The sequence below is a fragment of the Oryza sativa genome, chromosome 1 (assembly GCF_034140825.1).
Source record: "Oryza sativa Japonica Group chromosome 1, ASM3414082v1".
In the NCBI taxonomy this organism is placed as follows: Eukaryota; Viridiplantae; Streptophyta; class Magnoliopsida; order Poales; family Poaceae; genus Oryza; species Oryza sativa.
In genome coordinates, this window is record NC_089035.1 from 7,350,850 (window position 1) to 7,581,539 (window position 230,690).

General features: G+C 42.5%; 28 protein-coding genes, 3 long non-coding RNA genes and 2 other non-coding genes across 51 annotated transcripts; 18 read left to right on the forward strand and 15 right to left on the reverse strand.

The window, feature by feature from the left end:
- The first annotated feature begins 905 nt into the window (after window positions 1-905).
- Window positions 906-5,493, forward strand: LOC4324280 (putative ubiquitin-conjugating enzyme E2 38). Of its 3 annotated transcripts, none has more exons than XM_015766460.3 (7): window positions 906-995; window positions 1,112-1,274; window positions 2,417-2,824; window positions 2,913-2,976; window positions 3,841-3,980; window positions 4,065-4,376; window positions 4,920-5,493. In XM_015766460.3, the coding sequence occupies exons 1-7, from the start codon at window positions 985-987 to the stop codon at window positions 5,322-5,324; spliced, it is 1,503 nt and encodes a 500-aa protein (XP_015621946.1). In that variant the 5' UTR covers window positions 906-984; the 3' UTR covers window positions 5,325-5,493. The 3 variants fall into 3 exon arrangements, with proteins under 3 accessions (XP_015621946.1, XP_015621948.1, XP_015621947.1); XM_015766462.3 differs by having other exon boundaries at window positions 1,112-1,229; XM_015766461.3 differs by lacking the exons at window positions 906-995; window positions 1,112-1,274 and adding an exon at window positions 1,536-1,736.
- A 3,267-nt stretch (window positions 5,494-8,760) lies between these two features.
- LOC4324282 (histidinol dehydrogenase, chloroplastic-like) lies at window positions 8,761-12,323 on the forward strand. The gene is made up of 13 exons (NM_001406108.1): window positions 8,761-9,074; window positions 9,218-9,270; window positions 9,363-9,435; window positions 9,681-9,782; window positions 9,885-9,986; window positions 10,076-10,147; window positions 10,255-10,317; window positions 10,398-10,439; window positions 10,808-10,867; window positions 10,943-11,053; window positions 11,232-11,402; window positions 11,580-11,670; window positions 11,759-12,323. Exons 1-13 carry the CDS (start codon window positions 8,868-8,870, stop codon window positions 12,031-12,033), a joined length of 1,422 nt encoding a protein of 473 aa, NP_001393037.1. The 5' UTR covers window positions 8,761-8,867; the 3' UTR covers window positions 12,034-12,323.
- Window positions 12,324-12,393: 70 nt separating this feature from the next.
- On the reverse strand, window positions 12,394-17,824 carry LOC4324283 (glycosyltransferase-like KOBITO 1). Its single transcript, NM_001406107.1, has 11 exons — window positions 17,349-17,824; window positions 16,356-16,505; window positions 16,220-16,272; window positions 15,703-15,811; window positions 14,846-14,980; window positions 14,729-14,773; window positions 13,792-13,979; window positions 13,531-13,672; window positions 13,224-13,270; window positions 13,050-13,137; window positions 12,394-12,960 (listed from the first exon to the last, which is right to left on the reverse strand). Exons 1-11 carry the CDS (start codon window positions 17,763-17,765, stop codon window positions 12,706-12,708), a joined length of 1,629 nt encoding a protein of 542 aa, NP_001393036.1. The 5' UTR covers window positions 17,766-17,824; the 3' UTR covers window positions 12,394-12,705.
- A 6,078-nt stretch (window positions 17,825-23,902) lies between these two features.
- On the reverse strand, window positions 23,903-26,351 carry LOC4324284 (salt stress root protein RS1-like). The gene is made up of 5 exons (NM_001428080.1): window positions 26,246-26,351; window positions 25,949-26,089; window positions 25,755-25,844; window positions 25,576-25,663; window positions 23,903-24,718 (listed from the first exon to the last, which is right to left on the reverse strand). Exons 2-5 carry the CDS (start codon window positions 26,051-26,053, stop codon window positions 24,387-24,389), a joined length of 615 nt encoding a protein of 204 aa, NP_001415009.1. The 5' UTR covers window positions 26,054-26,089; window positions 26,246-26,351; the 3' UTR covers window positions 23,903-24,386.
- A 3,269-nt stretch (window positions 26,352-29,620) lies between these two features.
- On the reverse strand, window positions 29,621-41,502 carry LOC4324285 (cyclin-A1-2). Of its 2 annotated transcripts, XR_010734283.1 has the most exons (12): window positions 41,169-41,502; window positions 39,875-40,283; window positions 39,658-39,791; window positions 31,946-32,038; window positions 31,719-31,852; window positions 31,556-31,631; window positions 31,415-31,491; window positions 31,300-31,333; window positions 31,065-31,214; window positions 30,821-30,955; window positions 30,514-30,730; window positions 29,621-30,135 (listed from the first exon to the last, which is right to left on the reverse strand). XR_010734283.1 is itself a non-coding variant. In XM_066303301.1 (11 exons), the coding sequence occupies exons 1-11, from the start codon at window positions 41,289-41,291 to the stop codon at window positions 30,659-30,661; spliced, it is 1,437 nt and encodes a 478-aa protein (XP_066159398.1). In that variant the 5' UTR covers window positions 41,292-41,502; the 3' UTR covers window positions 30,277-30,658. The 2 variants fall into 2 exon arrangements, 1 of the variants encoding a protein (XP_066159398.1); XM_066303301.1 differs by lacking the exon at window positions 29,621-30,135 and having other exon boundaries at window positions 30,277-30,730.
- A 3,242-nt stretch (window positions 41,503-44,744) lies between these two features.
- On the forward strand, window positions 44,745-48,588 carry LOC4324287 (uncharacterized). The gene is made up of 7 exons (XM_015766011.3): window positions 44,745-44,882; window positions 45,884-46,287; window positions 47,071-47,171; window positions 47,739-47,808; window positions 47,965-47,992; window positions 48,075-48,132; window positions 48,308-48,588. Exons 2-7 carry the CDS (start codon window positions 46,135-46,137, stop codon window positions 48,402-48,404), a joined length of 507 nt encoding a protein of 168 aa, XP_015621497.1. The 5' UTR covers window positions 44,745-44,882; window positions 45,884-46,134; the 3' UTR covers window positions 48,405-48,588.
- Window positions 48,589-49,547: 959 nt separating this feature from the next.
- On the reverse strand, window positions 49,548-53,944 carry LOC4324288 (cyclin-A1-1-like). Its single transcript, XM_015775240.3, has 11 exons — window positions 53,620-53,944; window positions 52,364-52,772; window positions 52,124-52,257; window positions 51,321-51,413; window positions 51,094-51,227; window positions 50,931-51,006; window positions 50,790-50,866; window positions 50,675-50,708; window positions 50,440-50,589; window positions 50,196-50,330; window positions 49,548-50,114 (listed from the first exon to the last, which is right to left on the reverse strand). The coding sequence occupies exons 1-11, from the start codon at window positions 53,830-53,832 to the stop codon at window positions 50,043-50,045; spliced, it is 1,527 nt and encodes a 508-aa protein (XP_015630726.1). The 5' UTR covers window positions 53,833-53,944; the 3' UTR covers window positions 49,548-50,042.
- Window positions 53,945-60,612: 6,668 nt separating this feature from the next.
- LOC4324289 (serine/threonine-protein kinase AGC1-7) lies at window positions 60,613-64,511 on the forward strand. The gene is made up of 3 exons (XM_015794416.3): window positions 60,613-60,967; window positions 62,037-62,761; window positions 63,431-64,511. Exons 2-3 carry the CDS (start codon window positions 62,037-62,039, stop codon window positions 64,302-64,304), a joined length of 1,599 nt encoding a protein of 532 aa, XP_015649902.1. The 5' UTR covers window positions 60,613-60,967; the 3' UTR covers window positions 64,305-64,511.
- A 643-nt stretch (window positions 64,512-65,154) lies between these two features.
- Window positions 65,155-69,877, reverse strand: LOC4324290 (putative ubiquitin-conjugating enzyme E2 38). Of its 2 annotated transcripts, none has more exons than XM_015794686.3 (8): window positions 69,634-69,877; window positions 68,829-68,918; window positions 68,196-68,222; window positions 67,617-67,855; window positions 67,465-67,528; window positions 66,709-66,848; window positions 66,296-66,607; window positions 65,155-65,729 (listed from the first exon to the last, which is right to left on the reverse strand). In XM_015794686.3, exons 2-8 carry the CDS (start codon window positions 68,887-68,889, stop codon window positions 65,448-65,450), a joined length of 1,125 nt encoding a protein of 374 aa, XP_015650172.1. In that variant the 5' UTR covers window positions 68,890-68,918; window positions 69,634-69,877; the 3' UTR covers window positions 65,155-65,447. The 2 variants fall into 2 exon arrangements, with proteins under 2 accessions (XP_015650172.1, XP_025879973.1); XM_026024188.2 differs by lacking the exon at window positions 69,634-69,877 and adding an exon at window positions 69,164-69,275.
- A 5,228-nt stretch (window positions 69,878-75,105) lies between these two features.
- LOC9272073 (uncharacterized) lies at window positions 75,106-75,584 on the reverse strand. The gene is made up of 2 exons (XR_001545303.3): window positions 75,436-75,584; window positions 75,106-75,355 (listed from the first exon to the last, which is right to left on the reverse strand). It is a non-coding gene; the product is annotated as an uncharacterized lncRNA (long non-coding RNA).
- A 1,957-nt stretch (window positions 75,585-77,541) lies between these two features.
- On the forward strand, window positions 77,542-82,836 carry LOC4324291 (B3 domain-containing protein Os01g0234100-like). 3 transcript variants are annotated; one of them, NM_001428086.1, is made up of 9 exons: window positions 77,542-77,696; window positions 78,232-78,363; window positions 79,228-79,290; window positions 79,871-79,975; window positions 80,305-80,336; window positions 80,412-80,556; window positions 80,999-81,205; window positions 81,373-81,463; window positions 81,572-82,836. In NM_001428086.1, the coding sequence occupies exons 1-9, from the start codon at window positions 77,673-77,675 to the stop codon at window positions 82,258-82,260; spliced, it is 1,488 nt and encodes a 495-aa protein (NP_001415015.1). In that variant the 5' UTR covers window positions 77,542-77,672; the 3' UTR covers window positions 82,261-82,836. The 3 variants fall into 3 exon arrangements, with proteins under 3 accessions (NP_001415015.1, XP_066163558.1, XP_066163578.1); XM_066307461.1 differs by having other exon boundaries at window positions 77,588-77,696; window positions 80,433-80,556; window positions 81,572-82,764; XM_066307481.1 differs by lacking the exon at window positions 80,305-80,336 and having other exon boundaries at window positions 77,588-77,696; window positions 81,572-82,764.
- Window positions 82,837-84,115: 1,279 nt separating this feature from the next.
- LOC112936063 (DNA topoisomerase 2-like) lies at window positions 84,116-87,953 on the reverse strand. The gene is made up of 5 exons (XM_026022567.2): window positions 87,336-87,953; window positions 85,273-85,568; window positions 85,083-85,152; window positions 84,718-84,988; window positions 84,116-84,605 (listed from the first exon to the last, which is right to left on the reverse strand). The coding sequence occupies exons 1-5, from the start codon at window positions 87,879-87,881 to the stop codon at window positions 84,523-84,525; spliced, it is 1,266 nt and encodes a 421-aa protein (XP_025878352.2). The 5' UTR covers window positions 87,882-87,953; the 3' UTR covers window positions 84,116-84,522.
- A 1,408-nt stretch (window positions 87,954-89,361) lies between these two features.
- LOC9270906 (probable pectinesterase/pectinesterase inhibitor 34) lies at window positions 89,362-91,780 on the forward strand. The gene is made up of 2 exons (XM_015777984.3): window positions 89,362-90,775; window positions 90,862-91,780. The coding sequence occupies exons 1-2, from the start codon at window positions 89,623-89,625 to the stop codon at window positions 91,572-91,574; spliced, it is 1,866 nt and encodes a 621-aa protein (XP_015633470.1). The 5' UTR covers window positions 89,362-89,622; the 3' UTR covers window positions 91,575-91,780.
- A 3,441-nt stretch (window positions 91,781-95,221) lies between these two features.
- On the forward strand, window positions 95,222-95,294 carry TRNAE-CUC (transfer RNA glutamic acid (anticodon CUC)). Its single transcript has one exon. It is a non-coding gene; the product is annotated as a tRNA-Glu (tRNA).
- Window positions 95,295-98,026: 2,732 nt separating this feature from the next.
- LOC4324293 (uncharacterized) lies at window positions 98,027-99,130 on the forward strand. Its single transcript, XM_015766097.3, has one exon. It carries the CDS (start codon window positions 98,079-98,081, stop codon window positions 98,910-98,912), a length of 834 nt encoding a protein of 277 aa, XP_015621583.2. The 5' UTR covers window positions 98,027-98,078; the 3' UTR covers window positions 98,913-99,130.
- Window positions 99,100-103,508, reverse strand: LOC9270655 (25.3 kDa vesicle transport protein SEC22-1). Of its 2 annotated transcripts, none has more exons than XM_015766361.3 (6): window positions 103,281-103,508; window positions 102,063-102,301; window positions 101,348-101,508; window positions 101,180-101,265; window positions 100,539-100,615; window positions 99,100-99,431 (listed from the first exon to the last, which is right to left on the reverse strand). In XM_015766361.3, the coding sequence occupies exons 2-5, from the start codon at window positions 102,248-102,250 to the stop codon at window positions 100,610-100,612; spliced, it is 441 nt and encodes a 146-aa protein (XP_015621847.1). In that variant the 5' UTR covers window positions 102,251-102,301; window positions 103,281-103,508; the 3' UTR covers window positions 99,100-99,431; window positions 100,539-100,609. The 2 variants fall into 2 exon arrangements, with proteins under 2 accessions (XP_015621847.1, XP_015621773.1); XM_015766287.3 differs by having other exon boundaries at window positions 99,100-99,895.
- Window positions 103,509-103,887: 379 nt separating this feature from the next.
- LOC9266535 (phosphatidylinositol 4-kinase gamma 4-like) lies at window positions 103,888-108,848 on the reverse strand. 4 transcript variants are annotated; one of them, XM_066306966.1, is made up of 3 exons: window positions 108,539-108,848; window positions 105,036-106,348; window positions 103,888-104,523 (listed from the first exon to the last, which is right to left on the reverse strand). In XM_066306966.1, the coding sequence occupies exons 1-3, from the start codon at window positions 108,561-108,563 to the stop codon at window positions 104,146-104,148; spliced, it is 1,716 nt and encodes a 571-aa protein (XP_066163063.1). In that variant the 5' UTR covers window positions 108,564-108,848; the 3' UTR covers window positions 103,888-104,145. The 4 variants fall into 4 exon arrangements, with proteins under 4 accessions (XP_066163063.1, XP_015631753.1, XP_015631743.1 ...); XM_015776267.3 differs by lacking the exon at window positions 108,539-108,848 and adding an exon at window positions 107,307-108,473 and having other exon boundaries at window positions 105,036-106,421; XM_015776257.3 differs by lacking the exon at window positions 108,539-108,848 and adding an exon at window positions 107,307-108,473 and having other exon boundaries at window positions 105,036-106,463.
- Window positions 108,849-111,143: 2,295 nt separating this feature from the next.
- Window positions 111,144-113,941, reverse strand: LOC4327774 (E3 ubiquitin-protein ligase SINAT5). The gene is made up of 3 exons (XM_015778180.3): window positions 113,194-113,941; window positions 111,876-112,262; window positions 111,144-111,742 (listed from the first exon to the last, which is right to left on the reverse strand). Exons 1-3 carry the CDS (start codon window positions 113,488-113,490, stop codon window positions 111,383-111,385), a joined length of 1,044 nt encoding a protein of 347 aa, XP_015633666.1. The 5' UTR covers window positions 113,491-113,941; the 3' UTR covers window positions 111,144-111,382.
- A 3,715-nt stretch (window positions 113,942-117,656) lies between these two features.
- On the forward strand, window positions 117,657-117,728 carry TRNAQ-CUG (transfer RNA glutamine (anticodon CUG)). The gene has a single exon. It is a non-coding gene; the product is annotated as a tRNA-Gln (tRNA).
- Window positions 117,729-118,036: 308 nt separating this feature from the next.
- LOC4327776 (uncharacterized) lies at window positions 118,037-120,065 on the forward strand. The gene is made up of 3 exons (XM_015776430.2): window positions 118,037-118,460; window positions 119,065-119,300; window positions 119,740-120,065. Exons 1-3 carry the CDS (start codon window positions 118,177-118,179, stop codon window positions 119,754-119,756), a joined length of 537 nt encoding a protein of 178 aa, XP_015631916.1. The 5' UTR covers window positions 118,037-118,176; the 3' UTR covers window positions 119,757-120,065.
- Window positions 120,066-120,600: 535 nt separating this feature from the next.
- LOC4327777 (protein DEFECTIVE IN MERISTEM SILENCING 3) lies at window positions 120,601-125,772 on the reverse strand. Of its 4 annotated transcripts, none has more exons than XM_066312710.1 (9): window positions 125,658-125,772; window positions 125,350-125,493; window positions 125,096-125,210; window positions 123,293-123,527; window positions 122,989-123,180; window positions 122,591-122,911; window positions 122,108-122,333; window positions 121,083-121,165; window positions 120,601-120,787 (listed from the first exon to the last, which is right to left on the reverse strand). In XM_066312710.1, the coding sequence occupies exons 2-9, from the start codon at window positions 125,422-125,424 to the stop codon at window positions 120,778-120,780; spliced, it is 1,257 nt and encodes a 418-aa protein (XP_066168807.1). In that variant the 5' UTR covers window positions 125,425-125,493; window positions 125,658-125,772; the 3' UTR covers window positions 120,601-120,777. The 4 variants fall into 4 exon arrangements, with proteins under 4 accessions (XP_066168807.1, XP_015621105.1, XP_015621097.1 ...); XM_015765619.3 differs by having other exon boundaries at window positions 125,355-125,567; XM_015765611.3 differs by having other exon boundaries at window positions 125,350-125,567.
- Window positions 125,773-130,980: 5,208 nt separating this feature from the next.
- Window positions 130,981-132,970, forward strand: LOC4327778 (uncharacterized). The gene is made up of 2 exons (XM_015766065.3): window positions 130,981-131,259; window positions 132,252-132,970. Exons 1-2 carry the CDS (start codon window positions 131,051-131,053, stop codon window positions 132,685-132,687), a joined length of 645 nt encoding a protein of 214 aa, XP_015621551.1. The 5' UTR covers window positions 130,981-131,050; the 3' UTR covers window positions 132,688-132,970.
- A 66-nt stretch (window positions 132,971-133,036) lies between these two features.
- On the reverse strand, window positions 133,037-137,273 carry LOC107277375 (WPP domain-interacting tail-anchored protein 1). Of its 3 annotated transcripts, none has more exons than XM_015766064.3 (5): window positions 137,132-137,273; window positions 136,141-136,665; window positions 134,928-136,060; window positions 134,094-134,258; window positions 133,037-133,701 (listed from the first exon to the last, which is right to left on the reverse strand). In XM_015766064.3, the coding sequence occupies exons 2-5, from the start codon at window positions 136,628-136,630 to the stop codon at window positions 133,510-133,512; spliced, it is 1,980 nt and encodes a 659-aa protein (XP_015621550.1). In that variant the 5' UTR covers window positions 136,631-136,665; window positions 137,132-137,273; the 3' UTR covers window positions 133,037-133,509. The 3 variants fall into 3 exon arrangements, with proteins under 3 accessions (XP_015621550.1, XP_015621549.1, XP_015621548.1); XM_015766063.2 differs by lacking the exon at window positions 137,132-137,273 and adding an exon at window positions 136,983-137,093; XM_015766062.3 differs by lacking the exon at window positions 137,132-137,273 and having other exon boundaries at window positions 136,141-137,093.
- Window positions 137,274-137,915: 642 nt separating this feature from the next.
- Window positions 137,916-142,973, reverse strand: LOC4327779 (exportin-2). Its single transcript, XM_015765499.3, has 2 exons — window positions 139,976-142,973; window positions 137,916-138,459 (listed from the first exon to the last, which is right to left on the reverse strand). The coding sequence occupies exon 1, from the start codon at window positions 142,925-142,927 to the stop codon at window positions 139,976-139,978; it is 2,952 nt and encodes a 983-aa protein (XP_015620985.1). The 5' UTR covers window positions 142,928-142,973; the 3' UTR covers window positions 137,916-138,459.
- Window positions 142,974-145,148: 2,175 nt separating this feature from the next.
- LOC4327780 (uncharacterized protein OsI_030282) lies at window positions 145,149-145,966 on the forward strand. The gene has a single exon (XM_015773083.3). The coding sequence runs from the start codon at window positions 145,233-145,235 to the stop codon at window positions 145,704-145,706; it is 474 nt and encodes a 157-aa protein (XP_015628569.1). The 5' UTR covers window positions 145,149-145,232; the 3' UTR covers window positions 145,707-145,966.
- A 308-nt stretch (window positions 145,967-146,274) lies between these two features.
- On the reverse strand, window positions 146,275-152,500 carry LOC107280227 (uncharacterized). 2 transcript variants are annotated; one of them, XR_010742759.1, is made up of 5 exons: window positions 152,335-152,500; window positions 152,151-152,248; window positions 151,972-152,073; window positions 146,639-146,701; window positions 146,275-146,556 (listed from the first exon to the last, which is right to left on the reverse strand). It is a non-coding gene; the product is annotated as an uncharacterized lncRNA (long non-coding RNA). The 2 variants fall into 2 exon arrangements; XR_010742762.1 differs by having other exon boundaries at window positions 146,639-146,707.
- Window positions 152,501-155,357: 2,857 nt separating this feature from the next.
- On the reverse strand, window positions 155,358-158,611 carry LOC4327781 (transcription factor MTB1). The gene is made up of 2 exons (XM_015765822.3): window positions 158,286-158,611; window positions 155,358-157,583 (listed from the first exon to the last, which is right to left on the reverse strand). Exon 2 carries the CDS (start codon window positions 157,576-157,578, stop codon window positions 155,725-155,727), a length of 1,854 nt encoding a protein of 617 aa, XP_015621308.1. The 5' UTR covers window positions 157,579-157,583; window positions 158,286-158,611; the 3' UTR covers window positions 155,358-155,724.
- Window positions 158,612-161,870: 3,259 nt separating this feature from the next.
- On the forward strand, window positions 161,871-171,912 carry LOC4327782 (RNA-binding KH domain-containing protein RCF3). 3 transcript variants are annotated; one of them, XM_066312739.1, is made up of 8 exons: window positions 161,871-162,001; window positions 167,099-167,962; window positions 168,080-168,499; window positions 169,330-169,581; window positions 169,935-170,192; window positions 171,037-171,116; window positions 171,198-171,309; window positions 171,392-171,912. In XM_066312739.1, exons 2-8 carry the CDS (start codon window positions 167,111-167,113, stop codon window positions 171,533-171,535), a joined length of 2,118 nt encoding a protein of 705 aa, XP_066168836.1. In that variant the 5' UTR covers window positions 161,871-162,001; window positions 167,099-167,110; the 3' UTR covers window positions 171,536-171,912. The 3 variants fall into 3 exon arrangements, with proteins under 3 accessions (XP_066168836.1, XP_015621487.2, XP_015621488.1); XM_015766001.3 differs by lacking the exon at window positions 161,871-162,001 and adding an exon at window positions 166,483-166,561; XM_015766002.3 differs by lacking the exon at window positions 161,871-162,001 and adding an exon at window positions 166,600-166,723.
- Window positions 171,913-177,323: 5,411 nt separating this feature from the next.
- On the forward strand, window positions 177,324-178,951 carry LOC4327783 (uncharacterized). Its single transcript, XM_015770709.3, has one exon. The coding sequence runs from the start codon at window positions 177,553-177,555 to the stop codon at window positions 178,726-178,728; it is 1,176 nt and encodes a 391-aa protein (XP_015626195.1). The 5' UTR covers window positions 177,324-177,552; the 3' UTR covers window positions 178,729-178,951.
- Window positions 178,952-179,869: 918 nt separating this feature from the next.
- Window positions 179,870-184,675, forward strand: LOC4327784 (uncharacterized). Its single transcript, XM_015772112.3, has 2 exons — window positions 179,870-180,643; window positions 184,245-184,675. Exon 1 carries the CDS (start codon window positions 180,023-180,025, stop codon window positions 180,629-180,631), a length of 609 nt encoding a protein of 202 aa, XP_015627598.1. The 5' UTR covers window positions 179,870-180,022; the 3' UTR covers window positions 180,632-180,643; window positions 184,245-184,675.
- A 4,034-nt stretch (window positions 184,676-188,709) lies between these two features.
- Window positions 188,710-189,458, forward strand: LOC112938773 (uncharacterized). The gene is made up of 2 exons (XR_003242076.2): window positions 188,710-189,056; window positions 189,248-189,458. It is a non-coding gene; the product is annotated as an uncharacterized lncRNA (long non-coding RNA).
- Window positions 189,459-207,183: 17,725 nt separating this feature from the next.
- Window positions 207,184-212,213, forward strand: LOC4327785 (auxin response factor 1-like). The gene is made up of 14 exons (NM_001401721.1): window positions 207,184-207,332; window positions 207,432-207,559; window positions 207,677-207,775; window positions 207,888-207,944; window positions 208,344-208,499; window positions 208,588-208,672; window positions 208,810-208,900; window positions 209,014-209,178; window positions 209,263-209,382; window positions 209,481-209,553; window positions 209,635-209,800; window positions 209,885-210,528; window positions 211,318-211,496; window positions 211,584-212,213. The coding sequence occupies exons 1-14, from the start codon at window positions 207,320-207,322 to the stop codon at window positions 211,705-211,707; spliced, it is 2,100 nt and encodes a 699-aa protein (NP_001388650.1). The 5' UTR covers window positions 207,184-207,319; the 3' UTR covers window positions 211,708-212,213.
- Window positions 212,214-217,575: 5,362 nt separating this feature from the next.
- On the forward strand, window positions 217,576-220,863 carry LOC4327786 (probable protein ABIL3). The gene is made up of 9 exons (NM_001401722.1): window positions 217,576-218,084; window positions 218,946-219,028; window positions 219,125-219,275; window positions 219,471-219,570; window positions 219,653-219,748; window positions 219,822-219,855; window positions 219,989-220,110; window positions 220,233-220,324; window positions 220,480-220,863. Exons 1-9 carry the CDS (start codon window positions 217,962-217,964, stop codon window positions 220,630-220,632), a joined length of 954 nt encoding a protein of 317 aa, NP_001388651.1. The 5' UTR covers window positions 217,576-217,961; the 3' UTR covers window positions 220,633-220,863.
- The last annotated feature ends 9,827 nt before the right edge of the window (window positions 220,864-230,690 follow it).

The following is a 230,690-nucleotide window of genomic DNA, read 5'->3' on the forward strand; positions in this document are numbered from 1 at the left end:
TCGTTTTGAGAATTGAGAAACCTTTTTTCTCTTGTTTTGAGAATTGAGAACAAAAACTTTGGGTTTTGCTAGTTAATTGTCGACAATTTTCAGCTTTCAATTTGTTGGCTGTTCGATCTGGCTCTAGATTCGCCAAGATTCGTATTGGTGGAGGAAGATCCGGCTCTAAGATTTGCCAAGATTCGTGCCGGTGGAGGAAGATGGAAAAAGTTTACAAGCACACCATGGGGATCGAACCCAAAACCCGTTCGATTTGGCTCTAAGATTCACCAAGATTCATGCTGGCGGAGGAAGATGGAAAAAATTTGCAAGCGTGCCATGGGGATCGAACCGAACCCTGCAGTATACACACTTGTTCCATTAATTAGTTGCTCCGTTGCATTTTTATGAGAGTTACTGATCGAACACGTACTATAATTATATAATAATAGTTACATTTCAAAAGCTTTGATTGTTTGTGCTGGTTGCGGCAGCACCTAAAAGTTTTTCATCCAAAAAAAACTTTGTTGTATAGCTACTCCCAAAACTTTTCCAGGCTGTTTGGCCTACCGTACGGCTCCTCCTACTCACCCTCAAACCAACGTGTCGAATAAACGGCACCAGTACTTCTTTCCCCAGCGGGGACCACGCCACAGAAGATCATAGGATCCGGGGGGCCCACCTGCGACCAGGTTTCCCTGACAGCCCTGGCCCACACCGTGGACTCCGGCTCCAACTCGCCACCTCGCTTCCCTTCCCTCCCTCCCCGAGTTACACCTGACCCCGTCGAACCGGAGTCGCCCTCGCCGAATCCCCTCCGCTGACGAGTGGGCCCCACCGCGTCTCTGGGCCCACTGGTCAGCCGCCGCCGCCGCGGGGTGCGAACCCCGGATCGCATAAAATCACTACGCGCACGCGGTTTTTCCGCCTCGGCCGCACCCGCACTCCAACCAGCGCGAGCGGCGTCCTCCTCCTCCGTCGGCGTCGGCGGCGGCGGCGACGGCCATGGACTTCGGGTGAGTCGGCCCCCTCGTCGCCGCCGGCCGACCGACCGGACGGCGGTTCTCCTCTTCCCGGCGTTGTTTTGGGACTTATTTTTATTTTTATTTATTTATTTTGTAATGTGGTGTAGGTACGTCGGCGTGGGGCAGGGGAGCTCGTCGTCGTCGTCGTCGGCGTCGTGCCGAGCGGCGGACGTGGCGGCGTGGGGATCCTCCACCCAGCAGCAGCAGAAGCGGCAGCGGTGCCAGGTCGTGAGTCGTGACCACCCCGGCGGCCTGTTCCGTCTCGTCCCCGTAATAATAAATTTCGCTTTCCCCGAGTTTGATCTTGGCGTTGCTTGGTGGCGAGTGCGGTGTGCGGTGTCAAAATCTGCGATCGAGGTGCATCGCGTTTAGGGGGGTTTGGGCGGGGTCAGGAATTGGGGGTTTTCGTGGTGGGGGGGGGGGGTGGGGGGGGGGGGAAGGTTCGATCCTCGGCACTAGGGTTTGGGTTTTTGGTAGTGGTCTTCGCCCGCACACGGTTTCCGTTGAGTTCTCGTGTCGCGTGAGGCTACCAGAGGGGAAGAAGGTGATGCCGGAGAGGAGGAAGAAAGCGGCGTGGGGGCAGTGGCCCTGCGGTGGGGAATGGCTTGCTGGCTTGCCGGTGCTGGCACCTATGGCGCATTACAGGCAGACGCGCTCGCCAAGCGTCTCGCGAGTGCGAGTCATGGGGAATTGGGGATTGTGTGCGATGGCGGCTCAGTGGATTGGGGAAAGGTGGGATTACTGTTTGAGTCTATGTGTTTGGAGGGGCAAATCTAATCCGTTGTATTTTCATCTGATAATCGGAAATTCGACTGATTTAGGGGTTAAGAACATTCAAATAATAGGTAGTCAATCTATTAATCGTTTTGGAATCAAGGGGCTTGCAGATTCATTCATGCAGCATCTAGCCTTTTTGGGGTTGATTGGTGCAGTACCAGCCATAACATGTCATTACTCTGATCTTGGCTTCTGTAAATAATTTGAAGTGCAACTACAGTTCTCCAATCTCCACAATTTTCACCAGCACCTTTTTATCTTCCCTCTTTGAGGACTGACAACCATTTTATTGAAGAAATTTATCTTTTTCCCCAAAGTTAATTAGTAGGCCATCTATTATTTGCCCCATGTTTAAGTGAAAACTATATCTTTTGCCTCAATTGAAGCTTTTACCCCTACTGGATGACACATCTTCAGAACAAGTGGCTGGAGAAAACACCCAAAATACAAATTATTTGCACACTTCATAGTCTCATAGATATCTGTCTGCTGCAGAGTCAGCCGGATTTCTAATCAGCCGGTCTTACTTTTTTGTGACTTTTCTTGTCATAACTAGGAAAGTAGTGGAGAGTCAATACATTTTACATCATCAAGTACTGGTTAGCCTAACCTATAATAACATACTTATTCAACAGGGTTCTTCTGATGACCAAGTTGGATTGAGCACAAGTAATTCTTTGCAAATGTCAGAACCAGAGCCTCGAGATTTTGATAATGGAGAAAATGAGGAAGAAGATTACTATCTGGACGAGGACGATTGCATTTATGATGATGGCGATGGATATGATTATGAATTTGATGGCGGTGACTACTTCAACCAACGTCTTGCTGATAAATTTGATGATTTGGATTTGCCTCCAGGCGTGGAGGCTACTGTACCTTGGCTTCAGAAAATTATAACTAACGAAGAGCAAAGCAGTTCCAAATTGACAGTTGAAGATGAAAGCGCAAATAAAAGTGCAAATAAATCTCAGTTGTTCAAACAGTTTGACACTGTTAAAAATTTCTCTGATCATCATTATGCAGCAACATCAGGGGATGTGGTAATATGTTGAATTTGTTGTTTGCTTTTGTTTTATGCTTGTTTTAGATCTGTTATTTCATTTTTCCTCCATGTTTACATTATATTAGACAAAGAGAGACTGGGTGAAGAGGATTCAGCATGACTGGAAACTTTTGGAGAAAGATCTACCAGGTTAGCTATTTGCCTACTGGCATAGTGAGTTAGTTTCTTCTCTGCATGGCTGCACCTGTGAGTTGATCGTTAAGTACCCCTTTCACACTAACCATGCATTTTGATGCAATTAGTGCTAATAGTTTGCTGGTCAATAATCCAGCACAAGCATTGATTATGCTGCTTACACTATTTGGTTTATTGACTATATATGCTCGTCATGTAAGTGCCATGTAAGTTGAACACAACTGTTCATGGTTTAAATATGTAACCTGAATTTCCCTTTGAGAAACTAGTATTTCATCCTGTCCTTTTGATAAGGCTTCATGTAGATGTGATGCTATTTCCTTTCATTTCCTCTTATTGTTTTATTCTCACTGTGGAACTTATGTCTGCCTGCACAGACCATTATCTTTTACTACTATCTAGTGAGGGTACTAAAGCTATTTTCCTTCTCAATCTTAGAACTTACATCTTTGAGCCTTGTTAAAGTGCACCTTATAAGAAGGACCAGATTTGATTTTTCTTATAACACTATCAGTTCTCAAGTTTGTTTCCAAATGTTGTTTATGTTACACCTGCTTTTCGTCTGTAAAATATCTTTGGGAATCCTGTGGTGGGTTTGTTTCCAAATGTTGTTTACATTATGCTGATCACCTGCCTTTTGTCTGTAAAAATTCTTGGGAATCCTGCAGTGAGTTTGGAAATAGTGAATGATGCTTATGTTAGGATTTAGCATCCTGTCACTCACCATTCATAGCTCATAGATGTTGAACATATCAGGAAAAAAACTTTAGAGGAAATTGGACAAACTATAGCTTTCTTTGTTGCAGTGTATTTTCTCATTGTAGAAATCTGAATCCTGATTATTTTTGTTTTATGTAGCATCTATTTATGTCCGTGTTGCTGAAGATAGAATGGACCTTCTTAGGGCTGCTATTATCGGACCTAAGGGAACACCGTACCACGATGGGCTCTTCTTCTTTGATATTCAATTTAGTAACTCTTACCCTGCTAATCCTCCAGTATGTGCCTAAGTCTCAGCACTGCTTTTATGACATTTTCACCTTTTTATTTTGTTGAAATATTTGTTGTTGATGATGTTGCAGTCAGTATACTACCACTCTGGCGGACTACGGATTAACCCAAACTTATACAATAATGGAAAAGTATGCCTTAGTCTTCTTGGTACCTGGGCAGGTAGTGGTTGTGAGACGTGGAATCCATCTCAGTCGACCATGCTACAAGTGCTCGTCTCCATTCAAGCTCTCATTTTGAATGAGAAGCCCTACTTCAATGAGCCAGGATATGCATCCTACGCCAATAGTGTATCTGGAGAGCGGATTGCTATGGAGTATAACGACAACACATTTCTGCACTCATGCAGGACGATGCTCTACTCACTTCGGCGGCCTCCAGAGGTAATATTTTTGTTAATTTTTGCATAGACTCTAAAGCTGAAAAGAAAGGATATTTGTCACTTTAATGCAACCTGGAAACCCTGTCCAGTAAACAATGCTTGTGACATGGCAGTACTTTGCCACAATTGCCATATAGAAGTATTCCCTCTGTTCAAAAGAAAAGGCAACCTAGGAAAGGATCTCCCTCTGTTCAAAAGAAAAGGCAACCTAGGAAAGGATCTAGGTTCATTGTCCTAGAATATGTCACATCCTATATTCCTATCCTAGGTTGCATTTTTTTTAGACGGAGGGAGTACTGATTATGGTTAGCACGCAGAACATAGAGATTGATGGAGGGTTAAAGGTTATTTTTTCTTGAAAATAATGATTATAGGTGGAGGATGAAACGGAGAAGTTTGCTGAATAAACACACATGATTTGATTTGACTATAGCTTGGTGCTGGATTATGTTACCAACCCTACTTCCAATTTTTAACATCACAAAGTAGAACAGAAATCAAGTTTCCAAGCCGCTTTAACACTCCTCTCTTTGCCCCCTCGCAGCACTTCGCAGACCTTGTTACCAGCCACTTCAGGGAGCGCGGGCACACCATCCTGGCAGCATGCAGGTACTACATGGAAGGCCACAAGGTCGGATCGGTGGTCCCCGAAGAGAAGGAGCCGGAGTACGGCGACGCGGGAGCATCCACCAGCAGCGCCAGCGCCAGCGCCGCCGCCGCCGCTCTGAAGCCGCGGCCGGACAAGGTGGATTCCGTCAGTAGACGCCCCACGTTCAACGACAACCTCAAGACGCTGTTCGAGGAGCTCCTGATGGAGTTCAACGTGAAGGGCGCCGACACGGCCAAGTTCCTCGCCGAGAAGGTGAAGAAGAGCTCTGGTGCAACAACTACTGCGCCTGTAGGAGGCGCCCGTTATGCAGCAGAAGTGGTGGATGAGTGGATGGATTAGTCTGCTTTGCCTAACTGCAGAGAAGTTAATATCTTTCTCTCTCTTTTTTATTTCGTAGTACATAATTAGCTTATGGTTGCTAGGACTGGACTGGGCTGAACCTGTTGACCAAGATGATGAATTAAATAGATATATGCCTATCCATCTCAAGGCTCTTAAGACATCAAAAGGTTGTCCGCAATCTCATGTTAACATGTACGTACATATGATCGATCGAGATTGACGTGTTCCTACTTCGTAGGGTGCATAGCAAGTGTCATGTGTAACGACGTACGTATCTTTGTTTCTACTCTCTGAATACATGGAGCAAATCAAGCTTAACATCAAAATCTGAAATGATAAACATTTTGCACTGAATCCAGGGTGCATCATCCACCAATCATACTCATACATGCACATGGAAACATCTCATACATGCACATGGAAACATCTCTCTCACTACAAGTACACCCAAAAACCAAGGCGATTTCATATAGATCTACCTATGTTTATCTGTCCTAGTTGAATGTGCAATCTACCCTTCTTCACTCACACTACCATGCATGATCACTCTTAACTTACAAAGCTAAACACCAAAAAACCTTCTTGTTTACATCAGATGATGACCCAGGTGACATCCAAAACATCACATTGCATCGAGCGGCAAGCGATCGATCGATGATCACCTGAACCAAGGCCTCGCATTTTTTGTAATTGGTTTTAAAACACGATTAAGTTTATACTCTTTATCGGGTAATTTGCATATGATGAAGATCATGGCGTCCGGTGACCACCTATGGCACCGTGATCTGCACGCCGCCGTCGCCGCGGCGAGGAGCGGTTCGGGCGAGGAGGAGGAGGCCGTCCGCCGCGCCGCGCTCCCGGTAGCTCCAGAACGCGGCGTCGTTCACGGCCGCCGGCGGCGTGGGCTGGCCTCGGGGCCGGCGGAGCAGCAGCGCCATGCCGAGGCCGCCCTCGCCGCGGGACTCGAGGCGCGCCTGCCACGCGGGGGGCCGGAAGGCGCGGACCTCGACGGCGTCGCCGTCGTGCATGGCGTGGCGCGACGCGAACAGCGACCACTGCCCCGTGAGGCGGTAGGAGCGGCAGGTCGGGGAGCGGTCGCGCTTGAGCGCCATGGCGTAGGCGCGGCCCAGGCGGTCGAACGCCGGGACGGGGAGGCCGCCGCCGTCCCCCGTGAGTACCAGGTGGCGCTCCCCCGCCGTCAGCATGCCCAGCAGCGGCGACGTCCTGACCAGCCCCTCGGGGAGGACGAGGCGGGCCTTCTCGCGGCTGCGGTCCGACGGGGTCAGCCGCTTCGTCAGCACCAGCGCCGGCCGCGAGATGCGGAGGCGGCGCAGCTCGGCGCGCAGCCCGTCGTCTTCCTCCACGCCGGGAGGAGTAGGAACAGCCGGCCGCTTGCCCCCGAACCCTCCCTGTTCCCTGGCATGGTTCGCCATCTCCTGGATCGTCCACGCCGCCGCGTACGGGTGGTACCGCAGCAGCCTCTTCTTGGGAGGGAGCATCTCCGGCGGGACGCCGGCGAACGCGCCCTCACCGTCACCGGGCACGCGCCCCTCCACGTGCGGCAGGTGCTCGACGAAATGTCCCCTCACCGAACGGCACACGGAGGAGGCCGGGATCGTCGCCGCGCCATGCCAGAGCGGGAACCGGATGGCGCCGGGCGGTGGAGGGCATGGCGGCGGCAATGGCAGCCCGACGCAAGGGACGGAGAGGTGGGGGCAGAAGGGAGGCGGCGGCGGTGGTGGGCGGCGCGTCTTGCTTGGAGGAGAAGGTGGGAGTGGTGGGGTAGGAGGCGCAGGGGACCAGAGGAGGAAGGGAGATTGGAGATGGAGAGGCCCCATTCTCATTCTCTCTCCTCGTCTCGTCTCCTCGTGAGATGAGATGGTGGCACTTGGCACCCACGCCTTCGGCCTTCTTGTTCTTCTCTTTGGGGGGGGGGGGGGGGGGGGGGGGGGACACCACCATTGCAACTATAAAGATTAGCACGTATAACGATGGTAGTGTTGTCTCGCCACGTCAGGTGAGACGGTGCGTGTGAACCGGTTTTGTATCTTTGAGACGCGCATGGGTTTATTTGTAGGTTTCCTTTTTAAAAAAGAGGTTTGGAAAGATCTAAATGTTGCTAAACCGAGCGTGTAAAGTTGGGGTTATTGGGATGGAGAAGGGTGGTAGTGTGATATGGTATGCGCGAGAAAATCCAGCGAGGATGTGAAAGCTAGCACTGGCCACGGGTAGCACCTCGGATTAGAGCGAAGCTTATCGGGTCACATTTGTCTGGTGCGCAATAGAAAACAACTCCGACACATCACTCAAATATGAGGGATAGATCATATGCATCGGTCTGATGGTTATTTTCTCAGTGGACCCCATATTTAATACCCAAGGTGATCATATAAAACTTACTTTACGGTGCTCTCTAATCTAATAGTGTTGTGTTACAAGTAGAAAATGATCCAGGTTGTTGATTTCTAGGCTATAATGTATTTCCCTACATATATGCTTTAGACATTTTGATCATGCACATAACCTCTGTTGCATACTGATTGGCGATACAACAATGTAAGACCTCGCGATATAGGTTACTCTAGTTAAAGTTACTAATACATTGAATATAAAAACTCATCATATCTCGAATATAGTGCTAGGATTTTCAACTCTAAAAATTAAAACTTTAGATTTTAGAAGTCCATCCCCTAATGAAAATTATAAGGTTACTTGACAAACCTATTTTTCTCATGGGCAGACTAACTCATGAACCATATAGGTAATAGCTTTCATTCTTCCTCCTTCCTTTTCTCTACGTGACGAAAAACCATCAATTTCTGAAGAGCGTATATTCTTCTATTATACTCCCTCCGTTTTGAGTTATAAGACGGTTTGACCTATTTCAAGTTTGATTAAGTTTATAGACAAATATAATAATATTTATAATACTAAATTTGTTTCATCAAATCAATAATTGAATATATTTTCATAATAAATTTGTCTTGGGTTGAAAATGTTACTATTTTTTCTACAAATTTAATCAAACTTAAAGCAGTTTGATGTTGACTAAAGTCAAAACGTTTTATAGCATGAAACGGAGGGAGTAGTAAGTTATATCCCTCAACCATTTCACTTCACACATGATAAATATACATGAAAGGAAAACATATATCAGAGGTCTCTTATCTTATCACCGAATTACAAAATTATCCCTCAACTAGCAGACCTTAGATATTTGGGTTTTCGGTTGAAGGACGGTTTTGTAATTCGGTGAAAAGATGAGGGATTTCAATGTACTTTTTCCTACATGAAAAATAGAGGAAGAAGAGAAAGTCAAGGCCCAACAAAACCTGGGCACGAGCCAAGCCCAAAAAGGTAGAGGCCCTAAGGCCCAACGGCCCAAGCCCAAAAGCTACTCTCGAATCTCGAGCTAGCCAAGCCAAGCCAAGCCAAAAAAAGCCCTAGCCGCCTCGTCCCCACCCAATCCTCCTCCCTCGCCGCTCGCCGTGCTCCCGCTCCCGCTCCGGCCGGCGACCACCGGGAAGAGGAGAGCTCGAGATGAGCTTGCGGCCGGGCAGGGCGCACCCCCTCGCCGCGTCTCCCCTCCACACCCCGCTCCCTGCTAGGCCTAGGCCCCAGCTGAGGCTGAGCACCTCCACCAGCTGCGCCGCCATGAAGTCGTACAGGCTGTCGGAGCTCAGCGACGCCGAGGTCGGCGGCCTCAAGGCGCGCCCCCGCATCGACTTCTCCTCCATTTTCGGCACGGTGAGATAGAGACGAGATGGAGAGAGAGAGAGAGAGAGAGAGAGAGCGAGCTACACTAGCCGTGGTCACTGCGTGAATTTGTGATTGATTGTCTCTCAACCATTGGGCTTAGTCTTTTTTTTCTTTTTTTTGGGTGCGAGTAGGTCAATCCGATTGTTGAAGACGTGCGCATGCGAGGCGATGCTGCGGTCAAGGAGTAAGTGATGATGATGATGGTGTAGTGTTCGATCCTTTTGGACCATGTATAGCATGATTTTTGTATTGACTTCCTGGGTTTGGTTTGCTCAGTTATACAGTGAAGTTCGACAAGGTTGCACTCGATGATGTGGTTGTGCGTGTTAGCGATCTTCCGGATGTGGAGGTATTCACCTTGTATTAGTTATATGATGACTGCATGTGAGTGCTTGGTGCCAAACTTGTGTTCTACTAGTATAGAATTATGTTGTGAACTCTGTGTACTTGCATTCAGAGCCTTCAAATGCTAAGTGATAGTTGCGCCTAAAGGCGTTAATTTGTACACTGGCGTACCGGGGGATGGGTAACCATGTTTTCATTACTTACTGGATGGGTTTCAGTTGCCTTACATGTGAATCTTGAATCTTGTAGCTTGATCCAGCTGTGAAGGAAGCCTTTGATGTGGCATATGACAACATTTATGCCTTCCACGTTTCGCAAAAGTTGCCTGAAAAGACTGTTGAGAATATGAAAGTAAGACCCATTTGTTGATCCCATTTAGCTCTAATTCCATCCCTGCCTTTACCTTCCTCTCATACCTTTTGACTTGTGAACTCTTCCCTGGATGTGTTGAAGGGTGTAAGATGTAAAAGAATAACAAGATGCATTGGTTCTGTTGGCCTTTATGTCCCAGGTGGCACTGCAGTATTGCCTTCCACTGCATTGATGCTTGCTGTGGTATGGTCATGTTTTCTTAAATTGTGTTAACTCATCATTCTCTTCTCATTGTTTTTTACAATTTAATATAGTAAATCTCTTTCTGCCAGCCTGCACAGATTGCTGGTTGCAAAACTGTTGTTCTTGCCACACCCCCTAGTCGTGATGGTAGCATATGTAAGGTACAATTTTATTGGATGCAGGATTGCTGCTATTTCTGAGAAGTTGATATGTTTGTGTTTCTAATGTTGAATTATTTGGAATCGGTTGTTGCTCTTGTCCTCCGCAGGAGGTTCTTTACTGTGCTAAAAAAGCTGGTGTGACACATGTATTGAAAGCTGGAGGAGCTCAGGTAGGACATTTGATAGTTCATAGTACTATCTTGTGTTCCCCAATATGGCGTTGAGTTAAATTATTGTTGTTTTCTTTCAGGCCATTTCAGCCATGGCATGGGGAACAGTCTCATGCCCAAAGGTACTTGGAATCTTTTGTTCTGTAACTTGTAGGGGCTATTTTTAGGTGCACCATGCAGGGGATAGGGGCTGTGGTCTTCTCTTTACTCTATATATGATTGTTATAGAACTGCAAATATGAGTATATGACTTAACCAGCTTGAGCAGTTTTTGTGATTGTATTCTGAGTGGATTCGTATTCTTCTAATACAAACTAGGGAAATACATATGCACTATTGATTCTGTTTGGCTGGCTTATTGTCACTAGTGTTAACTTAGCAGACTTCAGAAATGCTTTAGTTGCACTAGTATTTTTCTGTACTCATTTATTCATAACAATTGTGTCATTTCCATTATTTGTGGTGATCAACTTATATACTGTCTTTGTAGGTTGAAAAAATATTTGGACCTGGAAATCAGTATGTCACGGCTGCAAAAATGATTCTTCAGGTTCTATTCTGATCATTCTGTAAAATCCTGAACAATATCTGCCCTGGTGACAATATTTTTCTTGTTTGATGGCAGAACAGTGAAGCCATGGTTTCTATAGACATGCCTGCTGGCCCTTCAGAAGTATTAGTGATAGCGGATAAATATGCAAACCCAGTTCATGTTGCTGCTGATTTGTTATCTCAGGTATCTTCTATTCTTAATACCCTGCTTCATACTGGTGAAATGTGTACTTGTTATTGAACTTCCTTTACTCTTTGAAATGCCATATTTGAGAATCTGAGGCATAGGAATTACATGATGTCGTGAAGCTTTGTTAAGTATCATATTATATTATATAACAGTTGTTCGTTCAAAATTTTAGGCGGAACATGGCCCAGACAGTCAGGTTGTTCTAGTTGTTGCGGGAGACGGTGTTGATTTGGGTGCTATTGAGGCAGAAGTTAGCAAGCAGTGCTCTGCTCTTCCTAGGGGAGAATTTGCTTCGAAAGCTCTTGGCCACAGTTTCACTGTTTTTGCGAAAGACATGGTTGAGGTAATTCTTCATTCCTGCCCACTCTCGAATTATTTATAATTTGTAAGGCACGTACTATACATCACTGGAGTTTGAGGTCGTAGAATTTTGCAGCATGCATGAAGGTAAATGAAAATTATCTGATCTATTGCCGTTCCCAGGGATTGTTGACAAGCCCCCTCTTTCTTCCTTATGTAGGCAATTTCATTCTCCAATATGTATGCCCCTGAGCATTTGATCATCAATGTAAAGGATGCTGAACAGTGGGAGGATCTTGTCGAGAATGCAGGTATAGGCATACCTGTCAGCGTCTTAATCTTGACCTGAACATTTTCATACTTCAATGGTAATCTCAGGCGATCGTTTTTTCATCACAGGGTCGGTCTTCTTGGGACAATGGACCCCGGAGAGCGTGGGCGACTATGCAAGCGGCACAAACCATGTCCTTCCAACCTATGGTTACGCAAGGATGTATAGCGGCGTGTCACTGAACTCATTCCTCAAGTACATCACTGTCCAGTCCTTGTCAGAGGAAGGGTTGAGAAGTCTGGGTCCGCATGTGGCAAAGATGGCTGAAGTCGAAGGACTAGAGGCTCACAGAAGAGCTGTTACCCTCAGACTTCAGGACATCGAAGCCACTGTAACCGTGTAGATTTGTTACCATGATTGTTCTAGGGGCCAACTTGGATGCAGAGAACAAGAATCTGTGAACACCCTAATGAGAAGGGATGGTCCAGCTGTTTCTCGAAATAAGGCTCATCCATTTTGATACATCTTTGAATATAAAGTTTGTTTGATTGTGTTACACTTTCAAGTATTCAAGAGGACGAAATCTGTGAAGACTGTAAGGAAAAGGGATATGATCCAGCTATTACTCGAAATAAGGCCCATCCATTTTGAATCTTTGGTCCGTCTATTGAATGCAAAGTTTGTTGACTATGTTACTACTACTACTCAAGTATTCAAGAGGGGTAAACCTATGTGCAAATGGTATACAATTTCAGTATAAAAATATTGACAGCAGGGTTTCACTTGCATTATGTTTCTCGGTAGATACCGTGATGATTTGCACTTGATAATGCCAATCTAGGTATAACATATGTGATTTTACATCAGCACAAGACATCAAAAATTGCAAGATTATACAATGTCCATGTTCTAACATCCCCAGTGCTTATCTATACACATAAGTGAAGCGGCATACGCAGTCTGCAGTCTATAATAATCTCATCATCTTTGTAAGGTTAGCGATCTTAAATCACCGAAACAGCTGCCATTGGCAGGCATAGCGGTCTAGTTTTTAACTCCGGAATCCCACTCAGCTTCACGATAGAGCAGTTTCGACGGTTTGATGAAGGAAACCGGGAGGCGACATTGGTGGCATCGCTTCTTCCTGGGCATCAACCATTTCTAGGATCTTTCTTACTGTGGCTTGCAAATGATCACCTTGGGTTATATTTGGATGAATAGACTCCTTGTTTTTGAGATCCGTATTTGATGACTTAAATTTTGCATGCGCTTTTGCTGAAGTTACCGCGGTGGTGAATACGCCGGATTCCTTGAGACCACGAATGATAGCCTGCAAAGATGAATCATTCAAGAGATGAGTTGCTGCCTTCATTGTTGAGATAAAGGTACTCCTAATAGAAGTTCGAGATTGTGACTTGCCATTGGGGCATATATGCGTGTCAACACACCCTTCCTCAAAAGCTTCAAATTGGTATCTTTGTCGTTCCATAAAACATGTTCCCGGAACCTGAAGAGGAAGTCCGACAAATACAATCTTTAGTTAAGGGAGAGAAGTAGGGAGGGTGCAGGCTACAGGAGAGAAGGGGTGTTTACCAGTTCCTCATTTCCTCCTCGGTAGCTGTTGATGCAATTATAAAGGCCTGGCATGTAAGAGTGGATCCAAATTTATTAGTGTTATCAAACTAGCTGCTTACACTGTTACACAATTAGCTATGCTATGCAATGTCACAAACAAGTTATCCCATTGCAGGCTACAACAGTTGCTCTTGGCAAAGCTATGATAGAGAGAATGCAAAGAGCATCAACTTCTCATTCTTAAGAGACTGTTATTGGTATCATACAACAAGAAGTCGACCAACGTTACAAATGAAACGAAGGGAAAGAACACAAATAAACTCACCAATCTGTCAAATTCCAAGATAAAACATCGCTTCACATCTTCCTTTGTGGGCTTGCAGCCACACCTATCCCTCCTTGAAGTTAAGTCTGAGAACTTTGTGTAAGTGTAATGCAGAATAGCAGCTTCCTCCAACTTGATTTCACTACATGAATATATAACTGATGACTAAAATGACCAGAAGAAACACTAAAATTTGTCCTCTGAACAACTTTAGTTTTATAAAAAATATATGTCAATGTTTTCAGATGTCTGTCATCTTACTTTGGGGTTTTCATGTAATTATGCCATCTATGAGCACCATTTGGACGCAGATGCTCCTGAACCCTTGCTGCTGATTTCCCATTACCGTAAGTGAGAAAATAGTTTGGATTACCACGCGTTGCTTCTTTGTATAGGCCAAAATATGTATCCTTTGGAAGATGATCATAATTTTTCTTAAACATGGAAACCTGCGGATAAGAAAAACTGATAAGAATTTACAGAGAATATGATGGATGATAGTTGAGCTATGAAATCTGTAGACAACAGATTTTGGCCAGAAAATTAAACAACAGCTTGAAGCACATGGACGCACATTATTGATCATGCACAACTTACAATAAACAATCAACAAAATATGTAATGAAGCTATAGAAGTCGCAACATAGATAGGGTTGGTGTGGAAACAGCAATATGGACTATTGCATATTAACTAGTCTCCATCAAGCAACAAAACTTTATCCTCATGAAGCTTTTCTTCTTTTGACAGGATAAACAAAGGGGAATTAGTTTTACCTTCCAAAGTTTCACCAGTTTAAGGTTTCGATTTCTTAGCGCAATGCAAAGTGAAAGGTAACACTGTGACTAAAGCAGGCAATTCTGAATACATACTTTAATTCTTCTAAATTTTAAGCATGCACCTGGCCCAGTAACAAGGGCTCTTGCTAATAGCTGCCAAAATTGGTGAGCTTCTCTCCGATTTGCTTCAAATTATGAAGTTCTAACAACACAACAAATTACAGGCGAAATCTTGTCTACTACAAATCCCGAAATGCTACAGCCTCACAAAGTGTTTTCAAAATTCTAGTGATCAATTTTTTTCTGTGGAGAAATATTTTTTGCAGTGGTTTTCATTAAATCATGCCTTCTATTGTGGTATATGGGCAATATTTTCCTTTACTTTTCTTACTTTTATTTGAATTAGTAATAGCTTACACACCTCTGTGAAAGGATCTTTGATGTCATCTCGCTCAATGCTGCTCTCCTGGGGAAAATAAATAAAAATTAGATGTGAAACAGGCTACATCCTCAACAGAAAATTTATTCTGCAACTCACATAGTTGGGGAAGATAACCATGTCAACATTATCAGGAACATCTAAAAGCAATCGCCTCAGAGAGTACTCCCGGGCACCAGCTGGATGAATTAGCTCATCGGTATCAAGATGAATGATCCAGTCCATGCCAGCATCCTACGATAATCAAACAGGGAGAAGCTCAAATAAAGCTAATCACCAAAAACAGGGTTTCTGGAGAACTAAACAAACAACATCATGCAAAATGCCTTCGTGAGTAAGCATATTATTATAATCTTGTGTGCCAACTGCCAACAACGGTTGATGTAAACCACATCATTCATATGGCATTGGCACGGTAGTATAACATGTTACAATTATTGGGATTTCTTAACTTTTTGCTGCTAGCAGTAGCAATTGGGCTAACATTTATAGCGGACCGTGAAAAAGGATATGTGAATTATTGATTATGATGATTAACTGGTGTGTGTATTTGTTTTTTTTTGTCAACTTTACATGCATTAGTTGTACCATCCCATTACTCACCCTACACGTGAGTGAGAAGAAAACAATATAATGACAAAAAGGTTGATTAGTTAATTATACCAGAGATATTCCCCTTTTGTTACTGTAGTATTGTTACACAAATCACCTCATATCTTACATGTTTGTGCTGTATTATGCTACACAGTTCAACAGCGAGGCTGAACATGATATGGTGATAATTATGGTTCCCCTTAGAAATTGAGGGGAAATAGCATGGAGGTAGCTGAAAAATGGGTAAAACAAAAAGGCTATGGTGCTTTTGAATCAAAATTGTGATAATTATCATTTCACAAGAGCATGATTGTGAATATTGAATCAAAAGCGCATGAACATGCAAAACGAACAGTTCATACCCTTGCCATAATGATAGCCATTTCCATGTTCAGCGACTGTTTGACAAATAGTTCATAATTGCACGGTTTGTAAAAGAAACCTGCCAGCCAAGTCTCATTCCAAATGCGACTGAAAATGTTTTAACAGTAGAAATTCAGACCACGAAAAATATCAAGAAAAATACAGGTAAACTTGTTAGCAACATACACATATTTCACTAGCAAAAGGGAAACAAACATACAGGACCCAAACAACATGAATACTTCAGAAATAAGAAATTGCAAATCTTGTAAAATGGGTTCGATCAACAAAAATGTTATAGAAGCAAGAAGGTTTGGTTCCATCTTTACTACTAGAACTCAACCACATCATTTGAAGCAAACAGTATAAGACTTAATCACTGCTTTTCTAATCTATATCTTGTTAAAGCAGTGTCCTAGAAGAATTAAATTTTAGATTGTCAGTGGACCAATCTCCAACAAAACCTCATCTTTTACAAAAAAAAACTCTAAACAGCTTCTCAGTACATCACAATACCTTCTGTCCTGTTTCTCTTTCAATTCTTTAGTTCTGTAAATGATTTTTACACCCTAAATTAGAAACAAAAAGAAGTCAGAACTAGATCCTGCAAAAGTCATACAAGTACAGAACGAAATGGTGCAGAGTTGTTTACCCGAATGGATTCAAGAACTGAGGTAACAGCTGGTTTCGCAGCCTCTCCTTCAACAAAAAGGAAAAAGTGTGAAACACCGATGACCTTGTGGTAGTACAACCATGGAAGAATTTGGTGTAACCCTGCAGATGTGCTTCCCGTGATACAGATCTGCAGAATCATGAAGATATATTCAGGGGCATAATCAGTTAACATAAGCTCATCCCATGATAAACGAGACTCGCATACCACATTCTCACAAATAAGACAGGATTAATTTTGATGTTCAGATTACAAAAAAGCGAACAATTGTACAACCATAGTAGGGTGCATGAATCATAGTTGCACCATCCATTTCAATGCAAAATACAAGATGTTCAAATACCGAAATTTTAATGGCTCACACAAGGAACATGCAAGACTGCGAATCAACCAACACCCACAAACCCTGTCAACCAAAGTTCTTGGAAGAATGCACCACCCCGACATTGCTCTGTGTCAAACACGTTTCCTATCTCTGGGCTACAGAATTCGGTTGAAAAAGACAATCTCTAAGTGACCACTAACCTCTAAAATCTAAATCACATCAAATAGGACTCAATTTGATGCAGTAGCGAAGGAGCAAGTCAGGAACACAACAATCTACAATCTACGACAAATAAATCAGCATTGAAGCATCAAAATACTCTAGAAGATAGGACCTTGCCCGCAGAACAGGCCTACACAGAAAGCAAGAGTACTTAAACCCTAGAATAACCATTTGATGCCATCGCCGTATTGCCCAAACTGCAAAATATTGCTACATTCCACGAAGATGACTATCTCATCCTCGCAGGACAGAAATGCGATCTCACCAAAACATTTCAGGCTACTTTTGGATCTCTTAATATCGCGGCTTTCAAATTGGATTCACGTCTAAAGCAAAGCGCAATTCAGCGGCACGAGGTTCACATCGAGGCCGCTCTGGAGACGAGATCTCCACGCGCAGATCAGATCGGGGAGCGGAAACCTCACCTTGGGGGTTAGTCCCGCGTCGGAGTCGAAGCCCCACCCGCGGTAGAGCGAGATGCCGCCGTGCGAGGAGGACGCCGCGCTCCGGCCGAGGATCTCGGCGCAGTCTGCGGCCGCGGAGGAGGACTGCGACGAGGTGACGGCGAAGTAGGACCCGCCTCCCCCGCCCCCGCCCGAGGAGGAGGAGGAGGATCCGAGCGGGCTGTTCTCCATGCCGGGGAACCTCTGCGTCTCCGCGGGCCACGCCGCGCCCGCCGGGTCGCGCATCCCGCCGCGCCACTGCAGCGCGAAGGCGAACGCGGCCAGCGCCATCGGCAGCAGCGTGAGGAGCAGCAGCACCCGCGTCGCGAACGCCGACGCCGACGACGCCCCCCCGCCGCCGCCGCCCGAGGCGGAACCCCCGCCGCGGTATCCCGCCATGGCGGTGGTTGGTTGGTGGACTGGACAGAGACGCCTTCGCCGCTTTTAGTTCGGTTGTACTCTCTCCCAGCGTCGCACACGCGAAGACGACGAGAGGAGTGAGAGGTGAGAACGAGATGTTGGGCCGAGATTAATGGGCCGGATGGGGGTAAGCAGATGGGATAAGTTTACTTTGGGTCACTCATCGTGGTGCCGAGTTCTTTGAACCGCGATACTCAGATATAATGCATTTCTCAACTTGTAATACCGAAAGTAGCTAAGGTCCCAGCCTCCCGGGGCAATATTATGTCTGGTTTTTGGCTGACGTTACGAGTTGATTGTGGTTAACCCGGTTGGAGTCAACATGACAGGGACAGAGACAGGAGTAGGGCAGGTTGGCCATACTCCTGATCCTAAATAAATATTCATTGAAATTCCATTTTAAAACTTCAAAAACTAGAAGATAAAGTCAAAATTATATACATTCAACCAATTGAGCCCTAGGTTTGGAAAAATTCTGGCTCTGCCACTAGAACATGGGATCTACGTGTTAGAGTATCCTCAACAGCTCCTCTATCTAGTCATCCATCCGGTGTTTGGCGCATGGAGGAGAAAAACAGTGCTCCAGCAGAGTCTCCATTGCACACGCCATTTTTAGAGGTCCTCCAAACCGAGCCCTTCCCAAGCCAAATATGGCGGTTCTCTCTCCTCACACCATCCTCAACTGCTTACCTCACAATCGAACTCGCGCCACCATCTAGACTACATAACGCGAGAGAGTAGCAGTAAAGAGGAAGTGCATACCGGAGTAGAGGCGGAGAGGTGGTGGATCTGGAGGTGGAGAGAACCGGAGTAGAGGCGGAGAGGCGGCGAATCTGGCAGCGAAGAGGTGTCTTCCCACTGCTCTTGCGACCGCGCCTCCCCTCCGACCGGCCGTTCCTCGGATCGACGCCACCCGGCCATCCCCGCCGCTCCGAGTCAACGCCCGCGCCGCCACTCCTCTGACCGCGTCACCCCGCCGCTCCTCCGACTGTGCCGCTCCCTCTGACCGGCCGCTCCTTCGACTCATGCCACCCCGCCGCCCTCACCGCTCAGGTCTTCGCCCGCGCCGCTCCCCCCGATCGGCCCACGTCCTCTCGGCTGTAGAAGAGAGAGTGGTGAGGAAGATTTTTTTTAAGTGGTGAAAAGTGAGAGGAATTGAGTAAAAATATGTGGTGGTTGAAAAATATTAATAAAATATAGGATGTTAATATATGGAGAATGTAATATGGATGATCTGTTGAAGTGAAAAGTAATATAGAGTGAGAATCTTTTTGGATAGCCATCTAATTAGAAATATGGAAGTTGAAATTTAGATGAGCTGCCGGAGATGCTCTAAATAGAAATATGGGATAAGCAAATCTGCAAGCACAGTACATTTGTCTACAACCACTTTGCTATCATCACCAGGCAAAAAAATGAAAAAGGGAAAACTTGTGAATCCAATACACGATCATGGCGATAGTGCAGTGCCATGTTACATGTCTCCAACACCATGACCTACCAACAGCCTACTCTGCTACTCACCCCACATGCACTACTCTGCTCACCTGTATTGATTTACGGCAAATCCGAAATCAGCAACGCACAACAGCCAGGGTCCCAGGGAATTCTAAAAAGAAAAAAAATTACTGCACTGCCCCATGCAGATTTTACAAGCACTGCGTATCTCTACCTTATCAACATGGTTTTTTTTCCCGAGAAATATTCGGTTTCCTAGATGCCACAGAGAACTATGAATTCCTATGTCTTTCTATCATTTCTGTGAAGGGATAGATCAGGTATCTGAAGAACACCAAGACCAAAACGTTCACTTCGGATGTGTTCAGTTCACGCTAAAATTGGAAGTTTGATTGAAATGGGAACGATGCGACGGAAAAGTTGAAAGTTTGTATGTGTAAGAAAATTTTGATGGGATAGAAAAGTTGGAACCTAAACCAGCCCTTCGTCAGAAAATAATCAAGATAGAAAGTTTGTTCCTGCTCCTGCTCCTGCAGTCCTACTAATCAAAAGTAACAAGATGCAGCCATGGACCAATTCAGATATGTACATTTTCAGATGGCACATACACACACACGTACAGTGGTAAATATATAAATATACAGATCATATGATATGAGACCATATAACTATATGTTGGTTAGTTTTCAGAATTATTAGCTGCATTTGCACATGTTGTGTCGCCTCGCCCTGATGAGTGGCTGTGATTGGCGCCGCGATGTTCGGAGGCCCGGGATGCACGTTGTCTTTGCATCTGGCAATGATCCTGTCCGTCCAAAATAGCAATTGTTTTCAACTTAATTAACTACGTGTGATAATTGGTTCTGCTGATTATTGTGCCGCATAAATGTTAGTATATTAGGGCACTGTCATGCAATTGTGGCAAATATATTCAGACATTTGAGCTACTTCTTCATGCAGAAATAGGAGTACATGTTTTACATGTCACTTTTGGATGAATTTTTTTTTAAAGGTCTAGATTACTTCTAATATCAATAGATAAACATTGTAAAAGTTTTATTTCATTCACAAAACAATTCATGTAATCAATAACAACATAATACTAGTTAGTTATAGTTAATCAATAACAGCATAATACTTCTAGTAATTATCACTAGGATTCAACTTTTTGTTTTCGGTGTTTGTATCGGGCAGCGCCGATATGGTGAAATTTCCGAAATTTGGAACCAAAATTAGTCAAATTTGAACAAATATTACCAAAATTCACGAAAAAAATTTTAAAATAAAATTTTTGGCCAAAATAATATCGTATCCGGGGGGGGGGGGGGGAGTCCGAAATGACTGAAATATCCAAAATTTCGGTCCGAAATGTCAAACTCTAGCTATCACCACCATGGCATAATAACGACCTAACCAACGGGAGTATTTAGCAACCTACAGCTAGAAGAGGCACTGCTGATGTTTCCTTAGTGATCAGAGCTTGTGGTTCAATTTTCATATTATCATAATCATAGCACTGTCATGTAAATTGGGTAGATGGCATACATGCATCACTTGCTACATCAACAGTGACACTTGCTACTATATCATGACACAATTTCTTGTACACACTACAAGCAAGGACATTCAGGGATAACAAGTTTTCTTGCCAGCTATATCAATCCAATCCATACGGTGTGGGTGTCACTTGGGCTAAACCTTAATAAAGTTCAACTCACCCACTAATTACATGCTACTACCTGGATTGTTTATAAATATCAGATATAGTAACATTTGACTAATTAATTTGAGCCGTTGTGTTAATTTTCAAATGTCTTGATTTTCTCGGCTTTACGAATATATCGATAAGCATGTTGGGCTGATTGCGTTGTGTATCAAACACTCTGCTTTCTTCTAATATAATTGACGTGCAATTATTTTGTGCGTTCGAAAAAAATGAATATATCGATAACATATTTCCATGACAGGGGAGCATGGGTTTTCTAAGTTTTTTTTTAATAAAAAGGAGATATGGACAATCAGTGAGATTTGAAATTCATAATTGTAATGATAACTAGTAAATTCAAATATTCAATTTATCATCATGAGGTAATTAGGCCTGGGAACCATCAATCTCTATTCTTGAGCCATACTTATGGTGGTCCTGGTCTCCTAGCCCTGTGCCCCCCCTGGACTTCCTGGCTTGGCTAAACCACCAGACCAACCACCAACACATCACAATCATTCAAGACAACTCTATGTAACTTGTCCAACTAAACTCCAAAAAGAAATGATAACATGAGATCAGTTTTATCTTAAAAGAATTGTTTGCACTAGCTAATATTAGGGAAAAAACATGGAAATATCTTCTTCAATTCCTTTTCCAACTGTATGTAGAAATAGTTCCTCTCACTAACTCGATAGTGTTGTATGGTAGATATTTTCTAAGCAGCATGCTCTATAACTTGTAAAGAGTATATGTGTCGAGTTAGTTTTTTTTTCTATAATACACTTTCTTTAGGAAATATATTTTTATGGTATTTACTCCCTAGATAATAGATAATATGATCATACAAATTATATAAAGACAAACTAAAGCGAGTCAAAGAAAAGGTAAATACCACTAAAAAGAATATTCCATCCCCTGTTTGTCTTTATCAAAAACCTATCCTTTCCGAAAACGACCAATGGAAGGAATCTAGCTCCCATGGTTTATTATGTATTGTGCCTTTGACAACCAGCTTTCCCTATGGTTTAGATTCCTATGAATCTTTCCCATTTTTTCTACCGAGTGCATAAACTTAAAAATAGCCACATCATTCTTGTGCAATTCATTCAGCTGTAAGCAATTGTATTTATCTGTTTATGTTCAAGCTCGGTTGCAGCTAATCCGTTCTAGCTAAACGAACTTGGTATATGTAACTACTAGGAAAAACACGTGATCAATTATCAACTACTACAGACTTGAAAAAAATTAATTTATTTGATTAAAAAAACTATATAGAAAGCTTTTTACGAAATACACTTTTTAAGTAGTTTGGAAAGCATGTTAACGGTGAAAAAAGAGAATTAGCCCACCTAAACAATACTTCCAAACACAGCCTAACTCTCAGTAAATAGAACCAGACGAAGCGAATCAACAAGAAGTTATTTCATAGGTAAAAAGTGAATAAATCCCAATTAATTAAGCCAATAGATGAATAATCTAGCTAGATTTAATCATACTATGAGCCTATTTTTCACGGTGACATTCCTGGCGACAGGGTATATTGTCATTGAAGTACTCCATGTGTGTGGACCTTGTGATGCAAGCTTGAGTGATGAACTAAAACAGCGACAAAGCGCCCAAGGTATTAGAAGGGAAAAAAAATTAAAGAGCTGAAATGACTACTTTGCCCCTGTCCTAAACAACAAAAGAAAATATCAAGGCAAAACTTAAATATCAATCAACATCTTTACTCCTCCTTTTCTTAATTTCTTTTTGAGCCCTCACTCTCTGTCCTCTCTTTTTGTTGAATTAATTAATTAATTCTCCCTTTCAATCTTTTTTTAAGAACTCTTTTCTTTTTAGAACTCCCCTCTCAATCTCTCTCTCTCTCTCTCTCTCTCTCTCTCTCTCTCTCTCTCTCTCTCTCTCTCTCTCTCTCTCTCTCTCTCTCTTTTTCCCCTTTAAAGATATGCGTGCAGTGACGATCGATTGAAGAAGCAGAGCGTGATTAGGATCAAGCTCACGTCGTTTTCGCCGTGGCACTGATTGATATCTGGCTCAGTTTGCTTGCTTGCTTGCTTGCTTCAGGTTCCTAAGTAATTATCTCTAAATAATTAAGCTTCCGTGCCATGATTTGGTACACATGCAGCAGTAGTAGTAGTGCCCAGCTTATTTGTCACTGAATTTATATTATTCCTCGTGCTTATCTTGTGAGGAAAAGTTTGGATATATATATATATATATATATATATATATATATATATATATATATATATATATATATATATATATATATATATATATATATATCAAGGTGATGTCATTACTTAGGTCCAGTAGCTTTGAAGTCCAATGTTCAAGCTTTGATTTTTTTTTCTATATGACGCGTTGATGTTTTCCTAAAAGAATATTGGTGGACTTTATTTATGTATAAACGTTTGATACATAAATATGGGATATATATGTGTAATATTGATATTTGAGAAATACACTTTTGTTACTAGATTTTATACATATACCATGGTCAAATTAATTTATTGGCCGGCAGAACAACAATCTATATGTGTGGCAATTTTCTAGATAATGCCTTTACCCCGAATTTAGGATAAGATTCTATAGATCCGAATTAAACATTTAGGATAAGATTTAGTTACACTTTTAAAGCTTTGACTATCAATAATTTTCCAAATGTTTGAGTTAGATTTGCCTTGGCATCATAATATCATTAGATTTGATGGTCAAAATTCTACAAATTTGATTGAATATTGCTCCAAACGTCAGATGAAGTACGTACTAGTATGTACGAGAAGATGCATATCATACATGGTATCACTCATGGAACAATTAATTGCAAAGGCCAGACATGTCCTTCCCACCTATCCATATTTTTGTTTACGTAGTATGTATACGCAATCAAATTAAGTTGATCACGACATGTAAGCAAAGATTTTCTCCCCCCAAGGTAACCAATGGATCAACAACAACAAACTGTACCATATGAACATATATCCACAGCCATTAATTTGTATTACAATTGGAGAGGGTGCATATATATGTCTATCTTCATCACACCTCAAGCCGAAAATTTGTAAACAAAAGAAAAAAAAAGATATGGATAATATACACAAGCTCCTTATGATCATGACCAACAAACATATGAATATAATTACACATGTTTAATCACCCCCAAAAAACAAGAAACCCCACATAAATTAATTTACAACCGATGAGGCGACCATATATATATATAGGAGAGAGATGAAAGGATCAAAGGGTGAAAGAATTCAATAACAAATGTTCTTGCATGCCAAGTGTGTGTATCTTGATTTTTACTTACTTTTTGTGCAGAGACTGAGAGAGAGTAGTGTGATCACATTAACCTTAATCTTGATTTTAATTACCATCAGCTAAGCTTAGCTAAGCTAGCTTAGCTTTGCTTGCTTCTGGAGTGATCACTACTGCTTCTCCGGCTCAGCCGCCGGCGCCGCCGCCTCCGCTGGCTTCTCCTCCTCCTTCTTCTCCTCCACCACCTCCGTCGACGGCGCCGCCGCCTCCGCGGCGGCGGCGGCGGGCTCGGCGGGGGCCGCCTCCTCCTCCTTCTTCTCCTCCTCCACGGCGACTTCCCGGGAGGTGGTCTCCGCCGCCGCCTCCGCCTCCGGCTCGGGCTTGGGCTCCTCCTTGGGAACGAAAGGCGCGACCTTCTCCAGGATGAAGGCGATCGCCGGGGAGAGCGGCGTCGTGCCGGACTTGGCCACCGCGTCGCTCACCGGCTTGGCTCCGGGGAAATCTGAAAAAAAAAAAGAGGATTGCATTAGTTTCATTGTAAAAATATTAATGGAAATTTAAAATATCTTTTATTGTTTGCATAAAAATTATATAATTTTTAGGACTACCTAACGAGCAAATATGTCTATTCAGGAACAGACATGTTCAAATATTTTCAGATATATAAAAAATTGATTTTACCGATATTTCTTAATGTAAAATTTAATACCTTTCTATACCTCCAGTATTAGGAGGTACCAAAACTTGTATTAAAAATATTGATGCCTCCCAATACCTCTTAAGACTATAAAATTAATCCACTATAAAAGGATTGGTTTTTATATATGATTGGAAAAATAAGTGGCTGAAGTTTAATAAAAAAAAACTGTGTTAGTTTCGTTTGTTTTTTGTTCGACTGGTTTGGCCTCTTGTCTGCGTCAGCTAAAGAAACGGAGTTTGCATGTGAGATTCTGTTCAAGGAAACATGGTAGACGAGAAGATTCCTCTGAAGTTCAATTTTCTAGCAAGAGGGAATAAAGTCTAGATTGTTGCTCAGAGGGCAAATAGTATAGGTCTCTATCGAATAAAAACATAAGAAAATGAATAAACATGATTGCTAAAAGAAACTACGGATTCTACTATTTTTTAAGGGAAAAAAAGGTGATTCATAAATGACACCTAAATTATTTTTTAAAAAAATAACTCATTTTTTATGTTACGATTCATTTTGGAAATAAGTGATAAAGGTTCTTTATTTTCATTAAAAATGCATTTTTGAACGAAAATATAAAAAAAGGGGACAAGTTACATATTGTGATTATTCTAGTCAATACCCCATGCAATCAAATACAAGCCAATTAGAACTTAGCCAATTCTTACCAATCTTAGCCAATTCCTCAAGGAACTTAGTGACTGCAGGACCGTTCTTCTTGATTTTGCTGGCTGTTTTTTTGTCCTTCAACAAAGCCTGCAATATTTTTACAGATAAGCATGCAAATTATTATTTCTTGAGCAAGGATGTCCTCAAGCAACCTATGAAACACCTGAAAAATTATTACCTTAATCTCAGGAGGAGATGACTCAACAACCTCCACAACCTTGGGCTCTAGCTCTGTCTTCTTGTCATCAATCTCCTTGCCAATCTCCTCCTACACAAATACATATGACACCCAATCAATAAAAAAAATTGTGAAAATAAACACAAACTATACTTACAACTTTCAAGTGTCTCTGTGTATGAATTCGTAGCTACCTTGTTGAATGATTTCAAGAACTCAGCAGCAGCAGCCTTCTTTCCATCCTTGTCAAAGAGCTTGTTGAGTCCAGTGAGAACCTTGGTCTTCCAGACACTTGTCATTTCTCTCCTTCAAGAAATTAATCTCTAGTACTCCAACTGTCCAACAGCAATAAAAAATCCATAACAAAAACCCCTTCTTAAAAAAAGTACAGAACAAAAATCCATAGGATATTTCATATATATCATGAAACTAAACATGCATGCATGAAACCATGGAAATGATCAAAGTAAGCTAGAGAAGAAGAAGCTTACATGAAGCAAGGAGGAGAAAGAGAAAGAAGAGAGAGATGCCTATTGCTTGTGTGATGTGTTGTGTAGCTTGTGATCACCAGCAGCCTATCAATGGGCAGAGTAGTACAGGAGCCACCTTGCCATGAGAGTGATATATAATGGGCTGGCCAGAAAGCCACCCTGAACTTGGGAGAGATTTACATGTCTACCCCTGCAGATGACACCATGGTTGCAGTGAGGTGGCAGGGGCATAAGTGTCAAAATGGAGAAGATTATGGAAGGGGTGTCATTAAGCCACGGATGACATGATGGTGGGTCGTGGAGGCTTGCAAGCTGCGCTGGAGGGGAGAGAAAGAGGAAGAGTATTTTTGCTAGGATCCTCTGTGTTACTATGACTCTGTGGTCTTTATCAACTGAATGGATGCCAATAAAATTACAAAGAGGATGTTCGGCTATGCTACATTGCAATTGTACAGCCGTAGCTGCAGCTGCCACCATAGATCCTCTTGTTTTTACTGTAGCTGTAGGTTGTAAATTAATCACATCTAACATTATCGAACACCCCTTTAATTTAAGTAATTTATTTGCAAAAAAAAAGACATAAGGAAAAATTAGCAAAAATATAGGGCTAGCCGGCTAGTGCAGCCGCCCTATTATTGCTAGAAGAAATTTGGCTTGGCTTAGCTATTGGTATTGCCCATAGCTAGCACAACCAAGCGAGTTCATAGATTATGCTTAACTGTTATTTTATAAAATCGAAAAGTCCAATTTAGATATTAATAAACTATATGTGATATGGTTATGCAATTTAATGAGTTATTTATTGTTCCTTGTTTTCCTAGAAGATCACATAGTTGTCTAATATATTTTTTCCTTTTTAGCACTAGAATAACTATTCTGGGATAGTGTTAGCTTTAATTTTGACATTCGTTGATAACGAGTTCACATCAAACTGGTAACTTTCCTGGAAGAAGTTAGAATGATATAAAAAGGACAATATCCCTCTCCTAGATAACTTTCACCTTTTTTAAAGAATAGTGTTTACTCAATGACAGTTGGTGGTCAAACTTCATTGTAACACTACCACCTTGTCTATATAGCAAATTAATTCAACTAAATATCAATTGATTTTTTTTGCTAAATAGCATTAACTAATATATCACTATCCGAATTGTTCTAGATTTCTTTATATAGATCGAGAAAAAATACGTGCGATCACATCACGAGTACAATATGTTAACACGCCATTTAAAATTTCACCTTTGTCATCGGCTATAACTACCTACACATTAACACACACCCTTGCCCCCACAGAAGATCAGGGACAGCCAGATAGATAATCCTAACACTGTCCATGACACTGGCATTCCTGCGTGTGGCCCCACACCTGCTCGACGGTGGGGCCCACACCTTCCGAGAGAGAAGTAGCGTGAGCACCTCGAAGAAGCAACCACACCCAAGCCAATCACAGCGCCTCATCCTGGCCAAGAAGCCAAGAGAGTACTCGCAATCACAAAAAGAAATTGGATTAATCAGAAGTTTAATGGAACAATGCCCCAGCTAACCTGCCATAGTGCCACCTAATGGTCTCAGGTTGGACAAAATCCAGCAGCCATGCTGGTATTATTGTTTAGTTAACTTGCATCATTATATTATTATTTGCTATAGTAGAATACTCTTGTGATCTTCTCCAAGATTTTTATTGCTAGAGTTTTAAGGAGAGGAGAGGAGAGGAGGGAGAATACACAAATAGGGTGTTGTACTCCAATGTGCTGGCATGAATGGTACATCTACCAGCATGACAGCTCCTCTCCTTCCCAAGTGACCGTATGCATTGCCACATCGAATGTACGCCATGTATGTCTACATTAAGGGAGAAGTCTTGTTGTGTTCTCTTGTACTCCTAAGTGATTCTTGCAAACTATAGCAATGTGTTGCAAATTATAGCAAAGTATTTCTTAAGTGATTCTCGCAAATTATGGTAAATGGTGAGAACTTCCACACTCGTCAATAAGAAGAAGAAGAAGAAGTAGAAGAAGCATGCGTGTCTAGAGTGATCTTTTGGGGATGTAAGAATTTCTTTTATGAATTTTATAAGCACGAATAAAATGTTTTATACAGAATTCACAAGACTCAAAATTTTTAAAACCAATGTTTGTTGTATTTTGAATGACAAACTGCCGAGTTAGTCTAATAATACTGATAACTACCATGAAAAGAAATGAAAGAAAACAAAACAAAAACGTAGGCCATTCTCTATTGTCCTAAATAATTTTAAAATTCGTATCCACTTGTCACATGACAGCCCTCATTTGCTGTCACCTGTTTATGAGCCAGGTAACGAGACCAGCTAACTGATGCATATACCTCAATCAACACACCAATTCTTAGCTCGAAAATTATTTTTTTAAGCATTTTTTAGTTCTAGTCAGCAAGCTATGCTTGAGTGTGTGCAGCACACAAGCAACAATGGTGGTGTACTTCTACTCTGTTTCCTGCACACAAATTAATTAGGTCAGAAATGGCTTCCTGAAAAAGATAACCAGGGAGCCCCAGGAATCAAATTTTCCAGGTCAAGTTACTTGTGATAACTGAACACTCAACTGATGAGCTAAGATTTAGTTTGTTTAATACCAACTGAATAAAACTTTCCTTGCAAATGCTGTTTGTGTCACTACAATCAAATCAGGTTATTATTCAGGATAACCAACCATCCATCCAAATAGTAAGTTTTTTTGTTGCTTTCTTGAGGACAGAAATTGCAATTTCCTCATAATTAAAAGAGAAATTGCAGGGATTTTTCGTGAGGAGAAATATTAAGGTCCTTCCTCTTTGTGCCAGCGCATTTGCCATGGCAATGGGACATGCAAATGGCATTTGCCAAGAAAACACTTATTCACACCCTAAAATTCTTGGCAATAGAATATCAATCATATGTAATCATCTGCCCCCACAAAAAAAATGCATTGTACATGTATTCCTAATTGTACAACTATTTATTCTGGAACACTTGATATTAATTATTCAAGCCACCCGATTTAGGAGCACCATCTTACAATGATTGAAGATACATTTGTAATCATATTTCCTTTGTACGTATGAAGTGATCACAGTGATCTAGGAATCATGCAATCACAATTTCTTACAAATATTTCACAACATAAAGAATAGTGTTAGTTGCTTTTACACTAATAAAATTCTTATAAACAGTGACACCCCCTGAGCATCTATGTCCAACTACTTCTGCTAAAACACAAAAGTTTAGTAGGCTAGCTATTGTTTTCCAACGAATATACAAAATACATGCAAATATTCTCTTAGGTAAGCAGTGAAGTACACGCATATATACACAATGACCCTTAACCACAGATCATGAAAAATACAGGAACTAATAAATACATGAACCAATCATGCTTATGAACCCATCAAGGCTCAAATTAATTCAAATCAATCATGCAAGTTCAAAATATTGCTGTGGTGAACATGCAACGCAATCTTCTCGAACCCTCCAGGCCAATTAGTTAGCTGCCATAATAACAACTGGAAGAGAGGCGATATATACCTGTCGTTGCTAACCGTGCTTTGCTAAAGGCACAGTTGGCACGATCTCTGTAGATTACATTTTTTTTCCCTATGATTAATTAGTTCTAAGTACAATATGATTGTGCTACACGTAGGTATGCACGTCTAAACAGCTGTGCTTAGCTTCCAGTATGGAAATAGCTTGAGCATGACTTCTTCAAGAAGGTTGCATTGACAGGGACATTGACATAATATTTTCACATTCTTAAATGCATTTGCCTATAAAAACATATTTTTTTCTTGGCAAAGATATGTCCAGATACAATGATCTACTAAGCTTCTCGCTGAATCACCATGTTCAAGTCGATCACATCAGCTGCATGCAGTATCTGTCAACAGAAGAACAGAACAAGTTGAAAAAAGAAAAAGTAAAGCCGATATGTGTAGAAGATGAGAAGCAATTCGTCCAAATATTCCTTTTGACTAAAAACATCAAGAACGCTAGCACTTGATAGCAAGGACATGATCAATAACTTATTCAGAATGAGCACTATTAAAAAATGTGGTGCTCTTATTGGGAATTTCACAAGAGCAACACGAACAGAGACTCCCTCATACATCAACCTGGGAGACGCCCAGGTCAGATTGGCAGCTAATATTTCCAAGAATCATGCCATTACAAACAAGATGTACAATGTACTGAAAACCATAGATCTACTAGGTACAGGTAAAAGAACAGGAGGAGAAAGAAGAAAGAACATCAGTACCATAAAAGTTACCACACACAGCTGCAGCATCGATCTTAGAATCTACACTCGGCCAAACCACCTGAAAGAACAGGGGGGCAATCAGCATGCCTCTGGAGGAAGAATTCAGTCAGCAACTGTAACTAATCCTGTTTTTTTTTCTAATTCAGCACGTCGCATCGCGAAAGAATTCGGATGGAACTGAGGGCGGGCAGTGCTTCTTCGCCACAAATTTGTACTGCAGAAACAAAGGTAACAAAGGTATAGGAGATCAGCATTAGCAACAGTACAGATAACTGAAGAAATGGGGAGGATATGCCGTTTATACCTTATGTTGGGTATACTTCTCCCTGATTGCAGGAAGGTTACTCCCGGGACCAACGCTAAAAAGGCGGTGCAATGCCTTTACACAGTCGCTTAACTCTGACGACTTGTATTGTGTGTAGTGAGCAAGGGTGGAATTCTGCTTCAAATTTACAATGAGAAGCATATGTTAGCTCTTGTAATTTTTTTATTTGAATGCTGATATAAAAGATGTATGGAAAGTTCAATACGATGATGCCACCACTTACCCAAGGGTGCTTTGTTGGCTGCAGTATGAATTTGGCCAAGAAAATAGCCGATGCCGCTACTAGTGAAGGAGGGTAAGAAAGTAGATTGTACTCCAGCAGTGATAGCTCAGCAACATAATTGGCTAGGAACTCAAGATGCAATGCTGGATCCTGCACGATGAAAAGCTGTTAATGCAATGCACCATATAACTATTATGGAATTGCAGCAAGCAGGAGATGATTAAGAGAGCAGCACCTCATCCGATACTTGTGCAACACGGACAAATCTCCTGTTGTAGGCAATAAGAGAGTTATTAGAGTTCGATTCATTCCAGCACTATAGACATCGATGAGATGAAAGAGAATAGAACCTCAAAAAGCATTTTGCTGTAGGTGCAGTCACTTCAAACTTCAGGTAATTCAGGACAGAAGCTTCCATTTCCAAAACCTGATAATCTATGTGTTAGTCATGGACATAAACACAGCAATGTTAACAGATATGCAAAACAAACCTCATCTCTGAAGTATGTGTTGTCAGTTATATAGCAGAATTCTTCTACTTGAGGTGCACATATCTCCTCGTATTTTCTGATATAGGAACAAGCCAAAATCAGTACACAAAACTCAGATGCAAACTGAGAAACACATTTAAAAAAATTGCTAGTCAGATCTTACGCAGCAATAAGCATACAAGCAACTCCAAGTAATTGCAGTCTTTGACGATTGATCTCATTGCCAGAAAGATAACGATCAATGTAGTTAACTGTCAGGTATAATGTATCAGGAACAAGACGATATTCTTCAGCGACCTGCACAAAGGAAAAGCACAAATACAGTGGTAAGTAACGAGTGTGGTCTTTAGGCTCCAATCAACTAAAAAAATGTTTGGTATAAAAGCTTACTTCCACAAGCCAGTCTATCAGGATCGCTCTCATGCTTGGGTTTACATCCTTTTGGATTGTTTCCATAAAATCAGTTGATGGACGTTTCCTGGTCTGCTTCAAGTCAAATAGAAAATCACAATGTAAATATGAAATTCAACCTAGATTTGAAACCACTGTGCTCAGGCCAGATTAATTATCATTTGGTCAAACTGACTGCAGTAGTGCAGTCCATGTCACAGAAAAAATAATGAGTAACTGAAAATACTTCAAGAGCATTAATTGTGACAATTGAAGTCATGTATCAATTCGTCGGTTCAGTCAATGCTTTAAGTGGATTACTCCATTACAATTTCTCCATATTATACTGTCAAGGTCAGGATCACCTATTTGAGGAAGCGACGCGGCAAAGGACGAGGCAAAGCAAGCGAGGAAGCGACCAGCTGATGTCGTGCCGGATGAGGAACAGTACCACGCAAATTGCTAGCAATTAGTTCGAGTTTGTTAAAAAGTCAGTTTGGATGTAAGGCTATTTAGAGCCACGAATCTATAGTTAAAGGCAAGCAAGATTGAATCTATACTTCTCATCTCCACTTCTCTATCTCATCCCCTGTTTCTCCTAAATTGCCACCACTGGCAGGGCGTCGAAGAGGCTACCGAAGCCTCGACCTCCTGTGTCCCATTCATACCCACTTCGTTCGCTTGCTGGTGCTCGTAACAACTTGGTATCATAGACCATGGTTCTTGAGGAAACTTCTTCCTCCAAGCAGCCATCCCCTAGTGCTGATGCACTGGCCAAGCTCTAGGAGTCCATGGCGGATGTGTTGAGCAGCATTTCGCTATTGGCTTCCAAAAGCGACCTCGCCGACCTCAGTCGTTCCGTCGCGTGGCCACTTCGCACATCACGGCCCTCGAGCAGTCCTCCACCACCTTGTCCGCGCCTCGCCTGGGCGGCAGCGGCATCTTGCCTGCCGCCACCACCACCACCTCCGCCGTCGACTGGAACCGGCTCGGTGCACGACACCAATTCCGGTGGCGCCGTTCCTCCTTTTCACAAATTGGAGTTTCCCAAGTTTGATCGCACCGATGATCCGCTCAATTGGATTAATCATTGTGAGCAGTTCTTTTGAAGGCAACATACGCCGGACACGGATCGTGTCTGGATGGCCACATACCATCTCACTTGAGCTGCACAGGAATGGTACTTCCATTATGAGCAGCACATGGGTCCTCCGGATTGGGATACGTTCAAGCAGCTCTGTTACGGTCAGTATGGACCGCCGATCCGCAACAATTCCCTGGGTGAACTCAAGCATCTCACTCAGGTTGGCACGGTGACGACGTACCAGCAGCGCCTTTTGGCGTTGGGTAGCCGCACGTCCGACCTCCTCACCGACCGCCAACAAGTTCAGCTCTTCACAGCGGGGCTCACCGACGACATCTGCATCGATGTCGAGCTCCAACAGCCCGAGGATTTCCAGGAGGCCATGGCCTTGGCTCGTGCCTACGAACGGAAGGGCCAGCAAAACGCGTCGCGCGCTCCTGCCCCGGCGTCAACTCCGATGACTGGCGCAACCTCATCACCAACCACGGCGGCTGACACACCAGGACACCAATTTCGTTGTCTCTCGCCAGCAGAGTTACCAGAGCGCTGTAAACAAGGCCTCTGTTATAAATGTGACGAGAAGTTCATTAGGTCACAAGTGCACTCGCCTGATCTACCTTGAGTACGACGACACCACGGCTAATTTCAGCGAATGGGACGACACAGACGACACCGATGAACCACACATCTCGCTCAACGCGATTTTCGGTGTCAATGGCACTAGCACGATGTGCCTCGTGGCGCGTATCGCGGCCGAGCAGGTGATGGCCCTTGTTGACTCCGGCTTCAACACACAATTTCATCACCACCAAGCTGGCCCAGCGCATCGGCCTACCTCTCCAACCGGTACGCCAAGGTCTCCGCGTGGTGGTGGCTGACAACGATCGCATCCGCGGCGCGGGTGTCGTGCACGGGCTTCGCCTGTAGGTGGCCACCGAGGTGTTCGACGTCGACTGCTTCGCCCTCGACCTCAGCTGCGTCGACATCATCTTGGGCACTCAGTGGCTACGAATATTGGGACCAATCCTGTGGGACTTCGTCAACATGCGCATGGCGATCTGGTGCGGTTGCCGGGTCACACTCTATGGTATCCTCGACAACCGATTCACATCCACCTGCGCTGCACTGCACGCCGACGATCTCCTTCCGTCCTTGCTGGCGGAATTTGACGACCTCTTCGCGCTCCAACCGGCCTCCCACCGACCCGATCCATCAATCATCACATCCACCTCAAGCCCGGCAAGCCCCCGGTAGTGGTTCGACCGTATCGCTACCCACAGCTTCAAAACGACGAATTGGAGAAATAATGCGCTGACAAGCTCTCCATCTGCCCCAACACGTCGCCATTCTCGTCGTCGGTTCTGTTGGTCCACAAGCCATGGCGCTTCTACGTGGACTACCGAGCCCTCAACACGGTGACTGCCAAGGACATGTTTCCCATTTTGGTTCTCGACGAATTGCTTGATGAACTTTGCGACGCCCACTTCTTCTCCAAGCTGGATCTCCATTTCGGGTACCATCAGGTTCGCATGCACCCGGACGATGTCAACAAGACGGCATTCCGCACACACCAAGGCCATTTCAAGTTCTTGTTCATGCCATTCGGCTTGACGAACGCGCCGGCGACATTCCAGGCGCTGATGAACATGGTACTCGCCCCATTCTTACGCCGGTTCGTCCTGGTGTTCTTCAACGACATACTGATCTACAGCGGGACATGGGCCAACACCTTCAGCACATTCGGGCAGTGCTCAGCGTCGTTCGCGCCAATCATCTCATCCTGAAGCGCTCCAAGTGCCACTTCGGCGAACAGCAGATCAACTACCTCGGCCATGTGGTGTTCGCAAACAGGGTGGCCATGGATGTGCAGAAGGTGTGCGCAATGGCATACTGGTCGCAACCCTCTCCGTGGGAGCCGTCCGCAGCTTCCTCAGCCTGGCTGGATACTACCGTAAGTTCATTCGCAACTACGGTGCGATCGCAGCACCATTGACGGCTATCCTTAAGCGCGAAGCATTCCACTTAGGGATGAAAACAGTCGGAAACGATCGGAAAATAGCCTCAACCATTTCTGTAACCATATTTTTCTCGGAAACGATATCGGAAATATCGAAAAACCGGAAACGGAACAATACGGACGGAAACATATCGGTACAGATCGGAAGTCGGTAACAAATACGGAAATATTAAACTATAAAAATATATATTTAACTTTACATAAGTATGTTATATGTATACATAAGTATAGACATGCCCTATAAATATCGATATATTTAGAATACGGTAATTACCACATTATAAGAAACGGTAATTTCCACGAGAATACGATAAATACGGAAACGATCGGTATAACAGCAAAACCATTTCCGTTTTCATTTCCATATTTTTTGCCATTTCCATTTTTGTTTCGGTCGATTACCATTTCCATATGGCTCGGCCGGTAGAAAGTCGAAAATGAACGTCGGTCGGCCGGTAATTACCGTTACCGTTTTCACCCCTAATTCCATTGGACGCCAGACGCAGCACAAGCCTTCACCGAGCTCAAGCATGCCCTGTGGATGGGTCCCGTGCTGCAACTACCCGACTTCATCATGTCGTTTGTCGTCAAAGACGATGCGTCGGGGTCCAACATTAGAGTCGTTCTACACCAAGGGACGGGCCCACTAGCCTTCTTCAGCCGGGCAGTAGCACCACGCCATGCCGGGCTCGCCGCCTACGAGCAGGAGTTGATCAGCCTTGTCCAAGCCATCCGCCATTGGCGCGCATACCTCTGGGAACGGGCGTTCCTCGTCCGCCCCGACCACTACAGCCTGAAGTTTCTCTTGGATCAACGCCTTTCCACAATCTCGCAACATCGGTGGTGGTAAGCAAGCTCATTGGTTTTGACTTTACTATAGAATATCGACCGGGTCGCACGAACGTCGTGGCGGACGCCCTGACCCACCGCACGAAGGACGCCGAGCTCATCGCCTTGGCAATCTCCGAGCTGACGTTCATGGCATTTGACAACCTCCGGAGCGAGTAGGGATGGCAATTTGGGAGGGGAGGGAACGGGGGACATATTTCACCCGCGGGTGACCTCTCCTCTCCCGTACGCGCACCCACATCACATAGGCGGAGGCAGCGGAGCACAGGGCAGCAGGGGCGGCGCACTGCGCACCGGCACCATGCACCCCTCGCCGTCCGCTCCCTCTCCCCTCCCCTCCTCTCTCTTCCAGCCTCCCAAGTCCCACGAATCGGCACCACGCACTCCTTTGGTCTCGTCGTCCCGGTCGCCCTCTCCCTCTCCCCTGCGGCCTCTCGACTACCTAATGCGGGGCCCTAGTCGGGTTGCGGGGCCCTAGAGGGGTCGGGGACGGGGCCTGATTTGGCCCACATCTCCAGTCGGGGCCAGGGGCGGGGGATGTAGTCAGGGGTCGGGGGCGAGGCCGTTTCAGCCCAACTCGGCCCCGCCCCGTTGCCATCCCTAGGCGTGAGGTGACCACGAACGAGGACCTAGCCAAGATCGCCGCTGACATTTCCAGTGGCACGCTGGGTTGGTTGGGCTAGCCATGGGCTTTCCGTGGCGGCCTTATCCTTCGCAATGACCGTGTCCGTGCCGACGTCTTCCCCGACACTGCCCGCGCTGCTCGACCACGCCCACACCGGCCACGAAGGCGTCGAGCGCACACTTCACAGGCTGTGCACGGACTTCTTCACGCCCCATGCCAAGCAAGTCGTCCAAGAATTCATGAGCACATGTTCAACCTACCAACGCAACAAGACCGAACACCTTCATCCGGCGGGCCTGCTTCAGTCGCTGTCGGTGCCCACGCAAGTCTGGGAGGACATCGCCATGGACTTCATCAAAGGACTTCCCCGCGTGCACGGCAAGACAACCATCTTCACTGTGGTTGACCGCCTCTCCAAGTACGCCCACTTCATTCTGCTCGGCCACCCCTACACGGTGACGATAGTGGCGCGTGTGTTCTTCAACAAGGTGGTCCGCCTCCACGCCATAGTTATTAAAACCGGACCGGAGAATGAACCGGTCAAGCTCTCGGTTCACTGGTCTAGCGGTTCAACCACTGGTTAGGCCGATCCAACCACGATTCGATGTATTATAGGATGCAAATGTCTTAGACCAACAAAAGTGAACAGATGGTGTGGTGGCTAGCGCGTGCAGCGCTCAACCACATGACCCAAGGTCAAATCTCCCCACACCAACGTCCTTTTCCACCGATTTTTGGCTGAGTTTGCTCAGCGGGCCTCACGTCAGCCCATCACCAAAAGACAGCCCGGTCTGACCACTCCGGTTTAAAGCCCGGTTTACATAAAAATTGACCGGTTCAAACGGTTTTCTCCGGTTCAATTACACATCCGATCTTTTAAGGGGACCAGACCGGCCGAGGCCCTAGTTCCGGTTTTTCCCGGTCGGACCGTCGGTCCAGTCCGGTCCTAATAACTATGCTCCATGCATCCCAAGCTCCATTGTCAGCGATTGCCGATCGGGACCCTGTTCACCAGCACGTTCTGAACCGAACTATTACACCTGGCCGACATCAAGCTCAACCTGAGTTCAGCTTTTCATCCACAGTGCGACGGCCAGTCCAAGGCAGCCAACCGAGTCATTAGCATGTACCTCAGGTGCCTGACCGGAGACCATCCTCGTCACTGGCTGTGATGGCTTCCGTGGGCAGAATACTGCTTCAACACGGTGTTCCAGAGCTCGCTGCGCACGACGCCATTCCAGGTCTGTGTGTATGATCACGGCACAGCACGTGTGCGCGCTGTCAATCAAGCCCTCGTCGAGCGGGACGAATTCCTTGAGGAAATCCGGGAACACCTCCTCCAAGCACAGGATTATTGGAAGCTCTACTACGAAGAGAAGCATTGTGATGTCACCTTCTAGGTCTGTGACTGGGTCTAGGTGCGTCTACTCCATCACCAAGCAGCATCCCTTCCCGGCTTCTGTCCATAGTGGAAAAAACCAGACCGGGCCGGTGGTTCAACCAGGAAAAACCGTTACCAGAGGTCTTTCTGGTTCGGTTAAAAAAAAGTCAGGACATGCATGTGACCCGCTTTGAACCGGCTGAATCGGACGGTTTTTCTATGAACCGGCCATTAAACCATCACCGGGCAGACTCTCAAGGCCCATTTAGCCTGCAAAGAGCGTTTTGGTTGGCAAAAATCAAAGGCCCATTTAGCCTGCAAAGAGCGTTTTGGTTGGCAAAAATCAGAGGAAATATGCACCTGTGGGGGTTCGACCTCTGGTCTTTAGGATAGAAGCAAGCGGCGTAGACCACCGAGCCATCCAAGCAGTTGTGATTTAGCAATTACATACGTTACACATATATGTATTAAATCGCGGTTTGACCGTCCGGTTCACGGTTGGACCGGCGAACCCAAAGGTCGACCGGGTCACCCACCGGTCCGGTTTTTCCTACTATGCTTTTGTCGCAACAAGTTGGCACCATGCTACTACGGTCCCTACCAAGTCGTCACTCGCGTGGGCGATGTGGCATGTCGCCTCAAGTTGCCGGCCGGTGCCAAGATACATGATGTATTCCACGTTGAACTCCTCAAGGTGTTCAAGGACACACCGCTAGACCAGCTGCCTGCGTTGTCGGCGCTCTCGAACGAAAGAGTGCTCCCGCTTCCAGCTACGGCTGTTCATGGTCAATTGACGCGCCGGAGTATGCCATGTGCTCATCCAATGGGCCGGCAAACCGGCTGTCGATGCAACGTGGGAAGACGAAGATGAGTTTTGTCGCACCTATCCTACGTTCCAGCTTGAGGACGAGCTGTTTGCGAAGGAGGGGAGACATGTCATGGTCGGCATCACGTATTCGAGGAAGCGACACGACAAAGAAAGTGAGGAAGCGACCGACTGATGTCGTGCCGGATGAGGAACAGTACCACGCAAATTGCTAGCGATTAGTTCGAGTGTTATCCCTTTTTATTAACAGAGTTAGTTTGGATGTAAGGCTATTTAGAACCACGAATTTATGGTTAAAGGCAAGCAAGATTCAATCTATACTTCTCATCTCCACTTTTCTATCTCATCCCCCGTTTCTCCTGAATGGCCACCACGGGTAGGGCGTCGAAGAGGCTACCGAATCCTCGACCTCCTGTGTCCCACTCATACCTAATTTGTTCGCTCACCGGTGCTCATAACATATGATGTGCTTCTACTGGTTCTATAAGGAATTTCAATATGAAGGTCATTAAATGGAACCCACTATTCAGGGAAAAAAAAGTATTCAAGAATGTTTTATGTAAGGTGTTTACATAATATGCAGATCAACACTACGGAAAATTGAAGGTCGCAAAGCATGTCTGGTATTTGATGATAAGGTGCACCAACATAGTGAAATGCAGAAAAGAACGGATTGTGGTGAAATGTGAAAAATATCCTCATAAATTACATTGAAATAATGCCTTATATCCGTTATAACCACTGGAACAGGAATGTGCACTTATTCTCTTCTTAATTTATGGTCTCATCAAAGTAAACTTTTTTTACTTGTGTTTCATATGGATGCAATCAAGTCTCAAGTCTGAAAACATACTACAATGAAAAACAATTCTTTACAGTGCTCAAGGGAAATGTTTTCAGAGAAATAAGGTGTAGACAAGAATGTATTACCTCGGCCTCGCGCAAGTGCATGTAGATATCAGAAGCAAGAGTAGCACACAACTGCGGATCCTCGTAGTTATTGTCAACATCACAAATTTGGTCGATTTCCATTGGGGAAGGAGCATCCTTATTCCACTTAGTTTCTGCGAAAGAAACAAGGGATAAGATCAATCAACCATTCTAACAGAATGCACCATAACTGCGCATTTCAGCAACCAAAACACACCTTCAACATCTCTATCCTCTGAGATACGCAGGTTCTCGTTTGCTCTTCGCTGCAAGGAACCTAGAACTGAGGAGGAATCCCCATTATCAATGTACTCAAAGTCTGGGCTTTTCATTGAGTCACACATCGACATCGTCTCGTCAACCGAAACTGAATCTCCTGAATGCATAGGGGAGACGAAGCTGCTGCAGGGTACAGTGACAGGTGCGGGTGCAGCAGTCGGAACAATGCTAAGCACTTTAGGAGGAATAACTGACTCCTTCTGTGGGGCGCTCTCATGGCGGGATATGGCCGGAGCTGGCTTGGCGGAAGCCGATTTCACCGCTGAGACCCGATTCGTGCACACATTGCGGCCACTGGCCAAAGATCCCTTCTTCACAGGTGCAGCCCAGGTAGCTGAATTAAATTTCTGCAGGAGGATTGAAGAAAATAAATCAATTTAGAACTTAAATTTCAATCTGTTCATTTGGGATTCCAGACCACAAGCATGAAAAGGAATAAAAATTTAGAAACATTAGCAGCACGCAAGTATCATATTACCAATAGAAGATTCCAAAGCAAGCAAACATACAAGACACTTCACGAATACCAAGAAAGCTTTTATTTTGAACTTTTGAAGGTGCCAATAAACCCTCAAGTGAATTTAGCCTGTTGACCTGAATGCTCCCCAAGAAATCAATCAATCAATTAACCATGAAAAGAAACCAGAAAATCAGCAAGATAAATCTTGTGGATTGGAATAGGAGTATCCTCAAAATCAGCAAGGAAGAATGTGGCAGAGGTCCAAATTTGAATGTGAAGAGCACTGAAAAACCAAAAGGCAAGAATATCTTGGGGATTGGAAGAGGAGAATCGCTTGCAGGCTAAACAAGGAGAAATTGAAGAAATGAAAATCTTGTTGTTGGCTGAAAGAAAGAACTCAAGAAGACGAATTCAAGAAACACTATTTATTTTTGCTTGAAACCAACAGATCGAGGCGTATGTCCTCCACAAACAAGATGGAAAAAAACCAAAAAAAAATCATACACAGATCGCTTCAGCCATTTCCGCATCAAGCAACAGCAACTCACTTGTGCCCCAAGAGGAACCAAGAATCAAGCAACAGCAACTCACTTATGCCCCAAGAGCAACCAAGAAGCAAAAAAAAAAAAAAAAAGCCACCCCCAAACCATTCCAACCACCTCACATACCAAAAGATCTCCACCCAAACAGCGCAAAGCAAAGAACAAATCTTGGAGAGAGAAAAAAAAAGCACAAAAAAAGAAGAAGAAGCAGCAAGCGATCCTTCACGTACCGCATTGTTGGCCGCGGCGGCAACGTTGGTGATGTTGACAAGCGCGACGCGCTTCTTGGCCGCCGCGGCGCCCGCTGCCGCCTTCCCTCCTCCCTCCCCCGCCGCGGGCCGCTTCGCCGCCATCGCCGCCGACGACGACGACGAGCGGCGGGAGGCTAGGCTGCTCGAAATCGGACGACGGACGGCAACCACCACCCGAACCCTCCTCCTCCTGCTGCTGCTGCGAGGGTTGCGAGGGCGGCGGCGGCCGGCGGGGATCAGAGGCGGAGGAGGGCGAGGGCTTGGATCCTTCCCTTCCCGACAGAGGAGGGGAGAGCCGGAGAGGAGAGGACTCAGAGGAGCGGAGGAGGAGAAGAGAAAGAAAATGGCGACGACTCTTTCGATTATTTCCAGTTTTTGGGCCGTTACAGTTGTTCAAATTTCAAATAGTAGTAGCAAGTTGTTTTAGTTATTCGACCGTTTTGTCTGTCTTTCTTTTTTTCATGTCGTCGTGGTTGGGTTATTACGTTTTCGACCGTTATTCATAAACAGAACGGATGTAGAGCTAAATTAATTTCGTGCGTTACTACTTCTGCCGTAGAAGATGACGGATTTTAACTTTGTATTCCCTCCGTCCTTATATTCCTAAAATGTAAGAGCACCTTTGGATCAAAGGATTTATGTGGGAATTTCATAGGATTCAAATCCTATAGGAAATTTTTATATTTGGCCCTTTGATTCAAAGGATTGAAGTTTTCCAAATCCTATGAAATTTCTATGAAATGGCACACATTGCATATGGATTTTTGAGGAAATTTAGCAAGAGCTCCAATCTCTTGGAAAAATTCCTTTGAGTCTATCTCTCTCGTCTGATTCCTGCGTTTCTCCTGCGCTCCAATCAAACGACCATTCCTGTGTTTTTCCTGTGTTTTGCAATCCTCTGTTTTACCCTTCAATTCCTGTCAGAATCCTGTGTTTTTCCTATTCCTCTGTTTTTTTCTACCCTAAGATTCAAAGGGGCCCTAAGTATTTTTTAAGCATAGTGTCAAGTCAAATATTTGTAACTTTAATTATTAATAAGAAAAAAAATAAAAAAGATCAATCATAAAAGAAATTGATGTTACTAGATTTATCATTAAATAAACTATCACAGTATGTAACTCTTTTTATTTAAAATATTTTACTTTTATAAATATCGTTTGTCAAATAAGCATCTTTAGAACCGTGTCGAAGTCTAAAAATACTTATATTTTGATACGGAGGAAATATTCCTCATCGTATTTTCCTACTTATCTCTCTCGTTTTTCACATGTGTGCTTTTGTCAAATGGTTAAACGGTGTGTTTTTTTTTTAAAAAAAATATATGTATGAAAGTTATTTGAAAAATCATGTTAACTCACTTTTTATGAAATAACTAATACTTAATTAATTATGTATTAATGAACCGTTTTGTTTTACGTGCTGGAGGGTTAGTTTCTAACACTAATAATCGAACACGGCCTTTGCTACTTAGAGGAATTTTAATAGTATATAGCTAACTACTAGCTCCAAATCATTTATAGCTAATCTAATAGTAAATTATACAATAGTTAACTACAGATATACACTACATCATTAATTACTGGTCCCACTTGTCATACACACGTAGAGCCCGTTAGAAACTCATGAAAGGGGTGAATTAAATTTTGGATTAAAGTGGCACGCTTTTTAAACTGCTAAACGGTGCGTTTCGTGCGAAAACTTTCTATATGAAAGTTGTTCTAAAATAACATATTAATCCACTTTTCAAGTTTGTAATAATTAAAACTCAATTAGTCACACGTTATTACCACCTCGTTTTACGTGAAACACTTAATCTTCATCTTTATCTTTATCTTCAGGAGATTCAAACACCACCGTAGCGTTTAGGAGTCCGTGCTGCAGCTGGTTACAAATCTGTAGCCCGCTTCTATTCTATCTCCTCTCTTATCTTCACCACATAAGCTTGTAGCTGACTTATAGTCTATTATTGTACCTGCCATTAGAGTTTTATATTTGAACTTGGAATGTAGTATCCAAAATAACTTTGGGGGTGTTTAGATCCAAGAGTGTAAAATTATTGCGTGTTATATCGGGTATTATATAGGGTGTCGCATGGGGTGTTCGGGCACTAATAATAAAACTAATTGCAGTATCCGTCAGTAAACCGCGAGACTAATTTATTAAACTTAATTAATCCATCATTAGCAAATGTTTACTGTAGCACCACATTGTCAAATCATGGAGCAATTAGGTTTAAAAGATTCGTCTCACAAATTATTCGTAATCTGTACAATTAGTTATTTTTAGCTTATATTTAATACTTCAAACGTTTGATGTGAAAGGGTGTAACATTTTTGTGTGGGAAACCGGACCTTTGTTTTTAAGACCGGATGGAGCACTTTGATAGGAGGTTTGGGAGTTTGGAACTTGTGCAAAACGGTGTGTTTTAAAAATTAAAACCATTGCTCTCGTACATACCAGATATTTATAACTAAAGGTCGAGAAGTTCAAAATGTGTCCAAAGGTCGAGAAGTTTAAAATGTATCCAAATCAACATATTTTCAATATTTGAGGGAGTAACATGATATAAGACCATATATTTATAACTAATGGCCGATAAATTTAAAATGTGTCCAACGGTCGAAAAGTGTAAAACAGGTCCGAACCTAGTGTTTCAGGATATCTACAACGAATGCTTGGGTCGGGACGTAAGGTTAAACCTTTCTTAGTTGTGCCAAAGGAAATTATGCGAATTTTTAACACGGCTATAATGGCACAATATTGCCAATGAAAAATACCCTTATAAACACAATTTTGCTTGGCTTGTTGGGATTGATAAAAAAAAAACCAGTAAACTTATCCTGGTAGGAGCTTCCGCTATATGTTGGGCTCTATGGTTGAATAGAAATGATATGGTTTTTGACAAATCACCATCTATATCTTATATGCAGGTTCTTTTCAGGGCAACACACTAGCTTCGGTCCTGAGCACAACTGCAAAAGTGTGAAGAAGATATCAAGTTAATAAAAGCTACATGTCGTAATCTTGAGTCAACGGTTATGCGGCTTTTTGCCAACTTTGGATGAAGATTCACAAATAGAATTCAATAATTTTGTGATCTTTTCTTGCGTTGGTTTTTAGTACTTGGTGTGTGTTCCTGACCTTTTAGGACCGTGTTTTTATAACTTTTTTGCCATGCGATTTTATTTGTATGAATTGGTGTAATAATTGGTTGTAGCTCATTGACCAAAGGCTGGATTCTATTCCAATATCTAAAAAAAACACAATTTTGCCTAATTGTGTTACCTACTATAGAAAACTTGCGACTGTAGTTTCTCACGAATAACGTTATCGTGCTAGTGGGTGGGCCACCGGTCCATGCAACAGTAGCCGTGCCGGCCCGACACGGCCCAACACCTCCTTGGGCCGTTCTGCCCAAGATCTGGCACCGTACGGCCCATTACAGTTGCCGTGCCATCAGCGGGCCCCTTGCCGTGATGGGCCGGGCCGCCCATTTGGCCTGCTACACATAATGGGTAACATAGTAAATCTGAGCTAAAGGTGGAGTACTCGAGTATCTCTTCCCCCTTCCCTTCGCGTAAAAGAGAAAAAAAAAATCTCCCGTCTCGTCGTCTCCTCCGCTTCTTGCGCCCTTCGCGGCTGAACAGGGGAGGGGAGGGGCGCCGATCTCCATCCGGCGAGCAAGGGATCCTGGTGAGCATCCACATCCTCTTTCTGATGATTAATCTCTCCCTCCCACCGGGAGTGCTTCTGTCTGGAATTTGCTTGCGTAAACCCTAGCTTCTCTTGTAGATCTGGAAGAAGCTCTTCTTTTAATTCCAGAGCCTTAACCTTAATACAAGTAACAGTTTGAGTTTGTTTGTTGTTCCCCCAAAAGTTTGGGGGGTTCAACTGAACCCCCATGTCCCAAGTTGGATCCGCCCCTGTTATTTCATTCATTTCACTAATTTGTTTACATACAGTGGAATAATGTAGTTTTTATTTTTGTTATGCACTCAGAATTCGTAATGTTTAAAATTGCCTGCAAAGGGTTTGCAAATCAAGAAAAAGAAAGGATTGTGCTGATTGCTGTGCCAGGGAGAGAGGTTTCATTCCTTTTTATGTGTTTTGTGTGATATCACTGCCAGGGGATCCACATTTGTTCTGGATTTCGTTTTTGTGTGTTTTTCAAGGAAGTTTCACCATCTATGGTGATAATGTCATTCTGTTATTACAGAGGTCAACGTGTTGTAGATAATAAGTGACATAGGTTGTATCATTTGTTTCTTCTATATGCTCAACAGCTCAAGGTCCTGAACTGTTATGCATGTTTCATTTGTTGCCCCTCGAGTCATTATTTGGCGCGGGATACCTCAGTACTTTGGATCAAATAATCCTGACGGGAAGGAGTATTAGGGTATTCATATTGTACATAGCCAAATGTTCTTTTCCCATTGCAACACATGGGCACCTAACTAGGGTATGGACATTATCTCATGTTTGTGGTCATGATCAAATCGCTCATAAAACATGTGCATCTTAGATTATAGGCAGAAATGTATTCCAATAATGTTATTTGGAGTGAAATTTATCCATCAACAGAAAAAAAAATTGAAACACAAATTTCTGCTAAATACTCTATTAACCTTTTCTGTGTTATACTCATGCGTATGTATGCATTGATTGCTAAACATTTTCACATGTGCATTTGACAGCTTAGGTGTGACTTGCAGCAAACAAGAATCTTTCTCCATTAGAAGGGATCAAACCGATCGAGAAGGATCAAATCAAGAAGAGAAAGGATCCTACCTAGTATCTCGATATTGATTACCTTGGCTAAGAGGACCGATCGGATTATTGGAGAGGAGGGGCTAGTCGTCTCCACAACAGTGAACTGTGTCCGAGCCAAAACAGAACGAACGCCCAAACAGGCAAACCACGAACTCGAACCCTAGAAACCCTAACCATGGACTCGGGAGGCGGAGGAGGGGCATCGCACAAGGCAGCGTCAGGCTCTGCGCCCTCGGGGGCGGCGGCCGCGAACCCCACAGCGATGCTCTCCGCCCTGATGAGCAAGCGCGCCAAGCTCCAGGAGGAGCTCCGCTCCATAGAGCGCCAGGTTAGGTCTTACACACAGTCCCCAATTTATTGTGCAATCTTTCTTAATGCCTTGGGAATGATAGAAATATGAACCTATTTGGAACCAATATGCTGGACCAGTGACCACTGATTGTCATTTCACAGAGAGGATCAATTGTGACGAACAATTTGGATAGAATTAGGAGGAAGGGAAGAAAGTATCAATTTGATATTCTTGTCGAATATGACCATTCTATTTCTTGTATGTTGTTCTTTGTGCCTGAGAACACTTTGTTGCTCTAGGGTAAAAATGAAAATCAGTTAGCTACAACCTGTAAATTCCATCTGTTCTTATTATCAAGATAAGATGTGGAGTTTCTACTGTGTCTTAGTCAGAAATTATTTGCAACAAGTATCAAATGAGCTACTTCTATTCAAAGTATTTCAAAGTTACACTATGTGCTCCAACTTCCAATCTATGTTTGTGATGGTGAATCTTGGTGTGTCATCCAAAATCATTAAATAAGAGGAGCATTTGGTTTAGTAGAAACCATAATCCTAAAAAGGGAGGAAATGGGTATTGCTCTCATATCAAGTATTTTAATGGCACAGATATGTGTTTTTTTTTAGAAAGAACAAAACAGTCGCTCTTTAATACCAGGAACAACACATGATCTATAATGTCAACCATCTTTGCTTGACTTTAAGGGGAAGTTTTGTATATGATATTAAACACTCATAATTTAACAAAATATCTATTCATGCTTTTAACAGAATTGTTCTTATACAACCTGCAAATGATGTTTATGTCCATATGTTGCAGGTTTATGAAATGGAGACAACCTACCTACAAGAGTCTAATCAATTCGGAAGTGTGCTAAAGGGTTTTGAATCATTCTTATCATCGTCAAAGAACACTTCCAAGTAAGAAACCTTTTCTTAGACTGCTATGCCCTTTACTATTTGGAGGTCTTCATTCATTTTCTTTTGACATCCCACTGTATACTTACCAGTTCGAAACCTTCAGAATTCATGCCACATTCTTTGCTTACTTCTGACTGTTGATTGAATGACCTACTGTCCTGCCCTTGAACTTTCTACCAGCCTCTGATCACATATAATTTAGCTAATATTCAGATGAATAATTTATAGTTATAGATATTGAACAAAAAATCCTCTGATCACTTATAATTTATTTACTAATGATCAGATGAACAAAAGATCCTCTGATCACTCTAGTGGCAGTGGCAGGTATTATACAACAGATTCATAACCCAAAATATGCTATGATAGTGTTATATCAGTTGTGGCCAATTGCAGGGGTGCTCTATATGCACTATCTAGCATCACCAAGGGAGGGTTGGATTTATGATAACCATTGGCATAATCTTCCGTGTTCATTATTCTGCACAAGCAAATGTTTTATCATGCCTGTTCTGCTAATAGGTCACATAGAATTAGTTATGACAGTTTCTGTCTTATTAATTTCAGTCTCAAGCGCTCCAGGAAGTTCCAGGCTGATGAGAGGCTGTTCTCCCTGTCATCGGTTACATCTCCAGCGGTATGACTAATGATCCTAAATCCTAATGCCACTGAAAAGCCAGTGCCCGTTTTTTTAATCTGTTGGTTTGCTTTGATCGATGATTGTTATTCCCCCTGTGCTATACCGATATTTGTGAGGTTGCTAATACATACCATTATTTTTTATTCATTCCAGGTCGATGAACATATGGCTGGACGAGATGGTAAGTTCTCTTTCTTGTTTTCATTAAGCTGAAACCAGGAACAATTGAGACTCTGGGCTCAATACCAGCTGCATCCTGGCAGATGGAAGAGAATATGGATCAGGTCGTTCGAAAGGCGCAACCACTCCTGCAAACGGGCAGTAAGTGCTCAGATTACTTTTGCGGCAAAAAATGTGCTATCGTTCTCAACTTTACATACATTCTTGCCAGGGGCAGTGTTTGTCTAACACTTCTTTATATTAAAAATACCAGTGTTTCTAGGAACAACCCTTTTAGTTGAATTGCCTAGTTCTGACCCCTCGTGTGTTTGGACAGAGGAAAACCAAAGAAAGGAGGTCGCCCTGGAGGGAGAGACGGCAAGAGAATACGGCCATCAAATGATCCAGATCTGGACGATGAAGAGGACTTCTAACTCGACATGTTGTAGGCCTAGCTCAGTGATGATTTAACCTTGCTAGACTCATGCTTCGAGTCATTCTTTCTGTATTGTAATTTTTTTTAATCTTGTGTTGCAATCCATGGCAAGCAAAGCCTTTTCCCCAGGGAGTAGCCTTGCTCATCTAGTATCTTATCATCGGCATTTGCCTGTGCTTGCATTTTCTTCCTTTTCAACCCACCTCGGCGTTGTCTGATTGTCTCCCGTTTTGTAAAGCAGTAGCAGGTTAATTAGACGGTGATAATTTCTGTTAACTCTACTGTAAACAACGTTGCTATAGATTCCAGACTCCAGTGAGACGAGGATGAGACTCCAGCGAGACGAGAATCTGGATTGGCCAATTCTTAGTACTAGAAAAAAATGTCTCATCTGATTATAGGTTTTTATATTTTGGGACGTGTAGTTGCTAGCACACCGGCACACCGCCACGTTTGCAAGGGCCAAGGTGGAGTTGAATCTGTGAGTTCACCTGTTGCATTGCAAGACAAGCTGGAACTTGTAATCTCAACCATTAGATTGCAGGGTGCCTGAGGTTAATTTGTGTACACTTTTTTTAGTGTAGCTAGCAAAGACTACAAGTAATGCTTTTTATATTAGTATAGGTGATTAGTCTAAGTACAATATGATGGTGCAACACGCAGGCATGCATGTCTAAACAGCTGTGCTTAGCTTCAAGTATGGAAATAGCTTGAGCATCACTTCTTCAACAGGTTGCATTGACAAATACTCCCTCCGTCCCAAAATAAGTGCAGTTTTGCACTATTTATCTTTAATTTTTGATTGTTCGTCTTATTTGAAAAAAAATTTATGATTACTATTTTTATTGTTATTAGATGATAAAACATAAATAGTACTTTATGTGTGACTATTTTTAAAAAATAATTCATAAATTTTTCAAATAAGACGGACGGTCAAGCATTGGACACTGGTTTCCACGACTGCACTTATTTTGGGATGGAGGTAGTATTTTTCATTTTCAAAATCTTAAATGCATTTGTCCATGAAAACATCTTTCTTGGAAAAGATGTCAGAAGCTTTTATCTAAGAATCTCGCTGAATCATCATGTTTAAGTCGATCACATCAGCTGCATATATCTGTCAACAGAAGAACAGAACAGGTTGAAAAAAAAAAAGCTGAAGCTGATATTTTTTTACTAGAAACATCAAGAACACTAGTAGCACTTATTCAGAATGAGCACTGTTGAAAATGTGGTGCTCTTATTGAGAATTTCACAAAAGCAACACGAACAGAGACTCTATCATACATCAACCTAGGAGACGCCCAGGTTGGCAGCTAATATCAAACAAGATGTTTAAAGCTTTGCTGCAGGACTCCGATGTACAAAGTACTGAAAACCATGGATCATCTAGGTACAGGGAAAAGAAGATAGAAGAAAGCACATCAGTACCATAAAAGTTACCACACACAGCAGAAGCATCGATCTATCTACACTCAGCCAAACCGCCTGAAAGAACCAGGGGGGGGGGGGGGGGGCAAGCAGCATGCCTTGCATCAAGGTTATCTGAACGGTCTACGGCACAACCTGGCATAGGTGCCTCTGGAGGAAGAATTCAGTCAGCAACTGTAACTAATCCTTGGTTTATTTTTCTAGTTCAGCATGTTGCGTCGCGAAAGAATTCGGTCGGTATTGAGGGTGGGCAGGGCTTCTTCGCCACAAATTTGTACTGCAGAAACAAAGGTACAGAAGGTCAGCATTAGAAACAGTACAGATAACTGAAGAAATGGGGAGGATATGCCGTTTATACCTTATGTTGGGTATACTTCTCCCTGATTGCAGGAAGGTTACTCCCGGGACCAACGCTAAAAAGGCGGTGCAATGCCTTTACACAGTCGCTTAACTCTGACGACTTGTATTGTGTGTAGTGAGCAAGGGTGGAATTCTGCTTCAAATTTACAATGAGAAGCATATGTTAGCTCTTGTAATTTTTTTATTTGAATGCTGATATAAAAGATGTATGGAAAGTTCAATACGATGATGCCACCACTTACCCAAGGGTGCTTTGTTGGCTGCAGTATGAATTTGGCCAAGAAAATAGCCGATGCCGCTACTAGTGAAGGAGGGTAAGAAAGTAGATTGTACTCCAGCAGTGATAGCTCAGCAACATAATTGGCTAGGAACTCAAGATGCAATGCTGGATCCTGCACGATGAAAAGCTGTTAATGCAATGCACCATATAACTATTATGGAATTGCAGCAAGCAGGAGATGATTAAGAGAGCAGCACCTCATCCGATACTTGTGCAACACGGACAAATCTCCTGTTGTAGGCAATAAGAGAGTTATTAGAGTTCGATTCATTCCAGCACTATAGACATCGATGAGATGAAAGGGAATAGAACCTCAAAAAGCATTTTGCTGTAGGTGCAGTCACTTCAAACTTCAGGTAATTCAGGACAGAAGCTTCCATTTCCAAAACCTGATAATCTATGTGTTAGTCATGGACATAAACACAGCAATGTTAACAGATATGCAAAACAAACCTCATCTCTGAAGTATGTGTTGTCAGTTATATAGCAGAATTCTTCTACTTGAGGTGCACATATCTCCTCGTATTTTCTGATATAGGAACAAGCCAAAATCAGTACACAAAACTCAGATGCAAACTGAGAAACACATTTAAAAAAATTGCTAGTCAGATCTTACGCAGCAATAAGCATACAAGCAACTCCAAGTAATTGCAGTCTTTGACGATTGATCTCATTGCCAGAAAGATAACGATCAATGTAGTTAACTGTCAGGTATAATGTATCAGGAACAAGACGATATTCTTCAGCGACCTGCACAAAGGAAAAGCACAAATACAGTGGTAAGTAACGAGTGTGGTCTTTAGGCTCCAATCAACTAAAAAAATGTTTGGTATAAAAGCTTACTTCCACAAGCCAGTCTATCAGGATCGCTCTCATGCTTGGGTTTACATCCTTTTGGATTGTTTCCATAAAATCAGTTGATGGACGTTTCCTGGTCTGCTTCAAGTCAAATAGAAAATCACAATGTAAATATGAAATTCAACCTAGATTTGAAACCACTGTGCTCAGGTCAGATTAATTGTCATTTGGTCAAACTGACTGCAGTAGTGCAGTCCATGTCACAGCAAAAACAATGAGCAATTGAAAAATACTTCAAGAGCATTGATTACAACAATTGAAATGTATCAATTCATCGGTTCAGTCAATGCTTTAAGCAGATAACTCCATTAAAATTTCTCCATATTATACTGTGCTTCTACTGGTTCTATAAGGAATTTCAATATGATGGCCATTAAATGGAACCCACTATTCAGAAAAAAAAAGTATTCTAGAATGTTTTATGTAAGGTGTTTACACAATATGCAGAACAAAACTACTGAAAATTGATGGTCACAAAGCATGTCTGGTATTAGATGATAAGGTGCACCAACAAAGCGAAAAGCAGAAAAGAACGGATTGTGGTGAAATGTGAAAAATATCCTGATAAATTACATTGGAATACTGCCTTATATCAGTGATGTGCACTTATTCTCTTCTTAATTTATGGTCTCATCAAAGTAAACTTTTTTTACTTGTGTTTCATATGGATGCAATCAAGTCTCAAATCATGAGGAAGCAAAACAAAGCCTTCCTATGAAAACATACTACAATAAGGTGCTCAAGGGAAATGTTTTCAGAGAAATAAGGTGTAGACAAGAATGTATTACCTCAGCCTCGCGCAAGTGCATGTAGATATCAGAAGCAAGAGTAGCACACAACTGCGGATCCTCGTAGTTATTGTCAACATCACAAATTTGGTCGATTTCCATTGGGGAAGGAGCATCCTTCTTCCACTTAGTTTCTGCGAAACAAACAAGGGATAAGATCAATCAACCATTCCAATAGAATGCACCATATAGCACAAATTTTTCTAGCTATAACTGTGCATTTCAGCAACCAAAACACACCTTCGACATCTCTATCCTCTGAGATACGCAGGTTTTCGTTTGCTCTTCGCTGCAAGGAACCTAGAACTGAGGAGGAATCCCCATTATCAATGTACTCAAATTCTGGGCTTTTCATTGAGTCACACGTCGACATCGTCTCGTCAACCGAAACTGAATCTCCTGAATGCATAGGGGAGACGAAGCTGCTGCAGGGTACAGTGACAGGTGCCAGTGCAGCAGTCGGCACAATGCTAGGCACTTTAGGAGGAAGAACAGACTCCTTCTGTGTGGCGCTCTCATGGCGGGATATGGCCGGAGCCGGCTTGGCGGAAGCCGATTTCACCGCCGAGGCCCGATTCGTGCCCACATTGCGGCCACTGGCCAAAGATCCCTTCTTCACTGGTGCAGCTGAGGCAGCTAAATTCAACTTCTGCAGGAGGATGGGACAAGAGAAATCAATTTATAATTTATTTCAATCTGTTCATTTGGGATTCCACAGACCACAAGCATGAAAAGGAATAAAAATTTAGAAACATTAGCAGCACGCAAGTATCATATTACCAATAGAAGATTCCAAAGCAAGCAAACGTACAAAACACTTCACAAATACCAAGAAAGCTTGATTTTTGAACTTTTGAAGGTGCCAATAAACTTTATGCCTGTTGACCATGGATGCTCCCCAAGAAATCAATCAATCAAATAACCATGAAAAGAAGCCTCAAAATCAGCAAGGAAAAATCTTGTGGATTGAAAGAGGAGAATCCTCAAAATCAGCAAGGAAAAATTTGGCAGAGGTCCAAATTTGAATGGGAACAGCAATTAGAAAACCAAAAGGCAATAAAATCTTGGGGATTGGAAGAGAAGAACCGTTTGTAGGTTAAACAACGAGAAATTGAAGAAACGAAAATCTTGTACTCTGGAAGAACTCAAGAAGACGGATTCAAGAAACACTATTTTTCGCTTGAAACCAACAGATCAAGGCATATGCCCACCACAAAGATGGAAAAAAAAAGAAGCAAAATCATATACAGATCGCTTCGGCAATTTCCGAATCAAGAAATCCCCCAATCCAAGAACTGCAGAAAAGCGAACTCGATCCGTCCCAAGAACCCAGGAGGAACCACCAAAAGCAAAAGAAACTAAGAAGGCCAAGCCAAAAACCATTCCAACCACATCACGGACCGAAAGATCTCGAACCCAAACCGCGCAAAGAACAAAGCCTTCGAGAAAAGAAAAAAGAAACTCCCCAACCCCCCCACAAGCGATCCATCACGCACCGCATTGCCGGCCTTCCCTGGGGCGCCACCACCAGCGGCGACGTTGCTGATGTTGCTAAGCGCCACGCGCTTCTTTGCCGCGGCGGCGCCCGCTGCCGCCTTCCCTCCTCCTCCTCCTCCTCCCTCCCCCACCGCGGGTCGCTTCGCCGCCGCCGCCGCCGCCACCGAGGACGACGACGACGAGCGGCGGGAGGCTGCTAGGTTGCTCGACATCGGCGGACGGCAAACTACCACCGCAACCCACCTCCTCCTCCTCCGGGCGCTAGGGTTTGCGAGGGCGGAAGCGAGGGTTTGGGTGCTCTTCCCGACAGAGGCCAGGGGGATTGGGAGGAGAGGGGAGGGTAGGGGATGAAAGAAAAGGGGGAGGAGTGCTACTTTAAGAATACACCCCTGTACTTTCGATTCTTTGCAGTTTTGGGCCTACCATTCTACTCACATTTTCTTCTAGGGTTGTACTGGTAAGCAGTTCAGTTGTTCAAATTTCAAGCAGTGGCATGTGCTTCAACCTTGCTACTAAGGGGGTGTTTAGATGGGGTTAAAACTTTTTAGCCCATGTCATATCGGATGTTTGGACGCTAATTTGGAGTATTAAACATAGACTAATAAAAAAACTAATTTCATAAATGAGAGCTAATCCGCGAGACGAATTTTTTAAGCCTAATTAATCTATAATTATAAAAAGTTTACTGTAGCATCACATTGTCAAAATCATGACATAATTAGACTCAAAAGATTCGTCTCGTGAATTAGTCCAAGGATATGGAATGTGTTTTGTAATTAGTGTATGTTTAATACTCCAAATTAGTATCCAAACATCCGATGTGACATGGACTTGGAAAAAGTCCCTGGAAACCAAACAGGCCCTAATAATCATCGGGTTGGGTTGCGGTTATTTTATCCGTAAACGGTTTTTAGTTATTCGGTCACCTCGTGGGTGGGTTATTATGTTTCCGACCGTTTTTTTATGGATATTGTGGATGTAGAGCTGAATTGATTGCAATGTGTTACTTCTTTTGTTCGTGGACGGTAACGGATATTTAACATGATATTGATGCTTAGATATTCATGTTTTTAGCTTGGAGTGTGTCCAAAATAACTTTGTTTTTCGATAGTGGATGGAGCGCTATGAGTATCATACCGGAGATTTATTACAAACGGACAGGAAGGTCTGGAACTTTGTGCAAAACGACGTGTTTTAAAGATTGAAGGCGTTACTCTGTTACTCCATACATGCCGGATATTTATAACTAACGGTCGAGGAGTTTAAAATGTGTACAACAGTCTGAAAGTTCAAAATGTGTCAAAAACGACATGTTTTTAATATTTGAGGGAGTACCATGATATAATACCATATATTTATAACTAACGGTTGAGAAGTTTAAAATAACGTCCAACGGTCGGAAAGTTTAAAATATGTCCTAATAGACATGTTTTATATATATTTATAATTAATAATTAATAGACGGGTCAAAACGTAAGATTAAACCTTTCTTAACTGTGTGAAAGGCTACTATGGAAAAATTTAATTACACCATAATGGCACAATATTGCCAATGAAAATACCCCATATAAACACCATTTACCTAATCCTGCACCTATAGAAAACTTTGCGGCCACAGTTTCACATGGACAATGTTTCATTTTTTTGCTTTGGTTATTCCAAATTCCTGTTCATTGACTCTCAAATCATCAGCTGTCAAAGCACTAAGATTAAGATTTGACTTTTGTCCCTTGTGGCCAGTTGATACTCCTGCTTCTGTTTTTGAATTTTGAAATCTGAATCCCCAGGGTGAGATGGTGGTGGAGGACTCCTTTGTCACAGTGCAATTTAGGGAGGACCAAGAAAGAGGTCATCACTCATCAATGTACTTACTGCATGGAAAGAGAGCAAAGCAACAGCAAAAGGCTGCGTGGATGGAGTGTTCTGTTCAACCTTCAACGGTGCGCTCCCTTTCTTTATTCAAAAAAAAAGAAGAAGAAAAAAACAAATCCCCATTTGTTTATCGCCACATCTAGTGGAGGGAAACGGGCACGTTTGAATCGTCGATCCATCCCAGCCGTCCATCCGCTCAGCGACGGCGGGGAAACGCCCTCGCGTGGAGGAGCGTGCTGGGCCCCACCTCGTCTGGGTGAGAGGGCAGAAGGGTGAGAGGATTACCGGGGAGGTGAGCGGAAGGGGCTTCGTCTGGATTTGAATCTTCTTTTTTTTTTTGAACTGATTGGGGGAGGACTAGGAGAGTGTGATTTGGGATCTCGGGGTGTGCATTCGTTCAAATTTCAAAAAGTTCAAAAAGAACGTTGAGGGCGAGGCAGACAGACAACGTGGGGGGCCCACCTGCCTGCCGCCGTGGCCGCGATGCCGTTTGTTCAGTGACCGTTTGTTCATGCGTGCGTAGTGAACTGGTGAACGGGGTGTGGAAAAATCGCATAGTATGTTTGTGTTTGCACTTGCACATCTTTTTTTTATCTTTGGATTTTGTAGGAAATGATTTGATAGCTTCTCTAAAAATAGAAGGCAAATCCTATGTTGTAAATGAGACTAAATGCTAAAAAGGATACGTGTGTGATTCTATTCTCTTGATTTAGGGTAATACCTTTTCGGGGAGAATTGAATTGTTCGTAGGAATAGAACGGTAGTACTATTTTTTTTCCATGAAAAGAAATGCAAGTGCTTTGTGTATTGAAGATCCTTGGAGTACAACCTTGGAATTTGGTGAGAACGAAACACTATTGTTCTTAGGCTTCGTTCGTTCCTGGGCGATTTGGGGGATTGAGAGAGAAAAGCATCTCGTTTTCCGCGCGCACGCTTCCCAAACTACTAAACGGTGTGTTTTTTGCAAAAATTTTCTATAGAAAAGTTGCTTTAAAAAATTATATTAATCCATTTTTGAAGTTTAAAATAGTTAATACTCAATTAATCATGCGCTAATGGCTCACCTCGTTTTGCGTATCTTCCCAATCCCCTCTCCCTCAAACACAGCCTTAGAGCATCACTAAGAGCAGGTACAATAGCAGACTATAAGTCAGTTATAAACATATTTTAAGGAGATAAATAAGGAGAGAGAAGAGTAGTGGGCTACAGATTTGTAGCCAGCTGTAACACGGACTCCAAGACGCTGTGTGTATGACAGGTGTAACCAGGTGTTAAGGGCACCCACAATGGTTATCTATAAGCTCTCTACAAGAGATCCATGTCAGCATATTTTCCTACTTGGAAGAGATTAAATGCAGAGAGAGAGCAAAGCTATCTACTAACATGGAGATAGTCTATAGAGAAAAACGAGGCAATGGATTAGAGAGCTATAGATACTCATGTAGACATACCATTGAAGTGGTTTACTATTAATCTAGTCTATTGTTGAGGTGTACATGTTTTATAGATAACACCTTACTTTACCATTGCGGGTGCTCTAATAGTGTAGTATGTAACTATTGTATAAGTGAGCTATTAGATTGGCTATAGATGAATTGGAGTTAGTAGTTGGCTATACTATTAAACTTGCTATAAGGTTGTGTTCTTATCTCCAAGTTCCCAACCCCTCTCTCTCGTTTTTCGCGCGCACGCTTTTCAAACTGCTAAACGGTGTATTTTTTTACAAAATGTTTCTATATGAAAGTTGCTTAAAAAAATCAAATTAATCTTTTTTTAAAAAAATAGCTAATACGGTACTTTAATTAATTATGCAACAACGCGTGCTTTGTTTTGTGTGCCAGGGAGAAGGGGTTTCTAACCCCTCCTCCCGAACGCAGCCTAAGAGAATGGCTAAATCTTACCCCCAATATCTGTTTATGGGAATCCTAAACAAAATTTAAGGTGTGAAAATGGTTCTCTTTCCATTAGATTGGGTAAAATCAACTCCCTAGAACAAAAGGGTGGATCCCATACAAAACTACTAACAGAAATTAGTTTATTCCTCCTCCTTCAGGTCCTGTGTGGTTTGTCCCTGTACGTCGCACCCCTGTATTGCAATTGGCACTAGTGTGCTAGCAACACCGGCGCTAGTAAGGCCATTCACAGTGCGGTGACTTGGCGTTTGGACTCGCCTCACCAGCTCGGAGATTCTGAGCTAGCTTGGCGTGGGTCGTGCCTGAAAGAAGAACGCGAAGCCTCATTTGGATGCGCGAACCTCGTCAGAAATTGTCAGGTGGTCCCAATGAGCCGGTCCCCTCCTGATCTTCAACCGTTGCCACCGTCGAGCTTCCTCGCCACAGTTATCGAGCTTTAGCCAAATCCAACGAGGTAGTGGAAGTGGGTAAACGGAGGTCCCACTGTCGTTGTCGTTGCCGTCGTCGAGCCACTGCCGTCGCCACCTCCCGAGGCCAGATCCGGCGAGCCCCATGCTGGATCTGGTGAGCTCGGTGGCGCGTGGTGATCGCCGCCATCATCGAGCTACCGTCGCCACCATCATCGAGCTTCCTTCGCCGCCGCCTCCCGGGGCTTGGTATGGGTGGTCTAGACCTCCTCTCTCTCTCTCTCCTCCTCCTCCTCCTCCTCCTCCTTTGCAGGCTTTTCAGTTGATGGACTTGGTTCTTTACTAGGATCCGAGCAACCTCACAAAACCATGGTCCCCCATCTTCCCTCTCTTCCACCACAACACTTGTCCTACATGGCGCAACGAATCCACGCGACATGATACCGCACTGTGAATGACCTAACAAAGTTTGAGAAAGCTAGGCCCTGCTAGCGTGGCAGTGAGATACTTGTCCTTATTGGCATGAGGTCATGTCTATATGTGAAGTATTGGCTGATATTTCACTTGTAAGGAAAAATGGACTCTTTGCACAAGGTTAGTGCGGAAAGCCTAATGCGCGAACGCTCTCAACATGGGCATCTCGCGAATGCTTTCCAATAGCATAACGACAAATGCCGGGTTAGGGTTAGGATTTCATGGGTAGGGTGGGAGGGGGAGGTTGGCACTTGGGAGGGGAAAGTGGAGGATCGGGTTTAGAGGGATGGCCTAGGAGGCAATAGACAGGCGGTGGGTGGTGGACAAGGACGGGTGGCAAGGCATCTGAGAGGCCGGCAGCGGGTGGTGGGCTGGTGTTGGTGTGGAGCAAAGTGAGGCGAATGGGAAGGGAAGGAGCCCGGCTAGGCGGGCCTCATTGGCATGGTGATGCCCTTTGGCGTCGGCGAGGTCGGCGGCGACACGGTGGGGGGTGCTGGTGGAGAAAAGAAGTGAGCCCTTCGTCACCTGAGAGAGGTAGCTCGTTTGCATCTCCTCTTCTTCGTTAGTGGAAGCTCACTAGGGTAGAAGGGGGCTCACCGAAGAGAGGTGCAGTGAGCTCATCGGAGGAAGGACGTGCTCACTCGCTCGCTCTCATGTCTTCACGTGCATGGTGGGTGAAGGCGTGGAGCCATGGGGATCGAATGATCGAGAAAAAGGTAATGTAGAGAGAGGAGGAGGCGGATTGTTGGGCTATTGGAGTGCTTGCACCCACTAGGCTCACTTGGGTTAGTGTAGGCAACCAACATGGAATAAGTTCACTTTGACTCCCTTAAAAAGTGACCCAAATCTAATCCATGACTCTAACCCATAAAACTAAATATCTCGACCCCCGAACTATTGAAACCGGTGCAATTTGACTCCCTTGGCGGTTTTGGAGGGCAGTTTTTTTGCTGATGTGGCGCCTACGTGGCGGTATTGACCGGCTCTTCTTTACACTTGGCGTTGACGTGGCGCTTAAGTGGCATTAGAATTAAAAATAATAATTCATTTATCATTCACACAAAGGATGACATGTGGATCCCACATGTCATCCTCTCTCCTACCCTTCTTCCTCCTCCCTCTCTCTCTCCCTTCTTTCATTCTCTCCCCCAGCCTTTCTCTTCACCACTGGAGCGGCAGTGACGGCGGTGGCATCCGGCGGTTGGGAGACGGTGGAAAGGCGGCTGTGGCGCACGACGGTGGGCAAGTGGAGCCGGCGGCGAGCGGAGGAGACGCGGGCGTGGCGGGGAGTGAAGACGGCGGCGGCATTTGGCGGTGGCTGCCATGGATAGGGTGAGGTGGGGGATCTCCTCGACAACGTCCTCCACCGCCACCATGGCGTGCAGGCCGGTCGTGTGCTCCGCCTCCGCCCTCACGCCGTTGCGCCACCGCCTTCTCCCCCTCGTCTGCGTGGCTCGCTGCTCCCCCTCGTCTGCGCGGCTCGCCGGGAACCCCGCCGCCGCGACCACATCACTCTGCCGGCGCTGCGACCACATCGTCCTGCTCCTCGCGGTGAGCTGCGCCCCCCATCTCCTCCCCCGCTTGCCACCCAACTCCCTTGCCGTTGTCGGCCTGCTCCCGCCTGTTGCTGTCCTTTGTCGCTTCCTCTGCCACCACGCACCACAGGCCGAAGGGGAAGACGAAGGGGAGAGACGGAGGAGGAAAAAGGTAGGAGTCAGGGAGGACTAGCATGTGGGCTCCACATGTCAGTGGGCCCACGTTTCTTTTTGTGTGAATGACTAATGGGTCCCACACATATTTTTTAATTCTAATGCCACTTAAGCGCAACGTCAACACCACGTGTAAAGAAGACCCGGTCAATACCGCCACGTAGGCGTCACTTCAGCAAAACCGTCCTCCAAAACCGCCTAGGGAGTCAAATTGGTGATGGATTAGATTTGTGTCACTTCTAAGGGAGTAAAAGTGAACTTATTCCCGACCAACATATTCCATGTTTGTCGATGACAATTCATATGATCGATCGCCTACCAATAGCAAAATGTAGAATTTCTCTTCATATAATGCTACGTCATTGCTATATAAATCAATTTTTTTCACAATAAATAAATAAATCACTTTACCTGGAGTAATGATGATATTTTTCTCCTCCTCATCACGAAGAAATACAATCTGGATCAAAAAATCGTATGGAACCATGACGTATAGCAACGTAACCTGGGCCTTGGGCCGTCGAAGCAAGCCCACCTAACCACACTCCCAGCGCCGCCGCCGGCCGTACGCCGGAGACCGGAGCCTCTCGGGAACACCGCCGCCGCTTGGCCATCTCCCCTGCCGACGACACGACCGCTTCCACCACCGCCTCTCCTCTTCTCTTCTCCACTCTTCTCCTCCCCCCGCCGCCGCCGCCCCACGCGCGCGCGCGTCCTCTTAAATTTAGCCGATGCCTCCTCTCCTCTCCTCCTCTCCATCCACCTATTCTCGCCCCACCCTCTCCTCCTCCTCCTCCTCCTCCGCACCCACATCCAGGCCGTCCCGCCGCGGCTGGATGAGGGCTCATCGATCCCTTGCCGGCCGCCGCGACCGCGGTGCGTCCATGGAGCTTGCGCGCCTTGGCCTCTCTTCTGTCACCGCGATGTCTCGCCGTGGAGCTTGAAGGCCGCCGTTGGTTCGGTCACTGCTAGGTCCGTAAATTTCGTTCTTTGCTTGTGTGACCATTCTTTGCTCGAATTTGTTGTGATTGGTGGGAGATTCTTCTGCGGATGATGAATTCTCTTTTTTTTTCTTCTCTCCCATGCATTGGGGAGGTAGGGAATTGGGTATCGATCGGTTAGGTTCAGTTCTTCAGTTTGATTGGTTTATATTACCTCAGTTTTTTAATAGATTACGCCGTTGACTTTTTCTCACATGTTTGACCATTCGTCTTTTTCAAAAATTTTATGTAAATGTATAAGATATAAATCACACTTAAAGTACCATGAGTGATAAAACAACTCATAACAAAATAAATTATAATTACGTAAATTTTTTGAATAAGACGAATGGTCAAACATGTGAGAAAAAGTCAACGACGTCATCTATTAAAAAACGGAAGGAGTATTTAATATGTTCGTTTGTATCTGTTTAGTTAGAATTTACAATTTTGGGCATCGTGATCATGTCGACGTGCTGGTTTGACCTTTGGTAGGAAATGGCACACATGTTGTTTTGTTCAAAGAAACTCAAAACGGATCAAGTATAGATGTGCCTTTTGTTGTTCTAGCTGATTCTTTTTTTTTCAATTATAAAGCTTCAAAAGTATATTTTGTGATGCGTTCAAGACATTTGCACGACCTATATTATATATACCTGCATGTTGTATTATATTCTAAACACATAGTATGCCCTGTTTGGCTCGATATTGAAAAACTATCATGATGGACAGTATGCTATAGGAGACATGGGGAAATGTAAAAAGAAAAAAAAGAATTAAAAAAAAGGTGAACGCATATGATCTGATGATCCGTATATATGCATTTGTCGGACCTGCATTTACCGTTCTTGGAGATGCTCTTGTTCATTGGCCTTGTCTGTTTGAGTTCCATATAAATGTATCTGGAACAAATTCTGTTGTCTCACATTCTGCTTGATTTTGAAATCCATTGAATTCTGCTTCTGGCTGATACTTATGAGGTCAGGCAGTAAATGATCAATAAACCATTATCATCACTGATTTGTTACTATCCTAATCTGTGCATTTTGTGCAAGTTTCAGATGAACTCCATGTCATACAACAAGCTGTCCATAACGAATGACAGAATGGATTTCAATACCCGTGGAAATGCAGTCCCCAATGGCAAATTAGATCGGAATCAGTCAGGTGTTTCAGCCAATCGATCCTCAGCCTCCAAACCAACAGCACGCTCCAAGAAGAAACCGGATCAAGCTGACAAAACAACCCCAAATCCAGCGCAGAATTCAGCATCATCAGCAACAAGATCCGAAGCAGCGACCGTCACGACGACCACGAAATCGCCGGCGATCAGCGTGGACAGAAGCAGCATCGCGAGAAGCAACAGCCTGGACAGCTTCAGCTACGGCCAGGCGAAGCGGCACACCGGCGGCGACAGCCGGTGGGACGCCGTCCGGTCGGCCAGCTCCGTGGACTGCCCCCTCGGCCTCGTCCACTTCAGGCTCCTCAAGCGGCTCGGCTACGGCGACATCGGCAGCGTCTACCTCGTGGAGCTCAGGGACACCGACGCCTTCTTCGCGATGAAGGTGATGGACAAGGAGTCGCTCATCAGCAGGAACAAGCTGGTCAGGGCACAGACCGAGAGGGAGATCCTCGGCCTCCTTGATCATCCGTTCCTCCCTACGTTGTACACGCACTTCGAGACCGACAAGTTCTACTGCCTCGTCATGGAGTATTGCTCCGGCGGCAACCTCCATTCGCTCCGGCAGAGGCAGCTCAACAAGCATTTCAACGAGCAAGCTGCAAGGTTGGTTTTGGTCACATTTTCAAGATCACTCCAGCATATATCCTCTTTGCCTCAACATACTACATACAATGCTTGCACATTGACATGGATATATGTCATTGAGTAAATTTGCACTTTACACCAGGTAAAACGTACTACTTTGTTTTCCCTTTACAAGAGGTTTAGCACATGTTTTAGCTTTACACCAGGGATTATTGAAGTATTCCCTCCGTTTCATAATGTAAGTCATTCTAGCATTACCAACATTCATATAGATGTTAATGAATCTAGACACACATCTATATCTAAATTTATTAACATCTATATATATGTGGGCAATGCTAGAATGACTTATATTATGAAACGGAGGAAGTAAGTTTCACTTAACACTAGGACACATATTATCTAAAAACACTAGGACACATCCTTAAACCTATATAAATTTGAAGAAATTTTATAAAAGTCTGAATGGAATTTTCTGAAGCATGGTCTAAATTGAAGAAGCCTCAAAAGTTCCACTCATATTTCACAAGGTTTCACAACGATGTACGATGCAACCTAGTACAAACTGCAGAGTATTTCAAAACACCCTGGTATAAAGTGAAAATGCATGCTAAACTCGGTGTAAATTGCCTTTAAATCATTTGCTCACCATGATTCTGAAAATCTCTGAATGTTTTTTTTCATCAGGTTCTACGCATCCGAGGTGTTGCTTGCGCTGGAGTACCTGCACATGCTAGGCATTGTGTACAGGGACCTCAAGCCCGAGAACGTCCTTGTCCGGGACGACGGCCACATCATGCTCTCCGACTTCGACCTGTCGCTGCGGTGCTCCGTGTGCCCGATGCTGGTGAAGTCGTCGTCGGTGCACGCGGGCGCCAACGGCGTCGTGAAGGGCCTCGCCGCCGGTGGCGGCGGCGACGGCGAGGGCGTCGGCGTCGGCTGCATGCAGCCGTCGGCGTTCTTGCCGCGGATCCTCCCAAAGAGGAGCCGCAAGACGTCCAAGTCGGACCTCGGGCTCCTCCACGGCTCGCCGCTGGAGTTCAACGCGGAGCCGACGGACGCGCGGTCCATGTCGTTCGTGGGCACGCACGAGTACCTGGCGCCGGAGATCATCCGCGGCGAGGGGCACGGCAGCGCCGTCGACTGGTGGACGTTCGGGGTGTTCCTCTACGAGCTCCTCCACGGCATGACGCCATTCAAGGGGAGCAGCAACCGCGCCACGCTCTGCAACGTCGTCGAGCAGCCGCTCCGGTTCCCCGACGGCGGCGCGTTCCCGGCGCCGGCGGCGGCGAGCGGCGTCGCGCGGGACCTCATCCGGGGCCTCCTGGTGAAGGACCCCGGCAAGAGGATCGCGTCGAGGAGGGGCGCCACCGAGATCAAGCAGCATCCCTTCTTCGAGGGCGTCAACTGGGCGCTCGTGCGCAGCGCCCACCCGCCATCGGTGCCTGACCCCGTCGACTTCAGCCAGTTCGGCGTGAGGGAGAAGCCGGCGGCGGCGCCGACGAAGGTGGCCAAGCCGGCGGCGAGCGATTCCTCCTCCGGCGACTTCGAGTATTTCTAGCTCCCATCTGTGAGTATTTCTAGGAACTGAAAAATACATTTAGATACAGAAAAAAAATATACAGTCTATTGATTCTTTGTTACTGTTGTATTGCTCCTTAATTACAGTACACCCATACATGATTCTTGGGATCCTGGTATACACATGTACAAACAATGTGATAGCTTGTTGCTAACAATGATTAATGAACTGTAAAATATTCTGTTACACTACTGACAGATGCAGATGTTCATTTCTTTAGCTGATCAAGCTTTGCCTTATATGCAGCTCATTTCTTGGCTGATCAAACCTGCGTCATGCAGATATTCATTTCTTACTAGCTTACCTGAACAAAATTGCCTAATGCAGATGTTCCTCTGTTGTTATAGGCTATAGTTTAGCTGATGAAACTTGCTTCGCGAGGGACACACTATTCTTTGCAGAATTGCAGTCTTTGAAAAAAAAAATGATCTACGCGAACCTTCGAGTTTCAGCAGTTCAAACTTGCTCCTAAAGGGTTTACAAATGCAATGGAGGCTAAAAAACCGCACCCCTGATCGGTAATTGTAGTTACCGAAAAAAAATAGTAAAACCCAGAAAAAAATAGCAAAAATTTAAATTTTAGTTTGATTTTAGCTTGATTTGTTGTTCAGGAGGTCTCACAAACCAGACCAGCATCGATATGTCTACTGTGAATATTTCATTTCATATTTGGAACCCTGGCTAAACCTCCGCATAAACCAAATTTGCGGTACTTTACAATTTCGAGCATAAATAATGTCTGGAGTTGAAAGACGTCATCAAAATGGACGTCTTCAAAACCAAAGATAGAACACGCTCTGCTCTGTCTGTTACCACGTAAATATAGGCATATATAAACTAGTGCAACAGGTTCTATTAAAAATTTAAAATGCAGCAGGTTCAAAGCCTAGGCTGGCAGAATTGGACCACGTTTCGATCATCCAATTGGTGTATCACCAGAAACAGCTACTAAACAAAATGGCTAGCACTGAACTCAACCCGAATTCTTGCATAATTAATCCGAACGATCTTGCCTCCAAACAAAAAACCTACACAGTATGTGTAACGAGTGCTATGATCTATACACCATTTTCACTTTTGAGTTAGGCAGGTGAACTGCAATGGTCAAATGCTCTGACGATTCTAGCTGCTGGTACACTCAACGATCTCATCTGCGGCAGCCGGCGAGTCTCTTGTCAGTTTCAGGAAGTGTGTGCGGTTCGCGGCCAAGTCCTTCCTGAGCAGTTCAGAGTACTTCTCCAGTGACTTCTTGAAATCTGCAAACGATCTGTTGTTGTCGCGGGGATGCTTGGTGCCCTTCGCAGAGGATGATCCAACGACTGCGCCAGATATGTATGCGTCGCACGCATCCAGGATGACGCGCTCACGCTCATGGAAGTGGCGTGCAACAAGGGACTCAAAATGCTGCAGTGAATGAAAGGTGTGTGTGAGAGCGAATCGATCTGCAAGAGGTATATGGAACTGAATTGTGTTTATAGGACTTCATAGGTACATATGGTGATGAACTGATGATGTTTCAAAATCAAATGTTCTTGCGCTGATGCGCTCACTTATTCAGCTGTTTATTTGCAATAACATACTGTCAAAACTCCAAAACACATTATCACAATGCGTGTCTTTGTTAGTTAAATGTGCCCACAGATAAATTTTTAAGTTGGCAATTTCATGACGCAACACAACACAATTCTCAAGCCGGAAAATCGCTCTCCTGGCAACTGAATGCCTGCTAAAGAGTTTCACGGAGTGACAAGTACGGTTGGTACAGCATGACTAATGTTATAGTAGTTCCTAACTGTATATCAGTATTTAAAAGCATATAGGCACAGAGAGCAGTTCACTTTATCTGGATGACTGTAGAAGCACTGATATAACCCTGACAGCTGAAATTCTTCTATTACTATCTTTTCCAGCACAGAGACTTGTGAAATTACCACTTTTAACTTGACGAGAGATGGGGGTTCTGTAGTTACCTTTGGAGGCTTCCGAAGTGAATACATCATTGTCCTGCAGGATAGTAGGAAGGCAGTCTGATTATAAGCCAACGAGTACTTTTCTCCAGGAGCTGTATTAGCCGAATTTTTGTTGCCTGGCTCATTAAAGTATGGTTTATCATTCAACACAAGACCCTGGATGGAAACCAGCACCTGCAGTATGGTTGATTTTGACTTGCCCCACTTCTCGCATCCAGTACCCCACCAGGTGTTCAGCAGGCTAAGGCAAACTTTCCCACTCTCATACAAGTTTGGATTTAGCCGAAGCCCACCCGAATGGTAATGAACTTTCTGTACATGTTGGATATGATTTTAAAGAGATTATATTAATGATGGTAGTAACATGAAAATAATGGTGCAAAGCGTGTGTGAACTGTGAAGTGGTTACATACCGGTGGAGATTGTGGGTATTCAGAAGGAAAGCGAACATCAAAGAAGAACAGACCATCATGATATGGAGTTCCAGCTGGCCCAACAATAGCAGCCCTCAGCAGATCAATCCTATCCTCATAAGCTCTAACATAGATAGATTCTGCATGATTGAAACCATGCTGAGATGCAAGTTGCTAGTACTGAAGACATCATATAATTTCAGGCACAGCTCCTCTAAACGAAAGATTTAAGGCACAAAAGTAAATTGTATGTAATGATACTTGTGATACCCTTCGGTGACATGATTTGATATATGTAGAGATTAATTTCTATTTGTCCCATTCCCCAAACTTAAAAAAGATTAATTTCTGAATACATGTTATATGCTGCTATCACAAGATTACATGGAAAAGGGTGACAAATGCAGACCATAACTAAAAGATATGTGGCACACAACAGAAACTAATAGATATGGCACCAATAAAGTATTTTATACATCAAACCTAGACAATGTCATTAGCTAGTTTGGGACTCAGCACCAGTCATGCCAAGACTACAAACCACACAAGCAAATTGGTATAGCCCATACAGGGCATCCAACTATCTTTAAGTCTAGAAATATCTCAAACGTATTCTGTTGGCATGTGATCAGATACAATTGGCATAAAACAGCAGGTCTATTATAAGAAAGGACCATTATATGTATTCACCATCTAGGCACTGGCGGTTTGATAAAAATGCATACATTGATTTGCCATATAAAAGCATGTACTGACCAGGTAGATCTTTCTGTAGAAGCTTCCATTCATTTTGGATTGTCTTCACCCAATCTTTGGAGGTCTGGTCAGTGGTCACAAGTAAAGACAGGAAATTAATTCACAGTTGGATCTAGTGATAGAAATAGAGTTCATAAAGCGGCACAGCTTACCTTCCCTGGTGAATTCTTTGCATAGTAATGATCAGAAAAATCTTGCACAACATCAAATTGGTTAAACAAATTGTAGCCATCACTTTCAGATCCATATTCTGTCCTTGTCATTGATGATACAACACTTGAACATTCAGGCTCATGTTTTTGCACTAATAGCACAGTACCATTCCCACTTGAAAAGGGATCCAAAAGGCTGTTGTTTGTACTGACATTTGCAGTGGGGTGTGGAGCGGCAACTGAAAGTCAGTAGAGTAACTAATTTCAAACCACGATGTTATAAAAAAAAAGCACATCAATCTTAAAGACAGAGATACAGAATGGGATATGGAAGCTCGCTTAACTGCAAAAATAAAGAGGTGTACTTGGCATCAGTACTAACTACTGGCAGAAAAACAGAGTGATGAACATTTAGATAATGTGTAGTTCTGTTAAAGTAACAAATATCCCCCTTTTGGGGAACGGGAGGGGAGGACCCTAAATTTTCATTGATTTTATTCTTTAAAAAACAGGTTCAGCAACATGAAGCATGAGAATTACTAAAACAAATAAGGAGGAACAAGTTGCATGAAAAGATACCTTTACAAAGAGGATTAATGGCTTTGCCTGCATGAAAAATATTCTTTTATTAGAAAACGCCAGGCAGAAGAGCAAAACACTTGATTTTATCTTTCTGAAACAAAATGAGTAGAACTCCGTGCTTCAGAGGGAGATGGGTATACAGGCTAATGAAATATTAAGTTTGTTTTTTCTTTATACAGTTTAACAAACTTCAAAACAGTGTTGACAACCAAGACTCATGGATTCATAACACCAGACTATCCACTAGTTCACTCTCCAGTGGATGTATCCAACCACACTAATAGCACTCTGAATTTGTCAAGATTAAGTTTATACTTTACACATCACATTTTGGTATACTTTGAAGCATCTGGTATAGCAATCCAGACCAATGTACAGCACCCACAATTATCCAACAATTTTAATCCATTATGACCACCTCATTTGATCTGCAGTATCCTTTCACCGGAAAACACATTAATATTTTCACTTTTTTTTAAAAAAAATGCAGAATTCATGGAAGAAAGAGTACACAAGACAACTAATAATATGCCATCAAAAGAGGAAAGCATCCTTGGATCAATCAAACAAACAGAAGCAGCTGATGTAAACATGATGTTAAATAGGGGCAGTAGTGCAGCTGTACAGCACCTTTCTTCTTGGAATCCTTCTTCTTCACACAAAACAGCTCGAGCACCTTGTTTAGAACCATCCTTAAAACCCGCTTCACGCGAAACGCACCTGAAAAACATGAGACGCCATCGTCAGAATTAGATAGCCAGAAAACAGAAATATAGGCGTCGTCCACCATCTCCAAAATAAATCATCTTCTCACCAAGCGTAACCGAAAAGGGAAAAAAAACACAATCTTTTGGAGAATCCCAACTCCCCCAAGCAACTAGTATTTTCTCCCTTATATTTACTTCTATTTACACAACACTTCATGAGTGAACTTTTGGGTTGGAACTCTTGTTCATCTGCCTCACCTGTCGGCGTCTAACTCCACACTCCAATTCCAATCAGTGACATACACGAAGGCTTGTCCAATACGATCGGGACACCATTACCCCCAAGAACAGACAACAACAACAACAACAACAACAACAACAACAACAACAACAAAAAATAAAAAAAAAAGAAAGAAAGAGAAAAGGAGAAGAGAGAAGGCATTGAAAGCAAGAAGCCAAGAAACGGCAACTACAGCAACAGAACAAATCCGAAAAAAAATAAAAATAAAAAAGGAATAAACTTGGACCATCGCCATCTATGAACAGGAGTATCAACCATCCATCCACCACCCCCAATTCCACAGAGAAAAAAACGAGAGATCGCGCGAAGGTGGTGATAATCCCCGATCAGCAGCCACAAAAAAAAAAGAAAACGAAAAAAGAACCCTTTCCCCGCAAGAACGATGGCTGCTGGCTGCATCGATCAAGAAGAAGAAGAAGAAGAAAACCTCGGGTTTGTCTGAGGTGGTGGTCGCGCTCTGCAGTTGAGAGGGGCCGGAGGAGGAGGGTTTTAGTTGCAGTCGGTGGAGACGAGACTGCAGGAGGCAGGAGGAGAAGCGGAGACGGACACAGGGACACTTGCTGCTGCTGCTGCTGCTGCGTTGCCTCTACCACTTCGGCGAGAGAGAGAGGCGCAATGGCCGCGAGGAGGGGGTGGACCGCACCCTTGCGTGCCCCGCGAGGAAAAGAACCAAGCAAAAGTGTAGTACTACTCCTACTAGTATCTCTCCGCCGCTGCGTCGCACGGACGTCGTCTCGTCGTGTACGTGTACCGGAGTGTGGCCCCAGCCGTATCGGCACGCGACGTCTCGTTCGGCAGAAAAGGAAGTCTGGCGCTTTCCCCCAATCAGACGACCGCTACGGCCACGCCACGGCCTCACCGGTGTTTCCCTTGCATGAAATCAAAATTTATTTCCGTTTTTAATTTTTCATCCAAGTTTATTTCTTATCATTAGTTTCTAAATTGCTAAAAATATATACATAAAAATTTATTTATAAATTATTAAAATAAAACTAATTTGATATTTTAGATGTTGCTAAATTTTAATATAAACTTGATCAGATTTAATAAAATTTGACTAGAAAAAAATTAAAGAATTTATAATATACAATAGAGGAAGTAGACCCTATCTCTATGGAAATCTTAGTACGGAGTACTCCCTCCGTTTCAAAATATTTGACACCATTGATTTTTTAATACATGTTTGACCATTCGTCTTATTCAAAATATTTATTCAAAATATTTAAGTAATTATTTATTCTTTTCATATAATTTGATTCATTGTTAAATATACTTTCATGTACACATATAGTTTAACATATTTCACAAATTTTTTTAATAAGACGAACAGTCAAACATGTGCTAAGAAATTAACGGTGTCAAATATTTTAAAACGGAGGGAGTATATTAGTAGCCATACGGTATATTACGGGAAAAAGATAGGCCCTACGTGTCCACGTATAGGGATAATTCTATGGGCGATCTCGCGACGTTCTGGGCGTGATGCGTAGTAGTAGTAACCAAAACAAGCCTTTTGCTGCTAATGTAATCCATCCCTATAAAAAAAGATTATAGAGTACGGAGTACTTTTTTTTACATGGCGAGATGCGACAAAGATTTACCTTCTCTTTTTTTGGGTTTGTTTTTCTACTGATGGAAACCGACAGAAATTTCAGCTGGGATTCTGGCAAAAGGCCCAGATATGATCCGGTGAACACAAACGGTTCTGGCTGGGCTACCTGTCCTTCTGGCGCAGTTGAATTTAGGCCTGTTTGAATGAGCCTCAATCCAGGCCCATAAGCATGAGGGTAAGTGCTATGATAGATATGACTATTGTCTCCAAATTTATCTATTTTATTCACTCATAAAGCAAGAGGCAACCCATACAATGTATCACCTCTAGTTTACAAATACCAATATATCTAATACTCTCACATCCTTTTTGAAATTTGTGTGGAGGTTGCCTCTTAATTTAGGGGTGGCTCATCATCTCTCTCTTCACTTTTCTCCTCCACCTCATCACTTAATCCAATGTGGCACTTGTAGGAGCAACATATAAAGCATTATAGTACTTGCCCTGATGTGCTGGTGTTTGAGTCACGTGGAGGAATATGTTTCATTCGGACTTGGAGTACTGTGTTCCAAAGCCTCTGTGATTTTAATTGGAAAATCCATAAGTAAATTTTCGTCTCTAATGGTATCTAATCTTTTAGGGTATGTTTGGATAATGGGAAATGAGGAGTGGGATTGGGAGTGAAAAATGAATGAATGGTTATAATTAAATGGAAGAGGGAGAATAAATGGTTAGGATTTAAAGATGTCTTTTGGTGGGTGAAAAATCATTTCCCTAACACATTAGGCAAACAAGGCATTAGGCTTAAGTTGTTAGCCTTTTGGATTATATAATTTATAAACAAAAGTCTTAATAAGTTCAATGGTGGAGTCGTATCTCTATCTCACTAATAGTAATAGTGGGAATCTAGTTCAAATCCTACAAAATAAAAAGATCGAGAAAACATGATTTTTTTTTTCATAACTCCCTGTACTCCCTGTCTCCATCACATCCATTTCAAAACGGTGCTTCCCAAGTTTGCAGTACAGCTAACGGGTCCTTTTAGATCAGTAATACTTTTTGAAAAGTTCCTCAAACAGAAGGCATTTTATAAAGAATATTTTCATGCGTGCTAATATTAAGATATACTAACCCAAAGACATTTTTTTCCTGATCACTTGAATAAATACAGTGGTATTAGATATTTTAAGGGTCTTTTGATTTGTAGGAGAACCATAGGAATTTTGGAGGATTTTATCTTATAGAAAAAGATTCATATGGAGACATTTGAAATAAATGATTAAATCATATCCTATCCTTTGATATTCCTATGGAATTAACCATCCTATAAAGATTTCGGAGAAAATTTAGTAAGAGTTTCAACCTATTGGAAAACTTTCTTTGAGTCTATGGCTGTGTTTAGTTCACGCCAAAATTGGAAGTTTAGTTGAAATTGGAATGATGTGACGGAAAAGTTGGAAGTTTATGTGAGTAGGAAAGTTTGATGTGATGGAAAAAGTTGAAAGTTTAAAGAAAAAATTGGGATCTAAACACGGTGTATATCTCTCATCCTATTCATGTGCTTTTTCCTGCAGTCCAATCAAATGGTAATTGCAGTGTTTTTCCTATTCCTCTATTCTTTTCATTCATACGATTCAAAGGAGCCCTAAGACTCTGTTTAAGAAGAGAGGAATTGAGAAAATTGAGAAGATACACAAAACGAGATAAGCTATTAGTGCGTAACTAATTAAGTATTAATTTTTTAAACTTGAAAATGGATTAATATAATGATTTTTAAATAAATTTTTTATAAAAAGTTTATTCAAATAACGTAATGTATTACAAACTAAAGAACTCGGAGCCTAAGTACACCACGGGTTCTTTGTCAGAAACCGTCGGAGATTCGTGAGATGGGGCGAAGAACAGCCCACACAGCGCATTGCGAGAGGCATAGCCCCGTGCTTCCAGCCAGCAACCAGGGAGGAGGGCCGCCAGACGGGGGAGGAGGTGAGGGCCGAAGAAAGGAGGAAAAAGCCTCGCTGTTCGATGTCCACTCGCCGCCGAGGCCACTCCACCATGTCGCCGGCCATCGACCTCAGGGTCGATTTCCCCTTGTAGCATCCGGCCACCGGCCAGATCCGCGCCATCGGAGAGGAGCTCGAGGTCGTCTACCACCAGATCCATACCAGCGAGCTCCGCATCACCCTAGGCTTGATTGGTATAGTTGGCTACGGCTGCAACTGTGCTGCATCTACAGTATCAATAACATATTTTTGAATTGGAGCTGTTGCAGTGCTGCGGCTGTGCAGCAGCAGCAAAGCTGAATCGAAACAAAAAAAATTAAGAACTGAAACAAAAAATTTTAGTGGCTAAAATATTACATATAGCCACTTGCACTATCAAGAATTCAGATTTTGGATCATCCATAACCCTAGCCTACGTGACACCCCCAGACTTGTCAAATATGTGTGACGCACGTGAATACCTTGTCTTCTTTCTGCGTGTACTCCCTCCGTCCTAAAAACACCCAACCTACCACTTAGATGTGACATAATTTAGTACTCCCTCCATCCCTTTTAAGTGTAACCATGAATTTTCGTGTCTAATTTTGATCGTCCGTCTTATTTGAAAACTTTTTATAATTAGTATTTTTATTGTTATGAGATGATAAAACGTAAATAGTACTTTATGTGTGACTTATATTTCTAAAATTTTTTAAATAAGACGGACGATCAAAGTTGAACACGGAAAATCATGGCTACGCTTAAAATAGGACGGAGGGAATACAACGAATCTGGATAGAGCCTGCCCAGATTCGTTGTACTAGATTATGTCCAGGTTGAGTTTTTTTGGACGGAGGAAGTACGTCTACCCATATTCGTTGTACTAGATTATGTCCCATCTAAATAATTGGTTGAGTTTTTTTTTGGACGGAGGAAGTACAGGGGATATAAAAACAGATTTAGCGAAAATAAAAGTAGGCCCCGTTTAGATCCCACCTCAAAATTTTACACCCTGTCACATCGAATACTTGAACACCTGCATGAATTATTAAATATAGGGTGTGTTTAGTTTTTTGGGTGTAATGTTTTTGAAGTGTACGAACGCACATTTAAAGTATTAAACGTAGACTAACTAGATGATACCCCGCGCATTGCTACGGGATTGCAAAGGATTCATTGAGAAAAATATAAAGATAAATCATATTTGTACCTTTAAGAACTATATCAGTTAGATATCATATATAGCATACATCAGTATATATTGCATTCGTGTGATGCATAATACTGAAAATATGGACAAAGTTAAATGCGACCCATAAACCATCCAATTTAACTGGAGAACATAATTTAAATCATATCGAAAAAGAGTGAAATTGTACAGATATAGAGAATTAGGAAATAAAAATATTAGTTGCGTGAGCATCACTTGATTGAACCTTCTATAAGAGGACATCTATTTTGAGACATGGGAGCAACAAATAAAACATTAGCAGAGACAAAAGACAAAAAAAATAAATCAATAGACTAACAGAAACCACATGCTTGTTTTGTTGCTATGCAAAACGAATGCAACGTGCAACAGTTCTGCTCGTCACGGTACTATTAAAATCTAAACTATGACGTGCTTTTTAGTGGTGCACAGTATAGCATGAAAGGCATACTGAATTAAAAAAAAAGTGAATAGAATTTTAGGCTTACAACACAATTTGCGCAGTATAGCATGAAAGGCATACTGAATTAAATAAAAAGTAAATACAATCTTTAGGCTTACAACACAATCAATTAGGAATATTTGCAAGAAACTATATGATCAATAACAAATATTCTGTGATTGACCGCACCTAAGTTAGCTGCTAGAATTGTTCAAGTGTTTATTCACCAGCAAGAAGCAAGTTGCCATATCAATATTTTAATTATTGATTCCTCTTTCCCTTGCATATTCTAGTAAATAGTAATAGGAAAATAAAATATAACATTAGATAAAATATAACTCTGCATCGGAGTATAACAAATTAGACAGTAGCAACTACACGAATTATTGTGGTGTGAATACAAAGGAAATACCAATATAAATTGCCAAATGTTGGTAGTATGTGCAGTGCGCAAGACAATTAACTAAAGGATTTTTTTATAAGAATTGTATTGAGTAATAAATCTGACACTCGGGTAAAACTGAACTATTAATTCTTTGTTAAAAAAAAGAAATATACTGAACCAACCATCCATCTGTTTCATTGTAACGACATTTTTGTTGGTGATATATACATATACATAAAACTGCAAACTCAATCAGGCCACCATTGACCGTTGGTGACCTTCTATAATCAAAGGTCATGGCCACATGAGACAAAGTGACTCAAAGATGATAGTGTGAAGGTATAAGTAAAATTTAACTATTTCAATACGATTAAGAAACCAACATAAAAATGAACAAATTTGAGGTGATAATTACCAGCTCTTACGAATTATGAAAAAACACCAGTCCACCTTGAATTCGCTCTTAACATGAAAAAGCCACCATTTGATGACAACAACAGGGTTGAAGGATATAGAAAGATCCATCCTTATAATATGATCATCATTCAGCCATTCCGTTTAACATATGACAGGGACATCTGAAAATATTTCCAACCAACGCCATTCCATAACCGTCAATTACAGGAATTAAAAAACGGATTAGCAGTAAAATACTCACCAGGGAGCCACAGCCTATGGGAGTGAGGAGCTCCCTGGTGTACTGCTGGCCAGGTAAGGGAACCGACGCACGGGGAGGGAGTGAGGGAGGGAGGGAGGGAGTTGAGCGGGTGGAGGGGAAGCAGCGCAGGGGAAGGGGAACCATGCGGCGCCGCATCTACGTGGGGAAGGGGAGCGAACAGCTTGGGGAAGGCAAAAGGTTGGGTTGTTGGGCTGTCAAATGGGCTTTTCGTGTGTAATACTTGGGTGTTCTCACCAGGATAACATATGCATTGATATCATACCATTGAGATTTCATCCAACGGCTGCTATCTTTTTGGATGACGTGGATCAACCACAGTGCAGAGAATTGGTAATAACTGCAGTTAGTGGGGATCACTTGTATAGGTATATAGGATAACAAAACAAATTACAGATTCCGCCTGTAAACTGCGAGACGAATTTACTAAGCCTAATCAATCTGTCATTAGCAAATGTTTACTGTAGCATCACATTGTTAAATCATGGCGTAATTAGGTTTAAAAGATTCGTCTTGCAATTTACATGCAAACTGTGCAATTGGTTTTGTTTCCCACATTTAATGCCTTATGCATGTTATCAGGGTTATGGGTACCACATACCTAATAATAGTTGACTAAGCACGATAGGACCCACCATATACCAAGTCTCATACGGAATCATACCTCGTATATAGAAGGAGTTCTGGATAAGGAAAGCAAATAGAGTTGTATATGGAAACGAAAAGGACTACTCGGATCGTATCCATGCTTATCTCCCTAGTTCTATTTGGACAAGAGGGCATCTATGAGTATAAATACAAGACCCCCTAGGAGGAGAGGGGTTAAGCCACAAGACCAAGATCAACATAGATGAATACAAGCCAACACATGCCAAGACAAACCGCCGAATATCGACATCAAAGATAAGTCTAGACAAACCCAATATTGTGTCTGCGAAAGCCAACAAGAGGGATCTAGCGCTATCTCTGATCTCGCCGAGTGCGGATTTGAGGAGGAAGGCTACCCTGTCGTCGACTACGAGTTGGTTATCCATGCCGCCAAGTCGACGACAGCTAGATAGGTTATCCTAATTATTGTATTGGTGTGATTATGATGAATAAGAGCAATACCGGCTTCGGCCAACAGGATGTAAGGCTATTACCTGTCAGATAAGGGGCCCGAACCTGTATAAAAACCCTTGTCTCCGTCTCTTTTACTTCAATCTCGCATATACCCTGGTACCAACGATCCATATACTATGCAAAATACCGTTGTCGCGGTCTCAAACGTCGACATATGTGTCCAAACATTTGATGTGACGTTTTTGGCCAAAATTTTTTGGATCTAAACAAGACCTAGGCTTAAAAATATAACTAATTATATAGATTACGTGTAAATTGCGAGATAAATCTTTTAAGCTTAATTGCTCCATGATTTGATAATATGGTGCTACAGTAGACATTTGCTAATGACGGATTAATTATGCTTAATAAATTCATCTCATATGCTAATTAGCACACGTTTACTGTATCATCACATAGGCTAATTATAGATTAATCAGGCTCAATAAATTCGTCTCGCAAATTAGTGTAGGGTTATAGAATAAGCTTTATAATTAGTCTATATTTAATACTTCTAATTAGTGTCTAAGACCCTGTTTAGTTCTAATTTTTTTCCCAAAAACATCACATTGAATTTTTAGACTCATACACGGAGTATTAAATATAGATCAATTTAAAAACTAATTGTGCAGTTAGGGAAGAAATCATGAGACAAATTTTTTTAGCCTAATTAGTCCATGATTAGCCGTAAGTGTCACAGTAATCTACATATGCTAATGACGGATTAATTAGTCTCAAAAGATTCGTCTCGCGGTTTCCAGGCAAGTTATGAAATTAGTTTTTTCATTCGTATCCAAAAACTCCTTCCGACTTCCGGTCGTCTGATGTGATACCCAAAAATTTCCTTTTCGCGAACTAAACAGGCCCTAAACATCAAATGTGACATGTAAGATCAAATTTAATCGTTGATCCAAACAGGCACTTGGGGACGGAGGGTGTAGTAAAAATCTCCTGCGATATTGCTGACACCTAGTCAAATCAGTCACCACTTGCGCGGAGCTGAAGAGCCGGCTCGTTCCTCTCCTTCCCGTTCACATTTCAAAACCTCAAAGCCCCCACAAACTTCGGAATCGAGGTGAGCGGGAGTTCGGAGAGATCAACCCGAGGGCCGCCGGCCGATGGCGATAGATCAGCCCATCAAAGCAAGTTCTTTCCTCTCCCTCTCTATCTGTATCTCTCGTTTCTCGATTAAACCCAGTTTTTTTGGGGGTCATTTGCTTCGCTTATTCACTGTTCATCCGGTTGATTAGAGACCGAGGGTTCTTTGATTTGTTCCACTCTCTCTTGAATCATCGATTAATGGCGGCGGATTTGGGGGCTAAAAGTTTTTGTCTTTTGTGTTAGATTTCATCTTCTTAGCTGCTTTTCTTGTTTTGATTCTTCGATCCGAGTGGGAGACTGAAGAGAGTGTTCTGTGTGTGTGAGAGAGAGACGTGTTCTTGAAAATTTCCCCATGCTTTTTTTTTCGGATGACGGAGTGATCTGATATTTCAGCTATGTTATATGGTTATCTGTGATCTTCTTGGAGATTTTGCTTCCTCTTTGATCAATTTGGTTGTACTGCTCGTTCTTGGATACGATTTTTGTTTTCTGTTTAATGACTGAAATATTGGTGTTTACTTCCATGGGTAATCTGAATCTAATTCGCTTGTCCTTTGGTTGGTTGTTCTTGAGCAGAAGAGAGGGAGACCACCAGGTTCCAAGAACACGAAGAACAAGATGGAGCAGAAGATGGAACTAGTCCATCAAAGGCTCGCCTTACTTGACAGCAGCAGTGGCAGCGACAGGGATGACGATATTGGGCCGAGGGTGAGATTCTTGCATTATCATTTCCCATTGATGCGATACATACATTGTTGTTGTTGCAAGGCATTCAAATCAGGACAGGTTCTAACTGGAAAAAATGGGAGAGGCATATACTACAATACCTGGGTGTATGCCCAATCTGGATTCTTAATTTGATAATATTATCTACTTCTACTTAAATGCTACCCTGAATAATTCATGTATCGCAGCACATCTGTATGTTGATATGTCACTTCACAATCTGGATTCTATCCGCTCGTTCTTGCATGTTTATGAAGTGACATATCACATATTAATCTACTCCCTTTGTCCCAAAATATAAGCATTTTTAGCTATGAATATGGACAACTGTGTGTCTAGATTCATAGCCAAAAGCTGTTACATTTTGGGACGGAGGTAGTATCTTATCAAATTTTTTTCATAACTATTTGGATGACATACAAGAAAGAGGGATTAAAAAGAGTTTCCCGTAGGTTCACAAATTTTGTAACTCTGAACAGGTAAGTCATGACAAATTATCAGATGCTGTATTTGCTTAAATGGTCACTTTATGTGTTAACTGTGAATTTTATCCAGGTCTATAAAGTACTATAGATGTTAATATATTTCTCTATAAACTTGATCGAATGAGAGAAGTTTTGACTTAGGACAAAACTAAAAGACCTTGAATTATGGAAAGGAGGGGGTATTTCTAGCTTATGTTTCTTTTTTCTGTTAATGCTCATTAACATCTGGTAGCCCCTATAATAATCAAGGGTTAATTGGATCTATGCCATTATAAGAATCATGTATTTACCATGATATCAAGAATATATGTTCTTTTTGTACTTGCAGAATTATAATCTTGCTTTTGTTGTTGCTCCACAGGCTATAATAATTGATTGTGATGAAGATGATACGGATGACGTGATGGAGGTTGTTCCTTTGAAAGTAAGGGCAGTGCTGCTTTAGTTAGCGGGTGGAATTTTGTCACTCGAGAAGACATCCCCTTGTTTTGTGCATGTTGTTCAAAAAGTCATAAAAAATTGAAAACATAAGATAGATCAATATGTAAAATATCTCTTCACAAACATGCAAGTTCAAATTCGACCTATACAAGTAGAAAAACAAAAACAATAAATTTGATTACAAATAGTGTGTTTTGTTCTATCGTGTCACATATTGATCTATAATGTCAAATCTTCTTAAACTTTTTTATGATGTTTTGGGCGACATGCACAAAACAAGGGGATGTCTCCTCAAGGGACAAATAGACTTTTCCCTTTATATGATTATCTGTTTACAATGGTGTAAGTTTATATGATATAAACTACATGTGCTCTATTTAGAGCATCCCTGTCAATGATGCTACATCATTGATAGCACTCTATGTAGCAACAATATTTTCAATTGCACAAACTCACAATATCTGTCCTCCTTGTTATCTCATAACTTCATTTATTAATTCTCATCTCAAAAACAACTTATTGATTAAGTGTTCTGATTTTTCTTGGATTTCTTACTGTGCAAGATGCTGATGCCAAAGGAGGTGGAAAATGAGCAAAGAACGGTTCCTGGCATTCCTCAAACATGCAATACCCAGAACACTAGCAATGGACGCACTAACACCACTGAAGTAAGATATGTTCACCAACTCTATCTGTATTGTATGAATGCAGTATGAATGTAATTGTAAGAGGACTTTCAGTTTTCATCTATAAAGCTCATAATACCCCTAAAGATTTTTATATCATAAGCCATAGCATTTAGGATTTCGATTGGCTGGCTGAAATCTCCGGTTTTCCAATTCGAAAAAAAAAGATCACATAATGTAATCCTGGAACACATCTCCAATCTTTATTCAGTGGACTTTACCATTTCCTTTCCAATTCCTGTATAATGTATACGAAACCGTTGCACTTTTGAGCTCCATTACTCATAACTGAATGAGTTGTGACTTAACAGGTGCCAGTTAAGGGCCAAAATAAATGTGCAAGGTATTCCAGCTCTCCTTGTTCTTCTTATGAAAAAAACTACTTATGTAGCTCACAAGCTTGTTCAATCACACGCAGTTATCTTCCAAAAAAATCTAGTGTTCAGGCGTTCTGTGGATCTGCTATGAAGAGAGCTCAAGAGATTCAAACGAAGTTACCAGCAGAGCATCCTAGCTTTGTTAAACATATGTTACATTCACATGTTGTCAGCGGATTTTGGCTGGTAAGGGTTGTAGATTACTAACTTTTCTTATGCTTGTCAATTTATGAAGCCTTAGATAATTGTTTCTTATGAACAGGCTGTGGAGAAGCACCTTCTGCAGAAACATACAAATTGCATTTACTATTAGAAGATTTTATTTGTCAAACAAATGCTCTCACTAAAATTAGAAAGTAAAAGTTTAAAGCGTGTTATGGATCTTATTTAAAACTTCCTACTACCCTATTAACATGTTCTAAACTTCTAATCTTTTTCATTAAATTTTGTTTTAGGAAGAGAAGTCTCACACATACAAGTTATATCCAACTTATGTACATTTCTTGCATGTTAGCTCTTACTGCTTGAGTTATTGTGTTTATGAAAATGGCTGACACTAGTTCTGCACAAGCCACCTAGAAACTTCTTTTTGGTTTTCTCTGCATCTGATTATTGTTCTCCTCTGCAGGGTCTACCAGCTGGCTTCTGCAACAAGTATCTCCCAAAGCATGACACTGACATTGTGCTCGAAGATGAGAATGGGAACAACCATAACACAAATTACCTGGGTGGTAAGCAGGGACTCAGTGCTGGATGGAGAGGTTTTGCGATTAACCATGATATCAAGGTTGGCGATGTTGTGGTCTTTGAGCTTGTGAGCACAACAAAATTCAAGGCAAGTGTTTCTGAAATGCTTGATAACTTTCTTCCAAATCTACTACTACTACTTGATTGTTCCTTTATAATCTTCATTCATACCCATTTCTTGAGTTCCCTTGTGGGTTCAGTCTTCCCTAATCCAACAATACAATTACCTCTTGTTTCTTCATGCCTTACATTCAGGTGCATATAATTAGAGATAAAAACATCAGCCCAACTGACAGAGCACCCGGTCTCAAGAGTTTTTACGCCTGCAAGAAACGGAAGATATCTAGTGAGTCAAAGTTTATGTTGTTAGTTTTGCACCTTGAAATGTGTTAGACATGGGAATATACACTAACTATTGAATCTCCCGAATCATGTGCTGTGTTCTACATGACAGAAGAAGCTACTGATAATGCCACCAAGCCTAAGGAGGATCCAGAGACTACTAGAGTCAGTAGCAAAGTGGCTCATGATGATACCCAGAATCTAGTTCATGAAGCAATAGACGGCATCAGGTTTTCAGACTCAGAGATGAGCTTTGACGACGTGATGAGCTACAGTAACTTCAACATCGTCGTGGACGGCTTGGTCATTGACTGCAAGTTCCCCGATCACCAGCGCAGGACGTACTATGAGCTGTGCTGCGCCCAGAAGTCGTTCCTCCACAGGCATCTGCTGAGGCAGCTGAGCCTCACGCTCGTCGTGGGGGTGATCATGGAGACGATCAACATCGCTGAGGGCATCAGGGCCTGCGGGGCGGGTACCTCCTCGCAAGAGGACTTCCTGATCTGGAAGAAGACGCTGCAGTCATTCGACCTGCTGGGAATGAATGTTGCGTTCTTGCTCAAGCGCGTTGACGATATTCTCGGCCTCCCCGAGCAACCGAGGGATCCATCGGAGTGTAGCAAGTACAATGAGCTGAAGCTTGAGCGGTCTCGTGCTGGGGAGAAGGTGAAGGCTCTGGAGTCCATGATGTTGACAGTGAAGGATGTGCTGAAGAAGATCGATGCCGAGATGGAGGAGATGGAGTCGAGCGTGAGGAACCATGACATTGCGCTGCGGAAGATCGCCACTGCGCCATGGTGATCCTGCTTGACATCTGGGGTACTTGTCTGAAACATTTTGGGTTCGTCATTCAGGGTTTCAGATGATGATGATGATGATGATGCACTGGGAAACCTTCGTGGTGAGTGACTGAGTGGTGAATCCTGCTAAACTCAAGGACTGACCACATTTTTGTGTACATTTCTTCAGTTACTACCACGCAGCTCAGTGCCTATCTAGAACTGTTCAGCAGCAAACCTGTCTAGGAATCAGGATGCTGTTTTTACACGGTAAATCGTATAACAGAAGTTGTAAATTTTGGGGGGCGAATGCGCTGTAAGCAGTGCAGGAAATGCGAGGAAGAAATGCAGAACACTACTTAATTATTTCAGACTCCGTCATTCAGTGCACCCTGTTCTTGGTGCCTGTTTGGTTGGTCGGTAAAGGAGGCGTGATCTGAATACCGGATGCCACCTTCAGTAATTTTCAGATTGTTCTAATTTACATATAACAAATTTGTCATTTCTTTTAGCAAGCTTGCATTTCCATATGTTTCCAATTCAGATGTTCCCTACGTTTCACAATGTAAGTCATTCTAGCATTTCCCACGTTAATATTATATATCTATGTAGATTCATTAACATCAATATATATGTGGGAAATGATAGAATGGCTTACATTGTGAAACGGAGAAAGTGGTATATTTTATGGTGGAATGCATGAGTTCCTTGCTTTGCCTTGTATTTTATTTTACTGGTCAAATACCCGTGTATTGCAATGATTTATATATAAGGAAAAAAAACGAGTCTTTTTGTTGAGAAAAAAATGGTTGCTTCTATTTGGTTGAAATGGGATTCTTTATCTTAAAAAGACAAAAAGAAAAGGGACATAGTATAGTTCTTAAAGTGAGACATAAACCCTTTTTCACGTGGCAATGAAATTCTCATTACTAACAAATTGTGCAGTGTAATTAACTTAAATGTACAAATGAAACTTAAATTTTCATGGTTTTTTAACTTGAATAGAGGTGAGAAAGAAGCAAAGCAATATAGCATTAAAGGGTTGCAACCCGATTAGAAGCACCCAATTTCCTCTTTCCGGAGAGGAAGAGCAATGACTGCAACACACAAAGCAAGAGGACTCACATTTGTACTGCTCTCATGGCCCCACTCGTCAGTGGTGTTGGCGGCATCATCGCCACAAGTCTTTCGAAAGGAGTATGGAAAATGATAAAAGTACATTAAGTTTTCTTATGCCATTCATAATACATCTGATCCCCATGCGGTTGAGGAGTGGAGGAAGCGGGGTTATGACTTCCACAGGATGATGCTCTCTCTCTCCCCACGTTACTTACCCAGGATTAGGCTGAAGAACGAGTGATCAAAGTTAAATACGGGGACTTCAAGTAGGTGCGACAGAAGCGAACGTAACACGAAATATTTATTGGGAAACGCTGAGGCCGAATGCCAACTCAATGCACTGTAAACGCCCTTAGCTCATGTCCATTAGTGTTTTTATTCATTCATAGGCAAATCGGAATGTATCTGTTCAAATTTTTGTTTTTACAGATATGATTCTTTTGGGCAACAAATGGCATCTGAACGTATGTCCGCCCTCAAACTAATGGTAATGTGACCATATTTTCCACAGGTTAGATACTGACCATTTCGTACTTCTCTCACATTTGACATTTTTGGCTTCATGCATGGGTTTCTTCAAAAAAAAAAAAATATTCGAGAACCGCCACTATGAGAACCCCACGAAACCATCATTAATTTTTTTCCTCCTAGATCCGCCAATGAAGTTCATGCATCATACTACTTGATCCATACATCATAATAAAATTGGAAAGTATTTATCTTAAACATTCCTTAAAACTAAAATGCATTATAACGTTAATAAAACTAAAACTATATCTTGAATCATTTCTTAAGGTATAGTTTATCAGTCAACTAAATGTACATATTGCGGTCAAAGAGTACACACCTTCTTCAACATCATGACACGCATCTTAAAAAAACATTTCTTAAGATACGTTTTATCGGATGATAATATAGAACCAATTTTCCCTACCAAAATACAGTTACCTCAGCTTTCTAATTCAAATTTGAACTTGCGAGTTTTGGAGGTTGCAGATCGACCCTACCGACAAGGAAGGTACCACCATTGAAATTTGTTGTTCCTGATGCAAACATGTATATATACACATAATCCCACATAAATGCACAAACTATCTTATTCTGACATGTGTTTCTGAACTAACAACTTCAGTGGCTAGTCTCTGAATGAAACTCCAGTCAGTGGCTAGTCTCTGGATGAAACTCCAGTCTTTGCATCTAGCGGGCCACGGTAGCCAAACAGACGCCTGATAAGACCATTGCCAAAAGCTGTAATTGCAAGAGATAATAAGCGTTAATTACCATTAGCTGTAAAGCCTAATCAACTGCAGATAATGCAGTCAGCCAAAATTAGCCGACTCATCGTCAGATGTGCACACACCTATTTTCGAGAAACTTTTAGGAAGCTCAAGCTTTGACCCAAGCCTTCCTGGAGGTGTAGTTAGCGTCTCCTTGGTCTGTGAATCGAAGGTAGGGTTGTCTATGATCACATTGAGGAAGACCCATAGATAGCGCTTCACATCATCTACATTGAAGTTACACTCCTCATAGTGCTCATTCAGAAGGTTCATCAGATGGGTGGTAATCAGCTCCGTGACGTAATCAACATGGGTTCCACCTTTTAGTGTCTCAAATCCATTTACAAAGCTGACCTGCAAAACCATAAAAAACAGGAGTAAAATGCAGCAACAACCATGGCATTTAACTAAGAAGCTACCCTGATATAAACATAACCAAAACATTTACCTGCTGAAAGTGTCCATCATCACTCAGGCTCAAACAGACCTCACACCAATCATTTAACTTCTCGTAAACTCTGAAATCGATCAAGAAGGCAAAGGTGAATTCAGCTAATTAAAAAGACAAAACCATTATGGATAGATTTCGATCACTCAACAAACTAATATGCTCGTTCGAAACAACACAGCACAATAACCTTGGGAACCCTGCTCCTGATCTGTCACTGACAGGGGAATCGATATACAGGCGCACATAATCGTTGAAGCTGTTTATACGCAGCCTCACGCCATCCCACTCAACTTGCACGGAGTCTCCTAGAATTCCTGCCATATCAACCACTCTCTTCCACATGAGCGTCACGTGATCCTCTTCGAGGTAGGTCATGTTGAACCCAGCAAGATCTGGCTTGAAGGTGATTATGGTCCAGTTCTCCCCTTGATTGCAGTCTGTAATATGGGGCACTGATTTCTTCCCCATATTCTCAGAGAAAACCTGGAAATTAAAGTATTCAAGGAGTAAGTAACATCATGATCTATATTGTTTTGATAGTAAACTGACCTATCCAATGCTCCATGAAAGTAGTAACTACATCTAAAACTCAGAAAATTTGTTGATAATACAGAATTTGCATGCCTATAAACGATGAGTTTTTTTTAGCAAGAGGCCAGGCCTCCCATTTCCATTAGTAGAAATGGAGATAGACTTACACAGAGTTTTTTGACTCATTGACTACTACCTGGCAACTACATTCCTCCAAAAGCCAACCAAGCAGCTGGATCAGATCTGGACATCAAATAAATGACAGCGAGTATATATCAACAACAAAGCCGATAACCCCTGCCAAGTAACAAGGTCATGGAATAGGCAAAGAAAACATATCATGATCCCAGGAAATACTGGTCATGGTATAGGCAAATATAACATATCATGATCCTAGGAGATACTGGTCATAGTGTGCAGGATCTAACAGTTAGAAGAGTCAAAAACAGTATCAGGTGTACCAAACTATGCCACATGCTCTTTCCGGCTTTCCAATTTATGACGCCGTTGACTTTTTAATAAGATATACTACTTTATGGACTCTGTTATTAACATCGTCTTGTCACTGCATGGGTCCTTTTAATTTTTTCACGGTGGAATCAAAATTTATAAGTTCTTTGATGTTAAAATTTGAGTATAAACAACCATGCATATTATTAGTTGCTGTACTGTGCGAGCCACCGAATTTTCGCCATCTCTACTTATGCGTGACCACCTTATTCTCCTTGTATGTTCCGTCTATCCTCCTACTTGTGATACATATGTTTTAGCAAATGTAATTTTATTTTACATATTTGAATAGGTGTTAAGAGAATATAATTGACAGGAAACAATAGGCGGTTTTCCAAAATTTAATTTATTGGAATTTGATTTGTCCAATCGTTGATTAGTTTTTTTGAGTTGCAAATTAATAATACTCCCTCCGTTTCACAATGTAGGTCATTCTAGCATTTCTCACATTCATATTGATGTTAATGAATCTAGACATATATATCTATATAGATTCATTAACATTAATATGAATGTGGAAAATGCTAGAATGACTTACATTGTGAAACGGAGGAAGTAGTTTTTTTTCTTTTGTGTCTCTTTTAGATTTAATTGAACATGTTGCTTAACCCCACGATCATTCGGCCCACTGAACTCAACCGATCCCATCCCATGATCATGCTTGCTAAGCGATAGCTGAGGCGGAGCGTTGTTTCTTTTTCTTTTCCTTTTTTTTTAATCCTCTTTCTTCTACTACTATCTCTCTCTTTTTACCTTCAGGAAGGCTCTTCATTTGAACGGATGGCTACGATTTGTCATTTCTGTTTTGTCGTTTTCTGTATCGGATGGTCACCGTTTTGTTCATTACATGGCTCATCCAAGTTGCTGTTTTGTTCATTACATGGTTCATCCAAGTTGCTTTGAGAGATTTACTTTTTCAGTTAGGTAGATTTGATGATTTATTTTACTACAAAATATTACGTAATTATCGTTTATTTTATGGTGACTTGATCTATCATGAAATGATCTTTAAGCATGACTTCTTTTTATATATATTTGTACAAAAATTTTGAATGAGACAAATGATTAAACGTTCATAAAAAAAATCAACGACATCAATATATTAAAAAACGAAGGTAGTATCAAATTTGGCACAGTGGAGTTGATTTGTGAGGGTGTGACGCTGCCGAGAGAGAGTAGAGAGTGTGTGCTCAGAATTGGCTCACTCACCTGCTTGTACTTCTTCATGCGGCACCCATCGGCGGTCTCGATGATGAACTCCGTGGAGAACAGGTTGGCGAGCTTGACACCGTAGCCACCGCCGCCGTCGTTCGTCGCCTTGTTCTGATCATCCTCTTCGTCGTCGTCATGGAGGTGGCCGAAGAACATCTCCGGCGCGTAGACGCCGCGCTCCTCGTCGACGAGCTCGACGGGGACGACGCCGCGGCCGTTATAGAAGACGGAGACGCTGCGCTCGACGACGTCGACCTCGACGGAGAGGGTGTCCATGGAGGGGTCGCGCCGCTTGTTGCTCGCGGCGTGGACGAGGACCTCGTCGAAGATCCTGTGGAGGCCCGGGCGGTAGGTCACCTCGCGTGGCACCATGTAGTAGCCGTCGTTGATCCAGAACGTCTGCGTACTGCGCTTCTCCGGCGAGCCGATGTAGCCGTCTGGCCGCCGGAGGATGCGCTCCCGCAGCGTCGTGTCGCCGCCGCCGCCGCCGTGCGCGGCGGCGATGCGGGCGGACCTCCGCCGCGGCGGCGCCTGGCGATTCATGGCGGCGTGGCCGGCGGCGCTAGGGTTTTGGGTGGTGTGTGTCAGTGTTGTGTGTTCACACTCGTGGAATTAATTGAGAGATCCGGGGGAGAGAAGATGCGGTTGCCTCGTTTTATTCGGAGTAAATTTCATGAATTTGGAGCCTTCGTATATATCGTTTTGGATAAGATGAGTGGTCAAATAGTGCAAGCAAAATGTCAAAATCCCTTATATTAAGAGACGGAGGGAGTAACAAATTTACGGAATCGCTATAATTATGTCGACACATTTTCTCCTCCATCACAGTCGGTGTTTTGAAGCGTTCGATTTCCTTTGTCCCGTGCCAATGCAATCATGTCCGTGCATATTGCTATGGCAGGCTAACGTTACGGCTGTCAACATGATTAATTAAAACTTAACGTCTTCATTAGTTCAAGGTTTTACACGCATGCATACTATACTTTATACAAATTTACACCCCACTTACACATGTAATGTAATTACTATATAATTTTGGAACTTACACATTGCCGTTCTTTTTTCCCCCAAAACCTTGATAAAACCTGGAGCGGCCTCCAATCCTTCACAAACCAAACAAATTGAAGCATTGGAGCCCGATCCGGATTGGAGGTGGCCGCGGCCATGTTACGGACCACCGGAGCGGCTGCCGGAATGGCGGATTACCAGTGGCCGGCCGGTGTCGGTGAAGCGGCGGCGGCCGGTGCATGATTGCACATGCACGCACGCACACACCGATCTGGCAACGAACAAGCTAAGCACTCGCCGAGTCGCCGGCACGAGCGGATGGGAGTAATGCGATACCACATCACCATTTACTCCTATTGCCCTATTGGCATCACATCCATAGGTTCAGGCCCCTTTGATTCAAAAGAAATTCATATGAGGCTGTGTTTAGATCCAAAGTTTGGATCCAAACTTTAGTCCTTTTCCATCACATCAATCTGTCATACACAACTTTTCAGTCACATCATCTCCAATTTCAACCAAAATCCAAACTTTACGCTGAACTAAACACAGCCTGAATTTCAGAGAATTTTATTCCTATAGGATTTTTTCCTATATAGCCCTTTGAATCAAAGGAATGGATCCTATGGAATCCTATGAAATTCCTATGGATTGTCTTTTCCTATGCAAGTTTTGCAGGAAATTTAACATGAGGTAGAACCTCATGGAAAGAATACTTTGAGTCTTTATCTCTCCTTAAATTCCTGTGTTTTTCCTGCGGCCCAATCAAACAATCATTCATATGTTTTTCCTGTGTTTTGATTTCCTCTGTTTTACACTTGCATTCCTGTCAGAATCCTATGTTTTTCCTATTTCTCCGTTTTTTCATTCCTGTAATTCAATGGGGCCCTTATCCTTTTCTATTTGCTTCGGTTGCACATTTTTTTTAATTACACATTAAAGCGCACACATACTCATTCTTATGAACATGCGTACATAAAACCCTATCGTGTCTGATCACAATTTTGAGTTTTCCATTGCGAATTGTATGAGTTCCCTTCGTAGTTTAAAATCGGTGTGTAAATGACTAAATGCACACCAAATCCAGTCGACACACCCAAAACTTGGCAATATGAAAATCACCGAAATTACAAAAAAAAAAGGTGAATTCCGAAGCAAAGAGTGGCCAGTGTGAAACTAACTCAGCGAACACTCTCCTCACAGCTATAAATTCTATGCTTCACTTGTCTCGCTTTTGCTCCACTTACACCAACAGAGATTTGCGAGTAGATTTTGCATGGCCCATGCCACGCTCGGCTCGCCTGAGCCGGCGGCAAAGCCTCGGCTCCGGTGCGCCGACGGCCGCCACCGCCGCCGCCTTATCGTCGTCCTGTGCATCGTCGGCGTGGCGCTCGCCGTCGGCGTCGCCGTGGCGGTGGCGATCGCCGTCTTGGGGAGGTCGAGGATGACGTCGTCGTCCGGCGGTGGCCGGGCGCCACGGGGGCGCGCGCCGACCGAGGCGATCGCGCGCACGTGCGGGGTGACGCTGTACCCGGAGCTGTGCGTCGGCGAGCTCATGGCGTTCCCCGGCGCCGCCGGCGCCGGCGACGCCGAGCTCGTGCCGATGTCGCTGAACGCGACGCACCGCCGCGTGGTGGACGCGCTGTACAACGCGACGGCGCTCGGCGGCGCCGCCGCGCTGCTCGCCGGGGCGCGGTCGGGCGCCGCGTACGGCGACTGCGTGGAGATGCTCGACGCCGCGGAGGAGCTCCTCGCGCGGTCGGTCGGCGCCATCGCGGCGCCGCCGCCGCCGCCGGACTCGGTCGACGCCGACACGGCGGGACGGGACGACGACGACATCATGACGTGGCTCAGCGCGGCGCTCACCAGCCACGACACGTGCATGGACAGCCTCCAAGAAGTCGGCGCCGGCGGCGACGCCGGCGACGACGACGGCGGCCGCATCAAGCCGCAGATGCTCGGCTACCTCGGCAACCTCGGGGAACACCTCAGCAACAGCCTCGCCATCTTCGCCGCGAGGGGAAGGCCCGGCGGCGAGCTCTCTGATGTCCCCGTCCACAACCAACTCCACAGACGGCTACTGACCATCGACGACGACGACGACGACGACGGGAGCTTCCCAAGGTGGGTGAGACACAACGACCGGCGGCTCCTCCAGGCGGCCGCCGCCGAGATCGAGGCCGACATGGTCGTCGCCAAGGACGGCACGGGGACTCACCGGAAGATCCGCGACGCGATCAAGGCGGCGCCGGAGCACAGCCGTCGCCGCGTCGTGATATACGTCAAGGCCGGCGTGTACACCGAGAACGTCAAGATCGGCAGCAAGAAGACCAACCTCATGCTCGTCGGCGACGGCGCCGGCAAGACCGTCGTCGTCGGCTACCGCAGCGTCCACGACAACTACACCACCTTCCACACCGCCACGCTAGGTACGTAACGTACTACGTAGCACTGTTACCAATGGCGGCGGAGCACGTTGCTGATCGTGTCGTGTCGGTCTTCGTCGTCGCCGCAGCGGTGGCCGGGGCGGGGTTCATCATGCGGGACATGACGGTGGAGAACCGCGCCGGCGCGGCGAGGCACCAGGCGGTGGCGCTGCTGCTGAGCGGCGACCACGCGGTGGTGTACCGGAGCGCCGTGCTGGGGTACCAGGACACGCTGTACGCGCACGCGCAGCGGCAGTTCTACCGCGACTGCGACGTCGCCGGCACGGTGGACTTCGTGTTCGGGAACGCCGCCGTGGTGCTGCAGAACTGCACGCTGTGGGCGCGGCGGCCGCTGCCGGGGCAGGAGAACACGGTCACGGCGCAGGGGCGGCGCGACCCGAACCAGAGCACCGGCATCTCCGTGCACGGCTGCCGCCTCCTCCCTTCGCCGGAGCTCGAGCTCGCGCCGGCGGCGCGGCGCGGCCGCGCGGCGACGTACCTCGGGCGGCCATGGAAGCCGTACTCGAGGGCGGTGTACATGATGTCGTACATAGCGGGCCACGTCCACGCCGCCGGCTGGCTCGCCTGGGACGCGTCGGGGCGCGCGCCGGACACGCTCTACTACGGCGAGTACCGCAACTCCGGCCCCGGCGCGGCGGTCGGCGGGCGCGTGCCATGGCCGGGCCACCGCGTCATCAAGCTGCCGGAGGAGGCCATGGAGTTCACCGTCGGGAGGTTCATCGGCGGCTACTCCTGGCTGCCGCCCACCGGCGTCGCCTTCGTAGCCGGCCTGACCGTGTGAGGCGACTCTCACTGACTCATGGTAGCTTAAGCCAATAAGTTGCATTTGCTAATTGGGAGATAGGTGGTAGTAAAAGTAGGTGTAATTTTTCAAGTATGATGTAATCATCTACACATGCTAACTGATTCAGGAAAATTATGATTAATGATTAGTTTGTAGGCTTGAATTTGGATTGAGAAATGAGAATTCTGAATTGGGCACAAAAACACCATGAATGTGAATGAATAAACCTGTGAAATATTATACAATAACGATATTTTTTGCAATGTTGGTGTAATGAGAAAATAAATTGTTTGTCCAACTACTTGGTCCCTGCAAGCAATGAGAGTGCAGATGAAAATAGTGTACTAGCTAGTACCCTGGAAATAAAATATGCCAACCAAAAAGCTCCTTTTGGTTGTCACTTAGGCTGCTCACAATATCACAGTGAGAATATATGCTTTTCTTTGCATTGGATTTCCAGGAAATAGTACCTGCTAGATGGGTGTGGGGCTTACCACTAGAAGATCGAAAGAACCAAAAGCTAGCATAAAGAGAGAATATCAGAGAGTGGCTTATAATTGATGGGCTATTGCCACTAAATTCCTGGCACAAATTCTTAGCTAAAATATCGTGTATTTGTGCTCCTTATCTTGTATGTAGGGGAATAATTGTGTATTTGTGTTCGACAATCTTCAGCTATTTTTTCCCGGCAAAGCAGTAGCATTGTATCGTTATCAACAATGACAACTGATAAAATCTAAACATAAACAATTGGATCCAAACCTTCACATAAATACATAATCATGTGCAATCATCTGTACATAGTCCCATGCTTTCTCATGCGATTCAATTCTGCTTGCTTGGGCATGGAAGGCGAGCATTCATGTTGATATATCCATGGTGTTTTCGTCTGTCATTTCCTACTTAGCTAAAAGGCCATCGATCAGTGCATGCCTTTTGAAAGCAAGCAGAGCCTTTTTATCCCAAGTATTCCCAACTACCCCCCCCCCCCCCCCAAAAAAAAAAAAAATTCCAAAGGTGCAGCTTCTTTTGCTGACAAAGTAGAACTAGAAGGTAGCTATCACACGTACCAGATCCAAGATTGAACTTGGGCGGTGAGGCAATGTGGAGCCCTTGGAAGAGTTGATCTTGAGCACAATGATGTGAGCCTGAAGAGTGACAGATTCTCATGATTTACAAGCATAATGCAACTGTTAGAACACAGGCACAAATTTAAAGCAAAATTAAGGTAACTCTAATCTGGTGGACAATGTCCATGTTAAAATTTACATAAATAAAATGTCCATGTTAAAATTGGCTCAATTGAAAAGCAAATTAAAGAAGCCCAAATAGAGAGCTCCATATTCTACTTTTCTGTAACAAGTGATATCAGAGCATTTTAAAGAAGTACGGACACAATTAAGGGGAATGCTACATGACAATTAAGAAGATGTACATCAGTTAAGTCCAGCTTTGCGATGGAGGACGCCAGTTGGATGAATCCATGTCGCGCGGCCGACCTAGTTGCCGCCGAGGCCAGTGGCGTTCTTGACGGCGTCGGCGGCGCCCTCCTGCGCGGCGCTCGCCGCGCCGTGCGCCTTCTCCACCGCCTCCTCCCTCCTCGCCTGCGCGTGGCCCGCCGCCTCGCCGGCCTTGTAGCTGAGCTGGTTGGCTTGGTCGGCCATGGCGATAGCTCAAGCTGCTGCTGCTGCTCCTTGAATTCGAATATAAACGCCCCCCGCTCTCTGTACGTCTTGCCGTTGCCGTACGTCTTCCTGGCGCGCGGCCGCCATTTGTAGGTGTACGTGCGTGGTCGCCGGCGTGCTGTCGCTACATTTGCCGTTGCAGCTTGGCATGCGCGCCCCGGCCGCCGCACGAGGAGGACGAGGAGAAGAGAGAACGGCCGGCCAACAAGCCCGTAATGGATGGGCCGTGAAGGTACTGTGATGACGGGAAAAAAGTTCATTTGAGGTCCCTCATCTTGTCGTCGAGTTTCAAAATCGTCCCTGAAGGTTCAGAATCCTATCTTTTTATAAAGTTATCCCCCACTAACTGTTTAAACTTAACATGCAAAGATGCCACATCATTATTCACTAACAAGATGCCACATCATCATCCACTAATTAACAAGATGCCACATCATCATCCACTAACAATGATCACATTTAAACATCATGCAAACATGCTATATTTTTATAGTTTTTATAATTTAAGAGCTTTTCAAATACAAACCTGTTAAATTATCATCTAACATAATTCACATAATGTTTCAATGTATTATGTTTTTTTTTGATACATGCTATATCTTTATGTATTATGTTTTTTTTATATCCTATATACTTATACAGTTCATCCTTACTTAGTTAGTACTTAAATGATTAATCTATGGTCCAAATTATCTTTCTCCTTTTTTTTCTAATTAAGTCATATCACATTAATTGTTTTTAGCCTTGAGATGAATAATCTACGGTACAAACTATCTCCCTACTTTTCTTCTTCTATAAAGTCATACCACCTTACTTTTTACGTTTGAATCACCATTCTACATACTATTTAAATTTAAATTATCATAAACCATATTGATTTACTTAATCTGATATTATCTAGCTATCTTACACATTATTTTTTTATTGTTATCATACTAAATTTTCGCAGCAATGTGCGGGGTTTCAGCTAGTATCATATATAACGTGTCCCTAGCCTTCCCCTTCACCGATTGACTAGCAGCCAGCTAGGCATGGAACTCTTCCGACAACTGCGCCATGGAGACCGTTTCGTTCCTCCGCGCTTCCATTCGTTCCACTGAACAAGGCGCGCGCATTTTAATATTCAACGCTTTAAACATTTGGCCAATAATTATTTTATTATAAATTAAATTTTATTTGATGCAATTAATATTATTGGGTTGACATTTTAATTTAATTTCCTATGATTACGATTTTTCTTATAAACATTATAATATATGAGAAATTTATTTTATATATGTGAGAGATTTATGGTTAAAGATTAGTTTTGGAGCCATTTCTAAATTTGACAGCACCTTATTCGGTGGGTAGGGCATTTTTTTTCTAAAGAAAAAACTATATATACAGATTTCTTGGAATACTTTATATGTTCAATGTTAATTCACTCATTTGTGCCCTTAAATAATTGTAACAAAACCAGAATAATCTACCATCCGTCCTCCACAGTTTAAAACGAATGGGGGCTATTTTTTTTTCGAGGAACAATGGGGGCTAAATTTCCATGCTGTGAATTTCATCGTCTTTGATTTCTTGAAAATTTTGTGATTATTATATTTTATTTGTTGTTTCGAGCAGAAGACGTACACTTCTGGGGTGTGGCAATTCGAGGCATACGGGTACGTGCCATCGGGCACGACGGGGTGTCCATCCTGCAGGTGTTCGGCGCGTCGGGTCGTAACACGACGCTGATACCTTTGAAAGATTAGGGATAAGTTATATATGGTATTATAGTTGAGAGACGATTTTGAAACTCAACGACAAGATGACAAGATGAGGGACCTCAATTTAACCTTTTCCTACTGTGACGAGTGTGCGTGCAGCCCATAATGCATCAGCTGGATGTACGGCCCGACCCGTGTTTATGGTTTGGATCAGATCAGGCCATGGTTAATTTGTATAATGCAGGAATAGATACCAGCATCCGTTGTAGTCTAGCTGGTTAGGATACTCGGCTCTCACCCGAGAGACCCGGGTTCGAGTCCCGGCAACGGAATTTTTTGCTTTTATTTCTTCTTTGTTTCACATGGCCAGATGTGCGTCGAAGTTTCTTTTCTTTTTTTTTTTTTACCGTCTACCTTACTACTCCTACTTTGTTTTTATTATTTCGAAGTGAGGTGGCCAGCAATCCAGCATCCTTGCCAAAAAGCAAGCGAAAGAAGACGACGATTCGGCCTCTTTTTCCCAAGGGAAAAGAAGGCGCAATCAACGCGGCATGTTGCTTACACACTAAGCTCCCCGCGAGCGAGAGCTTTGCGTCCCAAAAGAAACACACAAAAAAAAAAGCCAAAGAAATACCATTACTACAAAAAGAATACCGAACCTCATCAGCCATAATCCCCAACTCCGTTCCTGTTAATTTCCTGTTTGGTGGAGTCCGCGTCCTAACTTCTTTTCCCTTTCGCTCGTCGCTTTGCTATGCTTTGCTTTGCTTAGTCAAGTCACACTCGTAATACCAAAGCTGTGGTTAGTCTATGCTAAAATTAAAAATTTGGTTGAAATTGAAACGATGTGATGGAAAAATTGAAAGTTTATGTGTGTAGTAAAGGTTTGATGTGATGAAAAAATTAGAAGTTTGAAAAAAAAGTTTAGAACTAAATGCGGTGCAAGTTTATCCCACATTGCTCGACAAAGCCCAGCTAATCAGTGAAGCTGTGCTGATCAGCTGATCAGCAGTTCAGCGTAGAACAAAGTCTAGCTAACACGACAGTAACAGCTTCACTGACACGAAAGAAAACGAACGTGAAGCTGAAGCATCTATCAATACAACCATCGAACCAACGGCCAGGATTCGTTTGCCCTTAGAACACACGTCGTCACATCTCCTCCTAGGGTAATAACGGATCGTATGTTAGTTCTGCGTTGAGTCTGTCCAAAATGACGGTATAGTATGGGTTTATAAAAATTTTAGCGAATATGGATACGGATTCAAATAATATGATATGAATACGAATATGGTATCCCTAAAATTCAATAGATGCGGACTATCCTATGAAATAATATATGCATAATCACACTATCTACTCTATATATTATGAGTTGACACATTCAATAGCCCAATTTATCAGTTACCCTATTATCAGCATGAGCTCTCACGATCTCTTCTCACGACCGCATACTACCGTCACGCACCGACATAACGCAGGATGCAATGAGCCGCGAGGGAAACCCTTTTCAGCACTTCCCCTTCCACCTCCTAATTAATCTCTGATGTAGGCTCTGGTCTCGTGATCTTCAAGGTACGTAGCAACGACACCAGCCCACCACACACATGGTTAAAAAAAAGTGAATATTAGAGAATGATCTAATATCAAATAAATAGAATGAATGAGGCTTCGAACTTTGGTCGGCTAACCCACCACCATGTGGAGCTAGCCAAAAGACCCTAAGCACTTCTCCCACCACACAATGGGGTTCACATCGTCTGCTGTTGAGGCTTACGGCAAACATTGCCATTGCATTCATCCGTGCCACACATCCTTCTATCAACGGCTGTATGCAGTGATCCCACCATGATTAATTAGGGCCTACTAATCAGCATAATTACTAATTTCTCTTTTTTAAAAAAAATCAGAAAACAGAATATGCACTTGGCGGCAAAGCGTGTGAGAACAAAAGTAGAGTAGACTGTTTTTTTTAAGATTTGATAAATTCTATTTTTTTAACTTATATCAGTCTATACATTTGTAGGGTGATTCAAATGGTTGTGAGTTGTATTCTCAAGGATTTTGTTAGTAGCTTCATTTCGCTGCTAGTTTTTGGATAAAAAATACTCTGTATGGACATAGTAGTAGTGCGGCAATGCTATTTTTGTCAAATGAATACTTAAATAGTATTTTATAAGATATGTACTATTGTTCGAGGATTTGGATAGCTCTCAGTATAATAGAAGCTTGCTTTGCTGCAGTATTTTGCTCTGCTCTGCTTCTATGCTTGATTGCTCGCACGCTTTGCCGCCGAGTGCGTATTCTATTTGCTGATTTTTTTTTCAAAAGAGAAATAAGTAATTCTGCTTATTAGTAGTTCATAATTAATCACAATAGTGGGATCACTTCATGCAGCTGTTGATAGAAGAATGTGTGGCACGGATGAATACAACGGCAAAATGTTTGCCGTTAGCCTCAATGGCAGATGATGTGAACCCCACACAATGGTTGATGGTGTGCACGAACAACTTGACATTGTTTTATTTACACACAGCATCTGAGAATTTTAATTATTTTCCGAACAAATTCGATATCGACCCCCACCATTTTCAACGTCCGAAATTATCCCTTTCATATCCGCTCCAACACATAGGTCGTAGATACTCCCTCCATCCTAAAATGTTTGACACCATTGACTTTTTTAAAAATGTTTGACCATTCGTCTTATTCAAAAAAAATTTAATTAATTATTAATTTTTTTTCCTATCATATGATTTATTGTTAAATATACTTTTATATATACATATAGTTTTGCACATTTCACAAAAGTTTTAAAATAAAACGAACGGTCAAACATATTAAAAAAAATCAATGGCTTTAAAAAAGTTAATGGCTTTAAATATTTAGGGAAAGGAGGGAGTACGATACAACCACTACCAAAATTACCGATCTCACTCCAAACTAGAACTCCTCTCTCTCCTCTCCCCGACAGCCGACAGCAGCAGCTGCGGAGGCTGCCGCGAGAAGCCTCCACTTCGCCGCGCTCTCCACTTTTGCAGCACATGCCGCCCCCAACCACTCCATGCCATCATTCACTCCTAAAGCGGCGCGCCACCTCCGGCGCAAGCCAACAAATGCGCTCGCCACGCGCACGCCCGCCAGCAGCAACCACTTCCCACTCACCACGCATGCAGCCGCCGCCAAGAACCCGCGATCCGGCCATCGCCATCGCCGGCGACGGCGCGGCGCGGCGAGGTCCCCCGCCGATGCAGCCGCCCGGGCCGCCGCCGGTAAGGCATGGTCCGCCGCCGGTGCGGCAGCAGCACGGCTACTACTACGAGGAGGAGCAGAGGCCGCTGCACCTGCACGTGAGGACGGCGAGGTCGTCGTCGTCGGCGCTGGCGTCGTGCCTCGTGGCGGCGGCGTTCCTGGCGCTGGCGGTGGGCGGGGCGGGGGCGGCGCTGTTCGTGCTGTTCCGGCCGCGCCCGCCCGACATCGCGGTGGCGGCGGTGCGGCTGCCGGCGTTCGCGTCCGGCCCGAACGGCACGGTGGCGTTCACGTTCGAGCAGACGGCCGCCGTGCGCAACCCCAACCGCGCGCCGCTCGCGCACTTCGACAGCTCGCTCCGCGTCGCCTACGCCGGCGGCGAGCTCGGCTCCGTCTACATCCCCGCCGGCCTCATCGACGGTGGCCGCACCAAGGACATGTCCGCCAGCTTCGCCGTCCCGGCGTTCGCCGCGGCCACCCCGCCGTCGCTGCCTCAGGAGCAGATGGCCGCCGCCGCCGCCGCCTCGGCGCAGCAGCAGCAGCCGGCGGCGGCGGCGGCGGTGATGGAGGTCGACTCGCTGCTGGTGGTCAAGGGGAGGGTGACCGTGCTGCGTGTGCTGACGCACCACGTCGAGGCGGCCAAGGTGTGCCGCGTCGGCGTCTCGCCGGTGGACGGCAAGGTGCTCGGCTTCCGGTGCTGAACACCACTATGGATTTGGATTTGGATGAAATCCAAATTAAGCCGAAATTTTGCGGGAAAGAATGTAATTTAATTTAAATTCTGCAGAAACCAAGCATTCCCGTTAAGTTTCTGAGCTCCAAACTGGTGGTGTAATGGTAGATGATGATATACTATGTAATATGTTCCATTCTTAAGACACGGTGAAATACCAGAGTATCAGTAGCATTTTAGCTCAAAGGTATCATCAAGGTTGTTCATGTTCTACATCAAGATAATCTCAAGTTGTTGCATGTAAAAAATATCATATTTAGCATAGCATTTGAGCTCAAGACAAATAGGCCCTTCATACTTAACGTTGTTCTATCTCAAGTTGTTGCACTGCATGCCAAAATCTCTGACTACAGAAGCTGATAATCTGGCAATGAGAATGACCTTTCTCCAGCAGCATAACCGGACGTATTCGATTGCAGCTAAAACGTCTGAGTCACAAGACATTCCATGCAGCTTTGGATGGTATGTGCCTTGTCCATCCATCAGCCTGAAACATCAATTCTTACATGGTGAGTTTGCAAAGAACATATACCATTTCGGAGGTCGAAAAGCCGACTCTACACAACAATTAGCCAGAAATCGGTGCTGCAAGAACTCAAGGACTTCTTCATCCATCAGGATAGGCTGGGTCGATGACGAGGGTTTATACTACAATGGGTTTAGTTTGGATGATCTTTGTTGGGAGGAATAGGCAAAAAACAAAAAAACAAAAAACAAAAAGCACGGAAGAAGAGCTACACTACTACTCGCTTGAATGGGCAGATGCGGGATAAGCCATCAAAGCATCTGTTGAGCCAGAATCGATTCGGGGTGCACGGAGAACTCAAGTTCCAGCACCGTAACAGGAGGCCTGACTGTTACTCTCAGTCACCATATCTTGTTCTTGACCCAAAAGAGCATCAGTACTATTCCAATCACAATGGCAACAAGGGCATACTTGCGAATAAGGGCCTGAAAACCATTGAAGGAAAGCCTTGTCACAGACGTGAAAACAGGTGAAGTGGTAAACTGGTAATGCAGATCAGGTGTTTGTTATGCTTAACAGTCCACCAGTGATATGACATAGATAGGACATAGTAACGCATGAGAGATTCCCATATCCCTCACGTGCATTGGTGAACATAATTTGGGGGTATGGCAGGAATTCATATGTTTAACAAATAAAGGATGTAGACATGTTCTAAGCATTACTGTGTCAAATTGATCGCAAAAGGACCAACTTAGTTGTTGACTACTTGAGCACAAATTCCCCCCCTTTTCTCCTCAAAGAGCAATGAAGGTAAGGAAATTTGAAGTGGAGTTGCTGGAACTAAGCAATACAATTTTACGGTTTTTGAAAATAAATTGCAATTGCCCATCGATCATTCTAGGAAACAACGGACTGTTGATGTATAATTTTGAGAAAAGTAAAGTGTCACAATTCTAGAAAGCAAATGAGTAGACTCCCTTAAGACTTCCATGAATAAACAGCAGTCACGATTTATCACATGTCCAATATTAATTCACAATTTATTGAAATATTAATTTCATATTAGTTGCTTGGAGATTGAGATTGCCAGATGGCAAATGCAGTAAAGGGAATAAGGGATCACACCTGACGATTGAGATCCTTCGCCTTCTCCGCATAAATTCTAGTATCAGAGATCAACCTATTGGACATTTCACTCACCTCTGCAAACAGAAAACTTTCACTGAGCAACAGCTGGGAAATGTAAACCTCTAAGCATGAAACGAAATGTGAGATGAGACTGCAACAAGTCTTGCCAAAAGTGAAGCACTCATGCAAAACTGTCAAAGCGTGGGATTACAGGCAACACAAAGAAAGAAACAGCTTTGGTGTGTACTGGAGCAAACAATTCAAAAGGAAGCATGAGTCTAAGAAATATTAATAAGATGTGAAACAACAAAATGGCCTATTGAAGGAAAACACAAAATATAACAACAATATAGTGCGGAATGAAAACACAACTCAAGTAATTTTAGGGCAAGATAGTCTGCTGAAACCAAATTGATTTTGCGAATTTGACTGCTCACCTATTCACTGATAATCTTTCAAGGAAATACGTAAACTCAAGTTAATCTCATATGCACAGAAATCATTGACAAGTCCATCGTGCTAAAAACTATGATGAACGATGCAGCATAACACAGATAAGGTGCAAAGGCAAACTCATGATCTAGTTTTTCACCAACACCGAGAACTTCTTGAAAATTGCGAGTCATAATCTGGTGCACCTCATAAAGCTCATCATTCAACTTGGCCAGGTTCCTTTGGGTTCTGGTATCCAAATACAACTTCTTCGTCTTCTGTATGAAAGTGTCTAAACAGGAAATATAAGCCATTAACTAGTAGAATAAAGAGAATGAGTATAAAGAAAAATATCATGAATGTAAGAACCATACCAAACTTAATAAAAGCATATGGTCTTGCAGCAGTTTCAATTTGGTTGCCATTGACCCTCTCAAATTCATTTTTGAGATCTTCTAAGTACTGGAAAGCAAGTTTCTTCGGATAAGAGCAGTCACACATTGTCAAATAGCACACACGGCCCTCGATGATGTAACTGTTTGGTTAAATCAAGGTGCAACAAGTGTACCACAAATGATTTTCACAAGGCAAACAGGATGAAAATTCAAGAAATGATTTAGTTTCTTAACATACGGCATTAGTAACACAACTTTCCTGGCATCTTGGTGCCATTAACATCCAAGTATATGACGAAAGGCAGATGATGCATATAGGGCATAGAATATACAAGTTCTTGCTGATGCAAAAATTGGGAGAGTGGTAGACCAAGTAAAATGTCTAATACAATACTTATTACTCACCAATTCACTCACTCCCCCATAAGCAGCAAGAATATGTTGTCAATGGAATGAGCAGTTAAATTTAAAATAAAGAGGAAAACTAAACAGAGTGTATGTATCAACCAACATATCTAGTTGGAATCATTGTCTTTGCTGCTGCAATTCAAATTTGAGCCTAAAACCACAAAAAGGGTAACCATGAGTTAATCTTTTGGGAATTGGCACGGAACACCTATAAAAAAAATCATGAGGGAATAATCTTTTTCAACAGGAACTCTAAATCTGCAGATAGCATAAGAATTAAGGATACTGGAAAAGGTATGGCCCAGTCTCAATTGACATCCTTGATGCTTCATGTTGCCCTTTCGATAAGTTCTTGAACAACAGTTTAGCTTGCTGCTTGTAGAAGTCAGCATCCTTCAGATCCCGACCATCATCTAATCCCTCCACTAACGGAAGGTCATCAGTAACACGTGCTATCATTGTCAGCTTCACCATTTTGGATATGCAGCGTGAAATGAACTAGCATAGGCAATCTGAAAGTGCCACCTGCATGGTAAAGCAGATAAAGGGTAGAAGATACATTAGACATGTCCCATAGTCAAACTTAGCTGCAAAGTTTTAATGTTCAATGTGAATTCTACTTATTGCAATGGGCCAGATCTAGTTTTGGAGAAATTCCATTTTAATCACTATGTCTAAACCGGAGTGCAAATAGTGCTACCATGGGATTCATTATCCAACTACTCAAACAGTAACAGCGTAACACACATTAAGCTTCCTAGTTTCAGAGGGCAAACGCAATCCATACGAAAGCCAACAGGGATGCATGATAGTGATCAAACAAGCTGCAGCAGAACAGGTGGAAGTCGTCTGAACTTTTGCATTCTTCAATCAATCACTATCTACACATGCTAAAGGCCTACGACAACCAATACCAGTAAAACTTTAGATTATAAAATATAAGCGCATATTCGATATTCTTAAGCTTGACAGGAACACCTAGAAATTATAAACTAATCATACCCCCTGCATAACACTAGTGAGACTAGTAACAACAATGTTACGATCAACCTAGGAAGTGCAGAAACCTGACCAAATTCAGCCAAAGTAGATAGCTAACAGTCTGTGCCTATAGCCCTACAGACCAATTTCCCTGTAACACTACATAATTGACCACTCTTGCAGGTAATGAAGCAAATATCCGCTTAATGTGGGGGCATGGGGTTTCAACTGAATCCCCAATTATTTTTGCAAACAAACTGCTAGCAAAACAAGTCCCCTCAATGTCAGTACTGCACCAAGCAGCGAAGAAATCCGGAATCAAACCAAGGGCTTTGTTCGGTTAATCCCTAGGAGGACCACACCTCACTACGCGTGGAACTATTCCCTTCCAAACAAATCCCATCCAATCTCCTTGGGGGAAGATTCAATCACCGGATGGATCCCCAATCTACGCGCCACGCCGGCTCGTGAAGCGGCCACAGGAGAAGGGGGGAGGGCTAAGCGAGGCGAGAACGAATACTACCTTCAAAATTTCGAATCGGGCCGCGAGGTGGGGGCGCCGGTGGGATGAGCCGGCCGCGTCGCCGCCCCCGGCGAACCCGCTCGCCGGCGATCGGGGGAGGAGAGGAGCACGTCCGCCGCCGTTGCCTCCGGCGGGAGCAGAGAGAGAGAGAGAGAGAGAGAGAGAGAGAGAGTAAAGTGAAGGAGAGAGGTAGATGAACTGATGAGGGTGTGCACTTAGCATTTTGGTTGGGTGAATGCCATTTTTTTTTCCTCAAAAATTTATTTGAATTCGAAATTCCTGCCACTGTCGAAACTCATTTTCGCCCAAAGGGGGGAGTCAAATAAAGTGAGATCGATAACTATAAGTTTTGTTATAGTAATATACATGTTTTCTTTAGGAAAAAAATTGCATAGCGTGATGTTTGCAGTGGTGTGTGCGCATAGGTACATATATATTTTATGTATTATCAGGGAAAAAAAGGTTTTAATTTTGATTTGATCTTTGTGTTACTTAATGTTTTGAGAGTTCATACTAATACTTATATCAGCTGAACATGTTTAAAGTCCCCATAATTTCATCCTCAAGAGGAAACTTTAAAGGTATCATTCAATTACTTTACACAAAATTTTGAGACAAACCCTTGTTTCAAATAAAAAAACACTGAACATGCAAGATGTTGGTGAGATATACACAATCCATTAATTTACAACATTCTTCACTTATATTCATTTACAATTTACATCGAGAAATGTAAGAAGGACCAATGATCCTTCCTTATTATTCATGGAGGCGATATCTTGACACAAAAGAGACTTACATTACTTACAAATTCACTTATCACACACACTCGAAACCATAATTCACAGTCATCTTGAGGAGCATTTCATTTGAAGAGTTCATTGAGATAGCGATCCATGATACCTGAGATGGCTTCCATGAATGCCTTTTCACCTATCCCAGGAAGAACAACATGCTCTGCCTCTTCAACAATCTCTTCAATCTTTGATTTGGTTGTAATGTTCTCCCTACACAACATGTTACCGATCTCATATGGAGTTAGACCTCTCACAGCACCCTTCTTCAACATCATGGTGCTTAGACGAAAAACACGAACACACTTAGATGATGGTTCACAACCATTGAGCTTGAGCAACTTGATATCCTCTTCCTCGTCAAGTGACTTTATGTAGTCCAGGGTTTCAACATTGAAAGGCTGGCGTGCTTGGGGCCAGTAAAGCCAATCAAATGTGCAGTCTTCAAACTATAAATTGTTTAGAAGTCAAATCAATTACTAAAACTAAAATAGTTCAAACATTGTTTACAACATGAGAAAACAATCATTGCTAGTAACCAAATTAGGACAAAAAATTTAGCAATGGATATTATATTAAAATGTGTACATAGTGTGTGGTCGTGAAAATTACTCCCTCTATCCTGAAATATAAGCCTCCCGCAATTTTAGGAAGCCAACATTTGCAAACATTGACTAATAATTGAACTAGCGGTACATATGTTTAGCGTCAAGCATGTGGCATCATAAGATTTGAATTTGAAAGTACATTCACGTTATGTCAATTTTATAGTTATTGATATTAATACTATACAAGGAATTAAAGGTCAAAGTTTTGCACTGAAGACAGTGTAAGAAACTTATACAGCTTATATTTTTGACATGGAGTGAGCAACTCTTTATGGCGATTAGTGACTATGGGTGATCATAGATTTCAATTTTCAGTACAAAAAATGCAGTTCAAAGCAAAACAAAATACTTACGCTTTCAGGCAGACAATACCCATGATCAATTGGTATCAGCTCAATCTGCCCATTCTCATCCTTACGAATCAGTATGTTGCCGCCATGGCGATCCGTGTTAGCTAGCCTCATATCCAAAACAGCAATCTTGTGCACCTCTTGCACAGGGAAAGCCCTAGGACCAAACTCCTCACAACTCCCAGAATTCTTCACAAACATTTGCAAGGACCCAATTTTCGGTTCTTTCTCCGCGCAATCATACTTAGTCTGATCAACATAACCATTCAAACATCGAACAAGAACTGTCGGAGGAACACCAGCAAACCCTAGTTCATCGCTCACGCGATAACCACTAATAGGATGGTCAAGAATGTATGCTGCAACCTCCCTGAATGCACCTTCACCGACTCTTGTTCCTCTCTTTAATCCTTCCCCATCACTGGACAAAGGGTAGCCATTAGGATTGTCCTTTGCCATTGGCTCTTCATTTATTGGCTTGAAAACAGCAACATACTCTTGGCCTGATGAATCTAGCATGAAGTAGACTCCCCCAGTGCCCTCTGAGGACATCACAGGTGTGTGCTCCATTTCTAGCCCAGCAAGTGTAGCTTCGATCATACCCGTAATTTTTGGAGTAAGGGTAACACTTGGGTTGACAAGAACTGGTTCAATCAGGGGATATTTCTCCTTGGCATCATCAAATTGTAAATTGTTTCCAATGTCAGAAGAAATGGATAATTGCTCAAAAGATTCTTCTATTTCATTTCCATTAAAATTTTCTGACTTGTTTGCAAGAAAATCGGTATCAGAAGTGTTGGTCTCACAAATGGTGGAGATTAATGTGCTTTCATCAAGCTTTTCACCATTGACCAAAGTCATGCTCTCTCCAATACCATTGGGACTTTCAACATTTCTTGAAATCTCTTGCTTCATATATCTAGCATTTCGACGTTGGTCCACTTGGAATTTAAACTTCCTTCCATAAACAGTCCTCACAGCGGTTCGTCGTGGATCTGATAGTCGGATCACGAGATGAAGCACACTTCCATACCTCACCCCATAGTCACGGATATGGCTATCATTGCGAGAGAGCTCTCTGCCTTCGAAAACCAACCTTTGGTTTCTCGCCACAAATCCTTTGCTGTTTTGGATCCGAAGCTTCACTGCGGCAACCGAATCAGACTCAAGTACTTGCATTTTGGCTAGAGGAACACCGGGAACTGCAAGGTAGAGTAAGAAGACCTCTGGTGTATGATGATATGAAGATTGATCACCATCTAATTGTGCAACAGCTAGGTCCAAAGCATCGTTGTTGCTTGGGCTCACTGCAATGCCTGTTGATGCCATGCTCTTGTCAACAATAGTTTCTTTGATATGCACCACAAACTTTAGTAGCGTCTATGGAAGCTGTGAGGGATGTGTTTTTAATTACAATATCTTGGAAGCCATCTCCAGAAATCAAGTACATGAAGAGAAATAGTTGTAAGAACATAGATAAAGGAACTTTGCATTTCGAATTCCAAATATAGTTATTGTGAAATTAATTAAAGTAGTACTCCATCCGTCCAAAAAAAAAAATCCAATCCTAGATATATATCTAGACATACACGTTGTCCAGATACATCCCTAGGATTGGGGGGTTTTTTTGGGACAAAGGAGTATGTGTTAGGACATCAATCACAATTTTGATTTGATCATTTTAATCACACTACATAAGCACAATATCCTAAATAAATTGAACATAGTGTTGCCACACAAAAAGGCACATCCATAAAAGTAGCTCCCACAAGACCTACAGTGTACTTAAAAGACATAATTTTCCCACATTTAAGTAAAGATTAAAATACACTAGAAGTGCTCCCTAAACTTGTTGCATGGTGCCATGTTGATCCCTTAACTTTGAGAAAAAAGTACACATCCTAATCTTATTAAAATACCAAATACTCCTTCGGATACTGGTGTGGTTACCATCTCTCTCTCTCTCTCTCTCTCTCTCTCTCTCTCTCTCTCTCTCCCCCCCCCCTCCTCTCAAACTCCATCTTCAAAGTTTCAAAGTTTAGGGACTAGTATGACATCACACAACAACTTTAAGGACCAACAATGTATTTTACTCTACATGTTACCTTCGAATCCATCCTCCATAATAAATGCCAAATAATAATAAAAATCCACAGAATATACCCATCAACACATGAATTTGTAAGAAAAGGGGGTTAAGATTTCTAGAAAAGTGGCCAATAAAATAAATGACGTGCATATACATATATAGTGTGGCACATAAATGATACTTACCAAAGTGATGGGTATGGATATGTTTAGTTAAACATTGAACTAAGAGTAGTTTAGCCTTCAACCTCTTGATGGAGAATAACTAAAGCAATCAAACATGAGTGAGATTTTTGGGAGCTGAGAGAGGGCAATGATAACAAAGTGGCTAGTCTTGTTTATATAGCTTAAAACTAGGAATAAAGGTGAGTTTAACATTAATTGTTGACATAGGATTTAATTTTTTGTGAGTACAAGATTGCCCCTGCGAGAAGTAGGATTCGTTAAATCACTTTTCCTGCTATGTCCCCAGATCATTTGCACCAAATCTTTTTTGTTTGTTTCTGCAGAATATGAGCTTGGATTTGTCTCTGCAGCATATTATGCATTATGATACTCCATGGATATGATTATTAAGAGTGCAACTATTAATTGTTGCTAGAACTTTGAGCTTCGATGATGGCATGCATGCTCTAAAATGATAGTACCTGCCTTCTTAAATAATTGACACTGAAAATATTTAATTTCAAACCACTTTATTTAGCAAAATATCATAAACAGCTGAAAATATGTTATGTCATCGAAGCGTGCAGCGTCAAAAATTATAATCATACAACTTTCATTTATCGAAGTGAGATGGCAATAAGGCAGTAATCAATAGAGTCAATTACTCCAAAACACAGAGAGGAGATGTGTTTATTTATATTTTTATGTCATATTTTAAGTATTTTTTTCTGTTTTCTTGCGAATTGGTGAAATGTTTTGCTAAACATTATTTTTTTTATTGAATCAAATAGTGAGGTCAGGGATTTTTCTTTTGTGTCCGTCTCTTTAAGCGTGTGTTAGGGCCTTTGGGAGGGAGGTGGAGGGGGGGGGGCTTCGCATGTGTGTGATGGTGTGCATGCGTGGTGGTGTGTAGGCATGTGTGTTTCTTGTAATAGCAAAAACAATTTCACTTATACAAGAGAATAATAGATATGAGATTTTTTAACATGCAAGTTTCAAAAAATATCCTTACAAATACTTTCTTAATTTAAGTATTAAAATATGATTTGTGCTCATTATAAAAAACAATATTTTCCCATTCTACCAAACTATGCTAAGTGTTTTCATATAAAAATATCATGAAACATTATAATTTGATAGTACTGATAATGTTTTTATATAAAAAAATAGAATATATAGGAAAGGGAATCCACTACACAGGTCCTTATAGAGAACTTAATAATTTTCTAAAAAGATATTGTGACTATACTTACACAGGTTCTTTTCCTTATCCTCCATGTAAAACAAAAAAACTCAGAAACAACATTGAAACCCCTTGGATGATGAAGATCATATGTCATACTGTCAAATTCCGACATAATTCTTCTAGTGGTTAGATCATTTACTGATGAGAAGCACGACGGTTTGACCGATGGTGCTTGCCACCATCAACAATCGACTCCTGCAACCATGAGCCAAAGGAAAATGCAAAAACAGGAAAATAATCGTATCATCTACTAAGGAAAGCCATTAGTCTCAAGGGAGCAAGTAGAAAAAGAACAAGAGTTGAGAGGAGACGGGGGTGAGGGGAGGGGGAGGAGAGAAATGTGTTGAGTAGAACACCCACACCCCCTTCCTCTTCAGAGCTGGTTGGCGAGATTACAAAACGTGAAAGGAACTTGTTGGAATGCTTGTCGAGGTACCACACTGAGCAACGCCAAAAAAAGGATGGTCGTATCCACATGTCAACTTGACGGTTTGTATTTGCTTGAACTTCCGAATATGGGCCTTCCATTTTTGATACACTGTACTCCTCCCATAGTATCCAATGCTAAAAAAGTAAATTAATGGGACATATGTAAAGTGGTAAAATTAACATTAAATATGCTCTTAGTAATTTTGGTTTGGTGCAAACGTTATTATGCCACATAAATATTCAAATCTGTGGGTCACAGAGGATCCCCATAGAAGCTTAGAAAGCAAGTGGCAGTTCAGTAAATATAGGAAACATGTGAGGGGAGAATCAACGAAGGTGAGTGGCATTTCACAATATTAAAGCCAAGTTTAGGGGCATGGTGGTATATTAGAGAGAGACATTTCGTCACGAAGTAGATGTCGGTGAAAAAAAGGAACAAAACAAAACGAGCCAGCATGACATGCCTATAGTCTTGACGTGGCCTTGTGATAACCTTTGTGATGCAATATACAATAAAAATAGTTGGTAGCTAGGATCACGCTTGAGAAGAGTTTGCCGTATGGTATAAATTGTTGATATCTTCTTCTTGTTGTTTCCTTGCACGGGTGGATGCAATGAAAGCTTGCGGCAAAGAAAAAGGATCCATTTTGTGACTAGGATTGTCCCAGAGGGAATGTGACTCTTGTTACCTTTGCTCACAAAAGGTCTTGTGTTTTTTGTTCTCTACATGGAAGGATAGAAAGTTTTCTGGCAGTATGCAACAGCAAGACAGGAGATTTGACCATGTTCTTTGATGAGCCTGAACCGTGGAAGAAATAAGATCATTGTGGCATTTTGCCCTTTTGACAGAAGTGATTTGCTTCTCTTTGCGTTAGCGTCTTAGGATGAAAACTTTTCTAGGAAGTATTCAAAAGAAGTTGTGAGGTGTGACACTATATCCTTTGGATGACTGGATGGCGTAGTGTGTAAGTATATTGTGTGTATAGGAAAATGTGATTCCATTGTTGTGTTGCTCTTTACAAAGTTTATACGTATATATTTTACCTACATTTTTTTGTTTGATTAAAGAGGATCTAAAGTTCTCCTGGAATCATATATGGAGGTTGGGAGATTCCTGACAGAAATGCAACCAGGCTGTGATGCTGTTCTGTAAAGAAAAGCATTTTTGTGTTTTTCTATCTTTCTGTTTGCTCACATGAGATGATTGAAGTTGCCTACATTGTATTATGCAGCAAGAAATGTGATCATGTTGCGTGCTGAGGCTGGATATTATGGAGAATGTGACTCTGCCGTTGTGTTGATCTGTGGAAATTTCATGTGCATATGTATCCATTTGTTTGCCTACAAGCTAACTACAGAGGAAGAGGAAAGTTTTTCTGAAATTTATGTGGCTCTGTAATGTTCACTATTAAAATATGTATATTTATTATATATCTGTAAATGTTATTCTTGAACAGTGGCACGAAAATTTGGCCTCCTTGTCATTTTATTTAATGGGAAGATATTATTTCTCCCTGGGATTATCAAACCGAAGTTTGGCCCTATACCATATTCTCACTTAGCCAAGATCCCCCCATTACCTCCTGCCCATTACTCTCAAGTCTCAACTCTCTTAGCTCATCTTGACAAGGACATCAACACATTTACTTAAGGGGGTGTTTGGGAGAGAGGGGCTAAACTTTAGTCCCTCTCTCAAAACCATTAAGTCCCTAGTTTAGCCCCTCTCTCAAAACCATAAGTCTAGGGACTTATGGTTTTGTGAGAGGGACTAAAGTTTAGCCCCTCTCTCCCAAACACCCCCTAAGTCATTAATTCTTCACACAAGAATGTCCTGAAGCAAAATAAATATCATTGCATATAGGTCCAATCTGGACAAATGGGTGAAGATCAGTTTGCCCATGCCAATCGTCCAGAATAACTGATAACTGATCAAAACTGCTGATATCATCGTAGATCTCCCAGATCAAAATCAAGTGTTCAACCATGTTTTGCTGTCAACTTGTAGCTCTTCAGAATAACCAGAGCCATCACTTGAAAAATAGTCACATCTCCATCAAGACCCTTCGCTTCCAATGCTGAAATTTGCTGATGCAGATAACTGAAATTTGCTTGCAGTTGTGGGACTAATGGAATTCACAATTTAATAACAGGAAGCAAAAATGCAGTTTCAGATCCAGCCGAACTGAAGACAACAGAGAGCTTGAACGCTCGATCAGCCAACCTGTAAGATATGGGGTGCCATATACACACATTTTACTTTACAAGAGCGTCCTACCCTCCTAATGTTTGTTTAGCAAAGGTACAACATGAAGGCGTTGCCTCGGAGCATACAAAAAAACAGTAAGACATGGCAACGGGATAGATGTTATCCGGCCGCAAAGTGGAGTTGAGTTTCTTTGTTTCTTCTGAATGTTGTGATTGCTTAGCTACAGAGATTTGGTATGCAGGCACCGTCTGGGGTCTGCTGCTCCTTCCAGATCCGGCCGGTGATCCTCAGCTTCAGCTCCTTTCGGTCGCCCCCCGAGAAGAACAGCGCCATGTTCCTCTGGATGATGAGGCCATCATGGCTGTCCCGCACCTTCCGGTGGCTGTCCCGGACACTTCGGGGGGTGCCCTCCCATACCATTTTCCTGCCGTTTGCGCCGACCTCAAGGCTGTAGCTATAGTTCCTTGCCTCATTTTCATCACCCATGAAACGGAGAAAGGCCATATAGACTGGTGCCATCCCAAGCTGGAAGGCCTCAAAGTGCAGGCAGAAGTATTGCCCGAAACAGTGGAAGACCTACTCACAAGACAGCAATTCAATGTTTCAATATTTCTATAATACAATTTCCACAAGATAATCTTATATCTACCACGAAGGTATTATAGTTCAAATAAGAATAACAAGAGCGCCACAGTCTATAGGTACTTACCGTCAGCATCCAGGTGGCATTTTCGACTTCTCGTGGGTTGGACTTGACATATCTATGGTTGAATGTGCAACCACTATGCATATCAACTTTGTGATCATCCCTCAAATGGGCAACAAGATAAGGGATATCACCCACCACAGCACACTCAGAACCAGCATAAGGGCAATTGTATGGTCTAAACATGCACTGCGCTTCATGTTTTATCTTGCTGTAGTATGGGAAGATCTCTGGGCACCCCAAAGAGCAGTACTTACAGGGAAGCTCAAGCGATTCAGCTACTTTCTCCAGGGCCAAACACCTGATATCACCAAGCTCTTGTCTGCATGTAGGGCAACGGTTGTGCACCCTAGCTTTGCAGGTGGAACACAGAGTGTGTCCATTTTGGCACTGCAATGAAATTCAAAGAGATGAGAATCATATCCAAAGATCAGAAGTTCAGAACTACATAATGAGACTCTTCAGGTTTACACCACTAGATCAATCTGACACAACGAATTGGGAAAGGGAGTGTATGGTTAGAATTGCTTATTGAAATTCAGCCCATGTATTCTCTAAGGATCTTCGAATGATCCATTTTTAGGTTAATTAAGTTCTATACTTCTACCCAACATATATACTTCACAAGTACCGTCGTCTTCCTTCCCTTTTATAACTTGTGCTAAAAGGGAAAACTCACCATGGCTAAATGTTAAAGGTACTACTATTTTTTATAAATTCTGCTAAAGATAAACCGAATGACCTGAAGGCATGATTATTTTGGCAGCTCATTCCAGATTATAATAGATATTAGCCATCTAATTCTAACAGTTGATCATTCGCAAGATTCAACATTCCTGCTTCTTCTTAGGCATCGACTATATGTCAAAAAGGAGCTCTATAATTACTAGAAAAATAATGCAGGAATTGAACAATAATCGGCCGATCGATAAGCTAAGTCAGCAATTCGTGCACGAGAATAACAGAACAGATCACCGAAATTATTCAGGAATACACAACACCAATCGGGAGCCCAGAGAACACCAAGATCCCAGGAAATTCTGAACGACCAACAGGAAGTCTACCCCCCATTGTGCCAGTATCATTGTATCAATGATCGAATTGGATATGATGCTCCAATCACAAGAGGAATCAAATCATGACAGGCATGGCGAAAACGACATTTTCCTCTCTTTGTTTCGCTCTAAAATTCAACCCCGATTCCGAGGCTCCCAAGCCCAGACGCACACAGATCCCCCCCCCCCCCCCTCTTTTCCGAACCCCCCACGGATCGCATCCCACACGACGCGTATGCGAGCGCGGAATCAAGCGAGAACCTCACCTGGTGGATCGGCGGGTACATGGAGTTGGTGCAGACGGGGCACTCGAGCAGCTCGTGCACGCCGCTCCCGGCCGCCGCGCCTCCCCCTCCCCCTCCCTTGGAGCACGCCGCCGCCCGCGCGGCCGCCGCGGCCGCCAGGAGCGCGCCGTGCGCGTGCAGCGCGAGGCCGACGTCGTCCGCCGCATCCATGGCGCCTACGCCCCCACCCCCACCCCCACCCCCTCCGCCGCCGGCGCCGGCGCCGGAGGAGGAGGAGGAGTCCGGCAGCGACAGGCACTCGACGCTGTCCACGTCCATGGCCGCACCCGCGCCCGCGCCCGCACCCCCGCCTGCCACGAACGGGGAGGAATTGGGGGGCACGGCGGGTGGGCACCGGGGGGGGGGGGCGGCTCCTGCTCCGGCGAGCGGGGGCTTTGTTGTGGCGGTGGCGCGCCGCGGATTGCGGGGGTAAAAAGGGAAACGAAAGCGAGAGGGAGAGGGAGAGAGAGAAGAGGGGAGCTTTTGGCTGAGAATAGATGGATGGGGAGGGGGGGGGGGGATTAGGTGAGGACGACGACCACCGCGACGCGCTATTATTGCTGGATCCTGGATGCCGTCTCCCCTCGTCTGGGTTGTGGTGGTGGCGCCGGCGACACCGATGGACCCCGCCGCGGCGAGCACGGCGACGACTGCCTGACTTTTTTTTTCTTTTCCGTTCTTTTGGGTTTTCCGGCGAGTAAATTTTGTGAGTGACTGGACTGACTCCGGCACTGGTTTACCTAGTCATCCGGATGTGATATTGACGTATTGTGATGTGATACGGGTGATACCGACAACATAAATGCGGCCATAATTCCTGGGTTTCCTAGGTGCCTGCCTGGATGGACTACTGTTCCATCTGAACCGCTCCCTCCCTCTCATCAAAAATCAATCTATTACCGAATATGACACATCTTAATACTATAAATCTGGACATACATACTCCCTCTATTCTAAAAAAACTAAATCTAGGAGGGGATGTGACATTTTCTAGTATAATAAATCGGGACAAAGGACTATCCAGATTCATTGTAATAGATGTCACATACTTGCCTAGGTTAAGTTTTTTTTAAAGACATATGTGTCAAGATTTATTTGTACTATAATATGTCACATCCAGTACTATATTTGTTTTTCATGGGATGGAAGGACTACCTTCGTCTAAAAAAAATTCAATCTAAGGTTGGGGGTTTTTTGGAAGAGGGGAGGAGGGAATATGTGTAGATTTATTATTATGGAATGGATCAAATTTATTTCAAGTTATAAAATAAGTTTAGATAAAGGTAGTAGTATTCTTTGTGCTTCTTTCACATTTATAGTATAGTGGCTAATCGAATATTATATATTTTAAAACAAAAAAAGTATACGGGTTTTTTTTTCATAAAGAAATTTTTACATAAGATAGCTGTTGTACCGATACCAAAGATAGGTAATCTGCATGATATGGAACGAACCGTATCCTCTGACATTACTCAGTAATGTCACGGTGTGGCATTACTTCAATCCACACCATCCATTCTAAATCAACGGCCGTAGATTATTTGACATGCAATTAATCAAACTAATTAGTAAATTGTGCAGCTATAATTGTCCCTAGATCAGATATTGCATTTTCAAGAGGCAAACATCGTTGACTGGTGGAAGAATCGGCACATGATGATAATTAGGTTTCACTTAGTACTTGTTAGATGCAGCGATTAGCACATTATCCTGGAGGAAGTGAATCCTGTGCATCAATTTTGTGCTGCCACATCCTCTGTCGTCGGAACGGGGCAATTCTTAATCTACAAGCCGATGGGTTAATGTTTAATGAAGATGAAGAGACTGCTTTAGTGTTAAAAAAAAATCCTTCCCACCTATTAAGTACATACCTACATAGTACATACTCTGCTAGTTAGTTTGATTAGTTAGATGGAGTACCAATTAATCTGTGGCCGTTGATTTAGATTGGATGGTGTGGATTGAAGTAATGTCACGCGGTGACATTATACAATCAGAGGATACGGTTGGGATATGGAAGGGTTTGTGTTCGGCTGCAACACAGCTAGCAAGCACAATAATTTATGTCTGTGGCAACGGATATACTGGCTAGTTGTGTTGTGTATACTATATCAAACAGTCGAATAGACCCTCTAAAAGAAAAGAGATGTAGATATGTTTATATTTTGATCTTATCGATTTATCATTACCAATTTTTTAAGGGCACAAAATAAACAAAATCCGACCATTATTTTCGTGCTAAAATATGATAGTTTTGGAAGCTTTCTTTCTTAAAAGTATACTAAAATTTTGTGAACTTTTAAACCAAACAGAGCCCCATACTACCAAAATTCGAAAAACTTGAAATTATGTCATCGTAAAAATAGGTTTAACCTAAATATCATTATGTAAATGGGCTTTACTCTTATACCATTTGCAAAAAGAGCTGCACACTAGAAATGCCCTTGGACCTTCACTTCTTTTCTAGTTCTGGCTGAACCTCATCATCCATGTCTTCTCCTCGGGGGGTGTAGGCTGTTGTGGCCACCTCATCCCCTCACTGCCATGGTTCCTCCTTATGTCCTCCATGTGAAGACCCTCCTCTACCATGCTTGTTGTCTGGATCCGTCCTTTAGTCCTTGATGTTTCACTACCGTCCTAGGCACTTTCTCGCACTGCCACCAGCTCAAGGCCCAATGCTCAATCACAAGTCCCGCCAACCTCCTTTAGCTTCCACGTTGTCGTCCTCATCCAGCTCTCGCGTTGTGATCTCTTCAAGCCCATGCATCATTGTCCTCGTCAAGCTCCTATGTAGCCACAACCTCCTCAAGTTCCTGGTCTCACGGAACTCCAGTGTTGGCTGTCCTTTCTCATCATGCTCATGTACCAACTGTCCTTTGTGGAGCTCCAATGTGGTAGGTGGTAGTGATAGTGCATGCCTTATCACTGAAGAACACACATGATATTGACTTAAGGGATCTACCATCATCTCGTTGACCCTATCAGCTCCATGACTCCGCCTCCCACCCCAATTGTTGCACCGAGCCTGGAGGTGGAAGATAAGTAGAGGGACAAATGACATTTCTATCATTTTAAATTGCAAAAGGTTTAGCGTGTAGCTTCTATTTGAGAATGCCATTTTAGTGAAGTCTATTTATGGGGATAACATTTAGACGGGTTCTATTTTATATGATGGTGTAATCCCAAATCTCTCCCGAAAGTCACTAGTGTAAAAGTATACCAAAATCCACTATATTCCTAATATTTGGTCAGGTTTAATTGTTTTGATAATGAACCAGGCCTGTCCTATCTATAACATTATATGATCTATTTATAGACTATATATAGTGCAATTTGCATATAAGGACAGGTACCTCTTATCCACCAACTGTGAGAAGTCACATACCAATTACACCTACAAGAGTACAAGTACAATCTCTATATCCAAATTTATGTGCACAGTGCGCTCCATTAAAAATGTTAGGGTTCTACTTGCCTAGCGATGGACGTTGTGGCCGCAGCGGCGGGTGAGGGCGACCGGCGACGATGTGCTTCATCCATGCCATGAACTCCGGCAGCTGCAGTCTAATCTAAAATTTAAACTAAGACAGCGTTCGAGATAACTAGAAAGATGGAAGATTTGTTTCCACGCACATACGCTTCTTGAACCGTTAAACGTACGTTTTCTATCAAAAGTTATATAGAAAATTACTTTAAAAATTTATATTAATCAATTTTCTAGATATAAAATAATCAATACTCATCCATTAATCATGTGCTAACATCTAACCTCGATTTAAATATCTCAATTTTCTTATATCCTCTCCTAAAGAGGTGGGCCTGGAAATGATACGTGTGGTATTGGGCCTGAAGCCCAGAAAACACCCAGGAAGGCCCAAACAAAATCGCTGACCAAACACCGATCACTCAATCTGGACCGCTCAAAGACAATCGAACGGCGGCACACCGCCACCGCGGCCGTTCCCCGTGCCTAGCGCCGTCCACCGGCCGCCGGCGCGCAGCAGAACACCAGCCGGCGGTGGCGACGACAGCCACGGCGGCGGTGCGTGGCTGGACGAGGCGAGCGTGCCGGCGCCGCCGGCCGGCGGCGAGCCTGGGAAATCAAATGTCAGCTGCCATGCGAGTGTGACTGACAGTTTCTGTTCGTGCAACTGATGGAATTCAGAGGAGAGAAGAGACAGCGTTTTTTTTATCTTGATGACTTTTAAATTCTATGAAGATTCCACGAGAACCAAATGAAATGAGAACAAATTTAGTAAGTATTGGTGGTTCGTTAGGTTGGTGATAGTATATGCAGAGTTTCAGCACAAGACAAGAATCAACTGAACAGGAACACTATAGGACCATTATATTGATCATAATGCAGTGTTTCCTGGACCTAGCAATCGGCAGGGACAAGTTCTTTTGTTTATTAATTTAAATATGTTAGGATGTTGGATATAAGCGGTTCCATGGTCTAGCGGTTAGGACATTGGACTCTGAATCCAGTAACCCGAGTTCAAATCTCGGTGGAACCTTTTTTTGCATCAATTTTTTCCTGCCTTTATTTTTTGGGAGAATTGCTCTTTTGAAGCCGCCCCTTATTTTTTGGCTCATTTACACACGAGTGGCTGTTCAATTCTTCATGGAAGATCCCTAGAAAAAAAAATTCTTCTGCCTTTTTTTTTTGGGGCTCATTTAGTCATTTACACGAGTGGCTGTTCAATTCTTCATGGAAGTTCCCTAAAAAAAATTCTTCATGGAAGAACACGTAAAACAATATGTTTATTTCCGGAAGAAAAATAAAATCCAACGAGCAACATCCACCACGCATTATCCCACCACAAAGGTAAGTAGCCCACGTGGCACCCAGTTCGTCCTCCAATCTCCCCCCCCCCCCCCCACCCCCAAATTTCCACCTCCATTTCTCTCTCTCTCTCACCTCACCGGGAGGAGGAAGCAGAGGAGAGGGCAGGAGGCGCAACAATGGCGGCCTCCCTGTGGCTGCAGCTCCCTGCTCCACCTGCTTCTGCCGCCGTCCACAACCCCGTCTTCCTCACAGGCAACCTCAGCTCTTCACTGCTCTGCAAGAAGCATCCACAGGCGGCCAGAGGGAGCATTCTGTGCAGCAGCAGCAGCTCATCCAACTCTTCTGCTTCTGTGGTGACCAAGGAGCAAGAGGCAGTTGCTGCTGCTTCCTCCTCTCAAGAGGAAGGAGTAGCAGTTTCTGAGACTGAATTTGTCAGCTACAGGGATGACCCCAACTTCAGGTAAATATATATGCTTCATACTTGTGTGTATACGTTTGTTTTCTGAGATGGAGCTTCATGTTTCAGAATCTATAATTGGCATGTTATTAGCATCAATCAGTGGTTCTTGGCTTCCATTTTAATGTCAGAATAAATCCTTGGAATTTATGTGGAAATGGGTTCCTGAATTTGATATAATGGATATTAGATTTGTTTTGTTCTCCGTACCAACGAATGGTTCCATGGTCTAGCGGTTAGGACATTGGACTCTTAATCCCCCTATTTTTTTTCATCTTATTCATATATATTGGCTAGAGTGGCTGTGTGTGTCTCTATATATATATATATATATATATATATATATTGGTTGGAGTGGCAAGCACTTTTTTTCCATTCATCTCTACATATATTGGCTTGAGTAACAAATTCATGATTTGTAAGCCAAAGCTCTTTTTTGTCTTTTTGTAAAAAAGAAACTTCTGAAGATTGCCAAAAAAAAAAACTACTTTATGTACATGTAGTAAGATTCTTGTATCAAAGAAGAGAGAAATTCAAAAATACCAGCTCAACTTTTTCTTGCACCTTCTTGACAATGCCGTGTGCGTAACTGCGTATGTATATGCAGGGGATGCAGAGGGTGCGGGCGGGAGGAGGTGGAGAGGGGTTGCAACGGCGAGGGGCGGATCCAGGGCGGCATAGCCACCGTCCCCGGCTTCGGGTGGTGGCCTATCAAGGCGTACCGGCCGTGCCCCGGCTTCGTCGCCTCCGGCGGCCGGTACCGGAGGCAGGGGCAGAGCATGGACGATGTGGCTTCCGGCAGAGGGAAGAAGGTCCCCTCCAACAACAAAAAAAATACAAAAGGTATTACTACTCCCTCCGTTTCTTTTTTTATGATGTTGGTTATCATCGTACATTTTAGAATGGAGGGATTTCTTTTTTATGATGCTGGTTGTCGTCGTACATTTTGGGATGGAGGGATTTTTTGTTTTTTTATAATGTTAGTTATCGTCGTACATTTTGGGATGGAGGGAGTATTTTGATTATGAGCTTATGGCACAGCACAATTCATTCCGTTATCACATGATTATGAGTTTATGGTGTTTATAGGAATTTCATAGGAAACTAAGAATTGTTCCAAGAAAAAAAAACACACTCCTTTTATGATTTTAGTAGGAATTTTACAGAAAACAGAGAATTCCTGAGGAAAAAAAACTCCTTTTGTATAAGAAATGACATGTATAAATCTTGCTCGTACATTGTAGCATATCAGTTGATCTCACTTGGATTTTCCAACTTGCAGCGAGAGCTGAGAGGTGATCCAGTCCAAGAAATTTCAAGCCTGGAAATGTAAGCAAATTTGTCTATGAGGTGATCAAGTAGGAGGCAGTGTGCATCACCAAGGATGGCTTCCAGAATTATTTCAGATTTTTAACATTCTCTAGGCTGGACAAGGATGTTCAAAACTTCAACCCCAGCCTGCAAAACTCTGTAGCTGACGTAATATCCCAGTGCCTCATGGCATTCATGGGTTGCATATTGCTACCAGGTGTAATAGCGAAATTGTATCGAAACTTTGAAAGTACTACTATCCTATGATAAGAGTAGCAATATCAGATTGTTGATTTACTGGCTTGATTACTATTGAGCCTTGACACTGCGACATTATTGGTAATGCTGTTGCTGAATGTATTATGAACAACGGCAAAAAACATTAGACTGGTACTCCCTCCGTCCTAAAATAAAATCATTTTTGGCTTCATCCATTTATTCCAAAATAAGTTTATTTTTAAGCAAGTAGAGGATAAATGCATTAGGAATAGATAAATTGAGAAATAATTACATTGATATTTGATTGAGGGTATTTTTTTAATTTTGTATTGGTATATGTGTAGGATAGATGAAAAATAAACTTATTTTGAGACGGAAGATCATTTTCAGAATGTATACAAGTATACAACCAAACTTTAAAAATGCTGGACATAAAGTATAGGCTAACGTTATTATGATTAGTCATTTGAAAATTGAATCAAACGGCAACACCACGCATGCAATTGTGTTGATGCCAGATAAAGGTGGTGACACCCTAGTTATACATCTATCTCTACTACAGCTTTGGATCATCATCACTTAAAGATCAGCAAGAGAAATTGAAACTGGTAAATTCTCATCAAAGTTGGGTTTCTTCATTGATGATAAAGCTGCTTTCTACACCATGTTCAAAACAAAAATTCCTTGCATCATCCAGCAGGAAAGTTCTGAAACCACACGCATTTCAACAAATTAATGGAGAAGGTACATCCCGTTTGCATGTTCCTTCAATTCTTCGCTACCTGCTCTATTATCTTCCTCTAACAAAGATGCAGAAGAGCTAATTAAAGGGTATTCTTTTGACAAGATGCAAAAGAGCTGATGAAAGGGTTAAAAAAAAACTAAGAGAGTATAATCTGTTGCAACTTGCAACTAGCAAAATGACAGACTAACTTAGCAACATATGGTATGCCAGTAACATCAAGATTGTTTTTTTTCCTCGAATGCCATCAAGATTGTTGCACAATGCATTCTGACGGCATGAAGCCATCAAGCCATCATCTATCACTGGCAAACTCCAATCTGAAGGAAATGCCTAGAGTCTTATGCTATTACCGCAGGTGGGGAGGCCTTGATCCAAATGGATTGCTTCCAGGAGTAGCTGGTGAAGGAATTGTCGGTGAAGCCTGCGATGCTCTCTGAAAAAGTGAAGACATCAGATCCATTGTCGTATCACCATTTTCCATTCTTCTGAATTCAATATATTTTGGGGGAAAATAGAAATTTGAAGAAAATACATATCATAAATGATGGGCACAAATGAAGTATAAATTAAATGCAATTTATCCTCAAAGAAACAATTTGAACCTGGACCTCATCCTAGAATTCGCCAGTTTCCACACGGGCAAGTTAAATAGTTAGCTGACTGAGATTTTACCCTATCCAAGAAGAATATATGGACAATAATTTACAGTATTGCTCTTCAGGTGTCTTAACAGAAGTATAGCTTGTACTAGTATGTTACAATATTAGATGCTAGTTCATATGTAAGTTAACATTGCTAACATAAGCCATAGAATGGATGTGGATCCTGCTATGCACTAATGCACATGCTACTTCCATTCAATCAGCCACAATTTGATCAAACAAACGATCATCAATTGACTGCAGCAACAAAGTTATACTTCTTATATCATCAAACAAGTTCTTTTCTTCAAAATGGAACATATACTATCTAGAAGACCCCTCTGGCCTCCCCTTTGCTCTCACAAGGCAGCTACCTGCATCCTACATCTAGTTTCAGGAAAAACAAAAACCAAGCTTAGCGTATCAGATAGAAGACACGTCTGACCTCCCATTTGCTCTCAAAGTGACAAGGCAGCTACATGCATCCTACAAACATCTAGTTTTGGAAAAAAAATATTAAAAAAGCTAAGTGTATTAGATTCTCTAGCAGACCCCTCCAGCAGTCCGGCCTCCCCTCCGTTGTTAGAAGCAAGCGACCTATATGTGTACTTGCTACAGTGGCACTTCATAGAAATAGAGAATTCTATTCATTATCTAACTGTAACTCCGGATGACAATAAATTACTAATAAATTAGTACAGTCAAGAAAATAACAGAATAAATTGTAAGTTCACCTGTAACATTCCTGGTTGAGTGATATAAGCCATGAACTGTTCCTTTTTCTTGCTGAACAAATCCTTAACTTGGTTCAACAAATCTTCTTGTCTTTTTATATCCTCGAGAAGCCTTTCCTTTTCCCAATTCTTATGTTTAACTTGCTCCTCCAGTTCAGTGATAGTTACGGGTAAGTTTGAGACCCCAAGATTTGCAGTTACAGGAAATTGTATTCCTAAGCTTGCCCTTCAAAAGTAAGGTCATGTATAATCATTAACAAAAAGAAGAGGTGGAATTAAGCTTAATATGCTTGTTACAGAACAGTGCAAATTAGTGTTACCAGACTTTATGTAGTAAGCAAACCAGGGTAATGTATCACGCATATACTCATAAAATGAAAGGACAATTAAATATCACCGAAGGACCCACAATATGCAGAACACTAATGATCAAATAAAAGTATATGATGTGATGTTAAAGGATAAATCCATATAATTGCATACCTATTACCTAGGCAGAATGAGCCATTAGGTCTTAGTATAGACCCATCAAGAGAAACAGCACCATCATTTATCAAAGGAATAGCATTTCGCAATTCAGCTCTAGTCTTATAGACTTGCAACTGAGAAAACAGGCTGTAAAATAAAGTTTCCCTAAGACCGTGGCCCCCAGCTGTGAGACAACTCAAATTTGCCTGGTCCAAATGTATCATATTTACTGCAAAACCAAGAAAACCAGGTGGGAACTCTCCACTAGGCAACCTTGGTTTATGCAAAAGAAGTTTCCTCTGAGGATCATCGATCATAAAATCACCAGAAAATGGCCTGCAAAGTGTAATAGTTATAATGTTAAGGTGTCCATCCAGTAGAGTCCAAAATATAACGGCACAATGAAAACACACCTTATATTTTCAAGACAAAAGACAGTGAATCTTCCATCTAAAAATTTTCCAATTGTGCGACCTAGTCCATGAATGCCACTGGTTTTATCAACCATACCTTCCTTGTCATATGTTTCAAGACCCTCGACACCATCATAAGTCTTGCAGACGACACCAAGCATATTGTCCAATCCCAAGTACTCTGAGAGTACCCTATAACAAATTCATGGTACCTCAAAAGTAAACAAATAATTCTGCCCATTAACTTTGCACCAGTTGGTGCAATAAATCTTATTATATGTCAAAACAAAGAGAGAATAATGACCTGCTGAGGTTGTCATTATTTATTTTTCCCAAGGTAGCTACGACACCAAGGACATCTTTCATCAGTGGCAGCTTTGATGCATGCTGATAATGACGAATCTTCAGTTGGCATATAATCCCAGCTGCTGTCTCGTCCTGTTTGAGTATACTTTGAATAGTGCGTTGTTCAGCTTCTTCAACAGATGTGTCATTATTTGCAATTGCCGCCATCGATGAATAATAATTGCCTATTTTAACTGAGAAAAGTTCCAGGGTTCAGCATATAAATAGGGGCAATAAGATAAAGAAAAAGTATATGGAATTATGGAAATGAGTTAAAGAAAGAGTATATGGAATTATAGATAGCTTTGATATCTTTATCCAAATGGTGTTACTTGCATGATAAATTCAAATTTACCACAGCCATCTAATGCAATAATCCAATGGTGCTAAGAACATTAGATAATAGGAATGGTGGATATGTTAGGCTCATGCAAAAAGATTCAATTTCCAACGTGATAATAAAAAGATTTTGCAATAGCTTGCTAGTCCTACCACTAATGCAGAGATGTTGTCTCAACAACCAACTTCCAATGTTCTACTCAAAGAGGCCTCAATTGATTTAGATAGATGCATATGTCATGCGAAGTAGTAGCACACTAGCACCTAAAGGCACACACGCAGAAGCAGCAAATGCCACAGTTGGCTTGCCATATGGACCTTAGGATAAGCATGGGTAGTAAGTAAGACATGAATTAGAACGCAAGTTTTTTTGGTCTACCTCTACCAAGGTATGTCAGATTTGCTTGTCAGCATTAGAATTATTGCATTAGGGTGTATCAGTTCCTACACATGTTACAGCTTATCATATACTCCCCCTGTTCTTAAATAGATGCCGTCTCAGAATGTGTATAGTCAACCTCAAAATTTAAATCATCAATATATACAAAAATATTAAGATATACTAATATGCAAAAAAAATTGATATTACAGATTCACCATGAAAAACACTTTCATGCAATTATATTCTTAATATTTTTTATAAATATATTATTAGAAATGTTAATTATCAAACATATGCATTGGATACTGTATTGATGCCCAAAACATCAAGTAAAAAGGAGTAGAGCTAGTATAAAGTAAACCAAGACATTAGCTACTATTGGGCAAACAACGGCTCAACAGACCTGTTCATGTTGACTGTTGAGTCTCTATCTCTCTCTACCTCCACTGAGTACCTTTGCTATCTTAGCTCTTTCTACATTAACCCATGCCTACTGGTCACATCTAACAGTAGCTATCCTCCATTGTGTACCAAAGTACAGGACAATGCAATCCACTCACAAGGATGCTCATTCATCCCAAATACTGCGAGTTCCTCTTCCGATGACATCACTAACTACATTTAGGTATTTTCACTGTTTTAAATATTTAAGTTGGTGATGGTTGGTTTCACACCCCATCCCTCCTCTCATAAATATTTTCATGCCAACATATGGGTCATTCATCCTCTTCACAGATCCATGACTCCACATCTGGCCAACTTGAACATACATATAAAACTCAAGTTTACAGAAAATATATCTGACATACTAAAAATTAATGACCACAAGCTCCATAGTTAATAATTAACAGGCCTTATTTACCAGAAACTAGGTATCGCAAGGCTCGAATTATTCACTATAGTGTTTAATTAATGATCTACGCAGTTATTCTGCATCATGGTACCGATATATAGCATTACTAGAGTACACGAATATAACCACGAATCCGTAAATTAAAAGTATATACAAAAGCAAGGTGTCACAGGGCATTAGGATCTCACTGCCCAGGTCAGCGCACGAGTCCTCGACGGCATTGAGCTCCGACTTGAGAAACCTGATGTTCTCCTCGTGGTGGTTCACCTTGAGCGCCAGCTTCTGCAGCTCGTCCTGCATCACCTGCAGAGCAAGGCGCGCGCGCACACCCAATATCAGACACGAAGAATTCCCATACTCGCTCGCATCAACAAAAAGCATTGAACCGGATCAACAGGCGGCGGGCGGCATCACCGTCACCGGAGGCGCACACACACACAACCTTACTGTTGAACTCGAATATCGACAGCGTCAGAGGTGGAGCCTCCACGCCGCGCTCTGCAGATTGAACCGCCATAGGTAAGGAAGCTAGGCGACCAAATCTGCAGGGGCGGCGGATCCAACTTCAATTGAACCCCCCCAAACTCTTTTTTGCGGGGGAACAAACAAACTCAAACTGTTATTAAGGCTCTGAAATTAAGAGAAGAACTTCTTGCAGATCTACAAGAGAAGCTAGGGTTAACGAACGCAAGCGAAAAAATCGAGGGCGGGAGAGAGAGATGAATCAGAGAGAGGAAGTGCGATGCTCACCAGGATCCCCTCCGCGAGATGGCGCGCGCGAGGAGCGGAGGAGAGGAGAGGAGACGGGAGGAAGGAGCGCGCGCGACAGAGAATTTTCGGTGTGGGGGCGCAGGGGAATAGAAATGGGGAATTTTCGGATTGATAGGAGTATATATATACGAGTAAAGATATCAATTTTTTAGGGCTAATTGAATGCACTTTAAAAGGCCCCCAGACCCAACTGAAAATCCCCAATATACTACTCCCTCCGTTTCAGGTCAAAGTCAAACTGATTTTAATAAGTTTATAGAAAATATAGTAATATTTATAATACTAAATTAGTTTAATCAAATCAATAATTGGATATATTTTCATAATAAATTTGTCTTGGGTTAAAAATATTACAACTTTTTTCTACAAATTTAGTCAAATTTAAAACAGTTTGACTTTAACCAAAGTCAAAACGTCTTATAACCTGAAACGGAGGGAATATTATAAAAAGTTGAAACTAGATAGGTGCTACTTATACTTCTCTAAATTAGAATATATCATTATATATGCCTCAGCCACCCTTGAGTTAGTTTTTTTACTTAGTATTTTCGTATGGACCATATTGCCCCGATTGTATTGATTTGATTTGATACATGTGCCCTCTATCCTTGGAGAGAGTCGTCATAATTCAAGATGGATTATAGGTGGTTGGTAGGAGAGGGAGGAGGAAGATGGAGAAGCCATCATCACACATGAGGGCTCTAGATGCTATGTCCTCTTTCGGTCCTGCCGCTCACATCGCCGGAAGAAGACGATGGTCGCAGGGTCCCTTTTATTGTCGTCGTAGGAGATGATCATCCTGAAGTGCCTCCCGCTGATGGATCTAACCTTCCTGGCCTCGACCTCTAGGGTAGCGACAATATTCGGGGGTCTAGGACTACGAGACACACAAGTCCTGCAGGCACAACGTTCATGCATGTGATACCTTATGCACATATCGTCGGCTGACCGGTGAAGGGTGTATCGATCAATTAGCGCTTGGCTCCATCCTATGCAACCCTGGAAGCAGGGGATCGATGCTACTGATGCGGAGGCGGAGTTTGGCTAGGTTGCTGAGAAAGGCAACGACGACCACCGCCGTAGGGTCGTCGAGGTTTTCCACCACCGTGGTGGTGCACGTCGAGGTCCACATCGAGGGAGCTTCACGGTGTGCGATCGACAAGCAGGTTGTCTCCATGGCCTACTAGGCAGTCTGCTGGCGCCAACGAGGAACAGGGATGATGTGAGCATCAGCAGGGGCAATATGACCTATCTGAAAAGTTGATTCAAGGAATGGTTGGGGTGTAGTATATGTTAGCATGGTTCTAGTTTAGAGAATTCTTAGTGGCACTGTTACAGACTTGTGTGAGAGAGAGTGAGAGGGAGATGGGCCTGGTGGGCCGTTGTATTCTGAGTGTGAGGTTGGCGCAGGTGTGAGGTTTAGTCTTTGGCTTGGTGGCGTGGGAGTTGGGGTATATAAGGCCGAGCTTTGTAAGAGACAGATTATCGATGAAGTAAAGAACAAATCAAACTCAACTACCTCTCCTACCTCGTTCTGTTCTTCCCCAAACTCTGCTCCAAACCTGCAAATCCTCTCCTAAATCCCCAATTCTAGCTCTCAAACTAGCGGAGATCCGTAGGTTCGTCACAGGCACACACCCGGTTTCAGCCTTTGCAGTGGCATGATCTAATTAACCTCATTTTTAAGAGCATTTACATCGTGAGTTGTTTTGGTACCATATACTCCCTACCTAAAAAAAAAAGCTAACCTTATACTATAATATTAATGTGAATGAATCTATGTCATATAGTATGTTTAAATTCGTTGTACTAGGATGAGTCACATCATAGTATGAGGTTGTTTTTTTGGACGGAGGGAGTACTTATTAAATATTATTAAATATATATGATATGTAGGTTTCGAGCTTCGAAAGTTATCCTAGTTAAAGGAGGAACATGTGCTTTTTACGTTGAAAACACTATGCTCAATTTTATTGCCATTAAAGTAGTGCTCACTTGTCAGAGAAGATTATGGCGGGTCATTTAAGATTTATCATTTCTTCAACTCACATTAGTCGAACGGGCATACAAGTTTTTTTTCACTTATTCTCTCTTGCTATCTTCTTATGACATATAATATACACACTCCTCTCTATGTTGAGTTAAAACTACAATTAACATGTACACAGACGAGTTTTATCTGGTTTTAGAAGTTGTGGAACAGGCTTTAGACCAAGAAAATTCCCATTATCACTATATCCACTAAAATTAAAATACAATGATCTGATCTCTAGATAGCAATTCTCAAACTAGCTTGAATGCTTGATCATCCATAGGGGACTCGATCATCATATTGCATGTTGCATTATGATGTTCAATTCTGTTATCTAGGAAGAATTTGATCTTTGTGAGAGATTCCTGTAGAAGACAAAATCATATAGGATCATGTTTTTTACTCATAAATTAGGGGACCGATACAGTACTACGAATTCTTTGGCTGCATCAGTGAAGAACTGAAGAATCTTCCATGTAATGTAACTCAGAGATAAAAGGTACTATATGTTGATTTGCTGGAGAGCTAATTGATCCATTGGATTGTTTCGTAGCCAGTTTCGTACTAGACCTCACAAAACACCCTACCATGTTATTAGTCATATTGATATTTACAACCTGCAAGAATTATTGACGGCATACGTCATTTGTGCACATTTGATTGCTATATATATCCAGTTAATTGGTTGCTATCCAGTTTGTTAAACCAATCCACTAAAATTCAGTTCCATGTCTACGGAATTTAGTTCTTAAAAAAAAAGAAGTCTATGGAATTTGCTTGACTAGATCCTACAAGCACGAACCCTTGATGCTGTTCCTCCTGACAGTAATTCGTTCCAGTGCCTGAGATGTCAGGCGATAATCTCTAAACTCCTCCAGGATCAGAATGGCAATCCCCATCCAAAATCTGGGCTGTCGTGGTTCTTTGTCCTTTTCAATTGCTTTGCCCCCAGTTCTTCTCATGCTCGCTATTGATGATTCACTCGTTTAACCTAATCCAGAGGAATCACGCACTGAAGAAGGTGGTCCTCTTACTTTTTTTTTACACCCGGTTAGATTTGACTTGCTTTATATTGATAGGAGAGGGTTAAAGTACAAACAGCCAAAAGGCTAAGCAAGGAAGAAGAGAAAAAACCGTACATGCCTACATGCAAACAAGCAGCTCTCCTAACTTCTCATGGCAACATTCTCCCAATATGTTTAGCGCCGGCCATACCTCACCAACCCAACTCCTCTTGGATGCGATCATCTAGTGTACTGTCGCCTCCTTTTCTCTGAAGATTCTTGTGTTCCGTTCCTTCCAGATTTCCCAAGTAATGAGCAATAAGAGAGATACGAGTCCTTTTAGTTTTGTTACTTATGGGTCGCTTGTTTCTTGTGTCTACCAACCCAATAGGTTTCTATTGTTATTACATTTCAGGATGTTGTGCCCTTGACGTAGCTGTGTGAGAACGTCAAACCAGATTTGCTTCGAGATCGGGCATTCGAACAATGGTTGACAGTTTCAAGATTCCGGAAGCATAACTGACAGAAATAATTATTTGGTCATCTCCTGATCTGCAACTGGTTAGCTGTCCACACCCGGTTTTGAAGCACTAGCCAGCTGAAAATCTTGCAATTTGCTGAAGCCCATTCCTCCCAGGACAACTTTGTTGATGGCGATAGTACCATTCCGTTGAATTGGAATTGATATGCAGATTTTGCACTATATTCCCCATCGGTTGTCCATCGCAAGACAATCAAATCTTGTACCTCCTCTGTTAGTTGTGGGGTGTCACGGGCTAGAACTTCCCATAAGAATTCATCAAGGAGGGGGATAGTGAGGTTGTGGCGGATGTCATTGATCCATCTTCTTTGTTGCAGAGCTTCCTGGATGGTGCTGTTTTTCCTCTTCGAATGCCTATAGAGGTTCGGCACTTGACATTTTACACTTTAGGTACCAAATCAATTAGATTCTTAGAAGCTCGCCTTTTGCCCATCACCAATTTGGACTTTCATCGATGCATCAAACGTATCCTTATCCAATTCATCGCAAGGAGTTTTAGTTCCAATCCAAGGCTTTTCTGACGTGCTCCATTCAAACCATAGCCACCTTAGCTGAAAAGCTATGGTAAATTTTTCTAAGTTTGGAACCCCCAAGCCACCATACCGAACGGAGAACAAACCTTAGGACCAATTGAGCTTAAATTTCCCACCATGCATGTTCTACTTTTTAGTACTCTTTATTAACATCAACGACACATCTTTATTATCACTTTCTCTAATTACATCTACTCCTTCCTTAACCTCTGCTATTCCATGTAAAAAAAACTTCAAAATAAAAATCAGCTTAAATCAACCAAAAAAAGGTAAAAAAAATAAACTTGTTTCATATATCAAATTAAACAAAGTATCTTGCACAGACATGTGACTTGTCAAAAAAAAATAGAGAAAGAGCACATCTTAAAACTGCAAATACTTTGATAAAATTATCACAAAACTACATATTTACGATGTTCTATCACAAAACTATATAGATTTAACACAAAATTTCTCAAAAAATACATATTTAAGATGGAGTGTCAAAAATAAAGATTGAGTGTCACAAAACTACAGGTTTGGTATCAATTTAATTAGAAAACTACAAATGTTTATAGCTCTAACATAACGGTAATGATAGAGATTTAAACTAGGATTGTGATAACTTCAATACTAAATATGTAGTTTTGTAATATTTTATCTTACTTTATTGGTAAATCTATATTTTTTTATACAACACTTTTAAATCTACTGTGGCCCTGTTTAGATCCAAGAGATATTTTTTAGCCTTTCCTCAAATAGCTCAAAAAGATCTAAAAGTTAAGCTATTTTAGGGTTATTTGGAAATAACCCACCCAAAAAACTATCCCACCCAAGAAGTGTTAATTGGAGCTATTTCAAGTGGGGCCACTGAAAAAGTGTCTTTTTTCCTCTATCTCCCTCTATGGAAATGTACATTAAAAGCCAAATAACTCTCAAAATAACCTTTGAATTCAAACAACTTAGGGCTATTTTATTGGATGGCTATTTCCTTGTGTTAAAAAATAGCTCTCAAAATAAATCTTGGCTAATTCTCTAAACAAGGTCAGTGATAGTTTGGTTAAACTCGTACTACTAGAATTTACTCTTTTTCATTATTAACAAAAATAATTTACTCTCTTTCTAAAAAACAAAACAGTGATGTCCAGAACTGAAACTTGTCGAAACACAATTCTCCAATCATATACCGACTGTTGTACGTATATTTTACTCCGATCCACCGCCGATCGCCTCCCCAAGCAAGCAAGCAGCCGCTCGGAGCGAAGACTGAGGCGGCGGCGACCATGGCGGGGCTCGCGCACCTCGTCCTCGCCCTCCTCCTCCCCCTCGCGCTGCTCCCGCCGGCCGCGCGCGGCACGGAGGAGACGCCGCAGTACACGACGGTGCACGCCGAGTCCGACTTCGAGGTGCGCCGCTACCGCGACACCGTCTGGATGTCCGCCCCCTCCGACGACATCTCCTTCCACGTCGCCACCAAGCTCGGCTTCCACCGGTAAGCAAAGCCCGCCCCACCCCGATCAGATCCGAGACCCTCGTCGCTACGATTTGGTCCGGGGGATGGGGGATCAGCCGCGCTTGATTTGGAGCCTGTCTGTAATCATGTGCGGTGGGTGGTGGAGTAGGTAGGAGATGATGATTTTTTTTGGTGAGCACAGCTCTTCGATTTGCTCGTTTTGGGTGTTGGTTGCTCTGCAGGAATGGAAAAGATCGGTGAATTGTAGAAGAGATTGATGAGTGAAATCGATGGCTATTGTCGGTTGACTTTAGCAAGATGCTTGTTCATTTCAGTTGAGAATCGGGAAGAATGTGGTCTTGAATTGAGACAGTATTGTGATGTTAAATAATACTCCATCCGTATTTTAATGTATGATGCCGTTGATTTTTTAACCAACGTTTAACCAAACGTCTTATTCAAAATTTTTATGCAAATATAAAAACACTTATATCATGCTTAAAGAATATTTGATGATAAATCAAGTCACAATAAAATAAATTATAATTATATAAATTTTTTAAATAAGACGAAAGGTTAAACGTTTGTCAAAAAGTCAACGGCGTCATATATTAAAATACGGATGGAGTAGTACTGATTTTTTCTAGAAAGAATTGGGTCTTTGTGAGAGATTTCTATAACAGAAAATATGCAGGATTGTTTTGTTACTTGTTAGCCATAAGTTAGGGGCTGCACTGCCAAATCTTTTAGTTGCATCAGTAAAGAGCTCTTCATGTAATACAGAGATAAAAGGCATTATCTGTTGATTTGCTGGAGAGCTAATTGAATATATTAGCACTTTTGTGATTATTTTGATTCCTAAGACAACAATTAACAACATGGTAGCCTGTGAGTTCATCAGATTCACTACTACATTGATCTTCATTCATAATTCACTCTCATTTACACCTTTCTGAAATTCAGTTTCCCTGTCGGTAGAATTTATTTTACCAGATCCTACAAGCACTAACTCTTGATGTTATTCCTGCCAGATTGTTCCAGTACCTGATGGGCGCGAACCTTAACTCCTCCAGGATCAGGATGACAACTCCCATCCTAACTAGCATCGTCCCAGGTGCAGGGCCGCTACACTCGTCTGCCTACTTTGTGCGGCTCTACTTACCAGCGAAGTTCCAGGCTTCCCCTCCTGTGCCTCTCCCCGAACTGAACCTCCACCCGGATAGGTGGCCAAGCCACTGCATTGCAGTGAGGAGCTTCTCGGGTTATGCACGGGACAACAATGTCGTCGAGGAAGCGGAGAAACTTGCGTTGAGTTTGAGCCGGTCACCATGGGCTAATTCCACAAACTACCCTAGCAAGAGCGCCTACTCAATTGCGCAGTATAACAACCCCTTTCGCATCATTGGCCGTCTCAACGAGGTATGGTTCGATGTTGATTGCAAGTCTACTGGTGTTGAGGCATACTAAAACGAAGGTTTTACTGTGCACCATCACCCCAAAAAAAAAAAAGGCTTATTGTGTGTTAGTACCACATAAGCCATGTACATCTTTGTATATATGTGTTCATGGTGATGAATTCTGATGATAAAGCTGGGGGGTGTTTGTGGTGTGTCAATCCATCAGTGATGAAATGACACAGCAGATGTCAATTGTAATGATCCACTATGTACTCACATCTTGCAAGCTCGAGTGCTCGATTCAGACTGATCTTGCATGTCATTGTGTGGCTAATGTGATGTTTCCACTGCAATTATCAGTTGTCACAGCCCTGATTCCCAACTTACGAACGAAGAAAGCTTACAGTTTAACTAAAGAGTAAGTAAACAAAATTGTACTTGTATAACATAACTGCTCACAAATACACAAATGGATTTTGTACAGATGAGCTGAACCTACTAAACCATCATCTGTCAGGCTAATTGTATCTGTGATTCTGTAAAATAGTGAAGATCACTTTGTCTAGAACAAATGCTACTCGATATTAGTCAAGTACTCGAAATATATATACAAGTAGATACTGCATGAATTCTCTGTTGCCAATTTGATTTGCTTGGATCTGCTAGTTCAGAGAAGGCATGGAGCATACTTGCTCAGTTCAGATCTACAATCTCTTCTACCCCAGAGATTATTTGACACATAGACAGTTCATGCAAGAACTGACACTTGCAACAACGACCACTACCAAAATTGACTATTCCTACAATGATTTAGAAGAATCATTACAGGAAAATTACCTGCTTTCTATCTGGTCCTACAAGCTGCGTTAATAGATCATAGGACATGGTCACCTCATTGGTACGGTAGGCAGACGAGAACAGCAACCAGCAAGACTAGGAATGCCGCAAAAATCCACTTCCAGTTCAGGATTTTTGGTTCAATGGACCTCACCGTGTTAGGTGTGCTGCAGGCACCGGAATTATCCTCTGGTGGAGCAGTAATCTCATCTTCCTCCTCTCCAAGAGTGTCAGCAACTCTCTTCACCTTTTACCACATTAATAAACATCGTAGGGTGAATTACCAATAAGAACATAGTAATTGTGCTTGACATAAGTTCCAAAAGAACAAAGTTTGCTTAAAAGAAATAAATATGTTAACCCTTAACCGTTGCAAGTTTTGGTCCTGAGACAAGAACCCCAGCTGTGAATGCTTATAAAATCTGAGTTCTGCTAGTAGAGCTTTGCGCTATCAGGTGATTACTCATGGAAGAGAGAGCATGGTGGGTGGGCAATTTCAATGTAAAGAGTTGTTTTCTACACTGATGATTGTCTTCAATGATGCAACAATTGTGGTCAATGTGAGAACAACAAAGAGGATCAGACCCGAAGAATTTGCTGCTTCTACATGTTTTAAAACAAGACACCGCAAGAACTTACCTTGGTTTGTGTAGGTGAAGAATCTGAGACCATTTCCTCCATTACTTTAGTAGTCTTGAGTTCACCTTCACTGGCAGCAATTTTGTTGTTTAGTAGTGTAACTTCAGTAATATTTTCTTTGCACTTTTGAGCCAACATCCTGTTCTTCTTCGTCAGTGTAACAATCTGTACAGAGAAGATACCGGGAAGCTGGTTAAGAAGCCAGGAGTACATATATTCTTATTTATACTAGTAATTTCTGCAACACTGTTAACTGAGAAAAGGAGGATGCAGTCATAGGATTGATATCCAAAGGAATTTATTAATAAAATATCTAATTTTGGTTAGCGCCAGTCTGTTGAAAAGTCTGATGCCTTAAAAAGGCTAAAACATGCCAAAGAAAGAGCAGAACATTCAGAACTAAAAGGAGTAAAGAAACATAATGCAGATGTTATGAAAATGAAATACAAATATGAACTATTTTTTCAGTCTGTTCAGTGTTTCTACTCAAAGCATTCAGAATCTCAAAATATGAGCTTGGTATATTGACTAGATGACCGTGAAAAAAATCCTGCGTATGTCTATCTATGATTAACTGATTGCCTGGCTCCAAGAATAGCCTTCATTCTTTTTATCTTTTGGCGCTTCTGTTTGAACCGGAAGTCCAGAACCCCAAAGATATTATTTGAACAATGTGAATCATAAGCATCAATTTTTTTTGGTAAAAATCATACAAAGTACTTTTGGTAAAAATCATACGAAGTACAGTTACATAACATACAAAGAACATAAATACACAGGACAAAGTTAAAATACTGACCACAGTATTTTTTTCTTGAATAATAAAATTTATACCTGTAAATGAAGGCACTCTCTTTCCAATGCAAGTTTTGCAACTAAGTCAGTGATAGTTTTAGTTTTAATGCCAATATCTTTTGCTGCGGACATCTTCAGTTGGTTGGCTTTGCACAGTGAATTCTCTAAAGTGTCTACTCGACCTCTCAGAAATGACAACTCTTCACTAAGCTCTAAGTTAGTGTCTGTCAGCAATGTACATTTTGATTCAGCATTCTCAGCTCTGGTTTCAGCTTTCAAATATTTTTCCTTTAGATCATCAATCACCTGCTCCATATCAGACATTGAAGACTTAAATATACTGTGCCGTTCGACAATAGCCTCAATCGATGCTTTTGCATGCAGTAACTGAGTTTCTGACTCCTTAAGCTTCTCCTCCAGTAAGCCAGCCCTATCTGACCCCTGACTTTTGAGGGATTTTAGCTCCTCATCGAGTTGTATATTAGCGTGAGAAAGTTGTTTGCACTTTGCTTCAGCATTCTGTGTTCTACTTTCTGCTCTGAAAACAGCATCTTTAATATCATTAACAATATTTTCGAATGTGCTCATCTCATCTTCGCCGACTTCATTTTCTCCTGTTGATGCAATTGTCAATGGCAATCCAGACTTAGATTCCCTCAGCCATTCCTCTAGTTGCTGAATTTTATCCTGCAAAGTCAAGAACTCAGAGTCCGGTTGGGCTTGAGTCGGCATCACTTCCTTTTCACTGTCTTGTTTCATCTTCTCTAGAGTGCTATTAGAACCATTCGATTCTGTCAAGCTTTGCTCTAACTTTGATTTAAGGTCACCTTCCCGACGAATTGATGCACTTAGGTGGAACTGTATTGTATTAACTTTACCGATAAGTTCCTTTGACGCTCCAAGAAACAATTCAGATGCATTTTCAGCTGCAAACATTCTTTCAGAGATCGCTTCAACAGATTCCTCCAAGAAATACGATTCATGTTCTACATGATGCAGCTTAAGCTTGAGCTCTTCCACAACGGACTCCGAATCATGTAACTTCTTTCCGAGATCCAGTTCACTTGCTATTGACTGATTTAACAGCTGCAGAGTATTTCTTTGTTCCTCGGCAGGCATGGCTGAGCGAGATGAACCATGACCATTTTCGTATCCACCATCTTCACTAGTTCCTGTACAAATGCAATTGTCAGGAAAAAAAAACATACAGCAAACAGCTAGCACTAGTAGCACCAGACTAACATGAGCATACCAGAGTTGTCCTGAGAAGGGTCTATGACATTCACAAAGTTTGCCGATTGTCTTCTAATAGCAGAAATAAGGTCCTGCATCTGGTTCAAAGACACGGCTGCATCTCGGAGCTTGCTGTTCACCTCACTCACCGGATCTTCATCAGAAGCCATCATCTTTCCACCATTCCCGATATCCACTTCAATGGAATCAACTAATTTCTCCAACTCCTTGACCTCTGAATCTAGGATACAATGCAAGAGGTCGAATTCAGAAACCCTCTGAACCGACTCGGCCGATATCGACTCTGCATCCAGCACGAGGGGCTCGATCTCAGTTGCGCGATGGGCGATCTCCATCAGCAGCATCTCCAAATTCAGCAGCTTCTCCGAGCCAAATGCGACCCCGAGGTCCACCGTTGTCTGAATCTCCGCGATACTCCCTCCATTCCTGTCGTCGTCTCCACCTGACAGCAGGATGTCATCACCATCCTGGATGCTCTCGGTATCCATATGATTCTTGCTTTCTTTTTGGTCTTCAATGTTGCCTGTTTGCACATCGTGTAAGCGAAGAAACAAGGGAGAAAACATGATAAAAAATGAGAGACACGTATGAAATGGAATAGATGGAAAGAACTCAAAAGGGAAGTAGGAAATGAAAGAAAAAAAAAAGGGAAACTCGGAGGAGCAAATTCGTCGTTAGCCCCCAGTGCATCGAGAACTCGAACCACGCGCATCGCCATCATCACAACGCGCAGCTCGGGCGAGCCACACAGACCGACCACTCGGCGGCGGTGGCGGCGACCGATCGTGAGCTAGGTAGGGCGGGAGATGGGAGGAGCGGGGAATCGAGGAGGATCCTTACCCGGCGCGAGCGCGGGTTGGCGTCGCGATCACCGGGAGAGAGAGAGAGAGAGAGAGAGAGGGAGAAGGGGGGGGATCGAGGGTCGAGGGATTTTGCGGGATTGATTTGTGCGAGAGCGAGGCGAGGCTGGAGGCGAAGGTTTTGGTTACCGTTTCTCGCTGATTCGTCGGGAGCGGGGCCGTGTGGCGGAGGCGGAGGCGGAGCAGCGCCACGAGCCACGAGGTGGTGATGTGGCCGGCGTGGGTTGGGCAGAGGCCGGTCGGCCACGCAAGCAGCACAGGTGGCATCGCCACGACAAAAGATGAAAAAGGTTCCGTCTACGATTTTGGTGCTTAGTAAAAAAAACTCAACGGGATATCTTTGTCCATATTAATTGTTCTCTGAGTTTTTTTTTAGAAAGGGAGTCCGTAACGGAAACGTTTTGTTCTCTAAGTTTTTTTTAAAGGAGTACGTAACGGAAACGTGAGGATGCCTTTATCCATATTCATTGTTCTAGAAGAAGAGGTTGAGTTTTTTTTTTTGACAGAGGGAATACGTAACAGAAACGTAAAAATGACGAACCTCACGATTCCATTCAACACTGTGTAACCTTCGTTCAAAATAAATAAATCTATAAGAAAATACGATCCACCGTAATATTACAACGATCCACCGTAATATTACAAATCTAGATTTATTTAGATTTATATTATTAGCATATATCACGCTCTGTATTATATTTATTTATTTTAAGATAGAGAAAATATATAAGGATTTGCAACACCGTGCGGTAAAAGACGAAGAGAGTAGATCACAGTTTGCATAGTAACCGTGCAGTTCCCACGATAATGTTGGGGTGACAGTAACCCATCCAAAACAGCTTGATGAAGCTATAATCTTAGTGCAAAGCAAACGAAATTACGAAACGGTAGAAATGGGCAGATGCTATAGTAGTAGCTTGCAACGGCTCAATGCATTCAAAAAACAGAGCAAATGGCAGCAGGATCGCGAGCTCCAATCGAGGTTCGCAATATTTTTTGTAACCCGACCTAACAAAGGGTGATGACCGATGACAATATACTCCCACGCCATATACCATTTCCTACGCCAGAGCAAGGCATTCAGCCAACAAGGGCAAAAAAATTACAGCAAAGTTCCACCAGGATGGCACATGCCTACGCTGGCAATATTCTCGGGGTATCCTCCACAATGTTCATGTTTTCCGGGGGAAACAAACCTCTTCCACACCAAAAAAGAAAATTCCAAATTCCAATCAAAGAGACATCCTCCACCACAATGTTCATGTTTTTCCACCACTATATGATTTCGACATCCTTCCTCTCCCAAGACCAACCTACACATGCCAGAAATATTGCAAGGATGAAACCGAAGACCAGCTTGACCCGATAGACCGACCGACCGATAGACTCCCCTGAGACATCCTTTGACAAAACCCCATGGAAACAATGCAAATGCCTTACAGCAAAGCCATTGGCTCCTGAAACATTCAGAGGAGGTTTAGAGAAACTGAAATAAACAAATAATATAGCAGTTTTGCAAATATTCTAGACAAGGTACTACCAAAAGGAGATATTCAAGGAACAAATAAGTAATTGGCATGTCTGCACTACAACAAAGCAAAGCATTCAGGATCAAGATAACTGCTTATCATGATTCTAGCTAATACAAGACCCACCAAACAAGCATTTCCCTGCAATCTGCATATAAAGGAATCACGAATGGAAAATATGTTCTCAATTTTATTAAATAGTAGCCTCTATACTTTGGTTATTGCAACTCGCTTACATCCTAGATAATTGCTTGCATTGAACTGTGTCCATATGCTTTTCAGTAAGTTACATCCATCCCAAGTCATGGAATATGTACTTGCAGAACAATCATGAGTAAGATTCTCGCTAGGAGAGTTTAGAACATGATCTTGAATTTGCAATATTTGGATTCTGATTCACATTTGGACGGTGTTTCCTAAGGCTCATGATTGACACCACAATAATAATGGACAAAAACTAGAACATACTAGAATAAGTTCCAATGTTCATCACTAAGACATATGTCAGGCTTGGAGGGGTTGTTTTATTTTTGCATCACCATATTTCTCAGGAAAAAAAGTTCCTATCAACAAATTATGGATGTACTTCTGCCTGCAAGTGACATGAAGCATAATAACTAAATAATATTTCACATTATGTTTCAGACTGCCATTTAATTAAATCCTAATGGCAATTTAGTACTATATTTCCCAACCCATGTCTGAACACATAGCACTCAATTTTCATACAAAATTTTGATTATTGAGGCAACTAAACTAAACATAAAAATTTGGATGCAAGGCCTAATGTCAGTGCAGTTTAAAATGTGAAGTAATAATAGAACGTTTATGGCTTTAGTTATGCTCCAAGATGATACAGAAAACTTGATAAAGAGTTCTTTACACCCTAACCAAAAAGAATTGTTAAGTGTGGGCCCAGGTGTCCTGTGTGGAAGGGGTATGCCAGGGATAACAAACTCATAGTTTAACTCACAGGAACTCCCACCTACATAGTTGTCAGTTATTGTGAATTCTGATACTATCTGGGTATTTAATCCAATATGTGACCAATTCTACTTTGTGACTCAAAAAAAAAAACACTTTGGTGCAACATAAATCATGGGATACTAAGATAACATAATCTATTGAATGAATAGGTAAGACAGAAGCTATTAATGGGCCTAGCCACAATGTGCATAATAATATCCTTTTCTACACAGAACAAGAGGCATCTCTATTATACAGTTGAAGCACCAAACTAAGAAAAAAAAGTTGTACAAAGGACAACATTGCAGTTTATAGGATCATCAAACTGAGATTTTGTTGCATGTGTCCAATGGAAAGTTCACTTACAGCTAATATTAGAATTTATAGATGAAAAACTTCCATGTTTTCAAGACAACAAATGAAAATGCATTGGATTGACTCGATGCAATAAATGGGAAGGAACTGAGAGGTTGTTTACCTAGACAATGTTGGTATTGTAAGCTGCACAAAGTTGAATAAGAGCGCCTTTGTTTGCAGGATCCACGTTCTGCTCAATGATAGGACCAAATCTCCCTGGAGATTGCGCAGAAAGAGTAGCCAAGGAGGTGACCAGAAACTGCTTTGGATCATTTACCTCTTTCAACAGATCATCTTCACTCTTTCCAGCATATTGAAGACGTACAAATGAGACAGAATAACCTGATGTCCTCTGACTATCTGCATCAGCACCATCATTCTGATCTTGTTGTGCCCCATCTTGATCCGTTCTGGACAGCAATGCAACAATACTGTCAAGCAATTTGCCCCAAGTTTGGGCTGCTGCACCATCCAACAGCAGTGCAGATTCACAGATCAACTTCGTTGATGCAACTGATGTCAGCTTAACTTCAACAGTCCCTTTGATGAATTTAAGATTGGGAATCCAAAAGCGCTGAAGGATTGTCATGAAAATATTTGGCTGAATTGCATCGACAGAACTGACAAGAACACCTGGTCCATATTTAACCACCACCAAGGACATGAAGACCACAAGAGAATTCACAAACTTCACTGCCTGCCTTGTCTGTAGTCGAGTAAACAAAGCACTCCATATCTCATTTATGTGAGGATTCATGATGTCAAAACTCACATTTTCCACAAGTGTGTTAAGCATGTAGAAGGCAGAATCTTCAGTACTGCTCCGCGAAAGGAGACTGCGGAATATCACTAAGATATTCGGTAGCCTGCCCTCTTGGTTAAGCTCATTTGGAATTTTCCGAAGGAATGCTCTCAGCAACCGAACCAAGGCAGGGACACACGGTGGACGGTCCCAGGTAGCATTACTGAGCAGGACACCAAACAGCTGCATGTAGTTCTGCGAGAGAGGTGGTCGGCTCAAATTGACAAGTTGTGCAAATATCTGGAAAGCATATGGCCAGAACTCTGAGATGTCCTCAACCAATATCCTCTGAAGCACCGGGAAGAGGCTTGCCTCAAACACAGGAAGTAGTGCTGGGTCCTGCTCACCAGCCCGACCAATCACTGCTGCCAGGGCTTCAAACAAGTAATGGTTAAAATCAGGGTTCTTGGGGTTATTGCACACTTCCATAAGAATACCCACAAGGCGAGCAGTAATCTCATGAACAATTTGCCCAGCAATATTAGCAATCCCAAGCACTCTCATCAGGCACTTCATCAGATAGGGGTTCTCATATGATTCAGGAAAACTTAGTGCCTTGGACAGGTTCTGAACAATCGGCTGGGCATATGGGTTGATATCAGCAGCAACATAGCGTGGAGCCCTGGTAATCACATTTGCACTTGGTACTGGTACCATATCCTTGATGATCAGAAGGTTCTCAATAAAGGTCGCAGCATATGAATGGACAACATTTGACTCGTGTATCAGGAACCTTATTACACTTGGAAGCAGTGCCAGTGCAGTGGCTTTGGGGATTTGATCCTTGAATTCCTTCAAGAACCTCAGCACAGTTGCCTTCAGCATTGGTTCAGATTCCCAATCAGGGGCCTGCAGCTCAGGCACGATCACAGATGTAAAGAAGCTCTCCATATCAACCACCGGTGTCCCACCTCCTGTGGCACCAGGCTTCTGCATAAGAGAAATAACAAGGTATATTGCAGCATCCTTCTCTTTCCAGTTGTTCGTCCGATCAGCTGCATATGCAGCCAACATCTGCTGGACCTGTGCTGACACAAGTGCAGCCACCTGCTCCCGGTAGTTTGCCGCAAGCCCCCGCAGCAACCGGCATGCAGCCCGCCTCAGTGTATCCGCATCACTCCCCTCGGCATCACGCCTAACATATTCCACCCAGTTCCCCTCAAACAGCTCCTCATCATCATCCCGTAACCGCAGGTTAGGAATTACAACACTATCGCATATCTGCTTCATTGCATCAGGGCTCCCAAACAGCGCGTGGTGCACGCTCTCAGCAACCGTTGTCAAAAATCTTATTGCGGTCACCGCAAGCTGCCCGCGGGATGGTGAGACAGATGGTGCCATGAGGAGGCCCCAGACCGCCTCAACGAACTCCTTCAGATATCCCCTGAACTCCTCTTCATACTTCTCCATGTACAGCTGCAAGTTGTCACACACGGCGGCGCGGAGCGCATCCGGGGCGCCGTCTGCCTCTATCGCTGGCGGGTAGGAGGTGGTGAGGAACGCACGGAACTCCGTCATCCACTCACGCATGTGGTCCTCGAAGAACTCGGGCAGGTCGATGGAGTTGAGCGAATAGAAGATCTCGCAGCATAGGCGAAGGCACTCAAACACCGGGCGGGATTCAGGCGGGGTGACCGTGGGTGCGGCAGCCTGAAGGCGGCGGGAGGTGGAGAGGAAGACCTCGAGTAGGGCAGCGGCGAAGTTCTCGAGGCAGTACTTGAGGTCGAGGCGGATGGTGTTGCTGTCGAAGGCATTGCGGAAGCGGGAGAAGAGGGAGGCCGCGGCGGCGAGGAGGGAGTTGGTCGCCGGGATGTCCCCGGCGGAGAGGGCGGTGCCGAGGGAGGAGACGATGGAAGGGAGGAGCGACTCCCACCTGGCAGGGAAGTCGGAGGCCGCGGCGGCGGCGAGGGCCTCGGAGAGCTGCGCCTGGATGAGGGGCGGCGCGGTGAGGAGGAGCTGGAGGAGGTTCGCCTTGATGATGGCGCAGTCGGAGGGCGGGAGGTGGTCGGCGTCGTCGTCGCCGCCGCCGTCGGGGGAGGGCTTGGGCCAGCGGCGGCGGAGGAGGTTCTTGAACTGGACGGAGGCGGCGAGCCGCGACTGCGGGTCGTGGCGCGGGGAGGAGGCGAGGCCGAGGAGCGCGAGCCCGAACCCCGGCGAGCACTTGGCCGACTCGATGCTCTGCTCGGCGGCGCGGCGCGCGGCGGCGTCCGGGGAGAGCGACTGCGCGAACCACCCCGACAGGGTGTCGAGCGTCTCCGGCGCCACCTCCATTCCCGCCGCCGCGGCGATCTAGCAGAAGGCGGCTAGGGTTTCGTGGAGATCGGGAGTGGAGGTAGGGTTTTTGAAATTTCTCGTGGGGAAGGAGAGAGAGAGGAGAGAGAAGAAGAAGAAGAAAATGCTTTTGCTTGGTCGGTCGATGCGAGGAAGAGATGGGGAAAGAGGAGAGAGCTGAGCCGTTGGATTTGGGCCGCCCTTCTTGGAGAAGGAAAAAGGCTGGGCCTGTGGGCCCCTGGGATCCTGGGCCCAGCCCACCAAGCTTGCTAGCCCATCTCAGTGAGGTCTTGTGAGTTGTGACGGCTCACCGCCACTCGTTGGGGACGCACCGTCGGAGGCAGCATCGGCACGGGGATCGATTGCGCGATGTGGGATGAAAACGGAGGGGATATAGATAGATAATGCTCGTATCATATTTGTGTTCATATTCTTTACCGATATAAAAACAAATACGGATAGCTCGAATACAGAAACAATACGGATTATCTCAAATACGAACAAAAATCGAATATGATCGGGCACGAATACGGAAACATTTTTTTCTCGGAACACGAAAACCAACTCAACTTCTAATAGAAATAAATATCAACATATATAATTAGCTCATTTTATATAAAATGAAGTATAATTTATAATTTTTTAAAAAAAATTAAATAAAGTATGTATATATTGATGTATTGCATATCAATCACTTTGCAATCAGAAAATTAAATTAAACAACTTTTTTTCAAAAAAAATCCAAGATAAAAAGGGCATTTACTTCCCTCTCGCCCTAGGCCCCCAAAATGGTAGGACCGGCCCTGATTAGGCCCCCATCTTTTTCTCTATTCATCATCAGCCAATGCCAAAATTTAAATTTTAAAGCTTAATTTTGAAGATGAATTTGAAGTTTCTTCATCAAAGTTTATTTTTTAGCATTGGCATTTAAGTCGCTAAGAACATATATATAAAAATTTTACCAACAATTTACTGTATTATTATTTTGCTAATATGCCATATGGCATATTATCCGTATTATCCTTAGGTTCTGCGAAGACAAATGGTTGGGAAATGTAACCCTGCGAGAACAGTACTCGTTCCTCTACAACATTGTCAGGCACAAACATGCAACTATCGAAGATGTCTTTCAAAATGGATATCCCAATTTTCATGGAGAAGGGATCAAATTGGATCGAAGTTAGTCACATGGAACACCTTATCACCACACATCGCTAATATTGGTTTAATTTAGGAGCAAGATGAGTTTCCATGGAAGATGACCCCTAATGGACAGCTCCATATGGAGTCTCATTATCATCTCTAGTTTATAGTGACATCTCGAATATAAATAGACGCCCTTGGAAACTAAATATGCCATTGAAGGTTAAGATTTTCCTTTGGTACCTTCATCGTAAAGTTGTGTTAACCCAAGACAATCTAGCTAAACATAATTAGCAAGGCGATCAAAACTGTTGTTTATGTAATAATAAGGATACAATTAAACACATTTTCTTTGAATGCCTCTTAGCCCATTTAGTTTGGTCCATCATTTTTGTGGCGTCAAGAATTACTCCACCCGATAGTGTTTCACAAGTGGTCACTAGTTGGCTTTCGGGTTTTCAAAAAGATATGTAACCATATGTCCTGTTAGGGGCGACTGCCACATGCTAGTTGCTTTGGTTACGTAAGAACTATATAGTTTTTGATAGAAAAGTTATTTATCACACATACATGTCATATTTGTAACTATCCATTGGATGCACACCTAGGTTATTCTTAAAAAGCCGAGCTCGTGGGATTTGGTTATTGCGACGTGTCTACACTTGGAGCGGGTGGTCAATGAGTGTTTTAACTAGGGACATAGGTGGTGATCTAGTCTTAGGATGATGGTCCTTGATGCTTCTTGTACTTAATTTCTTTTAAATTGGTTCATATGTGTTTAGTTGTGTGGATCCTTGGGATGCAGAGGCTGGGAGTGTTACTTAGCGTAGTAATATCACCTTGATATAATTGACCGAGTTCAATAAAAGATTCCATTGTCAAAAAAAAGCAACCAGTTACCATGACTATGCACCCGACACCTGGCTTCTCGCTAATGACATGTGATTGGGAGAAATGCGTGGTGGCCCAAAGACTTGGCACATATGCATGCAACCAACTAATTTTTGACCACAAAGCTCCTGCGGTCCTAGGCCATCGCCTTACACTATTTAAAGCAATCACATCCCACTTTCATAATAGCAAGCAGCTCATCAACCTAGGTTAGCTACTTCTTGTTGCATTGAATCATCCATCATCAAATCATTGGGATATATATTCCACGATGGCCAAGGTAATCACACTAATCCTTGTCGTTATTACAGTGTCAACCATGCTAGCCTCACCTGTGGAATGCACCAAGATTCCTGGTGCCTTTCCTATTGGAATGTCTCCATACAACTTTACGACAATGATAGATATCTTCAAAGTGGCCATGTTAGTGCCAACGGAGGATTGCACCTCCAATGTTGAGATGTGCATAAGTGAGACATGCTCCTACATCAGAAAAGCCCTCGATGGTGTTGTTGATGCTGCCCCACCAGCAAAACAGGCGGAAACTAAGGAGGCCACGGCCAAGATGGCTGGGATTGCTGCTACTATGCTCGACACAGCCATGGCTTCAGGAGAAAAGAGACAAGTTGCCGCAGTTTCCATTGCCTTCATGCTTGCTGCTGATGCGATTGACGCATCCGCACCTGCTGACAAGTTTAGAGTAATGGATGAAACATTCAAAGCAGCCGCTTCTCCTATCGCTTGAGCAAGCAACACCTCGTCTTATCCATCCATCAATAAAATTAGCATATGCTACCACAACCACCACCAGATGTACTGAGTGGCATCACGATACTTCATGTAATAGCCGGGTTTTTCCCTATAGTCTTAGTCATGCTAATGACTTGGTCACACTGGCTCGAAGCGGCGTTGATCGAGCCATATGGCTAGATAAGACCTACTGATATGTTGAATTTTCTCTTTTGCTTTGTATAGCAATTTATGAATGGAATATTTAATGGCCAATATTAAGTCATATGCATATGCATCATTAAGAGTTAGACTAAACCTTGTGAGAGTGGGTTAAGTCAAATGTGGTTCATGCATGCCATGTGTTTGTGCAAAATCACACCAAGGTATTGTATGATTCCTACCCACGAGTGGGACTTGTGATGACCGTAAAGTGTTTGTGCAAAACCACACTCACAATCAAAACAGAAGGCATCTCTCAATTAGCTGTCAATGTCACTATCAGGCTGAGACCCCTAAAGAGATGTCTTGTTCTTCAAAAGCTAAAGCAAATTGTAAAATCAAATCAGTAAACAAACATTCAGTGACACAAACTCAAAGCAAACTCGCTTGAGTAGAGTGTTGTACCATGTACCGCAGGCACAGGTGTCCCAGCACTCAGATAGTGATTTTAGTGGAGTATCACATAAGCCAACATTTATAGTTTTTCCATACTTCGCGGCATCAGCGCCGGTAGTATGAACTTTAAGCAAATGCAGTGTAGTGTGCTGATACTGACTTTATCGTAGCAGACTATGCAGTGTCCTTTTTTTTCACCAGCTGGGTGCAGTGGCACGTAGCTGCCCATCCCATCTATCCATGGTAGACTGTGCATCAACATGTTACAATCAGTCAAAACAATAAGATTACAGTAAAAATGCAATTACGAGAAACACATGCATAACTTACATCAATTCTTTCGCTGTCTTTTTTTGCCTGCACCTTTTTCACAGTCCTTTCCAGTCATATCTTCTGCATCTTCACAGTTCTTTCCGGTCATACCTTCACAGGTGGAATTCTAGAAAAACAGAGTATACTACTATACTAAAGACAGGACGTAGTACTGACGGAGAAAAATAGTTACAGTTAGGCTTGTTTGGATTAATGTCGTGCCAAAATTTTTATAGTACTAAATCTTAAATAAGTTTTAATACTGTCGAATTTTTAATAGGTTAGTGATATCTCAACTATATTGACATCTACTGCAGTACTGACAACAAAAAATGAAAGGGCAAAATTTTACATCAATGCAAATATTATCCGCTAGTACTCCTATAGTCATATGCTAGTTCTCCCTCCATTTTTAGGATTCAAAATTTATTCTCAAAAACTTGTCACTTTATATTTTTTTACCATCAATTAACTTTAATTCAAAATTTTCTTCATCATACCACTAACTACCCACCCTCTCACATACAATCCTACATTATTTAATAGGGGCACTGATTTATTTCTTACTAAATTTTAAACTTTAATAAACCTTAAACTTTGCTAAATACTTTCTCTGTCAAATTATAATGAACCCAATTTTTTTTAGAAAAATCAAACTCAATAAATTTTTAACTAATGATCATATTAATCATATCATGTAATGCTAATTTTATATCATTTGGAAACATAACATACAATAAATTAATGGTCAAAATATATCATTGAAAATAGTGTAAAAATAAGTATTATAATTTTGGAATGGTGGCATGTACCAAATAGGATTAGTGAAGTATGGCAAAATTTGAAATCATATACTCATCAGCATCATACAACTAAACAGGAAAAAATATATTAGTAGTAGTACACACTAGCCTTTTTCTTTGGTCGCGCTGATGCAGCCAGTCGTTTATGCGTTTGACACATATTTTACATATCACTAAAACATCGGCATGCCGTTGGCATGCTTGCTACTCAACCTATATATACTTACCACTAGAAAATACTAAATGATAAAATTGGTGTGCTCACTATTTAAAATATGTATATACTTCTTTTCTTATTTGAAATTTTAGAGTTTTTATAAAATATTTTAAAAAGAAAATTGCGAACCACTATTTTAGTTTGACAATATTTATTATGTATAGAAGTGAAAAATATATTTGTCATAAAAAATATAAAAATATAGAACTTGTATGTCATGTCAAGTAAAAGTACAAAATTTAATCTGTCATTTTATACATAAGTTTTAATAAAATCTAAACAAGTAAATTTTGAGATTTGTCAAAATTAATTAGTTCCAATATATTTGTTTGTGGATTTGAATATTTGAAAGATCAATCATTTAGTATATTCAGAGTTTTTTTAAAAAATATCTTGTCTAACAAAAAAACACAATCGTTTTTTTGGCTGAGGTATTAATGATCTTATTTCATGACATAAGAAGACAAGGTTGCCTTCTTTCTTTGTTTGTTTTCGATTTTTTTTTGCATAATAATGTCGAGTTTACTTATATATTCTATAGTTATATGAGTAGTACCGAGTAGGCGTAGTATATTTAAAGAAGAAAATGAATGTAAATTAGTTGTTTTAGATTTGTTTGTTTCTTAATAATTTTGGGATTACTATATATTCTAAAGTTATAGGAGTAATATCGAGTAGGCGTGGTATATTTATACAAGGCAAAGGAGTACAAGTTCGTGTGATTGGAAAGGAAAGATAGTTTCGGAAGCCTCTGAAAGCCTCTGAAATCCATATGTGATACTTTTCTCTAGATTTTTCTCACATATGATTGTTAGGTTTTTTTTTTCTCTACTATAAATTTATGATTTTTCTTCAAAGTAAGAGGTGCCACGTGGACCAATCAAAAGCTAGCAAAAGAGCTAGCTTTAGATTATTACTCCCTCCGTTTCAGGTTGTAATACGTTTTGACTTTAGTCAAAGTCAAACTACTTTAAGTTTGACCAAATTTGTAGAAAAAAGTAGTAACATTTTAGACCCAAGACAAATTTATTATGAAAATATATTCTGTCAGGGTTATGGATACCATATACCCAATAGTAATTGACTAAGCTAGGCGGGGCCAACCATATACCAAGTCCTATACGAAATCATACCTCATATATAGAAGGAGTTCCGGATAAGGGAGGATGAGTAGAGTTCCATATGGAAACTACAAGGAATATTTGGATTTTATCTATATTGGTCTCCCTAGTTCTACTTGGACAAGGAGATATCTATGGGTATAAGTACAAGACCCCATAGGAGGAGAGAAGGGACAACATATCAACGCACAAGCCAAGACAAGCCAAACATCGATATCAGAGATAAGCCTAAATAAACCCTATCTGGTGCCTGCGGAGGTCGACAAGAGGGATCTAGCGCCATCTCTGATCTCGGCGAGTTTATATTCGAGGAGGAAAACTATCCTGTCGTCGACTATGTGTTGGTTATCTATGCCGCCAAGTCAACGACATCTAGATGGGTTATCCCAAATATTGTACTTGTATGATTCTGATGAATATAGAGTAACACCGGCTTCGGCCAACAGGAGTAGGGTTGTAACCTTCCTGTGAAGGGGTCCGAACATGTATAAAATCCTTGTCTCTGTCGCTTTTGACTCAATCTCGCATATACCCTGGTACTGACGATCCCCATACCATGCAAATACCGTATTCGTCTAGTCGAGACCTCAAAAGTCGACGTATTCAATTATTGATTTGATGAAACTAATTTAGTATTATAAATATTATAGCACCCTCTCTCTTTCCCCTCTTCTCTCCCTTCTTCCTTTCTCTCTCTCTCACTTCTCGTCTTATAGGCAAGTCGGCCGGCAGGGCGAGGGCGCGAGGCGGGAGAGGAGGAGGTCTGGCGGTTGGCGACGGGCGACGCAGTCACGTAGCGGCGGCAGCGCGGGAGCAGGCGCCTCGTGCAGAGTCTTCGTCGCGGCGGCACTCCTGATCGCAGTCAACTTCCGAGGAGTCCCTGTGGTGGGAGGAGGAGTCACGATTCGCGAGGAGGGTTGGATAGGGGAGGGGCGGAGGATCACGTGGAGCAAGTCGAGGGTGGAGCAGCGCTGATCGGTGACTATGGCTTGATGGAACTTGGGTATCTCCATGCCATCAGCGGTGCGATTCATGGTGGCGGCGGCGGGATTCGTGGAGGAGAGGGGACTGGGACCCGAAGCGCCACTGCGACGACAACTCTGCACGCCGCCCGGCCCTACCCCTGCCGCTGCTGCACGACAACGACTCAGGGCCCCTCCCGTCAGCCCTATCCCTGCCGCTGACACCGCCATGACCGCCGGAAGAGGCAAGAAGGTAAGGTCGGAGGAGAGGCTCATGGCTCCCCACCGACTTGCCGTCCCGGGGACACCACCGCCCATGCTAGAGCCATCTTGGACCACGACATCGTCGACCCTTCTCCCAAGTTGTTGCCACCGCCGTATTGCCGTCGCCGGCCGCCGACACCCTCCTCCATGCCTACGGCCTCTGCAACCGATGTCTCCCTTTCTTCCGCGTCGCCGCTGCATCGCCTGTCGCCGGCCACCGACGCCCTCCTCCTCTCCTGCCTCTCCCCGCGGCCGACTTGCCCAGAGAAGTGAGAGAGAGACTGAGAGGAGGAAGGGAGATAAGAGGGGAGAGAAGAAGGGAAAGAGAGGGTGTTGATGTGGAAATACTGACATGTGGGGCCCACGTGGGTCCCACGCTGACTCAACTGCCACATTAGACAAAACTAGGGGCAAAACCACCTAAGGACCTAGAGTGATCCGGTTTTGTAAGTTAGGGATGATATATATCTATTTTGCGGTTGGAGGATGATTTTGTAATTCGATGACAAGATGAGGACCTCATATATACTTTTTCCTTCCAACAATAATAAAAGATGATTCAAAGTCCGATCAGTGACGTATCAGGTTAAAAAGGTCAGCAAATTTGCAGGGCATTCTGTGATACATCATTCAAACAGAAAAGACAAAAACATGCGAGTTCATTGTGTTTATTTTAAGAAGATAAAGAAAATATTAGGATCGACTTTGTAATCTTATATACTATAGTTTATTCTTATTAAGTGTAGTTAATACATTATTTATCTCTTCTCTCATTAAGCTATATTCCCCTAATTATTTCTAGCCTTTGGATGATAGAGCTATGGTCCAAATTGTCTCTTCTTTCTTCTATCTTAAAACATGCAATCTTAATTATTTTTAGACTCAAAATTGTATCAAATTATTTTCATTTTGATAATCAAATTACATTTGTACATATTATGCAACGTAATTTTTCGCAGCAACGCGGCGGGATATTCATCTAGTTTAACAAGAAAATAGGCACCCAAATTCAACTTGATAAAACTTTTGGTCTAGGTGTACACCCACACTAGCTATCGACCAACTAAGCTGGCTTAGTTCCTTACACAAGAGACAGCAGAAATTAGGAACGGTGCACAGGTACGCAATGTTTGGTCGCTGCTTGTCAAAGTGGCTTCATCAACATGCTTAATTGGGTGATTGTGAAACTTTTACTGCACATTGGTGATGGCCAAACTACACCTGAATATGATGGACCGCTAGCATGCAGCTCGCTTCCGAGCTCTTTTTCCCAACACACATCGAAACTAGCAAGCAATCTAAACGCAGAAAACCGTTTCCTAGTACCTAAACTCCCAATGCAAGCTGAAGAACAAACAAAAGAATTGCAAGACATCATCTAATTAGTTGACCCTTATAGACAATGCCAGATGAGACGATAGAATGTGCACCAGGCTGGGAAAACAAAGAGAAGATGAAGAGTTGTGACGAATGCCATTCATTTGGTGAAACAAAACCCCATCCCGAATAAGAATTTTTTTGCGTGTCTGCTTGCAAAAAAGACAGATTACCAACGTGAATAAACATTATCAGCAAGAAAATTGTGCAAACAGCCTTCAGATATATGCAATCAGCAAACTGAAGATTCCTGAACTTGCAAGCCCAACATAAGTTTGGTGCAGGAAATCTACAGCCGAATCGAACTTGCCAAAGCATTTGAAAGCAAACACTACAGAATCTTCCTCGCTTCTAGAGACCGAAGTGACGCAATAGCCTACCGCATCAAGAACTCATCACACAGCACACATCGAAACGCTAAGAACCAGCCACAGAAATAGATTGCCATTACCACCCCCAATCCCGACAATTAAATTGAATTTGCGATTCAAAAAAAAAAAAGGACACACCGATCCGGATACCACCCCCCACCCCCACACACAAACCACCTTGCTTCACAAACTCTCAACCGAAAAACCGGCCGCAGAGAAGACGACGACGAACTAACCAGAGAGCCACGCCTCCTGCTGCTGCTGTGCCCACCTCCCGCGCTGCGGTCGCCGGCTGACGCGCGCAAACTCCAGCCGCGCTTCCATCGACGCGACGAGTCCTGCAATGCTAGATGTCATTACTCGCGAGAACGCAATATTCTCAGGAAGAGAAGGTGAAGGAGAGGGGGAATCGTACTGGCTGTCGTCCCGCCCCGCGGTCGCCGCCGCCGCGGCGGGGGCGGGGGTGCGCGCCCGCCCGCTGCTCCCTTGTTCGCCTCCGCGCCCCGCGGCATCCTGTGGATATGCCGATCAAACCGCGAGAACTAGATTCTCATAGACAGAGAAGACGACGACGTCGACGAAGGAGAGCGAAGACGTACAGGACGTCGTCGGCCGCGGCGTCCGCTGTCGCCGCCGTCGATCGGGCGCGCGCCGCCTTCCCCTCCGCCGCCGCCGCCGCCGGCATCCTACTCCTCGTGCCGCGCGCGTGCAGCGTTGCAGGAGCGAATCGTGATTTGAGTTGTTTCTGAGAGAGCGGGGGAGGAGAGAATCTTCCAGAAACGAGGCGGGGGTTTAAGCTTGTTCACAAGTATTAAGAAAAGGTGCAAAAAGACCATACTACCCTCAATGATTATTCCTGTACTAAAACTCAGTGGTGGCGGTCTGTTTGCTGCCATCAAACTCACACGTGCATTTCAAACACATTGGCGCCAGAAAGCTGGTTAAACACAGTAAAAACCCACTCACACGCAAATTAAATTTTAAACTGGTAGGCGGCAAAAGCACATACGGCAATACAAACTAGTACTCTATTCTTTTCTTCTTTTTCACTGATAACTATGCTGAGGGGTAGAATCGATAGATTTCTGGTAAAAGTTGTACTAGGTTGTAACATTTGGGACAAATTTTGAATGCCAAAACTTGTTACATATTGGGACGGAGGGAGTAGCTACTAATAAGCTTCCGTGTGGCGTAAGCACCAAGCCACCAGAAGATGTTGTTTAGTCTAATAATCACTTAGTAGACTTAATCTAGTGATTAGTTTCATTAATACAGACTATATTAGAGGCAAAATGAACCTTCCAACCTTATCATATCTAACGAAAGAGTAAGAATGGTTGATGACTGATGGTGATAATACTAGTATTACATACTCCCCCGGCTCGTCCTTGCATATTAACTTAATTTGTTACTCCGTCTCTCATAATACACATTCTCGCTAACTTATTTTATAATATTCTATTAACGATCATAAAATTTACAAATTATTTTTTCTTTGCAAATATGTTGTTTGGTTTATTTCATGATGATGAATAAACCAAACGATTGGACCGTATATGTGAGGATATTAAACATATTATTTTCAATGTGATAGAGCTATATAGAAGTGTGGATAAATATGTGAATTTGAAACAAAATTGAGAATATTGCCAATATTGATCAATCGGGTTTTGTTTTACTAGAAGACAATCGTTTTACTAGAAGACAATCATGAGAGGAGGTAACCACACCTCAATGATTTGAAATTTGCTGAAATTGTTTCGATAGGGGAATACGGTATATTTGGTGGGAAAGGAGGCAAATGGTGAATGTTGAAATGATTCAAATGGCTACTAGATCAGCTATATCTATTATTACTCTTGCACTAAATTATAAAATGGCAAGCAAAAAACAGATACAAAACCACATGAAGGATGGCATAAACCACCTCCTACAGGAAGAAACTCTCAAGGTAAATGTAGATGCTTTGTTTTTGACATTCTTTCGAGTACAGAGGAGCCAGAGCATACGAGATGCGCAAGGAAATTTTGTAATTGGTTCTTTCAGGTACTTACCCCATGTTGTTGATGGGGAGATAAGCCTACGCCCTCAAGGAAGGAGAGGAAAAGAGAAGATTGAGAAAATACGTAAAACGAGGTGAGCCATTAGCATATGATTAATTAAGTATTAACTATTTTAAATTTTAAAAATGGATCAATATGATATTTTAAAACAACTTTCTTATAGAAATTTTTTGCAGAAAACACACTGTTTAGTACTCCCTCCGTCCCAATATGTAACAAGTTTTGGCATTCAAAATTTGTCCCAAATGTTACAACCTAGTACAACTTTTACCAGAAATCTACCAATTCTACCCCTCAGCATAGTTATCAGTGAAAGAGAAGAAAAGAATAGAGTACTAGTTTGTATTGCCGTATGTGCTTTTGCCGCCTACCAGTTTAAAATTTAATACTTGTCCACGAGCTTAAAACTTGTTACATACTGGGACGGAGGGAGTAATTTGAAAAGCATGCGCGTGGAAAACGAGTCACAATCTTCCCTATCTCTCCCTTGAAAGAACGCAGCCACACTTCCAAGTGGTGGAAACAATGCGGCTTTTCGTCAACAAATTTATATGAATGCAATATTTTGACGTGATTTTGCAAGTCTCTGTTGAGCGCTTCGCCGGGAAGCCAAATTTTTTGGCACATGTTCTATCTAAACATACATCTAATTTGATTTGAAGAGTTCTTGTATTGATGAGCCCCTTATTTTACTGAACGTTCTGTGTTTTCATATCAATAAAAGTGTGCAAAATGGCTTTCTAAAAACATGGTCCAGAGTTAAATTTAATAGGAGCATTACTCAATTATATCTGTTTCTTGTGCTATGTTACGTAGACAGTTTCTATTGATATCTCGCCCACGTTAAAAGGAAAAAAAACTCCCTCATTTATTGCATATACCGCTTTCCAAACTGATCAACAGTGTATTTAAAAAAGAGATAATCCATGAAATGCCATTGACAAGCGTCTAAGTCCTAGAAATGCCATTGACAAATGTGAGTTCCAAGAAATGCCATCGTACAAACGATTTTGTCCCAAAAATGCTATCGCCGTTAGGATTCCGTCCATTCCGTGCCGTTAAACACACTGTTCATCCTATAGAACTTAACGGCGTGAAATGAACGGAACCCTAACGGCGATAGCATTTTTGGGATAAAATCGTTTGTACGATGGCATTTCTTGGAACTCACACTTGTCGATGGTATTTCTGGGACTTAGACGCTTGTCAATGGCATTTTATGGATTATCTCTTTAAAAAAAACTATAAAACTACTTAAAAATCATGTTAATATATGTTTAAAATTTAAAATAATTAATACTTAATTAATAATGACTAATATCTCACCTCTTACGTGTCTTTTCAATTTTCTCGTTTTCATTCCTCTCACACACACTAAGAAAATAAGAACCGACAAAAACCTGATATGGAAATGGATGAGAGTCACCTCCCCAAAAGGTCACTAGATTGAAAGAACACAGATCACAGATGTGCCTACTGGCCCATGTAGCCCAGCTTCCCCGAGTAACATGCCGAAGTATAAACACCAACTCACTTGAGATACAAACAAAAACACAGAATTAGCAGAAAAGCAGGTGACTTCTTTCCCAACTCATGCATTTGACGAGATGTACTGTTTATGGTTCTGCCACAAGCAATAAACTAAGAACATGGTATTCTCCCCAATAAACAACAAAAAGAGAAAAACTACACCGACCACAAAAGCCTACCATACAACAATGGCAGTTTTAACTTGAGAGCTTTGTCTTCCCCTTGGATCGCTAAGTCAGAATCTGAGCTTTCTTTCTCTGCCTACAAACTTCTTCTATCAACAGCGCTGAAAGGTGGGTGGATGGGTGTCCGTCCAACCGACTGCTTGCTGCTTGTCTGCAACCAGCGAACGAAGTAAAGCTGCCTCTACCGGTGGCGCCCACTCCCCAACTGATTCTACCCTGAGTTCATCACGCGAGACATGGCGGCAATCACCTTCTCCCTCGTTTGCTGTTCGGCGCCAGGGCACTTGATGATGAAAGAATGCACGGCCGTGCCGTTGTTGCTTGTGATCTTCGACTCCCCTGCATGGACTTCTGCCTCTTCGAAAGCTTGGAAGATGGCCCTGACAGGGTGGCTTTCCATGGGGCTCATCACTCGGACTAGAACCTCATCCTGAACCACCTGAATGTCCACCTCAGGTCGAGGCGTCCGATCCCTCGGATCGATCATTCCAGACTCGATAAGCCTTTCTCGCTCTACCTCCATCTCTTTGAGCTTCTTCTGTAGGTCAGTGATGTATGTTATGGCGTCACCAAGGAGGGATGCCTTGTCCATTTTTGATATATTGGGTACAACGGCTCTCAGTGCATAGAATCGCTGGTTGAGCTTCTCCCTCCTCTGGCGCTCGGCCTCAACATGATTTAGTGGCTCTTCCCTCCCGTTTGCAGGCTTTCTTCCCCTCTTTCTAGGCCGCCGGTCTTCTAATGCAGGTGGCGGACCTTCGTCTTTACACAAGCCATCCACCTCTGCACCATCCCCATCAATACCAGCTGGTTTTTTAGTCAAAACACCAGGTTTGGAACTGGTCCCAGCACTGAAATCTATTTGCCTGGGAGCTTGAGGCTGCAACTGTTGCTGACTCACTAGTTGCTGTGGCTTTACTAGCTGATGTGATTTCTGGAGCTGTGGTAGTTTCTGAAGTGGTGGTGCTTTCTGAAGCTGAAACTGTGTTGCAGTAGAGCTGTCAACTCCTCCATTGTTGCGCGGTGTGGCTTCATTGCTCACAATCAATATACCGTTGCCAAACTTCTGCTGATGAGAATTCAGGCCCCGAGCCTGACTCCAAGTGAAATTCTGCAAACCTCTTTGGACATTGGGGAGCAATGAGCTCCCACCACCAGTCCTTTGTTCCCACGACCTTTCATCTGCCTCTGACACGCCAGTTCCTGGGCCTGCTGAAGGCCGGCCAAGGTTAAGGTCCTTCCCAAAAATCTTTGCCAAACCTGGTGACTTATCTGTAGGGCCACTCCCCTCGTGTCTCTGAACTCCAGCTTTATTGCCAATTGCCCCAGCAAACACAGATCTTATGGTCTGGAGAGTGTCAGAACTCTCCGCTACCTGTTGCATCGAACCCAGTTCAAGTACACCGGTCTCAAATGGAACTAGCACAATAGTTCTAAATCCTGCAGCATTTGCAAGGTATCCCCGGTAACAGTAATTGGCAGGAAATACGTTACGTTCAGTGTTGGGAATCCACAGGGGCACGCCTGCTGCAAATACTTGACCAGGGCCACCAGCACGGCGTGGAAATGCAAAGTACATAGATGCTAGAAAAAACATCTCTGTGTCTGTCACCTGATCAATGCCTGGGGCATAATCCTCCTCGTCAACACCTCCGAATGCTGAGTGCAATCGCTGCAGCACACGCTTGCGCATCCTCTGTTTGGCCTCGTCACTACCTGCAGAAGCAGCAGGTCCCATCTCACCATCATGAGGCTCACGGCAAGAGCCATCCCCCCATCCAAGGACAAGGTCACCGGACTTTGTGCGCGACAGCTGCCAGAATATGGCATAGTTCCAACCAGCACCAGGACGATCTGATTCGACAAGCTCCTGGAGTCTATTTTGCAAGTCCACTGGCAAAGATGCAGCAACAAGGCCCTCGGATATGGCACCACCTCCTTTTGTCAAGTAAGCAAAAGCATCCGTTCCAAGCACACTGGCGGTGAGCGCTCGGTCCTCGTCAGTCCATGTCCCACCAGTTCCGCCATTGGCACCATCCTCATCAGCCTCCATCTTCATCACCATAATACCTACTCAAGATAGTATATATATCAGGCCAAATATAGCACTAAAAATGCGTAATACTCACAAGAATTGACTGGCTGGACGCCACAAGCACAGTTTTAGACAAATACACAAGCAACAAAATATCATTTGGACTTATGAATAATCGGGTGCTGAACTCAGAATAACAGGAACAAAACTCTCAGTTATCATCCAGCTAAAAACACACTGTGATGAGTGATAAAAAAAATTCACTGCTCTTACGTCAGTACAGATTATATTCGCGGACACATAATCGCTAAATAACCCACTCAAATAACAGAAATCGTCCACAAAGTGTGCAACCAGAATTTATAACTAATCCTGACATTTCATATGGCACCATTTCAACGGATAAAAGACATGGAGGGAAAACACGATTGAATTCTATCCAAACCTGACCCAGCAAAAAGTGATACAACCAGTAATTTTCCTATCTTTTTCACGCTATAGGATACAGCCAAAACACCCGTGCCGATCGCGGCCAATCAGATTCCACCCTAAGCAAACCCTCCTCCCGCCTCAACCCGCCCAGCTCGTCAAACCCCAACCATCCCAAACCCCCATCCATTCCACTGTTTCCGCAACAGCGAGCAGCCACATCATCAACAACAACAACAACAACAAACTAGTACAGTATAGATACGGCAATTCTCACAGTGCAGCAAGGCAGCGGGGGAAAATCTCACCGTGCTGGGGCTCCCGCGCCCGAATCGGCGCCGCGGCCACGGAATCCAGGACGGGCGGGGTCTCCTCCGCGCCCCCCCAAGAAGAAAGAGGCGGGCCCCCCCACCCGCCGCTGGCTGAATCCGAGCACCCTCCCCCCCCCCCGGCGACGGCGACGCCCGGATCTCCCCCCACCCACACCCCACGCGAGCGCGAGGGTCCCCCGAATTCGCCGCGCGCGCAGGAGGCGGAGGCGGAGGCGGAGGCGGTGGTGGTGATGGTGGTGCCTCAGGTTTCTCTGGTTCGCGAGGGGATTTCGGGGGCGGAGGAGGAAGGCGACTTGTGATGTGGAGAGAGAGAAGAAGAGGGGGGGAGAGGTGTGAAAGGAGAACGAGGGTGCCTTTGCCTTTTCTACACCGGTGGGATTGGATCCCGAGCCGAGCCGAGCCGAGCCGGTCCGCGGCTCGTTAGGGGCGGGGGAGCCGGCTCGATCGCCGACCCATGGGCTCTTCTCGGCTTTGCGCGCTGGTGGTTTGTTCATACACAGTGTGGTTGCGTGCTCTACGAGCATTCAAGTCGAGTCGATGGAGAGTGGGAAGCATATGGGTTGATTTGTTAATCGGGTTAAGTTAAAATAGGGGATAATTGATTTATAATATGGTTATTATTATTATTATTAATGGATTCTTTATTCGCTTGTTAATAATTGAGGAGCTAGAAATGGTAACATTTATATCTCATGAGTTTCAACAAATTTAGTCTGTTGAATTTCAAAATCATGGGGCTGGTTCCCCTATTCCAACACACCATCATACTCCCATTGGCACTAGCATGTATAAGATATTTACGAACATTCCTAAAAGTAGCGATGTTGCAGATATAGGATATCGAGCCGCTTTGTGGCGTATGGGAGAGCCGGCTCGCTTCAAGCCATTGTTTATATTTGTTTGGGTCCGCATGTTTTCTTTCACCGATGGATATGGTATTTGTGATATTCATTCAGGCAGGGACATAAATGAATTAATGAGTAGAATTGACCACTGCAGATAATTTAGATGCAATTGGACCCTGCTGCAAAGTGTTGAATGAGCAAGCCAAACTAGTGTTTATTCCCCTTAATTGTAACCTCACGAGCTCCCTGAATTCACCAAGATCGAAGCATGCGCAGGGCTGAGGAGCTGGGGCTGAGGCTAAGGCGGCGTGTTGAGGAGATTTTGAGGAAGGGGAAGGGGAGGAGGAGACAACGCGTGATGTGTGAAGAGGGAAGGTGTGAGAGGAGGACGAAGAGGGTGCCTTGCTTTCTCTACCCCCGGTGGGACTGGAACCTGAGCCGATGGATCCGTGGCTCGTGGGGGTGGAGAAACTAGCTCAATTCAAGCCTTGGACTCTTGTCAGCTCAGGACAATTGGTTTGCTCATATAGTGGCCACGTGCTCTTTGATCATTCGAGGAGACGGAGGTTGAGGAGGGATTGGTCTATTTGTTAATCAGGTTAAGCCACAAGAGGAGATAAGTGATTTATAATGTAGTTTTTTTTACTAGAATGACTTTGGTTTATTAATATTTGTATCCTAATTAGATGGATTCTTCAATCTTATGTTAATATTGAAGGAGCTAGAAATTGTAAAATTTACTGGTGGGTAAATGACAATGTTTTAAATAAATTTAGTTTATGAAATTTCAAAACCAGGGGTTTTCGTATCCATGTCTACCTTCTTCAGTTCTTCCTCCCCTTAGGCACTAATGTGTATAAAAAGGTTGTATTTAAACTTCCCTATGTTTATAAGTGTTGATGGATGTAGGATACCTAATAACCCAAACCACTTCATAGAGCATAGAGGACCGGCTCGCTACAAGCCATAGCTTACCTCTTGCTTACTTTCACCAATGGAAGTAGAATTTGTGATATTTATTAAATTTCAAAACCATGGGGTCTTATGCCCTTCCCCACCCTCTTGCTCGGTTGGCACTAATGGATATAAGAAAGATTTTGTACTTCGTAAGATATTTTTGGACTTTCCCGGATATGGCAATGTGGCGGATATAGTATGCCTAAGCCATTCAATAGCGGTTTGGGGCTTTGGGGGAAGGGGGAAACTCGCTCCAAGCCATTTTGGTATACATTTGTTTGGGACATATTGCTTTCTTTTACCACGACGGATGTGGCATTCGTGACATTTATTTGGGCAGGGACAAAGATGAATTAACACATTAATAGGATTGAGCAATGCAAGTAATTTTAGCTATTAAGATTAAATCTGATTAAGATGCAATTGAATCATGGTTGTAAAGGTAGAATAAGCAAGCCAAACTAGAGTTTCTTCCCCCTCAATTGTAAACTTGGAGAGAAATGCATTTATAGGAACAACTCTAAACTCTCTTTTCAAATTGTGCTCTTTGTTTGCCCATTTGGCTGGCTAGCTAGCCAAAAAGATCCCTCTTCAATTCTCCATATTTTATGTGTGCTCCAACAAGCTCTCCATCTATAGTTTCCACTATGATAGTGGGACCCACATGTTAGTCTCTCTCGCATACTTCCCCTCTGCCTAGTTCTCCTCCATGCCATTTCTCGATCTACCCTCTCCAATGACTACTTCTAGCCTTCTATCACCAATGAGAAGACATCGTCTACATAGACAGCCTTGCAAAGGAGGAGACGGGGATGTAGAGCTTGGGATTTGGAGGACGTCATCGGCCCTATTGACCTCGCTCCGTCCTTCTTAACAACGGGTGGGAAACTATGAAAGAAGGCCACACTAGGAGGCTAGGAGAGGCATCGCCTTAAGTCGGTGGTGATAATGGACGATGACGGAAGATGACGATGTAGTAGTTTGGAGCAAGGCATACTTGGGCTAGGGGAGGGTGGGTAAGGTGGCACTAGGTGCCCGGGGGATGTGGCGCTTGAGTTAGCGATGATGATGGACTACAACAACGGTGGCGCTGGGACAAGGCGAGCTAGAGGAAGTGCGTGTGAGTCACGTCTTCTCGCAAAGGTGATAAAGGAGAGAGAAAGAGAGGATCAGCATGGGACCCATGAATGGCCATTGATTATGGCTGGCAATTTTGAACATCAAAGGGAGGCATTTGGCCAACTGGTTGGCAAGTATTTTGGAGGTTGATTTTTTGATATTTGCTAAAATTTAGCTTGGAGAGCCATCTAGTGAGTCTCTTAGTGTTGCTCTAAGGATTTAATCAAGGAACCTACAATAATTCTATAGTGTAATGAAATCTCAATACCTTGACGAATAAGATTTACACACGTTGGGGGTCTTGTGCTACACCTAAGATAAAAACTTGAATCAAGTATTTCCCCTCCACTAGCATGATCTCTGCTGAGTGGTTTGGATCTTGACACTTCACTGTATAAAGCATCGCTTGTCGACCCAGACTAACCATAATACTCCCTCTTGCCGCTTCCCCCTTCTTCCTTCATTGCCTCCCCTATTTCGTGCGATGCCTTCAAACTCCACCATATATACCGACGAGTCCTATCGGCTTCCTTCGTTACTGCCAATCCTCTCTCTAGCCCTCATACTTTTCATAGGAGACTAGCGACAATAAGATTGTTATGCCCTTGTTACACATGTTTAAGTCGTTTGTGCTCGTCACCTCAACCTCCCCTGCCTCTAGGGGGTGGTGGCGAGGGTTGCTAGTGAAGTTGGGCGTGGTACTATCATGGAACCAAATTTTGGTAACTCGACGAAGGTGAGAAGGGGCACAAATCTTCATGCACATGGAAGGTAACTGTTAATAGCAAGATTTTGTTCTTAAAAAACTATATGTGTATAGGAAACGAAAACATTAGTTGTGTTAGTGTCAAAGCCAAGACCCGGCCACTAGGGACGGTTACCTAGGCCGACCGACTCATGGTAAGAGGCAGAAATATGCGTCGTCAATATCAAACAATACCTAATATCACAAAAATAATCCACAACATATGTGTTCAAAATTCATCGGCACCTGTTCGACAAGTTTTAGATGAACTACCAAAATATTAATCTAGGAATTAGTAGCTTTATAATAAAACATCACATGTGACATGGCTGACGGTTGTGGTTAGAAAATTTTTTATAAAAAAAATACATTTGCCCTGTATGAAAAGCATATCTTCTAGTAGTAGCATAATGTGGTTGGTAGCGTACAAAAAATCTCATATGCTCATATACGCTTCTCTCTTACCTTCACGGCTTTGCTCCAGCCGACACTAAACTTCTAACTTTACATCTGTATACACATCACCAAACTACGGCTATATGCTCTTTCGGTTTCACTTAAAACAAATACACCTCCTTTTTCTTTCTTTTTTTTCCCTTTGCCTGATCACCGCAGAAGATCCTGGCCGCTACGCAAGTCGACCCCTCTCGTCTCCGCCTTCACGTGAACCCACACCGGCTCGGCTCAGCTCAGATCGGCTCCAGCCGTCAGCCGGGGAAGCCTCGGCTCTGGCCCCCCTCCTCCTCCGCGTGAGCGAGCACGTGCGCGGCGCGTGTCGCTGGGGGATCGGGAAGGCGACTCAGGGGGGGCTCGTGACGCCACGTGACCCGTGCGCCCCCGCCCGAGGAGGAGGAGCCCCCCGTTTGTGCTGCACCACGTCCCCGTCCACCCCCAGATCGCACGCGACGCTGACGTGAGGGGACCACGGTTAGGTGGGCCCCACCTCGCAGTCACGCGGAGGCGGGGTAGGGTCGCCGGGTGAGCTGGGGGGCCCATCGGGCGCGTGTGCGCGTGGCGTGACGAGGTGGTGGGAAACGTGAACTCTATTTAAGGAAAAACGTGACACGTTTTCAGGGCACCCCCCTATCCCCGGCGCTAATGCTAATGACTCTGCCCTTCCCTCACTCGTGCCGTGTCCGCCACGGGAGGCTGACGTGTGGGGCCAACGAGGGGGCGGGGTGGTGGGGGCCATGTAGGCGTGACTCAGGCGGGTAGGTTCGTGGGTGCGCCATGACGCGGCTGGCCCCCACCCCGGGTGATTAGAGCAGCTACAATAGCAGACTATCAGCGCTATAAACATATTTTAATAAGATAAAAGATAAGAGAGAAAAGCTGCGGGCTACAGATTTGTAGCCAGCTACAGCATGGACTCTAAAACGCAATATGTATATGATATGTGAGACCATATATTAGGGCACCCGTAATGGTTATCTATAGGCTCTCTAAAAGAGATCTATGTCAGCATATTTTTCTACTTGGAATAAATTAAATAAAGAGAGAGAGTAAAGCTATCTACTAACATGGAGATAGTCTGTAGAGAAAAACGAGGCAATAGAAGAGAGAGCTATAGATACCCATGTAGACATACTATTGAGGTGGTTTACTATTAATCTAGTCTATTACTGAGATGTACATGTTTTATAGAGAGCAACTTACTTTACCATTGCGGGTGCTCTTAATAATATAGTAAGCAAATATTATATGAACTGGCTATTAGATTAGTTATAAGTGAATTGGAACTAAGTATTGGGCTATGCTATTAAACTTGCTCTTATACTGGATGATGATTTATTAGCACCTAATGCATGTGTTAACCCTCCGAAAACAAAGTGGGGGGGGGGGGCGAGTAGGCGACACGAGAAAAGGCGTGCGGGGATTTAGATGTGGGGGCCAACGTGATGGGCGTGCACCTCATGACCGCCCGCCCCACCACGCCGGCGCGCGCCGCCGCCGCCGTCGAGGCTCCGGTGGTGCACGGCAATTGGGAATTATCTGCTTCTTTTCTGTTGTTGTCCGTTTCGTTTTACACGTCATGGGCTCGTCATCTCATGGGTGTGGTGGTGTGTCTCATGTACCGTGCTAACCAGCTATTTGTCTCGTTGAAAGTCTATTGTTGCGCCTTTCATGCGTGGTTACAGTGATAGCTAACTCTGGCTACGATTCTGGATACATACATGTAGGTTCGTTGCTAGAATATATTTTTTTAAGGAGGGGTATGTTTGAGAAGAAGAAAAAACGCAGGTTATTTCATTGTATCGAATTATTAGCATAACGTGATGATTTGGTTATTTTCACCGGGTTAACTGATTTTGGAGAATATGTATAAGTTGTATGTATCTTTGTATTAAGATTTTGAGTAAATTTCATAATACTACAGGTACTTTAGTTAAATCATCACAAAACTACAAATTTAATATGATGTATCACAAACTACAAATTTATAACACTAAATTTATCACATAAGTACAAATATAAGGTGGATTATTACAAAAGGATATCTACAGGTTTTATATCAATTCAATCACAAAGTTTGGACATTATAACTCAAAGATAACGTTAATGCTAAAAATTTCAACCCCAAAATATATTTTAAGATAATTTTATAATAAAATATATGGACAATAAAACTACAAGACAATAAAACTGTAGTTTTATGATAAATTTATTGTTAAGTTTGTAGTTTTGTGATATACCATCTTACATCTATAGTTTTACAATAATTTGGTCAATATATATATAGTTTTGTAAAATTTACTCTAAGATTTTAGAGATTTACAATAAGTTTTGCATAGAATGAAACCGAAAGAAAAAAAGACCTATATCTGGTGGCATTAATTTAGCGGCCAACTACCGAACGTTGAAAACGCTAGCTGGGCAACAATCTCACTCTCACCTCACGTCAACGTGTTATTTTTTTTTAAGCTGTCAAGCTCACCACCTCTCTTTTTCCTTACATTCTCTCGAGGTTCCAAAATGTCTTGTTTTGAATGAAATAAAGAAACGGCTTTGACTATGTTTTTTTTAATATTTTTTCACTTAACTACCTATCTAATGTGGTGCAGCATTTTTGAAAGAGTCAAAACTTGTAGTATATAAATTCATATCTTATACATTAAATTACATACACTTGTAATATAATTTCCAAATTATACAATGTACTATACTCATTTTATGTACGATAAATATGGAAAAACGATTTATTATCTATTTAATTGTGAGAAAAAAATATTAGTTCAAATTAACATATATGTAAAAAACAATATGAAAGAATTAGGGGAAATACTAATATAGTTATGCACATATTGATAAGAGAGAATAATCATATATCATGTAGTGAGAAAAAGGAGACCACAATTGAATGTTGTACTATTAAGCAAAATTGATGTTATTGTTTTTTATTTTTTAGCCAAATCTATCCAACCATAATTAATCAGCCCGTGTTAGCAGAAGCCCATATCATCACACGCCAACATATCATGAGATTATTAGTAGTAGCTAAGTAAACCGACCAATCATATTATGTAGAGACAATAAAATTATAGTGGGCTTAGCATAGCATGGAACTATCGGCTAACGAACAACTCATCTTTAATTATGCCAGAGAAAAAAAGTAAATTATATTTTGTACTATGTATTCTTAAAAGTTTTCATATTATATCATCTTTAACCATTATTTTCTTTGACAACAACTAACTTTACAATTTTGTTTCAACTTGGACCATCCCATTATATCCATCTCCAAGTTCGGTGGCTCTATCGTCACTCCACCTCCAAATCCAATGAATCTGCCACCGCTTCACACACTAACTCTCTCTCCTCTTTTTATTCTTCCCTTTGATTGCGGGAGAACTACCGTATATAGTAAGGAGGAGCCCGAATCTAGCATCTCCACTCTCTACCAGGTCGACTCCTGCCTCCCTGAGTCCCTGTAAGCCTGACACCCCCGGCCTCAATGATGACCATAATAATAGCGTGCATGATGATAAGGAAGGATAAGAGACATATTGTTTGTCACATTTTTCTCTCAGTACTGTTGATATATGGGTCACCAATTATTATAAAAAACTAGCTAAAGGTCTGTGCGTTCAACATATTATATATTATAAGAGATAAAAAGTAAAAGCACAAACTATAAGTTTATAACACAGTTAATTGATTAGGCATACAATGCTATATAAAAAAACAAAAGTATTCACGTGTGAGGATCTTGTGGTCCCACATGATAGCTTGTGATATTGAAGGCGAACTTAGATATCATCATTAGCATCATTTAAAGTACTTCATCTATTTTATATTATATAAGTTGTTTTGACTTTTTTTTAGTAAAATTTATTTAAGTTTGATCGAGTCTATAGGAAAATATAACACAAATCAAACATATTACCAAAATATATTAATCCTAAATTTAACAAAACTAATTTGCTATAGATGGTTGCAAATACCTTTACATATTGCTAAAAGAAAATACCATGGCGTATAAAAGAAAATCTCCCGTCTCGTCTCCTCCGCTCTTGCGCCATCTTGCGGCTGAACAGGGGAGGGGCGCCGACCTCCATCTGGCGAGCAGGGGAGGGGAGGGGATTCTGGTGAGCATCCACATCCTCTTTCTGATTCATCTCTCTCCCACCGGGTGTGCTTTCGTTTGGAATTTGCTTGCGTAAACCCTAGCTTGATTCATCTCTCTCTCCCACCGGGTGTGCTTCCGTTTGGAATTTGCTTGCGTAAACCCTAGCTTCTCTTCTAGATCTGTAAGAAGCTCTTCTCTTAATTCCAGAGCCTTAACCTTAATATACAAGTAACAGTTTGGTTTGTTTGTTCCCCCAAAAGTTTGTGGGTTTAACTGAACCCCCCATGTCCCAAGTTGGATCCGCCCCTGTCTACCCAAGCTGATGAGAGCATAAATTGACCAAAGAGACTTCGATTATAGTTTTTTTTTCTATTTGATCGTGTGTGCATTGAATTTAACTTGTGTAAGGGTACGAATTCTTGATTTTAGTTATATTGGCTTAGACTTTTGAGCCCATCCTCCATTTTTATCCTGGATTCGCCACTGCTGCAGGCTGTGCATTATGTAGCATAGTGGCAGATCACTAATCTTTGTTGCTCTCTTTTCTTGTGTTCAGGCAGGGGAAGACATGGCTTCACGCTCGACGCCTTCGAAGAGGCCGTTTCAAAAGAATTCTTCAGAGCAAAATGGTCGGGGCAAGTGGCAGAAAACAAAGCACAATTCTTTGCAGCAGCCTCAACTGATAGTGCAACCTGGTGTTCCTATTTTCCGCATTCTCTGCCCTACTTCAAAATCTGGGAATGTCATTGGCAAGGGTGGAGGCATCATTGCAAAGATAAGGCAAGAGACTGGAGTAAAAATCAGGGTTGATGAAGTTGTCCCTGGTTGTGACGAGAGGGTTATTGTGATAACTGCCATTGATAAGGACAGAGAAGTTAGTCATGTGCAAACTAAGGAAAACGACGGAGGTGTGGCTTGTTCTGTTGATGGCAACCATGGAATGGAGAAGGACCACACTAAGGAAGAAAAGGATGAAAGTAACAAAGAAATGGATGATTCAGAGAAAGGCCTTGGTAAGGAAGAAAAGGATGATTTAGAAAAAGATCATGATAAGGAGGACAGGGATGAGTCAGGGAAAGACAATGATAAGAAAGCAGATGATTCCTCTGTTGCAAAAGATACAAATTCTGAGCCAGAGGCGCAGCTGGAGCTGGAGAAGGGAATGCCATTAGCCGTGAAGGCCATTTTGCTTGTATTTGACCGGATTTTTGTAAATGAAATGGAAAATGGAACAGGAGATGCATCTGGTGAGAGAAATCATGTTTCATTGAGATTATTGGTGCTAGACAGCCAAGTAGGTTGGCTTTTGGGAAAGAATGGTAGTGTGATTAAGCAAATGTCTACTGACAGCTGTTGTGAAATTCGAGTTTCAAAGGACAAGCTTCCATTATGTGCTTTACCCCGAGATGAACTTTGCCAGGTAATTTTTCAGAATTGGATTTCATTATCTTGTTCTCTACTGGTCCTTTTGTAATATATCTGTTAGATTTTGCATCAGAAAATCATTACATACTCCCTTCATATATCATTTCTTCAGATCACTGGAGAGCTCGACTCAGTCAGGAAAGGTCTGAATACAGTTGCTCAGTTGCTATTTACTCATCCTCCTAAGGAGAGTGATGTTCTTGGTGCTCATAATTCTGGTTCATCTCGTTCATTCTTCAATCAACCAGATGTTCTTCCTCCAGGAATGCAACCTAATCTCCATCTCCCTTTTCAAGGGCCAAATGTTGCTCATCTTCCCAATTTTCCTGAAGCTCTAATGCATGGCCATGGCTCAGTCCCACCTGAACCCCTTACTTTTAGGTTGTTATGCTCAAGTGACAAGGTTGGAGGTATAATAGGGAAGGGTGGAAACAATATCAAGTCTATTCAGAATGATACAGGCTGTGAAATAAAGGTTCTTGATACTGTTCCAAAATCTGAAGATCGCATCGTATTTATCTCAGGACCTGCGGTAACCAGCTTCTTTCCCTCTTGATAATATTCGTTTGATCAATATCAGTTTAGTCCATTTGTAACCTGCTTTGTAGTAGCTAGTAGCCCATTAGTCCTAGAAATATATTCAGGATCCATCTGTCTGAGAAACATGGCATTCAGTAGAACTATAGGGCGTATATCTTTTTCATACTGCATCTCTAGCATTTGAATATCTAGATTCTCTGAAAAATATTAGTATTGTATTTACATAATTTTTTATTCTCCCATTAGTTCTGCATTTGTACCACTGTATAGAAATGGAGAAATATTAGTGTAACATAGTTGCGAGGCAGCTTGCCATAAATCTCAACAAAATATATCCAACAGATGCATATTTCTGCATACTGCACTGTTTCTAGTGTTTTGAATATTTCAATGCTCTAAAAAATTACTCACATACTTTTTGATATTCCGTCTTTAATTATGCATTGGCTACCATTGCATAGAAACTGCAAAACATTAGTGCAATGTAGTTGCCGGGCAGCCTGCTGTTAATCTTGAAAAACTCAATATTAAAACTCCAATAGAACTCTTGTTTTTATGTGCACCGAGACAGGAGAGGGGCATGCATAGTGTGCTAGAAAGTTGGATGTAACAAAAATTTAATTACATCTCCTGTGTTCTGCACTAATTTTCTCTGCTTCGCAGCTTTTGTTCTTAATTTTGACACCTGAGGCAGTTGTTAGAAATTTGTAATTTGCAATGGACTTAGCTCTGAGCAATCTTATTATTACTGTCTAGTGTGTTCTCAAGATAGATAGCCACTGATGACTAATGTATTCAAATTCATTTGTCTCTATTCTGTAGCATCCGGGTGATGGAATTTCCCCTGCACAGAATGCAATTCTGCATGTGCAGCGTAAAATTGTACCGACCTCCAACACCAAGGAGGGTCCTGCGATATGTAGGCTGATTGTTTCACCGAACCAAGTTGGTTGCCTTCTTGGCAAAGGTGGTAGTATCATAGCTGAAATGAGGAAGCTATCAGGAGCACATATTATAGTGCTGAGCAAAGACAAGATCCCAAAGGGTGTCCCAGAAAATGATGAAGTTGTTCAGGTCTGTTTTATATTGTTGTCTTGCAGAACCTACACTATTTGGGGTTGAGCATGTAGCTCAGTGGTACAGCACCTGTAGAGATGCCACACACCCAGGGCTCGAATCCTGGTTACCGCATTTGTGCCCTGCATAAGGTTTTGGTGGGCCCCTTCTTTAAAGCAAAGTCAGGGGGGACGTCCTTCCCCCTTGATGGGAGTTCTTTTAGATCTTATATGTTCAGATTCTACTTTGTTATTATGTATCTTGACTTGCCTGTGCTCCTTTTTTTTTCTATGTTTTTTTTCCTTGTATGAGTATATGATACTTCTTTTTTTCTTTTGGATAATTGATTTGCAAAATTGGTATTCTTTCAGATTAGTGGGGCCTCTGAAGCTATTCAGGAAGCTCTAATGCAGATAACTGCAAGACTGCGGAACCATCTTTTCCGGGACAGAATGGCTTCAACAGTCCCTAATGTGCAGCCACCTTTTGGTTTGGTGGATCCTCAGTTTGGTTCATATGCGGGAAACCATGATTCTATATCTCCTAGGATTTTTCCTAATGTGCCTCAGTTTCATAAAGATTTTATAGGACGACCATTGGATGAGATGTCTGCTCCTTGGACCATGAAGGTATCAATCTATGTATTTTTTTTTCACTTTAAGATGTCATGGACCATGCATGAGAATGCGAGTTGCTTGAATCTTTTTTCTCCATTCTCCCTTTGTTGAGATGCTTGCAATGCTCTCAAAGACCAGCACAATTTCCTGTTTTATGTATATTTGGCACCAGATGTGTTCCTACCTTGTTACAAAGTTCTGGTGGTATTGCCTTCAGCCTGGAGTTCCTTTGTTGTGTTTGCAATATTAAGCTGAAGTCCCTATGAGTGTCTCTTAGGATACAAATTGAAATGGTACTATCTCTGTTTTTTAGATGACGCCGTTGACTTTTGACATGTTGTTTGACCATTTGTTATATAAAAAAAAATAGTGCGATCATGCAAAAATATAAGTCATGCTTAAAGTTCCTTAACGGTAAAATAGGTCACAGCAAAATAAACGATATTTACAAAAATGTTTTGAATACGACGAATGGTCAAACGTCATGTCAAAAGTCAAAGGTGTCTTCTATTAAAAAACGGAGGGAGTATGTGTTTACCTTGCTTTGTTTGACAATTTGGCTGGGAACCAAATTTGGTTACCCATGAGTGTGACATTCCACAAGATCTGTTCTTGCCTTCTTGGTTTTCGGTGCCATATGTGTCACCCCTTTTTCTGAGAATAAGTAATTTAAAGTTGGTGTCAGAAGTGTTTTATAGTCACCACTAGAGTAGGAAAATTGTTGATGGTTGAAGATATGTCATGATGCATTGGTATTGTAACATGGTAAACAAGTATGATTGGGAAGAAAATAGCTTGTATACTACTATATACAAGTTTTATGATTTTCCTTACCATTGTGGTCTTTACTTTGTAGGGCATGCAGGTTGTTGGTGATCCAATTTCATTGCCTGATATCCCAGGAATGGCGCATAGAGGAATGGGTGGATTTCCTGGGTTTGTTTCTTGTCTTGGCTTGAATATGTTTATCTGTTGATCAACAGCAATGAAAACATCATGTTTTTGATTGTATTGCAGGCCTGGTCAGCCATCTATCGTATCAACCATAACTGCAGATGTCATGGTCCCAAAATTAGTTTTACCTTCTCTATGTGGGGAAGATGGAGGCTGTTTAAACAGAATTCGTGAGGTTTGTATTCGGCTAGTGCATTTTGTAGCATATCCAGTAAATGGTTGGATGTATCATCTGACATAATTAAGGCCATGTGCAGTTTTCAGGGGCTAAGATAACTGTCGCAGATCCGATGGGTAATGCAATGGACACTGCTATTTTGATATCCGGCACACCAGACCAGATGCATGCAGCCCGAAGTCTTATTCAAGCATTTGTCCTAAGTGAACCACTAGCCCCCTGATATTTCAAATACCTGAAGGTAGTGACCATGGACTGGTTGAGTTGCTGGTGATGATGATTGTGTGGGCAATGAAGCTAGTGACCTTATGTGTTCATATTTATGAATATGCGTGCCCTGTTTGCAGACTTGCATATGGTCGAAGAGGCTAATTATGCTGAATAGTGACTAAATTTCAACATGATGGATCTTTGCTAGGTTCTTTGGAAAATATCCCAGTCTTTTCATTGTGAGATAGAAATGCTATGGTTAGCTGCACAGTTCTCTTTTCATGCAAGCTATATGCTTGGAGCTTGAAAGCTTCAAACTTTTTTTTGTATGATGAGCCCATCATGTTGATTTTCTAAACTTATATTAAGGAAACTAGCCTAATTATTGCATTTTTGTTTGATATGTACATTGGTGAGAGAATGTTATACAGCTTCATGTCTCTATTCCAGTACCCTGATATGAATTAAGTATATGGCACCTACAAGCCTCAGTTTATTTTATGATATATATAAGTAATTTTCCAAATGATAAGATGCATAACAATGTGTGGGAGTGAGGCTGCTCAGTGCTTATGATAGATCCAGGACTCGTAACAGAATGATAGTAGAAGAAGAACAGTGATAAGCTGGACCTTACCCTGCTAGATGGAAGAAGATTGCTGGAAGAGATATTGGCAGTAGGGAAGACTGAAGGAGAGAAGATGAAGATCAAGGCCTAGTCCGTCTTCCTTAAAGCTCGTCACTGAGGCGATTGCCCGAGTACTGTTGTCTTGTTGTCTATTGCAGGAAGCTCATTGTGCTCTTATTAGCTGAAGGTAGGTTTGGTGATGCATATGGTCCATGGGGTCCTCCCTGTGTACGTCCGTGGGCCTTTTGTGACTGGCTGCGGTATGTAGATTGGTGATTTCTTCTCAATTCTTATATCTATCAGGCATTATTTTGTGAAGTTTGAGACACATATTTCTACTTTTATCATTTGCAGAAGCTGTACTGGTAGGTCCTCCCCTGCTGTATTGACATAATTTTTCTGAGTAGTGAACTCAACAATTTTGCAACAATTTAGATGGTAGAACCATAGAAGTATGTTGATTTTACATATATGTGCTAGTTTCTAAAATTATTTAAATATACAATAGAACATCTACTTCATTTATGCATTTAGGAGAGAAACTTTAACTTGTTTACGCACCAGTCCTTTTTAGTCATGTCCAATTTAATTGATATGTTATGATTAATGATTCGTTTCAATTCATGCATTGTGTGAAACAACCCAAATCATTTGTTTATGTCCTTGAGGGGAAGTAAAAAAGGCTACAAAAACAAATAAAGAATTGCAGGAGCTTGCCAGGATCAAAGCTTCAGTGCTGCCGTGTATAGAACTCAAATCTTCCATGATCATGAGTTGTATGTAGCCAACTGAAACTCCTGACCTAGTGCTTGTAATGTGAACAATAATCTAAACTTGATCTCATATGAGTATTATACTAGTACTTCCTCCGTTTCAGAATGTAAGACTTTCTAGCATTGTCAACATTCGTATAAATGTTAATGAACCTAAATATATATATATGTGTCTAAATGCATTAACATCTATATGAATGTAGGTAATGCTAGAAAGTCTTACAATATGAAACGGAGGGAGTAGTATGCAATTCTAATCGTGGGAGCTCGATGCCTTTAAGGAATATATGGAGGATTATGGTAGTGATTAGTGATTGTCTTTCCAAATGGTGACTGTTGTATGGGGTTACGTTTTATCTTTCAAGGTATATGAAATCATCATTGAATACTAGGATTTTAGTTGCAACCTTGAGAAAATTAGTGAATCTAATGTACCATAGTTTATATAATCATGATGCTTTTGGACGCTTTGAAGCAAATTTTCCGAATGGACATGTTGTGGATTTTTGTCTGCTTTGTTTGTAATGCTGATTGATCAAATAAACTATAATGGGTATATATAATTAGCTTTTATATTTTCATCCGCTCTTTTAATTCTTTATCATCATACCTACTTTGTTTGCTATTTGCTTTTGAGAGCTAGCTAAACAGTGGAGATACACCAGTGACACCTTTCGTTACTTGATGAACCTTGTTTCCCAAGGTCGGAAATTTGTCGAGGTATCAGCCGATAGTTCGGTTTCTTGTTTGCAGTCTGTTGTGATCTTCTTATATATACTTGGTTATCATTGCTATATCAGCATTGGAAGCTGCACTCCAGAAGGTATGTTTGACAACTTTGTTTGTCTACCTAAGAAGTGTTAATGGAACGAGCTATCCGAATGTTTTTCACCTTTTCTTTTGGTTGGCTCTCGTGCTATGTTGCACAATTGACATGGATTTTAGTGGAACCAGCATCGTTACCACGAAGAATGGTTGCTTGCACAATTTTATTACAGTATCTTTAGTTTTAGGTTTCCATTAGGAAATTGGTTTCTTTTTGCCTGGTTGTACTGTTTTGTATGATTGTTCTTTTTTCCTTTGCACTTTCTTGTGTCCTCTTTGTACATACCATTTCAACATTAGTCCAGCTCATCCTTGAATGTGCGTGCTCATTGTTTTTAGGTTGGTTTCAAAAGTTAATATAACACCCTGCCTTCTCTTCAATTGGCATTTAAGGCTTCCCTACTCTAATCATGTTATTGAAAAATATTTGTTTAACGATCAAGCAAATTTGACTAATGACTACTTTGGTTTAATTCTACAGCTCCCTTACTAGCGCTTGTGCCTCGCAACAATGATTTTTGAGTTTGGCATTTATGGCTACATGTTTTCGTTATATTTTGTAACCCTGTTTATAGTACTACAGTAGTTCTTTCCTGGGCTATATAGTACTTTTTTGCAAATTGGTTAGGCATATGCTAAGTTTTTATTCGACTTGCAGTTCCTACGTTCTCCCTACTATGGCCAGGGTTTAAAAGCAGAGATGGATTAAATCCGAAACTTTCCTAATTTCGGTTGTCACCTGAAACCGCCCAGGTTCTTTTGTACCAAATGGTGGCCAATATGTAGATTACAATATTTCGAATTGAGTTTTCCAGCTTTTGGTGTTCACAAACGATTCATAGGCCCTTCGTTGCCAGTACAAGTCTTGGCTCCTGGGCAGTTGTGCATTTGTGCTTGCTCTGTTATGTCTGTGTTTGTAACCAGTCACCCGATGTTCCCAACCTCTTTCCCTCGTTTTCCGCGCGCACGCCTTTTAAACTACTAAACGGTGTGTTTTTTTAAAAAAAGTTTCTATACGAAAGTTGTTTTAAAAAATCAAATTAATCTATTTTTTTTAAAAAATTAGCTACTCCATTTAATCATGGGCTAATGGACCGTTCTGTTTTCCGTGCGGAGGGAATAAGTTCCCATCGAGCTCATGCGAACACAGTCTAAGTATCTTTTCCATAAAACTTCATCTGTCTGTTTTACGTATATATACTCTCATTTCTTTAAAAGTAAATCAACAATCAAACCATGCCATGTTTGGATGGCCTTCAAGGCAGTAGAAACAGCACCTCAAAAAATATTTAGGCTGATGTTTGCAGATTTTGGACAATAATATCTGTACTCTTCTGTACACACTACATGTACATTGGCCTCAAGCAACCCCATTTATTCTGGTGATCCAGCTTCCAGCTATGCATACTACAGAATTGTCAAGCATTGTTGCAGAAAGAGCTTGTGGCAAAGAACTGCACGAAAATGACATGCACAATGCAGCCAAAGATGAAACTACGTTGGCTAGTTACAGTTTACGCCCAACTGTTTCCAGTTGACTACATGGGGTCTCATACTCTCATGACATGCCAAGAAACGTCATTAGTAAGGTGGGCCCACCTGCACAGTGACGTCTGAAATTCTGAATGCAGCAGCTTGTGTTGGTAAAATACGAGTAGTGGTAAAGGTTTACTAAACCGTTATCGCCACTCTAAGGTTTGACGGTAACCGTGTGGTTATCATGTAAACTGTAAGGTTACTGTGAGGTATATTATGGTTTTAAAAACTGAAAATGTTATTGCACGTGATAACCGTAGTTTTGTAAACCCTGATAATTCTCAGGAAAGGAAGGACGAACTAGCAACATAGTTTTACCAGTTGGGAGTTGGGACTATCCTGTTAACTTTCAGCCTCAGGTTTCTACTTCGCTGTCAAACAACCTGTACTGCATCAGTTCATGGGTTTTCCGTGAATTTAATGCTGCTTTTTTTTTTTTTACTTCTGCAGTTTCACAGCTGAGATGCACTGTGACGATACTTCGATATCGTGAGTCTGCAACTAGCTGTGAATCACGTTTCTTGCCCCTGTTATCTTTCGGGCATTCAGGATGTAAAGGTCTCTGATCTGTGATCTCCCTGTTCTTATCCTTAGTTATGCAGTAATAACCAGTTGTTTGCACTCTAACTAACTACTCCATCCGTCTCTAAATATAATAAATTTTATTGGATGTGACACATCCTAGTATAATGAATCTAGATAGGCTTCATGTCCAGATTTATTGTATTAGAATGTGTCATATCCAATCAAAATTTCTTATATATAGAGAAGGATGGAGTATTGAGTTAATCAACGTATCTAGTTCCGGCTTTGGAATATGATTTTGCTTTATGGTTCAGATGGTTACCAGAGACACCTTTATCCAATGACTATGAACCTTTTTTTTTGAGAGAGAGAAAAGGACTATGAACTACTCTCTCCGTATTTTAATGTATGACACCGTTGACTTTTTAATAAACGTTTGACCACTCGTCTTATTTAAAAATTTTATACAAATATAAAAATACTTATGTCAATGCTTAAAGAACATTTGATATAAATCAAGTCTCAATAAAATAAATTATAATTACATAAATTTTTTGAATAAGACAAAAAGTCAAACGTTGGTCAAAAAGTCAACGGCGTCATACATTAAAATGCGGAGGGAGTATTTGAGATGTTCCACAAGTACGTAGTATTATAGCCAATTATCCCATCGTTTACCTTTTGAGCTTTTAGCTTATGTAAGTTGTAGCCAAAATTTAAATTCTAAAAATTTTGGGATTTTTCAACATAGTTTATTTTCCAACGTTTGTGTTTAGATTGCTAAACACTCACACATATATACAAGTTTTATTTACAAATTATTCTTTAATTATCGATAGTTTGTTACAAACAATTTCAACGTAGTTTATTTTTTCCGACATTTGTGTTTAGATTGCTAAACACACATGTATATATAAGTTTTATTTACAAATTATTCTTTGATTATTGATAAGTCGTTACAAACAACTTGTAATCATTGTAAGCGAAACAATAACAGTACAAGACAACATCATATCTTGTAAGCCCTTCCAAAAAATACATTGGGTGTTTGGTTGTTTGTGCCACTATAGGCTCTAGCTTAGTCCATACTTCTTTCATCCTAAAAGGAAAATCCAATTCTAGCAATGATTCTAAACATATACATGTACGGATTGTGATCCTTTAACTTAAATCACATGACTTTCAGTTATTGACATATGGACCCTCTTTGTTACGTGCTCACATGTTAGTGAGCCTAAAGTCACTGTAAATATTTACAATAGATGATCTCAATATATAGAAATATAGAATAGTCAGGATTAGATTTTCTTTGGAATGCAGGGTGTACGATTCTTCGGTTTTCACCGTGATTTGGCTGATTAGATGCAATTTAGTCCTGCCACTGTGGCTAAGATTGATATCCTGTTTGGTCAAATGCACGCTCTTTTTTTTTTTTTGGCTTAACCACTACCACTGATTTTTCGAGAACGAGAGGAATTCAAATATGAAATGAAATCTAATTCCAGTGGCGCAGAGGTGCAGAAGCAAAACTCGCCAAGGAGAGCATTGACGTTAACCCGGCATGAGCCGTGCAGCTCTCACTTGATCATCTTATCGCTACTCAGCCACTCAAAAACCATCCTTAATTTGCCTTTCCCTCCACAACTTGAACACAAGAGAGAGAGAGAGAGAGAGAGAGAGTGAGAGTGAGACGCCATCACTAGCTCTCACTTAGCTCCAAGCTGAGCTGAGCTGAGCTTAGCCATGGGGTGCGCGGGCTCCAAGGACGTCACGGTGGCCGACGTCTACCGCCCGCCGCCGACGAGCGTCTCGCTGTTCGACATCAGCGCCATCGAGGAGCCCTGGCTCATCGCCACCGGCAAGAAGAACGACGAGGAGGAGGAGGAGGAGGATGAAGAAGAGGAGGAGGAGGAGGAGGAGGAGGAAGGCAAGAAGCCGACCACCACCGTGATGCCGCTCCCGCTGCTCGACAAGCTCGACGGCTACGACCTCGCGCCGGCGTCGTGGTCGGAGGTCAGCAAGGCCCTGGAGGACATCAAGCCTGCGCTCAGCTCCAACACCACGACGACGGAGAACGCCAAGAAGAAGACCAAGAAGAAGAAGAAGAAGCAGCCTGCGCCGCCGCCGCAGCCACCGACGACGACGACGACGGTGCTGCCTGAGCCGGTGAAGGCGATCGAGGCAGCTGCCAAGAAGGCGGCGGCGGCGCCGTCCGCGCGTGGCGCTAACGAGGAGGTTGACAGGAGGCCTCCGCCGCCGGAGCTCACCGGGCGGCGCGTCGTTAAGGACAACCCTTTCCTGATGCGCGACCGCGAGAACAAGGGGAACGACGGCGGTGCCGCCGCCGCGGCGGCGAGGTGGCGGCGGAGGGACCCGTTCGAGGGGTACCCCGAGCGGCGGCCCCCGGGGGCATCCGGCGGCGGGGTGGTGCTGTACACCACGACGCTCCGCGGCGTGCGGCGCACGTTCGAGGACTGCGAGCGCGCGCGGAAGGCGGTGGAGGCGTGCGCCGAGGCCGTGTCGGCGGCGGGCGGATCCCCCGTCGTCGTGGACGAGCGCGACGTGTCGCTCCACGGCGAGTACCTGCGCGAGCTCCGCGGGCTAGCCGGCGCCGGCGACGCGCCGCCGCGCCTCTTCGTCATGGGCCGCTACCTCGGCGGCGCCGACGCGTGCGCCGAGCTCGCCGAGAGCGGCAAGCTGCGCGAGATGATGCGCTGGGCCAGGGCGCGCGGCGAGGCCTGCGCCGCCAAGGACGGCCGCGGCTGCGAGGGCTGCGGCGGCGCGCGGTTCGTCCCGTGCTGGGAGTGCGGCGGCAGCTGCAAGGTGGTCGCCGCCGGCGCCACCGCCGCCGCCGCCGACGTCGAGCGGTGCGCCAAGTGCAACGAGAACGGCCTCATGCTGTGCCCCATCTGCCACTGATTGTGCTCCACCGCCGCGAATCCTTCTAGCGTTTAATCCGCGCCCATGTATATTTATCCATAATATACTCGTATAATTGTGAGTTTAAACTACACTCTATTAGTGGTTTATAAATGAGAATTGAAATGGTATATAGTGCTTGTAATAGTATTGTATAGCAGTGTATTTTTTGTAAATCTTTTTTGATTAATTATTGGAACAAATGCTAATAGTTTCGTCTTAATTGTTCAAAATTAGTAATCTATCTTAACCAGTCAACCATCCCAGCTCTGTACTACATCTGTTACATCTGATAGTGTTATAGTGAATAATAAAATTAAATAAATAAATATAGTAAATAATTTGAGCAGGTCAATCTAAACACGCTGTCAAGGACTAGTACTAGTGGAAGGGAGAGCGTTGAGATCCAAACGCCAACTGCTCCCACATGGATGCCCGTTATGAATTTGAATTAATTTCTATTTTTTCCTTCGTGGATCTAGTAATCTATTAGGCCGACATAATTATTTAGTATGGATATGTGTTGCAAGCTTGCAGCTGAAACGGTCCCTAGCCAAAAGAAAAACAAACATTAGCAGAAGATTATGAAAAATGTCAAATCTCGATCATGTACCACATTAAAACACCAAAAGGGTTTCAAATTTTCAAGTTGATGGATCACAAAGTGAGTGAGTAAGGTCAACTCAACAAACTACAACCTAATACTCCTACATAACCAACAGTTCATGCCATGCCACCAAAGCTAAACTACTAAATTCAGGAACGTTATTTTTCTTTAATTGAGATGTGTATGCTAGTACTTGTTTATAATCTCTGTCACATAAGCGTTTAAAATTCGCCCAATGAAAACTTTTGTTTCTAGGGGTTATAGCCGATCAGGTACGAATAATTAATGGAACACCATAGTTATTTTTCCGTCTGCTAATTTATCAGATAATCACTATTAGTTTTATTCCGTAAATCCGCATTAGATCATTTGCTTTTTAGTAAACTTAAAAAATAAGAAAATAAAAAAAAGAGTGAAAAAAGTTAAAGGAAATCAATTTTTTTAAAAAAATATACACATTTCATTATCTTTCTTTTTTTCCTAAAAACTCAAATGTGAACTAGTAATAGAGAACTAGTCCAGTGTGTCCAGTCTGGCTCCCTTCGTCTCCATTCCGTTGCTGTACCAACGACACCGCCAGCCACCGCCACCTCCTCTTCTCTTCCCCCCCGAAATCCTCGTGAATCTCTCGCTCTCTCGCCGCCGCCGCCGCCGCCGACGACGACGACCACCACGACGCTGCCTCGGATGCTCCCGGCCTCGCACCCGCTGCTCTACGCCTGCGCCTACCGGGACAGCGCCCTCGTCGCCGACCTCGCCCACGCCCCCCCGCCCCACGACGGCGGCGCCGCCGAGGACGACGCCCCGGCGGTCGCGGCCGCGCTCGTCGCCGGGGCGCCCGCGCACCACCGGCACGTCACCCACACGGCGTCGGGGCGGGCGCACGCGGTGCTCCTCGCGCCGCCGCTCGTGCTCGCGGCGGTCTCGCGGGCCCCGCAGCTGCCCTCGTCGCACCTGCTGCTCTTCCTCCGGCGGCTCCGATGCCTACCCGGGAACCGGATGCGGGACGAGATGCCGCGGCTGGCGCTGCGCCTGCCGTTCCCCGACGAGGAGGCGCTCGCGCGGGAGGCCGGGGAGGTGGCCGCAGCGGAGGCCGAGGCCGAGGAGGCGGAGCGGAGGGAAGGTGAGCTCGCGCGGAGGACGCCCAAGAGGGAGCGCCGCGCCCGCAGCGGCGGCGCCGGGTGGACGTGGAGGCGGAAGCTGTGGCTCATCGTCCTCGCGGATCTCGTGCTCCTCTTCGTCCTCTTCGCTGCCTGGCTCGCAGTGTGCAAGGGATTCAGCTGCATTGGCCGGTAAATAGGTAAAAAGGTAATTACAACTTCTCTACTTCACGGAATTGATCTCGCGTTCACTTCAATTGTCTAAATTTTTGATTCGGCGGTGGAAAGGCAGAAAACATAGTTAGTACTCTAACAACAACGGTTGTGAGGTAGAATTGCAGACTACAGACCGACCAAACTTCATAATTCCTAGTTTCCTACCACTGAATGGGTTAGTTGTTGGTGTTAATTACACCCATTTGGTTGGATGAAGAGTAAAGGAACTGGAACATCATGGTTGTTTCAGTGGCATTCAACTTCTTAACACGATCGCTCATTGCATTCAAGTAGTTGAATAGCATTTGTAGTCTGTAACTGGGAAATGTTACCTTCAAGTAAGTAACAAGCACGATAATCTGATCTGGAGGGTCAGGGTTTAGATGGAGATTACCTGAAAGGATGATGTGCAAGTCAGAGGAGAAAGTGGCAATGGCTGATCCAGTAGTTGGTGAACCTTGTCCTGCCTTAATTCTATGCAGCATGGGATTTGCAAAAGAATGTTACATATCTCCCTTTATTCAAACCCTGTGTTTGAGATATCAAACTAATTTGAATTCATCTTAATTAAACTAATTTGAGCTAGTTTCAGTCTGATCTCTGAACTTAGTTCAAAACTCATTTACAATAAACATACCAAATGCATCATACATTTCATATCCATCATAGTATCATACACATGAATCAGACAATTTTTAATATGGGTGCCTACTGCCTAGTCTGCGGAACATTAATTAATTTTCAAATATCTTTGTATAACTCTCCATGTTCAAAATTTAATTTTCAAAAGGCATTTTTACACAAGCCTACAGTACTGAATTCAACTTTCCTCCAATTATTTCAATTTAACATTGCAAATCTTACTCATCTTTTGCAGCCAATATGATCAGTATAACATGTTATAACTCCAAGCAACAAAACAAGATTTTTAAAAAAGAAAATTAGTTGAACTAATCAATTTTATTTAAATTAAGACAAATTGATTTTACATTCAATCCTTCATATAATATGCATAGGATTGTGATTCTGAAGGAAGTTGTGAGTTATGACCATTTTACAAACACTTCTAAAATTCTGATTCATTGACTGATTCAAATTGAGTGTGCTTCCTGGGATCCTCGTACCCTATAATCCACTGCAATCATGACAATATGGCTAAACCGGATATTGTGCCCAAGTTCTTTGAGTGAACTAGAACAAAAAGGTTGAGTGCATCTGTCCTGCTGTCACCGTGCCCCCGTAAGCTGCGAAAATGATGATGGCCCGACTGGAAAAGGGAATCTCTAACTAAACGTCAACCATTCATCTGGATGTTGTCCACAAGCTCTGTGCTTTTGATCTGGGTACAGACCTGACCAAGATCTGTGCTTTTGATGGCATTCTCATGGCTGGATACGATGACACTGGATATGGTAGAAGAGCAAAAAATGCTGGTTAATTTGAGGCTGAAGGTTAAATAGGATATTTGGAAACTAGGCTGATGATTCCTACTTTTAAGCATTAGATGCTGGATCTGACCAGCCCCAATATCTAGGAATCACTCATACTAATTTAGTTTGTCTTATTGTTGCCATTAATATCATAAACTGCAGGTGATCTATGATTGTCACAAGCCTCTGTTTTTCCTTGAGAGATTTCTTAACTAGCACAATCAGGAATATTGTAGTCCCTATATTCTCGCACCATTCTCAGCTTCCTTTTCGTAATCGGCAGTTTGATTGTGCAGATACCATCTGCTGATGGAAGATCCAGAATTTCGTGTTAGGGGAACACAGTTGAAAAGAGAATTGAACAATTTTTTTTTCTATTTACAATTTAGTATTAGCAACTCAAATCAGAAGACACAATTTTTTTTTCTCTAGAAGTGGCACCGAACAAATTTCAGATCTTTTATTGTACGTATATTTTTATGTGCTCCTCCTTTTCTGATGGAACAGAAAGGCAGGACCTCTGCCAATCAATTATTGAGGTGAGGAAAAATACAGTGATGCAGGGTACAACTCCACTGCCAAGAGGCCCTCCTTGAGCTAACTCGTAAGAGGGGTGAGGTACAAAACAGCAGAAATACAGAGAACAAGTTCGTTTGTCCTTCTGATGGAGCACAGCATATGCTGTTGCTCGATGCCTTCCATTCCTCTTGTATGCTGGCAATGTCCTGGGCAGTGGCTGATATGTGTTGGAAGATCTGTCTGTTGAGTTCCTTCCACATGTTCCACATGATGTAGATGATGATCCCCTTAAGTTCCCTCTGCATGTCTATGGTCATTAGTTGGGTCACTTGCTATTTGTTAAGTGGATCGGGTCCACTTGATGGATGATCTCAAAATGCCCAAATCAGGGCTAAGAACTAGACTTCCATCGTGGAGGGACTGAGGGACATTGCAATTTGCAATATATGTGTACTACGGTTTCTTGGTGTGTACTGAAAAGGACACAATTTTGTTGATAATACCATCTTCGAATCACCAAGTTATCCACTGTTAGAATCTTGTTTTCAACTAGAAGCCATGGGAAGAATTTGCATTTGAGTTTTGTTGCAGAAGCTTGGGAGATTGAATCCCCTCATCTGTTATGCCCATGATAGTGTGGCAGCCCTCCACATTGTCTGTGGTTGTCGCTTGACTACCGCACGCCATACTAACAATTAGAGCTACTCAATAAACCCCACAAATGGAGCTAGATATCACCCAGCACCCTCCCATGCACACACACAAAAGTAAAATACCCTAATTGGCTGACCCAAAGTCATGGACCAGTTCTAGAGGAGCACTTGTAAAGTTCTTTGGGTTTTGGCTCTTTCTTAGATCTAGTACTGTAAGGTGCCTTACTTTTCAGTGATAAAAAAAAATGGTGCTTTAACGCCTGCTAAATCTTTACTGCTTTCCTTGTTCATGTATCATATATATGATATATAGCCAACTCAAGGGTAGAAGCAGACCCCCTCTTCATAATGACAATGCAGCTTCTGAAAACGAGCAGAGCTCATTTGGTAGAATGGCTATGTTAACTACTTCATGTGGAGTTTCCAGTTTGTGCAACCCACGATTCAGTGAGCTAACTAGATGAAAAGAAAATATGCTATCCCATAGTCCCTCTCCCTGTGTAAAAGCTGTTTATAATCTTTATACTCTAAAATATAATCAATAGGTTTGTTTATATTTGATCAGGCTGAATCGATCTATTGAGCAGATATTGATTTTTACCCTTTACATTACAGTTTGCATGTACGGGCAGGTATTCCAAACAAAATAGTAATGGTTTGTGCTCACATTCTTCTTCTTCATTTTGGGTCATAAGTGCCATGTGTGTACATATCCCCCTATAACGATGCTTGCGAGCATGCAAAAGTGTGCAATCTTTGTTTCCTTTTCCTGTTGATGTCAGTGCTAATATTATGACTTTGAGGAGGAAAAATGGATCCTTATTTGATTAATGTTTTTCTGCGAGTGAGAAATGTGCAAATGTTTCTGATTTTGAGAGAAGCATGAATTAAGGGTATTAATCAGTTCAAAATGGAAAAGTTTATTGAAAGTGCTCAGCGATTATATTGAATTGTTTCTGATGATCCCTTGCCATTTTTTGTCATGATGCAGGGTGCTAGGTTTCAAGACAAAAAAAGTGTGGAGATTATTTATGCAGTAGTTTCTCCTTATGCATGACGCAATGGAAATTGGAAAGTGATGACCATGTTATCTGCCAGGATTACAAAGTAAAGGCAAATGTTAGCCTTACAGGCACTCAGCGGCAACTGTTAGGGACTTCCCTGTCATATGACATCTTTGAAAAATGAAGCCCAATGGTCTTGCCTAGACTTCATAAGTTTGAATTTGTTGGTTTGGTTGAGGACATCTGTAAACCCAGTAGTGTAATTTTTTCGTTCATTTACTATACAAAGCAAATGTTGAAATTTTGCCTCATTGATCTTGTTTCCCCCCTATGTTGTTCAGGACAGACCCAGATATATCTGAATCCTACTGTCATTACCATACGCAATACAAAGCAAGTGGTCTCTGTTCTGTTGAAAGTGTTACATCCATGAAGATTTATTTCTCCCATCTAAACAATTTGATAATTCAGTTTCAAGATCTCCAGATGAAGAACTATTTGATATTTATGGCTCCAGCAGATAGGTTAGGAAGGAATGAGAGTTGAGGGCTTGAGGCCAGGTGCAATGCTCGTATGTGTAACCGGTGTTGGATCCAACATTCAGATTGCTGGCAATTAACAGGATTTCAATGTGTTTCAGCAGCCACCGGATTACTCCATGCCTTATCATGAGCTTACTGATGATGATAAAAAAAGCTCAAAATAGGAGTATTGTAGCTGGAACAGAGGCCCTCGAACGAATTCAACCCGATTAGTTCATGTCAACAAATTCGGGCCACCAACGACCACGAACGAATTCAACCCAATCAATTCATGTCAACGAATTCAACCCATCTTTTACCATAAACCAATTGAGACCACGAAGGCCAGGAATCAATTAGGTCCGCCTAATTCCTGTCAACGACATCGGCGTACAAATGAATTCGGCCTACGAGTGATTTAGGCCCACCAATGTTTCACCAATGAGTTTATCCCGGAATATGTTCAATTCAGGTCCCTCAGTTTGTCCTATTTCCCTTCAACAAATTCGGGAATAAGTTCACTTTGTGACCCTCAACTGTGATCGAAATCTAATCCATGACTCTAAACCACAAAACCAGATATCTCGACCCCCAAACTCCTAAAACCGGTGCACATGACTCTAAACCACAAAACCAGATATCTCGACCCCCAAACTCCTAAAACCGGTGCAATTTGACTCTCTGGGCGGTTTTGGGAGGCGGTTTTGCTGACGTGGCGCCACGTCGCACCTACGTGGCAATATTGACCGAGTCTTTGTTCCACGTGGCGTTGACGTGGCACCTACGTGGCGGTAGAAATAAAAATATGCGTGGGGCCCATTAGTCATTCACACAAAAAAGAAATGTGGGCCCACTGACATGTGGGGTCCACATGTCAGCCCTTCTTCCTCCTCCCTCTCTCCCTTCTCTCTCTTTCTCTTCCCTTCTTCCCCTTCAGTGGGCGGCGGGCGACGAGAACGAGCGGCGGCGGCGCGCAAGTGAGGGCCGGAGCGACGACGACAGGACGGGCGAGGGCAGGAGCGGCGAACCGTGCAGCAGCCGCCGCCGCCGTACTCCTCCTTCCTCCCTCTCTCCCTTCTCTCTTTCTCTCCCCTTCTTCCCCTTCGGCCGGTGGCACGCGGGGACAGCGAGAGCGGGCGGCCGGGGGGCGGTGAAGGCGGAGCTTCGGGCGCCGGCAGCTAACAAGGAGAGGACGGCACGGAGGAAGGCCCGCCCGCCGTCGTCGCCGCCGCCTCCGCTCGGGCCTCCCTGGCGCCCATCGCTGTCGCCACCGCTCGATCCTCCTCTAGCGCCACCGCCGCTCGAGCCGGGCGGCCGCTGCCGTTTGGGCTGCCCCGTCGCCCGGCGCCGTCGCCTCCGCTTGAGCCGAGCAGCCTCCGCCCATGAGGCGCGCGGCGTGTCGGCCTCGGAGGGTGGCGCGGACGGCCTGGGGCGCGCGAGGGCGCTAGAGGCCGGCTCAATCTGGATGTCGCCGCGGAGCAGGTTGGCGTCGAGGTCGAGGCTGTTGCACGGCGCCTGGAGGCCTCCGTCGTTTGCGCCGCCCCGTCGCCCGACGCCGTCGCCTCCGCTCGACCTGCCTCTAGCGCCGCCGCTGCTCTAGCCGGGTGGCCGCCGCCGTTTGGCCTCCCCGTCGCCCGGCACCATCGCCCATCGCCGCCTGTGGGAGACGTAGGGGAAGAAGGGGGGAGAGAGAGAAGGGAGAGAGGGAGGAGGAAGAAGGAAGGAGGATGACATGTGGGGTCCACATGTCAGTGGGACCCACAATTTTTTTTATGTGTGTGAATGACAAACGGGTCCCACAATTGTAATGCCATGTAAGTGCCACGTCAACGCCACGTGGATCGAAGATTCGGTCAATATTGCCACGTAGGCGCTACGTGGCGCCACGTCAGCAAAACCGCCTCCCAAAACCGCGCAGGGAGTCGAATTACACCGGTTTTAGGAGTTTGGGGGTCGAGATATCTGGTTTTGTGGTTTAGGGTTATGGATTAGATTTCAATCACAGTTGAGGGTCATGAAGTGAACTTATTCCACAAAGTCGACCCACTACTTAGGTTTGCCTACTGATTTCTCGTAAACTCATTCGGCCCTACCACAGACAAATTCAGCCCAATTATTTCATGACAATGAAATAGGCCCAGGTAATTTTCGTCGACATATTCTGCCCACGAGTGAATACAGCCCACTAAATTCTATCATGGAATTAGGCCCACTTACTTAATTTGACCCTCTATCCAATGACTCGGCCCACCACTGAATTTGTCCTACTGAATTCTCGTTAGAACATTTGGCCCACATAATTCCCATCAACCAATCCGGCCCACTTCTCTATTCGGCCTACGTAATTCCCATCGGAATAAGATCACTTTGACTCCCTCAACTGACCACCGAATCTAAATCGTATCCCTCAAGCGTAATACCAGAAATCTTGACCCCCGAACTTACAAAACTGGTGCAATTTGACTCCCTCGGTGGTTTTGGAGGGTGGTTTCACTGACGTGGTGCACACGTGGCAGTGTTGACCTAGTCTTTGTACCACGTGGCATTGACGTGGCGCTGATGTGGAATTAAAATAAAAAAAAATATGCGGGCCCATTTGTTATTCACAAAAAAAAATGTGGGACCCACTGGTCCCACATGTCATCCTCCCTTATCCCTTCTTCCCCCCTCCCCGTCCTTGGCCATCTCCTCCTCTTCCAAATCCAGCGAGGGTTCACGGCGAGTTGAAGCGGCAGCGGCAATAGCTTCAGGCGTCGAGAGGCCGGGGGAGAGAAGTTTAATGGAGGTGGAGATGGAGCACGGCGAGGAGGTGGCGGCGATGGAGGAGGAGCTGAAGGGGTGGGACACGCCGAGGAGGGAGGAGTGCCGCATCCCGGTGGCCACAATGACGATGGACAGCGACCCCTCCTCCTCCTCCTCCTCCTCCGGCGAGTAGACCAGCACACCGACGAGGGAGTAGCTTCAGGCGTCGAGGGAGTCCCTGAGCGCGCGGACGACGTCTTCGAACGGTGGTGGTGGCGGCGGCGGCGGGGACGGGAAGAGGAAGACGTGGTGGACGGGCAGCAGCGCGACCCAGTACGCGTCGAATGGGGAGAGCGGCACGAGGCGGCAGCCGCCGCCATCTCCATGCGTCGGGAGCGCGACGGAGGTGACGCTCCTCGTGCGCACCGACGGCGGCGGCTGCGGCATCTCGGCGACGGCGAACTCCTCCGCCGTGTTCCGAATCTCGCCAAAGTTTGTGGGGTGGTTTGATCCCCACTATACGCCGTCGCCGCTCGGTCCGCCGTCGCCGCTCCGTCCATCGCCCGCCGTCGCCGCTGCCGATCCGGACGCCGCTCTCGCATGAAGCGAAAGAGGGAGAGATAGAGAAGGGAGGAGAGGGAGGAGGAAGAAGGGATAAGGGAGGATGACATGTGGGACAAGTGGGTCCCATAATTTTTTTTTTGTGAATGACAAATGGGCCCGCATATTTTTTTTATTTTAATTCCACATCAGCGCCACGGCAATGCCACGTGGTACAAAGACTAGGTCAACACTGCCACGTGTGCGCCACGTCAGCGAAACCACTCTCCAAAACCACCGAGGGAGTCAAATTGCACCGGTTTTGTAAGTTCGGGGGTCAAGATTTCTGGTATTGCGGTTGAGGGATACGATTTAGATTCGGTGGTCAGTTGAGGGAGTCAAGTGATCATATTCCATTCCCATCAAACGGTTTTAGGCCACAAAGGAATTCAGCCCAAGTAAATCCCCTCAACAATTTGAGACCACAGATCAATTTGGGCCATGCTATCTCGTCGACGTATTCAACCCACCCCAGAATTTGGCCCACTTAACACTCGTCGGTAAATTCGGCCCACAACTGAATTTGGCCTATCGATATCTCACCAATGAATTGGGCCCACAAAATGAATTTGGCCCACCTACTCATTCACAGGCACAGGGCCGCCCGAGGCCCCGACGGCGGCGCCGGCGAGGGCCACCCGAATCTCGCGGCCGCACACCACCGGCATGTCGGGCACACCGCGGCGGCGCGGGCGCACCGCAGTGCTGCTCGCGCCCGCAGCTCCCGGCGTCCCACCACCAGCTGCTTTTTTCCTCCGTCAGCGGCGATGGCATGGCGATGCGATGCTTCCCCGAGGCCAGGATGTGAGACGGAGATGCGGAGGCTGGCGCTCCCCCTGCCGACTCCCGTTCGCCGGCGAGGTCGCCGCCGCGTCCTCTTCGTTGCCTGGCTCGCCCGTGTGCAGGGGATTCAGCTGCATTGGCCGGTAAGGCCCGGTAAGTAGGCTAACAACGAAGCTTCTCTACTTCACGAAATTTCTCTCTCTTTTCATTTCTATTGGTCTCTCTATGATGAGAATTATGCAAACATTTCTGCAGAATGGAAACTGGGTGTCTTGTTTTTGCCAGTGATAAGTTGTTATATTGAATTTTCTGATGAACCCATTGCCCCCTTTGTTTTTTGTCAGGATGCATGGATACTATTTATGCTGCAGTTTCACCTTATGCATGATGCAATAGAAATTTGGGAAGTGAGATGTCTGCCAAGAAGTAGAGGCAAAGGGAACAGGTACTCAGCGGCAACTGTTACCTCCTGTTAATATCTGAAACATCTTTGGAAAAATGAATCCCAGTTGGTCTTGATAGACTTCATAATTTTGAATTTGTTAGTTCATGTGATTGATTGCTTCCATCATCCTCATCTTAGCCTATGGAGCTTTGCTGATTTTTCACTCACATCTCTCGTACTCTTCTTGGACGTTGTGGCGTTGGACATTTTGTTTTCAACAGTGCATTCCAATCATCTGAACATCAATTGAACTGTACAAACTACACCCATATGCTGAACCTGTGTTGAGCTGTTTCCCAAATGTCTGTCAGAGCCACCACTGAGAGTCTGAGACTCCAATGCCATCAAATCTTGTGCAATGACGCAGTAACCATCCTGTCCTGGGTAATCTGAGACATTTGAGATTTTTGCAGCAAACTTATCCATGGTGCATCTTACAACATCTGGACTCAAATCTCTCCATGAAAAAGCCCATGCATGGACAGGGCAGAAATTCTTCAGTTTCTTTTTCTCTTCATCACCAGTCAGTCCCCCATGGTCATTTCAGAAGGCCAAAACTAGATAGACAACGCACATTGCAGAAAGCAAACCATGTCCCCAGCTGCATAAACCCCTCTGCACCAATTCAGCGGCTGCATCACTGCATCAGATAATTGTCTGGATCCTTTTTATTTTTCCCGCGTCATTTCTCTGCATCGCATCAGGTCAATTCTATCACCTAACGCTGGAATGCACATGCTGTTGGCCCATTTCACTCCAACAGGCTGCAGTGCATTCCAAGATCCTGGACAGAAAGCTTTCACTCCCTAATCTGCACTCGTGCTCATGCACATGCAGTAACAGTGTGATAACAGTGTGATCTACTGATCTATGATAGAATCATCTAATTCTTGACACTGAAATTTCAGCAGGGTATCTCCCTGTGCCGTCTCCGTCGCCGATCTTCGGGTGCGGTAACCGGCATAAAAAGGGGTCATCAGCAGAAGTTGGTGTCACAGAAAGAACCCCAGGTGATGAGCCATTTTGATATGTATGGCCCCTGGCAATCAAGCAGGAGATAGGCCAGGAGGGAATGAGAGCTGAGGCCAAGTGCAATGCTTGTATGTGCAGACAGTGTTGGATCCAACATTCAGATTGCTGGCAGTGGCAATTAACAGGATTGCAGTGTGTCTCAGCAGCCAATGGATTTTTCCATGCTTATCAGCATCCACTTCAGGGGGTCTACGGATGATGATTATGATAAACTTGAGCTCAAAACATCAGGAATCAAGGACATAAAAATATATTAGCAGAAACAGGGAAGAAGGAGGCGCGGAGGAAAGGCGAAAATCGCTTTATTCTCGCAGCGCGAAGAAATAACATTCCAGTGATGAAAAATACAGGCAGAGGATGCAACTGTGAGCCGACAAGTGGATCCATATCAATGGCCTTAAGCCGTCCTTTAATGGTCAGAGATGCAAATGCCTGCCTTCCATACTAGAGCCTAACCCCTTGCTAATGCTTCTTTAATTTTCTAAGTCCTTTCCACTAGCCAGCTTTTAGGCCATATAATTATCTCGTACCACGCCAAACACTTTGCTTAATGCTCACATGAACGCATCACCGAAGAAGCATCACAAACCAGAGTTCATTGGATGGGAGAATCGATCGACAGTATGAAAGCTTGCCATGTTATTCTGTCGGGATTGCGAGCAAGATTAGTTTAATGGCAGTTGAGGCTAAGTGCTTGGCTGCTTTGAATCAAGAATGTGATCTTTGTTATCATAACTATATATGAGATATGCAGTCTAAGATATATAGCAACAGATTAGGATGAATTGGGGAAGCATCATGCGAAAATTCACGGTGCACCGGAGCTGAGGAGAAAATATTTTCTGTTCTGCAGAGTGGAGCATGATTTGCTATGAAATATGGTCAAGATAGGTGCAACAACTTGCGGCATATTCTCTTCCAATCCTATATATATAGGGCCTCTTCTCTTCACTATTAGGCTCAAATTGTTAATGTTATTGCCTGTCTATTCATGGCTTAGAAGAAGCCAGTAGATTGTCTAGGGTATGCTTTGCCTCAAAGCTTAGAAAAAGTTTGATAACACTGACATCTTTCCTGCCAAGACTTGAAGTCAATCTAACTCATAGTTGCTAAGAAGTCATTAAACTAGTAATTAACCTAGATGCTGTACATTGTGATCTTTTCTCAAGATTACATGGACAGTTGGTGAAGCTAACATACAGTAAATCATTCACAGTTATTCTGAAAATACTGTGTTCCCTCTAAAATGTACACCGCACCTTGTATTATTCAGATTGTCAAGTCATGTATATTATACAATTCTATCTACTACTTTGGATGGTCCAATGCCCTGTGAGATGGCACTGTCAACTACTAGCAATTAAACAGTGAGCTTAGTGCCAAAATAATCTTTGTTTCTTACAATCTAATGCTAAGTGCTTGTTAGTCAATATCTTCCCATTTTTGTCTTCTTGTAGAATACCATTAGAAGAGCAAAATTGTTTCCCAGATGCTGCTACTTTGATGCCTTCAGCTATAATAGGTGACAACTGAACTAGTCCATTTAGTTGAGCTAGGACTAGTGTCATGGGTCAGTGAGCATAGTACATACATGGACTTAAACAACTGTTGTGATGACCATAAACTAGCATCATTAAGATTAGATTAAGCATTAAGTATGGGGGACCAGGACATTGCCAAATAGAAGGGCAGGATAACTTCCACATAATCCCACTGCAAACGACAGATCCAACAGCATAACATCCGAATAATCTCCAAATTATTGTCATGGCATTTGTTAATGATCAAGTGGATCTGTCTCCTGAATTTTTTTCCTGAATGTCTTCCCCTTCTCTCTTGCCCATTCAGTCAGCAAACTAAACAGGATGCTGTAATGCCTTGTTGCCCCCATAGACCCTTGAATTGGCACTGTCTCATGGTTTGCCTACCATATGATTGAGCTTAATTGGCACAGCTCAACATAGTGGAATTACACATAAACTTCTTGAGCTAATTATTAGTATATTCTTCAGATACTCTCCATGTGAATGACAAAGATCCTTGCGCATCTCGGACCGATTCTCACGCTTTTAGCACATTTTCATGATCCTTTTTAATATTCATAATCCTGTTGTCGTTTTTTTTTAATTCTCTTGGAGTTTAGAAACGAAACAGAACAAAACAAACATATACAACATAACTACTTTTATGTATGTCCAATGGTTTACTAACACCAGGCAACTCGTAATTTGGGCAAATATGTATGATAATACGAGCTGAACTCAACATTTCCAAGTTGTGTTACTGAACATTTTTAGTATTAATTTGAGCAGTGAAAGACTGACGAAAATACTACTGAAGTACTAGGAAACGGTGCATTTCATTTTCAGTACTTTCCAATAGCTTCCAAGCAAGCCGTGCAGTGACAACAATAGTAGTAGGTTGCATGGAAATGTCAGCTTGTGTTGGATAAGCAGGGAGTAGAAAGCAAATGACGAAGACATTAGCACTAATAAACGTTTCAATTTGGTCCAAAGCAAGTACAGTTGTTGGGCACCGTTAGTTAAGTCCACCCTTGCCGTTAGGTTTCCAACAGTATTAACTGACAGGTGGGACCACCCAGAGTGTTAGTACGATATAGATGTAATGCATTGTTCATGAGGATTTTGCAGGAAGTAATGCACTTATTAATTATTAATCACCTACATTGAAGTGTAACAGTGGTTAATTTCCGTCAAATGGCTTCGTCCTTCAGTAAATAATTAATCGTCTATACTTTTTTATGTAATGAAATTTTAACCATTAGTTGGGGCTTCCCCATTTGACTGGCCTATCCTGGGAGGAAAAAAAGAGAATATCGCATTACTTTCACATTGTAGTAAATGCTCCCGGTTGGTCATAATTTTTTCGGTCATATGTCATGTCAACGAGGACTATGAACCGCGGAAGATGTAGAATTATATATATAGTTGACAAAAATAAAATCATGTGATGTAGTACTTAATAACATTGAAAAAAGAAGGTAGTCTTTAGTCTACAAACCTTTTTTGAATACCATATTAAATTTCTAGGCACTTTCATCCATTTTTTTTCATTCATATCTTTGCTGAATAAATGCTATCACTCATGAGAAAATGAATCATCATTCTCAATGTACTAGTAGTTCTTAAAAAAAATCTCAGTGTACTAGTAGTACTTCTAAAGCATGGGCGGATACAGGAGATCAAACCACCATCCACCGGGCCACTAGTTTCATCATATTGTAGTGACGTTATGGACCAATAGCCTTAAACCATGAGTTAATACTTCTGGTTTATCAGGCGTTATCAGAGTCATAGAACTCTGGTGGTTGTATATCCGTCCCTATTACTAGTAAGTTACATATATTTTGGACATTAACATCCTGTTAGAAAGTTGCAGATCTTTTGGGCATCAACATTTTCGAAATATAGTATCGACCAACAATTTATATCATAGTATACAATTTTTATACAATCCTATTGGAAGAAAGCTTAATCGAAGCCATGTCCCAAAACACAAGTACATTTAGTGGAAGAAAAACCCGAAGAATTTTCTTTTTGTACTACAAATTTGTTGATTTTTGTGTACTACACGAAATGATTTATATACAATACTAGGCCTTGTTTAGTTCCCTAATTTTTTTTCCAAAACATCACATCGAATCTTTGTCCATATGTATGGAGCATTAAATATAGATAAAAATAAAAAATAATTGCACAGTTAGGGAGAAAATCACGAGACAAATTTTTTTGAGCATAATTAGTCTATGATTAGTCATAAGTGCTACAGTAACCTACATGTGTTAATGATGGATTAATTAGGCTCAACAGATTCGTCTCGCCGTTTCCAGACGAGTTATGAAATTAGTTTTTTCATTCGTATTCAAAAACCCCTTTCAACATCCGATTAAACATTCGATGTGACACTTAAAAATTTTCTTTTCACGACCTAAACAAAGCTATTTGGAAAAGAGGAAGTAAAACCTCGGCGCCCAATGCCGGGATAAGGGACACGTCGTGTCCTTGTTGACGTCACCATGAGGTAATTAAATCCATGATTAAATGGGTGATGGTGACACCCGTTGCCTAGGAAAGGTACTGGGACCCTTGCCTCACCTATTTGTCACCTTTCACGGTTCAATTCCATTCAATTCATTCAATGAGGATTTTCTACACGCAACGCAATCCCTTGTACGGAGTAATTCAACTTGCTACACCCTGTAGCTAGGCCTTTATCTTGGACAATTGCTCTGATTCAGTGCACTGGTTAGGGCCAAATTTTAGGCACCGTGTATAAAACTCTATAGACGAAACTTTAGACTATCACTGAAGTTCACATATAAAGAGTGTCATGTTATGTATGATTGCTCTCATACCGGTCTCCTTGTAAGTACGCATGTCAAACGGCTACAACAATGTTATCCAGATAAATTATTAGACGTGACATCATACATATCTAAAATTTGACACCTAATGTTAATTGTTCAATTTGACTTAGAACAGTGGTAATTGAAAATTTTATATTTTAGCACTAATACTCATTGTTCAAAACTACTACTTCCCCGTCCAAAAATATAAGAACTGATAATCGGATGAGACAATTCCTAGTATATAAATTTGGATACAGAGGAACTGTCCTATCCGATTTTAGATTTTTATATTTTAGGACGGAGGTAGTAGTATAATTAAAACTTATCTTATGAACCTAAATATAATTCAGTTGATTAAGTTTCTTGTAGTGAAATCTACCTAACCAGCTTCAAGCCAGTGACTTCTTTTGCTCCTCGTGCGAGTGCCTGTCATGGAAGGGTTTACAAGACTGTATGGCAGTTATTACGTGCAGTAACCTTCTCAGTTTTCCAAATCATTATATACCTCGCGGTAACTGCTCTGTTATTACGATAACCATCAAACCATGGGATAACAGTAACTCCACCTAAAATGGTTTGGCGAACTCTAGTCACTGGTAGTGGTATGTACTTCGCTATCTTGTAAACTCATCAATTGTTCAGGACCACATAATGCCTACCAGATCGCCAAGCCGTAGGGGATCCTTGTGAGATGTTGACACCAGAGATGACATTTGTTTTTTTGCCGTGATTATTTCAGCTTACAATTAAATCCCCCCACATTTTCCATTTTTCTCATGTGCATGGAAGCATCTGTCTGTCCACTCCCCACTCGTGCACGGTGCTGACATGCTGCTGCGTGGGGCCCACCCTGTGTTTGTAGGAGAGAAAGAATATAGCTGGCCGGTTCAATGCACGGCTTGCAAAACAAAACCTGTCTCGCTTGCTCCTTCTCACCGTGTCCTGTCTGCGTTTGGTTGCTGCTTGCTCTTCTCCGGTTTTGCTTTTCATTTTTAACATGAGATTAGTACAGCCTCCGTCTAAAAATCCCTAATACAATTTCTGGCTATGAACTTGTGATCGTTTTTTAATTGATGGACTTTGGCTATGAACTTGTGATTGTTTTTCAATCGATGGACTTTAGCGAATAAAAAGAAATATCAGGAAACCTGAATAAATTAGACAAAGTTATAGTCCGTTCGCATGTATTTATGGTAAATAAACATTTAATGAGGGTTTTATGGGGCTCATATGGTCTTATTGTTGGTAGTGGAGACTCGAGCCCCTACCGTTCTTATGCTAGATCCGTCCCTAGATGGAGTTGAATTAAGATGGAAGTGAGAGTGGTGCTCCAATCCCATGCATCATGCATGGTAGGATGGCTAGTTGGGAGATCTAGATAAAAGAAGAAAATGATGAATGTCTGACATGATATGTCGGTATCATTGGTATATATGCTGGGTTATTCGTGTTTGTTTAGTGTTTTGTGTAATACGGGACTAACATATATAATTATATGGCGTGAGCCTCCTATCTATTCTGTTGGTATGTGATATGGGTGGTTTTATTTATGTAATAATGACAAAATTTTATGTCAAGTGAGGTAGGAGCCCCAAAATAATAAAGATGTTTATTTTATATAATTATAGAAACAAGAATGGACATATTAATCTATAGCAATAAAAATAGAACCTTTCTTTTTTTGCAAATGCATTTATTCCCAACCTTTTGGAGTCATATTTAATAACAGAATGTACTACTATAATCGGTAAGGATTTCCATAAGTAAACTGCAAAGTGCACACACTGTGCAAATCACTGCGCCGCAGCCGTAAAAATGGCCGGCTGCAAGAGCTTGAGCCAGCAGACATAATTAGTGCGAGTTCAAACGAGAGATTAGCTTATGATTACCTCTATCCATGTGCCATGTCATTCTTTTTGATTTTTAGGCCAGGTGCACCTAGCCTCTTTGCATGAAATTTGCTATGGAGACACAACATGTGAGTTCACTCTTTGCTAGAGTTCAACCAACTCTTTGCTAGAGTCCAAACTTTTTTTTCAAACTTCCAACTTTTCCATCACATCAAAACTTTTCTACACACATAAACTTTCAACTTTTCCATCACATCGTTCCAATTTCAAGCAAACTTTCAATTTTAGCGTGAACTAAACACACCCTTATATGAGCTTCTTTCTTCCGAACTACATATGCCATTGGGCTAAAAGGTGAAAAGTAATGTGCAACAACATATTTAATTAGTTTTGCATTTTGTTTGACTGAGACTAAAATCAGACGCACACACAGACACATTACATGAGCTTCCTTTATGACCCTTATAAAATTATCAGCGACACCTATATATACATGTGTGCATGTAATGTACAACGTCTCTATTATTAGTTATTATGTGTGCATCAAATTGTACATTTCTGAAAAAAGCGGGTATAGAAATACCAATTAAGTCTAGGACTCGAATTAGCCTCGTAGCTAGGCTAACTACATGCACGTACATTCATATATACACATAGTCATTTATTAGTATATCTAACTTCGTCTAGTTCAATAGTTTTATTTGATCTTTAAAAATATACAAATACAAGGCAACAATAAATGTTGGACCAGTAAAACTAGATATAAATGTTTCTTCAGAGCAGTATGTATAAAAATATCGTTGTAACCAATAAACCATGAAGTGTATATAAATTCACTCAGCCGTGTGTCTATATAGCCGTTTGAACTTGTTAGTAAAGAAGTTAATGTTCATATCTAAACATTTAAAAAAATTTCATACTCATTCAAATTGGGTATATACTCAATTTGAATCTTGGAGCCCATACTCCATGTAGCACCAGTTAATTTATCTATATATATATGGCTTTTGGTTCCCACATGGAGGCGGGCGCTTGCGAGTGCATATAAGAATTTTGGGGCCATTGGCACCAACAAATCATATATACCTGGGTATGCGCGTGAGAGAGAGAAATATACGTATAGAGGGGGGCCACAATGCAAAGGGTGGTGAAAAAGTTAGCATGCACAACCCTACCACTACACATCTACCAGTATGCTTAACCCATATGCAAGAAAAGCTATATCTGATTTTAATTAATCTCTGAAGGGATTGATCATTGATTCCATAATATTAAACTAATCACACTTCGAATTTCGTAGGCCCCTTTTACAGGCTTGCAAAAGCATTGCATATGTTTAATGGAGTCTCACTAGAGTCACTACGAATATTCCCCACCCAGCAACAAGAGATTAGTACTACATAACAAAGCGAGAAATCACTAATGACAGGAGAAAAAAAAGATTATTATTATTATTGATATTTATTAAGTATAGTTAAAGTACGAGGAGGCTGCGAATGATTGAGCCCTTGTTGTAGTAGAGGGCAGCTGGCATTGCAATATCTTTTTGCCGATGAGGACGTCGGGTTCTGATAGATATTGCAAGGATTTTTTTTTGAGGTATTATATTTGATGATCGTGCATTGTATTTCTTCAATTGGTATACCACTTCCATTATTATTTAAAATGGTACTTATATTTCTTCGAATGCTACGTGACAAATTAATGCGTCCAACTTAAATTGGAGACATCGTTCAATTGGTAAGCCAAGGCACTAATCCCCCAGGTCTTTCGGAGTAATTATAAATTTGGTAGAATTTTTCTAATCTCAAGTCGCTCAATTGGAATTCGACACGCGCACAATTGAAGGTTAATTGTCGTTGAAGTAGCATGCTCTAAAATTGTGTTTTTTTCAATATCATATATGGACCCTCTTCAAAGATATTTAAAGGTGTAAAGATCTTCCTGTAAATGTTGGGAGTGAGCCATAGACTACAACTTTGAATGAAAATGAAGAACTTTTGCCAATTTTCCAATCGTTATTCATTATTGGCACTACATATTCTCCCTCTCAATATTTCTGATTTAAATTAGAAGATCAGTTTATAGACTATAGACACATAAAAAAAATGAAAAAAAACATTATTCACGCCCGATAATTAACTTTACCTTTGATTGACATGATTCTACACTCGTAGAGTCCAAACTAGCATACGTGTGTCGACATTGATAAGTTCGTGAGGGACCAACGTTCGCTCAATAAGCTATGGTGGAAACATAGTTTCATTACAACAAAAATGTCTTTATGTAGATATATTTTTCTATTGTTATAGAGACACTTTTCAAATATTACAATGTTGTAGAGACATATTCAAAAATATGTCATAAATGTCTTATGGTAAATTATCTCTGTAAATAAAGAGGCATTTTAAAAAATGTCTCTATGTCTTGTGGCATTTTAATAGAGGCATTTTTTTATATCATAACAGAGTATAGGCATTCTCTAGAGACACTGACCAAACTACTATAATATACATCATAACACCACTATGCCTCGCACCATGCACTCTACCAACTTGTTGGGTTTGCCATCTCCGATATGCTCCACGGTGACCCCTTGAGACGTGTGGGACATGATGCCTACTTTCCCCCCGGTAATACGGGGTTGTAGTGAGAGGGGGTGAGGTTGATGTGCTGAACCATTGATATTACATGGGTGTAACTGACTGTGCGAGCACACGAATGAAATGAGTCTTGACGATGTGAACAAAGAGGAATGACAGACTATAATGCGCGCGTTTACTACATGTATGTGCACACTGTCCAATACCTTGCATCACATTGAGACCGATCATGACCAAAGGACTTCTATGCCTCTCTTTTCAGTGGTCGCGGGCCAACCAACTAGTGGCCACGGGACCACCCTACTGGAGGACCACCGCGCCACGTCGCATGGTGCCGCATGCCTGTCCTACTCAGTGGTCGTTCACCATGATGTCACCTAGCTGCTACACGCATACCCTGCTCAGGGGTCACCGTGCCATCGTCTCCTGGTGGTCATGGGCCCACCCTGTATAGGGGTTGCCGCACTCTGTTGACTGGTAGGAGCAGGCCCACCATGTCAAGGGCTGTTGCACCACGTGACGTGCTCTGTCTATTTTAGGACTAACCCCTGTCTATTTCGAATAATTATAAGTGTGGATGGGAACATGTAATTGTAATACTGACAACATGCTTTTATTTTTTAAAAAATAAGAGAAGTTGTGACTCTTTAACATAAACGAGGAATGCACACAACCATTACATCACTTAACAGGCTAACAATAGACTAAAAAAGAGACTAAAAAGGCAAAAAATAATATGAAAAATAAACTATCATGTTAGGGTTAATATAGAAAGGCTTCGTCCCGCAACTCAGACCACTGTAAGATCATCTTCGTGAACTCTATGGTTGCAGGAAAATATGTTCTGGGATTTTTAGTTTTCATGGAAATGCCGTAGAAAAACAGGTATGACTCGTCGATATCGCTAGATTCAATCGCGGTCAATGTTACATAGAGGGATTAATTTACACCCCGGATCTCAAAATACCAATTCTCGATGGTGATACTTCAAGATGGGAACACGGCTGATCGATCACTTGATCAGATCAATAGAGTCACTTTCTTGAGGCAAATTTAAATAAGATTAATTTACTTGCTCACTTTTCTTACTGTGAGAGCAGCTAAGCTAGCGAAGTTGACACATGGAGATTCCAGATTCTTGCACTTGATCGCTCCTTTAATTTGGAATCTTCGCTAAAAAAACACCACCTTTTTCTTACATCCATCAGAAGAAGATCAATTCGTTTATGTTGTGTCCAATCCTATGCTTAATTATATGCTTTTCAAAAGTTAAACGTACTCCACATATGTATCCTGTATATATACTTATATAGTTCATCCCCACTAAATATAGTTAATATTATTTCTCTCTTCTCTTATTAAGTCACATTACCTTAATTATTTCTAGTCTTTTAATGATAGATATATAGTTCAAATTGTCTTTTCTTTCTTCTCTCTTAAAAACATGCAATCTCAATTACTTTTAGCTCAAAATTATATCAAATTGTTTTAATTTTGTACGTATTATGTAACTTAATTTTCTACAGCAACGCGACCAGATGTTCATATAGTATCTTATAAAAGTATGAGCAGTACTAGAATACTAAAACTGGAGAATACCGAATGTACTTACTTATAAACTGTAGGGGAAATTAAAGCACTTAAAAAATGTCCTGAATTTAATCATATTAAACATTTATATAAGCATCTACGTCTAGTTCATAAAAAACGCGTTCGCGAAAATAGTTCATATAAAAAGACCTATCCCCAAATTTATTTATTCTTTTTAAGTTTTTCTCCCATTAAGATAATAATTGGATGTAACTTATTTGAATCAAAGATAGCTAGTAATGAATTCTATTATCAAGAAAAAATATACACACCAAGATTAGGGACTAATTACTACTCCTATCAACTATATATTAACGGACATGATTAACCAAAATGAGAGCGTTCATTAGTTAATTATTATATTAATTAACCGCTCATCCACATCATGCGTGCATGTATATATGGTGTTTATTTTTAATCAGTAACTGAAGTTATCATGACTTTTAACTTTTTGCCTAGAAAGAAGTCGGTTAATTACTTTACTTACATGGACAAGTACGTATGTACTGTACTGCCGTACACGTACGTATTTTGGAATATAAGATACAGGGAGTACGTATTCTTGTACGCACACAACACAAGACTCGCATGTATATATATATTGCATTGGCGTTGAGTGCACGAACACGCAGTTGGAGCACAAAAATGGCGTGAGTGCAATGGTCTTCTTGTAAGAAAAATAAAAGGGTCCAAATCCTGGAAAAAAGAGAAACTGATTTCCAAAAAACTTTAACCGTTGTTGAACTGAACTGTCAATAGGATTAAAAAATAACAGAAATAACTAGAACACGATTTCCGTCTAAAAGAGGGGAAAAAAAGGTAAGTACGTTTGTGACAGAAAAGTAGGGTGCATTTTTACATATTCACCCACCATGTTTTCATCTTTTCATGATGATGATTGGATTTTGGTTTAGTCCCAAAATCACCTGGTACTTTACCATAATTCGTTTTCATTTATAGAGCTATGTTGTTATGTCGTAATTGATTAGTAGAGCATTTGCATGATTGACGATAATCTTTTTAATTATGAGATAAAATTTTGTAATGTTTGATTATATTGAGTCTAATGGTAGAGATAGAACACATGGATCTAAGAAATGGAAGCTGTTGAAGACGCCCGATCACGACTAAGTGACTAACTAGCTATTGATGGAGAGCGAGTTAGAGGGGCAGCTGATCTAGTATGGTGGTCGAAGAAAGTGATGATATGCATCGCGGTGTCTAAGGCATGGCCTTGAGTGGATAAGCCTAGTATTTGCGCTGAGGATCATCCTGTCGCTAAACATCTCCTTTGGCCTGCACGATTTTTTTTCTTCTCAAGGCGTTGTACAACACCACCTCTTCATCCACATGGAAGAACCATCGTCCAGATCTACGTAGGGTTGCCCTTGACCTTGCTGGCTTTGCTTTTCCTCCCAATGACCATCGTGCCCATAGCCAATCAAGAGTTGGATTTTAATAGAGAATACCTGTAGCACCTACTCCCCCCATATAAAAAGAACAACTTCTAAAAATGAATTTGGATAAACATCTATCCATATTCATTTATATATAGTAATCGATTTTTTTTCTTGGACGAGGGATGTATACACAAAGATGCTAGCTTCCAAGGATGCACAGTAAAACCGCTCTTATGACTTTATATATATTTTTTAAGATCACAACTTACATTTTAACCCGATGTCATGACCAACTAGCGGCTTATAAATTTATACATCAAGAATTAGTCTTATAATTCACAACAAAATATGTATCACACAATTTTTTTAAAAAAACGATGACATATACGGACAACCTTAAATTCCATATGTGCATATTACACAATAATTATTCCTTTCTCCTTTCCACTTGGTGTTAATTTGCACCGCACATTTTCTTCGCTGCACAGAAAGGTCAGCACTACGTTCAGAGAATGTGTATGCTACACACACCGGCCAGAACCAGAGCGTGTGCTTATGAATCACACAAACTTAAACCTCACACAGTACGTAGTCCCTGCAGGGAAATTATTGGGTGTGGCTGGGTGGTGGGCCATGTACACACAGATTGCATCTCACTGTTGGCTCTAGCTTGACCGGTCTAAGCTAGATTGGCAGCAATGTCATCTCATCTCTCATCTCATCTCATCAGGTGGTGGCCCTGGACTTAAAAGGGCTGTGTTTAGTTCACACTGAAGTATGAAAGTTTGGTTGAAATTGGTATAATGTGATAAAAAAATTTATGTGCGTATGAAATGTTTAATGTGATGAAAAGTTGAAAATTTAGAAAAAAAAACTTTGGAACTAGGCCTTTGGCCATCCATGGAGCCCATGGGCAGGACAGGAGATCGATCGGCAGATCGTCCGGCCCCCACGGCATCCGCTGCTGCTGCTGCACGTGTAGCATGTAATCCTCTGCGTCCTTTTCGCCGTGCACAGCTTAATTTTGGCTTTCAGATCGATCGATCGATCTCCAAGCTAAACCCGTGCATGCATGTCGTCGCATGGCCAAATGGACTTTGCTGCTGGCTGCATGATTGCTTTGTGCGTCGCTCCATCAAAGTTCTTCGTAGGGAGAAGAAAAGAAAGAGGGTTCATGCATGCATGACGCGTTGGCTGATCTGCAGTAGGTTCACAGTTAGGGCATAATAATCCCGTGTTTTATGCATGTATGCGTGTTTGTTTTTTTAGAATTTTTCGTTTTACGGAAAAAGATTTTATCGCTCTATCGTCGCGTCAAAGATTTGATTGCTCCATCTCTAAGAGCGTATTCTCGCTTAGAATCCTGGGTGAGATCATCTTGTCGTGTTAGTTTTTGATTGAATAGGTCAACCTCCACACGATCTTCTCGTGTACCATGCCATCGCTAAGTTAGCCTCAATCTCTCTAATATGAGAACACTGTCCAATCAGACATCCCATCTCTACTCAATCATTTCTCTAGCAAGGAAGTGAGAAAACATGTGACTACATCGGTAATGGTTTCTAATATGAAATATATATAGGGGCTTCAACGCGGTCGAGACTTTCATTGTTCCAAATTTACGAAGGAAAGGTTCCGAGGTAAGCACAAGCAAGAACACATGATTTCTTATTGTGATGGTGGATGAATTGATGTTTTTTTTATCAAGGGAAGATAAATGAATTTTACTAGAAAACTTGCACACACTTGTCGTAATATCCATTACTCGGGAGTTGAGGACTACACAACCTTTAACAATAATTTTGATAACAGTAAGTAGTTTTGGTGATAGATCAAGTTGGGTGGTTGTCATAAAAAAATGTCATCATATCGAGAACACAAATAAGGTCAATAGTTTCATTAATATGCTAAAATCTCCCTTACTCTATCTCTAGAGAAAAAAATGTCACTTTTGACAACAGTGAAATCATTGATAAATACATCAAAACTTTTTATTGATAGTGAAATTATTGACTGCAAGTTTTTGCCAATAGTGAAATCATCGAAAGTGAAACCATTAGAAGCATTTATGAAATCATCGATAGGGAAAGGTTTGACAATAGTGAAATCATTTACGGTAAGTTTTTACCAAAGAACTTACATAAATGCTATAAGGGAAGAAAAAATGTGGTAACATTAGGGATGGTTTCCAATTGAGACAATGATTCGGTTTCTCCTAGAGAACTTGCACCAATGTTGTATTTTCTATTATTTTGCGGGTGGACAATTGTACTGATCAAATTTGTGGTAACAAATATGACAACTAATAATTAAATTTTAGAAACGGAGATATTTAGTATGAGGCCACCTAAAATACTCATGGTAGCAAGTTGGGTCAAAGATTCGGTCACTCTATTTTTAGGTCAAAGATTTGATCATTATGTCTCCAACAACAAATTCTTGCTTACAACACAAGTGAAATCATCATCTCATTAGTTGGACTTTTATTGAATAGGTCATCCTCCACAGGATGTTCTCACGTAGGCGTGCTATCACTAGGCTACCTCTATCTCTCTAAGGCAGGAAGCGACCCTACTCAAGTATCTCATCTATACACAACCATTTCTCTAGCGATGGAAGAGAAACTTTAGCAACACCGATGATGGTTTCCAATTATTATTGGGACAATGGTTTCGTTTTTACCAAGGAACTTTCACAAATGATGTATAATATATATTGGTTTGGGGGTGGACGTTTTGCGCTGGTCAAAGTCATCACAACAAATATGACGAAAGATAATTAAATTTTGGAGATGGAGTTATTTAGTATGCAGCCACCTAAAATACATCAAGAAAACAAGTCGGGTCAAAGATTTGATCGTTCTATCGCTAGCAATAAATTCTCACTTATGACACAGGTGAATCATCTTCGCTAATTGGACTTCGATATGTCAACCTCTACATTATGTTCTCATGTAAGTGTGCTACACTAGGCTACACATATCTCTGCATAACCATTTTTCTAGTGATGAAAGACAAAGTGTAGCATCTCTCATAGAACCATGCATCTGGCAAGAGAAGAGAATTGTATCAACATCAGGGGTGGTTCCTTTTTTTGGAGGGGGCGATGATTCAGTTTTTACTAAAGAACTTGCAGAGATGCTATAGTAATATATTATTTGGTGGGTGGATTATTGCGTCGATCAAAGTTATAGAAAAAAAGAGATATAATAATTACATTTTATATATGGATCTATTTGGTATGCAATAACTTGAAATATGTCACAATATTAAGTTGGTGGGTCAAAGATTTGATCACTCTATCTCCAGCAATTAATTATCACTTGCAACTCCGGTGAAATCATCATCTCATTATTTGGACTTCACTATGCTACCCCCATGTCTTTAAGCTAGGAAGCGGCCCTACTGAAGTGTCCTATTTCTACACAACCATTTCTCTAGCTAGGGAAGAAAGCATAGCAACTCACACAACCATTTCTCTAGCAATTGTAGAGAAAGTGTACAAACACCAGGGATGGTTTATAACTTCTGTTGGGACAATGATTTAGTTTTTACCAGAGAACTTGCACAACTGGTGTACTATCTATTATTATTTTTCGGGTAGACGATTGCGGTGATAATGGGATGATGAATACATAGGTTACATAAGTGAGAATGTATTGTTAAAAATGGAGTGTCAAATATCTTTGACTCCGCGATAGAGTGACCAAGTCTTTGACCCGACTTTGCTACCGTGAAATATGTTTAGGTAGTCACATACTAAATAGCTCCATCTCTAAAACTTAATTTTTATCTCATATTTGTCTCTCTACCTTTAGCAACTCTTCTGCCGCTTCAGCCTAATCACCTCCTTTCTCTCCTCTATCCCTTTGCACCACCGCGGCTTTCTTTAATGGGGTGAGCCTAACAAACACTCTGACACAAGAAAGCACCAACCGTGGCAGACCAAATACCAGTCAAGACCACCTCCACCTCCTCCCTCCTTACTCGGTGCTTGCTTCTTCTCCTCACTTTGCTCGTTTTCCTAGAGAGGCCAAATGTTATTCTATCTATTACTTTGCAGGTGGACATAGTTGCATTGACAAAAGTCATAGCAACAAATATGACAAATAACAATTAAGTTTTAGAGATGGAGCTATTTAGTATGTGACCACCGAAAAGACGTCACGGTAACGAGTTGGGTTCAGCGATTCAGTCACTCTATCTTCGAGTCAAAGATTTGATCACTTCATCTCTAACAATTAAAACTTACATCACCGGCAAAATCATCATCCCATTACACCCCCTCTTTGCCTTCTCTACCACTCTACCACCGTGACTTTTTTTAAACGGGTGAGCCTAACAAACGCTTTGACACGGGAAAGCACCACCCGATGACTAGACCAGAGACCAGCCAAAGACCACCTCCACCTCATCCCTCCTCACTTGGCCCTCGCTTCTTCTCCTCACGAATAGGCCAACCGTCACACGGTGTTCTCACTTAGGCGTGCTAACACTATGTTTCCCCTATCTATCTCTATCTAAGGCAAAGACTCAGCCATTTCACATAAAAAAATTTCAGCCATACCAAGAGCATCCAATTTATAGAATATACGGGGGCTCTCTATAGAAAATGTGTAGCCATACACAGAGAAAATGTATAGGAGACACACACAACCACTCTTCTAGCAAGTGATGAGAAAGTGTACCAAACACAAAGTATGACCTCCAATTCATAGAATATACAGGGGGCTCCTCTGCAAAAAAAAAAGGAGCACCAAAGAAGGGGAGGACAAAAATGTGAAATAGGAAGAAAGGCAAGGGGGTGAGGCAAAGAGTGTTTAAAGCCATAAAGCGCAGCCCTGTAATTGTAACGCCGCCGTTATGCTTCCTCCCTCCCTCCTCTTCTGCCTTCGCTCTCTCTTGCTCTCCACCACCGCGGCTTTCTTTAATGGGGGTGACACGAGAGAGAGCCTAACCAACGCCCCCTAACCTGACACGAGAGAGAGCAGAGCAGCACCACCCGGTGACCACACCAAACCACCCCAAACACCACCACCCCCACCTCCCTCCCTCCTCACTCTTGCCGCCTCTCTTCTTCTTCTTCTTCTCTCCTCACTTCGCTCGCTCCCTCGGTCGCTCGGCCGCCATGTCGTCGCAAGGTGACGCGCTGCCTCTGGTTCTTGTTTTGTTCTTGTTCTTGTTTTTGTTTTGTTTTGTTTGCCGGGAGGTTTGATGGGGGGGGGGGGGGGCGCATGCAGGAGCAGGAGGAGGGGTAGGGGACCCGGAGCTGTTCGCGGAGCTGTGGCGGGCCTGCGCGGGGCCGCTGGTGGAGGTGCCGCAGCGGGACGAGCGGGTGTTCTACTTCCTCCAGGGCCACCTCGAGCAGGTTCTTGCCTTGCCTCTCGCCGCCGCCGAATTCTTTGGTTTCTGTCCTTCCATTCTCGCCGGGAGCGAGCGAGTGATGATGACGCGCTTCTTGTTGTTGTTGTTGTTGTTTGTGCAGCTGCAAGAGCCGACGGACCCGGCGCTGCTGGCGGAGCAAATCAAGATGTTCCAGGTGCCGTACAAGATCCTCTGCAAGGTCGTCAACGTCGAGCTCAAGGTAATCTCTCTCTCTCTCTCTCCGGTGTGGGGGAGCAAAGAGAGGAGGAAAAAGAAAAGGAAAAGGCCCCCGTGAAATTCTCTTACGTTTCCTTGTTTGTTTGTGGCTGCAGGCCGAGACGGAAACCGACGAGGTGTTCGCGCAGATTACCCTGCAGCCTGACCCGGATGTGAGTGGTGACCACCACCGTTTTTTTTTCTTCTTTTTTGTTGTGCTCTTGTCGCCTCCTCTGATGGTTTTGGAATGTACTTTGTGCTGCTGCCCTGTTCTACAATCGTGGTGATCCTTTTGGGTTCCCCTTAATTTTGATTCTGCTTTCTTTTTTTTTAGATAATGGATTAAAAACCCGGCCTCTACATCCAACGGGATGTACACAGCCATGATTCTGCTTTCATGTCCTGAATTTTGGCATGTTTTAACAGCGGTCTTTTTTTACTGAAAGTAAATTTACTTGATGTGTACTTTGGATCACATTGTGTTATATGCCGAATTGGCCCGGAAAAGGCAGCAATTTTGGGTTTGGTGTGTGAAAAAAGGGGGAGTGATTTGGGGCTCCACTGTTTTTCAGCAAGAGAATCTGCCAACATTACCTGACCCGCCCCTGCCGGAGCAGCCGAGGCCTGTGGTGCACTCCTTCTGCAAGATCCTGACCCCATCCGACACCAGCACCCATGGCGGGTTCTCCGTGCTCCGACGGCATGCCAACGAGTGCCTCCCGCCACTGGTATGCGTAATTCTCATGGTTTTTGGTGATAGTAGTATGTTCCCGGCTATGTATGTCAAAATCATATATCTTGTTTGTTGCTAATCAGGATATGTCCATGGCGACACCAACCCAAGAGCTCATCACAAAGGACCTTCATGGATCTGAGTGGAGGTTTAAGCACATCTACAGGGGTATGCAAATTTTTGTTTTTATTCTCTTGGTTATCAGCTCGATCGTTATCTAATCATTTGACCACCACACCATGATCAAGATTGTAGTAGCTTTATGTGCATGCTGGCGCTTATTCGTGCAATTCTCGGTTCCCTAGGCCAACCCCGTAGGCATCTTCTGACTACTGGATGGAGCACGTTTGTGACATCGAAGAAGCTGATTTCTGGCGACGCGTTTGTCTACTTGAGGTTAGATCCCCACTTACCTTCAGTGCTTGTTATTCTTCAGACCTGTACAAGTTTATGCAGATGTTCACAAGATTTATGTATCAAAAGGGATCATGCATATTTTGCTTTTGTAGGAGTGAGACAGGAGAGCAGCGTGTCGGAGTGAGGCGTCTTGTGCAGAAACAGAGCACAATGCCGGCATCTGTTATATCAAGCCAAAGCATGCATCTTGGTGTGCTTGCAAGTGCATCTCATGCTATCAAGACTAATTCAATTTTCCTAGTGTACTACAGGCCAAGGTTGGGCCATTTCTGCCATCATTTGTTATGATACAACTGTAGTTATTCTCTGCTAATGGGTGCTGTTGTTTGTTTGTTTTAAAGGTTAAGCCAAAGCCAATATATTGTTAGTGTGAATAAGTACCTTGCGGCTAGTAAGGTTGGATTTAATGTGGGCATGAGGTTCAAGATGAGTTTTGAAGGGGAAGACGTCCCGGTTAAAAAGTAATGGTTTTACCTCTGGTTTCATGTGTTTCTATTTCACTTTCTTCTTGATATGTTGTAGCATCTCATGTTCAAATGGTCGATGTAATTTTCTGTAGGTTTTCTGGAACTATAGTTGGTGAAGGTGATCTTTCTCTGCAGTGGTCAGGTTCTGAATGGAAGTCCTTGAAGGTAAGATAAAATCATTTATTGTTGTTTTAGATTTCTTTTCTTAAAAAGTGCTGATTGCCATCTCAACTGTTCTTGATGTAGGTCCAATGGGATGAAGTCACAAATGTTAATGGCCCTGAGAGGGTTTCCCCTTGGGAAATTGAAACATGTGATGGCACTGCACCTGCCATCAATGTACCCCTGCAGTCAGCAACGAAAAACAAGCGGCCTAGGGAGCCAAGTGAAACTATTGACCTTCAATCACTGGGTATGACATTCATTTGTGCATTGCTCAACTTGCCAATAACTTGTGGAATTATTTGGCTCTTAATCCTTTTGTTTTCGTTTGCAGAACCAGCTCAAGAGTTTTGGCTATCTGGAATGCCACAACAGCATGAGAAGACAGGTATTGGTTCCAGTGAACCTAATTGTATCTCTGGACATCAAGTTGTTTGGCCAGGCGAGCATCCAGGATATGGTGCCGTGAGTAGTTCAGTTTGTCAGAATCCGCTAGTACTTGAAAGTTGGTTGAAGGATTTCAACTCTTCAAACAAGGGTGTCTCCCCTACCTTGTCAGAGATTTCTCAGAAAATTTTTCAGGTTACCAGCAATGAAGCAAGAATTGCTACATGGCCTGCACGTTCTGCTTACCAAGCTGAGGAGCCCACTTCCAAGTTGTCTTCGAACACCGCTGCCTGTGGTTACCGAACTGAAGAAGTTGCTCCAAATGCGTCCAAGGTTGTTGAAGGAAAAAAGGAACCTGCCATGTTTCGTCTGTTTGGTGTGGATTTGATGAAATGTACCAGCATATCTACTACCACTGATGACAAGTCAAGTGTGGGAGCAGGAGAAGCTTCAGCCAAAGGTACTGGTTCTCACGAAGACTCTGGTCAGCTGTCAGCATTCTCAAAAGTGACAAAAGAGCATATTGCTGCGGATGAAAGCCCCCAAGAGATCCAAAGCCATCAGAATTACACCGCTAGAACTCGCATAAAGGTATAAATTTATCTGTCTCCCCCTCGAGACCTTTTATGGTGCTTGGGAGGTACCCAGGGTACCTCTCAAACTATTGAGTATCAACCGTTGATTGCTAAAGGGTAGATTTGGGATAGAGATAATTTAATTTGCACAGATTGTTTTAAGTCATAAGAACCATGACTTTTTCCTGATCATTTGCTGCTAGCCCCGAACTTTCTTGTCTGCCATTGATATGCTCGTCTTATACTTCATTATTCTTTACGTAATTCATCTTCACTTGTAGCGTATCACATCTCTGTTGCCTAGCCTTTCAAAGGCATGTTTGTTCTCTGTTCTCTCTGGCTGACCATGGCGGTGGCTCGCATTTTATAATTGATTTATCGATGAACTCTCAAAGCATCAAAGTTTAAAATAGTAGTACTCCGTATTACACTACCTATCATATAAAATAATAACTCAGTAGTCTATCACAGATTCCATGTAATCTGTATTAGGATCTTCATACTACGAACAGTTTTTGAAAAAGAACTGTACTACGAGCAGTTTGATCGAGAAGAACCAAAACTTTCTTCACCGATTTGCCTTATCTGATAGTAAATTGATATAATACCAAGGACAAAATTACCTATCTAACCTCCCACTTAATCTTTAAATTAATACCTGGCCCACTTCTTAAGTACCTTTTCAGAGGTATCTTTTGATGTAAACCATTAGATTGGGGTGGATCAACGGATGTTATGGTTTCAAAGTACCGGAGAAAGTCTCCTCCTGCTTCTTAAACTGTAACTGACTCAACATTTCTACTAGGTTCAAATGCATGGAAATGCTGTGGGCAGAGCTGTGGATCTAGCTAATCTAGACGGATATGAGCAACTGATGAATGAGCTGGAAGAGATGTTCAATATAAAGGACCTCAAACAAAAATGGAAGGTGGCTTTCACTGATGATGAGGGTGACACAATGGAAGTTGGAGATGATCCTTGGCTGTAAGCTTCTGCATATTTTTAATAGAGTGGCAGATTATTGTTCATCCGACAAAAACTTATGATTGTGTATATTTGCGATTCCTGCAGGGAATTTTGCCAGATGGTCAGAAAGATTGTGCTCTATCCCATTGAAGACGAGAAGAAGATCGAGCCTCACCCGAAGTTACTGTCTTCAGCTAATCCAGAGCAGGATCAGAAGACTGGGTTTTAGGAGGGAGGCTAGGGCTGAAAGGTGGATTTTTTAGCCTTTCACCATTGAAGCGTTGGTGGCTATCGTTTTGTCGTTGGAGATGGTCGTAGCTGAAAAAATGGTGGCTACTGGCTAGTTCATCGTATTGATGCAACAGATTTGTTGCTGGTGTCAAAACTGTTTCTTCACAAGCATTTTGAAGAACAAATTGATGTAACATAGGTTTCAAGAAAAAAAAAGATTTGACAATGTCTCTTTAGTAGTTTGCTCAAGTTTAGTCAAAACCTTAATGGTGCTTAAGGAATAACGTGAAGCTATAAAACTGGTGTGTAAGTTCTGTAAATATTATAAGGGAGATTATAATTTTGTGATATTAGCTTTCACCCTTTAATTTATTGGTATATATTGACATGTAGATTTCATTGTTCTTGATCAGTCTGATCGTCTGACCTTGCTATCAGATGTACTGAACCATGTTTCTCAATATTTTCACTATTGCGATTTAACATTCTAAAATTCAAGGCGAATGTGGCTATTCCACTTCTGAATTCTGTTCTCTTTGGATTTGTTTGTTGACTGAACATCCTTGTCAATAGAGAAAGAAACTTCCTGCATAATGGTTCCAGATATTCAATTTGGAAAAAAAAAACGATGCCTAACATGCTTATGATCCAAACGGAGGGAAGGCTTGAAGAAACGAGCTGGGATATAGATTTGGAAGTTTGTTTTAACTTTGATTTTCAGATTTTTTTTTATCATAGTATATTTCTTATTGATTTTGAAATCGCTATAAGAACGTAGACCTAGAGAATTCAAGATTTTGGCCAACAGAACGTCAAGACGTTCATTCGAAACGCATGAAATTTTCCTCAATAGCCTTCGAAACGCATGAAATTTTCCAGTATCTTCGTAGTAGGTTTGATCAGTTCCTAGGAAAAATATCTCCCTTAAAAAAAAGAAGAAGAAAATCCTCGCGTGCAAGGAGATGCACGGCATGGACGGACGCGTGATCGCCGTCGACAGGGTTAGCACCGGGTGATTACGTACGCCTCCGTGCAGATCTGCGCGCGCGCCGTGCGTGCGTGCGTGCGGTGCGGGGGCGGCAGGGAGGGGTCGCCGTCCGGCGCCGGCCTTGTCCCCTGTCGGATCCTGCCCCGGCAACGCAACCACCACCACCGCGCACGCACGCACGCACGCGCGATGCCAACGTCGTCTGCCTCCCTCGATCGTTTGTGGAGCAAAAATTAACGGGCAGGCCGAGCTCGCCTGCATGTAGCTCGATCATCTGCGGAAAGCCCAACCAACCAACCAACCATGCGTTGTACGTCCATCGACGTGGTTGCCGGGCCTCCTATAGAAACCCGGAAGAAAAAGGTCGACTATGAGCCGGGGTTTTGATTCGCGCGCGTTCCTCGATTGCAAAATTGGTTTGTGCAAGACAAGTCAGGTGTTCCCCCTGGCACACCGCACAGTTCAGCTGTGACATCTTGCACATTGTAAGATCAATTGCTTGCTTTGATGCGTGAGTTTCAACATTCCTTTAGTGATTAGTAGTATCTTGCAACTATTTAGAAGCTCCCTCTCTCAGTTGTTCGGAGAGCAATTTTAGTTGGCGCGGTGTCTATATGGCGCTTACGTGACAAGGACGAGGGAGGACAAATTGACACGGTTTTAACCATCAGGAAATAAAATGATTTATTAGGGAATAAAAATTAGTTTATAGGTTAAACTTTTGTATATACTAGAAAAAATACCTGTGCGTTGCAACGGGTAATTCTATTTTAAATTTATTGTTGTTATACGGTTTAACTAGGGTAAAATTCACTGTGAGAATTCGCTTATAAATTTTTTTTAGAAAATCATAAGCTGCAATTAGGAGTCCATATTTTATCTCAAGTTAGCATACGGATTTCTTTAAATAGATTTCTTATACGACTCCTTTTTATTTTCAAAAACAAATGAGCTTAAAATCCAACTCAAACACGAATCTGTATTTTTAAAGCGAACGAACTTAAAAACTTACTCAAACCCGTATGGCGTACCAGAATACCGGCAAAAAACATCTTCAATTTTTATAATAGTAGAGATGTTTGTAGCTATTTAAAAGTCAATACTAAAAGAAAACTAAGTTGAAAATATCTTTAAATCAACTTCAATATTAAGTTCTAAAATTTAAATTTTGGCTTTTGCTTATTAGTACAACCAATGAGGCTCGAAGTCTATGTCCGATTTACAGGTACGCGAACCAAATTCGGCCTATAAGGATATGAAACAGACCTTTTCCTAAAAAAACACACGTGCTTTTGGCAGGCCTGATCAGTAGTACTGCTCCGATTCAGGCATTCAGGCCCATCTGCCAATGCCAAAAAACCACCGCGGCCGCGCCGCACTGCCGCCGCCGTTGGCGGTTGCCGTTGCCGCTAAGAGCAAGTTAAATAGTATAATCAACTACTAACTTTAAATCATCTATAGCCAGTGTAATAGTGAATTCATACAATAATTGTTTACTATACTATTAATACATGGTCCCATATATCATACACCCATTACGTTTTAAAGTCCGTGCTGTAGCTGGCTACATGCAGCGCTGTTCTTCTCTCTCTTCCTTAATCTCTTGTGTACCTGCTCTAACCGGAAGCACAAACCGGGGGGGTGCATGCATATTTACTCCTCCTCCCCATTGATGGCGGGGCGGCCGGCACGGCGGCCTGCGTGCGGTGTACCAGCAAGCTACTACTAGTCCTCCCGTAGTCCGGTGCCCACGCGAGGGGGAGGCCACGCGAGACGCAACGCAACGCAGCAACCACAACCACGGGCGGTCCCGGCGGATTTGACAGTGCAAACTGCTGCAAAGTATGGTGGTCTCCTCCCAATCTTGTAGGTGGTCGGGCCCTGCACCTGCTGCTGCTGGGCTCGGTTGAAGTGGCGCAGCAACTGGAACCCGTGTTTGCCTCGAAAGGTTGGTCAGCCTGTTCAATGTTCGGGGGGTAGTAGTTGGCAGGTTTCGCAGTTAACGGTAACCATATTTTTTTTAACTTTTTTTTGGGACTGAAATGGTAACCATTCCGGTTTCTAATCGGCGAAATTAAAAAAAAAACATTCGAAAATTTGTTAGGTTCCTTACTGTGACATCTGCCCATCTGAGTTCGGGTCTTCGACTCGGCGTTTGTAGGAACGAGTGTGAGCATTTGTATACGAGTGTCTACGTTTGTTTGTGTTGTATAAAAAAACAAATTGAGATATATCTTTTTAGCTTTTTTTTAAGATTTTATTGGTTTTCTTTGTTTTTCGAGTTGCTATTGCGATCAGTGATGAAACCGCTTTGGAACATGTATTTAATTGATGAATGGTTTGACTAATATTTGTAGTTATTAGAGGTGTATGGATGGCGTGACTGTATCCTCGTAGGTGAGTCATGCCCTTTTTATCCTGCGTTTTTTACTCCGATCATAGCCTTAGAGGTGTATGGATGGCGTGACTGTATCCTCTTAGATGAGTCATGCCGTTTTTACCATGCGTTTTTTACTCTTCTACATTTAGGGGTATTTAACAATATTTTCGTAAGGTAAAATTTGCTTCTATCGTGAGATAAGGAGACTATTAATTACGAATAATTTTTAATAAAAAAACACTTCTACTTTACCCGTCTCGTCGTGTATTTTGTAGTTATTTTTTTCAAACTGTTAATAATAACATAGTACTAGTAAATATAAAGCTTTTAGTCATAAAGTATTTTTATTTGCTTAGCTCATTGTAGCTTCAACCGATCACATCTTTCTCACCCACACATGATACATAGGATCACGTGAGCCACGAAGTAGCAGTATTAAAAACCTCATCTCAAGATCCTGTGCATTTATCCCTTTAGAGCAAGTTTCAATAGTATAGCCATCTGCTGGCTCCAAATCATCTATAGTCAATCTAATAGCCCATTTATACAATAGTTACCTATAAAAATATACTACATCATTAATACCCGGTCCTACCTCTCATACACTCATAACGTATTGGAGTCCGTGTTGCAGCCGACTATAAATCTGTAGCCCGCTTTCTTCTCTCTTCTCTTTTCTTCTCGATGTGTGGTTATAGCTGGTTTATAGCCTGCTATTATACATGCTCTTAGCCAACCATATGATCTCACCGGTCCATTACACAACCCTACTATTACTGTACAATCCTACACGATCCATGCTGTCCTTCCTTCACTTCACTTCACCTACATGCACGGTTGCCCCTGGGCCCCACCCCCCTAACCATTGCTCTGCTTGTGGGCCCCACACATCAGCCTCACATTGCAAGGGTACACTAGCCGAAGCCAAGGAAGGAGCAATAAACATTTAATAGGGGTTGTTCAAATTGATCTTGTTTCAAACTATACAATTTTTAAATAAAGTAGTCAAAGATATGCATCCATTTAGTTTTTTATTAAACTTTGATAAATACATAAGAAATCCTGTCAAAACATGGTAATATTGTCAAATTTTCAAAATTTTGGCATTACTCAAAATTTGATAAGGTTTATTTTAGTTACAATCTAAACAGCCCCCTTAGAGCATCCCTAGCAGATGTTCCATCCAATCCTCCATCTGAGAAATAGCGGATGGGGGTGAAAAATCGGCCACCAGCGGATGCGCTAAAACAGGAGAGAGGAATGCCAATTTTTGCGTTCTTCTCTCCTCACGCCAAATCGCAACCGCCTCTCAGGGTCGAGCTCCCGCCCCCATCCGGAATTCATAGAGGTGGCAGGCAAAGCAGGCAGAGGAAGAGAGATATGGAGGATGAGGCGCGGCAACTGGATCGAAGGAAGAAGGAAGAAGGGAGGTAGAGAGGTGGCACCAACCGGATCTGGGCTAGGGAGGTTTATTGGAGAAGAAGCGCCGCCGCGGCTCCTCCGCCCGGCGACCGACCGCCCACGCCGCTCCCCGCCCGCGACCCCGCCGTCGGTGCCGCGGCTCCTCCGCTTGGTGACCGCCGCGCCGCCGGTCCTCCTCCGCCCGGTGACCGCCTACAACCCCACCGTTCCTCTGCCCGACGACCACCCATCACCCTCCCTTGTCCTCCCCGTCGAAGCAACGGTAGAATAGAAGAGAGGATGAGGGAAAGATATAAATGTAAATGTTTGGTAGTTGAAATATACATTAAAATATATATGGATGATGTAATATGGATGGTCTGTTGGAGTGAAGAAAAATACGGAGTGAGAATCTTTTTGGATGACCATCTAGGCCCCTTTGATTCAAAGGAAATTCATAGAAAATTTAGAGGATCTCATTCCTATAGGAATTTTTTCTATATAGCTCTTTGAATTAAAGGAATAGATCTTATGGAATCCTATGAAATTCTTATAGAATACCTAGGACCATGCAAGTTATTCCATAGTACCATGCAAGTTTTGGAGGAATTCTAACATGAGGTAGAACCGCATGGAAACTTTCCTTCTAGTCTTTACCTCTTCTCTAATTCCTGCGTTTTTCATGTGGTCCAATCAAACGGTCATTCTTGTGTTTTCCCTGTGTTTTGCAATCCTTTGTTTTACACTTACATTTCTATCAAAATCTCATGTTTTTCTTATTCCTACGTTTTTTCAATCATACGATTTAAAGGGGCCCCTAAATGTGAAAATGGAGGATAAAATTTAGATGAGCTCCGGGATGCTCTTAGCTAGTACTAGTACTAAAATTTAGTAGTACTAGTACCAGACTACCACCAATGGTGTCACTTGTGTGAATGAATGGCCCTCTGCCACAGGCAAACCTTTGCCTGCTGGCTGCTGCCGCCCCTCTCATTTCTCATTTGCTCTTTGCTCCCCCCACCAACATTTTTGTAGCAGAAAAGGAGCCAATTTTTTTTCACTCCTAGTAGTCCTACTCCTATCCCCTTCCTTCCCCCAACCCCTTCACACTTCCATCACCATTTCTTCCTTCTTCCCCTAGCTAGCTGCTGGCTGCTGCTGCTTCTCTGGGCCCTCGTGCTGCTCTTCTCATGTCACCACCGCCGGCCGCTAGTGCCTTTCTGGGAGCCAACCAGGAGGCCCCGAATCAGATCTTGGCGTAGGTTTGCTCGACTCGCTGTTGTTGACGGTGAGGAGGGCGCTTGCCTCGTCTTTCTTTCTTCCAAAGAGCCTGCTCTTTTCTTGGGTTTGGCCTAGGAGGAGGGGTTTTTGGTGTTCTTGGTAGGGAGGAGGATTCTTGGCATTTGGCGAGAGAGGGGGGAAATCTTTTGTTTCCTTGTCTGATTCTGCTCGGTCGGTGAGTGGTGCGGCGGCGGCGGCGGCCATGGAGGCAATCACGATGTCGCCGTCCTCCGTCTCCTCACACCACCTCGACGTCGACGCTGCCTCCACCAGCGAGGACATGTCGTCGTTGCAGGAAGGCCTCCTCTTCTCGGACAGCCTCAAGGTATGGTGATGAATGCGATGTGTCACACCGTGTGTGTGTGTGTCTTGGCCTCCTCAAGCCGTCAAGATGCCGCAATCTTTGCTTCTTGCCTTCTTCTTCTCCCACCTCCTTTTGCCATGGATCTAGGTAGAAATCGGGCTGCGATTTGTTGATTTCTTGGCGAGGTTTAAGAAAAGTAAAAACCTGATGATGATGATGGGTCTTGTTCTGGGGGTCACACTCAGTTGTGTCTCGTGTGCCGTTTTGTCCATGTCAATCACAAGATTTTGTCCCTAGTTTGGTAGCAAAACATGATAGGCTCTCTCTACTTGTACACCTTTCCAAGCTTCACTGTAGTTGTAATGTTTGAAAGTTCTTACTATGCCTTCTACTTTTACTATGTGGTTATAAATTTCTGATCTTGTAGTGTACTACACTATTACTCTCTGTAATGTAGATAATCATCTGTTTCTTGCATAATTGGCTGTGCAACTCTGCACTGGCTGAATCTTTTTAATTGATTTCTCCCTAATTGAGCAAATGGAGCCTAGAAGACAGAAACCCAGTTCCAAGGGCTTTTACTAGAAAGCAGCAAAATTACTTGTAAATTCATGGTCTCCTTGTCCATTTTGAATTTTGGACGGCTTAATTTCCTTTAGCAAGTTGATCAGTCTATTGGTGTGAACCAATGGCGTGCACAGTTGCATTCCTTTGTCAAAATTTTCGGTGCTCAGGATAAAGAAGTTAGGATCCTTGTTCACAACGAAACCCCACATGCCTTCGCATGAGTTAATTAGTAATGTTTCTCCCATATGTAGCTGAGCTGGCATTTCTTATAGTACTGTATCTCCTGTGCTGGGCTTAAATTATATTTCTTTGTAGGACCTGAGGAATCTGCGTTCACAGCTATACTCAGCGGCGGAATATTTTGAAGTATTCTACAGAAACAATTCTCAGAAATCTACGTAAGATCTTTTGTTTTATTTGGATCTCTGTTTCTTTGTTTACCTTGCTGCATTAAATTAAGGGTAAAACAAATCTACACTGATCTGCTGCTGTAGGGTGATGACAAGTCTGAAAGATTACACAGTTGAGGCCCTTGTTAGCACTGTCGACCATCTGGGCTTTGTGTCATACAAGGTGGATAACCTTGTCAAGGAAAGATCCGATGAGGTTAATGAGACAGAATTTCGAGTATCCTCAGTTGAGCAGGTACAAAATTCATATGTGCACTGAGTTTAAAGGTCATTTTGTATGTGGTCCGTTAACTACCTTGTAATTTTCTTAACATGGAGTGAATATCACATACATTATTTATATTCTAGTACTTGAGTATGGCCTCATTTATTACAGAATGCTTGGTTTAATGTCTGCTAACCTTCGGAACATTGCTCAATATGATTACAGAGAGTACGGATTTGCCAACAGACAATCGACCAGGAGGGAAGATCTCAACAATCTCTTCTCATTAGAGCACCAAAATACCACAGGCGTTACATATTGCCAGGCAAATTCCTACTCAGTTTTGTTATGCTTTTTATATGATGCCTTCTTGTAAAATCACTTATCACCGTGGTTATGTTGTATAGGCACAGATATAGTGGAATCAGCCATTCATCCAGTTTCAGAACCTCCACGGTATAGCAGGCAACATATGAGCCGTAAAATGCACAAGTCACAATCTAGTAAGTTTACTGCATTTCTGAATTTTTAGAGAGAAAACTGTCATTGATTTTGAAACTGCTTTTCTTCCTGCAGTCTCTACGCCAGTTGGCAGGCAATCTACAATGAGGTAAACAGATAGCTCTCAGAACCCTGTTTTATATTTGCTCCTGAGTCAAATTGTTTATAAGCTTATCCACTGATTGTTCTGTATTTTTAAAGATATACTGTGGGATTTGATTTTAATACATCTTATGTCACAGGAGCGCGCGTTCACCATCTCCTTCAGCTCGTGGCACACATCATCGATCACGGTCCTTGTCACCTTCTCGAAAAGCACGAGCTAAATCCCCATCTCCCCAAATCATCAGCACACAAACAAAAGGCATGTTATCTTCACTAGATGGTTTACACTTGTTTCTGAATGAGAAAATGTCATATGTTCTTTGAATGTTAAGCTTTCAGAAAACATAAGTCTAAACTATTTTAATTCCTTCTGCTGTGCAGAAACAAGAGCAGGTTCACCAATACCGAATTCCAATCCCCTTGCACGATCTGCCACGGTTGCAAGAAGGCCACCTGTTCATCCAAAGCATTTTGTATGTTTACTATAGTACCAAATTATATATTTACATTAAGGAGATAACATTATCCTACTAGATCCTAAGAAAGCCTACATCATTTGTTTTCCTGGAGTTCAATCATATTCAGAAGAAATTTTTATTTATTGCTTCTGATGTAGTATTTCTTGCAGAGACAAACTTCAATGCAGTTACACTCTGACTGGAGCAATCACAAAGAGCAGGAGAAAAGCTCAAGCAAGGGCAGGGGGTTCCTCAAATCATTGCTCACAAGGCGTCGGTGGAGGAACGATGAGTCATTGTACAGCTACTTGGACGAATATTGATTTCTTAAATGTTACTGTTAACCAACTCTCACTTGTTCACTTATCTGATATTTGAGATTTTAGCTTTTTTGTCCAAATGGAGGCATTTTCGCCTTATCTTTCTATCATTTTCATGTGTGTATACAATGAGGGCCTATCATCAGTGTTGCTAATGGCATTGCGCAAGTGTATCCATCAGCAACTACTAAGCTGTTCAGATAAGCTTTCCCAATTCCATTTTCACTTTTCAGTACTCGTATGCTCTCCAAGTCTCCATTTCTCCTGATACCAAGGTACAATCACAAGCAGAATAATGACAATTTCACTAGAGATGAATCATAAACCATCTTATGCCCTCTCAGATGCTGTGAACTTGTCTCATATGGTGGTCCATTGATGTTTTTCTACCTTGTGACTGTTAGCAATCTTGTCATACATGGAGCTGGTTGGCAGTTTCTGTTGAGGGGATCCCTGAGGGCTGTGGTTGCAATAGCTAGGAGCTAGTGCTAGAAAATGGCAGATGACAAACATGGCCCTGGTTTTTTTTTGTCATAATCTGTTTGTAAATAATTGGATTATTATGCTTATCAACTAAAATTTGAATTGTAATCTTAAATTTGGAGTTGATTTTGGGATTTTATTCATCATAGTTTAGTTTCCAGTCTTTGCTTTTAGATCGTTAAGAACATGTATATAAAAACTTTATTCACATTATTTTTCATGTGCAAATATGTCGTTTCGTTTTTCCTCCAATTTACCAAACGATGGGGCTCTTAGCCTTTGAAAGAAGAGAATTGGAATTGTATATATGTATATATATCCTATTTGATCAGTGGGGCACATCATTATGCATTTGTCATGATTGAGCTCACATGTGATTGGACAAGGCTTACTGGTTAAGTGTTTAACATAAGCAAAGTCCAAGAGTAGCATTGCTATAATAATGCCAACATGGATACTTGCTAGGTTGCTGTGCAGTGCACATCCCGGGTGGAACCAACTTGCTTCTTCTTCCAACTCCAATAAAGTAATGAAACATGATACTTTTTGAGTCCACTAAACCTTTTCTCTTGAGTGATTAGACTTCACTCATGGCAATGTCTTGTTTTAAGGAACCATGTCGTTTGGCTGTCAGCAAACTCTCAGAAGCATGCCAATCCAAAGTTCCAAACCCTGATATAGTATTATGGTATATGATTATATCCTATGCTGCTATACAATTTTCAATGAACTTGGATATGTCCAAGGGCTAGAGAGAGGGCCAATCTTTTGCATATGATCTAGAACATAAATTATCATGTGAAAAGCACCAGTGGTGTGGTGTGAAATCACAGGTGCATGACTTCACCCACCAGAATTTAAATTCTAATGCCCACGAATATACTAGAATGTATCGTCGATTTCCATCTCTTGAAGTATATTGTATGTTAGTGTGAGGGGATGCATTTGCGTGAGTGTGAGTGTGGTGTTGCGTGTGTAGTGGTGTATACATATGCGTCCGCCGTATAATAAAAAAAATGTCAAATATCCTATGAATATCTAATTTTTATTTATCAAGCAAAATTATATTATATACGGTCAAAGCAACTAAAGAACAAGAAAAAAAATCAAGTTCCCAATCAATTCTAACTATCCTTTTTCTTTGATGGAATGAATAGATTTATTGGGCCAATACTAGGCCCTTAGCCCGATTCATATGCAAATATATCACATAGAAAATGGGGTCATCTAAAAGAAAAACACATATATGAGTGGGCCCCAGGTGCCATATAGCCCACTGACACCTGGCCCACACTCTGCCATGGCTGATAAAGGGCTTGTCTGAGTCTCGTTCAATTGGGCCTAGGCCTTCACTAGGGTTGCAATGTTGCATCTTAAGAATGGGCTTCCTTTTATTTTTCATTTCTTTTGCTGAGAGATAATTCGTGCAGCCGTACTGTCCTAGATGAATACGGACTAAACGACATCAGCTTGAAAAATACTAGGCGACAGTTTACATAAGAGAAATATCTACAAATTTAAAAATTATAACAAGAAAACTTTCAAACAAAGTAGTGGTTGGGGGTCAATCAGCTGCTTCCCTCGGTTTCTCCTACTCGTATACCATTTCTCTTTATTTAAATTTCTCCCATTTCTTTGTTATTTTTCATGGAGCACATAGATTGATGTGTACCTTTTGTTTTTATTTATTTCATTTGGAATCATCTGTTCGATGAAATGTTGTGACGACAAAAGAAATAAAGAAAGAAATAAGAAAATAATTATGTCATTCTCACAATTTTTTTGAAGACGTCTTTGACTCCCTCAGCTGTTGGAAAACAAAAAAGGGGACAAAATATTATTTCCGTTGTACTACTTCTTGTGAGTTGTGACAATCTGGCCAAGTATGCATACAAAGAATTTTTTAAAATGAGACAACCAAACAAATTAAATGATCTGTGCATACTGTCACGATAGGGATTCGAGGTGTATCGTGTATGTGCTGCTCTAGTCCTGTCTTCACACACGGTGCATATTCATCTTGTAGCGAAAATTTATAGGAAATTTTATAATACAAAAAGAGGCAAACAAGAACATTGTATCTAACTGCTAAGTTTAACTCTTCTTGACAACGACCATTTGTGCTTCAGTAGTTGAGTACGTAGACGAGGGAAGAACCAACACTATAAAACTAGAGATATTCTTTCTTTTCCTTAATCAAAGAAAATATGATGGATTAGTTAAGGTAGGGTTTGGTTTTAACAATTGCTTTTTAGTTCCTATTAAATTATGCACACTTTTTTCTAGCCAGTATGCAGTTTCTTTGTAATAAAAACAGTAGGTGATGGTCCGAGGTACTGTTTGATTTCATATAACAAAATAAGAACTCTCTCTTATGTATATAAATGCATTATGACATTTGTACTCTCTCCTTTTTCAAACATATAATTTATTATAAGAAAAATGTACAGTCAAATCTCAAAATCTTATATATCATATAGTATAATATATACCAAATATTAATATTTTTTTCCTGAGCGACACTTTCACATAGCTATATGTTAATTTAATGGTCATTTTTTAGCGAAAGGGCCTGTAGCCTAGTGGTTACAAGAGCCTCAATAACACCTGAGGTCTTGGGTTCGACTCCCCATGGGAGCGAATTTTATAGGATTTAACGGCGTTGTGCTTTCAATGGTAGGCGACGTACCTGTCGACAGCTTCGTCAATCTCTCTAGGATTTGCTGGCCTCTTCTTCGAAGATGCTCATAGGGTTAGGGGTGAGTGCGCGTGCGTTGTGAGTGTCTTCGTTTTAATGATTTGTATAAATATAGTATTTAGCAAAAATACTGGCCTCTTCTTCAAAGATGCTCATAGGGTTAGGGTTTATGTGCCTATGTTCATAGGGGTGAGTGCGCGTGCGTGGTGAGTGTCTGCATTTTAATGATTTGTATAAATATAGTATTTAGCAAAAATATGAATAAAACATTTGCATTGAAGATAGTGTCTAAAACGTCAAGTAGAAGTATTATAATAGCATCGACTAGCTAGGTACCACATCCCATATACGTACGTATCTTCAGAAATTATGCACGCTTACATAACCAAAATGTCAGACAGGGCCTTATGGACTATCCATGGCGCAGCCGCAGTTTGGTGTTTCGAACCAATGGATTAGCTTCACAAACATGATTACATAACACATGTTCATAGAATCGTAGACTAATTAACCTTGATGTCCCTCTCCCTTGAACATAGGTTATTTTAGATAAAACAAACCTTTGCTGTCCATCTCCCTGGAAGCAAACCACTTGCTAGTTGCTGATATTGCTTGACAAGAAGATGGTCGACACAAAATTCAGCACTTGCAACTCTCTGACCATCGACATGCATGGATCCATCATTCATGAGCTATACGCCAATCAATGATGGTTATCATCACCATTAAGTATACTTACTACGAGTTGGTAATGCTTTATTAGTCCTGTTGATTAGTAGTAGTAGACCTGTTAGTCAAAACAAATAAATAAAATAAAGAAGCAGTAGATGTCCATGTCCATAGTGCTCTGGCTTGTGGATGCGATTCTTTTGTCCGAGAGGTGCTGTAGTCGTTTCAAATTCCCATCGACCATTGGTTAGTGTTTTTCTGTGGGCAAGTTGGGCGTTGGTTGGGAAAGCGATGGAAGATGCTCATGATTCCACCCAAAAAAATGGAACAAATATCGGATATGCAACAGCATATATCAGGTCACGTTTGGCACTGTAAATCCACTAGTGAATTCGAAAGGGAAATTGTGAAAAAAAAAGTGTTTCAGATTTATGCTTCGGAATCTTTGAGTATGCATTTTTTTTGTTCCCTCTCCGTTGGAACACATGAATATTACAATTTTTTCACAAGAACTAACTAAATTCATGTAAATCTAAAATTAATTATTATGAAAATCTATAATTGATATTATGTTGGTATGCTAAATATGAGATACCTCAAGCGCGTATAAATACGTTGGCAGATAAATAGTATACATAACTGTATATAAAAACTATACTTATTAGTTTTAAACCTCTAGACTAAATTATAGCAACATTACCGAATTGAGACATTAACATACAGATAGATACATATCAATTTTGAAATTTGAAGTTATTAAACATAAGAAAATAGAAAGTAATATAAGAAATACGGAGTATTAGATTGGATTGTAATTATTGATATTATTTTTGAAGTATGAATGGAACAAAATTGTTTTATCTTTAGAACTTTAAAACAATTTCACTTGCACATTTCAACAAAAATTGAATTGAAAAACCAACAAAATTAACATATGGTTAAAATTGTAATATTATGCTACCTCCGTCTCAAAATAGAAAGAAAATTCCTTATAGTTTAAAATAGAGGTAGTATTACCTAGCGATGAAACGATCAGAAATAGTCAAAATCAGTAGCATCTCTTCAAAAATGATGATTGGTTGGTCAGTAATTAATCATATTTATCAATTTAACTACTTAATGTTGGCATCAATATGATGCTGTAAGAAACTAAAAAAAGTAATCAAATTTTACATTTTGAAAAAACCGATATGACTTACACAGAAATAATACCTCGGCCATCAGGAATTTCCGTGACTATTTTCATTGCTAGTAATACCATTAACAATAGATTGTGCAATACTTGTTGACGACCAATTGATCCCTAATTTCTAAAATAGAGTGGAAAAATAGATGAATAGAAAAAAACACAAGATTTTGACAGAAATACAAGTGTATAACAGAAAATTACAAAATACAAAAAAAACACAATAATTTGAGACATGAGATTCCACCTTATGTTAATTTTTCATAGGTCATGAGGTTCATTACTTTAATTTAAAGGGCTATAGGGAAAAAATCCTATATGAATGGAATCCTCTAAAATTTCTATAATTTTTCTTTGAAACAAAGGGATCTAATTGAGTATCTACAGAGCATATACACACCGCCTTCCGCAAATCGTATCCAAAGCCATTCGGATTCAGCATAAGCTGAAGCCTCTCCTGGCTCTTGTTGAAGCTCCGCCACTAGACAACCAGTAAGCTCCGCCACTTTAAATTCCGCTCCCTATCGAAGGTAAGGAAGGAGATGAGATGAGAACGTACCATATAATTTCACCGTCGTTTTCTCATAATTCCGTGGTCGGCATGCAACCAATAATCGGTCATTCAATCTCGTGGTCCTCTTCTTTTTTTTTTCTTTTTTAGCTAAGTTGCAGTTGCAGGTCGACCGATCGAGGTCGACATGGACTTGTGTAATAGTAGCTGCATATATATACAATTGGATTTGACTGCAGAAAAATCGAGAAGAAGCTAAACATGAGCACAGAAAAAATCACCTATTCCCGTTGATCAGCATGATTTCCCTGTCAAAGTACCTGTCGCGAAGATCTCATCCATCAATCCTGATATAATGTGGCACACGCAATTATATACGCAAACATACAAGCAGTGTCTGGATATATATTGTTTGTTTGTTCGTTCGTTTTCTCCCTTTGCCTTATTTTTTTTCTCGTAGCCATTAATAATTAATCAAAAATGGTGAGGCAAAGTGTCAAGTCGCGGGCAGGCGACAACAAGGCCCCAGAACTGTTCGAGTCACCACGTCGCAGCCTCGCGTAAGAGTAGTAGAAGCAGAGTACCCCCTGGTGCGTATCGGATGGGAGGCGGCAAGAGGCGTCCCGATTCCGTACGCACCTTTGTTAGGCAAGGTTGATGGCCCATGTTGTGATTTGTTTATATGGTGAATTGCTGAGTACTCCCTCCGTTTCCAAATGTTTGACACCATTGATTTTTTAGCACATGTTTGACTGTTCGTCTTATTAAAAAAATTTATGAAATATGTAAAACTATATATATACATGAAAGTATATTTAACAATGAATCAAATTATATGAAAAAAAATAAATAATTACTTAATTTTTTTAATAAGACGAATGGTCAAACACGTACTTAAAAAGTCAACGGCGTCAAATATTTTAAAACGGAGGGAGTATATTACTGTAGCAAGAGGAGTATCAATCAGGGCAAGCAGTGTTTGCGGGATCGTCGCCATGTGGCCAAACCAGAGACGCCGTGGATCAGTCATCGGTGGATGGACGCAGCGCGGCCACAGTAAGGGTATTGGATGTATGGTAGATTGGTAGGGTATTAGTACGTACACGTACTACCTAAAACACCGGGCAAACAATGGCTGAGTGTGGTAAAAAAAGGCCCCGATAGTACATCAAGATCCAATCATGGAAGAAACACTATGGGAGATATAAAACTGATGACGACTCTGAGACCCGAGATAATATTTGATCACGGATTTCAGTCGAAGACTACATCTCTAGGTTATTGATTAACTGACGAACGCAGCTTTAAAATATAGATGGGATGGTGTCGAGGAGTGATCCTCTCTAGCGGGAGATCGTGAGACCCCCCTTTCGTGAGTTCGGCCGGGGGAAAAAGCTCGCCTCTAGAAATTACGTATCCGTTCCCAAGGCTCCCAGCTAGCTCGCAAACCACCAAATTATACAGGTTCGGGCCGCTATGAAGCGTAATATCCTACTCCTGTGGGATTTAGACTGAGAGTTACAAGGGTTCCTAAACTCGGGAGAACACTCTTTGTTCCCTCCTCCACGAGTTCATGTTTTCTCAGAGTCCTCCTCTTCTCGGTGGGCAAGGTCCTCCTTTTATACCTCAAGGGGATACCACATGCACCGCCTCTACCTACTCTTCTTTCGGGTGGGGACCCACCCTATCTTGACTGGAACTCGACCCGTGCCTTCACCTGGAAGCTAAACCACAGCTTGTCCTTAAGCGGGGCCCAGCGCCGTCCCTTGCCTGACACGGGGGACAACCCTGTCATTCCCTCATTAATAGGTGAAGACTTGTGGTGGCCACCGTCCGAATGACTCCCCGATGAGACGGGTCATACCTACCTCCACTCCGCCGGAAGCAGATGCAACGTGGGAGCACGGTTGTCCGTCCAGTCGGACGTGACCGGCGTCAGGCCGGTCGCAGACCGGTCATTCTTGACCATTGCGCGTCAGTTCAGCACGCCGCACGTCCGCCCCACTGCATTAAATGCGACAGGGGGCAGTTGGGGCGCTGCGCGCATTAAAGGAAGTTCAGCCTGGGCCCCCTCCTCGCTTGCTCCTCCCGCCAAACAGCGGCTGGGCGAGGGCCTCGGGGCAAAGCAGTGCAAGGGCCCGAGGGGTATGACGTGGTACCCCGAGGCCCCGACCCCCCGGCCGCTCCTGCGGTTTGCGGAATGCGGGGGCAGGACCAGGTTGTAGGGACACGTGGCAGGATGGGAAGGTAGATTCCCCTCACTTCGCATACCCCCGGGCCCATATATCCGACAGACGGAGAACGGAGATTTTTACTCAATAAGAGCAATCAAACACATCACATATTATATTAATAGTCCATTCGCATAGCTGCCATAATATGTTAGATGTTCACACCTTATTATATATAATTTTGATGACCCATGACTATTATAAGGGGGTAAATGGGTCTTAAGGATGTGAGGCGACACGAGTCATAGCTGAGTCGGTCGACCCACCCTGTCTAATGGGTGGATCCGCCCCTAGATTAACATATTGCAATATATCAGAGTTACAACGACTCTCGATCGGATGCCTTTGTCAGTCTACCACTCGCCTATGCTAAATCGTCATGCGGTTAAAACATGTACGTCTCTCTATTTAAGAGAGAATCTATGATAGAGTCCGACTCTTGCTCAGTACAAATCCAAGTTCTAAATTATAACCGACTTTATACACAAACTCTAATACGTGTTCGACACTCTAACACCGTGAAATGTAGTAACACCCAGATTGCAAAAGGGCAAAAGTAAAGTTTGAACTTAATCATATTTCATTATTTAGTAATAATGGTTTTGGTGCCACTAACGGCAGAATATAAAAGTTTTACATATAAATATTTTTATTTATTTTATTCGTTTACTTTTGCACAGTAGCTCAAACGATATGTCTTAAATATGTTGCTATATGTTAGGACAGAGGGAGCACGCGATGATCTCGGTATGTTGGTAAGAGAGGCTCCGTGCAATTCCGTGCAGCAGGGACTGGAGGGGAGCTAACCAGTAGCCACTTCCCACCACTACTCCAGGCAGGCAGATGCGATCTCCAGCCGACCTGGCAGTCTCGGATCCCGGCCGTCCTGGCCGCCAACCAATCGGCCATCCATCCAGCCCAGGTGGTCCCCGTGCCACCCGAGCGCGCCTGGGCAGGGCAGGCAGCGTCCACGCATCCCGCATGTGCTCACGCCGCGACCCCTCGCAAGTCGCAAGTGATGCTCTAAAATCAAACCCTCTTCGATGCATCCCCGTCTCCGCCCGCCCGCCCGCGCGCCGCGGGATCGCACGCGCTGCGCTGCACCCCCGGTTTATTTCCCCCCCGCTGATTGCCCGCTAGAATACCGCAAAAACGCCGCGCTACCGCTGCGTGCGTGCATGCGCTGCACCGATCGCGACTCGCGAGAGCTCACCTGGTGGGCGACGCGGCCGCCGGCCTCCGGACGCGGTTGCCGCGAGAAAACGCCCGCGTTTGCTTGCAGTTTGCAACTCCCCGCGCGCGGGCACGCCCACCCACTGATGGCGCTACACGTGGTGTGGCTGCGTTGCCCGTGGAGTGTGGACGCGCACGTTGTCGTCGTTGTTGGTGGTGGTGGTGGTCTCGGTCTCGGGGGTGCGCAGCGCAGCGCGATCGATTATTGCCACGCTGGAGTGCACCACCCGGGGAGTTGGCTGCCACCCTTGTTTATTTATAAATTTATTATGTGCCTGTGTTGGGGTTGCATCTGGTGGAGGAGGGGGCGGCGTGGTGCGCGGTCGAGTTTCGTGCAGTGGCGACAACTTTGCTCTTATTATAATACTAAGGGTAGGTTTAGTTGCACGCTAAAATTGAAAGTTCAAAGAAAAAAAGTTAAAAGTTCATGTGTGTAGGAAAATTTTGATGTGATGGAAAAAATTAGAAGTTTAAAGAAAAAGTTAGAAACTAAACAAGACCTAACTCTCCCGTGCTGTGAGCCAACCTAGTGCTCGCGGTTTTCATGAGGGTGCCGTGATTCTATCCGGTACGATTATATTACATTACACACTTGTGCTTGTTAAAGATTTTCTCACTACGTACATGTACACATGTACAAATGAATCTAACATGGTTTTTTATAAAATTGTTTTGTAACTTTGTAAACAAATGATGGCATCGGCCACTTGCGACTTTTGTAATAAAAGTTGTGTGTATGTGTTATGTGTGATTAACTGGGGTTGTTCGATTATGGCAGTTGCATTTACATACTATTTGAGTCCCTCTCCTACGAAAATGGAACCTTGACATCATCAGTGGGTTAAAAAAAAGTATATAAAGTGCCTTTCAACATGAATATATTTAATAGTCTTGCTATGGATGAATGCACAGATTCAACTTTGTTGTTGGTCGTTGAATGGTTTAATAACTTAGAAGTATTAACAAATACTATGCTTGTATGTGTAGTTTTAGGTATTTAGTGTATTATAAATTTATAGAAAGTATAGATAAAAGGGCAAAATAGTGGTA

Coding starts and splice junctions, on each gene's coding strand:
- LOC4327781 (XM_015765822.3), bottom strand. CDS start 157,578: ATGGTGATGAAGATGGAGGCTGATGAGGATGGTGCCAATGGCGGAACT.
- LOC4324280 (XM_015766460.3), top strand. Junction 1,275..2,416: donor GCCTGTTCCGTCTCGTCCCC/GTAATAATAAAT, acceptor CTTATTCAACAG/GGTTCTTCTGATGACCAAGT. Junction 2,825..2,912: donor CAGCAACATCAGGGGATGTG/GTAATATGTTGA, acceptor ACATTATATTAG/ACAAAGAGAGACTGGGTGAA.
- LOC4324293 (XM_015766097.3), top strand. CDS start 98,079: ATGCGCTCGCCACGCGCACGCCCGCCAGCAGCAACCACTTCCCACTCA.
- LOC112936063 (XM_026022567.2), bottom strand. CDS start 87,881: ATGAATCGCCAGGCGCCGCCGCGGCGGAGGTCCGCCCGCATCGCCGCC. Junction 85,569..87,335: donor GCATGAAGAAGTACAAGCAG/GTGAGTGAGCCA, acceptor TTTAATTTCCAG/GTTTTCTCTGAGAATATGGG. Junction 84,989..85,082: donor ATGATGGACACTTTCAGCAG/GTAAATGTTTTG, acceptor ATGGTTTTGCAG/GTCAGCTTTGTAAATGGATT.
- LOC4324284 (NM_001428080.1), bottom strand. CDS start 26,053: ATGACAAGTGTCTGGAAGACCAAGGTTCTCACTGGACTCAACAAGCTC. Junction 25,845..25,948: donor TCTTGAAATCATTCAACAAG/GTAGCTACGAAT, acceptor GTATTTGTGTAG/GAGGAGATTGGCAAGGAGAT. Junction 25,664..25,754: donor CATCTCCTCCTGAGATTAAG/GTAATAATTTTT, acceptor AAAATATTGCAG/GCTTTGTTGAAGGACAAAAA.
- LOC4324288 (XM_015775240.3), bottom strand. CDS start 53,832: ATGTCGAGCAACCTAGCAGCCTCCCGCCGCTCGTCGTCGTCGTCCTCG. Junction 52,258..52,363: donor AGAGGATAGAGATGTCGAAG/GTGTGTTTTGGT, acceptor TTTGTTTCGCAG/AAACTAAGTGGAAGAAGGAT. Junction 50,867..50,930: donor ACACATACTTCAGAGATGAG/GTTTGTTTTGCA, acceptor ATAGATTATCAG/GTTTTGGAAATGGAAGCTTC.
- LOC4327785 (NM_001401721.1), top strand. Junction 207,776..207,887: donor TCGTCAACGTCGAGCTCAAG/GTAATCTCTCTC, acceptor TTGTGGCTGCAG/GCCGAGACGGAAACCGACGA. Junction 211,497..211,583: donor GTTGGAGATGATCCTTGGCT/GTAAGCTTCTGC, acceptor CGATTCCTGCAG/GGAATTTTGCCAGATGGTCA.
- LOC4327780 (XM_015773083.3), top strand. CDS start 145,233: ATGGCCAAGGTAATCACACTAATCCTTGTCGTTATTACAGTGTCAACC.
- LOC107277375 (XM_015766062.3), bottom strand. CDS start 136,708: ATGTTTTCTCCCTTGTTTCTTCGCTTACACGATGTGCAAACAGGCAAC. Junction 134,259..134,927: donor GAGAGTGCCTTCATTTACAG/GTATAAATTTTA, acceptor TTCTCTGTACAG/ATTGTTACACTGACGAAGAA. Junction 133,702..134,093: donor CTTCACCTACACAAACCAAG/GTAAGTTCTTGC, acceptor ATGTGGTAAAAG/GTGAAGAGAGTTGCTGACAC.
- LOC4327783 (XM_015770709.3), top strand. CDS start 177,553: ATGGGGTGCGCGGGCTCCAAGGACGTCACGGTGGCCGACGTCTACCGC.
- LOC4327779 (XM_015765499.3), bottom strand. CDS start 142,927: ATGGAGGTGGCGCCGGAGACGCTCGACACCCTGTCGGGGTGGTTCGCG.
- LOC9270655 (XM_015766361.3), bottom strand. CDS start 102,250: ATGGTGAAGCTGACAATGATAGCACGTGTTACTGATGACCTTCCGTTA. Junction 101,509..102,062: donor ACTGGGCCATACCTTTTCCA/GTATCCTTAATT, acceptor TTAACCAAACAG/TTACATCATCGAGGGCCGTG. Junction 101,266..101,347: donor ATATGCTTTTATTAAGTTTG/GTATGGTTCTTA, acceptor TTTCCTGTTTAG/ACACTTTCATACAGAAGACG.
- LOC4327777 (XM_066312710.1), bottom strand. CDS start 125,424: ATGGCGGTTCAATCTGCAGAGCGCGGCGTGGAGGCTCCACCTCTGACG. Junction 123,528..125,095: donor CTCGTGCGCTGACCTGGGCA/GTGAGATCCTAA, acceptor AACTTTTCTCAG/TTAAAATAGGCAATTATTAT. Junction 121,166..122,107: donor CTCAACCAGGAATGTTACAG/GTGAACTTACAA, acceptor TCACTTTTTCAG/AGAGCATCGCAGGCTTCACC.
- LOC9270906 (XM_015777984.3), top strand. CDS start 89,623: ATGGCCCATGCCACGCTCGGCTCGCCTGAGCCGGCGGCAAAGCCTCGG. Junction 90,776..90,861: donor CTTCCACACCGCCACGCTAG/GTACGTAACGTA, acceptor TCGTCGCCGCAG/CGGTGGCCGGGGCGGGGTTC.
- LOC4324287 (XM_015766011.3), top strand. CDS start 46,135: ATGGACTCGGGAGGCGGAGGAGGGGCATCGCACAAGGCAGCGTCAGGC. Junction 47,172..47,738: donor TCGTCAAAGAACACTTCCAA/GTAAGAAACCTT, acceptor TATTAATTTCAG/TCTCAAGCGCTCCAGGAAGT. Junction 48,133..48,307: donor ACCACTCCTGCAAACGGGCA/GTAAGTGCTCAG, acceptor GTGTTTGGACAG/AGGAAAACCAAAGAAAGGAG.
- LOC4324290 (XM_015794686.3), bottom strand. CDS start 68,889: ATGGTTCTAAACAAGGTGCTCGAGCTGTTTTGTGTGAAGAAGAAGGAT. Junction 67,529..67,616: donor CAAAGAATTCACCAGGGAAG/GTAAGCTGTGCC, acceptor ACCACTGACCAG/ACCTCCAAAGATTGGGTGAA. Junction 66,849..67,464: donor TCTACAGAAAGATCTACCTG/GTCAGTACATGC, acceptor TCAATCATGCAG/AATCTATCTATGTTAGAGCT.
- LOC9266535 (XM_066306966.1), bottom strand. CDS start 108,563: ATGGAGGATAAGGAAAAGAACCTGT. Junction 106,349..108,538: donor GGATAAGGAAAAGAACCTGT/GTAAGTATAGTC, acceptor TGGCATCAACAG/GCATTGCAGTGAGCCCAAGC. Junction 104,524..105,035: donor GGTATTGTCTGCCTGAAAGC/GTAAGTATTTTG, acceptor AACAATTTATAG/TTTGAAGACTGCACATTTGA.
- LOC4324283 (NM_001406107.1), bottom strand. CDS start 17,765: ATGGCGGGATACCGCGGCGGGGGTTCCGCCTCGGGCGGCGGCGGCGGG. Junction 13,673..13,791: donor AATTACATGAAAACCCCAAA/GTAAGATGACAG, acceptor ATATTCATGTAG/TGAAATCAAGTTGGAGGAAG. Junction 13,271..13,530: donor TCTTGGAATTTGACAGATTG/GTGAGTTTATTT, acceptor CTTACATGCCAG/GCCTTTATAATTGCATCAAC.
- LOC4327784 (XM_015772112.3), top strand. CDS start 180,023: ATGCTCCCGGCCTCGCACCCGCTGCTCTACGCCTGCGCCTACCGGGAC.
- LOC4327776 (XM_015776430.2), top strand. CDS start 118,177: ATGGCGGCCTCCCTGTGGCTGCAGCTCCCTGCTCCACCTGCTTCTGCC. Junction 118,461..119,064: donor AGGGATGACCCCAACTTCAG/GTAAATATATAT, acceptor ATGTATATGCAG/GGGATGCAGAGGGTGCGGGC.
- LOC4324291 (NM_001428086.1), top strand. CDS start 77,673: ATGGCGATAGATCAGCCCATCAAA. Junction 78,364..79,227: donor ATGACGATATTGGGCCGAGG/GTGAGATTCTTG, acceptor GTTGCTCCACAG/GCTATAATAATTGATTGTGA. Junction 80,557..80,998: donor TTGTCAGCGGATTTTGGCTG/GTAAGGGTTGTA, acceptor TCTCCTCTGCAG/GGTCTACCAGCTGGCTTCTG.
- LOC4324289 (XM_015794416.3), top strand. CDS start 62,037: ATGAACTCCATGTCATACAACAAGCTGTCCATAACGAATGACAGAATG. Junction 62,762..63,430: donor TTCAACGAGCAAGCTGCAAG/GTTGGTTTTGGT, acceptor TTTTTTCATCAG/GTTCTACGCATCCGAGGTGT.
- LOC4324285 (XM_066303301.1), bottom strand. CDS start 41,291: ATGGCGGCGAAGCGGCCCGCGGCGGGGGAGGGAGGAGGGAAGGCGGCA. Junction 40,284..41,168: donor CCGCCGCGGCCAACAATGCG/GTACGTGAAGGA, acceptor ATCCTCCTGCAG/AAATTTAATTCAGCTACCTG. Junction 39,792..39,874: donor AGAGGATAGAGATGTTGAAG/GTGTGTTTTGGT, acceptor TTTCTTTCGCAG/AAACTAAGTGGAATAAGGAT.
- LOC4324282 (NM_001406108.1), top strand. CDS start 8,868: ATGAGCTTGCGGCCGGGCAGGGCGCACCCCCTCGCCGCGTCTCCCCTC. Junction 10,318..10,397: donor TGAAAGCTGGAGGAGCTCAG/GTAGGACATTTG, acceptor GTTTTCTTTCAG/GCCATTTCAGCCATGGCATG. Junction 11,054..11,231: donor CTGCTGATTTGTTATCTCAG/GTATCTTCTATT, acceptor TCAAAATTTTAG/GCGGAACATGGCCCAGACAG.
- LOC4327778 (XM_015766065.3), top strand. CDS start 131,051: ATGGCGGGGCTCGCGCACCTCGTCCTCGCCCTCCTCCTCCCCCTCGCG. Junction 131,260..132,251: donor ACCAAGCTCGGCTTCCACCG/GTAAGCAAAGCC, acceptor TATTCCTGCCAG/ATTGTTCCAGTACCTGATGG.
- LOC4327782 (XM_066312739.1), top strand. CDS start 167,111: ATGGCTTCACGCTCGACGCCTTCGAAGAGGCCGTTTCAAAAGAATTCT. Junction 167,963..168,079: donor CCCGAGATGAACTTTGCCAG/GTAATTTTTCAG, acceptor TCATTTCTTCAG/ATCACTGGAGAGCTCGACTC. Junction 169,582..169,934: donor AAAATGATGAAGTTGTTCAG/GTCTGTTTTATA, acceptor GTATTCTTTCAG/ATTAGTGGGGCCTCTGAAGC.
- LOC4327774 (XM_015778180.3), bottom strand. CDS start 113,490: ATGGACGTGGACAGCGTCGAGTGCCTGTCGCTGCCGGACTCCTCCTCC. Junction 112,263..113,193: donor TGTACCCGCCGATCCACCAG/GTGAGGTTCTCG, acceptor ATTTCATTGCAG/TGCCAAAATGGACACACTCT. Junction 111,743..111,875: donor ATGCCACCTGGATGCTGACG/GTAAGTACCTAT, acceptor TCTTGTGAGTAG/GTCTTCCACTGTTTCGGGCA.
- LOC4327786 (NM_001401722.1), top strand. CDS start 217,962: ATGGAGGCAATCACGATGTCGCCGTCCTCCGTCTCCTCACACCACCTC. Junction 218,085..218,945: donor TCTTCTCGGACAGCCTCAAG/GTATGGTGATGA, acceptor ATTTCTTTGTAG/GACCTGAGGAATCTGCGTTC. Junction 219,571..219,652: donor CAGGCGTTACATATTGCCAG/GCAAATTCCTAC, acceptor TATGTTGTATAG/GCACAGATATAGTGGAATCA.